General features: G+C 42.5%; 11 protein-coding genes, 1 long non-coding RNA gene and 2 pseudogenes across 18 annotated transcripts in view; 5 read left to right on the forward strand and 9 right to left on the reverse strand.

Moving 5' to 3' along the window:
- Positions 1–670: 670 nt before the first annotated feature.
- Positions 671–12,372, reverse strand: LOC117433194 (meiotic recombination protein DMC1/LIM15 homolog). Its single transcript, XM_059016099.1, has 13 exons — positions 12,316–12,372; positions 11,334–11,378; positions 10,067–10,213; positions 9,305–9,387; positions 8,120–8,172; positions 6,905–6,946; positions 6,261–6,333; positions 5,686–5,777; positions 4,477–4,550; positions 3,820–3,934; positions 2,765–2,825; positions 2,044–2,160; positions 671–849 (listed from the first exon to the last, which is right to left on the reverse strand). The coding sequence occupies exons 1-13, from the start codon at positions 12,370–12,372 to the stop codon at positions 780–782; spliced, it is 1,029 nt and encodes a 342-aa protein (XP_058872082.1). The 3' UTR covers positions 671–779.
- A 3,450-nt stretch (positions 12,373–15,822) lies between these two features.
- Positions 15,823–24,235, reverse strand: LOC117433199 (mitochondrial import receptor subunit TOM22 homolog). The gene is made up of 4 exons (XM_034919665.2): positions 23,955–24,235; positions 22,605–22,723; positions 20,840–20,957; positions 15,823–19,412 (listed from the first exon to the last, which is right to left on the reverse strand). The coding sequence occupies exons 1-4, from the start codon at positions 24,216–24,218 to the stop codon at positions 19,338–19,340; spliced, it is 576 nt and encodes a 191-aa protein (XP_034775556.2). The 5' UTR covers positions 24,219–24,235; the 3' UTR covers positions 15,823–19,337.
- A 4,294-nt stretch (positions 24,236–28,529) lies between these two features.
- LOC117433020 (GTPase IMAP family member 9-like) lies at positions 28,530–33,449 on the reverse strand. The gene is made up of 2 exons (XM_034055060.3): positions 33,322–33,449; positions 28,530–29,939 (listed from the first exon to the last, which is right to left on the reverse strand). The coding sequence occupies exons 1-2, from the start codon at positions 33,335–33,337 to the stop codon at positions 29,164–29,166; spliced, it is 792 nt and encodes a 263-aa protein (XP_033910951.3). The 5' UTR covers positions 33,338–33,449; the 3' UTR covers positions 28,530–29,163.
- A 1,399-nt stretch (positions 33,450–34,848) lies between these two features.
- Positions 34,849–40,042, reverse strand: LOC117965802 (GTPase IMAP family member 9-like). Its single transcript, XM_059016233.1, has 2 exons — positions 39,768–40,042; positions 34,849–36,355 (listed from the first exon to the last, which is right to left on the reverse strand). The coding sequence occupies exons 1-2, from the start codon at positions 39,865–39,867 to the stop codon at positions 35,571–35,573; spliced, it is 885 nt and encodes a 294-aa protein (XP_058872216.1). The 5' UTR covers positions 39,868–40,042; the 3' UTR covers positions 34,849–35,570.
- Positions 40,043–41,187: 1,145 nt separating this feature from the next.
- On the reverse strand, positions 41,188–44,025 carry LOC117965800 (GTPase IMAP family member 7-like). Its single transcript, XM_034910930.2, has 2 exons — positions 43,949–44,025; positions 41,188–42,973 (listed from the first exon to the last, which is right to left on the reverse strand). Exons 1-2 carry the CDS (start codon positions 43,962–43,964, stop codon positions 42,138–42,140), a joined length of 852 nt encoding a protein of 283 aa, XP_034766821.2. The 5' UTR covers positions 43,965–44,025; the 3' UTR covers positions 41,188–42,137.
- Positions 44,026–46,790: 2,765 nt separating this feature from the next.
- LOC117968498 (GTPase IMAP family member 9-like) lies at positions 46,791–55,913 on the forward strand (annotated as a pseudogene).
- A 5,857-nt stretch (positions 55,914–61,770) lies between these two features.
- LOC117433031 (uncharacterized) lies at positions 61,771–65,431 on the reverse strand. Its single transcript, XR_009320062.1, has 3 exons — positions 65,135–65,431; positions 64,250–64,318; positions 61,771–62,078 (listed from the first exon to the last, which is right to left on the reverse strand). It is a non-coding gene; the product is annotated as an uncharacterized LOC117433031 (long non-coding RNA).
- Positions 65,432–67,462: 2,031 nt separating this feature from the next.
- Positions 67,463–76,493, forward strand: LOC117433019 (peroxisomal membrane protein PMP34-like; annotated as a pseudogene).
- Positions 76,494–78,782: 2,289 nt separating this feature from the next.
- Positions 78,783–135,456, forward strand: LOC117433006 (myocardin-related transcription factor A). Of its 5 annotated transcripts, none has more exons than XM_059016058.1 (19): positions 78,783–79,069; positions 83,800–83,864; positions 87,395–87,599; positions 99,313–99,378; positions 110,896–110,951; positions 111,523–111,598; positions 112,109–112,270; positions 113,281–113,513; positions 113,791–113,922; positions 117,435–117,688; positions 119,090–119,258; positions 119,868–120,263; positions 120,632–121,045; positions 121,352–121,561; positions 121,775–121,891; positions 122,869–123,036; positions 124,897–125,037; positions 127,631–127,691; positions 128,299–135,456. In XM_059016058.1, the coding sequence occupies exons 3-19, from the start codon at positions 87,404–87,406 to the stop codon at positions 128,910–128,912; spliced, it is 3,465 nt and encodes a 1,154-aa protein (XP_058872041.1). In that variant the 5' UTR covers positions 78,783–79,069; positions 83,800–83,864; positions 87,395–87,403; the 3' UTR covers positions 128,913–135,456. The 5 variants fall into 5 exon arrangements, with proteins under 5 accessions (XP_058872041.1, XP_058872044.1, XP_058872042.1 ...); XM_059016061.1 differs by having other exon boundaries at positions 113,305–113,513; XM_059016060.1 differs by having other exon boundaries at positions 78,784–79,069; positions 121,355–121,561.
- Positions 135,457–142,808: 7,352 nt separating this feature from the next.
- Positions 142,809–188,411, reverse strand: LOC117433192 (protein shisa-8-like). Of its 2 annotated transcripts, XM_059016380.1 has the most exons (4): positions 187,072–188,411; positions 167,236–167,378; positions 156,089–156,205; positions 142,809–145,432 (listed from the first exon to the last, which is right to left on the reverse strand). In XM_059016380.1, exons 1-4 carry the CDS (start codon positions 187,632–187,634, stop codon positions 145,014–145,016), a joined length of 1,242 nt encoding a protein of 413 aa, XP_058872363.1. In that variant the 5' UTR covers positions 187,635–188,411; the 3' UTR covers positions 142,809–145,013. The 2 variants fall into 2 exon arrangements, with proteins under 2 accessions (XP_058872363.1, XP_058872364.1); XM_059016381.1 differs by lacking the exon at positions 156,089–156,205.
- A 25,524-nt stretch (positions 188,412–213,935) lies between these two features.
- LOC131722925 (desumoylating isopeptidase 1-like) lies at positions 213,936–225,178 on the reverse strand. The gene is made up of 6 exons (XM_059016064.1): positions 224,902–225,178; positions 223,482–223,503; positions 222,629–222,698; positions 221,504–221,613; positions 217,802–217,924; positions 213,936–216,072 (listed from the first exon to the last, which is right to left on the reverse strand). The coding sequence occupies exons 1-6, from the start codon at positions 224,987–224,989 to the stop codon at positions 215,979–215,981; spliced, it is 507 nt and encodes a 168-aa protein (XP_058872047.1). The 5' UTR covers positions 224,990–225,178; the 3' UTR covers positions 213,936–215,978.
- Positions 225,179–226,797: 1,619 nt separating this feature from the next.
- LOC117433010 (X-ray repair cross-complementing protein 5) lies at positions 226,798–244,133 on the forward strand. Of its 2 annotated transcripts, none has more exons than XM_059016065.1 (13): positions 226,798–227,146; positions 227,980–228,051; positions 232,547–232,659; positions 234,214–234,352; positions 234,931–235,185; positions 236,220–236,406; positions 236,768–236,954; positions 237,743–237,911; positions 238,316–238,477; positions 241,511–241,640; positions 242,198–242,298; positions 243,004–243,123; positions 243,532–244,133. In XM_059016065.1, exons 2-13 carry the CDS (start codon positions 227,982–227,984, stop codon positions 243,735–243,737), a joined length of 1,839 nt encoding a protein of 612 aa, XP_058872048.1. In that variant the 5' UTR covers positions 226,798–227,146; positions 227,980–227,981; the 3' UTR covers positions 243,738–244,133. The 2 variants fall into 2 exon arrangements, with proteins under 2 accessions (XP_058872048.1, XP_058872049.1); XM_059016066.1 differs by having other exon boundaries at positions 226,801–227,146; positions 243,535–244,133.
- Positions 244,134–248,113: 3,980 nt separating this feature from the next.
- Positions 248,114–279,437, forward strand: LOC117433159 (uncharacterized). The gene is made up of 16 exons (XM_059016100.1): positions 248,114–248,154; positions 249,868–250,072; positions 250,490–250,649; positions 252,504–252,675; positions 254,954–255,033; positions 255,938–256,034; positions 256,583–256,677; positions 258,017–258,245; positions 259,989–260,083; positions 265,346–266,265; positions 271,644–271,943; positions 272,959–273,118; positions 273,421–273,477; positions 274,292–274,478; positions 276,585–276,679; positions 277,287–279,437. Exons 1-16 carry the CDS (start codon positions 248,114–248,116, stop codon positions 278,216–278,218), a joined length of 3,825 nt encoding a protein of 1,274 aa, XP_058872083.1. The 3' UTR covers positions 278,219–279,437.
- A 1,712-nt stretch (positions 279,438–281,149) lies between these two features.
- LOC117433012 (uncharacterized) overlaps positions 281,150–288,358 on the reverse strand; it is a 15,339-nt gene continuing 8,130 nt past the window's right edge. The window contains exons 5-8 of the mRNA XM_059016150.1: positions 288,303–288,358; positions 287,331–287,517; positions 285,239–285,333; positions 281,150–283,957 (exon numbers count right to left, since the gene is read on the reverse strand). The exon at positions 288,303–288,358 is cut by the window's right edge and continues 1 nt beyond it. Of these exons, the coding sequence (XP_058872133.1) occupies positions 283,026–283,957; positions 285,239–285,333; positions 287,331–287,517; positions 288,303–288,358 (1,270 nt within the window). The 3' untranslated portion in view covers positions 281,150–283,025. The remainder of the gene's footprint in view (positions 283,958–285,238; positions 285,334–287,330; positions 287,518–288,302) is intronic.

Consider the following 288,358-nt stretch of genomic DNA (forward strand, 5'->3'; position numbering starts at 1 on the left):
CCATCTCTCCTCTCCCCTCCTCTCTACCTGCTCCTCTCTCCCATCACTCCTCTCCCCTCCTCTCCTCTCTACCTGCTCCCCTCTCCCATCTCTCCTCCTCTCTCTCTTCTCCTCTCCTCTCTACCTGCTCCCCTCTCCCATCTCTCCTCCTCTCTCCCACTCTCATCTCCTTTCCTCCCCTCTCTCTCTTCTCCTCTCTACCTGCTCCCCTCTCCCATCACTCCTCCTCTCTCTCTTCTTCTCTCTACCTGCTCCCCTCTCCCATCACTCCTCTCCCCTCCTCTCCTCTCTACCTGCTCCCCTCTCCCATCTCTCCTCTCCCCTCCTCTCTACCTGCTCCTCTCTCCCATCACTCCTCTCCCCTCCTCTCCTCTCTACCTGCTCCCCTCTCCCATCTCTTCTCCTCTCTCTCTTCTCCTCTCCTCTCTACCTGCTCCCCTCTCCCATCTCTCCTCCTCTCTCCCCCTCTCATCTCCTTTCCTCCCCTCTCTCTCTTCTCCTCTCCTCTCTCCCTACTCCCCTCTCCCATCTCTCCTCTCCTCTCTCCCTGCTCCCCTCTCCCATCTCTTCTCCTCTCTCTCTTCTCCTCTCCTCTCTACCTGCTCCCCTCTCCCATCTCTCCTCCTCTCTCCCCCTCTCATCTCCTTTCCTCCCCTCTCTCTCTTCTCCTCTCCTCTCTCCCTACTCCCCTCTCCCATCTCTCCTCTCCTCTCTCCCTGCTCCCATCTCCCATCTCTCCTCCTCTCTCTCTCTCTTCTCCTCTCATCTCTCCCACAGTCTCACTCCTTTGCGTCGGCCACTCCCCCAGCAGTGATGGCGAAAGTGGCTTCGTTCTCAGGCATGTCGGGGCTGCGAGACAAAATCAGCTTTATTGAAATTAAACGAGTCGGTCAGTCTGTGGTCCTAACTGCCCAGCACCCAGACAGACAGACAGACAGACAGACCTCAGCATACAACTGTCAGTCTCTGACTGGAGAGACAGAGAGAGAGAGAGAGAGAGAGAGAGAGAGAGAGAGAGAGAGATTACAGCGTGTGGGAGTGTGTCTTTTAAACTGGTGGTTAAAGAAAGGGGCTTGTTACCAGATTTCCAGTTCAATCCCAGCCACTGACTCACTGTGTGTGACCCTGAGCAAGTCACTTGACCTCCTTGTGCTCCGTCCTTCAGATGAGACGTAAAACAAACAAGGTCCTATTGTATGTGACTCTGCAGTTGTCTCTTAAAGTCGATTGATATTAACTCAATGTACTGCGTATGAAAAATTTGGAAGCATACTGAAATAAAGAACACGCCTCCCTGTCTCTGCAGAGGAAAAAAACAGGACAGGGGCCAATTTCAACCTGGCAATACCGCTGTGCTGCTTTCATATGCAAATTAAATGAATAAGCTTTATAAAAACTTCCACAGTAAAAGTACAGCACAGTGTAATAAAGCACAGAGAGGTCTGGTAAAGCATAGGGAAGCACTGTAAAGCACAGAGGTATGGTAAAGCATAGGGAAGCATTGTAAAGCACAGAGAGGTCTAGTAAAGCATAAGGAAGCATTGTAAAGCACAGAGAGGTCTGGTAAAGCACAGGGAAGCATTGTAAAGCACAGAGAGGTGTGGTAAAGCATAGGGAAGCATTGTAAAGCACAGAGAGGTCTGGTAAAGCATAGGGAAGCATTGTAAAGCACAGAGAGGTCCGGTAAAGCACAGGGAAGCATTGTAAAGCACAGAGAGGTCTGGTAAAGCATAGGGAAGCATTGTAAAGCACAGAGAGGTCTGGTAAAGCATAGGGAAGCATTGTAAAGCACAGAGAGGTGTGGTAAAGCATAGGGAAGCATTGTAAAGCACAGAAAGGTCTGGTAAAGCATAGGGAAGCATTGTAAAGCACAGAGAGGCCTGGTAAAGCATTTTACAAAAACATGTCAAACCAGGCTAAACGATGGGAAAATTGCCATATATTACTGTGGAAAAATACTGTGGAGAAATTTTATAAGGGTGGAGTTTAAATATAAGAAAGCGATTACTCACTAATATTTGTAGTGTACCGGGTATATTTTACCTGTCGTAAATCTTGGCAATGCGCATCTCACCCCGCCCCTTTCTCAGGCTGATACGTGTTGTGGAGGCGTGTGCCAGGATGTGTCCTCCAATCGGCTTCTTGGGATCCGCCTGGAAACTGAGACACGTCCACAAACGCTCCAATCAGATCTCAGGGTACATAGGCAGGGCTCCAATCAGAGAGCTGATCACCTGCTCTCCACCCTGCCCACTCCTATTATATAGTCTGTACTATACTTTATCAGTATTGTAGGACAGCTCTGGCCAAAAGTTTTGCATCATCTAGAATTTTAGGATTGAGAAAATAAAAACAAAACAAACCAAAAAAAAAATGTAAGAACATAATTTAGGTATTTTATTTAACACCATGATGTAATCAAAGAACCTACAAAATGATATCGCAAAAAAAAAAAATGTCTACCAGAAGCCATAATAGTGGTCCAGTAGTATTTCATGTTAGATTTCGAAATGTCACATTTTTCAATTTGTCAGTTTTTCGTTAAGTATCTGGAAAACTACAAAGCGCTGGGTGTGCAATTCAATGTGTTACCGTAACATTCTTCAGCAGCTTTCATTCGACTTTATGAAGCAAAATGTGTTCATTCTACAGGGCGATGATGCAAATCCTTTGGCCATAGCTGCATGCTTTAGCACTACAGTAACAAGCTGGTATTCTGGAGAGCGGTGTGGTGATATAGTGGAGTGTGAGAAAGATCTCTTACCTCATCCCAGCACCAGGGTCTGCAGTCATCTGATTGGTCACAAACACAGCCACGTTGTATTCTGATTGGATAAAATAAAAATAAATTGTTAACACGAAAACACTGGTATACTTAAAGCATGGTCATTTAGATAGGCATGGGGTAGCGTTGTGAACACCACAGTTAAGCATTGTTAACCATGATATAAAACACAGTGCAGCTGTGGCCAAAAGTTTTGCATCACCCTCTATATAGAATGAACTAATTTTGCTTCAAAAAGTCGAATGAAACCTGCTGAATAATGTTACTTTGTTAACATATTAAATTACACACTGCTTTGTAGTTTCCCATAGGACGAAAAACTGACGTTGAAAAATGTGTTTCGAAATCGAACATGAAATACTACTGGACTAGTATTATAGCTTCCGGTAGACAGAATGCGATATCATTTTGTAGTTTCTTTGTTACATCATGTTAAATAAAACATCTAAATTATGTTCATATAATTTTTCTTTTTAAAATGATGTCTCAATTCTAAATGCAAAACTTTTGGCCAGAGCTATATATTCATTGTACAACATTTGCTAATCCAAACAAACACACAATTATTATTTATTTCTTAGCAGACGCCCTTATCCAGGGCGACTTACAATTATTACAAGATATCACATTATTTTTACATACAATTACATTATTGTTTTCACATTATTTTTACATACAATTACCCATTTATACAGTTGGGTTTTTACTGGAGCAATCTAGGTAAAGTACCTTGCTCACGGGTACAGCAGCAGTGTCCCGCACTGGGGATTGAACCCATGATCCTCCGGTCAAGAGTCCAGAGCCCTAACCACTACTCCACACTGCTGCACAATGAAATGTCTCTGTGATCTTTTTATTTTTTAAGGGTTGTTACGTATTTCAGATTCCAAATTATAGCAGACAAGGTTTTAATTTTATTTTATTATGGTACAAATTGCAATCAGCGAGTACGGAACCAGCCTTCTGCACTGTAAATATGGGATGAACGTGAAATAAGGGGTGGAGGAGTGAGAGGGTGAATAATCCGAAACCACCTTCAGAGATCTTCTGCAGACGAGACAGCATCTGAGCCAGTTTCTGCTGCCTCTCCGCTAGCTCCCCCCGGCCCGTGAAATCAACACGGAACAGAGCCATGATCGAGTCCACTATCTACAGAGAGCAGGGGCCGGGGTTAGGGTGGGGGAGAGAGAGGGAGAGAGCGAGAGAGGGAGAGAGAGAGAGAAAACTACATTTCACAAACTGTAAACAAAGCTGGGATCGAGTCCACTATCTACAGAGAAGAGGCTGCGAGAGGGAGGGAGAGAGAGAGAGAGAGAGAGAGAGAGAGAGAGAGAGAGAGAGAGAGAGAGAGAGAGAGAGAGAGAGAGAAGAAACTGCATTTTAGTGCAGTGCAGTAGCCCTACAGCTATTGTGTGTGGTTGTGTGTCAATGGTGAACTGCATTAGCAAGGTAATGTGTTAATTATTGATCACCCTGGTTAATGCAGTATATCTACAGATAATGTGTGTGGAGGTGTGTCTATACTGAACTGCAGTAACAACGTGGTTGGTTAATGCAGTATATCTACAGTGTGTGTGTGTGTGTGTGTGTGTGTGTGTGTGTGAAGGTGTGTCTATGGTAACATATTAATAACAGCTCTGCCCTACAGCGGGTGTGTGTGTTTGGGGGGGGAGGGGTCTGTCTCTCCTCACCAGCAGTTTGAAGACCCCGGCCTCTTCATGGAATTTCGCTGCTACGAAATCCAGCAGCTCCATCTGGTGCTCACCTGGGGAGAAGCAGGGGGGCACAGTGCTGTCAGAAAGACTGAAGGTGCATGCTTTTAATTAAGAGGACTGCACACTGCTTCATACAGAACAGGTGCAGGGGGGGGCACAGCGCTGTCAGAACGACTGAAGGTGCATGCTTTTAATTAAGAGGACTGCACACTGCTTCATACAGAACAGGTGCAGGGGGGGCACAGCGCTGTCAGAACGACTGAAGGTGCATGCTTTTAATTAAGAGGACTGCACACTGCTTCATACAGAACAGGTGCAGGGGGGGCACAGCGCTGTCAGAACGACTGAAGCTACACAGTGACAGGGCTGCCCCCAGGTTAGTTTAATATTCAAACAGCGTCACACCTCCGTATCGCCAGCGTTTCTGTCTTTAATACAGACCAGAGAGGCAATTTAAAAGAATACACCCAAGAGACTTTCTCATGCACTCTTTGTATGACAGACCAGACCAGGGTGCGCGAGAATGAAATACGCTCTCAACTTGATTATAAGTAGACACCGAACTCTAAAGCTGTGGCCAAAAGTTTAGTCTCCCCCTATAGCATGAACTAACTTTGCTACATAAAGTCGAATGAAAGTTGCTGAGTAATGTTACGTTAAAATATTGAATTCCATACTGCTTTTTTAACGAAAAACTGACAGAAATGTAAAATTGTAGTTTCTTTGATTACACAATGTTAAATAAAAGATCACATATAGTTTTCTTTTTTTTTTTTAATGTCTCAATCCTAAAATTCTAGGTGATGCATAACTTATGGCCATAGCTGTGCATGGATGACTCAGATGTCTGTGTTGTGTGTGTGTGTGTGTGGGACGGTGGGGGGGTCCTGATCTCCTGGGTTGAAGCAGAGCTCTAACCATGAGCTCTTCGGCTCTTACTGGTGCAAGGGTTAGGGGAGAGCTCTCTTACTGGTGTAAGGGTTAGGGGAGAGCTCTCTTACTGGTGCAAGGGTTAGGGAGAGCTCTCTTACTGGTGCAAGGGTTAGGGGAGAGCTCTCTTACTGGTGTAAGGGTTAGGGGAGAGCTCTCTTACTGGTGCAAGGGTTAGGGAGAGCTCTCTTACTGGTGTAAGGGTAAGGGGAGAGCTCTCTTACTGGTGTGAGGGTTAGGGGAGAGCTCTCTTACTGGTGTAGGCACGCGCGTACAGCACGTTGTCCAGCACGGCGTCCTGGTCCACGTTGAATCGGTCAGCGATGTCCTTCAGTCGATCAGGGCGGCTGTGTGGTGGCGGGGATAAGGAGAGCAGCTCTTTTTAAATACAGTCACACCGCTGGCCTCTCTCGGTAAGAGATGGGGTCCTGAACTCAAGTGATTTCCAGAGGCCTAGTTTAATTGGACTGCAAGAACCCCATAGTAAAAGCACAGCAAAATGTAATAAAGCACAGTGAAATCTAAAACACAAGGAAGCATTGTAAAGCACAGAGAGGTCTGGTAAAGCATAGGGAAGCATTGTAAAGCACAGAGAGGTCTGGTAAAGCATAGGGAAGCATTGTAAAGCACAGAGAGGTCTGGTAAAGCATAGGGAAGCATTGTAAAGCACAGAGAGGTCTGGTAAAGCATAGGGAAGCATTGTAAAGCACAGAGAGGTCTGGTAAAGCATAGGGAAGCATTGTAAAGCACAGAGAGGTATGGTAAAGCATAGGGAAGCATTGTAAACTCCTATAAGGGAATGGCGGGTGGGGTCGAGCTGGGAAGGATACAAGGTGTTCTCCGTGTCGATGAAGATGATTTTCCCTCCGGAGTATCCCGCTGCTCCAGGGAGCTGAGCCGTCACTAGAGAACAACAGCAACGGGAGTGAGCTGAGTGTTCATATAGCAGAGTTTATAAAGGACTGGATCAGAAAGAGGCAAAGGAACCCAATGCATGAATGAGGTCTGGAATCAATAACACCCATTCTACTGCACAGAAGAGTGTTTAACTCTGCTTACTGTAACGGAGATGGAAATAAGGCTCCCATTGAACAGCCATTTGATCCACTCCTGGTTTCACTAGGAGTTTAATAATAAGACACACCTGAGCTTGTTACCTAGACATGCTGGGGGCTAATCAAGCTTGTAGTGAAACCTGGAATGGGTGGAACTGCTATGCAATGGAAGTCTTATTACTACCCCTAATCTATCTGTCAAAAATCAAAATCAATAACACCCATTCTACTGCACAGTAGAGTGTTTAACTCGGCTTTCTTTAATAGGAGACTCTTGTTGCCAACCAGAGTGTCCGAATGTATATACAAATCTGTGCAATAAAATCTGTGCCTGCTTCAAAACTGTTTGAGTGTTTATTTTACACGGGTCTGGAGAGCAGACGGCACCGGGTTCGAAATGCGATTTCAAAACGACTCACCGCACAGCGTGTGGGAGAGCTGCGTCTTTCCTGTCCGGAATTCTGAGGAAACAAAAGGAAACAGGGATGAAAACAGCGGGATTGAGGCCGGCTAGAGGAATGTGTGCGTGTTAGTGTGTGTGTGTGTGCTGGTTGTGTGAATGTGTGTGTGTGTGCTGGTGGTGTGTTAGACACTGAGCTTGCAGAGGAGTGAATGGGGCAGCTGTCGCAACCCATATTCAAGTTTACCACGGTAGTTTTGCATTGCATTTTTGTAGGTTTTCCCCATGGTTATATCATGCATTTACCATAGTTTACCCTGGTTTGTCATGTTTATTAATATGCTTTACCACACTTCTCTGTGCTTTGCAGTGCTTCCCCATGCTTTATTGTAGCTCTCAGTGCTTTACAATGCTTCCCTATGCTTTACCAGACCTCTCTGTGCTTTACAATGCTTCCCTATGCTTTACCAGACCTCTCTGTGCTTTACAATGCTTCCCTATGCTTTACCAGACCTCTCTGTGCTTTACAATGCTTCCCTATGCTTTACCAGACCTCTCTGTGCTTTACAATGCTTCCCTATGCTTTACCAGACTTCTCTTTGCTTTACAATGCTTGTCTATGCTTTACAATGCTTGTCTATGCTTTAGCTTTCACTGTGCTTTATTACACTTTGTTATGCTTTTACTGTGGTAAACTTTTATAAGGGTGATAAGAGTCTCAAAAGCTACATTTACTGCTCACTATACAAACACGTAGACACACGCACTCAAACTCACAAAATAACAAACACACACGCGCAGAGACAGACAGACACAAGCAGAGACACATAGACAATCACACACAAACACACACACACAATCAACAACAGCTTGGACTGACGACAGTTACATGTACAGCTATGGCTAAAAGTTTTGCCTCATCCTATAGAGTGAACTAATTTTGCTTTATAAAGTTGAAAGAAACCTGTTGAATAATGTTACGTTAACATACTGAATTACACAGCGCTTTGTAGTTTTCAATGTACTTGATTTGTGATCCATTTGCGATATTATTTTGTAGTTTCTTTGATTAGATAATTTTTTTAAATTCTGTCTCAATCCTATGCTTGGGTATAGTTGTACAGGTGGGCAGTTACATTCAATAAGTGACACTCACACACACACACACACACACACACAGACACACACAAACGCACACAGACACACACACACACACACACACACTGTAACTCACCTCCAAATGCCTCAGTGATGGCCATGCTCTCAACTCCCCCTCCTAACAGTTTGCTGCAGAGACAAACAGGGAAGAACTCAAAGTACACTCACTGCTGGCTATCAATTCTACATGTATCAATGGAAAAGAATGGACTGCACTACACCTGCAGCACACTGCAGCACAGCGATCTTTAAATTACCCCTATTCTGTTGTACTTTTAGATATTTTAGATTTTCTTGCATTCTTTGGGGGTACTATTAAAAAAAAGTTATTAAGCGCTAGGAGAAATATTCTAAACTTGAACGAAACGCTGTTTTGAAATGGTGGCAAAAATGACCATGTTGGTATTTGTTCACACACACAAAGGTTAGCATCACTCTATAGAATTAACCAATTTTGCTTCATAAAGTCGAATGTTAAAACTTTACAATGCATTAGTAAGAACTCATCTAGAATATTGTGTTCAGTTCTGGTCACCTCGTTACAAAAAGGATATTGCTGCTCTAGAAAGAGTGCAAAGAAGAGCGACCAGAATAATCCCGGGTTTAAAAGGCATGTCGTATGCAGACAGGCTAAAAGAATTGAATCTATTCAGTCTTGAACAAAGAAGACTATGCTGTGATCTAAGTCAAGCATTCAAAATTTTAAAAGGTATTGACAATGTCGACCCAGGAGACTTTTTCGACCTGAAAAAAGAAACAAGGGCCAGGGGTCACAAATGGAGATTAGATAAAGGGGCATTCAGAACAGAAAATAGGAGGCACTTTTTTACACAGAGAATTGTGAGGATCTGGCACCAACTCCCCAGTAATGTTGTTGAAGCTGACACCCTGGGATCCTTCAAGAAGCTGCTTGATGAGATTCTGGGATCAATAAGCTACTAACAACCAAACGAGCAAGATGGGCTGAATGGCCTCCTCTCGTTTGCAAACTTTCTTATGTTCTTTTGAAACCTGTTGAATAATGCTACGTTAACATATTGAACTGCATACCGCTTTGTAGTTTTCCATATACTTAACGAAAAACTGACAAAATACCACTGTACTACTATTATTGCGTCCGGTAGACTTTTGCGATATAATTCTGTAGTTTCTTTGATTACACAATGTTAAATAAAATATCTAAATTATGTTCATAGTTTTATTTTTATTTTTATTATGTCTCAATCCTAAAATTCTAGTGTTTTCAGCGCTGTCATCTTACTCAAACTCCTGGCTGCCTGTGGAGATGTGAAACACTGTCTTCCTCTTCTCACTGTACTCGTAGGCTGTCAGAAACCCCGGCTCCTGAAACACAGACACAGAGACTCTGAGACACAGACTCATACAGAGACACACACACACACACACACACAGAAACACAGGAACACACTGAGACACACACAGAGACACAGACCCACAGACACACACACACACACACACACACACACACACACACACACACTCACTCAGAAACACACACAGAAACACAAAGAGAACACAGACACACACAGACAGGTACACAGAGACACACAGAAACACACTCAGAAACAGAGACACACAGACAGGAACACACAGAGAACACAGAAACACACAGACACACACACTTAGAAACACACAGACAGGAACACACACAGAACACAGAAACACAAAGACACACACACTTAGAAACACACAGATAGGAACACACAGAGAACACAGAAACACAAAGAAACGCACAGTTAGAAACACAGAGACACACGGGTGAGGGGTGAGAGGTGAGTGTTTGTATTGGTTGGCAGCGTGGTAGTGAAGGCTAATGCCCAGCCCAGTTTAACCCTTTTATTTTGTGCCCGTTTTTGTGTTTGTTTAATAAACTTGCCAGCGCTTAAACTGTAGCTTTCTGTCTCTGGGTCTCTTCCCTGCCGGTAACAGCCTGGGCCGTGACGCTGCCCTGTCACAAGATGACAGTAAAGAGAAGGGAGTAAAGAGAAGGGAGGTTTCTTACCACCAGCTTGTTGGCTGCCTCTTTGATCTTGTCTACTTTGGCCTCGGACAGCCCCTTGATGTTGCACAGAGCGCGGCGCGTTGTCATCTGGATGCCCTTGACAGTGCAGATCCCCACCGTCTTCAGCTTCTTGATGTCAGCCACGTTCTGAGAGGGGAGCAACGTTGAAACATTTGAACTAACATTGCATAGGAGGCTTGGGGATCCAGTGGTTAGAGAAAGGGGCTTGCTACCAGGAGGCTGAAATCCTGGCTCAGCCACTGACTCGCTGTGTGTGACCCTGAGCAAGTCACCTTCGGATGAGAAGTAAAAGAAACGCGGTCCTGCATTGGGTTCCTCTGCATCTTTCTAATACAGTCCTTTACAAATATGATGAATGACTACCAACGTGGTCTAAGTTAAAACTAAAAGTAACCACGTCAAGTAGTCTATACTTTCAGCTAACGTTTGTATATTTAAAGGGACGTTTCTTATTGTTTAGTTTTCTAATAATATTTAATTCCTTACCTGCTTGTTAATGTCCTGTTAGGTGTGTTCTGCATTCTGTGTTCTCGTATTCTGTTTCTGCTCCCCTCACTTACCCCACAAACACACTTTTTTTCAGAAGCATTTTTTTGTTGTTAAGGTCAGTAAACATGGATCATAATTAGGGCTGGAACTCTTCGGTTTTTATTTCCCTAATCTGCCCCCCACCCCTTAAATGTTAATTAGTAGCTATCTCTGCATCCTAATAAGAAAACTATTCAAACTGGGTTTAAGATCATTTGTTTTCTTTGCTACAATCGAGGAGATTTTAAATGCTGGACTTGCTATCAGTTCACTCCAGACTGGGTATGTAATGCTAGAAAGGAAATCTGTCAGGACAACTCTGTTAAACGAGTGTGGAAAATAACAAAAGCACAACGATCAAATGATGCGAGTGCAAGAATCAAATGCTATTGGGATTGAGGGATGAGCAAGTTATTTGTCACTTCTGTCTGTCAGATTCTGGCTCGGTCATGATGTGAAGGTAAAAAACAAGTGGCATGCTTTTGTAATTAACAGCTTTTTTTTTCTGAGTTGAATTAGGAAACGGAATCGGTTCACAATTAGTTTAAAGGGATGTCAAGTGATCAAAAACCAAACCTGAAAACTCCAAGCCCTTATCGTAACGAAGCAGGGACTTTTCCAGCACTCTGCATGACAACGCTGCCCCTCTATCACAGCAGAGGGACGCGACTCAGGCATCAAAGCGGCGCTGATTTCATTGTGCATATATTGTACTCACAATTCCATGTTTCTGCAGGAGATCGATGTCCTGGAAAAACGACTCCTGTTAAAAAAAAAAAAACAAGAAACAAAAAAAGAGACAAGAAAAGGAATCAACGGAGTTGTACCTGTCTGTGACTCGTTAGCCTCCATTAAACACTTCTTCACGCTGACTTTTGCAGCTACTCAAGCTAATGTTAGGGTACCTTGAATGCTATGGGGATGTGAATCAGGAGAAGATAATTGCTATCTATTCTCTTTGACTCTAATGGATTAATAAAGTGTTGCTACTGTATTAGAAGTTAAGCAATGCAACTTGTGTTGTTGACTACGATTGTATTGGTGTCTGATTATCCTAATACATTCTGGGCGTATTTTTAAAACACATTGGTGAGGACTGATCTAACAGCAGGTATTCAAGAAATCCATTCATTACAGAGTAAGAACAATATTGCGTTACATGTCCCTGTAATTTTTCTTTTCATTGTTAACATCCTGACAACACTTAAGTCTGTTTCAAAGCTCTTTCTAAATCCCCATTGCACTGTATTGTATTGTATTGTATTGTATAAGAGAGAGCAATGATCACGCCCTCAGAGGAATACACAGGTGTGCTTCTCAAACCTGGTCCTCGGGACCCCCTGTGTCTTCTGATTTAATTCCAACTGAGCTCTCAATTACTTAAATTCAACCCTCAATTGAACTGATCATTGGTTTAATAATTTGACTTTTTTTAAGTTTTCAGCTCCTTTCAAGTTACTTATTATACAACTTCATAGTCACCTTGAATTCTGCAACTGTTTTAAGATTTGAAAACAATAATAAAAAAAGGTCTAATTAAGCCAATTATTAGTTCAGTTAAGGGTTTAGTTAAGTAATTGAGAGCTTGGCTGGAATGAAAACCAGCAGCCACGGGGGTCCTGGATCCCTGGTCGAGATAGCTCTGTAGAGAGTTAGTTTAGTCAGAATGGCTTGAGATTGTTTGAACCCTGTTTTAATACCTCGTCGTCCTGGAAGGCCACTTCATCCTCCACCACCTGGTCTTCAGCTGATTTCATAGCGACAGGGAGGGGGGGGGGGACGCTGTGGAGAGAGCAGAAGGGGAGGCAGAGCTGGGAAAAAATATTAAACACAAACAAATAATGGGATCAATGAAGTTAATTGAGAGCTGAAGTTGGAAGGAAAACCAGGAGACCCTGCAGAGGCCCCTCGAGGCCTGGAGTCCGACACCCTGGGTGCAGTGTGAGCGTCTCTCTCTATCACACATATCCTTTTCCTATCTGTTCATTAAATATACCTGGTGAAACACAGCAGGGTGTAATACAGCACAATTTGCAGGGCTTAGCAATGGCTAATCAAATAGCACTGAAGCCCAGCTGTAGTTGTGGGAGTATGTTTTTCTACTCAAACAGCCCCTGAGGCAGCAACAGGGAACTGATAATATGGGGTACATTTGACCTTGTGTAAAACAGATGTACAGCTAACCAAAAGTTTTAAATCACCTAGAATTTTATGAGCAAACTATATGAAAAAAAAGAGATGGTTAAATTCTTCAGATGATAAAGTGAAAGATGAAATCAATCCTGAGCAATCTCACAAACTGCACAGCAGTTAGGTGAGTTAATACATTGCCATACACGACTGTATTATTCCGTTTTTAAAACGGAATTTAAATATTTTCAGTAATAAAACTATTAATTTTAATATTAATATTGGCTTAGTTTGTTATACAGTACTGGTGATAATAATAATAATAATAATAATAATAATAATAATAATAATAATAATAATAATAATAATAATAATTTGCTAGTTTTTTTGTTGAAATAACAATAATAATCTCATACCTGCGTGTCGTTGACAGTCGATGGCGGGAATAGTCAAGGACGCGCGACTCACTTTAATCGCCGTCGCGTGCTGCTGTTTACATCCCGCCTTCGTGCCATTGGAGAAATTGTTATTGGTCAATTTTTTCTTACAGCCTACACTGATTGGAGAGATCAACACAGCTGCTGCACACTCATTGGACGGCGTTCTTGTCTGTTATGTTGTAATCTGTTAAAACCGCTCTGCCTGCCGCCGGTCTCTCGTGCTCGTGTTCAAATTTGTTATATAATTTATACATTTGTGAACTGAGAAGAAAGTTCGTGTAAAACGACTCAACTCGTTATTAGACACAGCCGTGCGTATCTCTAGGTATTGTGAAGGCTACATAAGCTATTACTTTCTTAATTTAAAAAAATGGAATAAACAGCTGTGGAAAAGTCGTAGTTTTAAGCACTAGCTCTTAAAATGTACGAGCGCAGACGCGTAGGTTAACGGCCAGAGTTAATAATGTCAACTAAAACAGATTGATTTCAAATCAGGCCGTCTACATCATTAATTTTGAAACGGCTTTGTTATTCAAATCGGGTGCTCACAAACTACCATTGCCTACAGAGCCATGGCAGTGCCACTGTCTGTGTCTGTCTGCCATTGAAGATCATTGAGGGTATAGTTAGCACACTGTGGTCCCATTCTACCAGCCTCACCCCATTGTAGCTGCCCTATACTTGTGCTACCATTGCCCCTCAGTGTAATACAGAGCCATTGCAGTGCCGCTGTCTGTCTGTCTGCCATTGAAGATCATTGAGGGGATAGTTAGCACACTGTGGTCCCATTCTACCAGCCTCACCCCATTGTAGCTGCCCTATACTTGTGCTACCATTGCCCCTCAGTGTAATACAGAGCCATTGCAGTGCCGCTGTCTGTCTGTCTGCCATTGAAGATCATTGAGGGTATAGTTAGCACACTGTGGTCCCATTCTACCAGCCTCACCCCATTGTAGCTGCCCTATACTTGTGCTACCATTGCCCCTCAGTGTAATACAGAACCATTGCAGTGCCGCTGTCTGTCTGTCTGCCATTGAAGATCATTGAGGGTATAGTTAGCACACTGTGGTCCCATTCTACCAGCCTCACCCCATTGTAGCTGCCCTATACTTGTGCTACCATTGTCCCAGTGTAATACAGAGCCATTGCAGTGCCGCTGTCTGTCTGTCTGCCATTGAAGATCATTGAGGGTATAGTGAGCACACTGTGGTCCCATTCTACCAGCCTCACCCCATTGTAGCTGCCCTATACTTGTGCTACCATTGCCCCTCAGTGTAATACAGAGCCATTGCAGTACCGCTGTCTGTTTGTCTGCCATTGAAGATCATTGAGGGTATAGTGAGCACACCGTGGTCCCATTCTACCAGCCTCACCCCATTGTAGCTGCCCTATACTTGTGCTACCAGTGTAATACAGAACCATTGCAGTGCCGCTGTCTGTCTGTCTGCCATTGAAGATCATTGAGGGTATAGTTAGCACACTGTGGTCCCATTCTACCAGCCTCACCCCATTGTAGCTGCCCTATACTTGTGCTACCATTGCCCCTCAGTGTAATACAGAGCCATTGCAGTGCCGCTGTCTGTCTGTCTGCCATTGAAGATCATTGAGGGTATAGTTAGCACACTGTGGTCCCATTCTACCAGCCTCACCCCATTGCAGCTGCCCTATACTTGTGCTACCATTGCCCCTCAGTGTAATACAGAGCCATTGCAGTGCCGCTGTCTGTCTGTCTGCCATTGAAGATCATTGAGGGTATAGTTAGCACACTGTGGTCCCATTCTACCAGCCTCACCCCATTGTAGCTGCCCTATACTTGTGCTACCATTGTCCCAGTGTAATACAGAGCCATTGCAGTGCCGCTGTCTGTCTGTCTGCCATTGAAGATCATTGAGGGTATAGTGAGCACACTGTGGTCCCATTCTACCAGCCTCACCCCATTGTAGCTGCCCTATACTTGTGCTACCATTGCCCCTCAGTGTAATACAGAGCCATTGCAGTACCGCTGTCTGTTTGTCTGCCATTGAAGATCATTGAGGGTATAGTGAGCACACTGTGGTCCCATTCTACCAGCCTCACCCCATTGTAGCTGCCCTATACTTGTGCTACCATTACCCCTCAGTGTAATACAGAGCCATTGCAGTGTCGCTGTCTGTCTGTCTGCCATTGAAGATCATTGAGGGTATAGTTAGCACACTGTGGTCCCATTCTACCAGCCTCACCCCATTGTAGCTGCCCTATACTTGTGCTACCATTGCCCCTCAGTGTAATACAGAGCCATTGCAGTACCGCTGTCTGTTTGTCTGCCATTGAAGATCATTGAGGGTATAGTGAGCACACTGTGGTCCCATTCTACCAGCCTCACCCCATTGTAGCTGCCCTATACTTGTGCTACCATTACCCCTCAGTGTAATACAGAGCCATTGCAGTGTCGCTGTCTGTCTGTCTGCCATTGAAGATCATTGAGGGTATAGTGAGCACACTGTGGTCCCATTCTACCAGCCTCACCCCATTGTAGCTGCCCTATACTTGTGCTACCAGTGTAATACAGAACCATTGCGGTGACATAAATGCTTTCTCAGCCGATCAAAGAGCAGCACTCCTCCCCACGAATGTGAAATGACTTCAAACGAGAGACAATGGAGTTGCTGCTGCATATCTTTATATCAACACACTGGCAGAGACGAGAAACAGTCAGCCACTCACAACAGATGTAAAAAATATCTGGACATTACAGTGAAGCATTGCTTAAAGTGTGTGTGTGTGTATACACACACACATCAGCAGGATTTAAACACCATTTAATTGCTCTTACAATATTGAGAATTTATTTTCTCTACTGCTCAATTCAAACCTGTGTAGTCTTTTTATTTATGTATTTAGTTTGCTTCCTAGAGTTGAGAAACCATGTGATACTGTGACCTTGTGAATCTGCTCTCATAATTTACCATGCAGCCTGCGGAGCCGAAACATGAAAAAGTTTACAAGCAACAGGAGGCCGTCCAGCCCCTCAGAGCTCGTCCGGTTCCGAGCAGCTGATTGATCTCAAAACTCTGTCAAGTCGGGTCTTAAAGGATGCCAGTGATTCAGCATCAACAGCTAAACCGTTCCACACCAACCCCACTCTCTGTGTGAAGAAGTGTCTCCTTCCTGCTGTCCTGACCCATTCAGAACAACGCAAGGGAGAAGTAAAACTAAAATCTACAGCTCGGGCCAAAAGTTTTGCATCACCCTCTATATAAAATGAACTAATTTGGCTTCATAAAGTCGAATGAAACCTGCTGAATATTTGTTACGTTAACATTGAATTACACACCGCTTCGTAGTTTTCTATAAACTTTATGAAAAACTGACAAATTAAAAAAATGTGACACTTTGAAATCTAACATGAAATACTACTGTACTACTATTATGGCTTCCGGTAGACCTCTTAGCAATATCATTGTGTAGTTTCTTTGATTAAAATATAATAAATATAAAATATCTAAATTATGTTCACACACATATATATATATATATATATATAATGTCTCAATCCTAAAATTCTAGGTGATGCAAAACTATTGTCCAGAGCTGTAGATCCAGCTTTATGTCTTTAAAAGGGCCTCCATACACCTTCACATCAACATCAGCTGTCCAGCTGGTAACTTACGCAGTTATGAAGCTGTCTAACACATGCAGTAACATTAATACAGTAACATCTAGAGCAGGGGTCTCCAAACCTGGTCCTGGGGAGCCCCTATCCAGCAGGTTTTATAGGTGTCTTTACATCAACAGTGGCTAAAGATCTGGAACACCTGTTAATCTTGGCTAATTAAGCCAATAATTGGTTCAATTAAGTAACTGAGAGATTGGTTGAAACGAAAACCAAGCAGCCACAGTAGATTGGAGACCCCTGCTCTAGAACATAATCAGCTTCGCTTACACAGAAAACCAGTTTTAAACCTTTGAACGCAGACATGTCTGCAGGTTGCCAATCGAACGAAAGCTGCATTTCAAAGTCGTTTCTGTGGTTTGGGTGTTTATGTCTATCCTGCTTAAGGCAGGGGTGTCCCAAGACAGCACTTCCACCCCTGGTCTTTGTTCCAACCCTGTTCCACATTGTTCAACTGAACCAATTAAACAAACCTCCATCCAGACCCTGAACTGGTTCATTATCTCATTTTAACTGTAAAACCTGGAGTGGAATTACCCTCCAGGACTTTGATTGATTGGAAACCCCTGGCAAAAATAAAGTAAGGAAAAAAAATACACCTTATGAGGACTCAGGCACATGTCCACTGTCACGTTAAAAAACATGTCTTACAAACGTAAAAAAAAAAAAAAAAGTTTTTAAAATAAATCTTTCATTGCAGAATGTACTTTCATTAGTTAGGACTTCACAGGCTCTTCTTAAAGGCTATACAATCCCATACATGTTTGATTCATCTTGGCAGCGGCACTTGAAGGCTTAACACACGTCTAGTGGTCCAGAAGCCTGACACCTCGGAAACCTCTCGTATTTTACTGTAGAGCACAGGAGTGGAAATAAGAAATAAGACTCCTGCTGCACAGCAGTGTCACCCATTCCAGGTTTTACTGCTACCAGCTTGAATAGCCCCAGTCTGTATATAGAACAAGCTCAGGTGTGTCTTATTAGTAAACTCCTAGTGAAACCAGGACTGGATCAAACTGCTGTGGAACGTGAGTCTTATTTCCATCTCTGGAGCATTTTCAAATCTCCTTACTATACTTGCACCCCACCACTCCAAACTTTAAAGAATGATTTATTAACCCATCTCTTAACAGTACTAGATACAAACACAGGGACGTATGGCTGATAACTGATGTATACATTTTAGCATATTGAGATCCACCACTTAATTAAAAAAAAAAAAAAAACACCAAGCTGCAATATCAAAAACTATTGTTCAATCAATCTGTTTAGTTCATCATGTTGAAATTCCGCATCTACATTATTATTATTATTATTATTATTATTATTATTATTATTATTATTATTATTAATGCAGGGATGGAAATAAGACTTCTATTGCGTAGCAGTTTGATCTATTCGTAGTTTAACTATGAGTTTAATAATATTATTATTATTCATATATTTAGCAGACGCTTTTATCCAAGGCGACTTCAGCTGCAGAATCACTTACAACATCTTGCCCGAAAGACGGAGCACAAGGAGGTTAAGTGACTTGCTCAGAGTTACACAGTGAATGAGGTGGGATTTGAACCAGGGACCTCCTGGTTACAAGCCCCTTTTCTTTAACCACTGGACCACACAGCCTCCTACACTAGTAGTAAGACACACCTGAGCTTGTTACCTAGAAACACTGGGGCTAATCAAGCTGGTAGCAGTAAAACCTGGAATGGGTGACACTGCTGTGCAATAGGAGTCTTATTTCCATTCCTGTTATTATTATATGAATTCAATTAATTTTCCTGTGATCAAGCAGCATCTCTGAATCATCATTTATGAAATGCAGCAGCAGTCGAAATACGGGTAAGAAATTTTCATGAAATAACACAAATACACTGCCTGCTTACATAGTTACGCAAAACACGAACTCAACTGTTTATAATTCATCTGCATCTTTCCCAACTGCACCCCATCATTCAGGGATGGGAATAAGACTCCTATTGCACAGCAGTGCCACCCATCCCAGGTTTTACTGCTACCAGCTTGATTAGCCCCAGCGTGTCTAGGTAACACGCTCAGGTGTGTCTTTTTAATAAACTCCTAATGAAACCAGGAATGGATCAAACTGCTGTGGAACGGGAGTCTCACTTCCATCCCGGTCACATGTCATTTTCATACACACACCCCCCTCCCCACTGGAACATAGTTTAGTATTTGAGTTAATAAAATAGAAATTAACAGCAGCTGTCTGAGAGAGTCATTGCAGGGTGCTTTGTAGAGCAGCGAGGGCAGAGGGGCTCAGGTACTTCAGTGCTGAAAGGGTTAAGGGGATCTGGGCTGACGAAGGTTCAGATCAGAAGATTCATGTCACTGTTCCCTCCCTCCCTCCCTTCCTTCTCTCCTCTTGAGAAGGAGGTTCAGTTCTTGTGTCAGGGAGTCTGTGTACCGACCCCGTGCTCTACTCTCTCTCCATCTCTGCCATTCCCAGACGTGCTCTCGATTCAGGACAATCGCTCCCGGATCACATTTTCCCGGGACCAGGCGGCATCATTCCCGCCATCCCTCCGGACATTCCCATGTTCGGACCCAACAGGATCTGAAAGAGAAAAAACGATCCGACCGGTCACGCGCAGGGATGTTCTCTGCATCACGGTTTATCAAGTACATCGTAACGCCCACAGCCAAATCAGACTGCTTCGTTCACTCACATTCTATGTGCAGGGACAGAAATAAGACCCCCGCTGCAGGTTTTACTGCCAGCTTGATTAGCCACAGTGTGTATAGGTAACAAGCCTGGGTGTATCTTATTACTAAACACACAGTGAAACCACAGATGGATCAAATTGCTATGCAACGGGAGTCTTATTGCCATCCTTGCATGGGATTTTGCAAAGGGTTTCTCTTGCATTGCAATGTGAAGCATTCAAATTGCTGTAACAGCCTTTCGGGGAGGAAAACAGAACCTTTCGCTGGACCAAAGCCTTCGATACTAAACCAATGAGCCGCCTGCCTTAACCTGCGGTAGACAGAGTTGACACTGTGTGCGTCACACTGTCTTCACTTCCACCAGAGTCCACAGGGTGGCACTGTGGCTCCCGTATTTACAATGATGAATGATTAAGACGTTTGCCCAAATGTTAGTCTGCTAGACTAAGACTCAAAGCAGAGAAAAATTACAATTCAATATTGAAGCTACAGTACACAGAACCACTCAGGAAGATTGCAAACACCACGACACAACCGACACAGCCACTGAATCACGCTTTTGTAACCTCAAGGGGAATCATCCTAATTTCCTTTTTTTTTTTTTTGCTGGTTCCCTGATGCCTCATTGAACAGGTTGCAGCAGATGCAAAATGCCACAGCACGAATATTTCCAGAATATTTGTCGTATTCCCCCAGTTTTAAGGTCACTACATTGGCTTTCTATGAAGCAGCAGAAGCACCGATTTCAAAACACTGCTCCACACTTACAAGGCTCTTCATGGTCCTGTCTGTCTGTGCCAGTTACTTATTCCCTATAAAGCGCCTCCTACTTCGAGATCTGCAGTGATGGTCTCTTGGTTATTCCAAGAACTTGATTAAAACCTGACCGGTTCGAGGGATTTTAGTTCGCGAGCTTCTTCACTTGGGAACTCACTTCCAGGTTTTATCTGGAATTCTGAGACAGTATTTTTAAATCTAAGCTCAAAACGTCTCTCTTTGATTTGGCCTTTTCACTGGCGAGCAGTTTGGAGCTCTTTTGGCTTCCTGTTTGTTTCCGTAAAGCGTCCTGGGATGTTTGCACACAAAGGACGTTATATAAACGATATTGGCATGGTCTGCTACAGCACAGTAAAAAGAATGTGTATTCGGAGTGTAGTCATCTCCTCTGTTGAGGCTCTGGGGTTTGACATAGATGTTTCCTGACGGCAGGTGTCATCACTGGACTGCTGGTGCTGTTTGCAATCTGGTTTTGGGTTCTACATCAATGTTAGTCTAGTAGACCCAGGTGTTTCTCACGGCCAGGCAGGGCAGTGTTACCTGTCTCTGCTGCTGCAGTTGCTGCTGCTCCAGCTGCAGCTTCTCGGTCTCGAAGACGACGGGCAGAACCAGAATCATGAAGGAGGTGGTGCCGACCCACAGGGCAGAGCGGGTGAAGCTGCAGACACAGAAAGGGGAAGCAACGGGTCATTAGCAGAGCTGGGGCCAGTTACAATTATGCCATATTGATCAATCACAGTTCAATTACACACCTTTCCAAGCGTAATCATTCTCAGTACCATGTTGCGTTTTACATTGAGAGATCGCTATTCTCATGTTTTCAACCACTTTGTGACCCCCGTTTGTTTGAATAAGCGTTCTATAGTGTGTTTCTGTATTTATACCCATGATCACTGCTGGGTAGAATAAACAGAGTAAACGCGTTAACGTGGGGAGCTATTTGTTACTTTTTAGTGTAATTATAATTGCAATTACTGCAGCATAATTGTAACTACTTATAACTAAACAAACTAGCATTGCAATTTCAGCAAACGACTATGCTATAACTATAATTCTAATTGACCCCTAAGCAGCATCATTCAATAAACAGCGCTCAGTTCGCCCCACATCTACCCTGAGCTTAAAGTCAAACGTTTTGCTGTTGCATAAAAGTATGTGTTAATTAAAGTGACTGTAGCCAACAGAAAAGTTCCATACACCCTCCTGCCACTCCTCTCCTTTCACTGTTCACCAATGTGCAGTTTTGAAAGATGCACATGTTTTTACCAAACTTCTGTTTTCACCTGGCACTACACTAAGTTAAGAAATCTGTTTGCAAGCCCTGCTTTCAGTTAGTGTTGCACTTCCTTGCTCACTTGGGAGGGTGAAAGTGTCCCCACCCCTTCAAGGTCGTGTGTCCTATCAGTAACCAATCAGCTGCTTCCCCTAACGACTGACAGCTATGCAAGCCTATGTAGTGAATACATAGCTAAGATTTACAAAATGTAATGTGTCAGCTGCAACCCCTTTAATGTAAAAGATAGAAACTTCTCTATTATTATTTATTTCTTAGCAGACGTCCTTACCCAGGGAGAATTATGACTTTTAGTACTCCAGTAGTCTCTGTGTATAGGAACACCTCTGAAGAGAACACTTTGCCTAAAAGAACACCCTTCTGGTGAAACAGATTGTTCCCATTGTAAATGCTCTGCCTAAAAGGAACAGGAACGTCCCTTAAAAGAACACCTTTTTGGCACTGCTAGCAATTCATCGCTACCGATTCAAAACTGATACAGCACTGTTTTGTACCTGATAACTCATCACCACCATCAAATTCAAACTTTTCAAAACTGGCTTGTCACCGCGAGAGTAATCTAGAGCTGCTGCTGCTGCATTTAATGTGTGTGGGGCTGCGCTGTGTTAATAACCATTGTGTTAACATTCATTCTCGTTTTCATAATTACTGTTAGAGTCTCTGCTGCATTTTTACTGTATGTAGGGGTGCTTTGTTAATGTAGTTTGTCAGTCAGTTTATTATTATAGTGCACTAACATACGCTTGCCTATTGCTTTTCTCTTACCTATTCTGTTCATTTCATATGCTGATGCACGTGCGTCACGACAAATACATTTTGTATTTATTGATTCATATTGTGACTGGTCTTGGCATATTGTGTCCGGTGGTCAACTCTGTCTTGGAGAACACTTCGCTTGCTTCCCAAGCGGTGTTCTCTCAGCTGGACTCTGTATGTATCTGTATGAAAGTCAGTAACAGTATATTCCGACCCTGCAGTATCCCGTCACCGGCGCTCCTTTCCGCGGCTCACCTGTACATGGTCTTGGCGAGGGAGAGGGAGCAGTGGAGCGTGGCTCCGGCCGCAGAGCGCATCCCTTCAGGAAACATCTCCGTCAAACCCCAGAGCCGCTCCGGCAGAGTCTCCTCCAACTGGGGAGGGGCGTCAGAGACAAAAACACACCTCAAGTACATTTCTACAATCCTCTTTACTGTTATGTGCCGTTTGCTTCAATCATTCTGAGTGGTTCTGGGTCAGGGCTGGCAAGAAGACTCCTATTGCACAGCAGTGTCATCCATTCCAGGTTTTATGACCAGCTTGATCAGCCCGAGTGTGTATAGGTAAGAAGCTCAGGTGTGTCTTATTATTAGACTCATAGTGAAATCAGGAATGGATCAAACTCTTATGCAATATAAGTCTTATTTCCATCCCTGCTTTTTAAAAAACTATTAATTCATTTCTTATCAGACGCCCTTATCCAGGGCAACTTACAATTGTTACAAGATATCACATTATGTTTAGATACAATTACATTATTTTTTAACACATTATTTATACATACAATTACCCATTTATACAGTTGGGTTTTTACTGGAGCAATCTAGGTAAAGTACCTTGCTCAAGGGTACAGCAGCAGTGTCCCCACCTGGGATTGAACCCACGACCCTCCGGTCAAGAGTCCAGAGCCCTGACCACTACTCCACACTGCTGTATAGGTAAGAAGCTCAGGTGTGTCTTACTATTAGACTCCTAGTAAAATCAGGAATGGATCAAACTCGTATGCAATAGTAGTCTTATTTCCATCCCTGCTTTTTATAAAGTTAACAGGAGGCAAGGTAATGTGTTTTAAAGATGGTCAGCGCTCCATAAAGAAGGTCAGTAATACGGTTACAGGGATAACAATAAGTCTCCCACTGCACAGCAGTGTGATCCATTCCAGCTTTTACTGCTACCAGCTTGATTAGTCCCAGTGTGTCTAGCTAACAAGCTCAGGTGTGTCTTATTATTAAACTCCTAGTGAAACCAGGACTGGATCACACTGCTGTGCAGCGGGAGTCTCATGTAATCGGTAACCTCACACCGTAGGGAGAATTAGCCTGGGCTAAATTCACGAAGGTGAACGTTAGCAGGGGGTAACATTAGGCTGTGATACCGGCTGCGGGGATCACGTTTAGAATAACGTACCCGTTAAAAACGTGTGCGTCTCTCTGACACAGTGCACAATAACGACTGCACACTAATTTAAATGAATTCCATGCGCAAGAGCGCCAGACTTCACTAACCTCATGTCCGAAGTATTCAACTATTACTGTAACCAAGACTAGAATCGAGAAAACATAAATATTACAATCATTTTCAACGCTTTAGTATTTTTTTTTTCACCTCATCGTCCTCGTCGTCTCCTTCGATTTCGTCTTCGGGGGCCCGCGTTTCGACGGGGCCTGCGTCGGGAGACAGCTCCTTTATTCCGGCCATCGTGGATACGGGACGGTACAACAGCACAGGGGTGCTCGACAGAGACTGTTTTAATAAAGGACTGCAGGACTGCAGAGCTACCTTTTTTAAAAAAGGGTGCTTTTCTGTGTCAGCCCCGGGAAGCGTGCACTCTATCTGCGCTCCTGTGTGTGTGTGTATGAGGGAGGTCATTCACTGGGGTTGCACGAAAGAGGTGCACCCTGGGAACACGGGGTTGTCAACTTGGATACTGAGGGGAGCGCCCCCTGCAGCACGGGAGGAACGACATCACAACATAATACTGTACGCTAGATTTAATTTCTTTACATTTTTAAGATCCTCTTTCTTGTTGTCCTGTAAGGCTGTCCAGGACGGATTTACTGCATTTTTATGTCCCTGGGCATCAGGGGCTGGGCTGCTGGCTGTTCCATCAGCTAGATGCGTCCATTGGGAGGTCGAAGCTTCTCTTGGTGTGCTGCTTGTCTTTGGAAATCACCGCCGTTATTTGCTTTTGTTGGCGTTTGGTAATTAACTGTTTGTTAGTATAACTTATAATGGATGTTTCACATGTATTTATATATTGTAATAGATTTTGTATTAACTCTTAAAAAAAAACTTTTAAATGACGTTTTTAATGCATTATTTATTTATGTATTTATTTATTTGAATATATCTGACGTTATTGTAGTGTTTAGCCGGAGCAAGAAACAGAAAAAAAAACACGCTGCTTTCAATTTAATTCTGGCAAACAGCTCTGTCCGCTTCGCTGCATGCCAGGAACAACCCGATCTGAACGAGCGCAGCTTCTTGTCTGGCTACCAGATTTAACCCGTAGTAATACGGTTAGATACCTATTTAATTACCTCATTCGCCTAGGCTTAGCGGACCACCTTATGCAAATAGCGTACCGGGCTTCGGACACATCATTGGCCCTCAGCCGCGCATCAGGACCAATGGGCACAGACAGACAAACAACAACAACCAATGAGAACGCACAGATAACAACCAATGGGAACAGACCAAAACAAGCGATGGCAGAATACAGCGGGGCGGGAGTAACACACACAGCGTGCAAACACAGACAGACAGCAGGGACTCCAACTGCACGGATCGCTACATTATTAACAGTTGCTGATGTAGTTTTGTGCTATGTACAGCGCTCTGAGATGTACAGGAAAAGCGCTATATAAAAATACAGCTGATTGACTGATTTCCTTTTCCCATAAGACACTTCCAATATGAAGACATTGAATTCTCGTCGAAACGTTCGCTGTTCCATTTATTGAGTTTATTTTAATATTTCGATGTAATATATCTAGTTTTATAGCTATGAATGAAATATACTTTCCCACTTATGTCATTTATACAAATGCACTTTTAGTCTGAGTTAGGCCCGGACCAAATCAAAAAATTGACAACCCGTTAATCGTTGTATTTAATAGCGTTTTATTTTTTTTGTAAGTATCTTATCTCTTCTACTCATAAAAATAAAACGCTATTAAATACAGTTTTGTTAAGTGCGATTATCGTGTTGTCAACGTTTTGATCTGGTCCCAGCCTTATCCTAGGATCCCCAGCCACGGACACACCAATAACAACCCATCATTATTGAACACTCAATAGAGACACGATGAGATATACTAAAATAGACTTTTACTAAAATAGACCTTTTGAATTGTTTTTCGCTCCTAACAAGTTGCACATTTCAAGTTACAGTACTTGTTAACTCGAAATCCAACTGTTTTAGAGCTTAAAGCAATTAAAAAAAAATGCTTAATTAAAATTGTTAATTCAATTAAGGGTCTAGTTAAGTAACTGAGATCTCGGTTGGAATGAAAACCAGAAGACACATGGGGTCCACGAGGACCGGGTTCGAGAAGCCCTGCTCTAAATACTCCTGCAGATATGATGGTTTGATTGACATGAAAATCCTTGCAACTATCACTAAAAGACCAGCAGGCTGAGAAGTTGACTCTGAGCAGCAGCTTCCAATAGCATTCCAGCCAGGTAGGTACCCTGAACGGACTCTGCAGTGTGATGGATTTTCGAGAGGTGCCTCAGGTGTGATTGTGACGTCACGTTCTGAACGGACTCTGAAGTGTGATGGAATTCCTAGAGGTGCCTCAGGTGTGATTGTGACATCACCGTTCTGAACGGACTCTGCAGTGTGATGGATTTTCGAGAGGTGCCTCAGGTGTGATTGTGACGTCACGTTCTGAACGGACTCTGAAGTGTGATGGAATTCCTAGAGGTGCCTCAGGTGTGATTGTGACATCACCGTTCTGAACGGACTCTGCAGTGTGATGGAATTCCTGGAGGTGCCTCAGGTGTGATTGTGACATCACCGTTCTGAACGGACTCTGCAGTGTGATGGAATTCCGAGAGGTGCCTCAGGTGTGATTGTGACATCATTGTTCTGAACAGACTCTGCAGTGTGATGGATTTTCGAGAGGTGCCTCAGGTGTGATTGTGATGTCACCGTTCTGAACGGACTCAGCAGTGTGATGGAATTCCGAGAGGTGCCTCAGGTGTGATTGTGACATCACCGTTCTGAACGGACTCTGCAGTGTGGTGGATTTTCGAGAGGTGTCTCAGGTGTGATTGTGATGTCACCGTTCTGAACGGACTCTGCAGTGTGATGGATTTTCGAGAGGTGCCTCAGGTGTGATTGTGACGTCACGTTCTGAACGGACTCTGAAGTGTGATGGAATTCCTAGAGGTGCCTCAGGTGTGATTGTGACATCACCGTTCTGAACGGACACTGCAGTGTGATGGAATTCCTGGAGGTGCCTCAGGTGTGATTGTGACATCACCGTTCTGAACGGACTCTGCAGTGTGATGGAATTCCGAGAGGTGCCTCAGGTGTGATTGTGACATCATTGTTCTGAACAGACTCTGCAGTGTGATGGATTTTCGAGAGGTGCCTCAGGTGTGATTGTGATGTCACCGTTCTGAACGGACTCTGCAGTGTGATGGAATTCCGAGAGGTGCCTCAGGTGTGATTGTGACATCATTGTTCTGAACAGACTCTGCAGTGTGATGGATTTTCGAGAGGTGCCTCAGGTGTGATTGTGACATCACCGTTCTGAACGGACTCTGCAGTGTGGTGGATTTTCGAGAGGTGTCTCAGGTGTGATTGTTATGTCACCGTTCTAAACGGACTCTGTCTGCAGCGTGATCGAATTCCTAGAGGTGTCTCAGATGTGCTTGACTAAAGCAGGTGACTTGGTCAGCCATGCTGATGTGAAGAATTGTAGGGTGTGGTTGAGGAGAAACTTTGCACTGAGTCTTAATATGTTTCTCAACAGAGTCATTTTTATTCAGTAGAAATCGTCACAGCTTTTAAAACGCTGGTAATGTAGCAGCTTTATGGCGACTTTCACGTGATATGATTGTCTCTTGTAATTCTGATATATGCATAAATCCCGATTATATAGTACCAATATAGTACCAATCAGCAATATTCATGTTCTTTTTGTCAACTAGGCAGACAATTAAACTTGAAGTTATGAAAACACTTAATCATATCAGAAGCAGCCAATCAGCAGCTGCTAACACCATTCATGTCACCAGTACCTATGCAGATAAGAATATTGAAAAATAGCTTTAGCGTTCAGTTTGATACAAAAACCTACAATCCAAGTGGCTTTGATCCAACACAGGATTTCCTGTTTCTGTGGCTTACAGGCTCTTATTGTGTTGTGTGCATGGAAAGCTTCCATCGGTTATTACACTCAGCTTGCTTCCACAGAACCCCTTCATGGAAGTTGCTAAATATAGCATTATTACCTACATGCACCCCTACATAAAGCAGGGCATGCTTCAGAACCTTGAAGAAGCCTCTCCTCGCCTCGCTGTGAAGCCTGTCTGCAAACTGACACACAGACACGTCATCTGTATTGGTGAGTGAAAAAGCTACCAGGCCACTTTTGACCTCAGGTGTGGTTGTTTAAAGCCGCGCTGATGTGGAGAATACAGAGCGGTACAAACTGAGAGCGGCACGGCTGATGTCATGAGCAGCGTTTCTCTGTGATGTGTCGTGGAGTGCAGAAGGAGAAACTTGAGCTCTGATTGGCTGAAAGATCCTGAATAGTCTATAATAAAACTTTATTTTTAAAATCGCTGAAACATATATACCATTTATAACCAAAACAGCAGTGTGGAGTAGTGGTTAGGGGCTCTGGACTCTTCACCGGAGGGTCGTGGGTTCAATCCCAGGTGGGGGACACCGCTGCTGTACCCTTGAGCAAGGTACTTTACCTAGATTGCTCCAGTAAAAACCCAGCTGTATAAATGGGGGATTGTATGTAAAAATAATGTGATATCTTGTAGCAATTGTAAGTCGCCTTGGATAAGGGCGTCTGCTAAGAAATAAATTATTATTATTATTATTATTATTATTATTATTATTATTATTATTATTATTATTATTATTAATAATAATAATAATAATAATATTAATAATAATAATAATAATAATAATAATAATAATAATAATAATAATAATGATAATAAATTGCTACTAACTGTGTATCAGAGATCCTCACAAGATGAGTGGGCATCCAGCAATCTAAAGGAGACCATCTTTTGTTCTGTAAACCATGTGTCAAAAACAGCACAGAAATCAAACACTGCACAGTGATTGAATTTATATTGGAACAGTGTGACATTTATTAAACAGCACAGAAATCAATCAGTTATAATTTATTGCTCAACAAATGTCACCTTTTGAAACCCACAGGAAACAGTTATCCTCTATAAGGTGAAAACGGCAGTCAATATCTGTCTTATTAAACTTCTGATGCCAGAGGGCAATAGGATTTTGACTATTCACTGCTGAGTGACGACTGCAGAGTGCTCATGTTATACTGTAATAGCCAATTTAGTTGCAAGTTTCAATAGAATGATTTAGTAAATGGCTTCGAACAGAATGTCAAAGAACTCTGTTTTCTACTGCCTTGTCTGGATCATAAAACCAGCCTGTTACTGGTATCACCTTCCAGTATCCAACGGGCGCGGCGTTTTGATGTGAATTCTGAGTACACTTAGTAATAGAAACACAAGGCAGGACATTAGTGGTCATTGGCATAAGAAGGAGCCATTTCATTCTTTGGAAAGGATCTTACAATCTACAATGCTACGATATACAACATCCTTTCTCCTGTTGCAACTTTTCAATTGCCTTTTTATACTCCTTCTTAAGATCATCAATTTCTTTATTCTTCTTCTTCTTAAGATCATCCATTGCCTCTTCATTCTTCTTCTTAAGATCTTCAATTTCCTTCTGGTGTTTCGCTTCAGTTTCCTTTCTCTGCTCGTAGAACTCGCTGGCGTAGAAGGGGATGTTGTTTTTTTTCACCATGTTCTCTACTTTCTCCATAAGTTTGTAGATCTGCTCCCGATCCTTTAGGTCTTTTCCATTGATTGCATGAAACCTGTTCCCACACAACTCTACCAGCTTCTTGAAGCCTGTGGGATCGTTGTTAACAACATCCTCAATTTGTTCATCATCCAGACTATCCCTATGAGTGAAAAGCACCATCATGTATTTCAAAGCATCCTCACCAAACATCTCCTGGATTATCTGCATAGTTTTCTGCTCTTCCTCAGTGTATCGACCCACCTTTATCACCAGGAGGAAAGCATGGGGTCCCGGAGAGGACATCTGAATGCATTTCACCATCTCACTTAGAACTTCCTTACTGGGGAGCTTTGTGTCAAACAAGCCTGGAGTGTCGACCACAACAACACGTCTCCCTGCAACTTCTTCTTCTCCCCTCTCACACACCGTTGTTATTGAGGTGGGACTGAGTGAAGATTTAAACTGTGTTTTGCCCAGGATGGCGTTTCCTGCTGCACTCTTTCCTACTCCAGTATTCCCAAGTAGCACCAACCGCAAAGAGTTTCCACACACTGTAAAAAAAAAAAGAAAATGCATTTCTAGAAATAAAATCTGTATTTGTAAGCGTACTTCCAATGTCAAAACATGTTCACAATAGTTTAGTCTTGTTGTTGGAATTTCATATCAGCTCCATTCAATGAGGGTGGTTCGTAACTCCTACCTGAGACACCAAGAGCAGGGTGACCAGATTTTCAAAGATCAAAACCGGGGCAATTGATCAGACTAATTAAACCATTTATTTTAATGATTATTTAAATAGCCATCCTCTCACCTGGTATTATAGAGGAGGCTGTGTGGTCCAGTGGTTAAAGAAAAGGGCTTGTAACCAGGAGGTTCCTGGTTCAAATCCCACCTCAACCACTGACTCATTGTGTGACCCTGAGCAAGTCACTTCACCTCCTTGTGCTCCGTCTTTCGGGTGAGACGTAGTTGTAAGTGACTCTGCAGCTGATGCATAGTTCACACACCCTAGTCTCTGTAAGTCGCCTTGGATAAAGGCGTCTGCTAAATAAATAATTATCTTTTTGTTTTGTTTAAGCAGTTGTTTTGTGTCTAATTAGTTTAAGAAGCCATATTGTGTTATAGATATTGCATACTTTTATATTGAGTTTATTATTAATAATAATAATAATAATAATAATAATAATAATAATAATAATAATAATAATAATAATAATCATTAAAAATAGATTTACGCTTTGGCATTTTTGTTACTCATTGCGTCAGGCTTTATTTAGTAACGTTGTTGATGTGGTTTAACCTGGTGGATTCGGATGCTTGCAACGTCTCGCTGCTCTATCTGGGCTAAATCCCGCCAGAACCCAACAGCTACAAAATGACCCTATTACACACAATTGCAGAGTCATGTTTAATATAAACTAAACGGAAACGCATGGCGCTCTGAGGAATAAGCAACGTACGTCTGTGTTAATCACTTTATAAAAACAATGTTCTGGATTACCCAAGTACTTTGTTTTTTAATGTTATATTGTTTTCACTGCAGGTGCCATAAATGAAGTAAAGCGGTTGTTTACGTTATTTTGACAAAGGTATTTGAGTGTGTCGCACTGCAGGAAGTGGCTGAAAACCGGGACTTTTTAAAGATTTTGAGCAAAGTGTCTGGACACCGGGACCTTTGATGGAAAACCAGGACTGTCCCAGCTAAACCGGGATGTCTGGTCACCAAATCAAGAGGGAGCATGGAGATTGTTATGAATTAATATGTGTTCTATGCATTTGTAACAGTATACGTTAATAGTGCTAATATGCCACCCAGTGGTGAGTATTGGTAATTACCTTTGGGGAAGGGTTGCCAACTGGCCCCATATTTCCGGGACACTTTAAGACATGTCAGGGTTTGAATGGATTGATTTTATTTAAAATGTAGTGTGCGTGTGAATTGCATGAACAGTCTCTAAACGAATTGAATTGTTTTGCTAACTAGTTACTAAAAGCGCACACCTGACCCGGGACGGGAATTACTTCCTGTGAGGACCGTTTTCATCAATCAGACACAGCTCCCTGATTTGCTGTATTTGTCGGATTGTCGTGGGACTGTGTGAAAGAGTGCAGATGAGTGCACGATTCTCTATAACGACGGAATTGCACTATTTTGATGCATATTGTTTACCATATACAATTTCAAGCAATACAATTAATATAATGCTGTCCCAATAGAATTGGCACCGCAATTAAACAGTTCAACACATTTATTAAAGCTGCTCACGCAATTCACAGGCACTTCACTTGTTGATTTAAAATCGATTTATTTGTGGTATGGAATTATAGGGACCAGTTGGAAACCCTAACTTCAACCAGGATATGAGCAACTTTGGGCCAGTTCAGTGAGATCCAGGATCCATATGACAGGATTACCTACAAAGTTTTGATATTCCATCCATCCACCCATTACCATTAACCGCTTACTCCTTTACAGGGTCGCGGTGAGCCGGAGCCTAACCCGGCATACACAGGGCGCAAGGCGAGAGTTTTGATTTTAAGTCTATAAATATCCATAACAAATAAAATCCAAACACAACGTAATTTTCTGAGAAACGTGCCCCTGATGCGCCGGTCGGCATTTGTGTTTGTTCTTTTGCAAGGGATTTAATACTTGGTGACGTATCCGTTTCTCTCGTGTTCTTCAATCATTCTCTCTTAGTATTTCAGTTTAGGCTTTAACTGATATGTTTCTATTGAAATCTCGTTCCCTTTTATTAGCACCAGTATAAATACTCATTTGATTACTATGCAGGTTAAGGTATAGTAGAACCTAATATTTTAACGCTACTTCCTGTGGCCTTAACTAAAATGCATTATTAATTATGGATTTTCAATAATAGTTTAGACTCTAAAATGTATTTAAACACTTACAGTTCAAATCAGTGATCGAGGCTTGGGTTAACAATATTAAACTCGCAATAAAGTGTATACAGTATTAGACAAGTGTAGCTGTTATAAACCAGCCCTTTCTTTCAGGACTGTGTGATTATGAGGACCCGCTGGATGTGCCTGCAGTGATTTTAAATGCTATAGAAACATTACAGAAAACTGCAAACAACATGCGTGTGATATTCAAATAGTGGAATGGGTAATAATGGACATTCTGCAACAGCCAATTGAACTGCAACATAAACCCGTTTAATTCCACTTTGAAATGGGAGGGATCCATAAGCAATCTGCTGGCCTATTCATCAAAGTGTCGTTTCCCAAAAAGACTTCTTAATTAATGACTGTTTTGCAACAGTATTCGCGACTGTTTTTGTTTCACCAAAATGGCGTACGTTCTTTCGTTTTGAAACTATTTTTTTGAAAAAAAAAAAAAAAAAGATCAATCACTTAGACTTAAGAAAAAGCGTAAAAAATGCTTCGGGGAAACTAAAATCAAACGAAATCTCAAAACCGACATTGATAAATGTAGCCCTTTATCACACACCTTTACAAGTGTGATAAGTGCAGTTTTGCAGCTGCGTTTTTGTATAATTCATAGTTCCCTTGAAATGGTGCCAACTATTGCTCAGACAATAGACGAACTTCTAGTACTGAGGCCCAGCGCGATCGGTTAAACGTTTTTATTATTATTATTATAAGTTTACATATTCTGTCCAAATTATTTATTTAGAGGTTCACCCACGAAAAGAAAACAAAAAGACTAAACTGAACAAAAAATCTACCGCAATAAACGCAGTACAGGACGGACATGTTTAAAATGTTTGTTTTTAAAGTTTAACTTGTCGAAAACGAAAGCAAAAATGTGCAAGGCTGCGGTACTTTCTTCAGACGGCTTGTTAAATTTCATCAGTTTGCCTCCCTTAGGCACCCACCCTACATCCCAATACCACTGTACACACAGAGTTCACAGCTTTATGATACTATACACAGGTAGATACTCACAGCCGCACTCCGCCATCACAACTTATTTTCGAAATGTTTTAATACGACACTGGAGATGAATGCGTCTTCCTCTTATTATGTGTGGAATGAAACAGACATTAGCGCCACCTACGATTCAAGGAGACTGCACCTGTGATGTCACTGTTCTGAAAGGATTCTGCAGTGTGATGGAATTCCGAGAGGTGCCTCAGGAGTGATTGTGACGTCACCGTTCTGAACGGACTCTGCAGTGTGATGGAATTCCTAGAGGTGTCTCAGGTGTGATTGTCTGAGCAGGTGACCTGGTCAGTCGTGCTGATGTGGAGAATTGTAAGGTGTGGTTGAGGAGAAAATTTGCACTGAGTCTTAATATGTTTCTCAACAGAGTCATTTTTATTCAGTAGAAATCTTCACAGCTTTTAAAACGTTGGGAATGTAGCAGCTTTTTGGCGACTTTCACGTGTAATTCTGATATTTGCATAAATCCAGATTACCCTTATATATATATATATATATATATAGAGAGAGAGAGAGAGAGAGAGAGAGAGAGAGAGAGAGAGAGAGAGAGAGAGTACCAATCAGCAATATTCATGTTATGTTTGTCAACTATAACTAGGCAGACAATTAAACTTGAAGTTATGAAAATACTTAATCATATCAGAAACAGCCAATCAGCAGCTGCTAACACCATTCATGTCACCAGTACCTATGCAGATAAGAATATTGAAAAATAGCTTTAGCGTCCAGTTTGATACAAAAACCTACAATCCAAGTGGCTTTGATCCAACACAGGATTGTGTGCATGGAAAGCTTCCATCGGTTATTACACTCAGCTTGCTTCCACAAAACCCCTTCATGGAAGTTGCTAAATATAGCATTATTACCTACATGCACCCCTACATAAAGCAGGGCATGCTTCAGAACCTTGAAGAAGCCTCTCCTCGCCTTGCTCTGAAGCCTGTCTGCAAACTGACACACAGACACTTCAACTGTATTGGTGAGTGAAAAAGCTACCAGGCCACTTTTGACCTCAGGTGCGGTTGTTTAAAGCCGCGCTGACGTGGAGAATACAGAGCGGTACAAACTGAGAGCGGCACGGCTGATGTCATGAACAGCGTTTCTCTGTGAAGTGTCGTGGAGTGCAGAAGGAGAAATGTGAGCTCTGATTGGCTGAAAGATCCTGAACAGTCTATAATAAAACATAACTTTTAAAATCGCTGAAACATATATAACATTTATAACAAAAACATTATTATTATTATTATTATTATTATTATTATTATTATTAATAATAATAATAATAATAATAATAATAATAATAATAATAATAATAATAATAATAATAATAATAATAAATTGCTACTAACTGTGTATCAGAGATCCTCACAAGATGAGTGGGCATCCAACAATCTAAAGGAGACCATCTTTTGTTCTGTAAACCATGTGTCAAAAAACAGCACAGAAATCAAGCGTTGCACAGTGATTGAATTTATATTGGAACAGTGTGACATTTATTAAACAGCACAGGAATCAAGCATTGCACAGTGATTGAATTTATATTGGAACACTGTGACATTTATTACATGAAGCGGACAGTTTAGGCAAACAGGTTCATACATTACAAAACACATTACATTTATATTTCTTAATTGAAAACAAGCAATGCATTAGAATCATTAAGTTGGTCAGAAAAAAACCCAAATGTCATTTTCCTTTTATTTTTATCAATGTCCTCTTTTTATGTGTTTGCAATCATTCTTGCCATGAGAGTGGTTCTTATCCAAATATATTTTTTAGATAAGTCTGTGTTTAGGTGCTTTGACTGAGGTTGATGGAAGGGGAGGGGAGGGAGGTTGGTGTTATAATTTATTGCTCAACAAATGTCACTTTTTTAAACCCACAGGGAACAGTTATCCTCTTTAAGGTGAAAACTGCCGTCAATATCTCTTATTAAACCCGTGATGCCAGAGAGCAATAGGATTTTGACTATTGACTGCTGAGTGATGACTGCAGAGTCCTCATGTTATACTGTATTAGCCAATTTGGTTGCAAGTTTCAATAGAATGCCAAAGAACCCTGTTTTCTACTGCCTTGTCTGGATCATAAAACCAGCCTGTTACTGGTATCACCTTCCAGTATCCAACGGGGGCGGCCTTTTGATGTGAATTCTGAGTACAGTTAGTAATGGAAACACAAAGCAGGACATTAGTGGTCATTTGCATAAGAAGGAGACATTTCATTCCTTGGAAAGGATCTTACAATCTACAATGCTATGATATACAACATCCTTTCTCCTGTTGCAACTTTTCAATTGCCTTTTTATACTCCTTCTTAAGATCATCAATTTCTTTATTCTTCTTCTTCTTAAGATCATCCATTGCCTCTTCATTCTTCTTCTTAAGATCTTTAATTTCCTTCTGGAGCTTCTCTTCAGTTTCCTTTCTTTTCTTCTCTCGCTCGTAGAACTCGCTGGCGTAGAAGGGGATGTCGTTTTTTTTCACCATGTTCTCTACTTTCTCCAGAAGTTCTTTGATCTGCTCCTGATCCTTTAGGTCTTTTCCATTGATCGCATGGAACCTGTTCCCACACGACTCTACCAGCTTCTTGAAGCCTGTGGGATCGTTGTTAACAACATCCTCAATTTGTTCATCATCCAGACTATCCCTATGAGTGAAAAGCACCATCATGTATTTCAAAGCATCCTCACCAAACATCTCCTGGATTATCTGCATAGTTTGCTTCTCTTCCTCAGTGTATCGACCCACCTTTATCACCAGGAGGAAAGCATGGGGTCCCGGAGAGGACATCTGAATGCATTTCACCATCTCACTTAGAATTTCCTTACTGGGGAGCTTTGTGTCAAACAAGCCTGGAGTGTCGACCACAACAACACGTCTCCCTGCAACTTGTTCTTCTCCCCTCTCACACGCCGTTGTTATTGAGGTGGGACTGAGTGAAGATTTAAACTGTGTTTTGCCCAGAATGGCGTTTCCTGCTGCACTCTTTCCTACTCCAGTATTCCCAAGTAGCACCAACCGCAAAGAGTTTCCACACACTGTAAAAAATAAATAAATAAATAATAAATAAATAAATAAAATCTGTATTTGTAAGTGTACTTCCAATGTCAAAACATGTTCACAATAGTTTAGTCTTGTTGTTGGAATTTCATATCAGCTCCATTCAGTGAGGGTGGTTCGTAACTCCTACCTGAGACACCAAGAGCAGGGTGACCAGATTTTCAAAGATCAAAACCGGGGCAATTGATCAGACTAATTAAACCATTTATTTTAATGATTATTTAAATAGCCATCCTCTCACCTGGTATTATAGAGGAGGCTGTGTGGTCCAGTGGTTAAAGAAAAGGGCTTGTAACTAGGAGGTCCCTGGTTCAAATCCCACCTCAACCACTGACTCATTGTGTGACCCTGAGCAAGTCACTTCACCTCCTTGTGCTCCGTCTTTCGGGTGAGACGTAGTTGTAAGTGACTCTGCAGCTGATGCATAGTTCACACACCCTAGTCTCTGTAAGTCGCCTTGGATAAAGGCGTCTGCTAAATAAACAAATAATAATAAATAATTATCTTTTTGTTTTGTTTAAGCAGTTGTTTTGTGTCTAATTAGTTTAAGAAGCCATATTGTGTTATAGATATTGCATACTTTTATATTGAGTTTATTAATAATAATAATAATAATAATAATAATAATAATAATAATAATAATAATAATAATAATAATAATCATTAAAAATAGATTTACACTTTGGCATTTTTTGTACTCATTGCGTCAGGCTTTATTTAGTAACGTTGTTGATGTGGTTTAACCTGGTGGATTCGGATGCTTGCAACCTTTCGCTGCTCTATCTGGGCTAAATCCTGCCAGAACTCAACAGCTACAAAATGACCCTATTACACACAATTGCAGAGTCATGTTTAATATAAACTCAATGGAAACGCATGGCGCTCTGAGGAATAAGCAACGTAGGTCTGTGTTAATCACTTTATAAAACCAATGTTCTGGATTACCCAAGTACTTTCTTTTTTAATTTTATATTGTTTTCACTGCAGGTGCCATAAACGAAGTAAAGCGGTTGTTTACGTTATTTTGACAAAGGTATTTGAGTGTGTCGCACTGCAGGAAGTGGCTGAAAACCGGGACTTTTTAAAGATTTTGAGCAAAGTGTCGGGACACCGGGACCTTTGATGGAAAACCAGGACTGTCCCAGCTAAACCGAGATGTCTGGTCACCAAATCAAGAGGGAGCATGGAGATTGTTATGTATTAATATGTGTTCTATGCATTTGTAACAGTATACGTTAATAGTGCTAATATGCCACCCAGTGGTGAGTATTGGTAATTACCTTTGGAAAGGGTTGCCAACAGGCCACATATTTCCGGGACACTTTAAGACATGTCAGGGTTTGAATGAATTGAATTTATTTAACATGTAGTGTGCGTGTGAATTGCATGAACAGTCGCTAAACGAATTGAATTGTTTTGCTAACTAGTTACTAAAAGCGCACACCTGACCCGGGACGGGAATTACTTCCTGTGAGGACCGTTTTCATCAATCAGACACAGCTCGCTGATTTGCTGTATTTGTCGGATTGTCGTGGGACTGCGTGAAAGAGTGCAGATGAGTGCACGATTCTCTATAACGACGGAATTGCACTATTTTGATGCATATTGTTTACCATATACAATTTCAAGCAATACAATTAATATAATGCTGTCCCAATAGAATTGGCACCGCAATTAAACAGTTCAACACATTTATTAAAGCTGCTCACGCAATTCACAGGCACTTCACTTGTTGATTTAAAATCGATTTATTTGTGGTATGGAATTATAGGGGCCAGTTGGAAACCCTAACTTCAACCAGGATATGAGCAACTTTGGGCCAGTTCAGTGAGATCCAGGATCCATATGACAGGATTACCTACAAAGTTTTGATATTCCATCCATCCATCCATTATCATTAACCGCTTACTCCTTTACAGGGTCGCGGTGAGCCGGAGCCTAACCCGGCATACACAGGGCGCAAGGCGAGAGTTTTGATTTTAAGTCTATAAATATCCATAACAAATAGAATCCAAACACAACGTGATTTTCTGAGAAACGTGCCCCTGATGCGCCGGTCGGCATTTGTATTTGTTCTTTTGCAAGGGATTTAATACTTGGTGACGTATCCGTTTCTCTCGTGTTCTTCAATCATTCTCTCTTAGTATTTCAGTTTAAGCTTTAACTGATATGTTTCTATTGAAACCTCGTTCCCTTTTATTAGCACCAGTATAAATGCTCATTTGATTACTATGCAGGTTAAGGTATAGTAGAACCTAATATTTTAACGCTACTTCCTGTGGCCTTAACTAAAATGCATTATTAATTATGGATTTTCAATAATAGTTTAGACTCTAAAATGTATTCAAACACTTACAGTTGAAATCAGTGATCGAGGTCTGGGTTAACAATATTAAACTTGCAATAAAGTGTATACAGTATTAGACAAGTGTAGCTGTTATAAACCACCCCTTTCTTTCAGGACTGTGTGATTATGAGGACCCGCTGGATGTGCCTGCAGTGATTTTAAATGCTAAAGAAACATTACAAAAAACTGCAAACAACATGCGTGTGATATTCAAATAGTGGAATGGGTAATAATGGACATTCTGCAACAGCCAATTGAACTGCAACATAAACCCGTTTACTTCCACTTTGAAATGGGAGTGATCCATAAGCAATCTTCTGGCCTATTCATCAAAGTGTCGTTTCCCAAAAATACTTCTTAATTAATGACTGTTTTGCAACAGTTTTCGCGACTGTTTTTGTTTCACCAAAATGGCATACGTTCTTTCGTTTCGAAACTATTTTTTTGAAAAAGAAAAAAAAAATGATCAATCACTTAGACTTAAGAAAAAGCGTAAAAAATGCTTCTGGGAAACTAAAATCAAACGAAATCTCAAAACTGACATTGATAAATGTAGCCCTTTATCACACACCTTTACAAGTGTGATAAGTGCAGTTTTGCAGCTGCGTTTTTGTATAATTCATAGTTCCCTTGAAATGGTGCCAACTATTGCTCAGACAATAGACGAACTTTTAGTACTGAGGCCCAGCGCGATGGGTTAAACGTTTTTATTATTATTATTATAAGTTTACATATTCTGTCCAAATTATTTATTTAAATTATTTATTTAGAGGTCCACCCACGAAAAGAAAACAAAAAGACTAAACTGAACAAAAAATCTACCACAATAAACGCAGTACAGGACGGACATGTTTAAAATGTTTGTTTTTAAAGTTTAGCCTGTCGAAAACGAAAGCAAAAATGTGCAAGGCTGCAGTACTTTCTTTAGACAGCTTATTAAATTTCATCAGTTTGCCTCCCGAGGCACCCACCCTACATCCCAATACCACTGTACACACAGAGAGTTCACATCTTTATGATACTATACACAGGTAGATACTCACAGCCGCACCCCGCCATCACAACTTCTTTTAGAAATGTTTTAATACGACACTGGAGATGAATGCGTCTTCCTCTTATTAATGCGTGGAATGAAACAGACATTAGCGCCACCTACGATTCAAGGAGACTGCAACTGTGATGTCACTGTTCTGAAAGGATTCTGCAGTTTAATGCAATTCTGAGGGGTCTCAAGTGTGACTATGATGTCACTGTTCTGAATGGACTCTTCAGTGTGATGGAATTCCGAGAGGTGCCTCAGGAGTGATTGTCTAAAGCAGGTGATCTGGTCAGCCGTGATCATGTTTCTCAACAGAGTCATTTTTATTCAGTAGAAATCTTCACAGCCTTTAAAACGTTGGTAATGTAGCAGCTTTTTTGGCAAGTTTCACGTGATTTGATTGGCTCTTGTAATTCTGATATATGCATAAATCCCGATTACCCACAATATATAGTACCAATCAGCAATATTCATGTTCTTTTTGTCAACTATAACTAGGCAGACAATTAAACTTGAAGTTATGAAAATACTTAATCATATCAGAAGCAGCCAATCAGCAGCTGCTAACACCATTCGTGTCACCAGTACCTATGCAGATAAGAATATTGAAAAATAGCTTTAGCGTTCAGTTTGATACAAAAACCTACAATCCAAGTGGCTTTGATCCAACACAGGATTTCCTGTTTCTGTGGCTTACATGCTCTTATTGTGTTGTGTGCATGGAAAGCTTCCATCGGTTATTACACTCAGCTTGCTTCCACAGAACCCCTTCATGGAAGTTGCTAAATATAGCATTATTACCTACATGCACCCCTACATAAAGCAGGGCATGCTTCAGAACCTTGAAGAAGCCTCTCCTCGGCTCGCCCTGAAGCCTGTCTGCAAACTGACACACAGACACTTCAACTGTATTGGTGAGTGAAAAAGCTACCAGGTCACTTTTGACCTCAGGTGCGGTTGTTTAAAGCCGCGCTGACGTGGAGAATACAGAGCGGTACAAACTGAGAGCGGCACGGCTGATGTCATGAGCAGCGTTTCTCTGTGATGTGTCGTGGAGTGCAGAAGGAGAAACGTGAGCTCTGATTGGCTGAAAGATCCTGAACAGTCTATAATAAAACTTTATTTTTAAAATCACTGAAACATATATACCATTTATAACCAAAACATTATTATTATTATTATTATTATTATTATTATTATTATTATTATTATTATTATTATTATTATTATTAATAATAATAATAATAATAATAATAATAATAATAATAATAATAATAATAATAATAATAATAATAATAATAATAAATTGCTACTAACTGTGTATCAGAAATCCTCACAAGATGACTGGGCATCCAGCAATCTAAAGCAGACCATCTGTAAACCATGTGTCAAAAACAGCACAGAAATCAAACGCTGCACAGTGGTTGAATTTATATTGGAACAGTGTGACATTTATTAAACAGCACAGGAATCAAGCATTGCACAGTGATTGAATTTATATTGGAACAGTGTGACATTTATTAAACAGCACAGAAATCAAGCATTGCACAGTGATTGAATTTATATTGGAACACTGTGACATTTATTAAACAGCACAGGAATCAAGCATTGCACAGTGATTGAATTTATATTGGAACACTGTGACATTTATTACATGAAGCGGACAGTTTAGGCAAACAGGTTCATACATTACAAAACACATTACATTTATATTTCTTAATTGAAAACAAGCAATGCATTAGAATCATTAAGTTGGTCAGAAAAAAACCCAAATGTCATTTTCCTTTTATTTTTATCAATGTCCTCTTTTTATGTGTTTGCAATCATTCTTGCCATGAGAGTGGTTCTTATCCAAATATATTTTTTAGATAAGTCTGTGTTTAGGTGCTTTGACTGAGGTTGATGGAAGGGGAGGGGAGGGAGGTTGGTGTTATAATTTATTGCTCAACAAATGTCACTTTTTTAAACCCTCAGGGAACAGTTATCCTCTTTAAGGTGAAAACTGCCGTCAATAGCTCTTATTAAACCCGTGATGCCAGAGAGCAATAGGGTTTTGACTATTGACTGCTGAGTGATGACTGCAGAGTCCTCATGTTATACTGTATTAGCCAATTTGGTTGCAAGTTTCAATAGAATGCCAAAGAACCCTATTTTCTACTGCCTTGTCTGGATCATAAAACCAGCCTGTTACTGGTATCACCTTCCAGTATCCAACTGGGGTGGCCTTTTGATATGAATTCTGAGTACAGTTAGTAATGGAAACACAAAGCAGGACATTAGTGGTCATTGGCATAAGAAGGAGCCATTTCATTCCTTGGAAATTAAGATTCAATCAAATTCAATTTAATTTAGAAGAATCCTACAATCTACAATGCTACGATATACAGCATTCCCTTTTGTTCTTTAAGTACTCATCTTTCTCCTGTTGCAACTTTTCAATTTCTTTCTTCTTCTTCTCAAGATCATCCATTGCCTTTATATTCTCCTTCTTAAGATCATCAATTTCTTTCTTCTTCTTGTTAAGATCATCCATTGCCTCTTCATTCCTCTTCTTAAGATCTTTAATTTCCTTCTGGAGCGTCGCTTCAGTTTCCTTTCTTTTCTTCTCTCGCTCGTAGAACTCGCTGGCGTAGAAGGGGACGTCGTTTTTTTTCACCATGTTCTCTATTTTCTCCAGAAGTTCTTTGATCTGCTCCTGATCCTTTAGGTCTTTTCCATTGATCGCATGAAACCTGTTCCCACACGACTCTACCAGCTGCTTGAAGCCTGTGGGACCGTTGTTAACAAAATCCTCCATTTGTTCATCATCCAGACAATCCCTATGAGTGAAAAGCACCATCATGTATTTCAAAGCATCCTCACCAAACATCTCCTGGATTATCTGCATAGTTTTCTTCTCTTCCTCAGTGGATCGACCCACCTTTAAAACCAGGAGGAAAGCATGGGGTCCTGGGTAGGACAGCTGAATGCATTTCGCAATCTCGCTTAGAACTTCCTCATTGGAGAGCTTTGTGTCAAACAAGCCTGGAGTGTCGACCACAACAACACGTCTCCCTGCAACTTCTCCTTCTCCCCTCGCACAGTCCTTTGTTACTGAGGAGTCGCTGAGTGAAGATTTAAACTCCTTCTTGGCCAGGAGTGCATTTCCTGCTGCACTCTTTCCAACACCAGTCTTACCAAGTAGCACCAGCCTCAGAGAGTTTCCACACACTGCACAAGAAAAAAAAAATCCATTATCAGAAAACTTTAAAAAACAAACCCAAGTGTGATAAGTGCAGTTTTGCAGCTGGGTTTTTGTATAATTCATAGTTCCCTTGAAGTGGTGCCAACTGTTGCTCAGGAAATAGACGAACTCCTCCTAGTACTGTACAGGCTCCAGGCTATGACCACACGGGGTTTAACTTTGTTTTTAATACGTTTACATCTTCACTCCAAATTATTTATTTAGAGGTACACCCACAAAATAAATAAACTTAACACAAGAATATCTACCGCAATAAACGCTGCACAGGATGGAAATGTTTATTTATTTATTTATTTATTTATTTATTTATTTATTTATTTATTTATTAAGTTTAACCTGTCGCAAAAATGTGCAAAGCGGTACTTAAATAATTTATTATAAAATGACTCTATTAAAAACAAATAAACACAGGAAGTGCAGAAAACGATGGATAAACTTCACAAGAATATTGAATGTTTCCTTTCGTTTTCAATATTAATGTCAATATTATTTAGTTTCACTTTAAACTCATAAAGCGATTAAAAAATATATTTTACTTATTCTTTAATTAAACAGAGGCAAATACACTGAGGCTACAAAGGTGAACTGCTCGAGAAACGTTTTGTTGTGTTCAATTTATTTAATATTAGTAACTTTTGTGCGACAAGTACACCGAATACGTAGGCGGGCACCGATAGTGAATTCTGAAATATTTTTTTATTCGTATTTACTGTACATAAGGGAACTGTTAGAAATTATAAGATTTTTTTTTAAGTTTAAACTGTCGAAAACGAAAGCAAAAATGTGCACCGTGAATACATTGTCTGCAGTACTTTCTTTCTTTAGACGGCTTGTTAAATTTCATCAGTTTGCCCCCCTTAGGCACCCACCCTACATCCCAATACCACTGTACACACAGAGAGTTCACATCTTTATGATACTATACACAGGTAGATACTCACAGCCCCACTCCGCCATCACAACTTCTTTTCGAAATGTTTTAAGACGACACTGGAGATGAATGCGTCTTCCTCTTATTAATGCGTGGAATGAAACAGACATTAGCGCCACCTACTGTTCGTGGAGACTTGAACAGTAGATAATAGACTAAAAAACGTATGTACAGATTTTTTTTTCCGAACAATGTTCTACGTGTATAAGTTGTTTCTAACGGATAAGGACATTTGTCAATTAATGTGAGGAGTCTTTTTGTGGTTTTGTTAGGGATTTTTATTTAGCTGCACGCAGATATGCGCGTCTGTTATTTGTATTTATATCATTTGCATGTCAAAAAAGCGCCCTACATTACAGAACTGTAAACAGAAGTCACATGGTTACCCTATGCTCAGTACACACCCTGTAAGTAACTGTAAGATGGGCCATTTTGTTCCAAGAAGCAAAGTCCGCCTTTATTGCATGGAAGACAATAAAGGTGAAATGGATACATGCGGTACAAGGTACGGACCCTATGAGTACGGCATTTAAATAATTTATTATAAAAATGATTACTGAAAACAAATAAACACAGGAAGTCGCGAAAACGATGCATAAACTTCACAAGAATATTGACAGTTTCCTTTCGTTTTCAATATTATGTCTTTTCACTTTAAACTGTTAAAGCAATTAAAATATATATTTTATTTATTCTTTAATTAAACAGAGGCAAATGCACTTAGGCTACAAAGGTGAACTGGTCGAGAAACGTTTTGTTGTGTTCAATTTATTTAATATTAGTAACTTTTGTGCGACAAGTACACCGAATACGTAGGCGGGCACCGATAATGAATTCTGAAATATACGGTGATTTCACGGCTGTATTAAGAATATTTCAAAACAGTTTATATTCGTATTTACTGTAGGGGAGACCGGGGTCAGTTGTAACAAGGGTCGGTTGTAACACCTTGAAATTCTCCAATCAGAGACAAGCTAGAGTGATGCAACTCACTCTGCACATACTCAGTTAGTTTTCCTGCCTGCATGAGGAAAATAAATTGCCTGTGATAAAAGCTTAAGATTTTATCCAGTAAAAATCGATTTTTGAGGTAGGTATGTAACTTTTTTCACCAACTTTATTTTTGTGATATATCCCTGAGTTTCCCAGTTAATTATTTTAATCCTATACTCTAAAAACCTTTGTACAAGTCTATTTTCTAGGTATTTTAGGGGCTCCTAAAAAGGGGGGAGCGACTTACACACCAGTGTGACCTATACGCTTTTTCCTGAAATTGTTGTCTCAAAAAGAGGGGGCGGGGGGGCGACTTACAATTTTTGCAAATATTCTTCAGTACACAATAAGGAAGCTTATTATTATTTATTTATTAGCAGATGTCCTTATCCAGGGCAACTTACAATTGTTACAAGATATCACATTATACATTATTTCACATTATACAGATATCACATTATTTTTTACATACAATTACCCATTTATATAGTTGGGTTTTTACTGGAGCACTCTAGGTGAAGTACCTTACTCAAGGGTACAGCAGCAGTGTCCCCCACCTGGGATTGAACCCACGACCCTCCGGTCAAGAGTCCAGATCCCTAACCACTACGCCACACTGGTCACCAGTTGTAGTTCCAGTACTTGCTCTTATTGTATTACTTGTATTGTAACACTTGAAATGTATTTGCTTACGATTGTAAGTCGCCCTGGATAAGGGCGTCTGCTAAGAAATAAATAATAATAATAATAATAATAATAATACTGTTGTATGTGTGCTGAATAGAGACCCCCTTAATAGAAAGGGTCAAGAAAACATCTGACATGAATTGCAATTGATGGATAATGTATCTTTATTACTTTTGTGAATTACTTACAATGACTATAAGGCTGTCAGCATCACTTGCGTCTCATTTAGTCTGAGAGTACTGATCAACTTTTGGATAGATTAAATAAGCTTATTACATTTCATTTTCATTATTATAACTGGGCTGTGCATCCCATGTCAGTTACCACATTACAAAATTAACCTTGTACTGAAAAATCTAAATCAAAGACACTTTATCAATGCAAAGTCTTGTTATGAAAAACAGCTCTATTCAAAGCTGGATATCCTTGTACCCAGGGATACATAGATTGGTTTTAGCTGGTTTGAGTGATCCTCATCGTGATGCAGCACCCCGGGTGAAAGCAACATTTGCTTCAAATTAGCTTTTAAATAACTCAATGTGGGAGGCAAGTGACAATGATTGGTAATTAAGGAGGCTGTGTGGTCCAGTGGTTAAAGAAAAGGGCTTGTAACTAGGAGGTCCCTGGCTCAAATCCCACCTCAGCCACTGACTCATTGTGCGACCCTGAGCAAGTCACTTAACCTCCTTGTGCTCTGTCTTTCGGGTGAGATGTAATTGTAAGTGACTCTGCAGCTGATGCATAGTTCACACACCCTAGTCTCTGTAAGTCGCCTTGGATAAAGGCATCTGCTAAATAAACAATTATTATTATTAATTGCAACTTCTCTGGTTGTGAAATGAACACATTTTTACATTTTTAATAGGATGTTGTGGCAGGGTGGCTGAGTGGTGACGTCAGGCCAGAGCAGGAAGGAAAAAACTGACACCAGGTAAGTACTGCAGTTACGGTGCAAAGGCGTTTTATTTTTTCAATGACAAAAAAAAAACTAACTGAGGTTAGAGAGCTGCAGGTTTATATACAGGTGACCACCTCCCGATTTAGCAACAAATTAATCACTTAATTTGGAAGATGGCCACCTTCTGCACAAGTTTTTTTTTAATTATTCCTGGTAGAGGATGTGTACTCAACCTCGCCTCTGCCAGAACACATTTAAAATAAAAACAAAACAATAACAAAACACACGCTGCACTTTGCCATCATATATAAATACAATAATAAATCATAAAATGGGAGACCCCATTCTAAAAATAAATAAACAATAAATAAACAATATAGTTATACAGCAGGGCTTTCTACCACCCTGCTACAAATGTATTTAATACCAGAAGACAAAAAACAGGTTAAAGGGAAATATTTGCACAGCCCTTGTCTATAAGCTCTCTCAAGGGGCTTGTATCATGGAGTAACTTATCCCGTTTTAACTCAGTGTTTAATCAAAACAGCAGAAACACAGATTGATTGTTGATCTCCTAAGAAGTAAAAGAAAATGACAGATTCTTTGTGTCTCGCAGGGGACCCCTATCCAGCCTCGCCATGGCCACTGTGGGGAATGAGACGCTGGAGATGGCTGCTCTCGGACGACCCTTCCAGCTGGGAATGCTGTATGACTGCCAGAAGGATCGCCTCATTCCAGGTAAGTCTAGTCTTTATCCTACATTCCTAAAAAAGAAGCTTCTGTGGGCATACTCCTATGTAGGTCACTCTGGAGTACGGCATATGTCTAAAGATCCGCTTGTCCTTCTGTGATGAAACTTGCTAAAGGTTACAATGGTAACCTGGGCCAACTGCAGCAAAGACAACATACAAGAACCATCCAGAAAATAAACTGCATTTTGTTACAACATAATTCATAAATACAAAAAAGATACAGACTAGACTAAACTAGAACTAATATAAAGCTCTGGCCAAAGGTTTAGCATCACCTAGAAATTTAGGATTGAGACATAAAAAACACTATAGGAAGATAATTTTGTTCTTTTATTTAATAAATCAAAAAAACTACAAAACGATATTGCAAAAGTCTACTGGGAGCCATAATACTACAGTAGAAGTTCAAGTTAGATTTCAAAATGTCACATTTTTCCATTTTTGTCAGTTTTTCGGTAAGTATAAATATAAAAAGAGAATTTCAACAAAAGCTGCCGGGAAGTACTGTCGCTGCTGATTGCTTGTTTCTACGCGCTTTGAAAAGGGAGTCTCATCTTCCAGAATATCACTTACAATGTGCGCCATCAAAAATAAAAATAAAGTTTCTAAAGAAGATGATTTCAGCAAGCTAAAACACCACACGAACAATTGTCATGTGACTCTTTCTATTTTGGCTTGCTAGCTTGCAATGGGCTGCTGGTCCATGGCGGTGCGGCACTGAGCGCTGGTTTAACATGTTACAGGTGTTATACACTGAGCGCTGGTTTAACATGTTACAGGTGTTATACACTGAGCGCTGGTTTAACATGTTACAGGTGTGATACACTGAGCGCTGGTTTAACATGTTACAGGTGTTACACACTGAGCGCTGGTTTAACATGTTACAGGTGTTACACACTGAGCGCTGGTTTAACATGTTACAGGTGTTACACACTGAGCGCTGGTTTAACATGTTACAGGTGTTATACACTGAGCGCTGGTTTAACATGTTACAGGTGTTATACACTGAGTGCTGGTTTAACATGTTACAGGTGTTACACACTGAGTGCTGGTTTAACATGTTACAGGTGTTACACACTGAGCGCTGGTTTAACATGTTACAGGTGTTACACACTGAGTGCTGGTTTAACATGTTACAGGTGTTACACACTGAGCGCTGGTTTAACATGTTACAGGTGTTACACACTGAGTGCTGGTTTAACATGTTACAGGTGTTATACACTGAGCGCTGGTTTAACATGTTACAGGTGTTACACACTGAGCGCTGGTTTAACATGTTACAGGTGTTACACACTGAGCGCTGGTTTAACATGTTACAGGTGTGATACACTGAGCGCTGGTTAAACATGTTACAGGTGTTACACACTGAGAGCTGGTTTAACATGTTACAGGTGTTACACACTGAGTGCTGGTTTAACATGTTACAGGTGTTATACACTGAGCGCTGGTTTAACATGTTACAGGTGTTACACACTGAGCGCTGGTTTAACATGTTACAGGTGTTATACACTGAGCGCTGGTTTAACATGTTACAGGTGTGATACACTGAGCGCTAGTTAAACATGTTACAGGTGTTACACACTGAGAGCTGGTTTAACATGTTACAGGTGTTACACACTGAGCGCTGGTTTAACATGTTACAGGTGTTACACACTGAGCGCTGGTTTAACATGTTACAGGTGTTATACACTGAGTGCTGGTTTAACATGTTACAGGTGTTACACACTGAGCGCTGGTTTAACATGTTACAGGTGTTACACACTGAGAGCTGGTTTAACATGTTACAGGTGTTACACACTGAGTGCTGGTTTAACATGTTACAGGTGTTACACACTGAGAGCTGGTTTAACATGTTACAGGTGTTACACACTGAGTGCTGGTTTAACATGTTACAGGTGTTATACACTGAGCGCTGGTTTAACATGTTACAGGTGTTACACACTGAGCGCTGGTTTAACATGTTACAGGTGTTATACACTGAGCGCTGGTTTAACATGTTACAGGTGTGATACACTGAGCGCTAGTTAAACATGTTACAGGTGTTACACACTGAGAGCTGGTTTAACATGTTACAGGTGTTACACACTGAGCGCTGGTTTAACATGTTACAGGTGTTACACACTGAGCGCTGGTTTAACATGTTACAGGTGTTATACACTGAGTGCTGGTTTAACATGTTACAGGTGTTACACACTGAGCGCTGGTTTAACATGTTACAGGTGTGATACACTGAGCGCTGGTTAAACATGTTACAGGTGTTACACACCGAGCGCTGGTTTAACATGTTAAGGTGTTACACACTGAGCGCTGGTTTAACATGTTACAGGTGTTACACACTGAGCGCTGGTTTAACATGTTACAGGTGTTATACACTGAGCGCTGGTTTAACATGTTACAGGTGTTATACACTGAGCGCTGGTTTAACATGTTACAGGTGTTACACACTGAGCGCTGGTTTAACATGTTACAGGTGTTACACACTGAGCGCTGGTTTAACATGTTACAGGTGTTACACACTGAGCGCTGGTTTAACATGTTACAGGTGTTACACACTGAGCGCTGGTTTAACATGTTACAGGTGTTACACACTGAGTGCTGGTTTAACATGTTACAGGTGTTACACACCAAGCGCTGGTTTAACATGTTACAGGTGTTATACACTGAGCGCTGGTTTAACATGTTACAGGTGTTATACACTGAACGCTGGTTTAACATGTTACAGGTGTTACACACTGAGCGCTGGTTTAACATGTTACAGGTGTTACACACTGAGCGCTGGTTTAACATGTTACAGGTGTGATACACTGAGCGCTGGTTAAACATGTTACAGGTGTTACACACTGAGAGCTGGTTTAACATGTTACAGGTGTTACACACTGAGTGCTGGTTTAACATGTTACAGGTGTTATACACTGAGCGCTGGTTTAACATGTTACAGGTGTTACACACTGAGCGCTGGTTTAACATGTTACAGGTGTTATACACTGAGCGCTGGTTTAACATGTTACAGGTGTTACACACTGAGTGCTGGTTTAACATGTTACAGGTGTTACACACTGAGCGCTGGTTTAACATGTTACAGGTGTTACACACTGAGTGCTGGTTTAACATGTTACAGGTGTTACACACTGAGCGCTGGTTTAACATGTTACAGGTGTTACACACTGAGCGCTGGTTTAACATGTTACAGGTGTTACACACTGAGCGCTGGTTTAACATGTTACAGGTGTTACACACCAAGCGCTGGTTTAACATGTTACAGGTGTTATACACTGAGCGCTGGTTTAACATGTTACAGGTGTTATACACTGAGCGCTGGTTTAACATGTTACAGGTGTTACACACTGAGCGCTGGTTTAACATGTTACAGGTGTTACACACTGAGCGCTGGTTTAACATGTTACAGGTGTGATACACTGAGCGCTGGTTAAACATGTTACAGGTGTTACACACTGAGAGCTGGTTTAACATGTTACAGGTGTTACACACTGAGTGCTGGTTTAACATGTTACAGGTGTTATACACTGAGCGCTGGTTTAACATGTTACAGGTGTTACACACTGAGCGCTGGTTTAACATGTTACAGGTGTTATACACTGAGCGCTGGTTTAACATGTTACAGGTGTGATACACTGAGCGCTAGTTAAACATGTTACAGGTGTTACACACTGAGAGCTGGTTTAACATGTTACAGGTGTTACACACTGAGCGCTGGTTTAACATGTTACAGGTGTTACACACCGAGCGCTGGTTTAACATGTTAAGGTGTTACACACTGAGCGCTGGTTTAACATGTTACAGGTGTTACACACTGAGCGCTGGTTTAACATGTTACAGGTGTTACACACTGAGCTCTGGTTTAACATGTTACAGGTGTTACACACTGAGCGCTGGTTTAACATGTTACAGGTGTTATACACTGAGCGCTGGTTTAACATGTTACAGGTGTTACACACTGAGCGCTGGTTTAACATGTTACAGGTGTGATACACTGAGCTCTGGTTTAACATATTACAACTAACATTTTAAAATTATTATTATTATTATAATTATTGTTCTTTGCTTTACTTTGATTAATGATTTCTGGGCCTGCTACAGTTACAGGTAGATGGATGCTGTTTGCAGTTATTGTGCTTTTAATTGTTATAAATGATGTTTCCGCAGACCCGGCGTTATGGGTGGGCCTCAGGGGGCCTGGCCCGTCCAGTTTAGGTCCAGTGCCCCCCAGTTTCAGATTTTAAATTGATTCAGTACCCTCAGCTTACAGTTCTAGTGGTAGATGCCCGCTGGAATGTCTCAGTACCAGCTGTGAATCAAATTTAAAATCAATCCGCTAGTGCTGGCTTTTTCATTTTGACTTGCTGTATTTTTAAGCGTAGTTCACTATTGGACAGTAAATACTAAACAAAGACACAATTGGTTCAATTTTATTATCCACCAAAACCAGCCAATCATGCTTTGCATCGACGAAAGCAGCCAATCCTGTACATGCAACTGCCGAGAGCCAATCACAGACTGTCAGTTCAACTGGAGCACACGCAGCATCTTTCAACAACAACAAAGGGAGACGCAGACAGTTCAGTAATATTGCTCCGTTCAAATGTAGATTCAGGAGAGAAAGGCTTTGGCTGAAGGTAGAAACATGGAGTTAGGAGGCATTTTAGAGTGGCATTTAATGAGAGATTGTATGGGTAGTTCAGACTCCATCGTACACGGACTGTCCAGTAATTGCTCCGTTCATTTCTCAGTCAATGTCCAGATTATAAATAGGGGTCTAAAACCCTAAAGAATAAAAAATAAAACATTTAAAATAATGTAATAAAACAACGGTAAAATATTTTTTTTAATGTCGATGATGGCTCTACCGTGTGATAGTTGACCTTGACTTTCGTTAGTGACCTCGCTTTAGACTCCGGGACGCATAACTCCCGTCGCGGTCAACTATCACACGTAGAGCCATCATCGAGGGGCACTATCGCTTAAAAAAATAAATAAATAAACTCTGAGAAATCATTAATCAAAGTACTTATCTGCGCCTGTGATGACGCCTCTCCCATTCCCTGACTGTCTTTCTCTCTGTAGTAGTGCTTGTAAGGATAACCGAGATCACTTCAGTCTGTGTTGACTTGACTTTCCTTGGCACATGTGACTTAGCATCGGTATTCTGTTTACAACCCAGCTGATAAGGGAATGGTCACAATCCACTTGAAGTTGTACAAAGAGCATTTCAATGTAAAGTGGAGCGATCAAAAAAGAAGCCAAGTTAGAAGCAACAATTGTGTGAAAGTTGGGCCACAGCACCTTTCCAAGTGTGCCTATTTGCTTGATGCTTGACAAGGTTACCCCAATTGCTTCTCCTAACTTGGGCTTTTGTGTTTGATAACACCCCTTTAAACGGCTGTTGCGTTTTTCTAAAAAAAATTTTACATTGCCAATGTTTTTGCGTAATGGACCGATAAATCATCAGTTTATCTCCTGTCTATCTAATAATCAAATGAATCTGCTACAAAGGAGATTAAATATACATTTTCACAACAAGCAGGATTTGCTATATATGGGAACCATATTGATGATGATTATTAATACAGCTATTTGTCTGGCCTGAGTTCCAATACTATTTGTCATGATAGATTGGAAATAAGTAATGCTAATTACTATATAACATTATTTTAGTTCTGCTATATCATTTTTAGAATATTTAAAACGGCTCTCTTATATAACCACCAAAATGAAATGTTAAATTGTTCTAACTAAACCAAAAATAAAACGTTTATAGCTACAGATCAGATCGTGACCAGGTATCAGATTTTGTCAAGGTAGCAAAATTTGACACTTACACATGTTATATTTTGCTGTAGGATATTTTGACGGAGTAGGGAGAATTGACGTCACACCGGTAAAGCACATTGAGGCTTGTAGATTCTTGAACTCCTAATTCCACTACTTTAGAGTCTACTTTTGTTTCATCATGTGAACCTGTATCAGCATAATATAGCCACTATAAAATTCACTTTTTTTTTTTTTTTACATTTACTCTTTATAAAATGCAATATATATGAAAGGTAATGCAGGTTCACAACAATATGAATATATGCCTTTTTAAAGTATTTGTAATGAAAGTATGTCTCAAATATATAAACCCTGGGGCTTCATACATATCTTTATCTACTCCTGTTAAGATTGTTATTATTTCAATTATTTGTTCACATTTAGAGAAGAGTAAAAACCAATGCAACACAGTAACCCTTGTTTTAAATGATCTCCAATATACCTGTATTCTCTTATTTTGTTAATTGTTCATTCTTGTATGTGTAAAATACATAACACTGGTGCTATCAGTGTATTTCAGCATTTTTACAAATTCATCCTGAGTGAAGTCCTGCTGTGTCTTCACTCTGCTTGGAAAATTATAAGAACATAAGAAAGTTTACAAATGAGAGGAGTCCATTCAGCCCATCTTGCTCATTTGGTTGTTAGTAGCTTATTGATCCCAGAATCTCATCAAGCAGCTTCTTGAAGGATCCCGGGGTGTCAGTTTCAACAACATTACTGGGAAGTTTGTTCCAGACCCTCACAATTCTCTGTGTAAAAAAAGTGCCTCCTATTTTCTGAATGCCCCTTTATCTAATCTCCATTTGTGACCCCTGGTCCTTGTACTTTTTTCAGGTCAAAGAAGTCCCCTGGGTCGACATTGTCTATACCTTTTAGGATTTTGAATGTTTGAATCAGATCGCTGCGTAGTCTTCTTTGTTCAAGACTGAACAGATTCAATTGTTTTAACCTGTCTGCATACAACATGCCTTTTAAACCAGGGATGATTCTGGTTGCTCTTCTTTGCACTCTTTCTAGAGCAGCAATATCCTTTTTGTAACGAGGTGACCAGAACTGAACACAATATTGTAGGTGAGGTCTTACTAATGCATTGTAAAGTTTTAACATTACTTCCCTTGATTTAAATTCAACACTTCTCACAATATATCCGAGCATCTTGTTGGCCTTTTTTATAGCTTCCCCACATTGTCTAGACGAAGACATTTCTGAGTCAACATAAACTCCTAGGTCTTTTTCATAGTCTCTTTCTTCAATTTCAGTATCTCCCATATGATATTTATAATGCACATTTTTATTGCCCACATGCAATACTTTACACTTTATTAAATTTCATTTGCCATGTGTCTGCCCAGTTCTGAATGCTGTCTAGATAATTTTGAATGACCTTTGCTGCTGCAACAGTGTTTGCCACTCCTCCTATTTATGTGTTGTCTGCAAATTTAATGAGTTTGCTTACTATACCAGAATCTAAATCATTAATGTAGATTAGTAATAACTGCTAAATAAACAGCAGCCAGAAACACATAGGACACAGGAAATATTGAAGCTAATATTTTAAATTTTGCCATCTGTTTTAGTCATTGGCTTTTTTTTTTAACTTGACCTATATGTACTGTGGCTTTTTGTAATGTTTGTTTTATTTGTTTATTTAGCAGGAGATAAACAAAACACCCAGAGAAGAACAATAAAGGACTCTATACCAGTAAGTGAAATATTCTTACTCCCATTTGGATCATTCATCATACGAAGATACAGATTTAAAACTTAAAAATGAACTTTACTCCATCTTTCCACTTTGTTGTGCAGCAGTATACTGATTTTTGGTGATGAAGAAATAAACTTTTTCTTTTTCTGCAGTGGCTGCAAACCGTGTCAGTTTAATGAGGATCGTGCTGGTTGGGAAGACTGGAGTCGGCAAGAGTGCAGCAGGAAATGTCATCCTGAGAGAGAAACACTTCTTCAAAACCGCTTTCAGAGACTCCTCTGTAACAAAGCGCTGTTTAAATGGAGTAGCTGAATATTCTGGGAGACGCATTACTGTGGTCGACACGCCAGGTTTGTTTGACACAGAGCTGAGCAACAATGAAGTTACTAAAGAGATTGTGAAATGCATTGAGATGTCTGCCCCGGGACCCCATGCTTTCCTCCTGGTGATTAGGCTGGGTCGTTTCACTGAGGAAGAGAAGGAAACCGTCAAAATAATCTAGAAGGTTTTTGGTGAAGAAGCTCAGAAGTACATGATGGTATTTTTCACTCACGGGGATGATCTGGATGAAGATCAAACAATTGAGGATTTTGTTAACAATGCCGGCAAGGACCTCAAGCAGCTGGTTGAGTCCTGTGGTAACAGGTACCATGTGATTGATGGAAGAAACACGAAGGATCAGGATCAGATCGAACAACTCCTGAAGAAAGTAGACGCCATGGTGATGGAAAGTGGTGGCGATTTCTTTTCCAACGAGTTGTTCAAGATGATGGAGAAAATAATCCAGGATGAAAAGAGATTGCAGGAGGAGCATAAAGTTGAGGCGGAACTTCGAAGAGAAATAAAGAAATTGAGGGAAGAGAATTCTAAACTTATTCAAGAAAAGCTAAGGAAACCCGACTGCTGTATATTATAGTGTGTAATTTAAAGGAATGAAATGGCCTTTCTCACTCTTACACAACTCTTATACAGTCCTCATCTTAATATAAATCAATAGCAACATATTATTTGAACAGTTAGAAGGTAGGCACAATGTGCTCACATTTCTGTTAAAATGCCTTAATTCAACAGACTTATAATTTTGTTAACAAAAGTGAAGCCTTACAGAGTACCTCATTTAAGGTTCCACTATCTCCATATTGATTTCATTACTATGTAGAAGCTTCTAATGTTCAGTGCTTTATTTATATGGCATTTGATTTTGGCTGTCTGAGACCACACTGAGTTATTGTATTGCGAGATCTGAATTTGCTGTCTTGCATTCAGCTGTGTATAGTAAGTAAATAAATATAAATTGTTGCAATATGAAACGTTTGTCTATTTTCTTTTACTTAAGATGGTATCAGGATATGGATAACAAGCGTTTTCTATTACCTTCCACAAGACCAAGGCAAGCCTGTGAAAGCTACGGAGAGGAGATAGACTATGGTGTGTGAAGGCTGTTTGGACTTTGTATTGAAATGTGTGTTGGCAGTGTTACCCAGCAGCTCCTCCCCTATTTATAAATAACCTTGTGGAAAATTTAAGCTCTCTTAACCATTCTGTATTTAAGGAAAGTTGCATACACTCGCTGCTTGATGAGCTGGAGTATACAATGAATAAAAGGTTATTTAGAGAATGCACAGGGTCCGTGTTAATAGTTGCTGCACTGCAAGGCCACAGTGTTTGATGCTGGTGTGGATATTGTGGTAAAACCCTGGATCATTATAGTAAGGTATTGTTTATACATAATGGGGCTCCTGTCTTGAAGGTATCCAAATACATGTTTACTTGTCTCGAGATAGCTTAAGGATTTATGTTGCAATTACTTTAACTTTTATCTCCACAAAATATTAAACCAAAAAGACAAACACTGATCAGAACAAAAGGTACAAAACTAAAGGCGAACTTGTTTGATGTGTGCACTACTCCAGCCTTACAAGGAAGCCTCACTTCAGGAACGCTGTCCTACACACGACATTATAGACCTTTAGTCTCAAACTCATTGGCTTTTTTTTCTTTTCTTTCCCGTGTTATCTCTGGGTTCCTTTCTCCTTCAGTGGTAAAGTGCTCTGCTGCTGTTCAGTTGCCACAACCCACTCAGCTGTTAGATACTTTTCTATACATGTGACCAGGCTCAATTTGTCAATCAATTAATCAATTGAGCCTGACCAACAATCTGATCATGCTTTAACCCCATCCATGCCTGTAACGGGAGATCTGTACTGACTGTCTGGCGCATGCATGGTGCTGCAGGACGAGGGCAGCATCTTTTGTTATTTACTATTGGACAACAGTGCCCTCTGTTGGCAAAAATAAGTGTGCCTGAGCGGCATTACAAATAAAGTTCTGTCTCCTGTGTGCCAGTGAATGGTCCACCACCCTTCCACAATGCCAAATTAAAAAAAGATCTATATTAACAAACATTACTAACAAAACCCAAACAAAAACAAAACAAAGGCCACACCTTGATAATGGTGGGGGAATCAAACACGAACCTCAATTGCAGATTGTGAGAATGAAGTGTTCCCCAAAACACTGAAAACACTGATCTACACACTGGGTGTTAAAAGATCCACCAGCAACATCTTTTGGGAGAACGCATTGGCATGATTCACGATGCTATTCAAATGGTTACATTTAGAAATACTCAGAGAATCTAAATTAATTCAATAGTAAATGTTTCACATAGCAATCTTTCTGACTGAGACATTGAGAAAGACTTTCAGTAGAAACATTTCTCATTGAATGTACCAGGTTTCTTTTAGTATTTCTGTATTTTTTGTTTGATCGTTTAGGATGTTTTAATTCAAAATGATCTAGACAGCATTCAGAACTGGACAGAGACACATGGCAAATGACATTTAATAGAGAAAAGTGTAAAGTATTGCACGCAGGCAATAGAAATGTGCATTATAAATATCATCTGGGAGATACTGAAATAGAAGAAGGGATCTATGAAAAAGACCTAGGAGTTTATGTTGTCTCGGAAATGTCTTCATCTAGACAATGTGGGGAAGCTATAAAAAAGGCCAACAAGATGCTCAGATATATTGTGAGAAGTGTTGAATTTAAATCAAGGGAAGTAATGTTAAAACTTTACAATGCATTAGTAAGACCTCACCTAAAATATTGTGTTCAGTTCTGGTCACCTCGTTACAAAAAGGATATTGCTGCTCTAGAAAGAGTGCAAAGAAGAGCAACCAGAATTATCCCGGGTTTAAAGGCATGTTGTATGCAGACAGGCTAAAAGAATTGAATCTATTCAGTTTTGAACAAAGAAAACTACGTGGTGATCAGATTCAAGCATTTAAAATCCTAAAAGGTATAGACAATGTCGACACAGGGGACTTTTCTGACCTGAAAAAAAAAACAAGGACCAGGGGTCAAATGGAGATTAGATAAAGGGGCATTCAGAACAGAAAATAGGAGGCACTTTTTTACACAGAGAATTGTGAGGGTCTGGAACTAACTCCCCAGTAATGTTGTTGAAGCTGACACCCTGAGATCCTCAAGAAGCTGCTTGATGAGATTCTGGGATTAATAAGCTACTAACAACCAAACGAGCAAGATGGGGTGAATGGCCTCCTCTCGTTTGTAAACTTTCTTATGTTCTTCTTATGTTCTTAATAATCGTTATTAATAAATATACATGTATTACTGAATTTATTTAACATTAAAATATCTGCGAGTGCAGCAATGAATTAAGGACACAATGGGATAATTAACAGAAGTAATTGAATATTTCTCACAGCAGTGTACAGTGCAATACAGGATTTGAAACAGATGTATGACATCAAACAAATCATATACAGAATTTAATGGAAAGATTCCCTGCACTCTGATTGGCTGAGCCAGAGGGATCTATACTCCCTAGTATCTGTCCTAAGAATGTTTGAAACCGCATCACAAAAACAAATCAAACAATATCACTCCACCAGTTTGATTTGAAACAGTATGTCGTACAAAGTGACTTTCAGTCCTTAACATGCCAATTGAAGAAAGGGTAAGTCAAAACTTCCCGGAAAATAACACGAGCACCTCGGAGATGGCTAGGACACTACTGTAAGTAGTACAGACAGGAGAACCGTCAGACAAATTGAAAAACCTTCTACTCTAGCAGGGTGGTCACACATATTTGTAGATTTAAACAGAAAAAAACTCGAAATGGAATTTATTAATCAGTTTTATCCTAACTTAAAGATACCTTTAACAAAAACTTAAAACAAGTTTTTTTAAAAAAAACTATAAATAAGCCTTTTAATAAGCAATATTCTCATTATTATTTAACCAGAAGTCCGTCTTTGAATTAATGTGCACGCTGAACTAACTGAGTTTCAATATTAAATCGACATACCAATTCAAATAGAAAAGCGAACGTGTGCTGCATTGTTTTGTTAGATTATTAAATCGCTGACTTAATTGTACAATCGGTGCCTCTGAAACTGCCTGTGGAAAATGGAAGGCACCGCTTGAGCAGCTGCCCCAGTGCACTGAGACCGTACTGCAATAAAACGCGCAGGAGTTATTTAAAAGGGTAATGTTTGATTCACAACACATCAAAATGAGAACAGTACCCCCGTGATCCAAAGTGCCCAATGGAGAATTATAGAATGAAATGTATGATGAATCCGCTATCTTTATCCACGCACCAGGCTAGATCCAAGCAATGTGAGCGTTACAAGTATCTGGTATCCTAGCGCCTTTACTGGTCTAGTTTTCTGTATTTTCGGTCACCTGAACAGTCTTCAATTGAACAGGCTACGACGTTGCCTGGCGGTGATACAGCGGCTGTTCTTTTCTCTGAAAAGCTGGCCTTTGATGCCACCTAGTGGTCATGCAACACAATTACAGTCAAAATTCCAGTAACTCATCACAGACATAACACGGTGAAAATAGTGTTTTACAGCCATGGCCTGGAGTACCTCGAATTGTACAGAAATACTAAAAGAAACGTAAGAATTTCAATGACAGGTTTCGGTTTCAACCAGGAATTACATACTTGTTTTTAAGCACACATAGTTTTCCAGGGAACGTAGGACAGCACATACAGACACCTTCTGTGAAAAAACAAAAAGCAGGCAAATAGGTCCACAAGGTTTTACTTGACTACTGTTTACTGTCGTCTTATTTCATAAGGTACAAGGTCTCAAAGAGGGGTGAGTTCCGGACCATTCTGGACAACACACCTGCTGCACTTTTTCACTGTCAATGCCATCAGCAACCCATTTACACATTTGTGTCCTACATATGGCAGGTATTCACACATGTTTCCAAACCCTTGTTCCTTCAGCTAATCTGTAGATTGCTATGAATGCACATAATGATGCAATGATGCCAAATCTAGGAAGGATAGATAAATTATCCCACTAAACCACTCTTAAATTGTAACTGAAGCTGTGATCCTTCACAGTATATGGATCAGATAAAGAAAGCACATTCCCAAATGTTTTCATGTGCCACCTGCTGCCCATTGTAAGGAACTGCACCTGTAAATGTGTCTCACCAAGGTGCTGTAGCACTGATACCTCTGCACCTGTATAACGTGTCTCTCCGAGGTGCTGTAGCGCCGATACCTCTGCACCTGTATAACGTGTCCCTCCAAGGTGCTGTAGCACTGATACCTCTGCACCTGTATAACGTGTCTCTCCAATGTGCTGTAGCACTGATACCTCTGCACCTGTATAACGTGTCTCTCCAAGGTGCTGTAGCGCTGATACCTCTGCACCTGTATAACGTGTCTCTCCAATGTGCTGTAGCGCTGATACCTCTGCACCTGTATAACGTGTCTCTCCATGGTGCTGTAGCACTGATACCTCTGCACCTGTATAACGTGTCTCTCCAAGGTGCTGTAGCGCTGATACCTCTGCACCTGTATAACGTGTCTCTCCAAGGTGCTGTAGTGCTGATACCTCTGCACCTGTATAACGTGTCTCTCCAAGGTGCTGTAGCGCTGATACCTCTGCACCTGTATAACGTGTCTCTCCAAGGTGCTGTAGCACTGATACCTCTGCACCTGTATAACGTGTCTCTCCAAGGTGATGTAGCACTGATACCTCTGCACCTGTATAACGTGTCTCTCCAAGGTGATGTAGCACTGATACCTCTGCCACTGCTTTCAGAATCAACAACTTGGAAATTAAATTACATCAGAATTGTTACTATTGTTTTTATTTATTTAGTGTTTTATCTGTATGTTGGAACATGTGAGAGGAACAAGGCTAATGAAACCTGCGGACTGGATTCAGTTACTGACTGTTGATTTGCCTTATTAATTTGTCTTATTTGCCTTATATGTTCTCAGTAGGTTAGCAACGTATCAATTTATCAGCAGATTTTACAAGCCCTACTAATTATTGATTTTAATTTTATTATTACATTTTGAAAAAAAAAAAAAAAAAATTCTCATATCTTGTTTTCACAGCTCAACGTTTTTTAAATGTAAAGTTCCATTACTAATCTCGACTCATTTAACATAACGCCATAGTATTGATTCACCTGCTATAGCACTGTCAATATCACAGCATGGGACTGATTCACCTACTATAGCACACCATGTGACTGATTCACCTGCTATAGCACTGTCAGGCACAGCATGGGACTGATTCACCTGCTATAGTACTGTCAATAGCACAGCATGGGACTGATTCACCTGCTATAGTACTGTCAATAGAACAGCATGGGACTGATTCACCTGCTATAGTACTGTCAATAGAACAGCATGGGACTGATTCACCTGCTATAGCACTGTGATTGCATTTTAGATTGACGAATAAAGATAATTTAGGTCCTGAGATATAACCTTGCTTAAATGAGTTTTAAATAATTGTGGTTTGTGTCAAAAGAGCCATCTTAGGAACATAGAGAATATGTTGTAACTCTAAAATCATCCAACAAGAGTTATTATACAGTGGAGGTGGGCATACATCTGTAAATTTGTCATTTTTGTCCTAGATAAATCGTGTAAGGTAAAAACTTTACTCCCGTTATAAAGTGGTCCACATTACATTTTATTTGGAAATCAAAAGCAGGACAGCATTTCTGTACAGATTACACAAAACAAAATAATACTCAATTGGAATATATACAGCACAATACATATCACAGTATGAAACCTCAAGAATCAAATCTACATGGACTAAATCTTCTCCGTTGACAGGAGGGGTCCGACGTCAGTCTCCCAACCGCTCAAACCTTAAAGGTGTAGAGTTACAATATAAATGTAAGACATCATTACAACGTCTGGTTCTTGCACCCGTCTCTCCTTTTCTCGCTTCTGCTTCACTTCCAGACACTGTGAAAAAATAATAATAATAATAATTCTCACCCACAACAAATTATTAATTTTACAGTGCCTTGCGAAAGTATTCGGCCCCCTTGAACTTTGCGACCTTTTGCCACATTTCAGGCTTCAAACATAAAGATATGAAACTGTAATTTTTTGTGAAGAATCAACAACAAGTGGGACACAATCATGAAGTGGAACGAAATTTATTGGATATTTCAAACTTTTTTAACAAATAAAAAACTGAAAAATTGGGCGTGCAAAATTATTCAGCCCCCTTAAGTTAATACTTTGTAGCGCCACCTTTTGCTGCGATTACAGCTGTAAGTCGCTTGGGGTATGTCTCTATCAGTTTTGCACATCGAGAGACTGAAATTTTTGCCCATTCCTCCTTGCAAAACAGCTCGAGCTCAGTGAGGTTGGATGGAGAGCATTTGTGAACAGCAGTTTTCAGTTCTTTCCACAGATTCTCGATTGGATTCAGGTCTGGACTTTGACTTGGCCATTCTAACACCTGGATATGTTTATTTGTGAACCATTCCATTGTAGATTTTGCTTTATGTTTTGGATCATTGTCTTGTTGGAAGACAAATCTCCGTCCCAGTCTCAGGTCTTTTGCAGACTCCATCAGGTTTTCTTCCAGAATGGTCCTGTATTTGGCTCCATCCATCTTCCCATCAATTTTAACCATCTTCCCTGTCCCTGCTGAAGAAAAGCAGGCCCAAACCATGATGCTGCCACCACCATGTTTGACAGTGGGGATGGTGTGTTCAGGGTGATGAGCTGTGTTGCTTTTACGCCAAACATAACGTTTTGCATTGTTGCCAAAAAGTTCGATTTTGGTTTCATCTGACCAGAGCACCTTCTTCCACATGTTTGGTGTGTCTCCCAGGTGGCTTGTGGCAAACTGTAAACAACACTTTTTATGGATATCTTTAAGAAATGGCTTTCTTCTTGCCACTCTTCCATAAAGGCCAGATTTGTGCAGTATACGACTGATTGTTGTCCTATGGACAGAGTCTCCCACCTCAGCTGTAGATCTCTGCAGTTCATCCAGAGTGATCATGGGCCTCTTGGCTGCATCTCTGATCAGTCTTCTCCTTGTATGAGCTGAAAGTTTAGAGGGACGGCCAGGTCTTGGTAGATTTGCAGTGGTCTGATACTCCTTCCATTTCAATATTATCGCTTGCACAGTGCTCCTTGGGATGTTTAAAGCTTGGGAAATCTTTTTGTATCCAAATCCGGCTTTAAACTTCTCCACAACAGTATCTCGGACCTGCCTGGTGTGTTCCTTGTTCTTCATGATGCTCTCTGCGCTTTAAACGGACCTCTGAGACTATCACAGTGCAGGTGCATTTATACGGAGACTTGATTACACACAGGTGGATTCTATTTATCATCATTAGTCATTTAGGTCAACATTGGATCATTCAGAGATCCTCACTGAACTTCTGGAGAGTTTGCTGCACTGAAAGTAAAGGGGCTGAATAATTTTGCACGCCCAATTTTTCAGTTTTTTATTTGTTAAAAAAGTTTGAAATATCCAATAAATTTCGTTCCACTTCATGATTGTGTCCCACTTGTTGTTGATTCTTCACAAAAAATTACAGTTTCATATCTTTATGTTTGAAGCCTGAAATGTGGCAAAAGGTCGCAAAGTTCAAGGGGGCCGAATACTTTCGCAAGGCACTGTACCATACGTTCAACTCGTTATATAAGAGTAGAATGTATATGCAAATTCGGGGCGTGTAACGATTCATTGCGTATCGATGAATCCGTCTTTATACAGGTATCGTTTGTATCAGGATACACAATCACACCCAACCAGAAAATCATCCACAACCCTAGCACCATGCTACCTAAATACAGTCCTGGCGGACCTAGTTGGAGACAAGCCGACATAAAAATAATAACATTCGGATACATTTATTCAAATAAGGCACTAAGATAACCGATAAAAACACAGACAGAAAACAACAACCAATAAACGATAGAACACGCGCGCACCCAGTCCAGAGGCCACGCCCCCTACCTGTTGCTGTCGCAGCCTGCAGTTCTCATCAGTCTCTCAGCGTCTTGCCTGAACGTGCAGTTACAATATGTTGTAAATGTCCCTTTCACAAGTATGTCACTTTACACGTCAAAAACAAATGTAATTGGCACTTAATGGGTTAACTCACAGTCCGGACGTTCCCATTCCACGCTGCTCACTAGCACGTCCTTCAGTTCCACTTCGCCCTTTTCCTTTGCTGAGATATATATATAAAAAAATATATATTAAAGAATAAAAATGTCATTTCTAATTTGTTTTTAAAAAATAAATAAATAAAATAAAATAAAAATTTAAGTTTTTAAAAAAAGCTAATGTTCGTGGTTAATTTTGTTCAACACGAACACTGTGCGTGGGCTCATTTCTAACTGCTCAGCTTCACGTTAAAGCTGGTTTGAAAAAGGTAGGTGATATGGTTGCTAATATAATAATATCATGAAGCTTGCTCATTCATCGCAGTTTGATAAACGCCTATGCGGGATATTCTATTGACTATTTATAGAATTCACCGGTGGAAACAGATATTCTGCTGTCGGCTTACTAGAGCGACTTAAACAAACAATCAAAACACAGCAGCATTTGTTATCATGCTATTCCGATTATGTATTCATTCTCCCTGAAGGTATGGGTGTGGGTTGTGGGTTTAGATTAGATCTATAAATGTATGAAAAGTTAAAGTTATGATTTTCAGAATGTTTGTATTATAAGATTGCACGTATGCTATGAAACAGACACGCACGCACGCACGCACACACACACACACACCGCACGCACGCACACACATATATATATATATATATATATATATATATATATATATATATATATATATATATATATATATATATAGAGGCTATATACACCTTTGCCTAAAAATGGCCGTTCACAAATCGAAAGTAAACTTTCATATCTTGCGCATTTGCTATATTTAGACAACCAAACACGATTTATTTAAGAATATGTCTTGTTTTGCCCACAAATACTCTTCATAGAAAATATACAAATAAATACTTACACAGACCCGTCGCTGTGGCTCCCATCACTATCGTATTTCGCTTCTGAAAATGTTACTGACTCTCTCTCTCTTGCTTCGATATTCTTTATGCATGAACAGGTTTTGTTTGTGTGATACCTTTTATATAGGATTAGCTAAAATGGGTATAAAACACATATACACACTGGCTTTCTAGACCAAAAGAAAGCGTAGCCTATTCTTTGAAGTGGAAGCTTAACTTCAGGCAAGAAATTCCTCAGAAAAACCGTGCGCCCGCCCTTGGAGGTGATCCAAACCGTAAAACCAGATATCACACAATGACATCATGTGCTTGTGTGTATTTATTAACTCAATATGCGATATTTGAACGTGTTTCATTTTAATAATGCGAAGTTACTTGGCTTAACCGCTTAAAAAAACACAAACTCGCCACAGAATCCTATAGTTCTCATTACGCTATTGATAATTAGGCTGCCACAAGTGTTCGTTCCAAATTGTATTTTATTTCTGTGTGTTTATTTAGAAAAAAAAGCTTCACAGAGACTAAGATTTAGATAACAATACTTATTTTCTTCTTAGACGTATTCATTGTAACGAATAATGTACAGGTTATTTGGAAGGGGACTTGTGGGGAGTAATACCCTACATTTAAACATGTCATTTATAACAAACTTGCAATATAAAGTGACAATCGTTCTCTTGTTAAATTATCTATCTATCTTTTAAAGAAAGTGAACTGTTTTTGTGTCTGGCGTCTTTGACGCAGGGGGTCTAAAAGTGCTTAATAAATAATTTCCTTCCTCATGATCATGGACTATAATAATAGCCTATCCCTCTGTGAAACAATCTGATTGTCATATTTAAACAACACTTTAAAATAATGACCGCAAATTCCAAACGAATTCCAGCAGAATCCCACAAAAATCCCACCTGAATATCTTCTGCACTTCCTTGGAGTTCTGAACTCATTCATTTTCAATTCTGTTAAGTCATGTGGGTTTAATTACACGTATTCATTCTATGTTTCTTTGGAACATATTGTGCTGATCACATGTATAAGGCAGAATTATATATATCTTTATTTTTATATAGCGACTTTCATAGTGGACCACCATCACAAAGAGCTTTACAGAGGTAGGCTGTGAACTGCGCGTTATACGCAGAGTCACTTCCAATAGGACGTTTATTTAACACCTCATCCGCAGGATGGAGCACAAGGAGGTGAAGTGACTTGCTCAGGGTCACACACAGTGAGTCAGTCAGTGGCAGAGGTACATTAATTATACATGAATTAAAATATGAAAATGTTGCATGGTTTTGCACACCTCAGCTCTTCTGACTATCATTGTCACGTATGTTACTGTTTTTTTAAAAAAGAAATAAGCAGAAGCCTGTCGCTCTTCTGGAAAAATAAACTGAAAGCGCAACGACAAAGGTGAAGAACATCTGAATTATTGTTCCAGGCTGTCAGTTGTATGCTGGCAGAGAAGCATTTCAGCTAATTGCTGTTTAAAAAAAAAAGCTATGACGCAGAATACCACTAAATACATGAACATACTTGTATGTATATATTCTTTATCCATCTAGGCGTGTCTGACAGCCTCTTGCCACTCTTCTCTAATATTGTTTTCATCTGAAATCCCCTTTGCGCGTTTCAGGTGCATCAGGTTTCTCACTAAACTTGAAAATATTAGTGTGGCGCTTACAGCCAGGTACTGTCTGGCCAGAAGTGTTGCAGCCCCCTATAGCATTAACTGATTCTGCTTCATAAGAATGAAAGCTGCTAAATAATGTTACCTTGTTAACATATTGAATTGCACACCGCTTTGGAGTTTTCCATACACTTAACGAAAAACTCACTAGAAATATTTCGAGATCTAACATGAAATACTGCTGTACTACTATTATGGCTTCCGGAAGACTTTGTTTCGCGATATCATTTTGTAGTTTCTTTGATTACATCATGATGTTAAATAAAATATCAAAATAATGTTCATATATATATATATATATATATATATATAGTCTCTATTCCAAAAATTCTAGGTGATGCAGAACTTTTGGCCGTAGCTGTTGGAGCTCATGGAGTGAACAGTTCAAAATATTCAGTTTAAACATGCAATCATGATATAATCATACCATACTTAAAATGCGCAACTGAATCGTTTGAAATACACCACCACCACTGCATTAATAACCAATAATAATCTCTTTGGCTCCTAATTGGACAATTTGGTGATACACACGCTAAAGGCGCGGCTAGCAGCCAATCAAAACGAAGCGGAATCCAGCGAGAGGCCAATCAGCTTCTTCCAAAACAAACATTAACCCCCAACTTGTGTTCAGCACGTAATACTTTGGGGCGGCTCGACCTGGAAGTAGAAGTAGGAATAGACCGGTGTGTGCTATGACGATGAGTTTATCTGTATGTTACTGTACAGAGACGGGCTTGAATGTAGCTTGCATGAAAGCGCCGTCAAACATTTCAGATAAATATACGCACCCACGCCTTTATACATTCCTGATGCGCCGTCCACAATGGAAACAGCAGCTAGTTTTAAGATCGGTGACGTTTTCACCTACGAAAGCTTGATTCACGCAGTGGCCGGTTCTTTGGTAAGTCTCAAATAACCATATTTTTTTAGTGTTTTATGCGATGTTGGGTTATGATGAGGACAGAAACTGACAGTTACAAGAAGTGTCCTGTAAAAAAAAAAAAAAAAAAAAAAAAATGTAATACATTTAAAGTTCGTGTTTATAAGCTCAAGGTTTAGTAAAACAGATACCGCAACGTTTCCTATTGGATGAGTTCAGGTGTCACAGAATGCTGAGTACGAGTTAAATACAGTATATATCCATGTCGTTACCAGAAAAACATAGTTCCTCAAGATTCATATTTAAACACAGTGTAGTTTACAGTCAGTGCAAATAGTACTACTATTATTGTTATTATTACTTATTTCTTAGCAGATGCCCTTATCCAGGGCGACTTACAATTGTTACAAGATATCACATTATACATTATTTCACATTATACAGATATCACATTATTTTTACATACAATTACCCATTTATACAGTTGGGTTTTTACTGGAGCAATCTAGGTAAAGTACCTTGCTCAAGGGTACAACAGCAGTGTCCTCCACTGGGGATTGAACCCACGACCCTCCGGTCAAGAGTCCAGAGCCCTAACCACTACTCCACACTGCTGCCCCTACTACTACTACTAGAATACAATATGAACTGGAATGCAGCACATTAAGATTACAAGCAGCTATATCAACAATGACATAGCAGTGCAAGGATAGTGCATCAGCTGAAGATCCAGTGAGGTGGTGCTGAGGTCAGGCAAGTCCAGTGCAGAGCAGGAGGGGCGGATCAGGAGATCTACAGGTGCAGTCTAGACAGGTGGCTTGTGAGATGAATTGTCCAATCACATGCTGTGCTTTATTACTGCATTCGCTTAAAAAAAAAAAAAAAAAAATCAGTTCTAGAAGTGCAGTAATCCCTGATTATATATCTGTATGACCCTGCATGATTTTTAAATCTTTCCTGTTTAAAATCGGTGTAAGTCTGACTGTGCAGTCCGGCAGAGTCATGTGTTTTTTCTTTCTAAATTTAGAATGAATTACGCTGTGTAAATCCGCACATGTAAAATCCTTCTTAACAGAATGGAAAAAGAAGCATTACAATAAATACAATCCTTGAATTACAGGATATACCTGGTTAAGGCTTCTACTATATGCACTGCAATAGAGTTTTTTTTTTAAAGGGTTTAAATACTTTGTCAATGACACCTTTCTTTTTTTAGGTACAGTATTAGATTTTACAGCAGCTCTGTAATCCAGCACACTGGACAGTACAAACTTGTGAGAGAATGAGAGATACAATAACGGGGCGCTCTCTTTCTTTAATAGGTGGTGGGGTGTCAAGGTTAATGCTCCTCTGTAATGTGGGACGAATTATGCTTCACAACTGATTTAAAAAATAAATAAATAAAAATTATATACCCCAATGTAAAGTCACTTAACAGGGCGTTGGGCCACTATGGTATCCCGCTCTGTGGAGTTCTCAACGGACCGTTTTCGATGAAACTGGCCGCTCGCACCCCAGGTTGAAATTTGCAGTCAATTGATCTGCTGTTGCTCACCTGTTTTGCCTTGCACTTGGAATTAATGCACGGATATCATGATCCTGGAGTATGCGCCCGCTGTTGCCCTTTGCTGATGATGTCTTTCCCTCGGAGCTGACATCACCTTAGACACCGTTGCTTGTGAAACATCAGCAAGTTGAGCTGTCTTGGTCACTGACGTTCCTGCCAAACGCACCCCAACAATCACCCCTCTTTCAAAGTCACTGAGGTCTCCTCCTGCAGCCATGCTAGCCATAATTATAGGCAACCAGGCCTGCCCAGCATTTTTATACATGACCCTAAGCATGCTGGGATGTTATTTGCTTAATTAACACATGAGCCACACCTGTGTGGAAGCCCTTGCTTTCAATATACTTGGTGTCCCTCATTTACCCAGGTGTTTCCATTTTTGCATGTCCACTACCTGTGTGTGTATGTGTGTGTAGGCCTGTCTCTCTCTCTCTCTCTCTCTCTCTATCTATCTATCTATCTATCTATCTATCTATCTATCTATCTATCTATCTATCTATCTATCTGTTTCTGTTTTACATTTTGAAAGACTGTCCTGACAGTAGAAACCCAGTCTGGTCCATGCTCTGACTTCTACACCGTCTCATTTTGTTGAATGACTCCCTCGCTCCTGTTTTGTTCCTCTCTGTTTCCAGGGCAGTGTGACTGCAATGACAGTGTTCTACCCGCTGGACTCCGCGAGGCTCCGATTGCAAGGTACCCCTTTAAAAACAGCCTGGAACAGCGTGGGAATGAGACTCCCGCTGCACAGCGGTGTGATCCAGTCCTGGTTTTACTAGGAGTTTAATAATAAGACACACCTGAGCTTGTTACCTAGACACACTGGGGGCTATTCAAACTGGTAGCTGTAAAACCTGGAATGGGTGACACTGCTAAGCAGTAGGAGTCTTATTTCCATGCCTGAATAAGACTCCCATTGCATAGCAGTTAGATCCATTCATGGAACTTCATAAGACGCACCTGAGCTTGTTATCTATACACACTGTGGTTAATCAAGCTGGTAGCTATTTAAGCTCAATAATAATAATAATAATAATAATAATAATAATAATGAGTCTTATTTCCATCCCTGTAATTGTAACTTACTTGCTCTGTCACATTATAATATAATGTAACAAATTTAGATATTTATCAGGGATGGAAACAGGACTCCCGTTGCACAGCAGTGTGATCCATTCCAGGTTTTACTGCTACCAGCTTGATCAGCCCCCAGTGTGTCTAGGTAACAAGCTCAGGTGTGTCTTATTATTAAACTCCCAGTGAAACCAGGAATGGATCACACTGCTGTGCAACGGGAGTCTGATTCCTATCACTGTCATCACATGTATCGTGACGCATGTCATATCGTGACATTGGTGTATCGTGACACTCCTGGTCCATGGAAGTCAGCCAAGGGTCAAACTCAGGCCGCTTGCCAAAACGTTGGTCTAAGCACTGACCTGCCTGATTGCTGTTTTTAATGAGAGGTGGTTCTTTCATCCTCAGTTGACGAGAAGAGGAAAGCGAAGTGGACGCCCGCTGTCCTCGCGGAAATCATCAGAGAGGAGGGGCTGTAAGTTCACAGATTCATACGCATTATTATTATTATTTATTTCTTAGCAGACGCCCTTATCCAGGGCGACTTACAATTGTTACAAGATATCACATTATTTTGTACATTCAATTACATTATTTTTTACACATTATTTTTTACATACAATTATCCATTTATACAGCTGGGTTTTTACTGGAGCAATCTGGGTAAAGTACCTTGCTCAAGGGTACAGCAGCAGTGTCCTCCACCGGGGATTGAACCCACGACCCTCCGGTCAAGAGTCCAGAGCCCTAACCACTACTCCACACTGCTGCCCTATACGCATGCAGTCACACCAAGATAGGAGTCTGAACAGAGGGGTACAGGGGCGATAAAAGCACCCACCCCTACCCGGTTTGTTTCAATGTCCATGTAGGGAACACGAAATAGATATTTCCTATTTGTGACTCCGCTTCTCTTACTATTTTACATTAATTGCGTGCACAGCCTAGTAAAGTCATCAATTAAATTAGACAATCACTAATTTGCTTGACAGTTTTCCAAAATTTTCAGTTCCAGTAGTTTGATTTCATATGCACCAGAAATCAAGACTACAGCTACAGCCAAAGGTTTTGCATCACCTAGAATTTTAGGATTGAGACATTCATTAAAAAAAAAAAAAAAAAAAAAACCCATATGATTATAATTGAGATCTTTTATTTAACATCATGTAATCAAATAAACTACAAAATGATATCGCAAAAAAAGTCTACTGGAAGCCATAAGTGGTATTTCATGTCAGATTTTGAAATATCACATTTTTCAATCTGTTTTCCATTAAGTGTATGATAAAACTACAAAGCGGTGTGCAATTCAATATGTTAACGTAACATTATTCAGCAGGTTTCATTTGACTTTAAAAAGCAAAATTAGTTCATTCTATAGGGTGATGATGCACAGCTGTACAGAAGCAGTGAATTGTTCTAATACATTAGCACACTGCTGTAGAACAGGCATGTGACAGGCGGTCGGGCTGGTAAATAGGAGGCTTGGTGGTCCAGCGGTTAGAGAAAGGGGCTTGATACCAGGAGGTTCAAATCCTGGCTCAGCCACTGGCTCAGTGTGTGTGACCCTGAGCAAGTCACTGAACCTCCTTGTCCTTTGGATGAGATGTAAAACCGAGGTCCTATTGTAAGTGACTCTTAGCAGCAGTTGTTGGTGATGCATGGTTCACCCTCTAGTGTCTGTGAATAATAAAATCTCAGGCCCAGGTGAAGGTTATACACGGCAGCACTGTTTTAAAGGTGTGGTTTCACCTTGTGTGTTCCAGGCTGGCTCCCTACAGAGGCTGGTTCCCTGTCATCTGCAGCCTCTGCTGCTCCAACTTCGTCTATTTCTACACCTTCAACAGCGTCAAGGCCTGCTGGCTCAGAGGTCACCGCTCCACCCCCGGCAAGGACCTCGTCGTGGGCATCATTGCAGGTACGCAGAGGTGGCCAGCTTGCTGCCCGAAAAAAAAAAAAAATGCAGTGCTAACCATCTTTAAAATCCATTCTCTTAATTATTATTGATTAGCTTTTATCCAAAGAAACTTAGAGACTAAGGGGTGAACTATGCATCACAACTGCTGCTGTAGAGTCACTTGCAATAGGACCTTGTTTGTTTTACGTCTCATCCGAAGGACGATGCACAAGGAGGTTAAGTGACTACCTGTTATTAGCTTTATTTATGTTGTTGAGAGACCGAGGTTCCCTGGCTAGCCTATCTCAGCTGTTCTTGCTGTTTTCTCAGGAGTGGTGAATGTGCTCGTGACCACGCCCCTCTGGGTGGTCAATACCCGCCTCAAACTGCAGGGGGCGAAGTTCAGAAACAGTGACATCAAGCCCACACACTACAGCGGCATTCTGGGTAAGAACAGCTCTGGCTTTAATTATAGGAGTGCTGTAATTTCTGGTCTGATTGAAGATGTTTAATTGAGACTGTCGTTCCCACACTGCTCTGTGTCCCAGATGCGTTCCGGCAGATCCTGTTCTCTGAGGGGCTCCCCGCTCTCTGGAACGGGACCCTCCCCTCCCTGCTGCTGGTGCTGAACCCCGCCCTGCAGTTCATGGTCTACGAGGGACTGAAGAGAGAGCTGAGGAGAGGGGCCAGCGGGGAGGTGAGAGGTAGAGAGAGAGGGGCTGAAGAGAACTGAGGAGAGTGGCCAGCGGGGAGGTGAGAGGGAGAGAGAGGAGCTGAGGAGAGTGGGCAAGCGGGGAGGTGAGGGAGAGAGAGAGGGGCTGAAGAGAGCTGAGGAGAGTCGGCAAGCGGGGAGGTGAGAGGGAGAGAGAGAGGGGCTGAAGAGAGAGCTGAGGAGAGTGGGCAAGCGGGGAGGTGAGAGAGAGAGAGAGAGAGAGAGAGGGGGGCTGAAGAGATCTGAGGAGAGTGGGCAAGCAGGGAGGTGAGAGAGAGGGGCTGAATAGAGCTGAGGAGAGTGGGCAAGCGGGGAGGTGAGAGGGAGAGGAGAGGAGAGGAGAGGGGAGGGGGAGGAATGGGTAGTAGGGAGAAGAGAGAAAGGAAGAGGGGTGAAAGGAGATGAGATAGTTGATGAAATGATAGGGGAGGTTTGGTCACAACACCACAGATGGTTGGTTCAAACAATTGCTAGTACAGTAATCCGTCACCTATCCGACTGCGGGGGGACCAGAGTAAGGGTGGATATGTAAAGAGTCGGATAACTAAATCCTGTTTAAATACCATTATACACAGCTGTAACAATTACAGTGCTATATTCACACAATTCTTGTTTTGAGGTTCAGCTTTTATTAGGGAGCTCTCCTAAATCCCTTGTTTAGAAAGATACAGTGTATTAATGCTTGTGACAGAGTAGCCGTCTGCCGTGTGTGTGTGTGCATTCACTGCTGAGTGAGAGGCAGGAGATCGAGACGGAGGTTGAAGTTGATACACCCCACAGGCGAACAGGATTTATTTACATATCAGCACACTGAACAGATCACGTGACACTACCAGCAATGGCAGCGCATGGATCACATACAACACAGTGTACAAAAACTTTGGTAGGATCAACAATCTCTGAACTAATATTCTCTGTTCAATAATAAACTATCCTGAGTCGCTCATCCACTTAAAGCGCTGCCACTGAGAGCGCAGGATGAGTCACACAGCTTGGACAGTGCCGGTTCGCTTCCAGGCTGTGCAAAGAGGCTGAACTTTGCTGGGGACTCATGAAAAACCGGCAGGGATTGGTTCTCCTCATCGCACAACAGCGCCCCCTACTGGCCAGACACAGAGCACATTCAGAGTGGAAAAGAGGCAGGGCTGGTCTCTGTTCTCTGGGATCGGTAGCCCGCCCACCTCTGGATTGCTCAGCGTAAAAGCAATTCTGGTTTTAGGCTTGTGAGATCGGAGGACATTCGCACGCCCTCAGAAGGTCTGTGCTGTGTCGGGACCCGCTACGTTGAGGAGAGAAAATATAATTGGACATTCCGAATTGGGGGGGAAAATAAAATAATAATTGGTCACTCTAAATTTAAAGATAATAATAATAATAAACTAACGTTGCTGAAGAGCTTGATCATGGCGGATATGTGATGGGCGGATACAAGATGGATTATTGTAAATGGATAATGTTTAACAAATAGTTTAATCTGTTTTGTTTAAAAAAAAAAAAAGTGAATTTACGAACTGTATTTGATGGTTGTATGAATCCACTTTTACATTATTATAGTTATTTTTTATTGCTGTTTAATGAATGAATGACTGAATTACTGTGTTTTTTTTGCTTTCTCTAGTTCTCCTCTCTGGAGGTGTTTGTGATCGGAGCCATCGCTAAAGCTGTTGCCACGACTGCAACCTACCCTCTATAGACAGTGCAGTCCATCCTGAGAGTGAGTAACACAGACAGACAGACTGACAGCAGAGCACAGGGGGATACAGCACAGGGAAAGATAAAGCATAGGGAAGCATTGTAAAGCACAGAGAGGTCTGGTAAAGCATAGGGAAGCATTGTAAAGCACAGAGAGGTCTGGTAAAGCATAGGGAAGCATTGTAAAGCACAGAGAGGTCTGGTAAAGCATAGGGAAGCATTGTAAACACAGAGAGGTCTGGTAAAGCATAGGGAAGCATTGTAAAGCACAGAAAGGTCTGGTAAAGCATAGGGAAGCATTGTAAAGCACAGAGAGGTCTGGTAAAGCATATGGAAGCATTGTAAACCACAGAGAGGTCTGGTAAAGCATAGGGGAGCATTGTAAAGCACAGAGGTGTGGTAAAGCATAGGGAAGCATTGTAAAGCACAGAGAGGTCTGGTAAAGCATAGGGAAGCATTGTAAACACAGAGAGGTCTGGTAAAGCATAGGGAAGCATTGTAAAGCACAGAAAGGTCTGGTAAAGCATAGGGAAGCATTGTAAAGCACAGAGAGGTCTGGTAAAGCATATGGAAGCATTGTAAACCACAGAGAGGTCTGGTAAAGCATAGGGGAGCATTGTAAAGCACAGAGGTGTGGTAAAGCATAGGGAAGCATTGTAAAGCACAGAGAGGTCTGGCAAAGGTCAAGTTCAGCACAGTTTTCATGTTCTTGTTCACGCTGATGCGTGTGGTTCTTGTCTCAGTTTGGGCAGCACAGACACAGCAAGGAGAGCAGGATCATGGGAAGCCTGAGAAGCATTTTCTACCTCTGGAGGGAACAAGTCAGGTGAGAGCGCAGGCTGGCCTCCTGAAGAACTACAGCTCCCAGCATCCCCCACCATTGCCGTAGCTGAGGGGCATGCTGGGAACCGTAGTCACAGCTCGGGCTGTACCGATTCACTGTGTATCAAGACCATGCTCATTGTAGTTCTTGAATGAAGAATAAGCAATTATAATTACGCAGGTGTGCCAAGGTTCAGCTATAACTACATTAGAATTGCTGTTAATTAGGAATTGCATCGCTGCAGCTGTAATTGCCCGCAGATCGGATTTGTAAATGAGAAATAACTGGCCTCCAATATCCACGCCCCTTTTTCAGGAAGCATGGGATTGTGGGATTGTTCAAAGGGCTGGAGGCGAAGCTGCTTCAGACCGTGCTGACGGCCGCCCTCATGTTCCTGCTCTACGAGAAGATGACCGCCGCGACCTTCAGGATCATGGGATTGAGGAGGACTGTCAGCCGCCGGTAGCCAGAGGATTCTCATTGCCTTGGTGCTGCTAGCAGGGCAGGACGTCGCTGTAAACCTGCTGTCCCGGTTCACCCGTTCAGACCTGAATTATTTTTGTCAAGCAGAAGAATAAATTACTTTTATTGAGTATACATGAGAAAAGGACATTTTTATTTATTTATTTATTTATTTATTTATTTATTTATTTATTAATTAACATATGCAGCTCTGGCCAAAAATTTAGCATCACCCTATAAAATGAACAAATTTTGCTTTATAAAGTCGAATGAAACCTGCTGAATAATGTTAACGTATTGAACCTCTTTGTAGTTTTATCATACACTTAACGGGAAACTGAGTTCGAAAAATGTAACATTTCGAAAATCTGACTGGCTTCCAGTCGACTTTTTGCGATATCATATACTTAACGAAAAACAGACAACATTGAAAAAATGTAACATTTCGAAGTCTAACATGAAATACTACTGTTGTGGCTTCCGGTAGACTCTTGGCGATATGATTTTGTCGTTTCTTGACATGATGTTAAATAATAAAAGATCTAAATGATGTTCTTATAGTTTTGTTTTTTTCGATGATGTCTCAATCCTAAAATTCTAGGTGATGCTAAACTTTTGGTGACAGCTGTGCTTCTGCACTCTCTCAGACTGGGACCTGGGAGTCCTGGGAGGTCCCAGCGTGATTTCCAACGCATGCGTTAACATGCGGACTGAAAGGGTCAACACTGCAGCCCAGAGTCTCAACTCTCTTTACTCCAAACTGGGCGAGTTCTGAAATTGCAGTTCTGTAACTGGCACAGTCACATACATGTAGGATCCCCACAATCGCATAATAATCATACAGAACCTGAAAAGTAAATATATATATATATATATATATAATCAATCAGATTATAAACAATTGCAGTCAGAAATGTCTACAGGAGACTAGGAGTGTGTGATAAAGGTTATCCTGTTCACCAGCTAGATCGATAGACAGACAGTGAATAAGGTGCCCCATATTATTATTTATTTCTTAGCAGATGCCCTTATCTAGAGCGACTTACAATTGTTACAAGATATCACATTATTTTTACATACAATTACATTATTTTTTACATACAATTACCCATTTACGCAGTTGGGTTTTTAACTGGAACAATCTAGGTAAAGTACCTTGCTCAAGGGTACAGTAGCAGTGTCTCCCCCCCCCCTGGGATTGAACCCACAACCCTCTGGTCAAGAGTCCAGAGCCCTAACCACTACTCCACACTGAAACCGTGTAAGACTGCTTGCAAGCCTTCATTGAAGACTCCTGCAAGATACATTTCTGAAATGAGGTAGTTTGCCAAATGACCAATAGGTGGCAGTGCAGCTGCACATTCTGCAGAAAATCAATTTACTGATTCGCAGCTGTCACAGTTCCAGAGGCGGCAGAATTAGTTACTTAAAGGTCATTTCTAAAACCACTTTTGAGAAGCACCACCCCTGTGGTTGAAAACGGATACAGCCGGCAAGTCTGGTTAATAATGATCTAAGCAGAAACATCATGGTAGAGAACACACCCTTTTTCAAGTGTGACATACAATTACCCATTTATGCAGTTGGGTTTTTACTGGAACAATCTAGGTAAAGTACCTTGCTCAAGGGTACAGCAACAGCGTCCCCCCCCCCCCCCCGGGATTGAGCCCACGACACTCCGGTCAAGAGTCCAGAGCCCCTAACCACTACTCCACACATAGTGACATCACAGCGAAGTGTAACAAAGCATAGGGAAGCACTGCAAAGCACAGAGAGGTGTGGTAAAGCATAGGGAAGCATTGTAAAGCTCAGAGAGGTATGATAAAGCATAGGGAAGCACAATAAAGCAGAGAGGTATGGTAAAGCCCAGGGAAGCAATGTAAAGCACAGAGAGGTCTGGTAAAGCATAGGGAAGCATTGTAAAGCACAGAGAGGTCTGGTAAAGCATAGGGAAGCATTGTAAAGCACAGAGAGGTCTGGTAAAGCACAGGGAAGCATTGTAAAGCACAGAGAGGTCTGGTAAAGCATAGTGAAGCATTGTAAAGCACAGAGAGGTCTGGTAAAGCACAGTGAAGCATTGTAAAGCACAGAGAGGTCTGGTAAAGCATAGGGAAGCACAATAAAGCAGAGAGGTATGGTAAAGCATAGGGAAGCATTGTAAAGCACAGAGAGGTCTGGTAAAGCATAGGGAAGCATTGTAAAGCACAGAGAGGTCTGGTAAAGCACAGGGAAGCATTGTAAAGCACAGAGAGGTCTGGTAAAGCACAGTGAAGCATTGTAAAGCACAGAGAGGTCTGGTAAAGCACAGTGAAGCATTGTAAAGCACAGAGAGGTCTGGTAAAGCATAGGGAAGCATTGTAAAGCACAGAGAGGTGTGGTAAAGCATATAAAAAAAAGGTTTTTATTTGCTAAAGATAAACTAATACATATTAATATAATATGTAAATCAGGGCGTGTTCTTTTATTAAGAATTCCAGTTGTCTGAATTATTACCCACTAAACATTACGTTATTATATGTTCATTGAGACCCCGGCATGGAGAAAGGGTAGTGAAAGACGGTGCTGTTACAAAAACAAGAACAGCGGCCGAACCACAAAAAGTTAACCGAATCAGCGTCGCTCCATTGCTATGCGGCGGAGCCAGCGGATTGGTCGAAAAGTAACTTCAGCGAACCGGAGGTCTGCTCTGATTGGTTTGTCAGAATGACAGGCATTGTAGAGTGAGGGAAAAAAAAGTTTTTAGAAGCTGACCTCAAGAAGAGGCTGATTGGCCGGCAGGAGCAATCAATCAATCCGGAACTGTACCCTATTGGGAGACCTCCGTTTGAGGGGCGGGAGGTAACAGGAAGCGGGCGGGTTTTCCGGGTGAAGTTTATTATTGGGAGTCGGAAGTTAGTTTTTTTTTTGTTCGGTGGGGGAGACCCAACAAAATAAATAAATAAATAATAATAATTTAAAACAATATCCAGTAAACGCCCCGATCTGGAAGGACAAAGTTATTTTTTTTTTAACCGCAGGGGAAACCGTTTTTTTTACGTTTTTAACGTGAACTACGAACACAGGGCGTCAGTTTCAATCTGTGTGGGTTGTGTAGGAGTGGAGAGAAGGCGACATAAGTCTGATCATAGCAGGTGAGCATTAATGTAGGATCTGGTGCTGAAATAATATAGCATTACAATTAAAGACCGCGTGTTTGTGTTTGAACAACACAACCGCATCGTTGTGTAACATGTCCCGTCTTAGATTTATGCCGTGCAGAGACATGTGCATTGCATTGTCACTTGCACTGCACGGCGGTGTGCTGTGACATTTGATATGAGCTCCGGCTAAAATAATAAAAACAGCGCCTCGCCTCTCCCGGACTGCATTTACAGTCTGACACGGACGCTGAGTTATGTTAGTACTATAAATAGCAGGAGCGGTTGGTGGTGTGCTTTTTAAAAAAATGGCTTTAGATTAAGCATCCTTGCAACGCCATGCAGTTTACGATGGAATGCAGTACTTGCAAATAGAATCCTGTTTAGTATTGTTGTTATTTATTAGTATTGTTATTATTGTTATTGTGATTATCATTATTATTAGAATTATTATTGTTATTATTGACAGCATTAATACGCGAATGTACACTGGCTAGACCCGTGTCAGATAGTTGTACAACTGTAATATGTTGGTATGCGTACGTTTATTTACGTCATCACAACTCCAGATCAGGGCTGTAAATCAGACTCCTATTGCACAGCAGTGTGATCCATTCCAGGTTTTACTGCTACCAGCTTGATCAGCCCCCAGTGTGTCTAGCTAACAAGCTCAGGTGTGTCTTAAACGCCTAGTGAAACCAGGACTGGATCACACTGCTGTGCAACGGGAGTCTGATTCCCAGCCCTGCACAGACTCGTATGATATGGTTACACACCTGACACATTTGTACAGGCACTGCTTTTAAAAATGTGCTGCATGCACACTATTTATTCTGGCTGCTTTAACCCTTACGATGAATCATTACCCCGCCTACCCTGTACGCAAGTCTCTCAGCCCCTCACGACGCAGGTACCTCTAGCGTTCTCAGAAGGAAGAACATCATGCTTTGACCAGAGTGTACAAAAAGACGCTAAACAAGACCTTTGTCTGATTAAATGACGTTTGCCTGTGTAAGGATGTAATAATAATAATAATAATAATAATAATAATAATAATAATAATAATAATAAATCATACAAGGGTTAATCTCAACGTGTGTGTGTGTGTGTGTGTATATATATATATATTGCACACATCTGTTTTGTTTTCCTGCAGGTCTGATAGACGTCTGACTAAGAGAGAAAGTAAACAGCAGTCAGGCTGGTAAACATTACATGCATATATATTATCGCACATACATTAGCTATTAATATTGTACACTATCTGTAGTCAAGGTAACAGAAAATGTGGTCGCGTTAAAATCCACATGCGTTCTACCAGCGTATCTATTCATCTTTCAGATCAAGACAGACCCACCTGAGCTCTGTCTGGAGGTGTTTGCTCCGTGGGAGGATTGTAAACGGGCGCAGCGTTTGATAAGATCCGTCTGCATTATTTTATTACACCCTAAACGTTACAGTGTAATGGGTTATGATGTTTTCATAGAGGTGCCAGCACGGAGAATGAGGTAGTAACGCATGTGCTGTTCCAGTGAGTGCCCTCCCCTCCCTCTGCAAGCAGGATCATTCAGGTCTTAGTGTGGAGAATGGGTAGTAAAGCACTGTGCTGTTCCAGTGATCCCCTCCCCTCCCTCTGCAAGCAGGGTCATTCAGGTCTCAGTGTGGGGACTGGGTAGTAAAGCACTGTGCTGTTTCATGTATACCCTCCCCTCCCTCTGCAAGCAGGTTCATTCAGGTCTCAGTGTGGAGAATGGGTAGTAAAGCGCTGTGCTGTTCCAGTGAGTGCCCTCCCCTCCCTCTGCAAGCAGGGTCATTCAGGTCTCAGTGTGGGGAATGGGTAGTAAAGCACTGTGCTGTTCCAGTGAGTGCCCTCCCCTCCCTCTGCAAGCAGGTTCATTCAGGTCTCAGTGTGGAGAATGGGTCGTAAAGCACTGTGCTGTTTCATTGATACCCTCCCCTCCCTCTGCAAGCAGGGTCATTCAGGTCTCAGTGTGGGGACTGGGTAGTAAAGCGCTGTGCTGTTTCAACGACTGCCCTCCCCTCCCTCTGCAAGCAGGGTCATTCAGGTCTCAGTGTGGGGCTGGGTAGTAAAGCACTGTGCTGTTTCGACTGCCCTCTCCTCCCTCTGCAAGCAGGGTCATTCAGGTCTCAGTGTGGGGACTGGGTAGTAAAGCGCTGTGCTGTTTCATTGATCCCCTCCCTTCCCTCTGCAAGCAGGGTCATTCAGGTCTCAGTGTGGGGAATGGGTAGTAAAGCACTGTGCTGTTCCAGTGATCCCCTCCCTTCCCTCTGCAAGCAGGGTCATTCAGGTCTCAGTGTGGGGAATGGGTAGTAAAGCACTGTGCTGTTCCAGTGATCCCCTCCCTTCCCTCTGCAAGCAGGGTCATTCAGGTCTCAGTGTGGGGACTGGGTAGTAAAGCGCTGTGCTGTTTCGACTGCCCTCTCCTCCCTCTGCAAGCAGGGTCATTCAGGTCTCAGTGGGGAGAATGGGTAGTAAAGCGCTGTGCTGTTCCAGTGATCCCCTCCCCTCCCTCTGCAAGCAGGGTCATTCAGGTCTCAGTGTGGGGACTGGGTAGTAAAGCACTGTGCTGTTTCGGCTGCCCTCCCCTCCCTCTGCAAGCAGGGTCATTCAGGTCTCAGTGTGGAGGTTGGGTATGTGATTGAGTATACCTTGCAACGCTAGGCACAGGTTTCTATTTAATTATAATTTGGAGCCCTGCTGTCGGTGAAAACGATTACCAGTCTCACGAGCGCGATGTTCAGCAGAACGTATCCCAGCATGCACCTGCGAACACCACCACCGGGCAGCGGAAACTAATGAGACATTGACACACACTCCTGCATGCAACGAAACCGCACAGGACTGCAAAGACACGCAAGCGTAGCTGAGGGAACTTAAAAAAAGTCAGAAGGGAAACTCCTTTACACACATCACAGTAAACACTCAGTGACACGTTTCCTAAAGCTTGCAGTTAAAATGCAGTTATCTGAAACCGATACAGCGGTGTGTGAACTCCAATATTAAGTTTGTGTTTCAAAATACTTCAGCTATTTCTGCAGTGACACACAACAGGGTGCAGCAGTCAAAACAGTCCACAAACACCCCCTTGGCTTTTTGTTCCCTTTACAACTTCCTCGAGCAATAGAAGTTGCCACAGGAAGTGGGGGACCTTTTTGAGTGCTACACCGGTCACCTTCAAATTCTTCTTATTTGTAATAATGATCTTTCTCAAGTTGGTTGCAGTTACTCAAATCCTTTCATAAGTCTGTTTAGGTGCTTGACTGTGAGTTCAGGAGCTGCTCTTCAGTTCTGGTCCCCTGACATTAATATATATAACACAGCCAAAGCATCCTCTATAGATGAACTGATTTTGCTTCATAAAGTCGAATGGACCCTGCTGAATAATGTTACGCTAACATGTACTCACCGCTTTGTACTTTCCCATATACTTCATGAAAAAACTGACAAAAATAGAAAAATCTGACATTTTGAAATCTAACATGAGAGACTACTTACTGTACTACTATTATGGCTTCCGATAGACTTTTTGCGATATCATTTTGTAGTTTCTACTTGTTAAATAAGTATGTTCATGTAGCATTTTAGAAATGGTCTCAATTCTAAAAGTCCAGTGACGCAAAGCTTTTGAGCATAAGTGTAGACAGAAGAGCCCGCGCCAGTGGTCCAGTGGTTAAAGAAAAGGGCTTGTAACCAGAAGGTCCCCGGTTCAAATCCCACCTCAGCCATTGTGTGACCCTGAGCAAGTCACTTAACCTCCTTGTGCTCCGTCTTTCGGGTGAGACGTAATTGTAAGTGACTCTGCAGCTGATGCATAGTTCACACACCCTAGTCTCTGTAAGTCGCCTTGGATAAAGGCGTCTGCTAAATAAATAAATAATAATAATAATCTAGTGATCTGACACTTTGGATCAAGTTTTGTTTTTTGCTGGCAATACCCTAACTGTGCACTAGATGGCGCTGGCTCTTCTATAAAGACTTCTTGGCTGGCCTGTGTTACACATGTCTAAGGCAGGCAACTACAACCGAAGAGCAGCTCCTGAAATCATTGTCATAGCAACACGCTTAAAAAAAATAAATAAAAAAAAATACATATGACACACTATTTGAGTAATTGCAAAACACTCGAAATGACCGCCAAGAAAAAATAAGAGAATAACCTAATCTGGGAAAAAAAAAAATTCAATTGTTGTACTACACTACGAGTGTGTGTAAACAGCAGTCAATGTGCGAGAATTCAAGTCGATAACCTGTAGCGACACACTATGAAAACCTCAAACCATTTCCTATGACAAATAGGATCCGCACACAGACAACTAGCGGGACTGTGCAGAGTTAGATGATTAACCCTTTCAGCACTGCAGAGCTCTTTACTGATCTGGGGACGATGAACATAATTTAAATATTTTATATAACGTCATGTAATCAAAAGAAACTATGAAGTGATATCGCAAAAGTCTACCGGAAGCCATAATAGGAGTACAGTAGGGTGTACAGAGGCTGTCGGTACATTTTTACACATATCTAGAACTGCTTGTGCTATTGATGAAAGATAGACATTTTCTATCACGTTATTGAGAGTATGTGAATCTGGGGGTGTGTGGAGACTGTCTGTCTGTCTGTCTGTCTGTCTGTCTGTCACACTTACATTTCTATCTGCATTTTGACGCCTGTCTTAGACTTTTGTTTTGTATTTTTTTTGCAGCAAATGGTTTCCTTGGAGTGCTGAAATGAACTAACTTGATCCGTTCTCAACAGAAAATCAAACAGGTACAGTAAGAGCTGGCTGCACATACTGAACCCTCATTTACAAGCACAGAGTAGTACTGCAAGCCTTCCCACTTACAAACCATCAACCCTTGTTATACAACCACCAGGCGGCGCTCTGCCGGTGTTTTCTGTGGAGGCCAGCTGTTCCGTTATTGCTCAATGTAATCGTGGCAAAGTGGTTTGCAGTTGCGACAGACAGCAAAGTTCACAGTCCAAAACAATATGTTTATTTATAATCCCGGTCTGGCAACCGCAATGAATAATTCCAGGCAATACACAGCAATGTGTTTTACACTGTTCCAAACGACGTGTTTACAGTCTCAAATAATAAACACAGTTTGAAAGAATAAACACAGCAGAACACACACAAAGACACACGATCACAAGTCTAGAGTGACTGCTAAAGTGCTCGTGGTGAAATAAAATGTATTCATGCACAGTGGTGCAGTGTTGTCCGGGTTTTGTGCTGGCTTAAGCAACAGCTCCAGATCGTGTTAGCCGTCTGATAATAACAAGCAGTACAATTAGACAAAACACTCACGGTTATTTCACAGTTCTCCTTTTTTGGTACGTCTTAACGATAACAAGAGGAACAGATCACCTCGCCACGCCCCCTTTTGTACCATCAGTCACGCCCCCTTGGTTAGCGAGTGCAACCGTTTCTCCTCCAATCCGAGGGTTGCCCACCTTCTGACTTGGTGTACCGTAGCTCCGCCCCCTTTCTAGATGGCCTTCCACCTAACCCTTGGAATGAATTGTCCGACCAACCAGTCCGGGGCACTCTGTTCCCTTTACACAGCGCCCTCACAGGTCGGGAGGGAGATTTATAACCAAGATTCATTCTTTCTCTGTCACAGTAATATAAAGCTGGATCCACACCTGAGTGATCACTTGCGCAACCCAATTGCTCCTGAAATTGTGCAACTCATTTATTGCAGTGTCCACATCTGAGCAATTACTTGTGCAACAAGGTCCCTGCGTCTACAAGTTTCATTTTTTTATGATAACTGAGGTGACAGGTTTTTTTTGTCACGTGTCTACAAGTTTAGAATTGTATTTATTTTATTTATTTTTTGACAGCTGAGGGTGACATTTTTTTTGGTCAGATCGTAACGTGTCCAGTAATTAACGAGGAAGAGGTGGCTGTTGTCATTTTTTCAACTGTTATTTTAAATGCCATATTCCCTAAAGAAAAAACAAAGGCACATCAAAGCTGGACGAAACCGTTTAGTTTTCCCGCTGATATTTTTAAAATTAGCTCTTCTTTATGACAGGATATGCAAGCCGCGCAGTCAGCTTTATAAGAACCAGTCAGAGTTCATGAATTGCCACGAGATCGCCTGTGTCTACAGAAGTCGCTCAGGAGGATGCTTGGAAAGCAGAGCCCGGCTCTACTTCAAGCAACTGGTTTCAGGGACGTCTATGTATAAGCGACTCGGTTGCATGTAGGAGCAAATTGGGACTGTAAAAAAAGCCAGGGCTGGAGGATGAATTCATGTGTTTCAATTCCAATTCCTTCAAAGGAATTGATATTTTAGAGACATCATCACAAGTGTTGTGATGGTTCAGCTGCTTTCATTTGAAGCCGATTTTAATTTAACAGTCAGACAGCGGCTTCACTTGAAGTCATGTGTTGCCACGGCTATGAGAAGCTCTTTTGGACAGAATCCTGTGGTCAGTGATGTGTTGGAACTGATTAAAAGGGAATGGGGATTGGGAATTTATTTTAAAAATGAACTGACCCTAATCCTGCTCTTGACTGTGAGGGAACTTCTTGAAGTCTGCAAAGTCGTTCTCAGCCCAGTGTCTGGTTTCCAGCCAGCCAGCTAGTTTAATTCATTCCAGCACATGTTTTAACACTGTGCACGTCTGCACCGTTCTCATTCCAAAAAGTGTGACGTCTTCTATTGCAAGGTTTGCAACTGTCAGAGTGACTCATAAAAGACCATTTGTCATGCCCCTGAAAATATTCTCCACTAAACTCTGAAATGTACAGTTTGCAAAAAAAATGTAGGCTAGTGCTCTCTCCAGTGTCGTGAATAACAACTGTACAGATTTTCTAGTTAGGTACATTACACAGGGATGGAAAACTCTGTTTCAATGTCAGTTTAATAATAAGACACGCCTGAGCTTGTTACCTAGACACACTGGGGGCTGATCAAGCTGGTAGCAGTAAAACCTGGAATGGATCACTCTGCTGTGCGATAGGAGTCATGTTTACATCCCTGATAAATATCTAAATCTGTTACATTATATTATAATGTGATACAGCAAGTAAGGTACAATTACAGGGATGGAAATAAGACTTATTATTATTATTATTATTATTATTATTATTATTATTATTATTGTTGTTATTTATTTATTTGGCAGACGCCTTTATCCCAGGTGACTCACACAAGTGTTACAGGGCAGTACAGGGTTACAATGCAAGATTCATATTTAAATACAGTGTAGTTTACAGTAAGTGCAATAATACTACTATTAAAATACAATATGAACTAGGATGCACCTAGTTCAAATTACAGCAAGCTATATCTACAGTGACATATTAGTAGGGCAAGTGTGGTGCATTAGCTGAGGATCCAGTAACGTGGTGCTGAGGTCAGGCAAGTCCAGTGCATAGCAGTTTGAATGACAGACCCCCCCTGATACAGCAAACACTGCAGGAGAATGAAACTCACTCTCAGCTTGATTCGAGGGAGCCGTCAAACACTTAGAAGCATGCATTTAAATCTGACTTCAATAAATACTGTAATTCCTGGTCCTAGATTTTGGACCCCTGTCTAGTCCCCCTGGACTGCTCTGCTTTCTGATGTACTAGATATTTCAGCCCCCTTCCCCCTCTTCCTTGTGTTGGTATGTGCTTTTTAAATGAGCACACGAGTTCTGGCCTGTCTGATTTGCATGGTGGAAGAATTCATCCCTTAAGGGCACCGGGGGGAGCTGAGGTGTGGCTCACTGTAAATTTGATTTCAAAACAAGAAAAACTGTCCTTCCCTCACCTTTACAACAGAGTTCCAATCAATGGTGATTAACTTCCATGCCAAGTGTTCTAAAAGCTGATTTGAAGCAAATTTTTGTCTCATCCGAGGCCATAAACTGTTATCTTTATGTTTGCATCCTGGCTGTGCGATGTTGGCTGTGGCGATCCCGTGGGTTAGGGAAGCAAAACCGCCAGGGTCTGTTTCTCCTCATCGCACTACAGCGAGTCCTGCCTGCCAGGCGCCCAGTGAGCTCAGAGCGGACACCTGCAGGGGCTGGCCTTGTCCTCCAGAGGCCGGTGGCTCGCTGACATCCGCTCTCGAGTTCCTGGGTGTAGAAGAGGAAGCTGGCTTGGTTGTGGGATCGGAGGACGCCCGCTGAACCTTCAGTTCTCCTGAGAAGCTGTGTGGTGAATTGCTGGTGGGGGTTATTGGAGATGCTAAATTGGAGCGATAATGAGTGGGTAAAGTAACTGGGCAGTACATTTTCAAGCAGTGTTTGTTCCGATGTTTGACACCCTGTCCTGTTTCTCGTTTGTCTTTCAGTGTCTCTCAATGGATTTCGTCTTCAGCGCAGAGTCTCTGCTAGCGCCCTCCATGGACCCGGACGAAGAGGGTGTGGTCGCGATGGTGATCCCAGGAGCCGCAGGCCACGCCCCCACCCTCCAGAGCGAGGCTGTGACCAATGAGCTGCAAGAGCTCTCGCTACATCCCGCCCCCAAGCTCCTCCCACTCAGAGACCGGAAGAACGGTGAGTTCAATAAACACAAGAGACTTATTGTGAAATTACCGAGGTAAGAAAATTGAGAAATAGGACAAAATGTATAGAGCCAGTTTTTGGTGAATATTACTGTAGTTTTATTGTAGTAAGTGGTGTCAGGATGTGGGGTCCTAGTACCTGCTGCACAGGGAGAGTGAATCTACAGTGTGGGGGTGTCAGGATGTGGGGTCCCTAATACCTGCTGCACAGGGAGAGTGAATCTACAGTGTGGGGGTGTCAGGATGGGGGGTCCTAATACCTGCTGCACAGGGAGAGTGAATCTACAGTGTGGGGGTGTCAGGATGGGGGGTCCTAATACCTGCTGCACAGGGAGAGTGAATCTACAGTGTGGGGGTGTCAGGATGTGGGATCCTAATACCTGCTGCACAGGGAGAGTGAATCTACAGTGTGGGGGTGTCAGGATGTGGGATCCTAATACCTGCTGCACAGGGAGAGTGAATCTACAGTGTGGGGGTGTCAGGATGTGGGAACCTTAATACCTGCTGCACAGGGAGTGCAATTGACATTTGCAGCTAGATCAGTGTAGTATTAGTGAGTGCTAGCACCATCTAGTGCACAGCTAATGTATTGCCAGCAATATAAAATAGTTCAGTGTTGGATCACAGGGCAGTACAGAGTTACAATACAAGTTTACAGCAAGTGCAAATCATAGCACAACTAGAATACAATATGAATCAGGATGCAACAAGTTAGGATTACAATGAGTTATATCTACAGTGGTATAGCAGTAGTGCAAGGATAATGCATTAGCTGAGGATCCAGTAACGTGGTGCTGAGGTCAGGCAAATCCAGTGCAGAGTAGGAGGAGTAGATCAAGAGATCTATAAGTGCAGTCTAAACAGGTGGGTCTTGAGGAGGCAGCGGGAGGCAGTGAGAGACAGAGCGGTCCTGAAGATCTCCGGTAGCTGGTTCAACCACACAGAGGCGAGGGAAGAGAAGCAGAGGGCACAGGAGGATGGAGAGTGGAGGGGAGGCCAGTAGAGGAGGAGCGGAGTGGATGAGAGCGGGTGTAGGGAGACACAAGGGATTGGAGGTAGGAGGGGGGCACAGGGGTAGGCAAGAACAAGGGGGTTGAATTGAATGCTTGCAGAGATAGGTAGCCAGTGGAGGGTGTGTAGCAGAGGGGTAGCAGGAGGTGACACTGGCTCTTGTATAAAGACACTGAGGCTGTGTTACACATGCCTGTGACAGGCAGACAGAACTGAAGAGCAGCTCCTGAACTCAGTCAAAGCAACTTCACACAGACTAATACATACAAAACTAACAAGCAGTGAATGAGTAAAAATAAGAAACTCTCGGAATGATTGCAAAGTTTATAAAAAGTTGAGAACACACACAGACACACCGACACACACACACACACACAAACTCTCGCACACACACACACATACACACACACAAACTCTCGCACACACACACACACACACACATACACACACACAAACTCTCCCACAGACACACACACCAGACTGCAGTTGATGCATAGTTCACCTCCTAGTCTCTGTAAGTCGCTTTGGATAAAAGCATCTGCTAAATGACTGAATAAAAATGAATTAATATGCTGTGCTCCAAATGGAACGAGAGAGAGAGAGAGAGAGAGAGAGAGAGAGAGAGCGCTTAAGAAAAAGAGGAAGGAATACAGGAGAGAGGGAGGGGCAGAAAGAGGGAGGAGAGAGAGAAAAAAATAGCTATTGAGTCGAGGCAAGGTGGCAGGGAATGTGTTCTCTAATCTGGTGGAGAGCAGGCTGTTCTTTTTTTGTTCTTTTCAAAGTTGTTTGAACACGCTTCAGGGAGCAGAATTCCAGCAGCGATGAAGGCGTGGTCCGTTTAGCTTAGAACAGCAGCCAGCGCTTTTATACAAAGAAAACTGCAAAGTGCCGTACTACAGACGGCTCTCTTGGAATAAAATCAGAATTTCGGAAACTGTTTCAGAGTGCTTTTGGATGCATAAATAAATAAATGACGGAATTAAATAAAAGCTGCTATTGATTTTTAACTGAAGATTTCACAGCGGTCTCTAAAATGGCAATCTATTCAGGTATTGTAGTGCCTCTTATTTTATTAATGATAGTTTTTATGTCATGCAGATCTTGAAATAGTTTTTTAATGATAAATCCACAGAATGCAACAGTTTCCTTAAAAGTGCAACAGAGTGTAATAAAGTACAGTGCAAGCTAAAGCATAGGGAAGCATTGTTAAGCACAGAGAGGTCTGGTAAAGCATAGGGAAGCATTGTAAAGCACAGAGAGGTCTGGTAAAGCATAGGGAAGCATTGTAAAGCTCAGAGAGGTCTGGTAAAGCATAGGAAAGCATTGTTAAGCACGGAGAGGTCTGGTAAAGCATAGGGAAGCATTGTTAAGCACAGAGAGGTCTGGTAAAGCATAGGGAAGCATTGTAAAGCTCAGAGAGGTCTGGTAAAGCATAGGGAAGTATTTTAAAGCACAGAGAGGTCTGGTAAAGCATAGGAAAGCATTGTAAAGCGCAGAAAGGTCTGGTAAAGCATAGGGAAACATTGTAAAGCACAGAGAGGTCTGGTAAAGCATAGGAAAGCATTGTAAAGCACAGGGAGGTCTGGTAAAGCATAGGGAAGCATTGTAAAGCACAGAGATATGTTTTAATCCATAGGGAAGCATTGTAAAGCACAGAGAGGTGTGGTAAAGCATATGGAAGCATTGTAAAGCACAGAGAGGTCTGGTAAAGTATAGTATATCTATGGCAAAACTTCAAATGTACCTCAAGAGAGTGGATTTTTAAGATGTTCAGAACTCCTTTAAAGGGAGGACCTTTTATACTGTCAATAAAGCTAATGTGAGGTCAGAGAATGGATTTGAAAGCCATTGTGTGTCTGCTGTGTAAGTGAGCATGTTAAAAGTACGAAGGTGTTTGTAAGCTCACAAGTACGCACACGCTCACACACGCTCGCTCTTGCCACACATTTTTGATAAGGTCTGTTCCCCAAAGCTACACATACAGTAGATGCTGGTTATCAGCAACATTTTCCCAGGAACCAATCCCGTCCCATAGACTTTAATTGTGATATTAGCAACTGCACGCCGCCTATTGACAACTTAGTTACTAGCTGCCGGTGCTACAGAGAGCACTTGCATGATTTATGTGCTTACTTCATGCAGCTTTTATAATACACTGACTTCATAACTGCATATTTCTGGCAGACTGAGGCAGAATCGTGGCTTTGAAACAGGTTATGAAGATGCACGCAAAATTGAGATGTCTTGTCAGAAATGCATAAGCGAAGAGACAGACAGTGTCTGGGAAGGAATTCGCTTGTAGGAACGTCTGTAGTGGCGTTTTTTGTCACATGCGTCGTTTTCTGTTGTCACGATTGTGGTGAAACTGGCTAAGGAGTTTCTTTAGTACAGAATCGAGGTGTGTGTGGAGGCTGTTATTTCAAACACTGGATCTGGAGCTCTGGCCAAAAGTTTTGCATCACCTAGAATTTTAGGATTGAGTCATCATTGAAAAAATTAACTATGTGAACATAGATTTTTTTATTTAACATCATGTAATCAAAGAAACTACAAAATGATATCGCTAAAAAAAAAAAAAAAAAAGGTCTATACTGGAAGCCATAATAGTAATGCAGTAGTAGTTCATGTTAGATTTGAAAATGTAAATTTTTATATGGGAAAACTACAAAGTGGTATGCAGTTCAGTATGTTAATGTAACATTATTCAGCAGGTTTTATTCGACTTTATGAAGCCAAATTAGTTCATTCTATATAAAAACCTTTAATCAGAGTTGTAGTTCTTTCTTTCTTTCTTTTTCTTTCTCTCTTTCATTGTTTTCTTTCTGTGTCATTCAGCTGATGTACATTTCACTGTATTGCTAAATTGCAGTCATTAATGAGCTGTGTGTAAATTGATTAGTAGAATAAACACATGCACACTCACACACAGAACATAAACACTGTCTTTCCAATATCAACACACTCTGGTATTAAAGGGATGTGCATACCAGCTCCACTCTCCTGATGTTTCAGATCTCCCATGTTTAATATCCTCTTAAGTTTGTTGCCTATTTTGGCTCCGGTCCTGATTTGACCTCTGCTGAATATGACCTTTGCCCTGACCTCTTCTCTCCTTTTCCCTCTCGCTACTCTCCCCTCTGCCTCTTCCAACTCTACAGGGAGGGGAATAAGACTCCCGTTGCACAGCAGTTTGATCCATTCCTGGTTTTACTAGGAGTTTAATAATAAGACACACCTAAGCTTGTTAGCTAGACACACTGGGGGCTGATCAAGCTGGTAGTAAAACCTGGAATTGGTGGAACTGCTGTGAAACAGGAGTCTTATTTCCATCCCTGCTTCCCCTCCTCTCTCTCTTTCTATGAATCATTCTGTTATAAGCTATTAGGCAGCTGCCGCAGCAGAAGTGAGACAAACCGGGAGAGAGAGAAAGAGAGGGGGGGGGGGGGGGGGGGGAGAGGGAGGGTGGGAGAGAGAAGCTAAGAGCAGCCTTTCACAGGCTGTTTTCCAAGAATCACAAGCCCAACACTTACAGGGTCTTGAAACTGTTCTTAGAAACCCAGGCTCCCAGACTAATACCCACCGAAAACAAAAACAAGCATGGACTTAACTATACCGTAGCTTTCACTGTGCTTTATTACACTTTGCTGTGCTTTTACTATGAGAACATTTTATAAGGGTTAGCCTACCATGGTTTGTTTTTTAATATGCTTTCCCTATGCTTTACCACACCTCTCTGTGCTTTACAATGCTTCCCTATGCTTTAACAGACCTCTTTGTGCTTTACAATGTTTCCCTGTGCTTTACCACACCTCTCTGTGCTTTACAATGCTTCCCTATGCTTTACCACACCTCTCTGTGCTTTACAATGCTTCCCTATGCTTTACCAGACCTCTCTGTGCTTTACAATGTTTCCCTGTGCTATACCACACCTCTCTGTGCTTTACAATGCTTCCCTATGCTTTACCACACCTCTCTGTCCTTTACAATGCTTCCCTATGCTTTAACAGACCTCTTTGTGCTTGACAATGCTTCCCTATGCTTTACCAGACCTCTCTGTGCTTTACAATCCTTCCCACACTTTAAGGATTAAACAGAGATGTGAAACTCTGTTCAGTACCTAGTCTTCAGTTTCTGCTCAGATCACAGCAGGAGAAACTCTCTCGGCTTGCTAATGCGGTTAATATGCTGCAGTATTTCCAATGTTGTATTTAAAGATCACGTCACTGTTTATTAAAATACTTTTGTCATCTCCTCCGGGAGGAATCTGAGAGGCTGTTTTTAGACGGTGAACATCTGTTGCTCCTCACTGTCCCCTTGTGGTCAGGGAAAGAAATGCGTCTAACAATGTTGTACAAAGGAGCGTTGACCATCTTCAAAATCCATTCTCTTACCTCTTAGGAGGCTGTGTGGTCCAGTGTTTAAAGAAAAGGGCTTGTAACCAGGAGGTCCCCGGTTCAAATCCCACCTCAGCCTCATTGTGTGACCCTGAGCAAGTCACTTAACCTCCTTGTGCTCCGTCTTTCGGGTGAGACGTAGTTGTAAGTGACTCTGCAGCTGATGCATAGTTCACACACCCTAGTCGGTGTAAGTCGCCTTGGACAAAGGCGTCTGCTAAATAAACAAATAATGATAATAATAATTAGCTTTATAAGAACATAAGAAAGTTTACAAACGAGAGGAGGCCATTCAGCCCATCTTGCTCGTTTGGTTGTTAGTAGCTTATTGATCCCAGAATCTCATCAAGCAGCTTCTTGAAGGATCCCAGGGTGTCAGCTTCAACAACATGCGTCAGCTTCAACAACATAAACATTATTAACAGTATCACTGGTCCCTCCCTTTAAAGGAGCGCGGACCATCTTTAAAATCCATTCTCTTACCTCTGCAAACTGTCCTCCGTTTTAACAAATGTTTGTTTGTTTTTTTATGCAAAAGTTTGATGTCCTGTCCATGCATAACATATTAAAATGACATCACCCCCCCTCACCTCCCATAGAACCCAATGTTGAAACCAGTTTGCAATAGCTAAGTGTTGGAGAAAACATCATTGAATGATTATTTCACTATATGAAGTTAATATTGCAATATAGTCAGATGTCTATGGACAGAAACATGTTTAAGATGTTTTTGGCACACTGTCCACTTTAACATTTACCATGGTTCCTTTTTTGAACTTCTCTGTTATATTAAACTGAGTCATATATCAATTTCCAGATATTATAGAAGCTGACTTACTGCTTCTGTTACAGTTTCCTCAAATACATTTTTCCCATGGTGCCTGTATGCAGGTTAAAGGAGTGCTGTTATCTGATGTTATTAGCAATAGCAACAGTGTCACTGGCCTGCTCTTTAAAGGAGTGGTGACCATGTTTAAAATATATTGTTAATAAAGCTAATCAGAGGTGAGAGAATGGGTTTTAAAGATGGTCAGCACTCCTTTAAAGGGAAGGGCCAGCGATACTGTTAATAAAGCTAATCCGAGGTGAGAGAATGGATTTTAAAGATGGTCAGCACTCCTTTTAAATATGATTGTAAAGAATTTGGCTCTCTAGTTGTGAAGGATGTTGTTTTTGTTTGTCTTTCTTGTTCCCACTGCAGCGCTGTCATTAACTCTGCTTCAGGGAATTCGGGCTTCAACTTAACTAGAGGATAATTATACTGTTACTGGGAGTATGTTAATAACATGCCTCCTAATGGCTCTTCTACTGAACAGCCTCCCTCTGCGCTGAGCAGAGAGAGAGAAAGGGAGGCTCTTCTACTCTCTGAACAGCCTCCCTCTGTGCTGGCGGAGCAGAGAAAGAGAAAGGGAGGCTCTTCTACTCTCTGAACAGCCTCCCTCTGCGCTGGCAGAGCAGAGAAAGAGAAAGGGAGGCTCTTCTACTCTCTGAACAGCCTCCCTCTGTGCTGGCAGAGCAGAGAAAGAGAAAGGGAGGCTCTTCTACTCTCTGAACAGCCTCCCTCTGTGCTGGCAGAGCAGAGAAAGAGAAAGGGAGGCTCTTCTACTCTCTGAACAGCCTCCCTCTGTGCTGGCGGAGCAGAGAAAGAGAGGCTGTTCTACTCTCTGAACAGCCTCCCTCTGCTGGCAGAGCAGAGAAAGAGAGGCTCTCCTACTGTCTGATCAGCCTCCCTCTGTGCTGGCGGAGCAGAGAAAGAGAGGCTGTTCTACTCTCTGAACAGCCTCCCTCTGCTGGCAGAGCAGAGAAAGAGAGGCTCTTCTACTGTCTGAACAGCCTCCCTCTGTGCTGGCGGAGCAGAGAAAGAGAAAGGGAGGCTCTTCTACTCTCTGAACAACCTCCCTCTGTGCTGGCGGAGCAGAGAAAGAGAAAGGGAGGCTCTTCTACTCTCTGAACAGCCTCCCTCTGTGCTGGCGGAGCAGAGAAAGAGAGGCTCTTCTATATTTAACGGGAGCCGCACTGAAACAATTGAAAGGATATCCTGTAATATTCTGAAGAATTAGGCGGAAGGTAAAATCAAAATAATATGCGTTTGCAATAGAAAACAGGTTTTTAAAACCCTGGCTTAGCGCTAGTTAGTGGGGCCAAATGAAACAGTCAACACATTTTGCTGTTACAATGTGACGTACAGATGACCGGATGTACAGACACCCTATATCCTCAGAATCTGATATTCATAATGACTCGAGGTAAATAATATTACCTCTAGAACTACCGGACGTTCATATATACCTAGAAATACCAGAGCGCTCTTTTTAACCGCTATTGAAATGTGTATCAAACTCCTGTTCTGTTCTGTGTTCTTGTTTGTTTTCCTTCGGGATTATGTTTGTCACTCAGTTTTTGCAGCCTGCTTGGTACTCGTAAGGGACACCTGTTACAGCACGAGGCTTGGGGGTGGTGTTAGGGGAGTTCTGATTGGTTGCATTGTATAAAATGCTGCAAGTTTTATGCAAATTCTGGGCTATAAAACTGGGTCGTTTTAGCAGCACCGAGCTGATTTTCGGGGTGCAGCGGGAGCTTACGACACTCTGTGGAGCAGTAGAGAATTGCAGTGAGATTTGTTTGTGTTTTCTGTTTACTCTGCTGGCTATTCAAGGGTAATTTCCGTCTCCAGTCTTGCAATAGCTGGTTTGCTACACTATTATTCCATAACTTTTTATTTTCGTTTTTTCAATGTAGTCATGCGCGGTAGGGCTGCATTAAAAAACGGTTTATTAACATGATCAAAAGTACTGCAAGACTTGCTGTGCAGTCCTACGTTGTGTTGGTCTATTCAATTTCACTGACTAGACAATAAGTATTTTTAGAGTTGGTAATAAATAACTCACGTCTGAAAAAGCCTCCTGTTTGTAGCGATACAAAATAAACGCGACTCTTTCAACTTCAGTAGCTCGATCATGTGATCTGTTTCTACCATGACAGTCAAAATGACAGCTGCTGTAGTTCTGTGTATAACGTCTTACATCTCCATAAGTTTCTGCAACCCTGGGTCTGCTGATGCTTTGAGATGTTTAATACATGTATTTAGGAAAAGTAAAAAAAAAAAAAAAAAAACAAAACATCTAGCTGAAGAAAAATACATTTAAAAAACGCGATCGGTCAAAATGACCACACTAGTAGGGTTCGGGTTAATAGCAAGTTTCATGACAATGGGACAAGCGCTTCAACAGGTATATGGAGGAATGTGTGAAGTGTGATTGTACAGGTGAGGGAAGGACAGCGTTTCTTACTTTGAAATCAACACGGCTGATAAATGGATTGATTTAATACCTGCCATTTAGAGGGTTAGTCTAGCGGTGGTTGTGTTTGGGACAGGAATAGGAACGGAGGGTGTTGTGTTTAAGATATTAAACAGGAGGGAAGTATTGATACTGAGGGGGCCCAAATAGACTTGGTTTTCAGAGCTAGTATAACGTCAGTAGTGTTATTATCATTAACACACAGACCAGCTGTTTAACCCTGTAACACCCATTCCTGTGTAACATATCATACCACGCTGAGCCACTTCATGTTATTTAAATCCAGTCTCACAAGACAGAATTTAATATGCAGTGCAGTGTGTGTTGCCGGTGGGAGGAGTGTTTTTTGTACAAGAAACAGAATCTTGTTCCATAAATAAAGTAGTGTTTCTCATTTTTAAAACTGCTTGGGCATTACAGGGTTAAAGTGACTGTAGCCAGAAAAATAGTTCCATGCGCTGCCATTGGCTACAGCTACAACCAAAAGCTTTGCAGCTCCCTGTAGAATGAACTCATTTTGCTGGCTAGGACTACAGCTCCCAGCATGCCTCTGCACCTGCAGCACTGGGAGCTGTAGTTCTTTATGCTGTGGTCTCGTATCACAAGCGATACAGACCTCTATTCCGATAGAGAATAGATGTACAGCTCTGGGCAGGAGTTTTGCATCACCCTCTATATAGAATGAACTCACTCAGCTTCAATAAAGTGGAATGAAAGCTGCTGAATAATGTTCCCTCGTTAACATATTGAATTACACACCCAGCGCTTTGTAGTATGTCCATGTACTTGGAGGACAAATTGAAAAATGTGACATTTTTAAGTCTAACAGGAAATGCTACTGTAGTATTATGGCTTCCGGTAGACTGCGATATCATTTTGAAGTTGTCTTTGATTACGTGATATTAAATAATATTGTGTTTTTTAAATCCAGTCTATCACAAGCCAGAGTTTTTCATACACAGTACATTATGTGTTGCTGGACAGGGGGGCGGGGGGGAATTGTTTCGTACAAGAAACGGAATTGAGCTACATAAATAAAGCAGCTCTTCTCATTTGAATATTATTTCATTCTGTCATGTTTAATCCACTGTGTGCAGCTAGCTAGCTGTGTGATGTGCTAACGCATTCTGTTCAAGTGTTGCAAGAGGCGGTTTTGTCTTCGCGGCTCAGTTTAACACATACAGTACTTAAGAAATCTTTAAGCTTCTTTTGCAAGCTCTAGCTTAGCAGTTAAATTGGCAACAGCAGGCTTGAGGCATGGAGCCAATATACTTGTGCTACTAATATTGATGTTATACAGTGAGTGTGTGTGTGTCTGTCCTTCTCTTTGTGTCTGTGTGTGTGTGTGTGTGTCTGTGTCTGTCTCTGTGTGTGTGTGTGTGTGTCTCTGTTTGCGTGTCTCTGTCTGTGTCTGTGTGTGTGTGTGTGTGTGTGTGTGTGTGTCTCTGTTTTCGTGTCTCTGTTTGCGTGTCTCTCTGTGTGTCTCTGTCTGTGTTCTGTCTGTGTGTGTCTGTCTTTGTCAGAGGGCTTTATCATTGCTTATCAGGGATGGAGAGAGTGTGAGGGAGGAGAAAGACAGGGAGAAACTTGACTACAGCATCAGTCCATGAACACGCAATGAGTTACACAGGATCAGTCATCAAAATAGTGGTAAACGAAAACTTTGTAATGTTCAGCATCCTCTGTATTAGATTGGACTTGCCAAATAGTTCCATACATTTTCAAGGCCATGCCCGTCTATTCACTGCACAGATCCCAAATGTTCAAAACATGATCTCTGGTGCTACAATAGCCTAAAGAAATCCCTGTTCACAAGACACGCTCTCAGACAGTGCTGCACTTGCTTGGTCATCTGTAAGGGGGCGATTGCCCATCCCTTCAGGGCCTCCGGTCCTGTCAATAACCAACCAGCTGCTGCTTCCCCTACTGACTGACACACTTTCAGCCACCCAGAAAACACTGCTGACCTAGGAAGTGCAAGCGTAACAGATATCCTGGAAGGCAAGGCAAACAAACTGAGAACTTTCTGTAACCTAGCGCAATACCAGAGGTTTCCAAAGCTGCACCCATTCGAGAGCTGTGTAGCGAATGGAGGTGCAGGACAGGTAAGATTCATGAGATTATTAGGATGGCTGCGAACCGTTTTAAGAATAATTCAAATGACGTCAATCCTTTTTCTGGGAGTTGCTGTGTCTCTCTCCTGACCCTAACATGACCTCGCTCTGAAGTTTAAGCACCCGGGACACCTTGATGAATCAATTATATGCACGCCCAATCAGTCAACTGAAGTCAGTGGAAGTCCTGCACTCCCCCCTTCAGAGTACTTAGTCGTGTGGGATTTTGTAAAATTTCAGAGTACATTTTTATCTTTCCTTCCCTGGTTTTAAAGACTGTGTTTGTGAATTGATTAGAACTCTCCAATGCTGCTTCTTCAGTCCACATTAACAAACAGATACCTGTCTTATTTCCTCTGTCCTCTGATCTCTGTGTGCTGCTGATTAAAGATTGAACCGCACATGTTTTTATTGTGTTGCTTGTATTTTGCAATTTGTCCTTTTTATTGTTTTCCAGGAACCACTTGTAAATGAGGCCTCTGTCTCAATGAATTAATCTCCTGGTTAAATAAGTTTAAGAAAATAAAACTGTTTCACTGTCCTCACTTTAATTAATAGCAGGGTTATGCACACATACGCACACACACTCTTATCAGTCAAACCAAAACAGTTTTTTTGTGTGTAACTTCCTGTTTAGTTGGAAACTTTTTTTAAAACGCGGAAACAAGTGCAGTTTTTTTTTTTTGCAACCAAACTGACTGACTTTCTCTGTAAGAAACAGGAACTTCTCTTACACCACACACACACAAACACAGAGAGAACAGAGTCATCCAGGCTCTCTCGAACTGCAGCTCGGCAGCCTGTCTCTTCCTAGTTCTTTATTGATTGATTTTGAATCGCTTGCATGCTGGTTCACTCCCTGCCCTTCTCTCTCTTCTCCAATGCAGTTCTCCAGCTCAAGCTTCAGCACAGAAGAACCAGGGAGGAACTCGTTGGTCAAGGAATCATGCCACGTAAGTTCAACATCTTTCTTTCACTGCTGGAAACTTGCTCTAAAGGCCAGTCAAGAGACCGCCAATGCCACTGGCTTCTCTTGCTAGGAAGGATTGCAACAGCAGTCGAAGTGTCAGTGCAAAGCTGCAGGATTTAATCGGACGCCCTTATTAATAAAATCCATTCATTAAATGTATCAACTAAACTCTGTACAGTTTTGCATCACTCTGTAGTACAAACTCATTTTGCTTCATAAAGTCAAATGAAACCTGCTGAATAATCTTAAGTTAACATATTGAATTACACACCGCTTTGTAGTTTCCGTATACTTAACATGACATTTTGAAATCTAACATGAAATACTACCGTTCTACTATCACGACTTCCGGTTTGCGCTTGCGGTATCCTGTGGCAGTTTCTTTCATTACTTGATGTCAAATAAAATATTTAAATGACGTTTTATGTAGTTTATAAACCAGATCAAACGGTATGTGATTGCTCTGGTCGAAAGGACTAGCCTGGCTTTAGTTCGGGTGCTCAGGATTAGTCTGGTTGTTGGAACACGTACAGGAGAATTTAACGTTTGCATATCAACTTAGGCATCCATTGAATTTAATCAGTGGTGTGTAGGGTGTATCGTATACGAATTAACCCTGGAGAAAATCACATCTAATCAAGTTATACAGAACATGCACACATCTGCAGCAAACCTCTGCTACTTCTCAGAGACTGCCAGAAAGCATTAGGACGGCTGCCTTCCTTTGTGTTTGTAAGGAGGCTTGTCAGTCCAGTGGTTCGAGAAAGGGGCTTGTTATCACAAAGTTCCTGGTTCAATCCCAGTTCAGGACTGACTCACTGTGTGTGTGTGTGTGTGTGACCCTGAGCAAGTCACTTAACCTCCTTGTGCTCCTCTTGTAAGGGACTCTGCAGCAGCAGCAGCAGCAGTTGTTGATGCATAGTTCACCCCCTTTGGATAAAAGCATCTGCTAAATGACTCGTTCATAATGATAATGTAATAAAAGTATTGCAGCTAGGAGTTTCAAAACCGATTTTGCTCTGACAAGTTGGGCAACATGTTGGTCTGGTGCAGATCATCTGAACAGGTTTGTGATTACAGCTGCGTCACCAGTGTGTGTGATGATGTATCTCTTCATTCACTACCGTTGAATGGAGCCATTTAATTGACCTAAAACTTTAACATTCGCATTAAACTTCTTTATAGGGTAAACCGGTGCGGTGCTAGGTGCAAACCTGGAGTCACTTCTAATTACAATTACAGCAGCATGTTATTAAAATCCGATTTAAAAAGGTTATTCTCCTCTCATCCGGACGGAGCCCGTAAACTGCCAGCTCCCTGGAGGAGAAGAAAATAATCTTCCAATCAGATTTGGAAGCTGATCGCCGTTGATTGGCACTTGGTTGTAAAAGTGAGGGAAGGACGGCTTGTTTTGAAATACCCACCTATTTTTTTTATAAATACTTCTAACACGCAGGCCTTAGTTTTTTTGACATCGGTTAAAAGGCTAAATCCTAAATCCATTTCCTTCCTCTCTTATTGGCTGTAGAAACATTGGCACTGCACTGCTGTTCAGTCCGAATCAGTAGTGAGGCTGCTGAATATGATTGATATTAGCGGCAAGAACAACTGTGTCAATTCCTGTTTTTCAATTTCAATTCCTTTTTAAAATCAATTCCTAATTCCAATTCCCCATTCCCTTTTAATCAATTCCAACCAGTGGCGATTAGTGGTCAAAAAAAAGGTCTTGGGGTCCCCCTTCAGCCACCAGCAGCAGAAGAATTGTATTTTTCTATTCTGACTTACAGCTGTTAAACTGCAGCCCATCGTAATTGATTCTAATAAACGTAACTGTTACACGCTGCCAGCATACGTTTAAAACACAACATTAATACAGCATTTAGATTTCAAGACCACGTCACTTTAACATACTTTGAATAAAATATTTTCTAAGCAAAGTTGTTAAAGCAGGAGAAAGGCAGACACAAATCCTACTGCTCCCACAGTGTCGTTGACGACAGAGAGACAACAGAGATAATTCCCCTCTTCCTTTCTTTGGTGGATAAATAGTATTTTTCATTCAAATAACTGTTTTAAACACGCACACTAACCTGCCCCAGAAGCTGAAGTTTAACTTCACAAGTGACATGGTCTCTCGACTTGCTGTGACGCTTCATAGTCAGATCCAGATTTTCGAAATCAATAAAGCCATACTTTGACCATGCGAGCGCAGTTACTGAAAAGTAAACAAGGCCAGCTGTATAGAATTATTTGCTGCTCCTCCGGTCAGCCAATCCACTCTGTCATACCAGCCACTGTGAAATCACCTGGTTTTATTAGCAATTTCAATTTTTGCTTCTGGCTTCCCTTCAGATTTTCTCTTCAGTTTTTCAGTATAATCTAGCATGGCAAACAGAGTCTTAATCAGCCAATCAGCTGCGATCTCCAACATTATACATGCAACGCCTGCACAAGACATGCACCAAAATAAAATAACAAAATATATTGTGTTTCTTACCGCTAATGCAATGCGAAACGGTGCAATTTCAATTAACGCATGCTCGCTGCATTACAGTAGTGCTTCAGCAGGGGGCGGGAGGATGTGGGTGGTTTCTCCAATTAAAACCTGTGCTCAGATCACATGATCTGCTACTGCTGTGTTTAATGGGATATAGGAGTTTTGCCATGGAGGCGGAGTCTCCCCTAATTAAAAAAAAAAAAAAAAAAAACGCACCTCCACGAGCAGAACACCATCCGCCACTGCTAGTACTCTCAGTGCGTCTCTCAGCAGCCACTACTGCTGTTCATTTAGGAATGTTGAATCTAGGTATTTTAGCCAATAATTGTATTTTATTTTACTGAATAAATAAATAAATAAATATATATATAAAATAGTGAACCTGCACTTCCTCTCCGTGGTTCGTTGCCCCTTTAAAAGCAGACCCAGGGCACAGGAACTTGAGTTTTCAAAAGCGCTGATGCGCTATTTTTAATAAACAAGTAAACCAAAAATGCAAATAAACACCTAGCTTTTTTAACTAAACATAAACAGGGATTTGAAACTAATCACCGGATAGCTAGGCTGTTTACCGGCTGAAAACAAAACACACATGTTTACCAAACACTATTTACAAAAAGGCTATACACAGTGTCTTTAGTCCACACGCTTAGAGCACACTATCAAGCAGGATTCTTCACCCAGCAGCCCTGAAGAGACTGGCTGCTTTCTTTAAATACCCTGCACCTGGATCGAATTTACAATGACAGCCAGGTGCAGGGTATCATTACTAATAAAACAATTAAACACATACACATTTTATGCAGGGAGGATATTAACCCCCTTCCTGCTGTGTTACAATTATATATATATATATATATATCTCTTTGAAAAGTTGAGGCCCTTATCTCCTCTAAGGAGCCCTCACTGATTCCAGCACATCACTAATTATCAGAATTGCAGTCGGCAGGATTCTGTTAAAGTGAGCTTCTCACAGCAGTGGCAACACATGACTTCAATTGAAGTCGCTGTTTCTCAGTCAGTTAAACTGGCTTCAAATGAAAGCAGCTGAGTTATCACAACACTTATACTGTCTCTGATCCCATTTCAGTGTGGTTATGCTAAGCTTGTTCGGCTGTCCCTGTTATTGTCAGTTGTGTTGCATTGAGAAAGCTTGGTGGTGATAAGAAAGGCCTGGTTTAGACCACACTGAACTCAGGGTGTGTCTGTTTTTATGGTTTCATTAGGATGTGTAAAAAAAAGACTTGGGTAATAACCTACTCCACTAGAGCACTATTAATATCAGAGTAAAAAAAAACAACACCACCGAAGATACTGAGAGAGACTGCTGGTGGAAACGTTTGCCGTTGAATTTGAAGACACAGAGACTTTTAATGGAAGCGTTTGTCATTGAATTTACACTGAAGACACTGAGAAAGACTTCTAGTGGAAGCGTTTGCCGTTGAATTTACACTGAAGACACTGAGAAAGACTTCTAGTGGAAACGTTTGCCGTTGAATTTACACGGAAGACACTGAGAGAGACTTCTAGTGAAAATGTTTGCTGTTGAATTTACAAAAAAGCTTTAAAATCCACCTCTTATTAGCTGTATTAACATTACCACAGCTCACATTTTAAAGGGGTGCTGACCATCTCTAAAATCCACTCTCGTACATTTTTCATCTATCTAGAGAACCGATTGTGGTGAAACTTGCGAAGGCCGTTCTTTAGCACAGGTTTTTGAGAGTATGTGAATCTGGAGGTGTAAGTTTGTCTCACTACAGGGATGGAAATAAGACTCCAATTCACCCATTCCAGGTTTTACTACGAGCTTGATCAGCCCCCAGTGTGTCTAGGTAACAAGCTCAGGTGCGTCTTATTACTGAACTCCTATGTGAAACCAGGAATGGATCAAACTGCTCAGCAATGGGAGTCTTATTTCCCTTGTTTATTGGGTTTGATTTTACTGAAACACGTTGCATCTTTGAAGTAGGTGTTAAGTCATTAAAAAAAAAAAAAATATGTCGAGGTTTATACCGGGTTGCGACCCCCCCACCACAAAAAAAGTCTGAAGATGTGAGGGAGGCGGTTGTAATAACGAGGTAAAAAAAATAGACCACGTTTTACTAAATATTTTAAAACTAAAAAACAATTGCCACAGTGAACATTATCATAATATGTTGCTTAACACATAATAACGCAATGTATTCATAATAAGTTAAGTTCTTACCTATGAACAACAGTAACACTTTTAAAGCTTGGGACTCGCTGTCTGTAGCTTGGCGTTGTTACATTATCGTCGGACTTTTTTAAAACACACTTTTCTTATACCAATACAGTACTGGTGAGCGATAATCAGTTTACTTGAAAACCAGGCTTTAAATCACTGATAATAGGTGCACAGGCGGTGAGCGCTCCAGGGCTCAAGCACCAATGGGGGAAAATAAGGTCCCGTACAGTGCAAACAAATCACCTGTTCTGTCAATATATAGTGTGGATACTTCACAGTCAGCAGAGTTATTGCAGCGTTTAAAAAGTAAAACATTCACTGGCGGCTCTGACGAACCGGAAGGCGATCCTTCACATATTCAAATCCATTTACACGAAGTCTCCCAGCTTTCTTAAAACAATCTGCGTTTCCCTCGTTTTTCTTTTGTATTTATTATGCTCTCATTATTATCTGTAGTAGTTTCAGCGTCTGTCAGTTCTGGCAGATTCTACTGTACTTGCTGAAACGGTTTTCTCCCACTGCGATTAAAAAAAAAAAAAAAAAAAATGCAGCCTCCTAGCTAACAATTTCATCCCGACGGCTACAGTGAAACGTACTGTCTTTAAATTAGGACTTTAGTGAAGACCGCGTGTGTACGTGAGTACGTTCATTATTGTAGGGAGTAATTCATAGCTATTTAGTCACTCACAGGCTGTAACTTTCAACTCCACAAACCAGACAGCATTTTTGTAAACAGCAACACCTGTAATGAACAATAAAATAAACATTTTATTTGTGTCATCGGTGTCAATTTCAGGCGGAGCTTCGTGGTCGGCAAGGCGACACAGCTGAGAGAATTTCTTTCCTCTGTCGTCCCGTCTGGTGCTGTCAGTGTCAGTTTCTCAGCACACAGTACAGCTAATCGCTCAGTAACGAGGTGCAAACAGGTGATTGATCAATCTGTGTGAGCGTTTACTGAGGTGCCTTTGTTAAAAAAAAAAATTAATAAATTAAATCGAAATTTATAACCGTGTTTATCTTTTAGGAAAATAAAATTTAAGCCTATTTTTAGGGACCCCAGCTGTTGTTGATTAAGCACTAGTAAGTTTACATCAGGACGAGCGAGTTTCAATATTGTTCGTTTCTGACCCTGCTCTCATACATTGGCTGATTCGTTTTAGGGTGACAGTATAGACTGTGTGGTGTGGAACTCCTTAGCTTGGAACAAGTGAAACACAGAAGTGAAACAGGTACTTGGGGGGGATCCCAGTTAACCATTGTAACTCTTACTGGTCAAGCCCACACAAAAAAGACAGTGGAGCGCTTTGTGATTTCTTTCAAGCGATACAGAATGGAGATGTTCAAAGAATCAGGAATCTGTTCTTTATAGAATTATGAGTCTGTCTTCCTGGTTTCATGTCTGTTTTTTCGAAATATATTTTTAATACAGTTTTCTTATTACTAATAACATTAGCAATGGCCCTCCCTTTAAAGGAGCGCTGACCATCTTTAAAATCTATTCTCTTACCTCTTATTAGCTTTGTTAACGGTATCGCTGAGCCCTCCCTTTAAAGGAGCGCTGACCATCTTTAAAATCTATTCTCTTACCTCTTATTAGCTTTGTTAATAGTATCGCTGAGCCCTCCCTTTAAAGGAGCGCTGACCATCTTTAAAATCCATTATCTCACCTCTTATTAGCTTTATTGACAGTATCACTGGTCCCTCCCTGTAAAGGAGTGCTGACCATCTCTAAAATCAATTCTCCTTATTAGCTAGAATTACAGTATCACTGCCTCCTATTTAAAGGAGTGTAACCATGTTTTTATTTAGTTAGACTTGATTGAGTATGCATTGCAAGCCACACAGTGAATAGACAGACAGTAGAGCTTTTGAGAATTGAAACTGTGGTGGGATGCATGTTAACTCGTACATAAAATTGGATTTGTGTTTGGCTATCGGCCTTCAGAAAGAGGAAGCGCGCGTTTCTCTTGACTGTTTCTTTCTTGTGCAGTCTAGAAGCACAATTTCACTTCCTGTTGGAGAAAATAACAGTTTGCATGTCTTAGTAACATGTCTGTGTCTTAGTGCAAATGCAAGGGTAATAGCAATTGTCATGACCCTGAGCGTGTCTGTCTGCCTGACGCGCTGTGTGTCATGTTTTTGGATCTATCTAGAGACGCGCTCGTCCGATTGTGATGAAACTCGCTCAGGACCTTCTTGAGCCCCAGTTATTGAGGGTGTCGGAATCTGCATCCGGCTAGCTGGCTGGCTGTCGCACAGACCACTTCTGTGTTGTGTTGTGATTCCTTTTAGTTCTCAGGTTTAATATTTTGCTCGGGTTGCTGCAGGTTTTCAGGAAGTTGTGGCAGTGTGAGTGCGGAAGTGTGGAGATCGGAATCAGTGTGTTTTTTGTTGTTATTTTAGGGGAGTGAGCTGCTGTATAGTCCAAATATCGTAACCTACGTATTTTAACAATACTGAAAGAAGCCAATTATATCCCATGGTGTGCTATTGACAGTGCTATAGCAGGTGAATCAGTCCCATGCTGTGCTATTGACAGTGCTATAGCAGGTGAATCAGTCCCATGCTGTGCTATTGACAGTGCTATGGCGGGTGAATCAGTCCCATGGTGTGCTATTGACAGTGCTATGGCGGGTGAATCAGTCCCATGCTGTGCTATTGACAGTGCTATGGCAGGTGAATCAGTCTCATGGTGTGCTATTGACAGTGCTATAGCAGGTGAATCAGTCCCATGCTGTGCTATTGACAGTGCTATAGCAGGTGAATCAGTCTCATGGTGTGCTATTGACAGTGCTATGGCAGGTGAATCAGTCCCATGGTGTGCTATTGACAGTGGATTGGCGGGTGAATCAGTCCCATGGTGTGCTATTGACAGTGTTATGGCGGGTGAATCAGTCTCATGGTGTGCTATTGACAGTGCTATGGCAGGTGAATCAGTCTCATGGTGTGCTATTGACAGTGCTGTAGCAGGTGAATCAGCCCATTGGTTTTAGCAAGTGTTGAATTCTTGGAGCAGGTGTGGGTAGTTTTTAATTTTGCTGATAGGAGACCCATGCAGACAGTGGATTGGCGGATGAATCAGTCCCATGGTGTGCTATTGACAGTGGTATGGCGGGTGAATCAGTCCCATGGTGTGCTATTGACAGTGGTATGGCAGGTGAATCAGTCTCATGGTGTGCTATTGACAGTGGATTGGCGGGTGAATCAGTCCCATGGTGTGCTATTGACAGTGCTATGGCAGGTGAATCAGTCTCATGGTGTGCTATTGACAGTGCTGTAGCAGGTGAATCAGCCCATTGGTTTTAGCAAGTGTTGAATTCTTGGAGCAGGTGTGGGTAGTTTTTAATTTTGCTGATAGGAGACCCATGCAGACTGGTTTAAATATAAGTGTGTCAACGACAGCCCCTCTGTGCCTTGCATTCCCCCCCTCTATCTGCCACACAGAGCCAGATATAAATAGCATCCTTTAGGAAATAACTTTTACATTCGACTGTCAAGATTAGAAACAGGAGGAACTACAGGGATGTGTGTTTACTGCAGCGGAGGGGAGGGGAGGGGAGGGGAGAGCTTTTCATTGTAACGTTTAGTTAGATATTTCTTTGCGTCATCCACAGTAGTAGTGCTGTATGTAGAAATACTAAAAGAAATTTAAATTCAATGACAAACCTTTACGACTGCGAGTCTTTTGAAGAACATTTGTTGTTGAATTTTAAGCAGGGTTGGAAACTCATACACTAGCCCTGCTGCTGCTGCACCCAGTCCTGGGGTTCAGAGTTCCCCTCAATGAAGTCTGTTATTATTAATATTGAAATGATCAGGAGCCAGGAGTTTGAGCAGGGTTAGAAACTCACACACTAGCCCTGCTGCTGCTGCTGCTGCACCCAGTCCTGGGGTTCAGAGCTCCCATCAATGAAGTCTGTTATTATTAATATTGAAATGATCAGGAGCCAGGAGTTTGAGCAGGGTTAGAAACTCACACTAGCCCTGCTGCTGCTGCTGCTGCACCCAGTCCTGGGGTTCAGAGCTCCCCTCAATGAAGTCTGTTATTATTAATATTGAAATGAGCAGGAGCCAGGAGTTTGAGCAGGGTTAGAAACTCACACACTAGCCCTGCTGCTGCTGCTGCTGCTGCACCCAGTCCTGGGGCTCAGAGCTCCCCTCAATGAAGTCTATTATTATTAATATTGAAATGATCAGGAGCCAGGAGTTTGAGCAGGGTTAGAAACTCACACTAGCCCTGCTGCTGCTGCTGCACCCAGTCCTGGGGTTCAGATCTCCCCTCAATGAAGTCTGTTATTATTAATATTGAAATGATCAGGAGCCAGGAGTTTGAGCAGGGTTAGAAACTCACACTAGCCTTGTTGCTGCTGCTGCACCCAGTCCTCCCCTCAATGAAGTCATTATTATTATTATTATTATTATTATTATTATTATTATTATTATTATTATTATTATTATTATTAATATAATAATTATTATTATTATTATTATTATTATTATTATTATTATTATTATTATTATTATTATTATTCAGTATTGATCAGAGTCAATTCCATTCTTTCAGTTCCATTTCTAATCCCAATTCCCTTTAAATCAGTTCAAATTCCTATTCCAATCATTTTACATCAAAGGCTTTATTGAGCAAACAAATACTGTATACAACTTCATGAACTTGTCAGGTAACCCGATAAAGCCTGTGACAGAAACCTCAGTAAAGACTGTGCCGTAAAATGGAACAGGAATTGGAATTGTATAAAAGGGAACTTGGATTGGAAATGGAATTGGAATTGAAAGAATGGAATTGACCCATGTCTCTGATGTTAATAATAGACTTCATTGAGGGGGAACCCCAGGCCTGGGTGCAGCAGCAGCAGGGCTAGTGTGTATTTCTATAGGAGGTTGTGTGGTCCAGTGGTTAAAGAAAAGGGCTTGTAACCAGGAGGTCCCCGGTTCAAATCCCACCTCAGCCACTGACTCATTGTGTGACCCTGAGCAAGTCACTTAACCTCCTTGTGCTCCGTCTTTGGGGTGAGACGTAGTTGTAAGTGACTCTGCAGCTGATGCATAGTTCACACACCCGAGTCTCTGTAAGTCGCCTTGGATAAAGGCGTCTGCTAAATAAACAAATAATACTAATAAAATGGCCAGGCTGTGTGAGTCTGTATGTATTCTACATTTGTGACGAAACAACTGAAACAGAAATGCAAATTTAATCTATACTAATACCACGTTTCCATGAACCACAGAACCCGGGTATGTGCTCCAGTTGCCTCACACCCACCTCTGTTTGAATGATTTTAAATTAGGAGTTGGCTCACAATTCGGACCGGAGCCTAGTCTAGTCCGACTTCACTCCTCGGGCTGGCCTGAATTCTGAAGTCTGAATTCGGGCTGGAAGGAAATGACATCACAATCAAAAATGTTGTTGGGGGCGGGAACAGGCTAAAAGAATTGAATCTATTCAGTCTTGAACAAAGAAGACTACGCGGCGATCTGATTCAAACATTCAAAATCCTAAAAGGTATAGACAATGTCAACACAGGGGACTTCTTTGACTTGAAAAAAGAAACAAGGACCAGGGGTCACAAATGGAGATTAGATAAAGGGGCATTCAGAACAGAAAATAGGAGGCACTTTTTTACACAGAGAATTGTGAGGGTCTGGAACCAACTCCCCAGTAATGTTGTTGAAGCTGAAACCCTGGGATCCTTCAAGAAGCTGCTTGATGAGATTCTGGGATCAATAAACTACTAACAACCAAACGAGCAAGATGGGCTGAATGGCCTCCTCTCGTTTGTAGACGTTCTTATGTTCTTATATAACGGGATATTTTGGCTGGTATTAAATTCGGCGGGTTTGCTGCCTTTGGGGATTTTGATGGTTTTTGAATTGCTGTTTTTCACGAAGCAGGGTCACAAAGAAAAAAAGAAACTCAGTTTTGCATTTATACTTTGAATTCCAAAAAGATTCAAATGAATGTTTACTTACCGAAATCCGTCTGCTAAAACAGTATCTCATTTACAGTAACTCGTTATAGTATCTGCAGCAACTTGGAGAACAACGAAGAAGGTCTTCTAATCAGTTAGACTAGCAAGCACTGGTAAAATCATCTCCGTTTTATACAGAGAAGAACTAAATTGTTTTAACGTTTTGTTTATGGACTTTGCGATACCTGCAATTTGACTGTAACTTGACCTTTGAACTTGCAAGTATGTCCTGCCCAACTCATTTTTATAGCGCCTTTAGCTAAGTCTCTTTCCAAGTTTATACAAAACGTACAGTCTAGAAAAATGAATGTGTTTATCGGGCTAGAGTGGGGAGATACAGATTAGTTGCTTAAATGAAAGCAGAGGGCCAGAGGCTAGGTCAGGGTCAGGGAAGCAGGGTCATAACAGGAGGTCAGGGGTCAGAAGTAGCAGTACGATGGGCTGGGGAGAAGAGATGCGTTTTGAGGGAGGAGCGGGAACTACACAGTGTGGGTGACTGTTTTATGATAAGTGGGAGTCTGTTCCAATGAAGGGGAGCAAGAAGGGAAAAGGAACAGAGATAACTCATCAGCTCGAGTTTTGGGACAATTACCAATTCGAGCGCCCTGCAGTCGACTCGAGTTGGCTGTCCGTGGAAGCGAGGTGCAAGAAGCAGCAGCAGCAGACATTAGTTAAGCGAGCTGTGGTGTTGCAGACCTAGATTCTCTTTACAACAGGAGAAATGGGTGTTTAAAACTAAGCTGGCTTTGTATTTCTTTCGAATGCTAGTTCCTAACAGTCTTCCTCTTTTTTTTATTTCTTCTGCAGCTCTGAAGAGTCCAGCTGCGTTTCATGAACAGAGGAAGAGTTTAGAGCGAGCTCGGGTAAGTGGCGTTTCAGCTTCTTCCACTTCAGCTTGCATTCCCTTCATGGAGCCAGTTCTAGTTGCATATGTAGCAAGGCAGAGATGGAAATAAGACTCCCGTTGCACAGCAGTGTGATCCATTCCTGGTTTAACTAGGAGTTTAATAATAAGACACACCTGAGCTTGTTACCTAGACACACTGGGGCTAATCTAGCTGGTGGTAAAACCTGGAATGGGTGACACTGCTATGCAATGAGAGTCTTCTTTTCAGCCCTGTGTATAATATATACAATCCATTATATACAGCAGCATTGTTTGCTAAAATTACAATTTGTTCAGTTACAATTAATTACAATGCTGCGCAGGGATTGTCATAGTTAGCTGTACAGTTGTATAAGAAAGTTGAAATCTGCAACTCTTTAATTGTTAGTTCAATTAAGAGTTCAGTTAAGTAATTGAGAACTCAGTTGGGATGAAAACCAGAAGACACTGGGGTCCCCGAGGACCGGGTTCGATAAGCCCTGCTCTAATGTAACTGTGTGTGTGTGTGTGTGTGTGTGTGTGTGTGTGTGTGTGTGTGTGTGTTTCAGACAGAGGACTATCTCAAGAGAAAGATTCGAAGCCGCCCTGAAAGATCAGAGCTGGTCAGAATGCACATCCTTGAAGGTACGTGATGAATGAAAACCACAGCACTGTGCAGAGCTCGACTGACCAACATGCAACACCCCTTCACTGTGACGCCAGCATGACCTGTACAATGCACAGGCATAGGAATAAGACTCCCATTGCACAGCCGTAAAAAAAAAAAATAACAATAGAGCGATCTTTAGCAGAAATATTTCAACTTTTGATGCAGCTGTTGAAAACATTTTAAAGAAATCGTGCAGCTCTATGCAGTGTGTAGATCATTTACCGGAAGGAAGCAACCTAAACCAGCTGCCAGGTTCTTAAATGCAGTGTAACAGGTAGTGTGTCAAATGTTTCCTGTAATTATTTTTAAGTGATTAAAAATATGTTTATTTACAGTATTCTTAATATAATAATGAAAGCTGGACTGTATTAACCAGCCTGCAGTGGGACTCTCTAAATAAAAGCTGGACTGTATCAACCAGGCTGCAGTGGCAGTCTATGGGAGCCCCCTCCCCAGTGTATTCACGCAGAGCTGCTGTGTTGCAGAGACCTCAGCAGAGCCCTCCCTGCAGGCCAAGCAGTTGAAGCTGAAGAGAGCGCGTCTGGCGGACGACCTGAATGAGAAGATCGCGCAGAGACCGGGGCCCATCGAGCTCATCGAGAAAAACATCCTGCCTGTCGACTCCAACCTCAAGGAGGCCATCATAGGTGAGGAGAGACACTGATACACTGCCATGCACTGCCCAGTTCACACTGCCATGCACTGTCCAGTACACACTGCCATGCACTGTCCAGTTCACACTGCCATGCACTGCCCAGTACACGCTGCCATGCAGTGCCCAGTACACACTGCCATGCAGTGCCCAGTACACACTGCCATGCACTGTCCAGTTCACACTGCCATGCAGTGCCCAGTACACACTGCCATGCAGTGCCCAGTACACACTGCCATGCAGTGCCCAGTACACACTGCCATGCAGTGCCCAGTACACACTGCCATGCACTGTCCAGTTCACACTGCCATGCACTGTCCAGTTCACACTGCCATGCACTGTCCAGTTCACACTGCCATGCACTGTCCAGTACACACTGCCATGCACTGCCCAGTACACGCTGCCATGCACTGCCCAGTACACACTGCCCAGTACACACTGCCATGCACTGCCCAGTACACACTGCCCAGTACACACTGCCATGCACTGCTGCCATACACTGCCCAGTACACACTGCCATGCACTGCTGCCATACACTGCCCAGTACACGCTGCCATGCAGTGCCCAGTACACACTGTCATCAGTACACTTGTGTCTGGTCTCTGTGTGTGTGTTGTATCTGGTCTGTGTTGTGTGTGTGTGTGTGTGTGTGTGTGTGTGTGTTTGTGTGTGTGTGTTTTGTTTCTGGTTTGTGTGTGTGTTGTGTCTGCTCTGTGTGTGTGTTGTGTTTGGTCTGTGTGTGTGTGTGTGTTGTGTCTGGTCTCTGTGTGTGTGTTGTGTCTGGTCTCTGTGTGTGTGTTGTGTCTGCTCTGTGTGTGTGTTGTGTCTGGTCTCTGTGTGTGTGTGTGTTGTGTCTGGTCTCTGTGTGTGTGTGTGTGTTGTGTCTGGTCTCTGTGTGTGTGTGTTGTGTCTGGTCTCTGTGTGTGTGTGTGTGTTGTGTCTGGTCTCTGTGTGTTGTGTATCTTTGTGTATTGTGCTGTGATACTCTCTCTGCGCTCCACACAGTGGATGTTGTGCTTCTCTCCTCAGACGGTCAGGGCGGCTCCTTCGCTGCGGAGAGCTCCTCCTTCGATGAAGACAGCAGCGACGCTCTCTCCCCTGAGCAGCCTGCTAGTCAGGAGTCCCAGGGCTCCCAGTCCTCCCAGAACTCCCAGTCCTCACACTGCTCGGCCCCCTCGCCCCCCGAGAGCAAGTTCAGGGACCTGCACCAGCCGACACAGTGCAGCCCCCCCACCCAAGTAAGCAGCTCGGAAATCAGTACAGTACAGTACAGTACACTACAATACACTGCAATACAGTACAGTACACTACAGTACAGTACAATACACTACAGTACAGTACACTGCGAAACAATGAAGTGGTGATACAGTACAATGTAATACAATACCATGCAGTTGGTAAATGATGATTTAATAATAATGGTCAAAATAATAAAAAAAATCTCTTCATTGAAATGGACTGCAGTGCAGTGCAAGGCCGTACAGTAATCTCCTCGTTTTTTTTTTTTTTTTCCAGTTTGTGTCTCAGGCCCCACCCCTGGCCGACTTTCTGAAAGCTCCTCCTCCTGCTGAGCCCGCCCCTCCTCTGAAACTAACCAATGGGATGACGGCACTGCCTGTATCCAAACCGGCTCCGACACTCATCAAAGTGAGTATTATAGTATTGTCTTTCGGGGGTCAAATCAGCATTAGTAGTAGTAATATGCACAAGTTAGTGAGACGATCACAATCTGGGGGTATAAGGTGCCTGCCTGCCTGTCCGTACATACATCTAGAGAATTGCTTATACAGGCAAATGAAATGCAACCTAAAATTAGCTGTCATGTTTTTCACGGATTTCACAATTTCTGTGGAAGTTAGCCATTACCATGTAATATGTAGTTTGTCCCTTTTAAAAATATCGTAAATATTCTTTTCAATGCTTGCATGTGCTTTACTTTACCATGCTTTCACTGTGCTGTATTACACTTTGTAATGCATTTACTGTGGGAAGCTTTTATAAGGATTTGTTTATTAATATGCTTTACCAGACCTCTCTGTGCTTTACAATGCTTCCCTATGCTTTACCAGACCTCTCTGTGCTTTACAATGCTTCCCTATGCTTTACCAGACCTCTCTGTGCTTTGCAATGCTTCCCTGTGCTTTACCAGACCTCTCTGTGCTTTACAATGCTTCCCTATGCTTTACCAGACCTCTCTGTGCTTTACAATGCTTCCCTATGCTTTACCAGACCTCTCTGTGCTTTACAATGCTTCCCTATGCTTTACCAGACCTCTCTGTGCTTTACAATGCTTCCCTATGCTTTACCAGACCTCTCTGTGCTTTACAATGCTTCCCTATGCTTTACCAGACCTCTCTGTGCTTTACAATGCTTCCCTATGCTTTACCAGACCTCTCTGTGCTTTACAATGCTTCCCTATGCTTTACCAGACCTCTCTGTGCTTTACAATGCTTCCCTATGCTTTACCAGACCTCTCTGTGCTTTACAATGCTTCCCTATGCTTTACCAGACCTCTCTGTGCTTTACAATGCTTCCCTATGCTTTACCAGACCTCTCTGTGCTTTACAATGCTTCCCTATGCTTTACCAGACCTCTCTGTGCTTTACAATGCTTCCCTATGCTTTATCTTTCATTGTGCTTGTATTACCCTTTGCTGTGCTTTTATTATGGGCCACTTTCATAAGGGCTAAATGCATATAAAATGGAAATACGTCACCACTTGTCTACTGGTCAGACGAGTCTGTATTTATAAGCTGTGAAGATTATATCTATGTGTTGTGAGCTTGTGGTTTAAAAACCTCTCTGTTTCCGAGAAGCAGAGAAAGACTCATGTCAGTATGAATAAAGTAGTGTGAAAACTGGTGGTTTCTGATCCATTTTAAAAACTAGACTTTAGAAACATGGATCGCTGGTCTCTCTTTAAAGGCGTGCTAACTAGGGATGGGAATTTTGAATAGTATTCGAATACACAGGGGCCAGCATTTTCGTGTAGTCGAATACCTGAAGTAAAGAATAAAAGGCAAATACGTATGTGTCCTACAGCAGACACCATAACAAGTGTAAACCGCTTAAGTTTAAGTTCACTCTTCAGAGGAACCAGCCGGGCTCAAGAAGAGTACAAACAACGACCAAGACGAGATTTCTTTGTTCAAGTTACTTGGTTTATTCAGTAACCTGTAAATGATTCAAAACAAGGATACCTGGTTGTACTTTTAATGGTCAGTGCAAATGTTGACGTTACTCGCAGAAAGTCAATAGTTTTACATTGTACTGCAGACCACAGAGTTAAAAATACTTCCACGCTGTTTTCTCAGTCATTGCTGTGTTCTGCTTAGCATTTAGTCTTTTTATTTTCAACATAAAGCTAAATTAGCGTTCTAATTTCAATGTTACTAAAGTTAGGCTTCCTTTTTAGTGCTTCCTATACTCATTTGTTTACAAATTTAAAGTTAGCTGGGGCCGAGCTCCTGGAAGCGGTTTCAGAGGAACTCAAGCGGGGATCTGTTAACGTTAGCTGAAAATAAGGCATCAAAATTGTCAACAATTTTTCAAACAGAATACATTTACTTTTAGAATTTTGCTGTTACAAGCATTGCATGATTAATTCAGGTCCTTACATTTAATATGCCAATCTCATATTGGGTTTAACACTGACTTTGAACACTTGTCAAGCAACAGCATTTAAAATTAAAAGACTTGTTTGCTTCTACTAGTAGCTAATATAAGTCTTTTTCATGTACTCGAATGTGTAGTATGTTTTTTATTTTCGTGTATTTGACTACACTGACCCATCTCTAGTGCTGACCATCTTTAAAATCCATTCTCTCACCTCTTATTAGCTTTATTAACAGTATCGCTGGTCACTCCCTTTAAAGGAGCGCTGACCATCTTTAAAATCCATTCTCTTACCTCTTATTAGCTTTACTAACAGTATTGCTGGCCCCTCCCTTTAAAGGAGTGCTGACCATCTTTAAAATGCATTCTCTTACTTCTTATTAGCTTTATTAACAGTATCGCTGGTCCCTCCCTTTAAAGGCGCGCTGACCATCTTTAAAATCCATTCTCTTACCTCTTATTAGCTTTACTAACAGTATCGCTGGCCCCTCCCTTTAAAGGAGCGCTGACCATCTTTAAAATCCATTCTCTCACCTCTTATTAGCTTTATTAACAGTATCGCTGGTCCCTCCCTTTAAAGGAGCGCTGACCATCTTTAAAATCCATTCTCACCTCTTATTAGCTTTATTAACAGTATCACTGGCCCCTCCCTTTAAAAGAGTGCTGACCATCTTTAAAATCCATTCTCTCACCTCTTATTAGCTTTATTAACAATATCGCTGGCCCCTCCCTTTAAAGGAGTGCTGACCATCTTTAAAATGCATTCTCTTACTTCTTATTAGCTTTATTAACAGTATCGCTGGTCCCTCCCTTTAAAGGAGTGCTGACCATCTTTAAAATCCATTCTCTAACCTCTTATTAGCTTTATTAACAGTATCGCTGGTCCCTCCCTTTAAAGGAGCGCTGACCATCTTTAAAATGCATTCTCTTACTTCTTATTAGCTTTATTAACAGTATCACTGGCCCCTCCCTTTAAAGGAGTGCTGACCATCTTTAAAATCCCTTTTCTTACCTCTTATAGTGGTGTATATGGTTTTAATTTCCATCTTTTGTTGGGCCTACATTCATTTTTTTTTTTTTTTTTTTCGGAGATACCAAGGGTCTTATTTTCATAATTTTCCTCCATTCTTACATGAACTACTATTTTTAAAGGAGAACATTTCAAGTGTAAAACTCTTAAATAGAGGCTCAAGAGCTACTGTGTTGATACTGTTTTTTTTTTTTTTATATATATTAATATCACATATCACACAGGGCTTTTTTTTCATTTGCCATTTTTGAAACTGTCGTGCAACTTCTAGTGAGGCTGTAAATAAGTATTTTTGTCATTTGTAGCAAGTTCAAACATCTGATTTTTGTATCCGAATACATGACAAAAAATATTTGTTCGAACATTAGGGTTTATTTATCCCAGCACCAATATAGATGTGTTTTTCTCCTTTCAAAAAAATAAATTAGACTGTTTAAACACTTTGAAAATATGGCCCTCAGGATGTTTAGCGACGAAGCAACTGAGTAAAATCCCCCATTGTTTCCCCTTTCAGCAAAGCCAGCCCAAGAGTCTGAGTGACAAGTCGTCCCAGCGCAAGAAGAGCAAGGACTCGAAGCCCAAGGTGAAGAAGCTGAAGTACCACCAGTACATCCCCCCCGACCAGAAACAGGAGCGAGAGCTGCCCCCGGCCATGGACTCTTCATACGCCAAGGTGCTGCACCAGCAACAGCTATTCCTGCAGCTGCAAATACTGAACCAGCAGCAACAACACTACAACTACCAGACCATCCTGCCAGCGCCGCCCAAGTGAGTGTGTGTGTGTGTGTGTGTGTCTGTCTCTGTGTGTCTGTCTCTGTGTGTGTCTGTCTGTCTTTGTGTGTGTGTGTGTCTGTCTGTCTGTCTGTCTGTCTCTGTGTGTGTGTGTGTCTGTGTGTGTGTGTGTGTCTCTCTCTCTCTCTGTGTGTGTGTGTGTCTGTCTCTGTGTGTGTGTGTGTCTGTGTGTGTCTGTGTGTGTCTGTGTGTGTCTGTCTCTGTGTGTCTGTCTCTGTGTGTGTCTGTCTGTCTTTGTGTGTGTGTGTGTGTGTCTGTCTGTCTGTCTCTGTGTGTGTGTGTGTCTGTGTGTGTGTGTGTGTGTCTCTCTCTCTCTCTGTGTGTGTGTGTGTCTGTCTCTGTGTGTGTGTCTGTCTCTGTGTGTGTGTGTGTGTGTGTGTGTCTGTGTGTGTCTGTGTGTGTCTGTGTGTGTGTGTGTGTGTGTCTCCTGTGTGTGTGTGTGTGTGTCTCCTGTGTGTGTGTGTGTGTGTGTCTCCTGTCTGTGTGTTTGTGTGTCTGTCACGAATGTGTATCACTGCAATAGCCAAATGTGTTTCTGGTGAAGTGCCTGTAATGTGATTAGTTTTGCCTAGTACATTTTTGTAGTTTATTTTAGGTCAGTTAAGTTTCTGGCTCAGTTTTAGTTGAAGATTATTGTATAGTTTGCCTTTTATCCCAATGTTTTGGGTCACTTTCGCTTGTAGTTGGAGGTGTGGTCTGGTTCAGTGATGTCTCTGCATGTCTCGAGCCCCCAGCGGACCAGCAGGGAGACCGTGTGAGCTCGGAGTCTGTGCTCTGGTTCAGTGCTGTGTCAGTGATGTGTCTGTGTCTCTCTCTCTCTGTGTGACTCAGGCCTCCAGGGGAGCAGGGGGAGACCGTGTGAGCTCGGAGTCTGTGCTCTGGTTCAGTGCTGTGTCAGTGATGTCTCTGTGTCTCTCTCTCTGTGTGACTCAGGCCCCCAGGAGAGCAGCAGGGAGCAGGGGGAGACAGTGTGAGCTCGGAGTCTGTGCTCTGGTTCAGTGCTGTGTCAGCGATGTCTCTGTGTCTCTCTTTTACTCTTTGTGACTCAGGCCTCCAGGGGAGCAGGGGGTGACAGTGTGAGCTCGGAGTCTGTGCTCTGGTTCGGTGCTGTGTCAGTGATGTCTCTGGTCCTCGCTAACTCTGTGTGTCTCAGGCCCCCAGGGGAGCAGCAGGGAGCAGGGGGAGACCTTGTGAGCTCGGAGTCTGTGCTCTGGTTCAGTGCTGTGTCAGTGATGTCTCTGTTTCTCTCCCTCTGTGTGACTCAGGCCCCCAGGAGAGCAGCAGGGAGCAGGGGGAGACAGTGTGAGCTCAGAGTCTGTGCTCTGGTTCAGTGCTGCGTCAGTGATGTCTCTGTGTCTCTCTCTCTGTGTGACTCAGGCCCCCAGGGGAGCAGCAGGGAGCAGGGGGAGGCAGTGGGAGCTCAGCCCAGCCTCGGAGTCTGTCCAGCAGCAGCCCTGGGGGGGGGCCTGGAACTCTGACCCGACAGAACAGCAACGCAGGGGGAAGCAAGCCAGACAGCCTGCCCCCCAACCTGGACGAGCTAAAGGTACAGGAGACGCTGTCCTCACTCTATCACTCTCTCCCTCTCACACTATCACCATCACTGTATCTTACCCTCCATCACTCTCTCACTGTATCACTGACACACTTATTTGCTTACTGGCAGACATTCTCACTCAAAAGACCTCTCCTCACAGACTAAGTATCACTAAGTATCACTCTCAAACTAACTTCCACTCATTTTCTTTCACACTAAACATCACTCTCGTACCAACTCACTCTCACACCCTTATCCGTAATCCCCCTCACTCTCGCACTCACTCCCCAAGTTCACACTGTATATCACGCTTCTCACTTTCACTTACACTCTCTGGTTTTCACTCGCACTCTCTCACACACTCTCTCACACACTCGCTGCCACACTCAGTAGCACTGTCTCACTAACCCTCGCTCCCAAACTCACCCTCCTCCCACACTTTTAACATACCCACACATTACCACCCACCCTCACGCACATCAGCCTCCCTTTCAAACTCCCTCTCTTTCACCCTTCCACTCCTCTCCCCCAAATTCAGAGATACCAAGATATTTAGCCAGCGCTCTCACACCAGCAGAGAGTTTCTTTTTAATAATATTTTCCAATGCTTTGTTGCAGGTGGCCGAACTCAAGCACGAATTAAAACTGAGGAGTCTGCCGGTGTCAGGCACCAAGATAGACCTCGTAGAACGACTAAGAGTGTACCAGGATCACCGGAACAGCCAGGCACAGGTCGCCCCCGGCAACGGCAGCCATAGCAACGGCAGCCATATCAACTGCCCCACCACCGTGCTGCACAGGCCCGGGGAAGGGGGCGTGGTCTTGGCCACCTTCCCTCTGGTCGCTACGGTGCCCGGGCCAGGGGGAGGGCCCTCTGCGATGGCCACGCCCACTGTGATGCAGTTCGGCAGCACAAGCTCCACCCCCCCGGGCTCCCCCGCCCCTTCTGAGAGGTCGACCATGGGAGGCAGCGCCGACGAGGCCAGCTGTAATGGGGATGCATTCGGAGAAGCGGTACCTTTATCTCTTTCTTTGTTTCTTTCTCGTCTGGCTTTCTTTCTCTAATAATTGTTAATTATTATTATTAGAATACTGATGACTTGTCAGTTTCTCAATGACTTTTCTTCTTCGTGAAGTATTTCTAGTGATTGAATATCCTGTTGGATCCTGATTCTCCTTGGATAGAGAGCTGTGCGCAGTTCTTTAATTATCTGTCTCTATCAAATTAGGAACAGGCTGAATTCTCTTTCTCTAGATAGATAGTCCGCTGATCGATAGATTATATATATATATATATATATATATATATTAATTAACTGGGGCCCAGCGAGTATGAATGGGTTATAGGAGGCTTGGTGATTTTATATATTTGTGTTCCGCAGATGAGCTCTCCCCCCATGCACCTCATCAAAGAGGAGCACTGCAGCACAGCCTCCCCCTGCCGTTTCTCCCAGCATGCACTACAGCAACCCCAACAGCCAATCACCGGCGGCCGGACTTTTGACAAGGACCAGATGCTGCAGGAGAAAGACAAGCAGATCGAGGAGCTGACCCGCATGCTGAGGCAAAAGCAGAAGCTGGTGGAGACCCTCCGATCACAGCTGGAGCAGGGCAAGAGCCCCCCCTCCCCCTCGAACCTCGACCCCTCCATCCAGCGCGTCCTGATAAAGCAGGAGCCGGGGGAGCCCAGCAGCCAGGGTCAGCAGGGGCCGCTGTGGCCCCCCGAGGAGTTCAGTGAGGTCACGGTGAAGGAGGAGCCGGAGAGCGAGATGGCCGAAGAGGTGCCAGTGCAGCAGGTAGAGTGAATGAAGTTTATAAAGTCGAACGAAATCGTACGTTAACACATTGAAATCTGACATGAAATACTGCACTACTATTAGGCGATACCATTTATTAGTCGCTTTGATTACATGATGTTAAATAAATGATCTTGCAGTTCCACCCATTCTAGGTTTTACAGCTACCAGCTTGATTCAGCCCCAGTGTCTCTAGGTAACCTGCTCAGGTGTGTCTTATTGTTAAACTCCTAGTGAAAGCAACTAATAATATTCGTGTTCATGGCTGTGGCGGTGGCTGCTGCTGCTGTTCCCATCTTTGCCCAGCAGGTGTCGCCAGCTCCCCATGTTTTCCTGAACCAGCCCCCCCCTTCCCTGGCCCCTCCCTCCTTCCCCCTGGACATTCTCAAGACCCCCCTCCCGCCCACCCTCCTCACGGACTCCAACGGGAACCACTTCCTGCTGGCACTGACCAATCACAGCACGGACGCACAGCGGAGCGATACCGCTAAGCAAGCGGGCCGCATCACACTGCAGGTGAGAAACTCCACCGGGATTACTTTCAGTTATAAAACGTCAACACCTCTCATCTCGGAAACCACCTCAGGTACTGACTTCGTATTTTTGTCATGTGACCTTTTTGAAGCACCCAGCCGAATGGAGACGGTACACTTTTTGAGTTATTGTCCTAATATTTGGACTATTTATCTTTTATTAATTCATTCATTGTTTTTAATGTGTTCTTTCCAGCGATTACAATCTTCTCCCACCAAGCTGCCCAGCCAATCACCTCCTCAGCTGCTGACAACCAGCGCCCAATCAAAACAGCAGCAGCAGCCTGACCTCATCAACCAGCCAATCCGAAAGGTAGAAATTCCCCAGCTCTTCAACATTTTACCACCAGGGGTCACTGTTGTGCTAAAAAATACCATTAACCCTTTGCGGTCCATTAATTAAATGCGCGTCAGGCACGCCAGGTCTAATTTATTTTCACACGCGCAGTTAATTTTAGACGCGCTGTTTAAAAGTATTTTTTTTTCACAGTCAAACGGGTTTAAAAGGCCCTGCATATCAACAAAGCACTCACTAGGCATCTCCAGCCCGGCCCCACCCTTTCGTTCGCTATAGCTTTCACCTATGTAAGAAATAAATAATAATAATAATAATAGTCGTACATACCGATCAATCATCTCCTTATCACTCGTTTTATCACCAAACTCCTCAATAATGTGATCCAAGTCATTATTTTATTACTATAACATCTCAAAAAAGCTCCGTATGTCCGTGTTCTCTGTGCGCTGATTCACAGGCAGACAGCTTGTTTACTTCAGACCGCCCCGTTATCTGATACCAGGGCCATGTATGACTATTCATGAGATACGCCTTTTTTTTTTTTTTTTTTTCGACTTGTCTCGGCTCCTGTCGTTCCCACTCGGCCATTGAATGGTTTTCTCGACTTTTTCCGGAGAAAAAAACGACTAAAACCCGTTTTTTGCGTTTCTATAATGATGTCGGACAGGGTCCGACAATGGACCGCAAAGGGTTAAGTCAGTACTAGTTTAGAGTGATGAATCCTTTCTTTCTTTCTTTCTTTCTTTCTTTCTTTCTTTCTTTCTTTCTTGCATTTCTATTTGTGACATGTCTCAAATGTGCAGTTTTGAAAGAAACATGTTATAGCAAAAATGGATGTTCACTTTAAAACACAGTATCTGGTATCTGGTATTATTATTATTATTATTATTATTATTATTATTATTATTATTATTATTATGATTTCTACTTCTTTGCCCTGTTTTCTGTTTCAATATGAAATGAATCGTTCTCCCCCTCTCTTCCATACACAGGGCCAGAAGCCTGGGCTTCACCTTATGACTAGTGTCCCGCCCGGGACAGTCTTCTCTTTCTCGGCTCCCCCCAGCCTGCAGCCCTTCTTCCTCGGCAACAAGAGACCCGCCCCCTGCCCCTCGCCCAATCAGAGACCAGGGCCTGCCTCCACACCGCCCAATCACAAGGTAACTCTTGCTCTCTCTCTCTCTCTCTCTCTTTCGCTCTGTGGTTTTCAACAGTAAAGTTGTCTCAATGGTGGTCCAGCGGTTAGAGAAAGGGGTCTTGATACCAGGAGGTTCAAATCCCGGATCAGCCACCGACTCATTATGTGATCCCGAGCAAGTCGCTGAACCTTCATGTGCTCCGTCCTTCGGATGAGACGTAAAACAAACTATTGAAAGTGACTGTGCAGCAGCAGTTGTTGATGATGCATAGTTCATCCCCACTAGTCTCTGGAAGTCGCTTTCGATAAAAGCGCCTGCTAAATCAATAATAATAATAATTAATAATAATGTTATATTACTCTGTCTAACAATAAGCACAGGCATCGTGTTCATAGAAGTGTTCTGATTGTATCAATTCTACTGTGGGTTATTAGCTGCCAGATTACTAAATTAAAGAGTAGAGGTACTAAGGTGGGCCAGTCGCAGCGCATACATACTGCAATTTTCATTTTTGTTATGACAATTCGCAAAGTGCACATTGTCATATGTACCAAGAAAATATATGTTAATGAAGACAGCCGCAATATACTAATTTAAATATTATTTGCGTCATCTTAGCGAGAGTTGTGTGACATTTTTTCAAATAAAATAGCTGAGTTGTGGTTTGCTGCAGCAGAGGGTGCCTGAAGGATAACGTCTATACATGCAAGGGTGCAAGAATCAAAATAACATTGTTTCTGTTCAATGTAAACGTCATCCGTGCAATGCAGTCTGTTCCGTCTTCATTTTACGTATTTTAATATTGTATATATATAAAAAATGAAAGGCAGTTTAATCCCATTGGATTCTACAGTGGGGCCCCAACCTTCACCCCCCAAAAGCTTTTCATAATCATACAGTAGCCCCTCGCTAAACCAGACATGTTTGTCCAACATAAGGAGGTGTCGAGTTTAAAAACAATACAATAAAATCGCACACACATACATTTATAGTTCTCAATGTATTTTAAATATAAATCATTATGCTGAAATAATACTAATGTGTTTTGCACATTATATTATGTAAAATATAAATCTGTACAGTAGGCATATGCAGTATACAGTACAGTAGTAAAATCAAATGAATACCCAGCACACTTTCTTTATTTTAAATTGAAACTACATGATTTTAGTTTTTTAAAATTTTATTTTAATTATTATTATATTTAACTTGGTCTGCTTAGTAGCCTAGACAATTAACACACAATAGATCCTGGTCCTATACAGATGCTCAGAGTGAGCTGGAGGGGTTAGTGGCACGTGTGCAGTGTATTGCTCCCAACACACTGGGAAAACCAGAAATGTCATAGAAATTTGTTTTCAAGGCTTGTAAGCACACCCTAACTTTAGAGAAAATTAGGTACTTGGGTGTTCTTCTCAAAAATACATTGAGCTCAACTGGCAGCACACGAGACAAAGCGGACTGGGAAATGCCAGCAACAATTGCGACTGTTTAAAACATGCTTTCAAAAGTGCTTAACAAAGTGATGCATTTGTAAGTGTGGCAATTGCCCGCAGCTTTAGTACATCTCATTATAATGTTTTTGATTCCTCATTTGATCTCCACCCTGTTTTTTGTGAATTTCTGCAGGAATGCCCAGAGTTACATATTCATTTAAGGATAAAGCACAAATAGGAACTGCAACTGCAAAGCATTCATTAAAATGATGCTACCAGCGTTGCGTTTGTTTAGTACATTTCACAATACACTTCCGACTGGTTTGCATGTGGTTTTCAGCGATTGCGACAGACGCAACACTTTAGTGCATCTACCACTAAGAGTATTGTAAACTGATCAAATTGCCTAACAATCTCTCTCTATCTCTCGCTGTCTGTCTTTCAGGCTCCTCCCCAGTCTCAATCCCCCTCCAAGGTGTGTCCAATCCCGGATCAGCATGCCCTCTTTAGCCCCTCCCCCTCCCCTCCTGGGCGGAGCAAAGAACCGCCACAATACCAGGAGGCCTTGAAACAGAATCCCGACAGAGTGAGTCTGTCTGTCTGTCTGTCCTCCCTGACTTATTGCAGGGTTTTATCACTTTAATGGATGCAGCAGTGTTTATTAAGAATATTAGCATTATTCTTTTTAAAAAACATTTTATAGGCCACTTTGATTAATGTGGATCACGGACCACACCTACCAAAAACACAACCTTTTTGTACCACGTCATGCATGACGTTTCAAAAGGGAAACAGTTCTGTTTGTGAGATATAATAATAATAATAATAATAATAATAATAATAATAATAATAATAATAATATGGTGAGTTTTGTGTGTGTGTGGGGAGTTGCATGAACTCCAGCACGTCAGGTTGAAGTCAGATGCGGTACCTTCAGTGCATGGCAGTTTTTTTTTTTGGGTTTAAATAAATATATCATTGAGGTTTTATAGGAAACACCATGAACACACACACCGGTATATATACCCAAATATAAGGCAAGTTTTTGTTTTTTGTTTTTTAATAAAAATAAGATTGGAAAAATACAACTCGCCTTGTCAAGTCAAGGCTGTTGCGAAAGTGTGCATTGAGTACAGTATACAGTAATGAAAATGGATAAAACTAGCTGCAGTGAACATGTGGAAAAGAGTGGATTGAAAAGGGGTCAAGTATCAAAGGGATTACAAAGAAGTTATGATGCAATTTTTAAGATTGTGGTTATCAGAAAAGATGATTCGTCCAGCAATTATCGTGCTGCTGAAAAATTTGTGTCACCTAAAACAACACAGACGTGGACAACACATCTGCTATTGCACACCCACTCAGAGGAAGTCGTTTTGTGGACTGTGGGTTATCTGTTTCTCAATTTCCTTGCTTACCTAACAAGCAAGTAATTTACAGTATTTAACTTAAATACTGTAACTTATAGGAGGCTGTGTGGTCCAGTGGTTAAAGAAAATGGCAACCAGGAGGTCCCCGGTTCAAATCCCACCTCAGCCACTGACTCATTGTGTGACCCTGAGCAAGTCACTTAACCTCCTTGTGCTCCGTCTTTCGGGTGAGACGTAGTTATAAGTGACTCTGCAGCTGATGCATAGTTCACACACCCTAGTCTCTGTAAGTCGCCTTTGATAAAGGCGTCTGCTAAATAAACAATAATAATAATTTCAGTTGCATTACAATTTTTGAGAGAAACCTACGGTCATAATATTGGCACTCGCTTTTAAAATTATATAGAGACTTTAATTATTGTGTGTGCATCATCAGAGATACAAAACATGTACATAGTTGTTATGGCATTACCATACTGGAATATAAACCTTTATTCCTGGATTACAAACAGCTATCCGAACTTTACTGCATCAGAACATTTGTACCACTGAACGTAGTGGTGAGTAAAGAAATGTTTATTTTTCCATATTCTTGCTGAAGTTGTCTTATCTGCTTTATATAAGGCCGTCTTATCAATCCTTATGTCTGCTGTACATTATTATAATGTTTGTAAGTTATCATCTTTGAAAAGATTGTCAGTGGTCTGCTGTTCTGTGACAGTCTGTGGCCTGTGATCACAGACGAAATATGACAAAAATGGTTATAACAGACAGTCGCTAAACTAATATAAATTAATTAGAGTGTAGATACTGAAGCGTATATTATTGGTAATCAAACACATTACAGTTCTGGAAATTACACTCACCATGCAGTGTTGCAGATCCTCCACAGGTTTTGCAGGGTCCACAACTCTGTTTCTTGTGGGATCCTGCTGCCTCGCCGCTGATTCAGAAATGTAGGGTTGTGGCCCCTGTTCCCTAAAATGAATTGGGTCTTCGACTTCATCTTCGATGTTTTCAGCAGCAGTCGCCATGCGTGTTTACCTTTTCATACTCAGCTTCCGGTTTTATTCCGGCCAGCGTGATTTTTGAGACCCAGGCCCACACAAAATCAATCATATCTTTTTTTGTTTATTAATATTTTTTATTTCTGTTGATGAAATCTATACAGAAATGCAAGAAACACTTTAAGCAGTAATTATTCCTAAAAAAAATAAGATATTAAGGAAAAATGGGAAAACAGATTGTGAGGAAGCATATTTGTGTTGCACAGGCTTCTGTGCACAATGCGTCTCATTGATCTCAATTCACAGCGCAACACCAATATCCTTCCCCACTTTTTTTTTTTTTTTTTTGCTGGAGTGGTTTACTATTGAAGCAAAAGCACCAACACAGAATGAAAGAGAATGCATACATCAGGGCAAGGCAGGTATGAACTGTTATGAAAACGTACAGGATGTAAAATCATCCAGAACTATTAAACACTCGACAGTGCTGGAATTAGAAAGACTTAAATAAACTTTATAAATTCTATGCAAAGTATAAAGATCAAAGATTTTAAATCCTGGAATGTGTTCAGCAAGGTAGCTAGCTGTATGCAGGGATGAGAATCAGACTACCGTTGCACAGCAGTGTGATCCAGTCCTGGTTTCACTAGTAGTTTAATAATAAGACACACCTGAGCTTGTTAGCTAGACACACTGGGGGCTAATCAAGCTGGTAGTAATGGGTGAAACTGCTTATTTCCATCCTGAGTGTGTGTGTGTGACACCTCATCATCCTAACCTGTCTGTCTGTGTCCCTCTATAGGAGAGCGCCCCCTGCAGTCAGCAAATGGACGACCTCTTTGATATTCTCATTGAGAATGGAGGTGAGTATCATACTCAGGTGTTTGCATATATCTAGAGAAGCGCTCATCCGATTGGGATGAAACTCGCTCAGGACCTTCTCTAGCTCACAAGCTATTGAAAGGATCAGAATCTGTGTGTGTGTGTGTGGAGGCTGGCTCTCTGTCACACAGGTCACTTCGAGGTGCACTAGACTGTATTGTGGTTCCTCTCAGTTCTCAGGTTTAATATTCAGCTCGGGTTGCTGCAGGTTTTCAGGAAGTTGTGGCAGTGTGAATGCGGAAGTGTGGAGATCGGAATCAGAGCAGTATTTCTTTGCAGCTGACATTTTTACAGCCTCACCGTGGAGATGAGCGGCACAGCAGGAAAAATGAGTTTCCAATCGGCTTTTAAAACGATTGATTGGTGTTTGGTTGTAAAGGTGAGGGAAGGACAGCTTTCTGGTCTTAAAGGCAGGTACGAGTGATGGTTCTGATATTGTATTTACAGCCCAGGCAATTGCAGTCTTATTTTGTTCGAATTGCATCAATGATGCTGCAGTAATTACAGTGTATAATTACAATTGCACTAAAAAGTAACTACCACACATTCATTAAAAAAAAAAAAAAAAAAATGTCCATTTTGTTTCAGAAATATCTGCCGACTTCAAAGGAGACACAGACCCCCCGCCGGCCCCCCTCACCAGACTGCGTCCCAACACCCCCCCACTGCCCCCCTGTCCAGACCCGGCCTTGACCCTGACCCTGTCCCACAGCCCCCCTCTCCCGCTCGCCCAGGACCCCGGAGACAGCAGCACAGGAAGTGCGGTGGCCCTGGCAGGAAGTGGGCGTCTGGAGGACTTCCTGGAGAGCACCACGGGCGCCCCGTTGCTGCGTGCGGACGCCGAGGGCTGCGGGCAGCGTCTGTCTCTCATCGACGATCTCCACAACGAGATGCTCAGCACGGCCAGCATCCTGGACCAGCCCCTCCCATCTCCCATGGATACATCGGAACTGCACTTCCCGGTCGCCCCTGGCGACCCAGCCGCGGGCCCGCCCCCTTCCTCCGGGCACCTCGGAAGCCTGGGGCTGGATTTGGCTGACCCCTGCTTGGACAGCATGGACTGGCTGGATTTGACGATGGGCATGGGCCTTGGTCTCAATTCGGGCCTGCCCTCTTTCAATACGCAGACCCCCTCCAGTGTTTTCTCCACAGATTTCTTGGACAGTCATGATCTGCAGCTGCACTGGGACTCCTGTCTGTAAGCTCCAGTTCAGCCAGTCCAGGGGTTGCTTGGGAGTGTTTTAGGGGTGTTTGTTACCCCTCTCGCCAGACCCCTCTACAGCCTCCCATTCTCGCTGAAAATTCAGGTCAGAAGACACCCGATTTTTAGTGCTTAAAAATACTAAGCTTTAAATTCAAATGTTTAGCCTCAATATCTTCTCACTAAATGGAGTGCTTGGCTCAAATCAAGGATTATACTTGGAATTCCAATTCCAGTATTACAGCAGCATTGTTTGCGAAAATTGCAACTCCAGTTCCATCTCAAGCTTGTTCAATTGCAACGAGTTACAATGATGCTGCAGCCTTTGCAGTTATAATTGCAAAGCCAGTGTTTGAGCACAGAAACCAGGAGCAGAGGACACACAGAGTGTGGAAATGAACTGAGGAGACAGAGGGAAGAAGACACTTCACACAGAGAGTAGGGAGGAAGGGGTCTGGCTAGTTGGTAAAATGTGTACCCCACAAACCAGCTGGTTGACTTTTTTGACTCGCAAAACGCAAACGGGGTTCGGAATAGAGCCGAGGATTTTAAACCCGAGATCACTGAAGCACGAGAAACAAGAGAGGGCGCCGTCTACTGGTCAAGTTGAGAACTGCAAGTCAGGATTCGAAGATTCAGTGTTTTATTCTTTGAAAATCGTATCGGTTTTCTGAACAGAAAACACAACTTCAGCATCTGTGATAACTACAGGTTTCAACCGAGGGGGGGAAAAAAAAAAAAACTATCGTCTTAGTTTTGACAGAAAAGTCGACTTAATTAATGAAAACGCTTTGTTTTTTCACGGCGTTTTTAAAAACATTTTTTCAGAGGGTTTGTTTTTATTTAAACAGGAGAACAAAGTGGGATCATACTTTAAAAACAGACGCTTGTCCCTTTGGGATTTGAGGAGGCTGGAATTACAATTTTTTTTTTTTTTTTGCCAAGCAAAAGTCGCTCGGAGTAGACGTGAAATTTGACAGACTGAAATTGTCGGCTGTTTTAAAATAGCGTCATTCATTCAAAAGGACTTGGTACTCCAGTATAAAACAAAAATGTGATACTGTTCATTTAGAAAGACTTTATCTAGTAGGCATGGGGTTTATTTCAGTAAATCTACACTGCATCAAGCTTCTAATTCAATGTATTAATTGTTTGATCACATTTTGCAATTACTCAAATATTGAGATTTTTTTTTTTGTTTCAAAGTCTGTGTTGCTTTGACTGTGAGTTCAGGAGCTGCTCTTCAGTCCTAGCAGCCTGCCACAGACATGTGTGACACAGGCTAGATCAGCCAAACTGTCTCTGTCGAAGAACCTGCGTTGTATTGCTGGCAATGCAAATATGTGCACTAGAGGGCGCTAGTGCCTACTTAAAGAAAAAAAAAAAAAAAAGCGTGACCTAGGGCTGTATTTTTTCACGGTAAAAAAAATATTTATTTCCCTGTCTTGAAATAGATATTTCACGATTTCATAAACGTAAAATATTAAGAAAGCAGAAAAATTGATTATACAACAAATGTTCCTAAATATTTCTTATCTAAAAAAAACAGTCGGTGCTAAATTGTAGACTCTTTTGTAGATTTTTAAACACATTCTATTTTCACCTTTAGTCAATTATCAAACAAAATAAATACATAAATACATGTAAAAAATAAAAACAGTTGAAATGTCCCCTTCTTGTACTGGACAGAGCGATCTTTAGCAGAAATATTTGTGATCTTTGATGCAGCTGCTGTCTTTGTCATTGAAGACATGTTAAAGAAATCGTGCAGCTCTATGCAGTGTGTGTTCAATCATTTACCGGAAGTAAACCAAACCGGCTGCCAGGTTCCTAAATTCAGTGTAACAGGTAGTGTGTCAATAAGACAAACGCTTGCTGTATTTATTTTTAAGTGATAAAAGGTAGGTGTATTTACACTATTCTTTCAGAAATGGGAATTTGCACTGGAAACTATATAATAGGTACATTTCACAGAAATCATTAAATCTGTGATAACCGTGAAAGAAATACAGCCTTACCGATGCTAGTTAAAAACCAGAAAGCCAGATTTCGAGATAAAATGCTGAATATAGTTTTAACAAAAATATCTGTTTTTTTTAATCTGAATTTTAGGGAGTGATTAAAATTGCAGCAGCTAAACTCTACCAACAGTTATGGAAATAAGGCTCCCGTTGCACAGCAGTTTGATCCATTCCCTGGTTTCACTATGAGTTTAATAAGAAGACGCACCTGGGTTTGTTACCTAGACACACTGGGGCTAACCAACTGGTAGTAAAACCTGGAATGGGTGAAACTGCTATGCAACAGGAGTCTTATTTCGAACCCTGACCGTAGCTACGTCAATGAAGAAATAAGGTCAAGCTTCTTAAAACCTGTGGATTTTAAACAAATTAAATTGCCAATTGTCCTCGACGCTGCTAAAGACTTAACATCTACAGGAGTCGTTGGTTACTTTTTGCAGTGGTTCAGTTCAGCTTCTGGTTTTACATTTTTAAATGCAAAGTGCCCTGTTCGAAAACATTCTTTCTTTCTCCAAAAAGATGTTTAAATAACGGTCAGATTTAAATACATGTATTCAGACGCAATCTTTTTGAACAGGAAACAAGTAGACAAAGTCTAAGCTGGTCTCGAAGCTCTGTGGTTATGTGAATTCTCTTTATGACAAAGTGGATGTAAAAATAATTGCTTGATAATGAAACTGAGGTGAGCCTACGGTAGTTATACAGTGTACTGTAACACACTTTCAATATTGCATACAGTGTTGAAAACAGGGAGGAATACATTCGTGTTTGGCTGTTTTTAATATGCAGTGTGGCCAAAAGTTTTCCCCTAGAGTTAAGATTGAGACATCATTTAAAACAAACAAACAAATACATGAACATAATTTAGATCTTTTATTTAACATCATGTAATCCAAGAAACTACAAAATTATTTTGCAAAATTAAGTCTACCGGAAGCCATAATAGTAGTCATGAAGTATCTGGAAAACTACAAAGCAGTTTGTAATTCAGTGTGTTAACAGAACATTATTCAGCAGGATTCATTCCACTTTATGAAGCAACATTTGTTAATTCTGTAGTGTGATGATGCAAAACTTTTGGCCATAGTTGTGCATATGCAAAACTAGCAACCTTGTTTGATATATTTTGCCAAAAATGTAACCGAATAAAACAGCTACAGCATTATAATCACTTACCAAACACAAGAAATAAACAAGTAAATTAATCAATAGTTCAACACTTAACAAATAAACACAACATGAATGACCTACAATTTATAGTTTTAGGAGAAATCAAGTGAGATAATGTACGGTACAGAAGGATAAAATAAATGGATGAACAGACTGAATACCACGATGCCTGAAGGTATAGGAATAGCAGATCGTTACATCATTAACTATGCAGGAAATGACATCACAGACACGTTAATAGCTTTGAATAGAAATAAGCGAGTGTAGTTGCCATGGCATCAAAAGCTTAGAAGTACCTTCAGTGTTTGTTTTCAAACACACTTTCCCAGACGAAGGCAAGTTAAACATACCAGAACGTTGGGAAGTTGTCTCTTGATAGAAATCGCACTTAGAAATATTAAGAAAACTCTTATAGATATTAATATGAGGTCATGGGCAATGGATCTCCAGTTCGTATCTGATTTAGCTAGTAGAATTAACTGGATACAGGAAACCATGTTAACAGTATCTTTTAATAGTGCCAAACAAACAAAAGCACTGAGGCTTCCCCTGCAACGCTGCCTCCTAGCGTTAGCAAAAGCACATTGCACTTAATAGTATTTCAACTGAGCAACTTCTTTTGCAAATAAAATTGCTTTGTAATAACTTCCAAATCGTACCAATTTAAGTAATCTAGTGCGCTGGCATTGCCTGCTGTGTGCTGGGCAGAGCCTCGCTGTACTGTACACAGGGCAATGCTGGCAGGACCACACTGTATAACACTAATATAAAACCCTGTACAGAACTACAGCAGCTACCCAACATGGTGTCTATATAAAGTATAGTGCGCTGGCGTTGCCTGCTGTGTGCCAGGCAGAGCCTCACTGCTGTGCTGTACTGTACACAGGGCAATGCTGGTGTGACCACACTATAAAACTCTCCCAAAATTATACCAAGCACTGTAGAATGGCGTAGTTGTAAAGTTGTAAGGTGCTTGATTTATATTTTGTCTTTACAAAAATGTCCTATGTACAATTTTATTTGCAAAAGAAGTGGCACAAGACTTTGCCTCTGGTCCCATTCAGATCTCGGTGTGTATTGTGTGTGTTAATTCAGCAGGACGCACCCCACTTTTAAAAGCAGGCAGTAAGACGGGCCGACACAGCCCTGCATGCACGCACGCTGTATAGAAGCCCTCGATTGGGTCGGGTTGAAAAGGCCGCTCTGTTCTCACGCACCGCGTTGTGTACGAAATGCCACTTTTTGCTGTAGATACGAAATGTCACTTTAAATGATGGCTAGATATTAGATTTCTTTCTTTCTTAATCTTCTCCCCCTGCTCTCTCTCTCTCTCTCTCTCTCTCTCTCTCTCTCTCTCTCTCTCTCTCTCCACTCTCCACTCTCCACTCCTGTTCTCCCTCTCCTTCACTACTTTTCTCCTCCTTTTCAGTCTCCCCTTTCTCCCCCTCCACCCCATCCTCCCTCACCTTTACTCCTTTTTCTATTTTCTCCACCTTCTCTCTGTCATCCCACTACCCCTCCACTCTTCCCTCCCTCCCCTCCTATCTCCCCCTCTCTCTCTACTCTACTGTAAGGCACTGTTCCCTTGAGGGCAGCACCTTGCTATTGTACAAACTCGCTGATAGAACATGTTTTTTCAAAAAGGCACTTGGAAATTTGAAGCGGTCAGCCAGTCAGCTAAACTCTCCCCAGTTCGAGACGGTTTCGAGCCACAGTCTCACCAGCTGCCCTCACGCCCCCTTCCAAAAACCACAAAAACCAGTATACAAGACAAACTCCAGAAATAACCACTGGAGCCCTGCATACTACTGAAGCAGTTCAAAGACTGGCCACCGGGGGGTGCACAAAGCAGTCTAGAACTTCACACCTTCTCATCAGCCCCAGTGTTTTTATAAACAAGCCTGTCGATTCTGAAGGGAATGTGGGTGGCATCCCACACTGGCCACTAGAGGGCAGTGCACATTTCCACTGTGGTTGGATATACTAATCTTGCATGGGCTTATAACATTTTCTGAGAGAATGCAAGTAATGCTTTGGATTTGTATATAAGCCCATGCACTGTCTGTGAGGTCACTTGCCCCCTGGTGGAAGATAAGTGTAAATGCAAGGGCGTGGGGGGACCAAGAACATATTTTAGGCTTAGGTTTCTTACTTTATATTGAGGCTTCAATCTGAAGGACTATATTTGCAGAATTAAGTTACATTTAGGCTCAACTTTTGCATTTAACAAAATTAGAGTAAGTTATCATAATAATGCAGTTAATTAATAGGTAGATGACTCCAGTTAAAAAATGCTTCAGAAAATTACAAAGTAGCCTCCTGTCCTCAAATGAGGACAACGGCACTTAATGGGTTAACTGTGAGCGGTTTGAGTTAGCATATTCAACCACAGCGCCCCCCTGTGTGCTCCGTGGTGTACTGCCTCATCTGGAATAAAAGCCATGTTTAGTTTCTGTTTGATAGAAGACTGTGACGATTCATCAACAGACTGGGGTTCAAATCCACCTTTCTGGGAGAGAGTGAACGTTTGGCCGACTACCGATTTTTCAAATTCAGTTTTGTTTTGTATCTGTGTTTTTTGTATTTTGTATATTTTTTTGTAGTACAGTAATTGCTGTATTGTTGTTGTTTTATTATTAAGTGATCACGTTGTTGCTGTTATTAAGAGTGCATCTCTGTAGGGAGTTGTTAAAAAAAAAATCTGCAATGCCAAATTAAATGTACATTAAAACAAAAGTGAAAAACAATTAAAAAAAGTCAAACTGTATTTTCTTATGCAATAAAAAAAAGAACTGGAGGAAATGACTGTTTTTATTATTATTACTAGTAGTAGTAAGCTTTTGCATTATAATTAGGGCTTCTGATTTTCGGTTTTAACCGATAAAACCCGATAAAACACCCCTGATACAAAAAAAATGAAATCGATGGATAGCCAATAAACACCAGAAAAACTGTAGAAGTGGTTATTCTATTCACATTGACTTTATCCTTTTCCCATTAAAAAAATAAAATAAAACCTACTACAAAAATAATAATAAATACATTTCCCAGTGCTGCTGGGCAATGTCCCGCCTTCCTGACTTGTATCTATCATTGATTCGTTCTGAGTACTTTAAACCCGCCCCAACTACTGAGTGACAGCACATTCCTACATTTCTATTGGAGACTCTGCTTGCGAGATTTAAAACGAGATTACAATCAGGATGGAGGCTTGTTAGCGGGATTTCAAGCTGTATTACAGTTAAGACACGGAGGATTTAAAACAGAATTGTGGCGAAATGTACAAAAATGCCTCCAGAGAAAAACCCCAGAAGAATGTGCCGTGACCAGAGGGATTTCACTGCGGAAGACAGCAAAGGAAAGAAGGGACAACTTAAGCGTGCAGTACTGTCAAGTTACTGCTATACATATTTTGACAGAAAAAGAAAAAACGCTCAAGCATTTTGGAAAGTAACCGAAAACACTAATTTCATACAGTATATAAAAAACGAAAGCCCTGAAAAAAAAAAGATTTACATAAAACTCGAAAACAGCTAAAAATAAGCACCGAAAAATACAATTAATAAAACCCGAAAAACAGAAGCCCTAATTATAATTGATTTTATTACCAATCTTTATTATTAGTCTTCCAGGCCCATAGAGCTGGGAAGCCTATTGTTATTGCTGTGATTCTTCTTCTTGCCAAAAGTTGCTCAAAGTGACGAAATTCGGTTGGATGGTAAATGCTTATGGGAAGTTGGTAAATGTTAGTTGAATGTATGTCGTAGGTCACATGGTTTGGCTGCCATATTGGATTGAAAAAAAAACAAACATTTTGCCGAAATGTAAAAAATTGGTCATTCAAAAACCACTTATTGCAGAGTGCTGAAAGTTGGTAAACATGTTGCAGGATGGTCCAAGATTAACTGGTGTTCGTAAGAAGCTGATAGGCTGTGTGGTATGGCAGCCATGCTGCATGATGTCATAATCACATGGTACAGATGTCATAATCACAAACTACAAAGATCTCCCAAACCGCAAGTCCGATTCAACCAAAAATTGGCACACATGATCCTAATGTGGTTATCTTTAAAGGCTGTTCAAGGGAAGTTGCTACAATAAAAAAAAAGATGGCCACGTTGGATGACATCATCAACATACAAAACTGGGAAATAACTCCTTATAGAGTGCAGATAGGGTCATGGTTATTATGGAGCACATATAGTAACCCATGTATGCTCTGTAAAGAAATATGTTATTGCCCATGACCTTTGACCTCTCCTAAAGGTCAAATGTAAAACTGGCTTATAACTCCTTATAGAGTGCACATAATGGCATTCTGGACTATTTGCTAAAGTGTTTGGTATTGTTACTGGTACTGGAAGCTGTAAAGTTGCTGGAAACTAGTTGTTATTATTATTATTATTATTATTATTATTATTATTTCAATAATAATAACCATGCTTGTATACTAATATTAATGTTTATATTATTGATCCTTTATTTGAATCTGAATGTGTTTGTTCTAGTAGCTCTGCTCACTCCACTGAAACCGCCCTCCTGTCTGTCACCAACTCCCTTAAGTGTGCCCGAGCTGCCTCTCTCTCCTCTGTCCTAATTCTCCTCGACCTCTCTGCTGCCTTTGACACTGTTGATCACTCTATTCTACTATCATCTCTTGCTGACCTGGGGATCTCTGGCACTGCTCTGGCCTGGTTCTCCTCCTACCTCTCCAACCGCACTTACCAGGTAACCTGGCGTGGAGCAACCTCCACACCTCACCCTCTCTTAACTGGAGTCCCCCAAGGGTCAGTCTTGGGTCCCCTCCTGTTCTCTCTCTACACCCGCTCCCTGGGCCCCCTCATCGCATCCTACGGTTTCTCATACCATTTCTATGCTGATGATGCTCAGATTTTCCTCTCCTTCCCCACCTCTGACTCCACCATCTCCTCCCGTATCTCTACCTGTCTGTCTGCTATTTCCTCCTGGATGCACTCGCATCACCTCAAACTCAACCTCTCTAAATCTGACCTCCTTTTCTTTCCCTCCTCCTCCCCCTCCTCTGATCTCTCTATCTCTGTTCCTCTGGAATCTACCACACTCTCTCCCTCTTCCTCAGCTAAGAACCTTGGAGTCACCCTGGACCCCTGCCTCTCTTATTCCCAGCACATCTCCACTCTGGCACGCACTTGCAGATTCTTCCTGAGCAACATCCGAAGAATCCGACCCTTCCTCACCAACTATGCTACCCAGCTCCTGGTCCAGGCCCTGGTACTCTCCCGCCTAGACTACTGCAACTCCCTCCTGGCTGGCCTCCCTGCGTCCGCCACCCGTCCGCTCCAGCTCATCCAGAACTCTGCCGCTCGCCTGGTGTTCTCTCTACCTCGCTTCGCCCACGCTACTCCACTACTCCGCTCGCTCCACTGGCTCCCGATCACCGCTCGCATCCAGTTCAAGACTCTTGTACTAGCCTACAGATGCCTTGACCAGACTGCACCCAGCTACCTCCAGACCCTCATCTCTCCCTACACCCCCACTCGACCTCTCCGCTCCGCCTGCACTAGAAGACTGGCTCCACCTCCGCTACGCTCCCCTGCCTCCCGAGCCCGCTCCTTCTCCACCCTTGCTCCGCAGTGGTGGAACGACCTTCCTACAGATGTCAGGACTGCCCAGTCCCTGACCACATTCCGGCGCCTCCTTAAGACTCACCTCTTCAAACAGCACCTGTAGAACTCCTCTGTTGTATCCTGGGACACTATCACCCTTCATGTAAATATGCTTTACTTTGCTCTTATCAGCCCCCTATTTTACTGCATTTAATCCTGTACTTCAGAATATTGTAATCTGCCAAGTGTTTAATCTGTAGTATTTTGTACTTAATCATATCCTGATGTAACTATCACTATTTAATCATATCCTGATGTAACTTTCACTATTATCTGCTGTATTATTGAATTGTGGTTTGTCACACTTGAGAATTATTGTATTTCTTGTTTTTATTGTATGACTTATATTGTAACACTTGAATGTATTTGTATTTGCTTGCGATTGTAAGTCGCCCTGGATAAGGGCGTCTGCTAAGAAATAAATAATAATAATAATAATAATAATAGTGAATCAGGCCCTAGAGCATATAGTGCACACTGTTGCCACTTGAGGTCACTGTTCTCTCACAATCATGCCTAAACTGCAGCTAAAGGGAGTGAGAGATATTTGCTTTAGTTCTCACAATCGCTTATAACTATTAGAGTAGCTTGAAATTATTATTTTTTTTACCTTTGTATAATGTTTGCATGAAATGGACATTAATTTATTGGACATGATGCTTCATACATTTTGAAGACACTGTGGAAACGTTAGCCATTGAATTTACACTGAAGACGCTGAGAGACTTCTAGTGGAAACGTTTGCCATTGAATTTACACTGAAGACACTGAGAGACTTCTAGTGGAAACGTTAGCCATTGAATTTACACTGAAGACGCTGAGAGACTTCTAGTGGAAATGTTTGCCATTGCATTTACACGAAATCTATATACTGTATCAAATCAATAGATTTCCCTCTCATTCTCGTTCTCGTTAATTAGGAGCAGGCAGGTGTATTGAAAGCCATGTCCAGCACAGTGTGTGTTCACAGTAACCCTGTGCTCTTGCTGTCATGGCAGCTCGCTCCTCTGTGGTGTGTGCTGGCACTGTGCTGGGGATTAATGGATCTGTCTGAGGGAGCTGGCTCCTCTGTGGTGTGTGCTGGCACTGTGCTGGGTATTAATGGATAAGTCTGAGGGAGCTGGCTCCTCTGTGATGTGTGCTGTTACTGCGCTGGGGATTAATGGATCTGTCTGAGTCGACTCCCTGCCGACTCTCCAGCCTGCACAGCTCCCAATACTGCATCAAATGAATCCCTGAAGCAGAGCAGGGGAATCAGATCAGACACACAGCCATAGCACAGGCAATACAATAGGGTGTAGAGCATAGGACTGTTTCAACCTGCCATAGCACTGTCAATAGCAGTTATAACTTGGGCCCCTAGTTATCTTTTATAAGGCTGGCCCCTTTATTATAACTAATATAGATAGATAGAGATCTTCATCTCCAAAGTCCATCCCTATCTTTCCCTCCTTCCGGATGCGGATGTCATGCATCTGTCTCCTCTTGATTCAACTACTGCAACTCTCTCTATGGTGGTCTTCGGGCACGCACCATGAACTGACTGCAGCTGGTTCAGAATGCCGCCACCAGGATCCTTACCAGATGTAAAAAATGTGAACACATTCCCCCCCGTCTTGCCCAGCTGCACTGGTTAGCTGTAAAGTTCAGGATTACTTTCAAAGTTCTCCTGCTCACCTACAATGCCCTTCATCACAAAGGTCCTGAGTACCTCCTCAACCTGCTGACCCGCTCTGTCCCTGCCTGCCACTCTGGCCTGCTTGTTATCCCCAAGCAAAAGTGCACCACGCTGGAAGAACGCTCGTTTAGCTTCATGGCTCCGACTCTTTGGAACTCTCTCCCAGCTTTGGTGCGTGATGCTCCCACCGTCGCTCGCTTTATATCAACTCTCAAGACTCACCTGTTCTCTTTTGCTTTCCATGCTCTTTAAGCCTGAGATCTGCTATTAGCTGTTGTGTCTTTGCTACTTCTGATTTGTCACTGTGTCTTATTCTCATGATTCTATATAGAATCATGCAGCAGTGTGTAGTGGTGGTTAGGGCTCTGGACTCTTGACCGGAGGGTCGTGGGTTCAATCCCAGGTGGGGGGACACTGCTGCTGTACCCTTGAGCAAGGTACTTTACATAGATTGCTCCAGTAAAAACCTAAAAAACTCCTGTATAAATGGGTAATTGTATGTAAAAAATAATGTGATATCTGTATAATGTGAAATGATGTGATATCTTGTAACAATTGTAAGTCGCCCTGGATAAGGGCGTCTGCTAAGAAATAAATAATTATAATAATATATGGCATACACATACTGTTGTGTCTCTGTTACTCCTGATCTTTCATCGTATCTTGATTCTAGATGACATACGCAGTCACAATGTTCCAGAATTTCAACATCCTAGCCGTGTATTTAATGTGTTAGGCCTTGTTTTTCACTGTATTTAATGTGTTATGTCTTGTTTTTGTACTGCATCTTGTAAAGCGCTTTGTGATGGAGGTCCACTGTGAAAGGCGCTCTATAAAATAAAGATTGATTGATTGATAGACAGACAAAACAGGTTTGTTCAAATATTTATTTTGTATCAAGTTACAAACAGCAGGCTTGAAAAACAGGTGCTTTCAAATCCATTTTTAAATTTGACGAATTGACATAAAAAAAGACATAAAAAGCACAGGAGACAGAAGATCTGTCAGTTACAAAGACGTCATCGATCACTATTCAATCAACAGAATTGACAGCATTGCTGTAACGAAGACTGAATCTTTATTGCAGGCGTGTTAGTGTGATAGTTGAGTTTGACTACATAGATACACTGCCCGGTGACTTTATTAGGACGTGTCTGTCTCCCCGATTGGGGTTGGCATCGCCCTGGTGTGGGGCGTGTTCCCCTGGCACACCCTTGGTCCCTCCATTACTCTGGAAGGCTAACAGTTTCTTTAAGCATCAAGTCAGCCATGCTGAGCCCTGACGGCTCAATAATGCACCCCATCCACCATGCCAGAATGATAGAGACTTCTTCAACAGACACCGCGGGGATCTGAACCCCACTGTCTGAACGATTCATCATCACCATCCTCTGCCTGCCTCTCTGTGCTGAATATGAACGACAGAGACGCCTTCCAGCACCTTGTGGAGTCGAGACCACATCAAGGCTGTGATCAGAGCAAACGGTGACCCCATATCGGGGGGTGGGGGGTCCTATTAAAGTGGCCAGGCTTGTGTGTGTGTGTGTGTGTGTGTGTATATATATATATATATATATATATATATTTATACACACTCTGTGCAAGCAGGTTATTGTATATAAATACATGTATGAACACCATAACAAACATCTTTCTTTAAAATGATTATTATTTTTATTATTATTATTATTTATATACTGTAAAACATGTTTCAAAGCAATACCGTTTATTTATATATACATATATAATTACAGTAAATCATGACAATTTTACCTGTATGGTTATTTTATTGTTGTAGTTCTGTTTTCAAATAAAATACAGAGTCAGAAATCCAAGGCAAAGCTTATCGAGGAAATGTAAGTCAGTCAGACAAACGTTTTGGCTAGTGCCTTTGTCTGCTTGTCTTTTGTTATGTTATGTCTTTTGTGAATTCTACTTCCATTGTGAGGTTTCAGTCAATTATACAGCTCTGGCCAAACGTTTTGCCTCACCTAGAATTTTAGGACTGAGACATAATTACAAAAAAACGATATCATTTATTTATTTTATTTAACATCATGATGTAATCAACGAAACTACAAAGTGATATCGCTTACCGGAAGCCATAATAGTAGTACAGCAGTATTTCATGTTAGATTTCGAAATGTCAAATTTTTCGTTTAGTATATTGAAAACTACAAAGCGGTGTGTAATTCAATTTGTCAACGTAACATTATTCAGCAGGTTTCATTCCACTTTATGAAGCAAAATGAGTTCATTCTATATAGAGGGTGATGCAAAACTTTTGACCAGAGCTGTAAAACCCCATTATCTGCTAAACAAAACTGAACACATTTTTCAATATATATATATTGTACACCAGAATTCACATATAAGCGTCTTCAAGATCGTATTGCTATAGTAGTAAGGAGACTGTACTGACAGGTCATTAAAACACAGTTGTATCATATTTTATTTATAAAGGTTCACAATAAAATCGACAAATATCAAAAACCCTGGTTATACACCAGAACCAAGCTATCTCAGAGTGGTTATTTACATTGGCAAGACTTTTTTTTGATTTACAGAAAGGAAAAATGAATGTAGGCACAGCACGTCTTTTCTTTACATTTTATAGTTTTTGTACTGCAATATAATCTATTTGTAATTGTAATTGAAATGTATTTGCTTACGATTGTAAGTCGCCCTGGATAAGGGTGTCTGCTAAGAAATAAATAATAATAATGGAAATAAATAATATAGAAATGGCAACGACCGTTGAATAGTCAAAATCCACTAGAACTCACTTAGAACCTTCAGGAACCATTGGGAACTCAATAGTCTGATCTAGAACCTTGACAAAACACCTTAGGAATACAATGGTTCAAACTGGAACCATTGAGAACTCAATCGCCCCAATCTAGAACCTTCAAGAACACTTGAGAACTCAAGCGTTCAAGCCTCAAGATCATTTCACAACTCAATGTGGAACTTTTCAAGAACTCTTGAAAAGTCAACAGTTTAACCTAGAACCTTCTTGATCCCTTCAAAAAGGAAATATAATTAATAATCATGCGTAAACCCCAATATTCATACTTGCAGCTTAGAAACATTTAACCCCAACACAGCGCAAACTAACTCCCAAGATTGACAAACAGAATGAATGATTAGAAGCCCTTTTTGGGGAAAAAAAATGATCAGAAATAGGAGAATGAAATGATTCGTCGCCATTGCAAATCGACATGAAGTGCTTGGTCTTGCAGGTTCCAGTTTCTCATAAAATCATTATATCATTTTTATGATAGAATGGATACAAAATAAAACTTTGCCAAGACCCCTTTATATATATATATATATATATATATATATATATATATATATATATATATATATAGGCTCACTAGCCTCCCATTCCTGCCTTTCATCTCCCTCTGGAAGCCTGGGTTCCAATCTGGGGGGCTAGGTGGCACAGACAGATAGTGGAGCTGAGTGTAATTCACATCACAAAACATACAGTACCTCACAATGGCAGGATTGTCAGTCGCTGATTGTTCTCGACTCGTGGTGTTGGGGGGGGGGGATATTTACAGTGGTTGCCACGACAATCGCTTGAACCAAAAGTGCCAAGCTTTATCTACAAAGACCGATGAAGCAACGCATGTAGCCCGCAGTGCCTTTCTACACTAAGCAAAACACAAGAGCGAAATGAACGGCTGAAATTGCCATTGCAGAGGGACAGAGTGAAGCAATGTGGCTCTAGTGGAGCTGAGGAGGGACTGGGAGGGAGGGAAGCAGTGTGGCTCTGGTGGAGCTGAGGAGGGACTGGGAGGGAAGCAGTGTGGCTCTAGTGGAGCTGAGGAGGGACTGGGAAGGAGGAGGGAAGCAGTGTGGCTCTAGTGGTTAGAGCTGAGGAGGGACTGGGAGGGAGGGAAGCAGTGTGGCTCTAGTGAAGCTGAGGAGGGAGGGAAGCAGTGTGGCTCTGGTGGAGCTGAGGAGGGACTGGGAGGGAAGCAGTGTGGCTCTAGTGGAGCTGAGGAGGGACTGGGAAGGAGGAGGGAAGCAGTGTGGCTCTAGTGGTTAGAGCTGAGGAGGGACTGGGAGGGAGGGAAACAGTGTGGCTCTAGCGGAGCTGAGGAGGGACTGGGAGGGAGGGAAGCATTGTGGCTCTGGTGGAGCTGAGGAGGGACTGGGAGGGAGGGAAGCAGTGTGGCTCTAGTGGAGCTGAGGAGGGACTGGGAGGGAGGGAGGGAGGTAAGCAGTGTGGTCTGGTGGTTACAGTATTCCATTACAAGCTCACAGACGTTAGTTCAGTGACAGCAGGCTGTTCATTTAGATTCGCTCCACAGACAGCTTGACGAGTCGCACTGATTAGTGAATTTCATTCAATGTCCTCGGAGAAGCACAGCAAGGCGGCACTAAGCTGTGCCCGGGTCCGGCTGGCCAATATGCGCACAGCGCCCTCGACAACCTAATGGTGCTGCCACCCCCTGCCATAGCAAATATATTACACAGGAGAGGCCACACAGCACTGCCTGGCATCCACCAAAAACCAAGCCAGAGAACCGAGGCCAGGATGTCACCCCTTCTGTATTCGCTGGCTCTCAGATCCCGATTGTCTCGTAATACAAGCAGAGACTGGTGTTTGCTTATTTTGGGATGTTTAATGCTGTGGTATCCACTGTCTGTCTGTCTGTCTGTCTGTGCCACCTAGCCCCCCAGATTGGAACCCAGTCCTCCAGAGGAAGGTGAAAGGCAGGAATGAGAGGCTGGTGAATTAGCCCACCGTCCTAGCCTCATTTCTAAATGGAACTTGAAACACTCAAACATCTACATTGATCCAAGACTCAACCACACAGAAAAAAGCAGAACGCATTTCAAATCAAATGAAGGGGACGACTTGACTTGCATCATTTTCACGCCTCAATTTAATTTTGCTAAGTTGTAAATATGTATTCACTTCTATTTAATGGACTGTTAATAAACCAATCCTTTCAGTCATCTCAACAGGAAATAGTTCAGAACTTTATAGAGCATTTGATGGTTCAATCATTCTGAGCAGTTCTGGGTTCTCTTGCTCCTCCAATATTGAGTTCATTCCATTCAGATCATGTGATCTTTCAATTCAGCCCCGCCCACTATCTCTCTCTCTCTCTGTCTGTCTGTATAAATGTAGAGTGGGTGGGGCTAATTGAAAAGTCACAGTGTCAGTGCCTGGCACTTAGGATTCTCCAGACAAGATCATAGCCAGCTAAAGACTGATTTTACAGAGTGGCTCTAGTGGTTACAGCTGAAGAGGGACTGTGAGGGAAGCAGTGTGGCTCTAGTGGTTACAGCTGAAGAGGGACTGGGAGGGAAGCAGTGTGGCTCTAGTGGTTACAGCTGAAGAGGGACGGGAGGGAAGCAGTGTGGCTGTAGTAATGCTGAGGAGGGACTGGGAGGGAGGGAAGCAGTGTGGATCTAGTGGAGGTGAGGAGGGACTGGGAGTCAGTGAGTGTGGCTCTAGCAGTTACATTAGATTACAAGTTCACAGACACACATTTGCAGCCTGTTAATTCAGAGAAGACCACAGCACTTACTGTACTGTACTGAACTGGGCTATAACTGGTAGTTTAGACCGTCACTTCAGTCTTGCTGTTAGTTGAGAATTGTCTCTTGGCAGGCTGCATTGGGGGGCGCCCGTACCCCAAGGGCTGGTTAAAAAGCTCAGGCAGGTTCTCAATACTGAACTGACGTTTGTGGTTGAACACCTGACGCCTGTTCTGCTGTTGATGCTGGGGGCGGGGCTGCTGATGCGGGTGGTTGTGGGTGGTGTCCCAGGCTTTGAAGGCGGAGTTTGAGGTCAGGGGATGTGTCACCTTGGAAACCTTGGACTTGGGCTGGGGGGAGGGGCTTAGCGCAGCAGCCAATGGGGCGTGTAGGTCTTGGGCCTGGAGGAGGGGCTTGTCCTTGGGGTGCAGTCCGAGTGGCTTGGGCTGAGGGGCCCGGGCTGCCATTGGGTAGTGCTTGTAGTATTGGCTGCCGGCCGTTTCTGTGAGAGAGAGAGAGAGAGAGAGAGAGAGAGAGAGAGAGAGAGAGAGATATTTTTGTTATAATCATAAGACACATTATCACCGGACCTCCTTTAAAGGAGTGCTGACCATCTTCAAAATCCATTCTCTTAATTCTTATTAGCTTTATTAACAGGATCACTGGCCCCTCCCTTTAAAGGAGCGCTGACCATCTTTAAAATCCATTCTCTTACTCTTATTAGCTTTATTAACAGGATCACTGGTCCTTTTTAAATGGGGACCATTCTTAATAAAGTGGCCAGGCACATGTTTGTAATAAGATAGCCATTCGTTACTAGGGTTCATGATTCTTACAAAACAGAGACTTTCTGATCTCTATAGTAATATTCTTTCTTGATGGAAAATACCCTGTTTTTCAATGTGAGTCTGTGTTGAAAACTAGGTTGCACCTCTTCTGAAAATTGATTTTCTTTAAGCTGTCCTAAACTCCTAAACAAAAGCCAGTTAGGTAATTAAGCGAGTGCAGATTTAAGTTCCTAGCAGTGTTTTAATGATGCAGTGTTCAGAGTGATTGAAATTGCTCAAATATTGTTATATAATTTGGCAAAGTCTGAGTTGCTTCGACTGAGTTCAGGAGCTGCTCTTCAGTTCTAGTTGCCTGCTGTAGACATGTGTAACACAGGCTAGATCCGTGTTTAGGGTCCTCATTAAAAAATAATGGGGGGCCTTATTCACTGTGTCTGTCTGTCTACGAGGAACACAAAACTGCCTTCATTTCGCACCGATCTTCACCTAACTTGTCTCTTACACTCCTAGAATACGATTGCTGAAAAAACAGCCACTCAGATTGATTCCAAACCTCATAAAAAGGCAAGGGACCATAGCGAAAACTAAACTATGAGTCCATTCCAATATATCTCATTCATTTCCATCTAATAATACTTAAGAAGTAATTAGGGGCTGGACAGATGTCTATACAAACTCAGAATTCAGAAGAATCCAATCTACAAGAGACTGCCCTTTAAATATTCTGTAAATACCATTGAGGGTCGATTTTTTATGAACTGAGTTCTGTTTTAAATTTATTTTAGCTAACACTTTCGCAGGTATGGAAGTTCCTGGCTGGGTGCAAGCAATGAGACGGGTCGCCAGTGTGTTTTCACCTCTGTTTCTGACAAACGTCCAAATTCACGCTGCGAGTCACAAGGCCCTTGACTATTTAATTAAGTTATCAGCATCTGTCAAGCAGCGTGAGTTTCCTTAGGGTTGAATCACAGCCCAGTTTCAAAACCCTCTTATTAATATCAACTTCCACAAGTGTCTGCTTCCCTCCCTCACAGTCCCTGCCCAGCTCCACTAGAGCCACACTGCTTCCCTCCCTCCCTCCCAGTCCCTCCTCAGCTACACTAGAGCCACACTGCTTCCCTCCCTCCCTTTCTAAATAGTTTACATATTTTAAAGTTTAAATATCTGTTCTTTGATTTTCACAAGCAATTAATAATCACCACACAAGGTAATCTGTAAAAAAACTGAGTCAAGCTCTAGTTTGGGCTCTAGTGCCTTCATCAGTGTTATTGAAGCTAAAGTGAGTCAAGCAGACAAGTATTTGGGCTCTGGTTCCTTGATCAGTGTTTTTGAAACTAGAGTAAACTGAGTCAAAAAGGTGCTTCATTTAAATTTATCGGAAACTACTATAATAGGGGATCTGCGAGCCAGCAAATACAGAAGGGGCGACGTCCTGGTCACAGTTCACTTGCTTGCTTTTTGTGTAATATATTTGCTATGACAGGGGGTGGCAGCACCATTAGGTTGTCGAGGGCGCTGTGCGCATATTGGCCAGCCGGACCCGGGCACAGCTTAGTGCCGCCTTGCTGTGCTTCTCCGAGGACATTGAATGAAATTCACTAATCAGTGCGACTCGTCAAGCTGTCTGTGGAGCGAATCTAAATGAACAGCCTGCTGTCACTGAACTAACGTCTGTGAGCTTGTAATGGAATACTGTAACTACCAGACCACACTGCTTCCCTCCCTCCCTCCCTCCCAGTCCCTCCTCAGCTCCACTAGAGCCACACTGCCTCCCTCCCTCCCTGTCCCTCCTCAGCTCCACTAGAGCCACACTGCTTCCCTCCCTCCCAGTCCCTCCCCCAGCTCCACTAGAGCCACACTGCATCCCTCCCTTCTGAGCTCTAACCACCAGAGCCACACTGCTTCCCTCCCTCCCTCCCAGTCCCTCCTCACCTCCACTAGAGCCACACTGCCTCCCTCCCTCCCAGTCCCTCCTCAGCTCCACTAGAGCCACACTGCTTCCCTCCCTCCCAGTCCCTCCCCCAGCTCCACTAGAGCCACACTGCATCCCTCCCTTCTGAGCTCTAACCACCAGAGCCACACTGCTTCCCTCCCTCCCTCCCAGTCCCTCCTCACCTCCACTAGAGCCACACTGCTTACCTCCCCCCAGTCCCTCCTCAGCTCTAACCACTAGAGCCACACTGCTTCCCTCCCTCCCAGTCCCTCCTCAGCTCCACTAGAGCCACACTGCTTCCCTCCCTCCCAGTCCCTCCCCCAGCTCTACTACAACCACACTGCTTCCCTCTCTCCCAGTGCCTCCCCCAGCTCCACTAGAGCCACACTGTGTCCCTCCTTCCCTCCCAGTCCCTCCTCAGCTCTAACCACTAGAGCCACATTGCTTCCCTCCCAGTCCCTCCTCAGCTCCACTAGAGCCACACTGCTTCCCTCCCTCCCAGTCCCTTCTCAGCTCCACCAGAGCCACACTGCTTCCCTCCCTCCCAGTCCCTCCTCAGCACCACCAGAGCCACACTGCTTCCCTCCCTCCCAGTCCCTCCTCAGCTCTAACCACTAGAGCCACACTACTTCCCTCCTCCTTCCCAGTCCCTCCTCAGCTCCACTAGAGCCACACTGCTTCCCTCCCAGTCCCTCCTCAGCTCCACCAGAGCCACACTGCTTCCCTCCCTCCCAGTCCCTCCTCACCTCCACTAGAGCCACACTGCTTCCCTCCCTCCTTCTCAGTCCCTCCTCAGCTGCACTAGAGCCACACTGCTTCCCTCCCTCCCTGTACCTCCTCAGTTGCACTAGAGCCTCACTACTTCCCTCTCTCCCAGTCTGTCCTCAGCTCCACACTGCTTCCCTCTCTCCCAGACCCTCCAAGACCCTCCTCAGCTCCACTAGGGCAACACTGCTTCCTCTCCTCAGCTCCACTAGAGCTACACTGCTTCCCTCCCTCCCAGTCCCTCTCCCAGCTCCACTAGAGCCACACTGCTTCCCTCCCTCCCAGTCCCTCCCCCAGCTCCACTAGAGCCACACTGCATCCCTCCCTTCTGAGCTCTAACCACCAGAGCCACACTGCTTCCCTCCCTCCCTCCCAGTCCCTCCTCACCTCCACTAGAGCCACACTGCTTACCTCCCTCCCTCCCAGTCCCTCCTCAGCTCCACTAGAGCCACACTGCCTCCCTCCCTCCCAGTCCCTCCTCAGCTCCACTAGAGCCACACTGCTTCCCTCCCTCCCAGTCCCTCCCCCAGCTCCACTAGAGCCACACTGCATCCCTCCCTTCTGAGCTCTAACCACCAGAGCCACACTGCTTCCCTCCCTCCCTTCCAGTCCCTCCTCACCTCCACTAGAGCCACACTGCTTACCTCCCCCCAGTCCCTCCTCAGCTCTAACCACTAGAGCCACACTGCTTCCCTCCCTCCCAGTCCCTCCTCAGCTCCACTAGAGCCACACTGCTTCCCTCCCTCCCAGTCCCTCCCCCAGCTCTACTACAACCACACTGCTTCCCTCTCTCCCAGTGCCTCCCCCAGCTCCACTAGAGCCACACTGTGTCCCTCCTTCCCTCCCAGTCCCTCCTCAGCTCTAACCACTAGAGCCACATTGCTTCCCTCCCAGTCCCTCCTCAGCTCCACTAGAGCCACACTGCTTCCCTCCCTCCCAGTCCCTCCTCAGCTCCACCAGAGCCACACTGCTTCCCTCCCTCCCAGTCCCTCCTCAGCACCACCAGAGCCACACTGCTTCCCTCCCTCCCAGTCCCTCCTCAGCTCTAACCACTAGAGCCACACTACTTCCCTCCTCCTTCCCAGTCCCTCCTCAGCTCCACTAGAGCCACACTGCTTCCCTCCCAGTCCCTCCTCAGCTCCACCAGAGCCACACTGCTTCCCTCCCTCCCAGTCCCTCCTCACCTCCACTAGAGCCACACTGCTTCCCTCCCTCCTTCTCAGTCCCTCCTCAGCTGCACTAGAGCCACACTGCTTCCCTCCCTCCCTGTACCTCCTCAGTTGCACTAGAGCCTCACTACTTCCCTCTCTCCCAGTCTGTCCTCAGCTCCACACTGCTTCCCTCTCTCCCAGACCCTCCAAGACCCTCCTCAGCTCCACTAGGGCAACACTGCTTCCTCTCCTCAGCTCCACTAGAGCTACACTGCTTCCCTCCCTCCCAGTCCCTCTCCCAGCTCCACTAGAGCCACACTGCTTCCCTCCCTCCCAGTCCCTCCCCCAGCTCCACTAGAGCCACACTGCATCCCTCCCTTCTGAGCTCTAACCACCAGAGCCACACTGCTTCCCTCCCTCCCTCCCAGTCCCTCCTCACCTCCACTAGAGCCACACTGCTTACCTCCCCCCAGTCCCTCCTCAGCTCTAACCACTAGAGCCACACTGCTTCCCTCCCTCCCAGTCCCTCCTCACCTCCACTAGAGCCACACTGCTTCCCTCCCTCCCAGTCCCTCCCCCAGCTCCACTAGAGCCACACTGCATCCCTCCCTTCTGAGCTCTAACCACCAGAGCCACACTGCTTCCCTCCCTCCCTCCCAGTCCCTCCTCACCTCCACTAGAGCCACACTGCTTACCTCCCCCCAGTCCCTCCTCAGCTCTAACCACTAGAGCCACACTGCTTCCCTCCCTCCCAGTCCCTCCTCAGCTCCACTAGAGCCACACTGCTTCCCTCCCTCCCAGTCCCTCCCCCAGCTCCACTAGAGCCACACTGCATCCCTCCCTTCTGAGCTCTAACCACCAGAGCCACACTGCTTCCCTCCCTCCCTCCCAGTCCCTCCTCACCTCCACTAGAGCCACACTGCTTACCTCCCTCCCTCCCAGTCCCTCCTCAGCTCCACTAGAGCCACACTGCCTCCCTCCCTCCCAGTCCCTCCTCAGCTCCACTAGAGCCACACTGCTTCCCTCCCTCCCCCAGCTCCACTAGAGCCACACTGCATCCCTCCCTTCTGAGCTCTAACCACCAGAGCCACACTGCTTCCCTCCCTCCCAGTCCCTCCTCACCTCCACTAGAGCCACACTGCTTACCTCCCTCCCTCCCAGTCCCTCCTCAGCTCCACTAGAGCCACACTGCCTCCCTCCCTCCCAGTCCCTCCTCAGCTCCACTAGAGCCACACTGCTTCCCTCCCTCCCAGTCCCTCCCCCAGCTCCACTAGAGCCACACTGCATCCCTCCCTTCTGAGCTCTAACCACCAGAGCCACACTGCTTCCCTCCCTCCCTCCCAGTCCCTCCTCACCTCCACTAGAGCCACACTGCTTACCTCCCTCCCTCCCAGTCCCTCCTCAGCTCCACTAGAGCCACACTGCCTCCCTCCCTCCCAGTCCCTCCTCAGCTCCACTAGAGCCACACTGCTTCCCTCCCTCCCAGTCCCTCCCCCAGCTCCACTAGAGCCACACTGCATCCCTCCCTTCTGAGCTCTAACCACCAGAGCCACACTGCTTCCCTCCCTCCCTTCCAGTCCCTCCTCACCTCCACTAGAGCCACACTGCTTACCTCCCCCCAGTCCCTCCTCAGCTCTAACCACTAGAGCCACACTGCTTCCCTCCCTCCCAGTCCCTCCTCAGCTCCACTAGAGCCACACTGCTTCCCTCCCTCCCAGTCCCTCCCCCAGCTCTACTACAACCACACTGCTTCCCTCTCTCCCAGTGCCTCCCCCAGCTCCACTAGAGCCACACTGTGTCCCTCCTTCCCTCCCAGTCCCTCCTCAGCTCTAACCACTAGAGCCACATTGCTTCCCTCCCAGTCCCTCCTCAGCTCCACTAGAGCCACACTGCTTCCCTCCCTCCCAGTCCCTTCTCAGCTCCACCAGAGCCACACTGCTTCCCTCCCTCCCAGTCCCTCCTCAGCACCACCAGAGCCACACTGCTTCCCTCCCTCCCAGTCCCTCCTCAGCTCTAACCACTAGAGCCACACTACTTCCCTCCTCCTTCCCAGTCCCTCCTCAGCTCCACTAGAGCCACACTGCTTCCCTCCCAGTCCCTCCTCAGCTCCACCAGAGCCACACTGCTTCCCTCCCTCCCAGTCCCTCCTCACCTCCACTAGAGCCACACTGCTTCCCTCCCTCCTTCTCAGTCCCTCCTCAGCTGCACTAGAGCCACACTGCTTCCCTCCCTCCCTGTACCTCCTCAGTTGCACTAGAGCCTCACTACTTCCCTCTCTCCCAGTCTGTCCTCAGCTCCACACTGCTTCCCTCTCTCCCAGACCCTCCAAGACCCTCCTCAGCTCCACTAGGGCAACACTGCTTCCTCTCCTCAGCTCCACTAGAGCTACACTGCTTCCCTCCCTCCCAGTCCCTCTCCCAGCTCCACTAGAGCCACACTGCTTCCCTCCCTCCCAGTCCCTCCCCCAGCTCCACTAGAGCCACACTGCATCCCTCCCTTCTGAGCTCTAACCACCAGAGCCACACTGCTTCCCTCCCTCCCTCCCAGTCCCTCCTCACCTCCACTAGAGCCACACTGCTTACCTCCCTCCCTCCCAGTCCCTCCTCAGCTCCACTAGAGCCACACTGCCTCCCTCCCTCCCAGTCCCTCCTCAGCTCCACTAGAGCCACACTGCTTCCCTCCCTCCCAGTCCCTCCCCCAGCTCCACTAGAGCCACACTGCATCCCTCCCTTCTGAGCTCTAACCACCAGAGCCACACTGCTTCCCTCCCTCCCTTCCAGTCCCTCCTCACCTCCACTAGAGCCACACTGCTTACCTCCCCCCAGTCCCTCCTCAGCTCTAACCACTAGAGCCACACTGCTTCCCTCCCTCCCAGTCCCTCCTCAGCTCCACTAGAGCCACACTGCTTCCCTCCCTCCCAGTCCCTCCCCCAGCTCTACTACAACCACACTGCTTCCCTCTCTCCCAGTGCCTCCCCCAGCTCCACTAGAGCCACACTGTGTCCCTCCTTCCCTCCCAGTCCCTCCTCAGCTCTAACCACTAGAGCCACATTGCTTCCCTCCCAGTCCCTCCTCAGCTCCACTAGAGCCACACTGCTTCCCTCCCTCCCAGTCCCTCCTCAGCTCCACCAGAGCCACACTGCTTCCCTCCCTCCCAGTCCCTCCTCAGCACCACCAGAGCCACACTGCTTCCCTCCCTCCCAGTCCCTCCTCAGCTCTAACCACTAGAGCCACACTACTTCCCTCCTCCTTCCCAGTCCCTCCTCAGCTCCACTAGAGCCACACTGCTTCCCTCCCAGTCCCTCCTCAGCTCCACCAGAGCCACACTGCTTCCCTCCCTCCCAGTCCCTCCCCCAGCTCCACTAGAGCCACACTGCATCCCTCCCTTCTGAGCTCTAACCACCAGAGCCACACTGCTTCCCTCCCTCCCTCCCAGTCCCTCCTCACCTCCACTAGAGCCACACTGCTTCCCTCCCTCCCAGTCCCTCCCCCAGCTCCACTAGAGCCACACTGCATCCCTCCCTTCTGAGCTCTAACCACCAGAGCCACACTGCTTCCCTCCCTCCCTCCCAGTCCCTCCTCACCTCCACTAGAGCCACACTGCTTACCTCCCCCCAGTCCCTCCTCAGCTCTAACCACTAGAGCCACACTGCTTCCCTCCCTCCCAGTCCCTCCTCAGTTGCACTAGAGCCTCACTACTTCCCTCTCTCCCAGTCTGTCCTCAGCTCCACACTGCTTCCCTCTCTCCCAGACCCTCCAAGACCCTCCTCCTTCCCAGTCCCTCCTCAGCTCCACTAGAGCCACACTGCTTCCCTCCCAGTCCCTCCTCAGCTCCACCAGAGCCACACTGCTTCCCTCCCTCCCAGTCCCTCCTCACCTCCACTAGAGCCACACTGCTTCCCTCCCTCCTTCTCAGTCCCTCCTCAGCTGCACTAGAGCCACACTGCTTCCCTCCCTCCCTGTACCTCCTCAGTTGCACTAGAGCCTCACTACTTCCCTCTCTCCCAGTCTGTCCTCAGCTCCACACTGCTTCCCTCTCTCCCAGACCCTCCAAGACCCTCCTCAGCTCCACTAGGGCAACACTGCTTCCTCTCCTCAGCTCCACTAGAGCTACACTGCTTCCCTCCCTCCCAGTCCCTCTCCCAGCTCCACTAGAGCCACACTGCTTCCCTCCCTCCCAGTCCCTCCCCCAGCTCCACTAGAGCCACACTGCATCCCTCCCTTCTGAGCTCTAACCACCAGAGCCACACTGCTTCCCTCCCTCCCTCCCAGTCCCTCCTCACCTCCACTAGAGCCACACTGCTTACCTCCCCCCAGTCCCTCCTCAGCTCTAACCACTAGAGCCACACTGCTTCCCTCCCTCCCAGTCCCTCCTCACCTCCACTAGAGCCACACTGCTTCCCTCCCTCCCAGTCCCTCCCCCAGCTCCACTAGAGCCACACTGCATCCCTCCCTTCTGAGCTCTAACCACCAGAGCCACACTGCTTCCCTCCCTCCCTCCCAGTCCCTCCTCACCTCCACTAGAGCCACACTGCTTCCCTCCCTCCTTCTCAGTCCCTCCTCAGCTGCACTAGAGCCACACTGCTTCCCTCCCTCCCTGTACCTCCTCAGTTGCACTAGAGCCTCACTACTTCCCTCTCTCCCAGTCTGTCCTCAGCTCCACACTGCTTCCCTCTCTCCCAGACCCTCCAAGACCCTCCTCAGCTCCACTAGGGCAACACTGCTTCCTCTCCTCAGCTCCACTAGAGCTACACTGCTTCCCTCCCTCCCAGTCCCTCTCCCAGCTCCACTAGAGCCACACTGCTTCCCTCCCTCCCAGTCCCTCCCCCAGCTCCACTAGAGCCACACTGCATCCCTCCCTTCTGAGCTCTAACCACCAGAGCCACACTGCTTCCCTCCCTCCCTCCCAGTCCCTCCTCACCTCCACTAGAGCCACACTGCTTACCTCCCCCCAGTCCCTCCTCAGCTCTAACCACTAGAGCCACACTGCTTCCCTCCCTCCCAGTCCCTCCTCACCTCCACTAGAGCCACACTGCTTCCCTCCCTCCCAGTCCCTCCCCCAGCTCCACTAGAGCCACACTGCATCCCTCCCTTCTGAGCTCTAACCACCAGAGCCACACTGCTTCCCTCCCTCCCTCCCAGTCCCTCCTCACCTCCACTAGAGCCACACTGCTTACCTCCCCCCAGTCCCTCCTCAGCTCTAACCACTAGAGCCACACTGCTTCCCTCCCTCCCAGTCCCTCCTCAGCTCCACTAGAGCCACACTGCTTCCCTCCCTCCCAGTCCCTCCCCCAGCTCTACTACAACCACACTGCTTCCCTCTCTCCCAGTGCCTCCCCCAGCTCCACTAGAGCCACACTGTGTCCCTCCTTCCCTCCCAGTCCCTCCTCAGCTCTAACCACTAGAGCCACATTGCTTCCCTCCCAGTCCCTCCTCAGCTCCACTAGAGCCACACTGCTTCCCTCCCTCCCAGTCCCTCCTCAGCTCCACCAGAGCCACACTGCTTCCCTCCCTCCCAGTCCCTCCTCAGCACCACCAGAGCCACACTGCTTCCCTCCCTCCCAGTCCCTCCTCAGCTCTAACCACTAGAGCCACACTACTTCCCTCCTCCTTCCCAGTCCCTCCTCAGCTCCACTAGAGCCACACTGCTTCCCTCCCAGTCCCTCCTCAGCTCCACCAGAGCCACACTGCTTCCCTCCCTCCCAGTCCCTCCTCACCTCCACTAGAGCCACACTGCTTCCCTCCCTCCTTCTCAGTCCCTCCTCAGCTGCACTAGAGCCACACTGCTTCCCTCCCTCCCTGTACCTCCTCAGTTGCACTAGAGCCTCACTACTTCCCTCTCTCCCAGTCTGTCCTCAGCTCCACACTGCTTCCCTCTCTCCCAGACCCTCCAAGACCCTCCTCAGCTCCACTAGGGCAACACTGCTTCCTCTCCTCAGCTCCACTAGAGCTACACTGCTTCCCTCCCTCCCAGTCCCTCTCCCAGCTCCACTAGAGCCACACTGCTTCCCTCCCTCCCAGTCCCTCCCCCAGCTCCACTAGAGCCACACTGCATCCCTCCCTTCTGAGCTCTAACCACCAGAGCCACACTGCTTCCCTCCCTCCCTCCCAGTCCCTCCTCACCTCCACTAGAGCCACACTGCTTACCTCCCCCCAGTCCCTCCTCAGCTCTAACCACTAGAGCCACACTGCTTCCCTCCCTCCCAGTCCCTCCTCACCTCCACTAGAGCCACACTGCTTCCCTCACAGTCCCTCCTCACCTCCACTAGAGCCACACTTCTTCCCTCCCTCCCAGTCCCTCCTCAGCTATAACCACTAGAGCCACACTACTTCCCTCCCTCCCTCCTTCCCAGTCCCTCCTCCCCAGTCCCTCCTCAGCTCCACTAGAGCCACACTGTTTCCCTCACTCCCTCCCAGTCCCTCCTCAGCTCTAACCACTAGATCCACACTGCTTCCCTCCCTTCTCAGCTCTAACCACTAGAGCCACACTGCTTCAATGTGTTGTAATGCATCATTACTCACCCACTGCTTTGAGTGAGGTGTATCTGTTAAAGGGCGACCCAGGAATTGATATGGAAGTGGTGAGGTTATTATGCGCCCTCATCAATCCCAGATTTGCGTTGTTTAAATGCCCGTGATCTGCAAGAAAGAAAGAAAAACTTACCAACACCACATTCAAAGGCTCAGATCATAATGGGAGTGATTGGGGGCGGTCGGCACAAGCCCCTGATTAGAATAAGATCAGTCGTATTGTCACAATGGCAAGCTCCTGATTGGAATAATAAGATGAACCATACTGTGATATTAAAAGCCTGCTGTTCTGTTTTCTCTTATGGCAATTTCAATGGCAGCCATCAAAAAGGTTAAGCAAAGGTTCTGTTCTTTTGACACGTTTTGCCTGATTCCCTGAGCATCTCTCAGCCCTTCGGTTTCAATTAGAGATGATCATGTCAGACAGATCCCGGTAAGGATGCAGTGGAGTAGAACTGACTTTAATGGCGTGTGATTCAGAAACCAGTGAGCACTGGACTGGGTGAACTTTCTGGTAACGGAGGGTATTTGTTACGGTCAGTGATTTCTTATCATACACTGCTGCTCTTAATGGAGTGCTGACCATCTTTAAAATCCATTCTCTCACCTCTTATTAGCTTTATTAACAGTATCACTGGTCCCTCCCTTTAAAGGAGCGCTGACCATCTTTAAAATCCATTCTCTCACCTTTTATTAGCTTTATTAACAGTATCACTGACCCCTCCCTTTAAAGGCGCGCTGATCATCTTTCAAATCCATTCTCTCACCTCTTATTAGCTTTATTAACAATATCACTGGTCCCTCCCTTTAAAGAAGCACTGACCATCTTCAAAATCCATTCTCTTACCTCTTATTAGCAATAGCAACTTTGCCTATGCTTTTATAAGGGTTAGTGTACTATTTTTAATATGCTTTAAAAGACCTCTCTGTGCTTTACAATGCTTCCCTATGCTTTACGACCCCTCTCTGTGATTTACAATGCTTCCCTATGCTTTACCAGACCTCTCTATAGTTTACAATTCTTCTCTATGCTTTACAATACCTCTCTGTGTTTTACGATGCTTCCCTATGCTTTAGCTTTCACTGTGCTTTATTACAATTTGCTGTGCTTTTACTATGAGACATGTTTACTATGGTCCCCGTGCAATTTTATACCCAGCACTTTAACACAATGTGACTCTCAATCAGGTTTTCCCATCTATAGATGCCCTGGGTGTCAGCGGACCCCATTAGTTGATTGTTCCATTGCTAATTAGCACCAATCAATGAGCCAGTCGGCTTGAAAATACCACACAGGTCACTCCATCGACCTTGACAAAGCCAGGGTTTCCAGTACCTTCTGATTTAGGACTACAACACTCCAGTCTCCCTCCCCCTCTCTCCATTCTCCTTCTGCCTCTCTCCCTCCCATTCTTCTCTCTCCCCTCCTCCCCTTTCTCCCCTTTCTCCCCTCTCCCTCTCACCTCTCTCTCCCCTCCTCCCCTTTCTCCCCTCTCCCTCTCACATCTCTCTCCCCTCTCCCCTCTCACCTCTTCCCTGCAGTAATCAGCAGAGCTCACACTGCTACAAAAACAGTAATGAGGAGAGGCACAGAGCTCCTCACCCTCCGACTGACTAACTAATTATTCCCTTGGTTGTGCTGGGCTGCTCAGGGCTAGCTTATTTTCAGATCACATGCCAGGGATGGGAATGAAACTCCCGCTGCATAGCAGTGTGATCCATTCCTGGTTTCACTATGATTTTAATAAAAAGACACACCTGAGCATGTTACCTAGACACACCGGGGCTAATCAAGCTGGTAGTAAACTGGAATGAGTAAAAATGCTATGCAATAGGAGTCTCATTTCCATCCCTGTGATACAGTCAATAGCGTGTTAAAGAAGGACGTTTACAATCGGACAAGTGCTTCTCTAGATATACGCAAAACTCAGTGGCCCATCTTGCTCGTTTGGTTGTTAGTAGATTATTGATCCCAGAATCTCAGCAAGCAGCTTCTTGAAGGATCCCAGAGTTTCAGCTTCAACAACATTACTGGGGAGTTGGTTCCAGACCCTCACAATTCTCTGTGTAAAAAGTGCCTCCTATTTTCTGTTCTGAATGCCCCTTTATCTAATCTCCATTTGTGACCCCTGGCCCTTGTTTCTTTTTTCAGGTTGAAAAAGTCCCCTGGGTCAACATTGTCAATACCTTTTAGGATTTTGAATGCTTGAGTCAGATCGCCGCGTAGTCTTCTTTGTTCAAGACTGAATAGATTCGATTCTTTTAGCCTGTCTGCATATGACATGCCTTTTAAACCCAGAATAATTCTGGTCGCTCGTCTTTGCACACTTTCTAGAGCAGCAATATCCTTTTTGTAACAAGGTGACCAGAACTGAACACAATATTCTAGATGAGGTTGTACGAATGCATAGTAAAGTTTTAACATTATTTCCCTTGATTTAAATTCACTTCTCACAATATATCCAAGCATTTTGTCGGTCTTTTTTGTAGCTTCCCCACATGTCCAGATGAAGACATTTCTGAGTCAACATAAACTCCTAGCTCTTTTTCATAGATTCCTTCTTCAATTTCAATATCTCCCATATGATATTTATAATGGACATTTTTATTGGCTGTGTGCAGTACCTTACCCTTTTCTCTATTAAATGTCATTTGCCATGTGTCTGCCAGTTCTGAATGCTGTCTAGATCATTTTGAATAATCTTTGCTGCTGCAACAGTGTTTGCCACTCCTACTATTTTTGTGTCGTCTGCAAATTTAACAACTTTGCTTACTATACCAGAATCACCTAATACTGATCCCTGTGGTACTCCAATGGTTACCTCGCTCCATTTTGAGGTTTCTCCTCTAATCAGTACTTTATGTTTTCTACATGTTATGGTACGGTACATACAGACAGACAGACGCTTCTAATAACTGTGGTGAATAAATAAACAAACAAACAAACGAGCGAGGGCCGGTGGAGCAGAGTGAGGGCGATGCCAAGTGACACAAACACACAGGGACACAACACGGCTGCCCCCGGGGTTAGAGATAACTGCAGACTGTCTGTTATTAAATGTGTCAATTAGAACAATGTGCGTAAATAAAAACTCCCGCTGCCAAGGGCTACCCTGACCCAAAGAGAGGGACTGAACAAAACACAACAAGAGTGCCAGGAGAAGCATCCTTAATGCAAAACCTTGACAAAACATTTCAGTAAAAAAAAACATCAGAGTAAGCAAGGTCAGTCGCATTATATCAGTTAAACCTGTCGACAGCTCTGGCCAAAAGTTTCTCATTACCCTATAGAATGAACTGGTTTTGCTTCGTAAAGTCAAATGAAACCTGCTGAATAATGTTAACATATTGAATTACATACCGCTTTGTAGTTTTCCATATACCTGTGACATTTCGAAATCTAGCATGAAATACTACTGTACTGCTATTATGGCTTCCGGTAGACTTTTTGCTATATCATTTTGTAGTTTCTTTGATTACATGATGTTAAATCAAAGATCAAAATTATGTTGTTTTTTTTTTTTAATTGTCTCAATCCTAAAATTCGAGGTGATGCAAAACTTTTGGCCATAGCTGTTGGATAATGATTAATCTGACCTGAACAATTAAAATTACGTTTCAAATCAATAATATGGGGCGCCAAGTATAAAAAAAGCAGTAACATTTTAATGTCTTTTTTCCCCAGATTTAGCTTAAATCTTGTACGTTTTCACAGATTAAAACAAAACATGCCTATCTTTTTTCAGGTTTATAAATCTCGTGAAAAACAATTTAAATAAATGTTCAAATGTGTACTTTCAGATATAATTTATAAATCTGAAAATATTTAGCAAAGTGTCAACATTGAAATCCAGCATGTGAAATAAATCAGAGGAAAAGAGCTCCAGTTTTTAAATCTTAGTTTTACACCCGGCAAGCACATTTTTATAGATCGCTTTTTTGGTTTTGTTTTTTAATTTAGTAGTTGGCAATTGTTTTTATCATTTTCTCCCAATTTAGAATGGCCAATTATTTTTAGGCTCAGCTCAATGCTACCATCCCTGTGCTGACACGGGAGGGGCAAAGACGAACACACGCTGTTCTCTGCAGTGTGTGCCGTCAGCCGACTGCTTCTTTTACACACTGCAGACGCACCATTCAGTCACTCAGAGCTACATCGTCGGAGGACAATGCAGCTCTGGGCAGCTTACAGGCAAGCCCGCAGGCACCCGACCAGAGAAAGCTCAAATGGACGGATATGTCAGCTCTGGATTTAGCTAAATTTGCTCGCCGAATGTAAAACAAAGATTTAAAACCGACATTTATGGGACCCGAGGTGCGCATCCAGTAAAGGCACTCCGCGTGGTGTGCAGGATGCGCTCTATAGCCTGGACGTCGCCGGTTCTCCAGGTTATTCCACTGCCGACTGCGGATGGGAGCTCCCTGGAGGTGGCGCACAATTGGCCGAGTGCCGCCTGGGGGACGGGGGAGGGCTTAAGTCGGCCAGGGTGTCCTCGGCTCACTGGTGACCCCTGTGGTCTGGCCGGGTGCCTGCGGGCTAGCCTGTAAGCTGCCCAGAGCTGCGTTGTCCTCCAACGCTGTAGCTCTGAGGTGGCTGCATGGTGGGCCTGCAGAGTGTAAAAGAAGCGATCGGCTGACGGCACACGCTTCGGAGGACAGCGTATGTTCGTCTTCGCCCTCCCGAGTTAGCACAGAGGTGGGCAGCGTAAAGGAATAACCCCTAGAAAGTGTCCTGAGGGCATCAGATGATTGGAGGGCATTTGCCATTTACTCCCATCTTTCACTTCCAGAGCTTGGCAACTCTACGAAATCAACCCACCCTGACCCTAACCCAACCCCAACCCTAACCTTAATCAACCCCTGCCCTAAAAACTAACCTGAACCCCAATACCTAACCCTAAAACCCATTACCAATCATCTGATGCCCTCAGGACACTTTCAAGGGGATATGCCTGTGTGGCTGTAGTTTGCAAATAAGTGGAGTATGCATACATATATTCATAATAATGACAAATTTCAGTTTTTTACATCACCCAAACAGCGATATTCCTTGTAAGTTTTATTTGTCCGGTTGTACAGTGACTGTCGTGGGTCTGTAGGTTTTAATGTCAAGTTGCGTGTCACTTGACTGTTCTGTGATAACATTCGGTTTATTTTTGACCGACTGTATTATTGAACGCTAAAGTCTGTTCAGTTTCGCTGAGGGACTGGAAACAATAAGGTTAGGATTATTTAGAAATCTCTGAGCTTTTTAAAACCAATTCTAAATTTACAAAGTATATCTATAAAATATCAGCAATGCGAGTTTGGCTTTATTCGTTTTAGCCTCAGGGGCCCCCGTATGTTCTTATATTCCTGGAAATGCAACGTCTCATCCCCGGGGTAAAACTGGCTCATTCGGTCGAGTTTAAGCTGTCACATTGAACCCAGGCCTCCAGAGGAAGGTGAAAGGCAGGAATGAGAGGCTAGTGAATTGGTCCTCTGTCTATCTGTCTGTCTGAATTAACCAACTGTCTGTCTGTCTGCACCACTTGGCTCTGTTATATAGCAATGCATAATTGATATATATTCCAGGAATCTTTCTAGTTGAAATGGGTTTTCTGTGTTTCGCTGGTGTTTTTGAGTCAAACCAGGCTGCTTGTTGCAGTTAAGAGTCTGTGTGCCTCTGAGCTCGTGTCAGACTGGTACTTCACTGGATATAACATTGCATAACTCTGTATGTCAGTTGTACACATACTCGCACACGCAGTGGTGCTACCCTGTCTGACATTTGCTTAAGTTAACTTGAATGCACATCAAAATCTCAGAGACGTAACAGCAGTTCAGATGGAAAAGAAGAGAAAATAATCTTGTTTTTGTGGTAGCAATGTTATTACAGCTCCCCTTTAAAGGAGTACTAGCCAAGGCTTTCAAAATAATTATTTAACCTCTTATTAGCACTAGCAATATTATTACTGTTGCACCTTCAAAGAAGGCTAGTGAATTGGCCCTCTGACTGCGTTTCTGTCTGTCTGTCTGTCTGTCTGTCTGTCTGTGCCACCTAGCCCCCCAGATTGGAAGCCAGACCCCAAGAGGAGGGTGAAACAGGCACGTGAATTCTTATTAAGTATTTATATTTCTACATTTTTAAACATTATCAAAGAACTATGCAGTAAAAAAAGCAGACAGTGAGATGAGGGGAAAGGAGAATATGACTCAGCCCTGCAGGGCAGCGGTAATGCGAGTTGGCTCTTTTGTAATTTGTGCGGTATTCATATTTAACAATTTAACAGAAGGAGGGAGGTTGACAGCTGCTCTGCTGTTACAGATACTCGCCCCTAGGGGGCTTCGTGTGGATACTGGCCAGGGGGGAGTCGGGGGGGTGCAGATCTCCTGAAGTCACTTGCTAACACTGAGGCTCACACAAGCAGACACTCACTGCATTTTAATTCAATTCTAATCCAGCCTCCTGCTGTGGGCTGCTTTAGCTGCCTGGAATGAACCAGGAAACTGGTCCTCGCTTTAAAGCAGTGCTGTCCATCTTTAAAATCCATTCTCTTACCTCTTATTAGCTTTATTTATTTATTTTTTAATTTAGTCGTTGCCAATTATTTTTATTATTTCCTCCCAATTTCAAGCTCACCGTTACCACCCCTGCGCTGACTCGGGAGGGCGAAGACGAACACACGCTGTCCTCCGAAGCGTGTGCCGTCAGCCTGCTGCTTTTTTTCACACTGCAGACTCACCATGCAGCCACCCAAGAGCTACAACGTTGGAAAACAACGCAACTCTCAGGCAGCTTACAGGCAAGCCTGCAGGCACCCGGCCAGACTGCAGCGGTCACTGGTGCTCAGTGAGCCGAGGACACCCTGGCCGACCTAGCCCTCCCCCCCCCCGGGCGATGCTTGACCAATTGTGCGCCACCTCCTGGGAGATCCCGTCCATGGCCGGCTGTGGAATAGCCTGGACTCGAACCAGCGACGTCCAGGCTATAGGGCACATCCTGCACTCCACGTGGAGCGCCTTTACTGGATGCGCCACTCGGGAGCCCCTTATTAGCTTTATTAACAGTATCACTGGTCCACTGACCATCTTTAAAATCCATTCTCTCACCTCTTATTAGCTTTATTAATAGTATCACTGGCCCTCCCTTTAAAGGAGCGCTGACCATCTTTAAAATCCATTCTCTTACCTCTTATTAGCTTTATTAACAGTATCACTGGCCCTCCCTTTAAAGGAGTGCGGACCATCTTTAAAATCCATTATTTTATCTCTTACCAACAGTTTCCTTTCAATGAACGATGACCAAATCATATTTTCAGGTAAGGATTTAAATATTTAGAAAAACTCTTAAAATTTTGAACGTAACAACTGTATTTTTTTTTTTCTTTAACAGCGTATCAAAGCTTTTCTGACCGACAGGGAGCACTTTTGTGATGGGGTTTTAAATCTAAAATGGCCAGGAAGGATGAGAACAGTCACAAAATACCAATTCTGACAGTATGCGGAATGTGATGCAAATTAAATAGTTACCTAATTAACATACCACCCCGTGCAAAAATCAAAATGGTTGATGTGGTCGGAGTATTTTCCGTCTAAAATGGTTTTGCCTGTTTCAAACAATCCTAATGGAGATGAGAACCTATTTCAATCAAACGCTGTCTAAAATAAACCACCTGTTTGGACCTAACAGAAGAGCAAGAGCAGAAGGCTACAATATTGTATTTATGTGACGAAGTTAAAGAGGATTTAGAGTCAAGCACCCTGAGGGTCATGCATTGCCAGTATCAGTCAAAATGCATTGTTTGTATGATATCCTATTATATGTGTTGTTAATGTTCATATGTGCAACTGGCTATGGAGGATTATTATGCCAAAATGAAAAACAATAAATGAACGAATAAATAAACACATTTATTGATGTATTTCTGTATTTATTTCTGTATTTGTTTATTTATTCATTTATTTTTCATTTTGGCATAAAACATCTGCCAAAACCCTGTGGCGTATACAAAAGCCAACACATCTTGTTGGCCTCAATCATTATTAAACCCTTTAAAATGAGCTGTATGTTCCTCAATGAGAGAGAGAGCCTAAGAAATTGACATGGAGGTGGAGCAAAGACAAACAAACGAGTAGCTGTCTGTCTGTCTGTCTGTCTGTGCAGACAGCGAGTTAGGAGTAGTGATAGCAGAAGTTTTTTTTTTTTTTTTTATTTTAGCAATTGCACTTTCTAAAAAGTATCAAGAATCAGACCAATAAACACTCAAGCACTTTGTAGTTATTTTTGCTGATTGGATTAATTCTGTGGACTACGGGTACCTTGGGGTTTTGCTGCAGAGAGACTGGAGCGTGCTTTCATCGAAATGGGAGGAGTTGTGGAAGATTACAAACCAGTGTTTTCTATGTTTTGAGAAGTTGTTGGCTGGGCTGAACGTATTTTTGACTTTTTGGATTATAGTGAACTGCTACATTTGCTCTTCAGATCTGCACCTTTTCTATCCTTATATTTTATTCTATATGTTGCTTTGGGGTTTAGTGGGTAAAACCTAGTTTTGCTACTGAGTCCTGCTAATGATTTGTATGTAAACATTTTTCTTTTTCTTTTGTAAAGTTAATAAACTTACCTGGCCCCGAACATAATTATCCGTTACAGAATCTGGCGCCCGAACAGGGACCCGAATAACATTAAGGATATTGATAGGTGTTAAAACGAGGTTGTATAATGGATGAAGTCAATTTGGCTGAGCTTGTTTTGAGAGGTGAAGATAAATTAATGAAGGCTGTTCCAGTTACAAGCAGTTTGCCTTTGGCAGACTCAATGTTTAACTCAATGATTCAATGTTTAACTTAGAACAGGAGGATTTAAGGTCTGTGCCGCTTTTAAAACCTTTTCCTACTCCTAGATCTAGCCCTTTGCAGTCTATTTATTCAGTGTGTCTCAGGCGAGTCAGGTCCAATTTATTTTCACACTTGCAGTTTATTTTAGACACGCTGTTTAAAATTATTTTTTCACAGTAAAACAGGTTTAAAAGGTACTGCATATCAACAGGACACTCAGTACTGCATCTCCAGCCCAGCCCCACCCCTTGTTAGCTTTATTTTTCACATACCCCTTCATAGTTGTGCATACTGATAAATCATCTCTTGATGACTCGTTTTAGCGCGGGATGCAGAAGCAGCTATCTTGTTTGTTTATGTCCATTTTATCTCTGTGGTGCCAGGGCTATGTGTATTGCTGAGAGACACCCTTTTTTCAGCTTCTCTTGGCTCCTATAGGTCTCACTCGGCCATTGAATGGTTTTCTCTGCTTTTTCCAGTGAAAAAAAACGATTAGAGACCTGTTTTTTACGTCTTTTTGATGATGTCAGACAGGGTCCGACATCGGACCGCAAAGGGAAAATTGTAATGTCTGACCTGTTTGTAAACTTTCTTATGTTCTTTCTTATGTTCTTAGAAGGCTGATAAAGAAATACAAGAGCTGTATCAGAAAGCTCTGGCTGCTACTGATGGAAATCTCCTAAACACGGAAAGTTCGGTTTGTTTTCAGATTTTAGAGGACAAAATCTATAGGAAAGTAAATACAACCCGACCAGGGATATTACTATCAACTCTATATCCCACAGGTTTTGCGTTCACTAAGCCGTTTCTGCTTACCATGAGAATCCTTGAAGTGGACATTTCAGTAGATACAAGACACTCAAAAGGATCCTTGTAGTGTGGAAAAAATGTGGAAAGATATTGTAGTTATGTGCGAGACTGTGAAATATGTGAAGTACACAAGCCTGAGAATCGATTACCAGCTGGAAAAATTCAACAAACTGAAGTTCATCAACCTTGGGAAATGGTTGGACTGGACTTCATGTAGCACTTGCCCCAAAGCACTAAAGTCAACACTTGAGAAGCAAAGAACAGAAAATAGGAGGCACTTTTTTACACAGAGAATTGTGAGGGTCTGGAACCAACTCCCCAGTAATGTTGTTGAAGCTGACACCCTGGGATCCTTCAAGAAGCTGCTTGATGAGATTCTGGGATCAATAAGCTATTAACAACCAAACGAGCAAGATGGGCTGAATGGCCTCCTCTCGTTTGTAAACTTTCTTATGTTCTTATGTTCTTACTTGTTGTTCTGGATTACTACTCCTGGAATCACAGCTGAAGTAATCAGGAGGATCCTCGTCCAGGAAATATTTACAAGATCAGGAATACCTGGTAGAATCCTGTCTGATCGTGGCCCACAATTTGTTTCACAGGTCTTGCAGGAAGTTGGTGATCAGTGGCTAGTAATACAGAAGTTAACTACCTCATATCATCCTCAGACCAACTTAACTAAAAGGGTTAACCCTTTGCAGTCCATTTATTCAGCGCATGTCAGGCGCGTCAGGTCCAATTTATTTTCACACGCACAGTTTATTTTAGACACGCTGTTTAAAAGTATTTTTCACAGTAAAATAGGTTTAAAAGGCACTGCATATCAACAGGACACTCAGTACTGCATCTCCAGCACCGCCCCACCCCTCATTCACTTTATTTTTCAAATAACTCGTAATAATAGTACATACCGATAATCATCTCTTGATCACTCGTTTTATCACCAAACTCCTCAATAATGCGAGATGAGAGAGAGAGACTAAGAATGTGATGTGATAGCAGAAGTTTTTGTTTTGTTTTAGCAATTGCACTTTCTGAAAAGTATCAAGTACCAATAAAGACTCAAGAACTTTGGAGTTATTTTCACCGATTGGATTCATTCTGTGGACTACGGGTACCTTTGGGTTTTGCTGAGACCGGTTTAATTTGCAGAGAGATCAAATCCTGAAATGACGTAAAAACTATAATTTGTGTTATTAACATATATGTTTCTCATTTAAATACTGAATAGTTATTCAGCCTCTTTTATGTAAATTGCATCCATTTCACCTGTCGGAAAACAGCATAAAAGTGTTTCATTTTATGATGGAAACAACGTTCAGGATAAGAGTCAGGGTAAAACAGACAGAGACAGCGAGTTTTGGACTGTTGGAGACATTTTTGATATTCAGGGCCATTATGTTTAAATGTGAAATATCTTTAAATGCCTAATTTTATCACACAAAATGCCATGAAGAAAATTGTTATCATGATAAAAATACAGCCTTATTAATGGCTGCTTCTCTTACCTACGCTGTTCGGCATTGTTCTCTCAGACACTCCCGTCATTCCATTGCCTCCCATAGGAACCTGGACACAGGCCACAGTTCTCTCCAGTCCTATCTGGTCCACAGTCACTGTCCCAGGCTGCTTGAGAAGATCCGTCAGAGCCCTAGAGGAAATAGAGAGAGAAATAAGACAGTTTCCACACTGCAGCCCAGCACTTTCTTTATCTAACCACTGAGCTCCTCAAACCCGCTGCCTTCCACACTGCAGCCCAGTGCTTTCTTTACCTAACCACTGAGCTCCTCAAACCCACTACCTTCCACACTGCAGCCCAGCGCTTTCTTTATCTAACCACTGAGCTCCTCAAACCCCACTGCCTTCCACACTGCAGCCCAGCGCTTTCTTTATCTAACCACTGAGCTCCTCAAACCCACTGCCTTCCACACTGCAGCCCAGCACAGTACCAGCTAAATTAGGCCAGGAGATCAGCCCTACATCTATACTCAGTAAGAGAGTTGGGCTTCATTACAGCCTTTGTCAAATAGATGCAACTCAACAACAGTACAGGACCAAATGAGGGCAGAATATTTAAAGCTATGGTTTCAAAATAGGTTTTCTTAATACATACAGTACAGGGCTGGAAATAAGACTCCCGTTGCACAGCAGTTTGATCCATTCCTGGTTTCACTATGAGTTTAATAATAAGACACACCTGAACTTGTTACCTGTACACACTGGGGCTAATCAAACTGCTAGTAAAACCTGGAATGGAGGTAAACCAGTATTATTATTGCAGGGATGGCAATGACTCCTGTTGCATAGCAATTTCACCCATTCCAGGTTACTATGCGCTTGATTAGCCACAGTGTACAATTACCACATTCATGCATGAATTAACACTACTCACAATCCCCTGGTGGGTGAACAACAGGGTATGAATGCCTGCCTTAAACATGTGATCGACATAATTTGTTACAAAGGAACGTGGAATGAAAACGGGTAATTAAATCCACATGAATTAACAGGGGGCTGAATTGAAAATGAATGAGTTCAGAACTTGGAGGAAGTGCAGAAGATATTCAGGTGTGATTCCTGTGGGATTCAGCTGGAATTCGTCAGGAATTTGCAGACGTTATTTTAAAGTGTTACCCATAATGCACTGGGCAGGCCAGTGTACTGTGTTCAATCTCAAACGTCTATGGAACTAAAACTGCAGCTCCTGAACTCAGAGGTGTATAGAGGTACAGTATTGTGTCTTGGCTATTAATAGACGATGTATGATAGTCGATATAGAATTGACACTAATTAGTTTAATTAATTAGCACAATGAATGGAAGATTCCCTGGTTTAGCGGTGGAAGCTAAAATGCCAGAATCATGTTCAGATCCAAATATAAATGGTTTATTTGAAAGCTTAACTAGGAAGTTCTCAGGTCTCGAATGTGGAGTTTTGAAAGAAACACATGTTTATAGCGAACATGGATTTTCATTGTAAGATGTCTGGTACTACACCAGGGTAAAGACATCTGTGTTTGCACAAGCCATGCTTTTAGACCGTCTTTCACTTCCTGGGACACCTGGAGGGTATAATTGTCCCCACCCCTTTCACTGGCTTCTTTCATGTCAATAACCAATCAGCTGCTTCCCCTACTTACTGACACACTTTCAGACACCCAGGTGTCTCTCTCTCTCTCTCTCTCTCTCTCTCTCTCTCTCTCTCTCTCTCTCTCTCTCTCTCTCTCTCTCTCTCTCTCTCTCTCTTGTTTCATGCTTGTTTCATATCCTATTATCTATTAAATGTATTATGTACCAGGCTGACTAACAAGGATGGGCAACACAATATTTGACAATTTTTCATTGTTACTTTTAATATATTAGAGATCTCTGTTTCAAATAGTTTTTTTAGAACCATTTTGGAGATTATTTTTTTTTGTTTGTTAAATAGCTATTTGACTTTTTATGTCTGAATAATAGTTTAAAATGCATGTTTAATTTTGTTTGGGGGACATTGAAACAGACAATACAGGGATGGGAATAAGACTCCTGTTGCACAGCAGTTCCATTCCTGGTTTCACTAGGAGTTTAATAATAAGACACACCTGAGCTTGTTACCTATACACACTGGGGCTGATCAAGCTGGTAGTAAAACCTGGAATGGATGAAGCTGCTCTGCAGTGACTATTTCCAAAATCTCAAAGTATTAACTGTATTGAGTCTGGTTTCTGATTGAGTTTTCATACAGGTGAATCAGGGAGGGGTTACGACCAGTGTATTCAGTGTAATGTATTTAGTATAGCCTTTTCGAGTGGCCTGTTACATTGTTAGTGTCATTGAGATGATCTTGTTCGATTGCTGAGACGTCAGGAACATTCAAGTCAATTAGTGCTGTGCAGATTAATTCTCACGCATCCAGCCCCCTTTGTTCTCTCAACAGTATCGCATACAGTTTCTTTATTAGCTCTGCAGAGATGCTGATCGCACATGGCCCGAAGCATGATTCAATTGGACGTGTATTAAATTGGACTGAATTAAATTGGACTGGTAATTTCATTTAGAGAGACGTGGGTGTTGATTTCAAACATTCTTTAATAGTGTCAAATTATTTTACTCCTGTTTTTCTCCCAGATTGTCCAATTATGCTCCCTCCCCTGACTGTGTGACTCCCCCTGCACACCACACGGCCGTGCCTTTACCAAGGGAGACCCTCGGGGACCCCTGCGCTCCCCTGACTGTGTGACTCCCCCTGCACACCACGCGGCCGTGCCTTTACCAGGGGAGACCCTCGGGGACCCCTGCGCTCCCCTGACTGTGTGACTCCCCCTGCACACCATGCGGCCGTGCCTTTACCAGGGGAGACCCTCGGGGACCCCTCGCTCCCCTGACTGTGTGACTCCCCCTGCACACCACGCGGCCGTGCCTTTACCAGGGGAGACCCTCGGGGACCCCTGCGCTCCCCTGACTGTGTGACTCCCCTGCACACCACGCGGCCGTGCCTTTACCAAGGGAGACCCTCGGGGACCCCTGCGCTCCCCTGACTGTGTGACTCCCCCTGCACACCACATGGCCGTGCCTTTACCAGGGGAGACCCTCGGGGACCCCTGCACTCCCCTGACTGTGTGACTCCTCCTGCACACCACGCGGCCGTGCCTTTACCAAGGGAGACCCTCGGGGACCCCTGCGCTCCCCTGACTGTGTGACTCCTCCTGCACACCACGCGGCTGTGCCTTTACCAGGGGAGACCCTCGGGGACCCCTGCGCTCCCCTGACTGTGTGACTCCCCTGCACACCATGCGGCCGTGCCTACCAGGGGAGACACTCGGGGACCCCTGCGCTCCCCTGACTGTGTGACTCCCCCTGCACACCACGCGGCCGTGCCTTTACCAGGGGAGACCCTCGGGGACCTCTGAGCTCCCCTGACGCGGCCGTGCCTTTACCAGGGGAGACCCTCGGGGACCCCTGCGCTCCCCTGACTGTGTGACTCCCCCTGCACACCATGCAGCCGTGCCTTTACCAGGGGAGACCCTCGGGGACCCCTGCGCTCCCCTGACTGTGTGACTCCCCCTACACACCACGCGGCCATACACAGTGACATGATTTTCTGTAGAATAGTTTTAATGAAGGTAATGGCTGGCATAAAGTCTGATATATTCATGTCAGTTTGGTGCAGTGCAGTAGGTTTAAAATGACATTTCCATCCACTGTAATTAGGGCTGAAAGATAAAGCAATAGGGTTCACATTGTGCATGAGAGCTTATCAGCGTGTGCCGAATTGGGCTCATTTACAACCTCTTGTTGCATAAGGAACAACAAAATTGTAATTTCTTTGCTTTATTGAAGAATACTTTTGCAGGAAACACATATAAAATATTGAACTTCATGCAGACTAAATCAATTTTAGGAAAATTCTACAGCTGTGGCCAAAAGTTCACCCTATGGAATTAATTTTGCTTCATAAAGTCGAATGAAACCTGCTGAATAATGTTATGTTAACATATTGAATATGCAGTATTTCCATATGCAGAATGAAAAACTGACCAAAATTAAAAAATGTGACATTTCGAAATCTAATATGAAATACTGCTGTCCTACTATTATGGCTTCTGATAGACTTTTGGGATATAATTTTGTAGTTTCTTTGATTACATGATGTTAAATAAGATTATGTTCATATATATATATATATATATATATATATATATATATATATATATATATATATATATAGTGAGACAGCAGGGAGGGGGTTAAAACCTCTCTGCAGTAAAAACATGTGCTGAATACACATTTGTCTGGGTTAATTGTTTTCTTTTAATTGTTTTATTGTTAATTATCACCTGCACCTGGCTATGATTGTAAATTAGAGCCAGGTGCAGGGTTTATAAGGAGAACAGTCAGTCTGCTCTGGGCTGTTGAGTAGGAGGCAGGAAGAGGTACTCTGCTTCCCAGCAGTCGTAAGGTAAAAGTGTGTTGTATTAAACCTGTGTGGTGTTGTTTATTGTGTAGTGGGGAAAAAGCCTAGCTGTCCCACTGGTAGTCAGGGTGTTCCTGTGGTTTAGTTAGTGCTCGTACAGAGCTAGGTGTTTGTTTTCTATTTTGTTTTATTTTTGTGTGCATTAAAAAATAGCGCGACAGCACTGAAAACTCCATTTCTGTGTTTCTGGGTCGTATTTTTAAAGGGGCATGAACCCGAGTGAGTTGCGCTTTGTCACAATATATATATATATATATATATATATATATATATATATATATATATATATAGTGAGGGGATGGAATGGGCTACCTAGTACCTCTCTATTTGAGTGCTCTGGTAGAAATGGTAGAAAGGACTAGTATTGGCTATATTTCACGCTCTCAGGATTCTGTTCCAATCTGGCTGTTCCAAGGGTTTGAACACGTACAGGAGAATTATCTTTTGCACATCAACTCCCGAATACATTATTAATTTTTAATTCTTAGCAGACGCCCTTATCCAGGACGACTTACAATTGTTACAAGATATCACATTATTTTTTACACACAATTACCCATTTATACAGTTGGGTTTTTACTGGCGCAATCAAGATAAAGTACTTTGCTCAAGGGTACAGCAGCAGTGTCCCCCACCAGGGATTGAACCCACGACCCTCCGGTCAAGAGTCCAGAGCCCTAACCACTACTCCACACTGCTGCCCTAGTGTGAAGATGGAATTTGATAACCTTTCCTTCCCTGGTTTTAAAGACGTGAATTGATTAGAACTCTCCATTGCTGCTTCTTCAGTCCACATAAACAAACAGATACCTGTCTTATTTACTCTGTCCTCTGATCTCTGCGTGCTGCTGATTAAAGATTGAACCGCACATGCTTTTATTGTGTTGCTTGTATTTTGCGATTTGTCCTTTTGTTGTTTTCCAGGAGCCCCTTGTAAACGAGACCTCGGTCTCAATGGGTATTCCTCCTGGTTAAATAAATACATACATCAAACTAGTTGTAATGCAGAATCACTGGGGTCCTTTAAGACCCAACAACGTTTTGAGATCAATCAGCTACTAGGAACCGGATGAGCGCTGATGGTCCGAAAGGCCTCCTCTCGTTAGTACATTTCGAGGGCTACTCTAGGTTAATGAAATCCCATTTTCAGGTAGCGTTGCACTTCCTTGGTCACCCCTTCAAACAGCCTCTTAATTGTCATTAACCAATCAGCTGTTTCCCCTATTGACTGACATATCCTCCACCCCTGGCAGATTAGCTGTACCACCTCCGCTCCCCCACCTCCAGAGCTCGCTCCTTCTCCACCTTTGCCCCTCAGTGGTGGAATGACCTACCCACGGATATCAGGACCGCACAGTCCCTGACCACCTTCCGGCACCTCCTCAAGACACACCTGTTCAGACAGCATCTGTAAACCTCACAACTCTTGACTATACTGGACTATATGGCACCCAATTTAACCAGTGCTTGCATCAGCTCGTGCTTGCACTGAACTGCTCCATACCTTGCTCTATTCTACTACAGCTCTGATTATAACAACTTCCTGTATCTTGTATTTGACTTTACTCTTGTAGGTATCTGTATTCACGTTGTTTGTAATTGCTCTTATTTGGAATCATTCTCATCCATTCATCGTATTGACTACGCACTCATACTGGACTTTACTCGCATAAGCAAATATTTTTAATATAAGTTAATTGCTCTCAGTCGAACCCGCTCTTACATGTAATTATTTACTGTATTCTCTATTGTTTTGCTCTTATTTGAATTTGATATTTTGCTACAGATTTTATTGTAGTTTACAGCTGCTCTTATCTGTAAATTTATACTCTGTAATGTGATATTTTAGAATATGATACTTTGTAATGTGATACTTTGTAACAATTGTAAGTCATTCTGAATAAGGGTGTCTGCTAATAATAATAATAATAATAATAATAATAATAATAATAATAATAATAATAATAATAATAATAATGTGGATGGAGCGATGGGCCGAACAGCTTCTAATTCGCACATTTCTGAATGTTCTTCGGTTGCTGTGTCTGTGTTGCACGGTAGGGGGCGCTGTCTCGAATGCCCTGCCTGTGTCACGCTGTCATTTCCAGATCTCAATGTTCAAAAGAAGTGTGAAACAAATGAATAATCATTAGCTGATGTCGTTCTGTTAACTTAAGAATGAATATTTCATTGGGTTGTTCATTTATTCATGCCATGGAAAGTTACAACATCTGAAAATGAGACGATAGAAAAACTTCTTGAAAGCCATGCGTGTCTTCAAGGCACAGAGACGGCTCTTTGATTTGGGATAAAATGTTTCTTGTTCGAATAAATATGTGATGTCAATCTCTCTCTCTCTCTCTCTCTCTCTCTCTCTCTCTCTCTCTCTCTCTCTCTCCATAATATACAGTAGACCCTGATATTAATGTGACAGCCATCTGAAATGTCTATAATATATATATACAGTACTAGATCTAGATATTGATGTGATATAGCCATCTGAAATGGATGAAAATGGCGTCACATTAAAATTCTTGTTTAATTATTCTAATTTAACTAACAGATACATACGGATTTAAATCAACTTAAATTTAATAAAGCTAATAAGAGGTGAGAAAATGGATTTTGAAGATGGTCAGCGCTCCTTTAAAGGGAGGGACCAGTGATACTGTTAATAAAGCTAATAAGAGGTGAGAGAATGGATTTTGAAGATGGTCAGCGCTCCTTTAAAGGGAGGGACCAGTGATACTGTTAATAAGGGCAGCAGTGTGGCGTAGTGGTTAGGGCTCTGGACTCTTGACTGGAGGGTTGTAGGTTCAATCCCTGGTAGGGGACACTGCTGCTGTACCCTTGAGCAAGGTACTTTACCTAGATTGCTCCAGTAAAAACCCAACTGTATAAATGGGTAATTGTATGTAAAAATAATGTGATATCTTGTAACAATTGTAAGTCGCCCTGGATAAGGGCGTCTGCTAAGAAATAAATAATAATAATAATAATAATAATAAAGCTAATAAGTGGTGAGAGAATGGATTTTGAAGATGGTCAGCGCTCCTTTAAAGGGAGGGACCAGCGATACTGTTAATAAAGCTAATAAGTGGTGAGAAAATGGATTTTGAAGATGGTCAGCGCTCCTTTAAAGGGACCTTGAAGTGCAAGATCTGCTGTTTGTGTTGAGCTTGACATCCTTCTTCAGATCTCGTGTCTCATGAAACCCTCCATGCGAGAGATGTTTTGTTAATCGCTGGCCTCTGAATTATTTGTGATTTCTCACTCCCAGAACCTCACCCTGTCAGCCATGATAAGGAACTGTGGCATCAAGTAACGTTTGCCTAGAAACCAAGGTTTGGCCTTTCTTGTACAGTACAATAAAATCTTGACACTAATAAATGTAAGGAGGAATGCAATATACTGAAAACCAATACAGGGTAAGGTAGTCATTCATAATGTATATTTAGGGCTACTGATTTCCTGTTTTAATTGATAAAAAAACAAAAAAACTGAAAATCGATGTTTAGCCAATAAACACTTGAAAAACTGGTTACACAATTCACCTTGTCTTGACCCCTTTCCAAGTGAAAAAAAGAAATTAAATACCTGCAAAATTATATATATATATATATATATATATATATATATATATATATATATATATATATATATAAATTCCTACTGCAGGTGGGCAATGTCCCTCCTTCCTGACTCGTATCTATCATTGATTCGTTCTGAATACTTTAAAACCCACCCACCCCAGGATTTACAAGCTGGTGGCATTTAAAACAGAATTGAAATTGTGGTGAAATGTAAAAAAATGTCTAAACACACGGAAACCCCAGAAAAGGGCCATTAAGAACAGAAAATAGGAGGCACTTTTTACACAGAGAATTGTGAGGGTCTGGAACAAACTCCCCAGTAATGTTGTTGAAGCTGACACCCTGGGATCCTTCAAGAAGCTGCTTGATGAGATTCTGGGATCAATAAGCTACTAACAACCAAACGAGCAAGATGGGCTGAATGGCCTCCTCTCGTTTGGAAACTTTCTTATGTTCTTATGTTCTTAAGAATACGCCCAAGATCAAAGGAAAGAAGGCACAATTGATGTGTGCTGTCGAGTTACTATAGTGTGAGAGAAAAAAGTAACCAGAAAACAATAAATTCAGAAAGTAGATAAAAAGCGAAAGCCCCCAGGAAAAAAAAAATATATATTTACAATAGCGATTGAAAAAAAAGAAGCACCAAAAAATGAAATTAATAAAAACAGAAGAACAGAAGCCCTATGTATAGAACAAAAGCCGTGGGAAATGAAATATGTTTGGGTCTTACAGGATCCCAATTCCTGGTTTCACTCAGAGTTTAATAATAAGACACACCTGAGCTTGTTACCTAGACACACTGGGGCTGATCAAGCTGGTAGCAATAAACCTGGTATGGGTGAAACTGCTGTGCAATAGGAGTCTGATTCCCATCCCTGATCTCTCTGTCTAAATATCCCACAGTTCCCACAAATATACTGTAGATCTCTTCACTATAAAATTAGCTACAAACCTCCTTCAACCAAAGTCTATCTACAGGGCTGGCAATCAGACTCCTGTTGCACAGCAGTGTGATCCAGTCCTGGTTTCACTAGGAGTTTAATAATAAGACACACCTGAGCTTGTTACCTATACACACTGGGGGCTGATCAAGCTGGTAACATCTGGAATGGGCGAAACTGCTATGCAAAAATAGTCTTATTACAATCCCTGCTAAAAAAAAAGCATTCAAAAGATATGCAGGTACATTATAGCTGCTGTTTTCACAGGGCACACTGAAAACCACACACTGGTGGAAAAAGTAATTTAACAGGAAGCTAGAGGGAAATCAAAAAGATGCCGTTCCCATTTCAACACAATGTGTGTCAGTTATACACCTCCAGACATTGCTGTACTGTGAATACAAAAGCACCGAGCTAATGGTTTACACAGACGCGTGTGCAGACAGTCAGACAGACAGACAGACAAACAGACGGACACCAGCCACACTATATCCCCAGAAACTGATTTTTTTTTCAATAACTTGTGCTAAATAATTGTAATTTCAAGTTGTTTCCGAATTTTTAAATAACGCGTTTTTTCCAGCCATATGCAAAAACGTAAGTGTAAAAGAAATGGCGATTGATTGTTTAGTGAAAGTGGAATAACTCACAATAACTAATGCTAAAAAAAACATGTCCAAAACAAGTATCACAGCAGTGAAAGATTGCTTCTGTACATATATGTAAACTAAAAATGTAAGTGTGACGTACACACACACACACACACACATATATATTTATTTTTACAGTAAAGAACTTGAACTCACACATTAGGTCGTTCAACACCTGTTTAAATAACAGAGAAACTGTACATAAAAACTACATTTCTACAATTCTATGTTCTTACCGACTTTTAATATGGTTTTGATGCACCATTAAGACTCTACGGAGTTCTGAGTGCGTGCAGCTATCGCTGCCCATATTATTATTTCTCGCACCGCCTCGGGGCTCGACAGTGAATATAAACTCCGGTTATGACAATATTACAGAGGCAGAAGACCGGGACGATGTTTATTTTTGGAGCCGTTGGAATGACGCCCTGTATAGTATGCCTCCCCCTCAGGTAATAGTTTTTTCTTCAGCGAGTCGCGTCTCTTGTCAACATCCGCTGCGCTGTGGTTGTGATTTCATTAGCAGTGTGTACGGGTAATGTAAAAACAGCGTCTAATAATAACACAGGCACTAATTCATTCCTTGGGAGAAGCTAATCTTTGCTGACCAACGAATCAAGACGGGGTTACATTTTTGTATAAATTACCTTAAAAAAAAAAAAAAAAAAACTCCCATAAATATATAATAGATTGTTTTTTAAAAATATTTTTGTAAATGGCAAAAGAATATCGAGAAGGTGTTTACGAGTTACCTTTTAAAAAAAAAAAAAACTCTCTAGTACTGTAAATGTCTGGATTGTCATACCTGTTTGTATTATTATTATTATTATTATTATTATTATTATTATTATTATTATTATTATTATTATTATTATTAATAAACCTTTAGCCTTATCTGTATTACAGTGGTGGCGGCAGGGCTACTTATGTGAGATACATGAGTGTTTTTTAGGTGAGATCGGAGATTTCAAAATCGACCACAGGCTAACGTTGAGCGATATGACCTACCTGGACATATGTTGCAAAGAAAAAAAAAGTTATTTTTTCATCCTTTTAAGGCGTCTATAGTCATACAAACATATTAGTAACATCCATCTACCTGTATCATGAAAAAGACAATTACATAAACTGTATGTGCATGAGGAAAAACCAAGTGACATACACACAGACGGACAGATCTCCCAAATATTACAAGATTCTGATACTCACAATAACTTGAGCTAAAGAAGGTAATTGGCAAGTTTCATCACAATCGGTTCCCTATTTATAAGCAAAAATGCCAGTTTGACCTACACACATTCGGGCAGACAAACAGCCTCCCTACACCCCACAATTCGGATACTTTCGATATCTTGTTCTAAAGAAGGTCCTTAGCAAGTTTCATCACAATCGGACAAACGTTTCTCTAGATGTGATTCCTTACACCGCCAGATTCTGATGCGCTAAGAGCCAGCGCCATCTAGTGAGCAGCTACTTTGGATCAAGTTTTGTTTTGAAATACCCTAGCTGTGCACTAGATGGCGCTGGTGCTTACTAATATAGAGCCACTTTGGCAAGCCTGCTGAATAATGTTACGTTAACATCTTGAATTGCACACCGCTTTGTCGTTTTCCATACACTTAACAAAACTCTGACAAAAAAAGTGGCATTTCCAAATCTAACATGAAATATCACAGTACGGCTGTTATGGCTTCCGATAGACTTTTTAACGATGTCATTTTGTAGTTTCTTTGTTAAGTAAAGTATCTAAATTATGTTATTTTTTTATTTTGTATTATTATGTCTGAATCCTAAAAATCTAGGTGACACAAAATTTTTGGCCATGGCTGTAGATTTAAGACAAATGTAACTTCAGTAGTTCGGGACAAACACCAATCACAAAATGTTTTAGTACAAATATTTATTGTAGAGAATGCGGAGTATGCGATTTAACAGAAAAGTATGCTGTATATACACATTCATTTGGCATCAAACCTAACTTGGTTTGAGGGTTCGCTGCCTGGCCAAGTGGACGAGGCTGAGACATAAAAACTGTTAAGAAAGGAGGAGATGGGGAGGTGGTGGGTTACGATGAAATCAAAACACAACTGAGAGATAAGTGAAGCGGGTATTTATAGTGCTAACAATTTAAATTAGCTAATGTGTAAATTGAATGATTCAATTTGGTAACACGGAGATTGGTGTCTGACCCTCCTCCCGAACTTTAATTATAAATTTCATTAATTGCAACGAGAAGCCCTCATAAAAATGCAAAGGGACAGTGTTGTATTTTAAAACAGCAAGCATCACTGCAACAGGCAGAGACATGCATGCACTAAGACACCAAGAAATACTGAAGAATAAACCAAGACAAAAGGTACAGCCGAATGCAGCCCAGTGACTTTATCATGTTCTATTTAACTGTCAGTCTCAATAAAACCCAAGCTCTGTGCTTAACATTGCCCTGGATAACGCAATACTAGGAAAAAAAAAAACTTAAAGAAAGATAAAAATAAACCGCTATTGCCTGTTATCCTGCTGGGAGTTTATACCATGTCTCTATTTTATATTTCTCATACTTATCATTTTAAAATAAGTACAGGGAAATCGGATTGTAGCTGACAAAAGATATTTCATAAAGTTCACTTGCTTTGCGGTCCTATTAGCTAGACAGGTCTCCAAACTTGTGAAAGATCTGGCAAAGCAATTGCGTTTTAAAATGCAGGTGTTGAAGAAATTTCTCAGTTTGCATGCCTGGCTTTCAGGGAATCAGTTACACCTGCACTTCCGAGGTCACTTCAGGAGTTTCTGGGTCATGGAAGCAGCTGATTAGTTAATGGACAATTAAGATGCTGTTTGTAGTGGTGGAGACAGTGTGACCAATAAAATGTAATTTTCTGAAAATTTCATTAACCTAGTGTAGTGCTCAAATTGTACTAACGAGACTATTCAGTCCATCCATTCTCATCCGGTTCTTAGCAGCTGAGTGATCTCAAATCAGCTGAGTGATCTCAAGTCAAGTCAGGTCTTAAAGGATCCCAGTGATTCAACAACATGACTAGGTAAGCCCAGGTAGCCCATTCCATCCCCTCACTACTCTCTGTGTGAAAAAGCTTCTCTTTCCCTCTGTTTTAAGTCTATCTCCACTTCATTTCCGCACTGTGTGTCCTCTGGTCCTGGTTTCTGTACTTCGCTTTAAGCCCTGCTTTGGAGTCTCTCCAGGTCCACAATGTTCCTTTGATGACCAGAATTGGACACATTATGATTCTTGATTTGGTTTCTGATTAGATCACAATTTGCCGTGTTTACAAACCATTCCAAAAAAGCTATGATTCTGAAAAGGCTCCCCACCACAATGGAGGGGAGTGTGCTGACGCACGCATCCTTTAAGCCAAAGAAGATAACTTGAAAACTAGAAATCTTTCCTCTATCTCGCTGCAGAGATAAATACCATGCCATTGTTCTCAGACAATGCCTAGCACAGCTTGTCCGTTTGCACTGTTCAGAAAAAAAGAATAGTATTTTTTTTGTTCAGTGAGTATAAGAGCCCCTGTTTCTCTTTCTCTGTTCATCCAGCACAGAGGGAGGCTGTTCAAAGAATATAAAAGCCTGCCTTTCTCTCTGATCCACCAGCACAGAGGGAGGCTGTTCAGAGAGTACACGAGCTTCCCTTTCTTACTCTCTCTCTGCTCCACCAGCGAGGGAGGCTGTTCAGAGAGTTAAGATGCTCTCGCTCTCTCTCTCTCTCTCTCTCTCTCTCTCTCTCTCTCTCTCTCTCTCTCTCTCTCTCTCTCTCTCTCTCTCTTCCACCAGCACAGCGGGAGGCTGTTCAGAGAGCATAAGAGCCTCTCTTTCTCTCTCTCTCTGCTCCACCAGCACAGAAGGAGGCTGTTCAGACAGTATAAGAGCCTTCCTTTCTCTTTCTCTGCTTCACAAGCACAGAGGGAGGCTGTCCAGAGAATAAAAGAGCCTCTCTCTCTCTGCTCCGTCAGCACAGTTATTTTTCCAATCACAGATATCATTTATTTTTAAAAGCTGCTCAATGTCATGTATTAAAAGAGCCCCCAGGTATTTATAGAGTGTCACTTTCAAGTTCACGTCCTTAAATCGAAGTACAAACCCATCTGTAACAGTGCAAAGTCAAGGCGTTCTAAGCCTGCATAGATACAGTGACCCATGGTAACACTATACTTTGTAAGTGCTGTCCTTAGTTAAAGCAGAAATGGCAGTGTAATCTCTGCATTGCATACAGCAAACCAGAACAGGCACATACACAGGGTCCTCAACATCATGTAATAATCACACCTGCAAGATGACAAATATTTATCATATTGCAGCCATCTTGAATCTGAAATGTCTATTATTATTATTATTATTATTAGTATTTGTTTATTTAGCAGACGCCTTTATCCAAGGCGACTTACAGAGACCAGGGTGTGTGAACTATGCATCAGCTGCAGAGTCACTTACAATTACGTCTCACCCGAAAGACGGAGCACAAGGAGGTTAAGTGACTTGCTCAGGGTCACACAATGAGTCAGTGGCTGACGTAGGATTCGAACCGGGGACCTCCTGGTTACAAGCCCTTTTCTTTAACCACTGGACCACACAGCCTCTACGGTATGGTAAAGCATAGGGAAGCATTGTAAAGCACAGAGAGGTATGTTAAAGCATAGTGAGGCATTGTAAAGCACAGAGAGGTCTGGAAAAGCATAGTGAGGCATTGTAAAGCACAGAGAGGTATGGTAAAGCATAGTGAGGCATTGTAAAGCACAGAGAGGTCTGGTAAAGCATAGTGAGGCATTGTAAAGCACAGAGAGGTATGGTAAAGCACAGGGAAGCATTGTAAAGTACAGAGAGGTATGGTAAAGCACAGGGAAGCATTGTAAAGTACAGAGAGGTATGGTAAAGCATAGTAAAAACAAACTATGGTAAATGCAAAGTATAACCATGGGAAAAGTGCAAGATTGCTGTGCAAATTTAAACTTTTATAAGGCGAGAGAGAGTGATAAATGCATGCAGTTGCCTACCAAGTGATATAGCTAAGACTCAAAAAGCAATTGAAATCCTGCTTTATTACATGATATTCCTTTAGATGGGGTGTTTTGCAATGGTTTTGCAATTGTCTCATACTTCTTTAAGGTTCAGCTAATATCTCTGCATGCTTGCAGGAGCTCAAAACACACTTTTATAAAATGGCTTTCTTATCTTAGTGGGTTTTAATGTAACTTTAAAATTGCTGCTTTTGTGTTATTATGTGTATACTGTTATGTAAATGGTTTGACTATGGCAGTTGTATGTGTGTCATGCTATACAAATGTATTGTGTTTTGTTCTTTTTTTCTGCTATGTACTGAACAGTGCTTTGTGATACTTTTGTATAAAAAGCGCTATTAAATGCAATAAATAAATAAATAAAAGAGCGCAGCATGTTCAAACCTAAACAGAGGCTGAATGAAACTAAACAGAGGCTGAATGAAGAGAGGGCTCATCATTAAGAAAATCAAAACCTATTAGCAATGTTATGCATTAGACAACTTCTCACCTCAGGGCACTGTTACGTGAAAAACAGATACAGTTAATTGTCTGCAAATGCAATGCTCTAGTTCTTTTTTATAAAAAACTTAATTATTGTGTCTTCCTCTGTGGTGGCAGAGCAGAGAAAGAGAAAGGGAGGCTCTTATACTCTCTGAACAGCCTCCCTCTGTGCTTCAGAGTTGTGATTCAGAGTTGTGTTCTGTGTTTGAAAGCAACTCAGCTTTGACAGCGATGCTTCTGAGACTGATGTTTGCTGCTGTTTCTGATGAGCCCTCGGAAATGTGTATCTCATCTCTGTGCCAAGCTCTTTTCTCTTAGATGGCTTCAGTAATGTATTATGTGGTGGCAAATATTTCAATGGAACAGGTTATCATTTTTCACTGTGGCACAGGAGGGTAGCAAGTCTACTGAGCTTGAGAAACATAATTGCCAGGGGACATTTTCCTTTGTTACTTTTCAATAAAGCAGTGCTTACCAAACCTTTGAAATTAGCACTACCAACTTTACCCCTGCCACTCCCTTTAAAGGGGGGCTAATCAATGATAAAGATTAGCACTTCTTTAAAGGGAAGGGCCAGTGATACTGTTAATAAAGCTAATAAGAGGTAAAAGAATGGATTTTAAAGGTGGTCAGCGCTCCTTTAAAGGGAGGAACCAGTGATACTGTTAATAAAGCTAATAAGAGGTGAGAGAATGGATTTCAAAGATGGTCAGCACTCCTTTAAAGGGAGTGGCCAGTGAGTCTGTTAATAAAACTAATAAGAGGTAAGAGAATGGATTTTAAAGATGGTCAGCGCTCCTTTAAAGGGAGGGGCCAGTGATACTGTTAATAAAGCTAATAAGAGGTGAGAGAATGGATTTTAAAAATGGTCAGCACTCCTTTAAAGGGAGGGGCCAGTGATACTGTTAATAAAGCTAATAAGAGGTAAGAGAATGGATTTTAAAGGTGGTCAGCACTCCTTTAACATTCATACATTCCCTTCAAAGCTAAGACAATTAAATGTGGCATTCAGAAGTGAATTTGAGCTGTATTATTCATCCTAACTGCTTGATGGTTAATATTTCAAAGTTTGTTGTATTTATAATTGATGCCTTTCCCCAAAACGCAGAACTCTGATATAGCTGAAAACATACTCTTCAGATGGATAATTCATTATTCAGATATCAGATTTAATGTAGTTATAATGTACAGTCTTGAGGGGATGGAATGATAGGCTTTAAAATACATTTCAAATATCTATGAAAAAATATACCCACTGGACAAAATTGGGAATTCAAATAAAAATGAGTGATTTCTATATGGAAGTTTTATGGAATGAGATCTAGTTTGCCTGTATAAGCTGTATGACAATGGTGTGCAACTATTCAGAAACAATCATGGGAAAGCAGAAGGATCTCAGTGACTTCACAATGGAGACTATTGTGGGTTGCCTGGGCAGCAGGCTGTGCCTCAGCGCAGTGGCTGCAATGACCAAATGCACGGTGTATTCGCCTGTCTGCATAAAGAACTACAGCTTCCATCACCCCTCAGTGTTACAGCAAGTTTTACGTTTCAGATTGAATTTACATTCAAGACACTGAGAAAGACTTCTAGTGGAAACGTTTGCCATTGAATTTACACTGAAGACGCTGATAAAGACTTCTAGTGGAAACGTTTGCCGTTGAATTTACACTGAAGACACTGAGAAAGACTTCTAGTGGAAACGTTTGCCATTGAACTTACATTGAAGACACTGAGAAATACTTCTAGTGGAAACGTCTGCCATTGAATTTACACTGAAGACACTGAGAAAGACTTCTAGTGGAAACATTTGCCGTTGAATTTACACTGAAGACACTGAGAAAGACTTCTAGTGGAAACGTTTGCCGTTGAATTTACACTGAAGACACTGAGAAAGACTTCTAGTGGAAACGTTTGCCGTTGAATTTACACTGAAGACACTGATGGATTATCTTAGCATGAACAGAGTTGCAATCAACCTATTCTCTGTGTTGATGTGCTGCTTGTATCAAGCTGTTTCACACCTTTCCCAGAATAATAATAATGTGATCCTGTGATAATGCGTGTGACCTGATTGCAGTGCATGTGTTCATTAATTACTCAAACCCGAGCTTATCAGGGTTATTTTTAGAGGTGTGAGCTTGCCTGCAGGCTTAAGTGCAAGTTTTAATTAATTCAGCAGTCTCTGGTGATTAAGATAGAAAGAAGGTAGAACACAGGGGAGCAGGGTACAGAACAGCACAGCACAGGGGAGGAGGATACAACACAGGACAGCACAGGAGCAGCATACAGCACAGGACAGCATAGGACAGCAGGATACAGCACAGGACAGCATGGTACAGCACAGGACAGCACAGGGGAACAGAGTACAGCACAGGGCAGTAGGGTACAGCACAGTGCAAAACATGGGAGGAGGATACAACACAGGACAGCACAGGAGCAGCATACAGCACAGGACAGCACAGGACAGCAGGATACAGCACAGGACAGCACAGGACAGCATGCTACAGCACAGTACAGAACTGGGGAGCAGAGGACAGCACAGGACAGCAGGGTACAGCACAGTACAGAACATGGGAGGAGGATACAACACAGGACAGCGCAGGACATCATGGTACAGCACAGTACAGCACAGGGAAGCAGGGTACAGCACAGGGGAGAAGGGTACAGCGCAGTACATGATAGGGGAGCAGGGGACAGCACAGGACAGCACCGGTCAGCAGGATACAGCACAGTACAGCACAGGGGAGCAAGATACAGCACAGGACATCAGGGTACAGCACAGTACAGCACAGGCGAGCAGGGTACACCAGAGTACAGCACAGGGGAGCAGGGCACAGCACAGGGGAGCAGGGCACAACCCAGTGAAACTGCCAGCAAAATTAAAGGATCCAAAGTAGCTGTTCAGTAGATGGCACTGCTTAGACTCATCTAACCTGTGTTACTCACGTCTATGGCAGGCAACTAAAACCAAAAAAAGCACATCAAAAAATAAAAATAAACGGTATCTGAGTGCAATAAGAAGCCCTCAGGATGATGGCAAACAGCATGAAAATGTAAGAGAGACAGAATTCAAAGCTGATTTATAAACATAAATATCTGCACTGTATGTTTACCGCTGTTTTTGGTTAGACTATTAATTTACCATAGTTGACCATGGTTTGCCATGCTTTACCAGACCTCTCTGTGCTTTACAATGCTTCCCTATGCTTTACCAGACCTCTCTGTGCTTTACAATGCTTCCCTATGCTTTACCAGACCTCTCTGTGCTTTACAATGCTTCCCTATGCTTTACCAGACCTCTCTGTGCTTTACAATGCTTCCCTATGCTTTACCATACCTCTCTGTGCTTTACAATACTTCCCTATGCTTTACCAGACCTCTCTGTGCTTTACAATGCTTCCCTATGCTTTACCAGACCTCTCTGTGCTTTACAATGCTTCCCTATGCTTTACCATACCTCTCTGTGCTTTACAATACTTCCCTATGCTTTACCAGACCTCTCTGTGCTTTACAATGCTTCCCTATGCTTTACCATACCTCTCTGTGCTTTACAATGCTCCCCTGTGCTTTACCAGACCTCTCTGTGCTTTACAATGCTTCTATATGCTTTACCATACCTCTCTGTGCTTTACAATGCCTCCCTATGCTTTACCACACCTCTGTGCTTTACAATGCCCACCTATACCATGATTTCACTGTGTTTTATTACACTTTGCTGTGCTTTTACTATGCAGAACTTATGGCTGGTCCACATAACTTGTGTTACCATAATTGTACAAGGTTAGAAATACTAAAAGAAGCTTAATACATTCAGTAGCAAACATTTCCACTATAAGTCTCTCTCAGAGTCTTCAGTGTAAATTCAATAGCAAACATTTCCACTATAAGTCTCTCTCAGAGTCTTCAGTGTAAATTCAATGGCAAACATTTCCACTAGAAGTCTTTCTCACTTTGTCACAAAGACGGCTGTAGTGGGTGACGTCAGACCAGAAACAGGAAGTAACACACAGAGACTTGGGGTTTTGGTGAAGCTGAGCGCGTGATCGTTCTCAGCATTTAATAATTAACCGACAGAACAAAAAATAAAAAGGTTGTAACACAAAACAGGACACGGCACTTAACGCCAAAATAAAAGAGACAAACAAAACGGACAGACACTAACAAACAGGGACGAACAAACACGGTGAGAAACACTTATTATTATTATTATTATTATTATTATTATTATTATTATTATTATTATTATTATTATTCTTTTTACCTTCTCTCTCTCTCCCGTTCTTTCGCCCTGAACACCCAACCCCGAGTGAGTCAAACGTGCACCTATATATACTGTTGTGCTGGGATTCAATTACTAATTAATTATTCACTTGAATCCCAGCACGTGAATAAATTATGTGCAACCTCGTGCTCACATATTACATACTTTAAATGCACGTGAAGTGATGTGCAATCCCGTGCCTAAATACAACTATACATTTTAAATCACACGTGAAACACAGACCCGTTTATAATCCGTGTACCAACTACAATACACCAACATTAACACACGCAACATACAACATATAACACACAAATGCACACAGGGGCGGGGCACATTGCCACACACTTTCAGTGTAAATTCAATGACACTCACCCTCTCACTCTCACTCTCACTCACTCACACACACAGTCACACACTCTTACCTGGTTGTGTTCAGGTCAGTCTGGGGTCCCTGCACCTTCTCCAGACCCAGTCTAGTAAAAATCCCCACCAGCACCATCACAGCGACCACTCCACAGATGATATAAACGATCATGTTGGTCTTGTCTTTATCCTGTTCCTCATGGATCTCATTCGCTGGCGTTGGGGGTTTGCCGGTATTAGCCCAGTTGGGGGTGTCGTAGTTAGAACAGGCTGTTTGATCCAAGCGATTGGGACTATACTGACAGCAGAACCGGTAGCCACAAGTCCCACAGCAGAACAAGTAAACACCCAGGTTGCAGTTAAATGGAGGGTCCCATTGGCCCATGACATCGTAGTAACCGCGACAGCGGCTGCCAAGGGGCATGACTGTGGGGTCGTTGCTGCTGCCAGGGGTTGCTAGGGTGACCTCGGAGTACTCCGGAGCTAGCGTCTGATTGGATAGAACGTCCAGGTCCATTTCTAGGTCCTTAGAGTTGCGAGTCAATGTGACCAGAGTCCAGAACGATAGCAAATTAGCCACTAGGAGGTAAGTCCAGATTTTTGCGGTAAAGGAAGAGTCCATTTTGAGAGTCCCAGATTTATTTATTTTTGACGGACAATACAGAATTCCGAATCCCCAAATTCTGAATAGTTCTGGAATTCTCTGAATCTTTTTGGAATTCCAAATCCTTCTTTTAAGACATCTGTTCCCCCTCCCAATAGCAATACGAATAATTCAATATGGATCGACTTTTAAGAATCCACTTTCTTTTGGGAAATGGAAAAAAGTTTGATTACTTTTTTGAAAAAAAGAAATGCATTTTCAAACAGTCCAAATTAGAAAGCACTAATGATTCTGTTTCAGAATGAAGTTTGTTTTTCTCTTTGATAGAAAATGAATAAATCTTCAATCCTATACCATAGCTTTATTCTCTCTTTAGTTTGCAGTAGTAATTCAGCAATTTTATCATTTGGGATTTTCAAAAACTCAGCAAAAATCTGTTGAAAAAAAATTAGAAAAGAGAGAAAAAAGGTCTAAAAATTCTTCTGTTTCAGAAAAAGATTCTCAGATAAAATAATGAAAGAAACATATAAAATGTCTCACATACACAATTTGAAGTTAAATCAGGAGATATATAAAGAAAACATTTTAAAAGCTATCAAAACGGTTTCCCCGAGAAAGAAAAAATAATAATTTTGACTCTAATCCTATGGGGGGAAAAAAAGCTTTTAAATAAAAACCAGCTAGTCTCTTTTCAGAAATCCCCTTGTTTGTAGAATCAGCTCACTGGAGCATCTCTCTTTGCTCTGATCTCCACGGCTGCTTTGGAAATACTGAGCTCCCCAAGCGGTGTGCTGCTTGACAGGCAAACAGAACAAATAAAGAAAAGAGAGCAACAATACGAGCGCAACACACTCCCACCCTCCCTCTATCCTTCTCTCTCCTCGTCCCTCCCTCTCCCCGTCCCTCCCTCCCTCTCCCCATCCCTCCCTCCTCTCTCTCCCTCTCTCTGTCTCATTGGAATATTTTGATAATAGTTGGTTATATTCTGCATTAAGCCTTAAATTGCAGCAAATTCACAGCTGCAGTTTCATATATATATATATATATATATATATATATATATATATATATACACACACACAGCTATGACCACACATTTTGCATCACCCTATAGAATTAACTCATTTTATTTTATAGAGTCGAATGAAAGCTTCTGAATAATGTTACCTTGTTAACATATTGAATTACACACCGCTTTGTAGTTTTCCATACACTTAACGGAAAACTAACAAAAATGGACAAATCTGGAATTTTGAAATCTAACATGAAATACTACTGTACTACTGTTATGACTTCCGGTAGACTGTTTTTCTTTTTGAAATATCATTATGTAGTTTCTTTGATTACACGATGTTAAATAACAGATCTAAATTATGTTCAAATATCTATTTATTTATTTATTTATTTTTTAAAATGATGTCTCAATCCTAAAATTCTAGTTGACGCAAAACGTTTGGCCAGAGCTGTACAGCTTCTCCATTTCACCCTAATTACACAACCTATCTCACTCCCTCTACTCTCTTTTCTATTCAATTGAAAAGGTCTTTATTTGCATGACAAGCGTTCCAAAGGTAGAGCATTAAACACACAAAAACATGAATACAAATGAAGCTAACCAAAGAGCAGATGATAGGAGATGAGTACTCTCTTCAAAAAGCATTTCTTTGGTGGTGCAGGATGCTATGTACCTTGATAATGTAGAGTGCTCAATCAGTTATTACACTTCAATTACAGCTACAGCTCAGCATGTGTTAGAGTCTATTTCATTATGATGGTTCAGGTGCTTCGTCTGTGAGTCCAGGAGCTGCTCTTCAGTTCTACAGTTATTCTTCAGTCTGCCATAGACTTATGTAATGCAAGCTAGATCAAATGTCTTTTTTTATTAAGCACCAGCGCCATCTAGTGCACAGCTGGGTATTGCCAGCAGTACAAAAGGAATGCTGTATCCTAGTAGCTGTTCATCAGATGGCACTGAATAATCAGTTGTTGGTAGCTCCTGAACTCAAAATGACTGATTTACAGTATGTGGAATAACTTTGACAAGCCTGACAGACAGAAGGACGGATGTTCAGACAGACAGACACTCCCCCTATATGTACAGAATCTGATATTCTCAATAACTTGAGCTAAATAATGTTAATGCCACGCTTTCAGCTTTCAGCCTTCAGCAGGTTTCATTCGACTTTATGAAGCAAAATGTGTTAATTCGATAGGGGAATACTACACTTTTTTTGCTGTATACAGCACAGGAGGTGAGACAATGGGGGAGCGTGTAAAAATATATTGAAAATGTTCATTGGGTCCGAAAATCACCTTGCAGCAAGAAATCTATTAGTGAGTCAAGCAGTCTGCCTGGGTGAGCATTTCTTTTTGCTGCTTTGTTCTGGTTCCAGTGGTGAATGAGAAGCATCCTTTCCTCTCCCTCCCCCACCTCCCCTCTCCCCCCCTGCTCTGAACGCACAGTAAAGGGATGGCGTGTGTGCTCTTGCCAGGCGATGTCAATCACAGGAGATTTATTTTGGCAGATCCCTGGAAGGGGTTACTGAGGACAGTAGCGATGATGTTCTAGTTATTGACTTAGCCTAGTAGTTTACTGGGGCATGCTGCCAGTGATGCCTTTGACACACAGCCTTTCATCTGGACCACAGTTGCATAGACTGAATATTGCGTATGATACAAGCTGCAGCACTGAGCGAGTGATAATCGCCCTGTACAATTTTGTTGTTGGAATATACAGTTGGAACACACACTGCAGCCCAGCACCTTTCTTTCTTTCTTTCTTTCTTTCTTTGTTTCTTTCTTTCTTTCTTTCTTTCTTTCTTTAACTGTGACAGCAGGGTAGCGTCACGGCCCAGGCTGGCTATCGGCAGGAATTAGAGCGAGAGACAGAAAGCTGCAGTGTAAGCGCTGGTGCGCGGGTGTATTAATAAAACACAAAACACAGGAATAAAATAAACACAGCACGAGGGCCAAAATAAAAGGTTAAAAAAAAAGAATAACCCACTTGTAGGCTGGGCATTAGCCTTCACTACAAACACAAAACAATACAAAAATCACAGCGCTCGCTCTCTCTCTCTCGCTCGCTCACTCCTCTCCCAAACAAAGGATTTCTGGCTCCTTTTATACATGTGGCCACTCCCCAATTAGCACCAGTTACCTAACTGGGGAATGGTCACACCTGTGATTGCTGGCAGGGATTGATTTACTCTCATCCCTGCCAACCTTAGATCCCTACACACACACACACACACACTATTTACAGCAGCAGGACTTCTGCCCAGCCATAATAACTACTGAGCTCCTCAAACCCCACTGCCTTCCACACTGCAGTCCAGCGCTTTCTATATCTAACCACTGAGCTCCTCAAACCCCGCTGCCTTCCACACTGCAGCCCAACGCTTTCTTTATCTAACCACTGAGCTCCTCAAACCCACTGCCTTCCACACTGCAGCCCAGCGCTTTCTTTATCTAACCACTGAGCTCCTCAAACCCCACTGCCTTCCACACTGCAGCCCAGCGCTTTCTTTATCTAACCACTGAGCTCCTCAAACCCCACTGCCTTCCACACTGCAGCCCAGTGCTTTCTTTAACTAACCACTGAGCTCTTCAAACCCCACTGCCTTCCACACTGCAGCCCAGTTCTTTCTTTAACTAACCACTGAGCTCTTCAAACCCCGCTGCCTTCCACACTGCAGCCCAGCGCTTTCTTTCTTTCTTTATTTTTCTTTCTCTCATTATCCAGTGCTACCTATTCTCTTGTGAGTGGTAACATTTTGAACAGATGGCATGTGTAATATGCATTTTTTTAAACCTGTTTTAGAACTTGCCTCACAAGAGCTGTTTTAAATCTGGCACAGTTGTTCGACCCTCCTGTCTGGCTTTACACAGCATCTCCTTCAGACCTCAATAGCTTATTTCCCTGCACAATTAAACTGCAGATTGCTGCCAGAATAAACCTTCTAATCTTGTGCTTGTGTTACCCAAAAGGAGAGGAGTGGAAATCAGATTTAAAACTAACACATGTGAATGATATTATCAGAATATGCTTTACCAGACCTCTCTGTGCTTTACAATGCTTCCCTATGCTTTACCAGACCTCTCTGTGCTTTACAATGCTTCCCTATGTTTTACCAGACCTCTCTGTGCTTTACAATGCTTCCCTATGCTTTTCCAGACCTCTCTGTGCTTTGCAATGCGTCCCTATGCTTTACCAGACCTCTCTGTGCTTTACAATGCTTCCCTATGCTTTACCAGACCTCTCTGTGCTTTACAATGCTTCCCTATGCTTTACCAGACCTCTCTGTGCTTTACAATGCTTCCCTATGCTTTACCACACCTCTCTGTGCTTTACAATGCTTCCCTATGTTTTACCAGACCTCTCTGTGCTTTACAATACTTCCTTATGCTTTTCCAGACCTCTCTGTGCTTTGCAATGCGTCCCTATGCTTTACCAGACCTCTCTGTGCTTTACAATGCTTCCCTATGCTTTACCAGACCTCTCTCTGCTTTGCAATGCTTCCCTATGCTTTACCAGACCTCTCTGTGCTTTGCAATGCTTCCCTATGTTTTACCAGACCTCTCTGTGCTTTACAATGCTTCCCTATGCTTTTCCAGACCTCTCTGTGCTTTGCAATGCGTCCCTATGCTTTACCAGACCTCTCTGTGCTTTACAATGCTTCCCTATGCTTTACCAGACCTCTCTCTGCTTTGCAATGCTTCCCTATGCTTTACCAGACCTCTCTGTGCTTTGCAATGCTTCCCTATGCTTTAGCTTTCACTGTGCTTTATTACACTTTGCTGTGCTTTTAGTTGATCAGAAATATTTCTCTAAAGATCGCTCTGTCCAGTAGAAGAAGAGGGGCATTTCACGTGTCTGTGGTTATTTTTATTTTATTTTATTGACAGTGACAGTGAAAATAAAGTGTGTTTAAAAGGTGGACATAAAAAAAAGAAATATTTTGGAATTTAGCATTCGCTGTTGTTCGGGTAAGCATATATTTAGGAATGCTAAATATTCAGAAACAGCGCTGTTTGTTTCTGCTTTGATAACATCATGAAAGATCTTCATCGTGAAGGATCTATTTTTTAGTGATGTTCTGTAAAATAAACATTTTTTTTTACTTTGAAAAAATATAGCAGAGATCATTGTAAAACAATAAAATAATGGGACCAAATTCTGCAGTCCCTTTAGAGTGGATCCCTCAGCGATTCTCTCTGCAGTCGTTCCGGTGTGCAGATTTCCCAAAGATCAGCTCCCTCTGGGGCTTTTACACTGTTCCCACATCCTGGGCAGCTAGTTCAGAATTCCAAACGTGCATATTATCCTGGGAAAACCCTGGAGCCCCAGAGCAGAAAGGATCCTCCACAAGGGCTCAGGTTAAGTTGGGAGATCACTTCTCCTAGATTTGAACAGGATGTCACAGTAGCTGATAGCTGTGTTTCCAAACATGTCATCTGGGAAATGCACAGTGCAGGATACACCCTGAATGTTCATAGAGTCCTGGAGCTGTTCCACAAATCAGGATGAGGCTGAATAGCCCGGACGAGCCCCCAGTTTGAAATAACCGCAGGACTTAATGGAGTGTTTTTATGCCAGGTTCAGTTATAGAAATAAGGAATGATAAAGCTATATTTAATAACTGATATCAGGGTGATTACTGTCCTTAGATCAAGCTCTGCACTGCTTACCAATGCATATACGAACACACCCACACTAAAAAATATATATTTTAAATATATTGTTGTAAACATATTATTCATATAAAACTCATAGTCTTTGGGAATGATAAAATATATGGAAAAATATATCTATTATGTATGTAACGTTATATAAAATATATTTAACATATTACAAAATTGGTTCGTTTTCATCCTATGGAAAATATATTTACAATGTATTTGCTCAAACATATTTTAAATATTTTTAAAATATAATTTCAGGTAACAATATATCAATTATAGGGGCAGCAGTGTGGAGTAGTGGTTAGGGCTCTGGACTCTTCACCAGAGGGTTGTGGGTTCAATCCCAGGTGGGGGGACACTGCTGTTGTACCCTTGAGCAAGGTACTTTACCTAGATTGCTCCAGTAAAAACCCAACTGTATAAATGGGTAATTGTATGTAAAAAATAATGTGATATCTGTATAATGTGAAATAATGTATAATGTGATATCTTGTAACAATTGTAAGTCGCCCTGGATAAGGGTGTCTGCTAAGAAATAAATAATAATATCAATTATATTGTCCATGTATGTTTAGAAATGTATTATTCAATATATTTACTAAACATGTATTATATAATGTATTCACAATATATTACATAATGTAAAGTGCCTGGACACACACCATATTTTGCATGTGTTCCACCAAACAGATATGAAGCAAATAAATAAGGAATGGAATTCCGCAATTTCACTTAAAAATAACCACTATCTTTAAACATAACGGAATATATCAACATTTTGTAAAAATTCAGTGTATATAAAACACTCAAGTACAAAAATGAAAAGCTTTCAACATATGCTAAAAGGCTGTTTGCATTACAACTGGTGTTTGGGCTGCTTCTCTGTAGACCTGCTAACATCATTCTTCTGAAACTATGAGACGTTACAAAAAACTGCTGCTTCCAATTAAAAATTCATTAACAGCTATGGAATTGTTGCTGAAAATAGAGCTATGAAAGTAAAAAAAAACACTAATAAACTGAAAATACTTTTTTTCATATTGGTGGGCATACAGTTTAAATATAAGGTGCCTTAAAATATGAACAGCCTGTTGTGTCCTTGATTGTTATTGACCTCTCTTTTTTTTCTTCTAAATACTAGGCTTAGTCCAGTTATTTTTTATGAGGTATCTGTAACACTTCGGTGTCTGCAGAAAGATTGATTAACGACCATATTTGTTCCGTCAAGAATAAACTTATTCACCAAATTAAAATCACAGTGTCTGTGTTTTTATCTGCTGTACATGGATAAACTTATGAAGCCTTCTTGTTTTAAATTTAGTGCTGCCTGACCGTCGCAGTCTCCCATTATATGCAATATATAAATATATTGTTTGAAAACACTGCATACACTTTTAAATATATTAATGTGAATATATTTATTTACAACATATTTTACAATGTATTTTGAATATAATTTAGAAAAATAAAATGTATAAATGTGAATATGTTGATTTACAAAATACATTTATAGTATATTATAAATATATTTAAGCAACATGTCATGTTTAAGAAAATATATTATAAATACAGGTTTAAAAAATATATAATTCCATATATAAAAAATATATTTATTTTCCATATGGGCAGATTATTATTATTTATTTCTTAGCAGACACCCTTATCCAGGGCGACTTAAATTGTTACAACATATCACATTTTACAGATATCACATTATTTTTACATACAATTACCCATTTATACAGTTGGGTTATTGCTGGAGCAATCTAGGTAAAGTACCTTGCTCAAGGGTACAACAGCAGTGTCCCCCACTAGGGATTGAACCCACAACCCTCCGGTCAAGAGTCCAGAGCCCTGACCACTACTCCACACTGCTGCCCTGGTTCTCCCGTGCAGATAAAACATGCAATATCAAAGTGTCTAAGGTATTCCGTTAATCTGATGTATATGTGATTCATTTCTAGGCTGTTGTGGAACCGGCTGTGATGATTTTTTTAACCATATTTTTTATCCTATTGGGAGATCCAATCAAATCGAGGTAAATGGAAGCAGGTTTATAATACAGATGCACAAGGGATCTGCAATGTCTGCTTCATAAATCATTGATGACAGCGAGTAAAGCCCTTTCATGCAAGATCATTAGTTATAGACATTGTCTGGCCACTTTATTAGGAACCTGTCCCTGATAGGGTTTGCTCTGATCACAGCCACAGCCACAGTCTCGACTCCACAAGGTGCTGGAAGGCGTCTCTGTCGTTCATATTCAGCACAGAGAGGCAGGCAGAGGATCGCGATGATGAATCGTTCAGACAGTGGGGTTCAGATCCCCGCGGTGTCTGTGGAAGAAGTCTCTATCATTCTGGCATGGTGGATGGGGTGCATTATTGAGCCGTCAGGGCTCAGCATGGCTGACTTGATGCTTAAAGAAACTGTCAGCCTTCCAGAGTAATGGAGGGACCCAGGGTGTGCCAGGGGAACACGCCCCACTCCAGGGCGATGCCAACCCCAATCGGGGAGACAGACACGTCCTAATAAAGTCACCGGGCAGTCAGTGTTGCACAAACTGATTATTTCATTATTGGAATGGAGCTCTCCACAGAAATCAGGTGCTGACAATCATGCATGGGTCGCTGCTGTCGATGGGGCTGATTTGCCATTCAGAGTGAAACGAGTGAGGAAACAGCTGCTTATTATTATTATTATTTGTTTATTTAGCAGACGCCTTTATCTAAGGCAACTTACAGAGACTAGGGTGTGTGAACGATGCATCAGCTGCAGAGTCACATACAATTACATCTCACCTGAAAGACAGAGCACAAGGAGGTTAAGTGACTTGCTCTGGGTCACACAATGAGTCAGTGGCTGAGGTGGGATTTGAACCGGAGACCTCCTGGTTACAAGCCTTTTTCTTTAACCACTGGACCACACAGCCTCCTGCTGCTTGGGTTTGTGATGATCGCTGCTTTTCTTAGACTCTGTAGAAGAGAACAGCGACCCACACAAACCCCAAACCTCAACAGCGACCCACACAATTAGTCTAAAGTGTAAAGCCACACCACATTATATATATATATGTATGTTCATTATTCAGTAAGATAACTCTAGCGGTGGCTAATGTACCCTTTATAGAAGCTGTCATGTTTAACTGCCGTGTTTAAGTGAAGTCTGAAGGGATGCATGACAGGTCTAGTTAATCACAGGTCAAAGATTTTCAATTTCACACGTGACATCTCGTACTGTATGTTTAAAATGCACCAGTCAAGTGCTCTCTAGTGTTAAATTCTGTTATAGTTAATTTATTAAGAGACAACGCTTTGGTGAACAGGATATATATATATATATATATATATATATATATATATATATGAGAGAGAGAGAGATCAGAACACTTAATAAGATGTATGACTTGGAATGGTAAATCCAATAGGAAATTTCTTTTTTCACCATATGCATTTTGTTACAGTGATGCTTTTAGTAGACCAGGGGTGTTCAATCAATCACGGTCCTGGAGGGCTATTCCACTCCAGGCTTTACTGGTAAAATGCCCCCCCTCCTGTAGTAAATGAACTTTAGTACACACTAGTAATGGCCAAGAAAGCTGTAATATACTGTAATGAAAGACAGGTAAAAGACAGAATAAAAGCTACTTATATTTTGCACATTTTAATGAACTGAACTGTATAAAAAAGGTCTGGATATTTAACTAGGCTATAGGGAACTGCTCCACAAACTGTTATAATTAATGATTTGATTTTCAATGGTGGGGAAAAGCGTTACTGAATAGCAGCTTTTATCTCTAAATATAGACTCCCAGGCTCCTGTTTGTGTGTTTGGGGCTCTCAGATTAAAACGATTTCGTTTTGTCGCTTTTCTGCATGATGGAATAACAATAGAGTTTGGGATCATGCAGGACAATTAGCTTTCTAGTATGAGTGCTGGAACTGGCTTTCATTGAAATGTACTTACATCTAGATTTGAATGTGGCTTCTTAGCTCTAAAGAAAAAACTAAAGTTTTCTCATGCAGTCAGATCTCATAAATATACGACAAAGAGTCCAGTTTTGAAAGACACTTTTGTTTAGTAAACTTTTAAAAAAGGCGATGTATTTGTTAAAAATGACAAGTCATGCTTTTAGTTAGTGCTGCGCTTCCTTGGTCACCTAGAGGGTAAATTGTCAGACCTTCAAGAGCTTCTTTCCTGTCATTATGGAGGCTGTGTGGTCCAGTGGTTAAAGAAATGGGCTTGTAACCTGGAGGTCCCTGGTTCAAATCCCACCTCAACCACTGACTCATTGTGTGACCCTGAGCAAGTCACTTAACCTCCTTGTGCTCCATCTTTCGGGTGAGACATAGTTGTAAGTGACTCCGCAGCTGATGCATAGTTCACACACCCTAGTCTCTGTAAGTCGCCTTGGATAAAGGTGTCTGCTAAATAAACAAAATTAACAAATCAATTGCTTCTTCCCCTGTTGGCTGACATGCTTTCAGCCACTTAGAAGACACTGCTGACCTAGGAAGTGTAACAAATATCAGAGAATAAAGCATAGAAACTGGAAGCTTCCTTTAACCTAACGTGGTACCAGAGAGCCTGTTTTAAAATGAAGATACATGTGTTTCTTTCAAAACTGCACATTTGAGACGTGTTTAGTCTTATTCTATAGTATTCTGTACATACTCTACAGCTATGGCCAAAAGTTTTGCATCACCCTATAGAATGAACTAATTTAGCTTCATAAAGTCGAATGAAAGCTGCTGAATAATGTTCCCTTGTTAAGATATTGAATTCCACACCCTCTATATAGAATGAACTCCCTCAGCTTCATAGAGTCCAATGAAAGCTGCTGAATAATGTTCCCTTGTTAAGATATTGAATTCCACCCCCCTCTATATAGAATGAACTCACTCAGCTTCATAGAGTCCAATGAAAGCTGCTGAATAATGTTCCCTTGTTAAGATATTGAATTCCACACCCTCTATATAGAATGAACTCCCTCAGCTTCATAGAGTCCAATGAAAGCTGCTGAATAATGTTCCCTTGTTAACATATTGAATTCCACACCCTCTATATAGAATGAATTCACTCAGCTTCATAGAGTCCAATGAAAGCTGCTGAATAATGTTCCCTTGTTAACATATTGAATTCCACACCCTCTATATAGAATGAACTCACTCAGCTTCATAGAGTCCAATGAAAGCTGCTGAATAATGTTCCCTTGTTAACATATTGAATTCCACACCCTCTATATAGAATGAATTCACTCAGCTTCATAGAGACCAATGAAAGCTGCTGAATAATGTTCCCTTGTTAACATATTGAATTACACACCGCTTTGTAGTTTTCCACAACTTAACGAAAAATGGACAACAATTGAAAAATTTGACATTTCGAAATCTAACATGAAATACTACTGTACTACTATTATGGCTTCCGATAGACTGTTTGCGATATCATTTTGTAGTTTCTTTGATTACACGATGTTAAATAAAATGATGTTCCTATAGTTTTTTTTTTCATTGACCACAGCTGTAGATATATTTAATGGTCAGCAACTAACTCTGATTTTGAACGTGAGATCATCAAGGCTAGTTTATGTTTATTAATATAGGTATGATGTAAACTCTTCTAAGGTGCTGAAAAAGCTACAATACATCAAACAGATTAAAAAAAAATATATCTAATTTAGATCTCTTGAACAAATGTTGCCTCTAGTCTCATAAACCTTTCCAAACACTTTTTATAATTAATGATTTGACTTTCAATGCTAGGGACGTGTTTTGCGATTGAATACCTGCGTTTTTATCTCTAAATTTAGACTCCCGTTGCTCCTGCTTGCGTATTCAGGTCTCTCAGATGAAAAGCTTTGTTTTTTGCAGCTTTTCTGAGTATCCGAATAACAAGAATTTTAAGAACAACATCATTCAGTGAAGTAGGTTACATTTCTATTAAGAAACAGAACAGAAAATAAAACAAAAAAATCCCTTGAGGGGATTGAATAGAGAGAGTGTAAATAGAAAGGGCAGAGTTCAAAAGAAAGAAAGAAAAAGAAAGAAAGAAAGAAAGAAAGAAAGAAAGAAAGAAAGCGCTGGGCTGCAGCAGCGGGGTTTGAGGAGCTCAGTGGTTATATAAAGAAAGCACTGGGCTGCAGTGTGGAAGGCAATGGGGTTTGAGGAGCTCAGTGATTAGATAAAGAAAGCGCTGGGCTGCAGTGTGGAAGGTAGTGGGTTTGAGGAGCTCAGTGGTTAGATAAAGAAAGCGCTGGGCTGCAGTGTGGAAGGCAGTGGGGTTTGAGGAGCTCAGTGGTTAGATAAAGAAAGCGCTGGGCTGCAGTGTGGAAGGCAGTGGGGTTTGAGGAGCTCAGTGATTAGATAAAGAAAGCGCTGGGCTGCAGTGTGGAAGGTAGTGGGTTTGAGGAGCTCAGTGGTTAGATAAAGAAAGTGCTGGGCTGCAGTGTGGAAGGCAGTGGGTTTGAGGAGCTCAGTGGTTAGATAAAGAAAGCGCTGGGCTGCAGTGTGGAAGGCAGTGGGGTTTGAGGAGCTCAGTGATTAGATAAAGAAAGCGCTGGGCTGCAGTGTGGAAGGTAGTGGGTTTGAGGAGCTCAGTGGTTAGATAAAGAAAGCGCTGGGCTGCAGTGTGGAAGGCAGTGGGGTTTGAGGAGCTCAGTGGTTAGATAAAGAAAGCGCTGGGCTGCAGTGTGGAAGGCAGTGGGTTTGAGGAGCTCAGTGGTTAGATAAAGAAAGCTCTGGGCTGCAGTGTGGAAGGCAGTGGGGTTTGAGGAGCTCAGTGGTTAGATAAAGAAAGCGCTGGGCTGCAGTGTGGAAGGCAGTGGGGTTTGAGGAGCTCAGTGGTTAGATAAAGAAAGTGCTGGGCTGCAGTGTGGAAGGCAGTGGGTTTGAGGAGCTCAGTGGTTAGATAAAGAAAGCTCTGGGCTGCAGTGTGGAAGGCAGTGGGGTTTGAGGAGCTCAGTGATTAGATAAAGAAAGCGCTGGGCTGCAGTGTGGAAGGTAGTGGGTTTGAGGAGCTCAGTGGTTAGATAAAGAAAGCGCTGGGCTGCAGTGTGGAAGGCAGTGGGGTTTGAGGAGCTCAGTGGTTAGATAAAGAAAGCGCTGGGCTGCAGTGTGGAAGGTAGTGGGTTTGAGGAGCTCAGTGGTTAGATAAAGAAAGCGCTGGGCTGCAGTGTGGAAGGCAGTGGGGTTTGAGGAGCTCAGTGGTTAGATAAAGAAAGCGCTGGGCTGCAGTGTGGAAGGCAGTGGGTTTGAGGAGCTCAGTGGTTAGATAAAGAAAGCTCTGGGCTGCAGTGTGGAAGGCAGTGGGGTTTGAGGAGCTCAGTGGTTAGATAAAGAAAGCACTGGGCTGCAGTGTGGAAGGCAGTGGGGTTTGAGGAGCTCAGTGGTTAGATAAAGAAAGTGCTGGGCTGCAGTGTGGAAGGCAGTGGGTTTGAGGAGCTCAGTGGTTAGATAAAGAAAGCTCTGGGCTGCAGTGTGGAAGGCAGTGGGGTTTGAGGAGCTCAGTGATTAGATAAAGAAAGCGCTGGGCTGCAGTGTGGAAGGTAGTGGGTTTGAGGAGCTCAGTGGTTAGATAAAGAAAGCGCTGGGCTGCAGTGTGGAAGGCAGTGGGGTTTGAGGAGCTCAGTGGTTAGATAAAGAAAGCGCTGGGCTGCAGTGTGGAAGGTAGTGGGTTTGAGGAGCTCAGTGGTTAGATAAAGAAAGAAAGAAAGAAAGATAGAAAGAAAGAAAGATTGATTTAGACCAAAAAGATAAAGCCACTCTGATTGATATCAAAACACCACAAAAACAGAGAGGGGAACTATAATAAAAAGCAATTAAAATGCCATCTGAGCATATTAGATCAGCTTTGTTACAACAAGCATTTCAACTTTTTCATATTTGGTGGCCTTGAGTGAACATTTTTTCTCATTTTAGAATCTTGCGTTCTTTCAAATCCAAATTGCTAAGCAGATTCACAGAGCTTGATCTAATGAAAGCAATTCTCCAAAAGCAGCTGTTAAACACAGCTTTAACCATCCTATCTTTCCATAATTATCCTTGTTGTATAAACACTGCCTGACGTTCATTGAGTCCCATGGTTATTTCACTCAGGAGGATGAACGACCCATTCTGGGAGCTCATCTGGGTTATTGAGCCTCATCCTGAATCCTGGATTAACCACAGAGCTCTGTACATATTCATAGTATCTATATATTTCTAGTAAATGATAATAAGACCTAAATCAATATGTTTGACCTACAGACCACAGCATACTACATCCCTGATGATTAATCAGTAGGTTGTCTTACATGACCTGGTTTGTGTGATGTGATGCAGAAAGAAAAGCACGCCACACTGCTGCCCTGAAGCCAGTTTGTAAAACAAACTCGTGACCCCAGCATAGGCTTTCATCTACTATACAACTGTAACCAAAAGTGTTGCATCCCCCCCTTATAGAATGAACACATTTTGCTTCATAAAGTCGAATGAAACCCGCTGAATAACGTTACCTTAACATACACCAGCGCTTTGTAGTTTTCCAAATACTTCACGAAAAACTGACATTGAAAAATGTGTCATTTTCGAAACCTAGCATGAAATACTACTGTACTACTATTATGGCTTCCGGTAGACTTTTTTTTTGGCAATATCATTGTCATATGTTCATAAAGTTGTTTTTTTTTTTTTTTAATGATGTCTCAATCCTAAAATTCTAGGCGATGCAAAACGTTTGGCAGCAGCTGTATGCGACGAATAACTAAGCATGTCAGTAACATACTGTACCACCCCCACACCATTGCTGTAAATTCAATATGACAATGTAGAGAGTATTATAGAACAATTAGAATTACCATTGAAATGTTTACAATGGGATAAGCAATTCTCTAAATGCACAAATGTGACCTACAGACAGACAGATCTCAAGGGCAGCAGTGTGGAGTAGTGGTTAGGGCTCTGGACTCTGGATTGGAGGGTCGTGGGTTCAATCCCTGGTGGGGGGACACTGCTGCTGTACCCTTGAGCAAGGTACTTTACCTAGATTGCTCCAGTAAAAAAAAAAACAACTGTATAAATGGGTAATTGTATGTAAAAATAATGTGATATCTTGTAACAATTGTAAGTCACCCTGGATAAGGGTGTCTGCTAAGAAATACATAATAATAATAATAATCTTATATTCTCAATAACTTGTGCTAAAGAATATTAATACCAAGTTTTATGACAATCGGATCCAGCTACGTTGAAACGTTTTTTTTTAGTTTTTTTTTTACTGTTTGTATTTAATGTACTATGCCCTGTATTTCATTGTATTTAATATATTATACATTGTTCCTCACTGTCTTGTAAAGCGCTTTGTGATGGTGGTCCACTATGAAAGGCGCTATATAAAATAAATATTGATTGATTGATTGAAGTGTGACATGCATGCGTACGCCCGCCTGCACTGCATCCCCTCCACCAGCAGGGGGCTCCATCACCCATGGGGTGATTGCAGACAACTTAACATTTGTCAAAAACATGTTCAAATTATTTAGCATAAGTCATTGAGGGTGTCTGATTTTTGCACATAAAATATGATCAAACATGTCATTGTTTGTACATGCTGCTGAAATACGTCACAGTCATCCACCTCACACTGATAGCTCTGGCTGTGAATGCACAGCCATGGCGATGCGGGATGGATGTTACTGACGAGAGAGAGAGAGAGAGAGAGAGAGAGAGAGAGAGAGAGAGAGAGAGAGAGAGAGAGAGAGAGAGAGAGAGAGGGAGGAGAATACATTTGTGGACCAGGAAAATCACATTGGGAGGGAGAAGGAGGCTGTCTGGTCTCTCTCTCTCTCTCTCTCTCTCTCTCTCTCTCTCTCTCTCTCTCTCTCTCTCTTCACCTTTGAAAAGGGCACATTGTGCTGCTGTCTTTGGTGGCCCAGTTTCGTACAGCCCTTACTCGTGGTTTGAGGCACAACAAAGGCATTTCTGACCTACATTGAGCGCTGGAGTTGCAGCATCACATAGACACACACACACAGTGGGTTAACTAGGATACAAAACCCCTACAGGTATATGAAACACTGCATGCATATTTAAAACATGCCCCAAAAGCATGTTTCAAATACCAAACTGACATTGCAAATACATGTTGTTGCTTATTGTGTGGACGTTCTTCAAATGTTAATATTATAAAAAACACATTTGATTGCCCTATTTCTTTAACCTTGATTTTCTCCCCCATTTGGCCTGTCCAATCACTCTCCCACACCGCTCGCCACAACAGCAAAACAGAAGGTCAGTGTGCATCCTCAGCTCCCCAAGCCAATCCTTTCCATGTGCCACAGCGGATGTGAGCTACCGCCCCCTGGAGGACAAAGGCCGGCTCTGCAGGTGTCTTTTTGGCCAGTAGGGGCCACTGCAGAGCAATGAGGAGAAACAGCCCTTGACGTTTGTTCCATTCCATTCCATTCCATCCCATTCATTCAATTCATTCCTATTCTATTTTGTTCTAATCTATTCCATTCTACTTTGTTCTATTCTGTTCCATTCTATCATATTTTATTTGGTTCACAGACTGACACACATGTAGTGACCTCATGTAGCTACCTCTGGCAAACATAGGTCTAAAGGTTATTATTTTGTACAATGTTTAAAGTGGCAATGTGACCTTAGGTTAAACTCAGATTGACATCCGCCCACATATTGGCAGCTTAAAGGATCTTCTCAGCACGTCTTCTCAATGTCGGTCAGCTAAACAGGGTCAGGCTGCAACCTGTTAACTCTGCACTGGGTTGCAGGGGCTTGGCTACTCTGCGATCAATGTATTCTTGGCCGTAGCAGCCGACCAAACGCAGAGATATCCAAGCTGAGGAAACTCAAATGAAACGGGTGTCAATCAAACCCTGACGCTTTCCTATTTGCTATGGATAGCTCCGCCTCTCTCGATCACAGCCGGTCAGAAATGACTCCTAAACCGAAGTGTAATTAACAAGGTGTATAACAGGGGAGAATCTGGGCACGAACCAGTGACCCCGCCCGCCGCACGCTAGCGCCTTAACCGCTGTGCGAAAGAGCATTCATGGTTATAGAGCCTTTAACCTCATCTCATCACACCGACAGGGGACAGAATCCGCAACGGCAGAGTATCAAACAACACAATGAACAAAAATCAAAAAAACAATAAACGATCTTCTCTCGTTCTGTTTTCAGACAGTGCAGCTTTTAGAAGCTCAGCCTCTCTTACTCGCTATGTAAACAGAGATGTGTTTAGCTCCTGTGGGCTGATTTTTTCTAGTTTCACTGCAACTTGTCTCTCCAGATTTGTCTGTGACCAGCCCGGGCTGACATCTGAGTGGTGTTTCGTGGTCTCTGATCCCCCCACCCTGCGTGGAGTTCTCACTGCTCCTAATGCAGTTCGACAGCCCAGCCAGCCGGGGGCGCTGTTCGAGCAGGCAGGAGGCCAGTGTGAAGAAAAACATACAGCAACGCTCCCCCACTTCTCTCCCTCCAGATCTGCACTCTGATTGCTTTTGACAGTTATATTAGTTCAGTTATCATTTCAAGAAATCTCTGGTATGGGAATTGGTGGCACAGACAGACAGACAGACAGACAGACGGTGAACTAATCTCTCTTTAGTCTCCCTCTATCCTCCTTCACCCTCTCTAGTCCCCTTCGTCCACCCTATCTCCCACCCCCTATCAATAGTCTACTTCTCCTCCATCTCCCCCCTCTCTCCTTCCCCCTCACTCCCTCTCCTTCTCCCCCTCCCATGCTTTCACCCCCTCTCTCTTTAGTCTCCCTCTCTCCTCCATCTCCATTGTCTCTCTCTCCTTCCCCCTCACTGCCTCTCTCTTACCTCTCTCACTCCTCTAGCCCCCACCCCACCCTCTCTCCCCCTCTCTCTTACTCTCCCTCTATTTTCTAACTCTGCTCATTAAATAGCCATTACATCCCAGGCTGCAGCCTCCATCTGTCAAGAGAAATTAAAGTAAACCTGGTGAAACTCGCTGACTAACAGCACAGTCACAGCGCCGTGTAAGGGGGGTCAACAGAAGGGGACCACTGGACTGCACTAATGCCTCTAGTGCTAACAAACATGCCAGCGACATCCATCCCCCCTGACTGTGAAGGCTGTGAAGTCACTACCAGGTCCATCAGTAACAGAGATATAGCCATCTGAAATGTATTTGTTTCAAATGTAAATGACTGCACATTAAAATTAGCTCTTAGTTTAATTATTTTTATTTAACTAAGAGATAAATATGGATTTACATCAACTTAAAGTTAATAAAGTTAATAAGAGGTAGGAGAATGGATTTTAAAGATGGTCAGCGCTCCTTTAAAGGGAGGGGCCAGCGATACTGTTAATAAAGCTAATAAGAGGTGAGAGAATGGATTTTAAAGATGGTCAGCGCTCCTTTAAAGGGAGAGACCAGCGACAGTGTTAATAAAGCTAATAAGAGGTGAGAGAATGGATTTTAAAGATGGTCAGCGCTCCTTTAAAGGGAGGGACCAGCGACAGTGTTAATAAAGCTAATAAGAGGTGAGAGAATGGATTTTAAAGATGGTCAGCGCTCCTTTAAAGGGAGGGGCCAGCGATACTGTTAATAAAGCTAATAAGAGGTGAGAGAATGGATTTTAAAGATGGTCAGCGCTCCTTTAAAGGGAGGGACCAGTGATACTGTTAATAAAGCTAATAAGAGGTAAGAGAATGGATTTTAAAGATAGTCAGCACTCCTTTAAAGGGAGAGCCAGCGACACTGTTAATAAAGCTAATAAGAGGTAGGAGAATGGATTTTAAAGATGGTCAGCACTCCTTTAAAGGGAGGGCCAGTAATACTGTTAACAAAGCTAATGAGAGGTAAGAGAATGGATTTTAAAGATGGTTCATTTTCTATGATTGATGAATTCCGTGGTGGTTTCTGCCTGTGCTGGTGATTCTGGGTCATAGACGCCCTCCTGGTTTCCTAGAGTGGCCAGATGATGTCACAGCTTCTTTTCATCAAACCCCTACTGACCTTGACAGTGAAATCTGCTGGAAAAAAAGGACCAGCTGTTTTTCACGGGAGAGGAACTGTGGCAGAGTCTGACAACTGTGGCCTCTGCTCCTCACCAGCACAAAAACTGGAACAGAGATGTTTATTTTTTTAATAAGCTTTACCAGATGAATAAGGTTCTAGCAAATAAAATAACATACATCATAATAGCAAACATGTATTTTCATTTTGAAACGTGATCTCCGGTGCTACTTTATGAAAGAAATTTCTCAGATTCTATGCCTTGTTTTCAAAATTATCTGTTACACTTGCACTTCTTCATTCAGCAGTGTCTTCTAAGTGTCTGAAAGCGTGTCGGTCAATAGGAGAGGCAGCTGATTGGTTAATGACAGGAAAGAAGCCGTTGAAAAGGGTGGGGACAATTTCACCCTCCAGGTGACCTAGGAAGTGCAGCACTATCTGAAAACAAGGCTTGCAAACAGAGATTTCCTAACCAAGTTAACCAGATGTCATGTTTTAAAATATAATGTGTGCTACGACATGTGTGTTTCTGTCAAAACTGCACAGAAGATTATAGAGTTAGTGTGTTAGCTGCAATAATTTTTATTTTTTTTAAATCTTCATATTTCATACCCTAAACAAGTTGCATGTTTAATACTGATTGATACATGAGCAAGCACAAAAGCAAAGACCCAACTTCTCAGAGGAATAAAACCCTTTTAATAGTATAAAACAAGACACAGATCTTAACAGTTTATACTGTTAAATGCACAGCTGTGGCCAAAAGTTTGGCATCACCTCGAAATTTAGGATTGAGACATAATTAAAAAAGAGAAAGAAAGAAATAAATAATAATAAAAAAAGAACACATATACAGCTATGGCCAAATGTTTTGCATCCCCCTATAGAATGGACTAATTTTGCTTCATAAAGTCGAATGAAACTTGCTGAATAATGTTACATTAACATATTGAATTGCACACCGCTTTGTAGTTTTCCATATACTTAAACTGACAACAACTGAAAAATGTGAAATGTAGCATGAAATACTACTGTACTACTATTATGGCTTCCGGTAGACTTTTTTTTTTTTTTTTTATCATTTCGTAGTTTTTGGATTACATGATCTTACATAAAATATCTTAAACATGTTCATATATATATATATATATATATATATATATATATATATATATATATAATTTTTTTAAAATTATGTCTCAATCCTAAAATTCTAGGTGATGCAAAACTTTTGGCCAGAGCTGTATCTATTGAAAATGTTATGCTGAAACACCTGCCCAATTTAAGTTGCTTTACGAGCATATTTGTAAGCAATCTTTTCTTGGCAACTCAAACTGAGTTGCAATCGAGTTGCTAGAATAGACCACGGCTCTATTTTCAGCAGTACGCTTGAGAATTTTTTGTTGTGAACTGGAATTGACAATAAAGATTGCTTACCTTGCAATTGCTTAATCCCGTTGAGAAAGCTTGCAGTTATGTTAATGCATGGATATAATATTGATGCTGGAAATGAGGGAGCATATGTGGAGTCTGGGGAACAGGACCTGGCTGTGACAGACCTCATCAGTCACTTGTGACAGTGACACACAAACATATTCATTATTAACACTGGGAGGGCGCGTGCAGAACTAATTCATTTTGCAAGGGGTTTGTGCTGCATTCTATACTGCTCTGCACATATATCAGGGTCATCAGCTTCACACTGAGAGCTCTGATTGTGAATTGACAGCCGTGCCGCTGGGGGATGGATGTCACTGACAGGCTTGTTTTTTTCTTTTTAATTCTAGGTTTCATTTCTTATCATTGCAGAAGGAAATCAACCGCAGAAAAGATTGTTTCTTGTTATTGGAAAGATTCAAAACAGAATACAAGTTCTGCTTAGTAAGCTGTTTGGAAGTTTTTCTAGACAGAAGTTACCTTCTGTGCCTGGCTGGTGGGGTCCGCTGTAGCGTGAGGAGGAGAAACAGTCCCTGCTGGTTTTGCCTGACTACCCCCTGCACACCACGCGGCCATGCCTTTACCAGGGGAGACCCTCAGGGGCCCCTGCACTCCCCTGACTGTGTGACTCCCCCTGCACACCACGCGGCCGTGCCTTTACCAGGGGAGACCCTCAGGGACCCTTGCACTCCCCTGACTGTGTGACTCCCCCTGCACACCACGCGGCCGTGCCTTTACCAGGGGAGACCCTCGGGGACCCCTGCACTCCCCTGACTGTGTGACTCCCCTGCACACCACGCGGCCGTGCCTTTACCAGGGGAGACCCTCGGGGACCCCTGCACTCCCCTGACTGTGTGACTCCCCATGCACACCACGCGGCCGTGCCTTTACCAGGGGAGACCCTCGGGGACCCCTGCACTCCCCTGACTGTGTGACTCCCCTGCACACCACGCGGCCGTGCCTTTACCAGGGGAGACCCTCGGGGACCCCTGCACTCCCCTGACTGTGTGACTCCCCCTGCACACCACACGGCCGTGCCTTTACCAGGGGAGACCCTCGGGGACCCCTGCACTCCCCTGACTGTGTGACTCCCTTGCACACCACGCGGCCGTGCCTTTACCAGGGGAGACCCTCGGGGACCCCTGCACTCCCCTGACTGTGTGACTCCCCCTGCACACCACGCGGCCGTTTCAGGACAGTAGATTTCTTGCAGTCCACTCTGAAGAAGCGAAATGATAACAATCCGCTCGCTAGAAAATTTCTCTGTTTTCATAAAGACACAATAAGGCCATGTATTTCGCAGACAGCTTGGCTGCTCAGAGAAAGGCTATCGTGTGCCTGTCTTGTGTTTTCTCATCCGGTGGATTTTCAGCTAATTATTTCCTCGCAGTGGCTTTCTTCAGTGCTATAAATCTTCTTAAAGATGATGAATACTTAAAATACCCTAAAACTAACTACTTTCTATAACATTTTCCTAATGTTTCATATCTTATTAATGTGGTGCGCAGGGTGAGTCATCTCTCCCTGCCTTCCCCGCCTCCTCAAAACTACAATGCACTGGACTTGCCTGATCTCAGCACCATGTTTCTGGATCCTCAACTGATGCACTATCCTTGCCCGATTGCACTAGTAATATTTCACTGTAGATATAACTTCTTGTAATCCTAAGTTGTTGCATGTTGTACTTTAGTAGTATAATTTACTGTAGACTCTGTTTAAATATCGATTTTGCATTGTAACCCTCTACTGTCCTGTAACAACTGTAAGTCGCCTTGGGGAAAGGTGTCTGCCAAATAAACTAATAAGGATAAAGCAGTCAGAGTAGTGCAGGGCCAGCTATGTGTGAATGTGGCTGGACTGGTTAGACTGACCAGATTGGAGGGGATTTTAGAAAAACATGTGATAATGTGGTCAGTCCAAATGGGGTAACTCCTTGCCAAATTGGCCAGGTAACATATACAAGAGGATCTGATAGAGAACTCCTCAGTTCTGTTATGTATGCAAAGGCAGGGGGTCTGCTGTTTCTGTTCTTAGGTCACTGTGATAGCCTCAGCTTGGCTGAAATACTGTTTTGTACAACCTCGACCCTGACCCTGACCCTGACCCCCGACCCCCGACCCCGACAACATAACATATGAAGCAAAATGAGTTCATTCTACAGGGTGATGCAAAACTTTTGGCCAGAGCTGTACACTATAAGGGAGTCAATGTAAAGTCCTCATGGACACTGCAAAGATGTGTGTGTGTGTGTGACAGTATAGTGGATCTGGTATGAAGTGGGTGAAACAGAATGCAGATGGTCTTATGCATCAAACGCTGATAATTATAATTATTAGTGAGAAGTTAATGATGGCATGTCGGATGACTGGATGACACATTGTGGGCCTATCTATGAAAAAAGTCATAATCTTTTCGCATCGGCTACACCCTCTGAAAATATAGACACTTCCTACAGGAAGGAGAGCAGAGGTGAGGCAACGTATTTTGATTTTTGATTTATTTTTAAATTTAGAGTGCCCAATTTGTTCTACCCCAGATTTTCTCCCCAATTTAGCCTGTTCAGTTATGTTCCCCCAGGGCAGCAATTGCTCACAACAGCTCAGTGGGCGTCCTCCGATCGCCGATCCCTGATCCAATTACCTCTTTATATCTCTCTTTATACCTAGGAGCTCCACAGCGGCCCCTGGAGGACAAAGGCCAGCCCTGCAGGTGTCTGTTTTAAGCTCGCCTGGCCAATAGGGGCCGCTGTAGCGCGGTGAGGTGACTCAGTAGGTTCTGCCTTCATCAGTGTTATTGCGGTGAAACTAGAGGAAGCTGAGTCAAGCAGACAAGCGTTCTGACTCTAGTGCCTTCATCACTGTTATTGAAACTGAACTGAGTCAAGCAGACAAGCATTTCAAAATCCTAAAAGGTATAGACAATGTCGACCCAGGGCACTTCTTTGACCTGAAAAAAGAAACAAGGACCAGGGGTCACAAATGGAGATAAGATAAAGGGGCATTCAGAACAGAAAATAGGAGGCACTTTTTTACACAGAGAATTGTGAGGGTCTGGAACCAACTCCCCAGTAATGTTGTTGAAGCTGACATCATGGGATCATTCAAGAAGCTGCTTGATGAGATTCTGGTATCAATAAACAACCAAACAAGCAAGATGGGCTGAATGGCCTCCTCTCGTTTGTGAACTTTCTTATGTTCTTATGTTCTTATGTTATTGAAACTAAACTCAAGCAGACAAGCGTTCTGGCTCTAATGCCTTCATCAGTGTTACTGAAACTAAACTGAGTCAAGCAGACAAGCGTTTCAGCCAGTGCCTTCATCGGTGTTATTGAAACGAGAAAAAAATGGTCAAGCAGACAAGTGTTTGGGCTAATTTTGCTATCAGTGTTATTGAAACTAGAAGAAACTGAGATGTGTTAAATAATATCCCTCATATATAAACAAATAAATAATGAATATTCAATTTGAAATACATTTGTTGTCGTTGCTATGGAACAGAAGAGCAGACTTGCTGGTATTTTTAGCTCCTTCCTTCCTCTCAGCAACATCTGCGGGAGTGTTGGTGGATGAAGTATTCACACGCATCCTAGGATCTTTTTATAGAGAATTCCTGCTGATTTGAAAGCTGTACAGGGATCTAAGTGAGATCACACCTTCTCATAACTCGAGATGTAGAGACTTTGTGACAATTTAGAGCAAGACAGAAAGAAAGCGCTGGGCTGCAGTGTGGAAGGCAGTGGGGTTTGAGGAGCTCAGTGGTTAGATAAAGAAAGCGCTGGGCTGCAGTGTGGAAGGCAGTGGGGTTTGAGGAGCTCAGTGGTTAGATAAAGAAAGAGCTGGGCTGCAATGTGGAAGGCAGTGGGGTTTGAGGAGCTCAGTGGTTAGATAAAGAAAGCGCTGGGCTGCAGCGTGGAAGGCAGTGGGGTTTGAGGAGCTCAGTGGTTAGATAAAGAAAGCGCTGGGCTGCAGCGTGGAAGGCAGTGGGGTTTGAGGAGCTCAGTGGTTAGATAAAGAAAGCGCTGGGCTGCAGTGTGGAAGGCAGTGGGGTTCGAGGAGCTCAGTGGTTAGATAAAGAAAGCGCTGGGCTGCAGTGTGGAAGGCAGTGGGGTTTGAGGAGCTCAGTGGTTAGATAAAGAAAGCGCTGGGCTGCAGTGTGGAAGGCAGTGGGGTTTGAGGAGCTCAGTGGTTAGATAAAGAAAGCGCTGGGCTGCAGTGTGGAAGGCAGGGGGTTTGAGGAGCTCAGTGGTTAGATAAAGAAAGCACTGGGCTGCAGTGTGGAAGGCAGTGGGGTTTGAGGAGCTCAGTGGTTAGATAAAGAAAGCGCTGGGCTGCAGTGTGGAAGGCAGTGGGGTTTGAGGAGCTCAGTGGTTAGATAAAAAAAGCGCTGGGCTGCAGTGTGGAAGGCAGTGGGGTTTGAGGAGCTCAGTGGTTAGATAAAGAAAGCGCTGGGCTGCAGTGTGGAAGGCAGTGGGGTTTGAGGAGCTCAGTGGTTAGATAAAGAAAGCGCTGGGCTGCAGTGTGGAAGGCAGTGGGGTTTGAGGAGCTCAGTGGTTAGATAAAGAAAGCGCTGGGCTGCAGTGTGGAAGGCAGTGGGGTTTGAGGAGCTCAGTGGTTAGATAAAGAAAGCGCTGGGCTGCAGTGTGGAAGGCAGTGGGGTTTGAGGAGCTCAGTGGTTAGATAAAGAAAGCGCTGGGCTGCAGTGTGGAAGGCAGTGGGGTTTGAGGAGCTCAGTGGTTAGATAAAGAAAGCGCTGGGCTGCAGTGTGGAAGGCAGTGGGGTTTGAGGAGCTCAGTGGTTAGATAAAGAAAGCGCTGGGCTGCAGTGTGGAAGGCAGTGGGTTTGAGGAGCTCAGTGGTTAGATAAAGAAAGCGCTGGGCTGCAGTGTGGAAGGCAGTGGGGTTTGAGGAGCTCAGTGGTTAGATAAAGAAAGCGCTGGGCTGCAGTGTGGAAGGCAGTGGGGTTTGAGGAGCTCAGTGGTTAGATAAAGAAAGCGCTGGGCTGCAGTGTGGAAGGCAGTGGGGTTTATTTGTTACGATTTTTTTATTATTATTATTAATCAATAAACTGTGTGATTATGAATATTCTATCAAAGTAGAATTGTCTAATTCATGATAATAAATAATAAAGTTACTACAATTCCCTACAGTGTAAACCAGTGATACTCAATTAGATTTATCCAGGCTCTGCTTTCAGAATTACATGACATTAGCACATAGGTGGGGCCAAAAAAATAGAAACCCTTGCATAAAAACTTAATAGGATTTAGCTTGCACTTTGAATACAGCCCATGCTGAACAACATTCCAGCCTAACATCCAATAAGAAACACTGTAGTCTTACACTACAATCAAGACAGGCAGTGCACGAGATGGGATTTAATGACATGGATTTAATAAACCTGACTGAGTAATGGCATTCTAAAAGGTGAGACAGCTATCGAGTGTGACTAGTGTATAAAAGAACATAAGAAAGTTTACAAATGAGAGGAGGCCATTCAGCCCATCTTGCTCGTTTGGTTGTTAGTAGCTTATTGATCCCAGAATCTCATCAAGCAGCTTTTTGAAGGATCCCAGGGTGTCAGCTTCAACAACATTACTGGGGAGTTGAAGGTTGCAGTGGTCGTGCAGAATTGTGGGGAATCAGAAGAGATTCTGCCCATCATTAAACGCAGAGTTGCTTTATATATTAAACTGGACTATCCATTCGCTTTTGGTCTTGGTACAGCCAGGATGTGCTTATCACAGGAGAGTAGGAAGCAAGTAAAAGGGAGGCTGTGTGGTCCAGTGGTTAAAGAAAGGGGCTTGTACCCAGGAGGTCCCCCGGTTCAAATCCCACCTCAGCCACTGACTCATTGTGTGACCCTGAGCAAGTCACTTAACCTCCTTGTGCTCCGTCTTTCAGGTGAGACGTAATTGTAAGTGACTCTGCAGCTGATGCATAGTTCACACACCCTAGTCTCTGTAAGTCGCCTTGGATAAAGGCGTCTGCTAAATAAACTAATAATAATAATAATAATAATAATAATAAACGTTTTATTCTGCAACTCTTTCATGCATGAAATATAGAAAATAGCTGAATGGTTTTGGACACATAATAAATATATTTTTCATTGAAGGTTTTCAAATTTAGTTCTATTGCTTTATATGGGGTGGGGATGGCATACTGGGGAGTTGACAACATTACCTCCGACTGCATTAAGTATACAGACTACACAGTTAAGTGTTAGTTTATTATAAAAGACCAGGAAACACCAAACCTAAATGGCACAGGGTTCGAATCAAGCCGGTATAAAAACAAAATATTCACCTTAAAATGAGAAACATCACTGCAGAACAAAGTCAACAAGTTATAAAAAAAAATTTAAAAAAATAAATAAAATGAAACCACAAAAAATAAATTAAAAACTGACTTGGCAACAAGTTGTGGTTGGAAGAAATCCAGTAAAGCAGGACTCTGATTGGTCAGTGAAGACAGATTTAATCTTTCCCAAATTGGCTGTCGTGAGTTTCGTTTCGAAGACTGTACAGCTCTGGCCAAAAGTTTTGCATCACCTAGAATTTTAGGATTGAGAAAGAATTCAGATCTTTTATTATTTAATATCATGTAATTAAAGAAACAAAATGATATTGCAAGAGTCTACCGGAAGCCTCAATAGTTGTACAGTAGTATTTCATGTTAGATTTTGAAATGCCACATTTTTCAATGTCAAGTTTTTCTTTTGTTAACTGGAAAAACTACAAAGCGGTGTGTGATTCAGTGCTAACGTAACATTATTCAGCAGGTTTAATTCGACTTTATGAAGCTAAATTAATTCATTCTATATAGAGGGGGATGCTAAACGTTTGCCCATTGCTGTATTACAACAAAATGAGGTTTGGAACACGACAAGAGAGACTCCACCTTCATTACAGATACAGGATAAAAATACACAGATGCAGTGCAAATGATCACACTTGCTTTTCTCTCCCGTCCCCTTCGTGAGTTTCGGACCAGTCTATCAATATCACACGCAGGAAAAAGCTTCTGCTCGTCACAATCACAGCTCATTTGATTTCTCAATTTAACACTCGGGCGGTTACAAATGTTTTGGGGATATTGATCGGTGGGGTTTACAAAGTGCTTGATTTTAACCTGGGGTTCAGAACTCCCCTCAATGAAGTCTGTTATTGACATGATCAGGAGTTTGATGTTAACCATATCGTTCCTCCTTTGTAGCTGCATGAACAGCTCCTGTTAGTAAACCTGCAGACTCACAGGTGAGGCGTATTCATGCTGTGATCAGGATCAGTTCAATACTATACCCGAACAAGGGGAGGGAGCTCTGAACCCCAGGACTGGGTGCAGCAGCAGCAGCAGCAGCAGGACCAGTGTGAGTTTCTAACCCTGCTCAAACTCCTGACTCCTGATCATTTCAATATTAATAATAATAATACTAGACTTCATTGAGGGGAGCTCTGAACCCCAGGACTGGGTGCAGCAGCAGCAGCAGGGCTAGTGTGAGTTTCTAACCCTGCTCAAACTCCTGGTTCCTGATCATTATAATAATAATAATAATAATAATAATAATAATAATAATAATAATAATAATAATAATAATAGACTTCTTTGAGGGGAGTTCTGAACCCCAGGACTGAGGCCAGCAGCAGGGATAGTGTGAGTTTCTAACCCTGCTCAAACTCCTGGCTCCTGATCATTTCAATAATAATAATAATACTAATAATAATAATAATAATATACTTTGTTTAGGGGAGTTCTGAAGCCCAGGACTGGGTGAGACTCCAGTCCTCAAGGGCCTCTGAAGGGTCTTCTGGTTTTCATTACAACTTCAGCTCTCAATTAACTTCATTGATCTCTTATTTGTTCAATTGGACGTGTTTAATATTTTTACAGCTGATGATGATCTACAGAAATGCTCTTGATTCAAGGTACAAGACCTGTGAAACATTGTGAGGCCTGGGAGAGAGGTGTGAAATGTGTCCCATGAATGAAGAGCTGGGGGTGGAACGAAAGCCAGAAGACACTGGGGCCCTCCAGGAGTTTCACACCCCTGCTCTAGCTAATATTACAAAATGAATGGGTGGGAAGAGAGAGAATAAGAAGGGTTTTGAGAAGGTTTAAAAACCCTGATGAGATAAGTCCATAAAAATCCTGCACGTGTAGGTAGTGGTACAGTACACGATATATATAATTCTCTATATTTCAAATGTATATATTTCTATTCCTCTGATCTTGTCTGCGGGGGGTCTGGCTCCTCTATCTCTGGCCGTAGTGCCCGTTGAAGTGGTTTCCTCCAGGAGGCTGGATGTGAATCGAGTCCAGGATCGGTCGCAAAGCCTGTCCGAACGGCCTGGGAAAAAACAATCGGGGAATCCGACAATTAGAAGCAGGCTTGTTCCTTTATTGACGAGGGCTCTCTAAGCAGTACTATAGTGGGAACATTTTTGGAGTTCATGGTAGGTACGAAGGCTGTGCAGAGATGACCTCAGTAGACTGAGGTTGTCGGTTGCAGTGGTCGTGCAGAATTGTGGGGAATCAGAAGAGATTCTGCCCATCATTAAACGCAGAGTTGCTTTATATATTAAACTGGACTATCCATTCGCTTTTGGTCTTGGTACAGCCAGGATGTGCTTATCACAGGAGAGTAGGAAGCAAGTAAACGTTTTATTCTGCAACTCTTTCATGCATGAAATATAGAAAATAGCTGAATGGTTTTGGACACACAATATATTTTTCATTGAAGGTTTTCAATTTTTGTTCTATTGCTTTATATGGGAGGGGGGGATGGCATATGAGGCTGTCATGCATTTGCTTGCTAGTCTTCCACATGTCCCCACAGATAGACAGATAGATAGATAAAGACTAGAAGAGTTTTTCTTTATGCATCCCTATATGAGGTCGCCGTGCATGAAAGAGCTCAATGAGAAGTGGGTAAGTTTACCCATGTTTAACCTTGACTACACCACCCTCTCAAAACAGCAGAATTGTACTGAGGTCCTTCACTTGAACATCGTGTTAATGTCGTTTCTGACCTACTGTGATCGAGAGGGGCGGGGCTATCCAAAGCCAATAGGAAAGTGTCAGGGTTTGATTGACACCCGTTTCATTTGAGTTTCCTCAGCTTGGATAGCTCTAGGTTTGGTCGCCTGCTACAGCCAAGAATACATTGATCGCAGAGTAGCCAAGCCCCTGCAACCCAGTGCACAGTTAACAGGGGTCATGATGTTTCAAGAAAGAACTGGAGTCAAAAACAAATGCATTTGTTTAAAAGGCGAGTGTTGAAAATGAATAAGCTTGGTTGTAATTAAACATTATAGACTGCAGAGGATTTTTTTTTTTTTTTAATCATGATTCAAAATGAAATACAAGCTTGTTACATTTCTTACAGAACTGCACCTTTGAGACCTATCACTGCATGGCAGGTAAGATGCTACTTTAAAACAGGAGTGAATTCACAACAGGGGTCAATTTAATGAACCCATAGCCCACCAGGATAGAACATGGATGGATTTCATTGGAACGTTTACAGCACTGGAGAACAGCAGGCATCTATTGTTAGGGATGATCCCGGAATAACCACAGATTCCCCAGTGCGGTAAATGCTGTTCAAATTGATCCCGAAGACTATACAAAAAAAAATAAACCAAATTGATGGGCGTTTTTATTTTCTGACAAAAAGAAAATGGTGCTTTCTGTGTTTTTTATTGTAAAACATGATGCGATAGGAGTCTTATTTCCATCTCTGGTGTGTCTGTGTGTGTAATATTAATATATATATATATATATATATATATATATATATATATATATATATATATATATATATACATATACATATATATATATATATATATATATAAATAACACACACACACACACACACACACACAGGGATATAATACGACTCCTAGTGCATGATCCAGTCCAGGTTTCATTAGGAGTTTAATAGTAAGACACACCTGAGCTTGTTACCTAGACACACTGGGGGCTGATCAAGCTGGTAGCAGTAAAACCTGGACTGGGTGACACTGCTATGCAGTGGGAGTCCCGTTTCCCTGGCTGTATTCGGCTGTACTCACGTGGAGAGCACCTCGGAGGGGAGGTCAGTGATGTAGGCTGGGATCTTTGCCCCCGTCAGGAACTGGGCCACCTCGTTACTGAATGTGTTGCAATTGTGTTCAAACAGGCGATACCGATCCCCCCTAGAGCAAAGCAACAGGCAGGGAGAGTGAGGGGAGACCACAGCAATATACAACCAGAGCAAAGCAACAGGCAGGGAGAGTGAGGGGAGACCACAGCAATATACAACTAGAGCAAAGCAACAGGCAGGGACAGTGAGGGGAGACCACAGCAATATACAACTAGAGCAAAGCAACAGGCAGGGACAGTGAGGGGGGACCACAGCAATATACAACCAGAGCAAAGCAACAGGCAGGGACAGTGAGGGGAGACCACAGCAATGTACAACTAGAGTAAAGCAACAGGCAGGGACAGTGAGGGGAGACCACAGCAATATACAACTAGAGCAAAGCAACAGGCAGGGACAGTGAGGGGAGACCACAGCAATATACAACCAGAGCAAAGCAACAGGCAGGGACAGTGAGGGGAGACCACAGCAATATACAACTAGAGCAAAGCAACAGGCAGGGACAGTGAGGGGAGACCACAGCAATATACAACTAGAGCAAAGCAACAGGCAGGGACAGTGAGGGGAGACCACAGCAATATACAACCAGAGCAAAGCAACAGGCAGGGACAGTGAGGGGAGACCACAGCAATATACAACTAGAGCAAAGCAACAGGCAGGGACAGTGAGGGGAGACCACAGCAATATACAACTAGAGCAAAGCAACAGGCAGGGACAGTGAGGGGAGACCACAGCAATATACAACCAGAGCAAAGCAACAGGCAGGGACAGTGAGGGGAGACCACAGCAATATACAACTAGAGCAAAGCAACAGGCAGGGACAGTGAGGGGAGACCACAGCAATATACAACTAGAGCAAAGCAACAGGCAGGGACAGTGAGGGGAGACCACAGCAATATACAACTAGAGCAAAGCAACAGGCAGGGAGAGTGAGGGGAGACCACAGCAATATACAACTAGAGCAAAGCAACAGGCAGGGACAGTGAGGGGAGACCACAGCAATATACAACTAGAGCAAAGCAACAGGCAGGGAGAGTGAGGGGAGACCACAGCAATATACAACTAGAGCAAAGCAACAGGCAGGGACAGTGAGGGGAGACCACAGCAATATACAACTAGAGCAAAGCAACAGGCAGGGAGAGTGAGGGGAGACCACAGCAATATACAACTAGAGCAAAGCAACAGGCAGGGACAGTGAGGGGAGACCACAGCAATATACAACTAGAGCAAAGCAACAGGCAGGGACAGTGAGGGGAGACCACAGCAATATACAACTAGAGCAAAGCAACAGGCAGGGGCAGTGAGGGGAGACCACAGCAATATACAACTAGAGCAAAGCAACATGCAGGGACAGTGAGGGGAGACCACAGCAATATACAACTAGAGCAAAGCAACAGGCAGGGACAGTGAGGGGAGACCACAGCAATATACAACTAGAGCAAAGCAACAGGCAGGGACAGTGAGGGGAGACCACAGCAATATACAACTAGAGCAAAGCAACAGGCAGGGACAGTGAGGGGAGACCACAGCAACATACAACTACAGCAATGGGCAAAAGTTTTGTATCACCTAGAATTTTAGGACTGAGCATCATTTAACAAAAATAAATAAAAAAAACTCTATATTAACATAATTTAGAGCTTTTATTAACATCATGTAATCAAAGAAACTACAAAAGTCTTCCAGAAGCCACAACAGTATTATAGTAACATTTCATGTTAGATTTCGAAATGTCACATTTTTCAATTGGTCAGTTTTTCCTTACAGTAAGTATATGGGAAAACTACAAAGAGGAGTGGAATTCAATATGCTAACGTAACATTATTCAGCGGCTTTCATTCGACTTTATGAAGCAAAATGAGTTCATTCTATATAGCGGGTGATGCAAAACGTTCGGCTACAGCTGTAAAGGTTGTTACATTGTGTTTGAACCTGTTTATACCAGGGCGGTAAATTAATTAACGCGTTTGTCATTCAGAAGATTATTATATTAAAAAAAATGAACGCAGATGAATCGCTCTCTTTTTTATGTCTTGTTACGTTACCATCAGTTTTGAGAAAACCGGACTTTAATTAGTTTTATCATTAGAATCCTCTTTCACACACACACAAAAAGTACAACTGGCACTTTGTACAGAAGACCTGTAAAAACAGACTCAATGAACAGTAACACTGCCATCTGGTGGTGAGCTAGCAACACAACAAGTACTGATTACCCCATAGCAAAAAGCAACAGGCAGGTATAGCGAGGGGAGACCAAGCCAATACAATACTCAGGGTGACAGATCGCATTAAACTCCCAAAACATTTAAACTTTAAAAAGCGTTGTTAATGAATTAATCAATCAATAAATGTGTTAAATCCGTATCCAGCATTATATTTTTAAACATATTACCGACTTTTTTTTTTTAACTTTGCCATTACATATCATGGGTTATAAATAAGGCTTGAACTATTAGGTTTTAATTTGAGAATCTCTACCTCCCTTTAAATGTTAATCAGTCATCATTAAGCTGTCTCTGCATCCTAATAAAGAGAAAACTACTAATTACAAACTGGGTGTAAGATCATTTTTTTCTTTGCCATAAATCATGGAGATTTTGAATGCTGGACTTGCTATCAGCTTACACTCCAGACCGGGTATTTAATGCTAAGAAAATCAGAGACCTGTCAGGACAGCTCTGTTAGGAGTGCAATTAGGATCAGCGATGAGCGATTAAGGTAATTTTGTCACGTCTGTTTGAAATAAAAATTAAGCGAAACAGAATCAGGCTCAGTTAAGACATGAAGGTAAAAAAAAAGTGACTCGTTTTGTAATTAACAGCTATTTTCTGAGTTTAATTAGGAAACAGAATCGGCTCAAACTAAGTTAAACGGGACGTCAAGTGATCGAAAATAAAACCTGAAAACTTCAAGCCCTAGTTATAAATCAACTGGGAGATGCGTTTCTCAACGCTTACTCGCCAGGAGAAAGAGGATTTCTCTTGTAAGGATGGCAGTGTACCCAGATCGCACTCCCTCCTGCAACAACGCCTCTCATTTCAGTCACCAGCATTGTTGTGGGAGGGAGCGTGACCCGGACACACTGCGATGTGAAGAAAAAAATCTCTTTCTCCTGGCCAACGGTCCCGAGTAAAAAAAAAAAAGTCCTTCTCTAGTTGATTTACCTACGACGTGAATAAAAAAAAAATATATAAATAAAAACGACTGGGATTATGTTGAACCGCTCAACGCTGTGATGTGTACAACACAGGATACAGCAAAGGTAAAATAACAAGTTTCTTATAAACAATGCAGGAGGTTCTGAACGTAACTGTCTGTGGGCACAATTTAGAAGCAAGTCTAAATATTTAAGCTTGTATTTTCTTTCTTCTGCTAGACTTAGGGATGGAAACAAGACTCCCGTTGCACAGCAGTGTGATCCAGTCCTGGTTTCACTAGGAGCTTAATAATAAGACACACCTGAACTTGTTACCTATACACACTGGTGCTAACCAAGCTGGTAGTAAAACCTGGAATGGATCACACTGCTGTGGATTAGGAGTCTGATTTCCATCCCTGTTTCTATATAATCAAACATCCCGCCTGCTCCTTTTTGGGTTGAAGTGCCGGTGCTGCAGTTAGTCCTCCTCACCTGTAGGTGGACTCTCCCAGCGAGGTGAGGTAATCCATGAAGATCTCCTCCGTCACCTCTGTAGTTCCCAGATCCACCACTGTGTTGGGGGCACCAAGAATCGTTCCACCCTGAAACGCACACCCCCTGACGTCTTCATTCATACCCTCTCATATAAAACCTATACAAAGCTAAAGTGTACATTAGATCAGTGGTTCTCAAACCCGGTCCTCGGGGACCCCCTGTGTCTTCTGACTTTCATTCCAACCGAGCTCTCAATTACTTAACTAAACCCTTAACTGAACTAACAATTCACTTAATTAGGCTTTCTTAATTGTTTTCAGCTCTTAAACAGTTGGAAATTTCAAGTTAGCTGTGAAATCGTGTAAGTAACTTGAAATCTGCAACTTGTTAGGAGCTGAGAGTAATTAAAAAGGTTTAATTAAGCAAATTATTAGTTCAATTAAGGGTTAAGTAATTGAGAGCTCAGTTGGAATGAAAGCCAGAAGACACAGGGGGTCCCCAAGGCCTGGGGGGGGAGGGGGGGAGGGGGGGGGGGGGCAACCACCTAAGCTTCGTATTAAGAGAAAAATTCTTCATATGGTGCTATGCTTTGTCTGTGTATTTCCTTCAACTCAATGTAAAGGCAAGCTTGTGGAAGTTACTGAGAAGGACACAGTCCTTATCTGGGTATGCTATATGAAGGATGTCTGTGTCTTGTAATCTCTTGCAGTGATATATATCTTATTAGCAGGGTGTGTGTCAAATTCAGATCTTACCACTACCTGAATGTCGCAATACGTTTTGTATCAAGACAATAGTGCATCGTTACACCATTAACAGTAGCCTACAACTCCTTTGGAGATTTTCTATACATTAGTCTGTGTGTTCCCAGGGGCAGTCTAGCTTGGTCCACTTGATCAGATCAATCTAATTAACTAAATCGTCTCATTAGTACGCTGCCATCCGGGCTCATTTTGTTCAGTTCCTGGGGATTTTTCAGTCCCGCTTGGACTCTGCAATGGACCCATAGAGATTTGTAAAGCACAAGGTGAAAATTCTCACCCAAGCCTTTTACTTGGGTCTCCAAGTCCCTCAGCTCTAAAATCGGAAGGACTGTGTTAATTAATGAGATGCAATGCTTACCGGCTGACAACTGGAAATACCTTCTCCTCCGTAGAAAAACTCGTCACCATGGACCACGATGGCAGTGTGCCTGTGAGAGAGAGAGCCACTTAGAAATACACCACGCCGCCTGCAGCCACACCGCCTTGAGTAAGCCCGATCTCCTCCGATCTCAGAGGCTCGGTGGTTAGAGAAAGGGGTCTTGTTACCAGGAGGTTCCCGGTTCAATCCCAGCTCAGCCACCGACTCGCTGTGTGTGACCCTGAGCAAGTCACCTAACCTCCTTGTGCTCCGTCCTTCGGATGAGACGTAAAACAAACGCGGTCCTACTGGAAGTGACTCTGCAGCAGTTGCTGATGATTCATAGTTCACCCCCTAGTCTCTGTAAGTCGCTTTGGATAAAACCGCCTGCTAAAGGATTAATTAATAAGAAGAAGAATCTCGGAAGCTAAACAAGAACGGGCTTGGTCAGCACCTGGATGAAATGTACAAGCATTTAATCCACATCATTCATTTATTTGAATTGGTTTTGGTAGCTGTAAACTAGTGCGAGTAATATTGTTTAATATTATTATTTTTAAATTGCTCTCAGTGGTATTTCATGTGTTCCAGCGATTACCACGTGGTCCCTGAATGAAAAGTGAGTGTGTTTTATAGCTGGTGTGGATACATTACACTCTTCCTATCTCACTGCATTGTTGCGTCCATCATTAAACGATCATTTGATCTTATTATGCATCTTACAAGTAGCCAATCAGGACAGTCACATATATCGCATCGCGACTTGCATATCATGACACGTATCATGACAGTAGTGTACCGTAACAGCCCTAATTGTAATAATAATAATAATAATAATAATAATAAGACTTACCATATGCCATCAAGCTGTTTCCCTGTAAAAAATAAGAAACTCATTATAACTAGGAATGTTACTTAACTTTATTGTGACGATATACAAAGCATCTCAGCTTATGCACCGGCCTTGCACTGTTGCACGACTAACGGGTCATTGTAGAGATAACTTCTTGTAATCCTAAGTGGCTGCATCCTAGTTCACATTGTATTTTAGTAGTGTTACTAGTTGCACTTACTGTAAACTACACTGTATTTAAATACACAGCTTGCATTGTAGCCCTGTACTGCCCTGCAACACCTGTGTAAGTCACCTGGGATAAAGACCTCTGTCAAATAAATACATCATTTCTGATTGAATGGTGTGTCAACATGTATAATGGATACTATGAGCTGCACACAGTTAACCCATTAGAGCCCTTGTCCTCATCTGAGGACAGGCTACTTTGTCATTTTTTTGGGAGCATTTGTAACTGTCTACTTTCATTTTTCTCTTTAACTGTATTGTTATGATGACTTAAAGTTAAGTCTATATGTAATGTATCAAATCAGATAAATAAAGCTTTAGTTCTGATTTTTTTTTTTTCATTTGGTAATTAATGAATGGGTTCAGATGGCCACGAATTTAAAAGGTAGTGGTGGAGACTTTACTAGACAACACCAGAAACAAACTAGTCCATACAATGTGTCTGCCAGGCACATCTGTTCATTCCACAGGTTTCTCAAATGATGTGCAGTTGTGAAAGAAACACATGTCACTGCGCCTTACCAGACTGCTGGTTTAAAAATCTATTTTGTAACTTGCTACTGTAGTTTTCCCCTTTACCTCTTATGAAAAAAAAGTCGAGAAATTTCTAGAACGCTTAACTTCCTTATGCAACTGATGTTATGAAACAGCACAGGAAGAAGAAAACAAACAAACAAACAAGATGTTCTTGTTTCAAAAAAAGACAACTCACTGGAATCGAGTTTGGAGAGATGCCAACTTTGCGATGTTATATTGTGATATTATAACTTTGACCTATTTGATTCACCTGATCACAAACGACCGAGTCCTACTTCACCTTATATATATATATATATATATATATATATATATATATATATATATATATATGTATAGCAGGTGGAACCCTCGGCACATCAAAATTACAAATATCAAAATGCAATACGACTATGAATGACTATTATAGTTTTACTGGGGGAGAACAAAAACGGTGGACATTCTGTCAAAATGTTCTCTACAAAAAATAAATAAATCCCCCGTTATAACATAATATATTCTCTATTTTGTCCATATGGAGTATTTTCAGTCGGCCATTGAAAATCACTAATAATGCAGCCCCTTCTTATTCTTGAATCCCCGGTCTCGCCTATCCCCCGCAAGCCGCTCTCGCCTCCCTCTGCGCGGGGGAATCGCGAAGACTGACCGTACTTACCCAACATTATGGGGCTGAGCTGACGGGCCATTCCTTTAGACATGTCGTAAACGTACAGTTTCACAGGGTAGACGGCTGACTGATCCATCGCTGTATAACCTATTAATAATTAAGATTTAACGATTAAATAAATTAACTAACAAACAAACAGCGTCGACCAGTCAAAAATAACAATTTCAGACAGACAGACACGGAGATAAAAAGCACAGCGGGGTCCACACTAGGACGCAGCTGGCTTATAGACACAGTTTCAATGTGTTTCTGTCACAGTGTATCCTGCACTTTAACCGGCTGCCCTGTCTTTGTTTACGCAACCAGCTGTTTTTTTTTTTGTTTTTTTTGGCTGTGTCATTGCAAGGTTTATAAATTAGGCCACTGGCTATTTTAATTTTGTTACATCACAATATTATTATTATTATTATTATTATTTATTTCTTAGCAGACGCCCTTATCCAGGGCGACTTACAATTGTTACAAGATATCACATTATACATTATTTCACATTATACAGATATCACATTATTTTACATACAATTACCCATTTATACAGTTGGGTTTTTACTGGAGCAATCTAGGTAAAGTACCTTGCTCAAGGGTACAACAGCAGTGTCCCCCACTGGGGATTGAACCTACAACCTTCCGGTCAAGAGTCCAGAGCCCTAACCACTACTCCACACTGCTGCCCTGCAATATCATCAGACAGTAACTTATCGTGTTATTATGTGAAGACAACGCTCCAAGTCATTTAGAATAAAGGTTACAAGCGTGAAACCGTCATTTTTTTAAATGTATTTATTTATTTATTTATTTATTTATAAAATTTTCAACAACAACAACCAAAAAAGAGAGTTTTGCACAGTAAATATATTTTTTTGAATATGGTAACACCGTGTAACAATTTTTTTTTTTTTTTTTTTTGTACTCGGAGGAGCAAGGCGAGTGCTTCCACCAGGATATACTGGACTTTGAACGCCACTACCAAGGACAGTATAACGAGAACATGATGGGAGACTACATTTGGGGGCTGATTCGTGAAAGTGATTTACAGTATAATCGTAAATCTCGAAAAACTACTCACTCTTTTGTAGTCATTTTTGTAATACTTTAGTATAAATACATGTTAATTTGGATTCATATGTTGTTTTTTTTCTGACTTTATGTGAATGAAAAGACACAAATTCGCCCGTTTTCTCATTGGAAATAGGTAAATTTCAAAATATCACTGTCCTGGTCACAAAAGCAAAGTTTGTGGGGAATAATAGCCATTTTCTATACTTTTGAGGCATAAGCAATTAGGAAATAACACTTACTACCCAGGAACAAAAATTGTGTTACATAGTGTAATTATTCATTTCTTAACAGACGCCCTTAACCAGGACGACTTACAATTGTTACAAGATATCACATTATTTTTACACACAATTACATTATTTTTACACACATTATTTTTACATACAATTCCCCATTTATACAGCTGGGTTTTTACTAGAGCAATCTAGGTAAAGTACCTTGCTCAAGGGTAGAGCAGCAGTGTCCCCCCCACCTGGGATTGAACCCACGACCCTCTGGTCAAGAGTCCAGAGCCCTAACCACTACTCCACTCCGCAATGCTGCTGTTTTGCATTTGCGGCTTCTATACGTCTCCATAACGGCTAGAAGAGAGACACTTTTTCCATCTGTCTCTATATGACGTCACCATGCACTAAAGGGTTAAAAGCTTTTGCGAACTTCCAGACTCACTCCACCTTCGCCGCTCTACCGGTCTACGCGTCACTAGTGGGTCGGGATTTGTGAGAAAGCGTGCACTGTGAATGGCTGTCTGCCTGTCAATAAACAACGTGCGCGCCCACGTGTCTCTGTCATTTAGCGGGGGCGCGCCACTGCTTGCTTGGAACAGAGACCAGGAACTGTGCCTGAAACCGCGAAACCGAATAAAGTTCTGATTTACAGTTCATTTAACTAAAGTATAATATACCGGGGTTTTAAAAAGTGTTGGATAGCGCAAACGCTTAAGTACAGTTCACATACAATGTTGGTTATTACCGACTTTTTTGGAGGTTCACGATAGCCCCGCCCTTGTTGTGTCCTGATTGGTAGACGGACTGATGAGTTTGTGCCCCGATTGGGTTCTGTCGGTTGTCTGTCACAGTATTTGGCGCAAAGACGCGCCCCTGAGTTTCCGTTGTAAATACAGACTGCAGCCTGGGAACGTGGACTTGAGTGGAAGAAAATAGTTTTACAAGTGGTATGATGGATCTTTTTTTCATCGTTTTAAAAATATTTTCAGGTGTTATGTGCCATGGTGTGTGTAAAACGCTTAATTAATACGATTCATTTTGAATTGGGGACAAACGGGATGGTTATTGAAAATAATTAATGGTTCGTGGTCTGGCTTATATATAAAATATGATATCAGTGTTTTGTAGGCTTGGAGGACCAGTGGTTAAATAAAAGGGTCTTGATACCAGGCGGTTCAAATCCCAGCTCAGCCACTGACTCACTGTGTGTGACCCTGAGCAAGTCACTTAAACTCCTTGTGCTCCGTCCTTCAGATGAGACGTAAAAACCGAGCTCCTAGTGACTTCTTCAGCAGTTGTTGTTGTTGATTCACAGTTCACCCCCTAGTCTCTGTAAGCTGCTTTGTATAAAAGCATCTGATTTATATATAGTGACATTAAATCACATATATGAGTAAATGTATCTTATTAAAAAAAGAATCATTTCTTAGCCGGTACATATTAAAATATTTTGTGCCACACACGGCTTGTAAAAATATTGTTTTTACATTCAGAAATTGCCTCACCTAATGTTGAAAACTGTTTTATGGATGTGTCATATAACCGCCTGTTGCTGTAAGAAAATTAGGCGCTTGCCCGTTTGGGGGGTATAAACAAACTGGACTGTCAACTGGTGTTAATCATAATAAAGTGACAAGAGCAGATCTCAATCCCAGACGAAGAAGCTTGACAGTTAAATAATCACGCTCTCTCTCTCTCTCTCTCTCTCTCTCTCTCTCTCTCTCTCTCTCTCTCTCTCTCTCTCTCTCTCTCTCTCTCTGTGTCTGCCCTTTGGTTTCAGTCATGGCAGAGTGGACCACCTACTATCAGAATGAAGATGAGGTTGAGGGTGAAGAAGGGGAGGAGGGTGAAGGTAAGGGCATCGTATTGGGATGCAGCTTCCAAATCAAAGATGTTTTGAGCTTAGATTCTGTCCTATTAAACTATATCCCCTTAGTTGGGGTAAATGGTGAGCTTGGAAGAGGTGCTCTTGTGTGTCTCCCGATTGCTCTGTGTTCTTGTGTGTCTCCTGATTGCTCTGTGTTCCATTGTGTCTCCTGATTGCTCTGTGTTCCATTGTGTCTCCTGATTGCTCTGTGTTCCATTGTGTCTCCTGATTGCTCTGTGTTCTTGTGTGTCTCCTGATTGCTCTGTGCTCTTGTGTGTCTCCTGATTGCTCTGTGTTCTTGTGTGTCTTCTGATTGCTCTGTGTTCCATTGTGTCTCCTGATTGCTCTGTGTTCCATTGTGTCTCCTGATTGCTCTGTGTTCTTGTGTGTCTCCTGATTGCTCTGTGTTCCATTGTGTCTCCTGATTGCTCTGTGTTCCATTGTGTCTCCTGATTGCTCTGTGTTCCATTGTGTCTCCTGATTGCTCTGTGTTCCATTGTGTCTCCTGATTGCTCTGTGTTCTTGTGTGTCTCCTGATTGCTCTGTGTTCCATTGTGTCTCCTGATTGCTCTGTGTTCCATTGTGTCTCCTGATTGCTCTGTGTTCTTGTGTGTCTCCTGATTGCTCTGTGTTCTTGTGTGTCTCCTGATTGCTCTGTGTTCCATTGTGTCTCCTGATTGCTCTGTGTTCCATTGTGTCTCCTGATTGCTCTGTGTTCTTGTGTGTCTCCTGATTGCTCTGTGTTCTTGTGTGTCTCCTGATTGCTCTGTGTTCTTGTGTGTCTTCTGATTGCTCTGTGTTCCATTGTGTCTCCTGATTGCTCTGTGTTCTTGTGTGTCTCCTGATTGCTCTGTGTTCGTGTCTTCTGATTGCTCTGTGTTCCATTGTGTCTCCTGATTGCTCTGTGTTCCATTGTGTCTCCTGATTGCTCTGTGTTCCATTGTGTCTCCTGATTGCTCTGTGTTCTTGTGTGTCTCCTGATTGCTCTGTGTTCTTGTGTGTCTCCTGATTGCTCTGTGTTACATTGTGTCTCCTGATTGCACTGTGTTCTTGTGTGTCTCCTGATTGCTCTGTGTTCCATTGTGTCTCCTGATTGCTCTGTGTTCCATTGTGTCTCCTGATTGCTCTGTGTTCCATTGTGTCTCCTGATTGCTCTGTGTTCCATTGTGTCTCCTGATTGCTCTGTGTTCTTGTGTGTCTCCTGATTGCTCTGTGTTCCATTGTGTCTTCTGATTGCTCTGTGTTCCATTGTGTCTCCTGATTGCTCTGTGTTCCATTGTGTCTCCTGATTGCTCTGTGTTCTTGTGTGTCTCCTGATTGCTCTGTGTTCCATTGTGTCTCCTGATTGCTCTGTGTTCCATTGTGTCTCCTGATTGCTCTGTGTTCTTGTGTGTCTCCTGATTGCTCTGTGTTCTTGTGTGTCTCCTGATTGCTCTGTGTTCCATTCTGTCTCCTGATTGCACTGTGTTCTTGTGTGTCTCCTGATTGCTCTGTGTTCCATTGTGTCTCCTGATTGCTCTGTGTTCCATTGTGTCTCCTGATTGCTCTGTGTTCCATTGTGTCTCCTGATTGCTCTGTGTTCCATTGTGTCTCCTGATTGCTCTGTGTTCCATTGTGTCTCCTGATTGCTCTGTGTTCCATTGTGTCTTCTGATTGCTCTGTGTTCCATTGTGTCTTCTGATTGCTCTGTGTTCCATTCTGTCTTCTGATTGCACTGTGTTCTTGTGTGTCTCCTGATTGCTCTGTGTTCCATTGTGTCTTCTGATTGCTCTGTGTTCCATTGTGTCTCCTGATTGCTCTGTGTTCCATTCTATCTCCTGATTGCACTGTGTTCCATTCTATCTCCTGATTGCTCTGTGTTCCATTGTGTCTTCTGATTGCTCTGTGTTCCATTGTGTCTCCTGATTGCTCTGTGTTCCATTGTGTCTTCTGATTGCACTGTGTTCTTGTGTGTCTCCTGATTGCTCTGTGTTCCATTGTGTCTCCTGATTGCTCTGTGTTCCATTCTGTCTCCTGATTGCACTGTGTTCTTGTGTGTCTCCTGATTGCTCTGTGTTCCATTGTGTCTTCTGATTGCTCTGTGTTCCATTGTGTCTCCTGATTGCTCTGTGTTCCATTGTGTCTTCTGATTGCACTGTGTTCTTGTGTGTCTCCTGATTGCTCTGTGTTCCATTGTGTCTCCTGATTGCTCTGTGTTCCATTCTGTCTCCTGATTGCACTGTGTTCTTGTGTGTCTCCTGATTGCTCTGTGTTCCATTGTGTCTTCTGATTGCTCTGTGTTCCATTGTGTCTCCTGATTGCTCTGTGTTCCATTGTGTCTTCTGATTGCTCTGTGTTCCATTGTGTCTCCTGATTGCTCTGTGTTCTTGTGTTTCTCCTGATTGCTCTGTGTTCCACTGTATCTGTTGAACATCTCCAAAACATCTCAAAGGCCCGTCCCTACCTTTCCCTCCCGGATGCAGAAATACTGTCATGCATTCATCTCCTCTCGACTCGACTACTGCAACTCTCTCTATGGCGGTCTTCCTTCAAGCACCATAAACCAATTGCAGCTGGTTAAAAATGCCGCTGCTAGGATCCTTGCCAGATGTAAAAAAACATGATCACATTACCCCCTGTCTTGCCCATCTGCACTGGCTACCTGTAAAGTTCAGGATTACTTAAAAAATTATCTTCCTTGCTACAAGGCCCTTCATCACACAGGTCCAGAGTATCTCTCCAGCCTGCTGACCCGCTATGTCTATGTCCCTGCATGCAAGCTGAGGTCCCCTGACTCACGCTTGCTTGTTATACCCAAGCTAAAGTACACCACGCTTGGAAAGCACTCTTTTAGCTTCATGGCCCCGACTCTCTGGAACCCTCTCCCAGGTTTAGTGTGTGCAGCTCCCACAACCGCTCACTTCAAATCAACTCTCAAGACCCACTTGTTCTCTCTTGCTTTCAGTGCTCTTTAAGCCTGATATCTGTTATTAGCTAAATTGCTATTTCAGGTTTTTTCCTCCATCTTATTTGTATGATTCTGTATGACACACGCATCTACAGTGTTTAGAATTCACATCCTAGCCTTTTATTTAATGTATTATGCCTGTATTGAATGTATTGTTTTACTATTTGTATTTAATGTATTATGCATTGTTCCTCACTATCTTGTAAAGCGCTTTGTGATGGTGGTCCACTATAAAAGGCGCTATATAAAATAAGTATTGATTGACTGATTGATTGATTGATTGCTCTGTGTTCCACCGTGCCTCCTGATTGCTCTGTGTTCCACTGTGTCTCCTGATTGCTCTGTGTTCCACTGTGTCTCCTGATTGCTCTGTGTTCCACCGTGCCTCCTGATTGCTCTGTGTTCCACCGTGCCTCCTGATTGCTCTGTGTTCCACTGTGTCTCCTGATTGCTCTGTGTTCCACCGTGCCTCCTGATTGCTCTGTGTTCCACTGTGCCTCCTGATTGCTCTGTGTTCCACTGTGCCTCCTGATTGCTCTGTGTTCCACCGTGCCTCCTGATTGCTCTGTGTTCCACTGTGTCTCCTGATTGCTCTGTGTTCCACTGTGTCTCCTGATTGCTCTGTGTTCCACTGTGTCTCCTGATTGCTCTGTGTTCCACTGTGCCTCCTGATTGCTCTGTGTTCCACTGTGCCTCCTGATTGCTCTGTGTTCCACTGTGCCTCCTGATTGCTCTGTGTTCCACTGTGCCTCCTGATTGCTCTGTGTTCCACCGTGCCTCCTGATTGCTCTGTGTTCCACCGTGCCTCCTGATTGCTCTGTGTTCCACCGTGTCTCCTGATTGCTCTGTGTTCCACCGTGCCTCCTGATTGCTCTGTGTTCCACTGTGTCTCCTGATTGCTCTGTGTTCCACCGTGCCTCCTGATTGCTCTGTGTTCCACCGTGCCTCCTGATTGCTCTGTGTTCCACCGTGCCTCCTGATTGCTCTGTGTTCCACTGTGTCTCCTGATTGCTCTGTGTTCCACCGTGCCTCCTGATTGCTCTGTGTTCCACCGTGCCTCCTGATTGCTCTGTGTTCCACCGTGCCTCCTGATTGCTCTGTGTTCCACCGTGCCTCCTGATTGCTCTGTGTTCCACTGTGTCTCCTGATTGCTCTGTGTTCCACCGTGCCTCCTGATTGCTCTGTGTTCCACCGTGCCTCCTGATTGCTCTGTGTTCCACCGTGCCTCCTGATTGCTCTGTGTTCCACCGTGCCTCCTGATTGCTCTGTGTTCCACTGTGTCTCCTGATTGCTCTGTGTTCCACCGTGCCTCCTGATTGCTCTGTGTTCCACTGTGTCTCCTGATTGCTCTGTGTTCCACCGTGCCTCCTGATTGCTCTGTGTTCCACCGTGCCTCCTGATTGCTCTGTGTTCCACCGTGCCTCCTGATTGCTCTGTGTTCCACCGTGTCTCCTGATTGCTCTGTGGTCCACTGTGTCTCCTGATTGCTCTGTGTTCCTGTCTCTCTTGCCATTGCCTTTTTGTCTCTTACAGCGGATGTCCGGTACTCCGGCCGGGACAGTCTGATCTTCCTGGTCGATGCGTCTCAATCGATGTTCGAACGCGGGGAGGACGATGAGATGAGCCCCTTTGACATGACTCTGCAGGTGACCGGCGAGAGCATCGATTAGAGCTGCATGGACCGATTACTCGATTAATCGATTACGGGGAACGAGCTCTCCGCAGAAATCATGTGCTGACAATCAGGCGAGGGTTGTTTGTTTCGATCGGGCTGATTTACCATTCAGAGTGAAACAAGTGAAGAAACAGCTGCTTGGGTTTGTGATGATCGCTGCTTTTCTTAGACTCTGTGGAGAACAGCAATCCACACAAACCCAAGCAGCTGGTTCTTCACTCGTTTCACTCTGAATGGTAAATTAGCCCGATCGACACCAACGATCCTCACCTGATGAGTTTAATAAGACACACCTGAGCTTGTTACCTATACACTTTAGCTAATCAAGCTTGTATTAAAACCTGGAATGGGTGAAACTGCTGTGCAATAGGAGTCTTATAGCTGTCCCTGCAGTTTTTGTGTTACATATATCTACAGGGATGGAAATAAGACTCCCGTTGCACAGCAGTTTGATCCATTCCTGGTTTCAGTGTGAGTTTAATAAGAAGACACACCTGGGCTTGTTACCTAGAAACACTGGGGCTAATCAAGCTGTTAGTAAAACCTGGAATGGGTGACACTGCTGTGCACTAGTAGGCTTATTTCCATCCCTGTACAGCAGAGGTTCTCAAACTCGGTCCTGGGGACCCCCTGTGTCTGCTGGTTTTCATTCCAACTGAACTCTCAATTACTTAATTAGACCCTTAATTGAACTGATAATTTGTTCCTGATTGCTGACTCCCTCCTCCCCTGTTGTGTTTCCTCAGTGCGTTTGCAGTGTCTCCCCCTCTATTCCTGATTGCTGACTCCTCTCTGCTGTGTTGTGTTTCCTCAGTGCATTCGCAGTGTCTCCCCCTCTATTCCTGATTGCTGACTCCTCTCTGCTGTGTTGTGTTTCCTCAGTGCGTTCGCAGTGTCTCCCCCTCTATTCCTGATTGCTGACTCCTCTCTGCTGTGTTGTGTTTCCTCAGTGCATTCGCAGTGTCTCCCCCTCTATTCCTGATTGCTGACTCCCTCCTCCCCTGTTGTGTTTCCTCAGTGCGTTTGCAGTGTCTCCCCCTCTATTCCTGATTGCTGACTCCTCTCTGCTGTGTTGTGTTTCCTCAGTGCGTTCGCAGTGTCTCCCCCTCTATTCCTGATTGCTGACTCCTCTCTGCTGTGTTGTGTTTCCTCAGTGCGTTTGCAGTGTCTCCCCCTCTATTCCTGATTGCTGACTCCTCTCTGCTGTGTTGTGTTTCCTCAGTGCGTTCGCAGTGTCTCCCCCTCTATTCCTGATTGCTGACTCCCTCCTCCCCTGTTGTGTTTCCTCAGTGCATTCGCAGTGTCTCCGCCTCTATTCCTGATTGCTGACTCCTCTCTGCTGTGTTGAGTTTCCTCAGTGCTCCTCCCTGCTGTGTTGTGTTTCCTCAGTGCATTCGCAGTGTCTCCCCCTCTATTCCTGATTGCTGACTCCCTCCTCCCCTGTTGTGTTTCCTCAGTGCATTCACAGTGTCTCCCCCTCTATTCCTGATTGCTGACTCCCTCCTCCCCTGCTGTGTTTCCTCAGTGCATTCGCAGTGTGTACACCAGCAAGATCATCAGCAGTGACAGAGACCTGCTGGCCTTGGTGTTCTTTGGGACAGCCGAGCACAAGAACTCCGTCCCCTTCAAGCATGTCTACGTGTACCACGATCTGGACACTCCAGGTGGGCTCAGTTACCATTACAATTTCAATTGCAGCGCCATTATTATTATTATGATGATGATGATGATGATGATGATGATGATGATGATTATTATTATCCAACTCGACATACAGGTGTTACAGGGCAGTACAGGGTTACAATGCAAGATTCAAATTCAAATACAGTGTTGTTTACAGCAAGTGCAAATAAAACTACTAGAATACAATATGAACTAGGACGCAGCAAGTTAGGATTACAGCAACTTATATCTACAATGACATGGTGCAATAATAGGATCCAGTAACATGGTGCTTAGGTCAGGCCAGTGCATAGTGCATAGGCTTTGCAGCCTTACTGCAGACTGGTCTGGATAAACTTCCATGCCTTTTATGTGTAATTAAATGATATGCTGGTGGTCTTGGTGTCTCCAGAATGATTAATAGCTAATCATCTCTAAAATAAAAACATTGAAGATCTCACCAGTGGTACCTGCAGGTTTCTCCTGGTCTCGTCCCTGTTTTTTTTTTTAATTTGTTCCTTGATTTTCCCTGTTTTTATTCCTTGTTTTCTCTTTCTAACTCCTTTCCTCTCCCCTGCAGGAGCCCGTCGTGTGTTAGACCTGCACAGTTTCCAGGGAGAGAAGGGGCAGACCCTGTTCCAGGAGACGCTGGGCTGCAGCGCCGACTTCTCCCTGCAGGAGGCGCTGTGGGTGTGCTCCAACCTGTTCAGCGACGTGAAGACGAGGCTGAGCCACAAACGGGTCATGCTGTTCACCAATCAGGACAACCCTCACGCGGAGGACAGCGGCAAGGCCAGGCTGGCACGCAGCAAGGCCAGCGACCTCCGAGACACCGGTACCCACACCAGACCATTATGTTCATATCTATATATATATATATATATATATATATATATATATATATATATATATATATATATATATGAACATAATTGAACGTAATTGTATTTAACATCAAAGAAACTACACAATCATATCGCAAAAGTCTACTGGAAGCCATGATAGCCGTGCAGTGGTATTTAATGTTAGATTTCGAAATATCACATTTTTTTAATTTCAGTTTTTCGTTAAAACTGCAAAGCAGTATGCAGTTCAATATGTTAACGTAACATTATTCAGCAGGTTTCATTCCACTTCATCATAAAGCAGAATTAGTTCATTGTATAGAGCGATGCAACAGTTTTGGCTGTACAATTATGCTGCAGTAATTATAATTACAATTACAGTAATCAGTAACATAAAACAACTCCCCACATTATTAACATGTTTTACTCTAAATAACCAGCACTGCTACAAATACACACACATACTAGAGAACTTGTTTTCAAACAATGGGGGTCCCCAAAAGTGGTTGAAAATCAAAGAATTATGATTGAATAACAAATAAAAATGTAATTAAACTGTAATCAGTCAATTATATGGTATAATTACAAATATGCAGGTTGAGCCAAGGTCTGTCTCTCATGTCTTTGTGTGTCTGTGTGTGTATGTGTGCAGGTGTGGTTCAGGACCTCTCTCTCCTCTCTCTATTTTCTGTGTGCAGGCGTGGTTCAGGACCTCACTCTCTCTCTCTCCTCTCATCTGTGTGCAGGCATGGTTCAGGACCTCACTCTCTCTCACTCTCTCTCTCTCTCTCTCCTCTCGTCTATGTGCAGGCGTGGTTCAGGACCTCACTCTCTCTCTCTCCTCTCTCTTATCTGTGTGCAGGCGTGGTTCAGGACCTCACTCTCACTCTCTCTCTCTCTTATCTGTGTGCAGGCGTGGTTCAGGACCTCACTCTCACTCTCTCTCTCTCTTGTCTGTGTGCAGGCGTGGTTCAGGACCTCACTCTCTCTCACTCTCTCTCTCCTCTCTCTTGTCTGTGTGCAGGCGTGGTTCTGGACCTCATGAACCTGCCGAAGCCGGGCGGGTTCGATGTCTCGCTCTTCTACCGTGACATCATCACCGTGGACGAGGACGAGGGCGACCTGGGCCTGCAGCAGGGGGCTTCTGAGAAACTGGAAGACCTGCAAAGGAGGGTGCGGGCCAGGGAGATGAAGAAGAGAGCGCAGGCCAGGTGAGGAGAGGAGCGGAGAGGAGAGGAGAATATGAAATAGGGGAGATCATAAGCTAATGCATTCGATATGTGTTGCTAACTTGCAGTTGAATTGTTGCTGGGGGTGTAGTTACCAGTATGTTTGGTCTGCCTGTCTCTGTAACTCTGCCTGCCAGGTCTCTGTCTATCTGTCTCTCTGACTGTGTTTGTCTGACTTTCTGTCTGTCTGTCTGTCTCTCTGACGCTGTCTATCTGACTCTCTGTCTCTGACTGTATGCTCTCTCTTTCTGGCTCTCTCAGTCTGTCTGTCTTTCTGACTCTGTCTTTCTGTCACTCTCTGTCTGTCTCTCTCTCTGTTTCTGACTCTCTCTCTGTCTGGCAGGCTGTCCCTGACTCTGGGGGATGGGGTCTCCCTGGCAGTTGGGGTGTATGTTCTGGTCCGCAGCGCCACCAAGCCCTACCCTGTCAGGCTGTACCGAGAGTCCAACGAGCAGGTCAAGACCAAGACTCGCTGGTTCCACGCGGAGACCGGAAGCCTGCTGCTGCCCAGCGACACCAAGAAAGCGCAGGTAACAGGAGAACTACAGAGTCCCCTGTGTCCAAACTACAGTCCCCACAATCCCCTGGGCGCAAACTACAGTCCTGTCACAAAGACGGCCAGAGTGGGTGGCGTCAGACCAGACAGGAATACACAGACAGAGACGGTGGTGATGATGAGCTGAGTGCAATGGCTGCACTCAGCGTTTATTAACAAAATAAAAAGGTTTAACAGTACAAAACACGGGACACGGCACTTGCGCCAAAATAAACAGACATACAAAACGGACTAACACTAAACAAACGGTGCACGGACACAAACAAACACGGTGAGTACAAACACTTATCTTTACGATTTTACTTTCAATTACTCCTCTCTCTCTCTCACCCGTTCTCCACTCCCGAACACCTAACCACAAGTGACTAAAACGTGCATCTATATATACTGTTGTGCTGGGATTCAATTACTAATTAATTATTCACTTGAATCCCAGCACGTGAATTAATTCTGTGCAACCCCGTGCTCACATATTACATTTAACCAGCACGTGAAGTGATTTGTGCTCTCCTCGTGCCTAAATACAAATCTACACTTTTTAAATACACGTGAAACACAGACCCGTTTATATCCCGTGTACCAATGACTATACACCAACATTTACACACGCAACATACAACACATAACACAGAATTGCACACAGGGGCCGGGCACATTGCCACAAGTCCCCACAATCCCCTGGGCCCAAACTACAAGCCCCACAACCCTCTGGGCCCAGACAGACTGCTGTGCAGGGTTGTGATTATGCTTTCTGACCCACAGACCTACGGGAGCAAGCAGATCGTGCTGGAGAAGGAGGAGACGGAGGAGGTAAAGAAGTTCGACGAGCCGGGGCTGGTTCTGATCGGGTTCAAACCCCTGGAGCGGCTCGAGAGGCACCATCACCTGAGACCGGCCCATTTCATCTACCCCGAGGAGAGCCAGGTCACAGGTGAGAGACCGGCCCAGTTCATCTACCCGAGGACATCCAAGTCACAGCTCCATAAACTACAGCTGGCTCTAAGCTCTTCACAGCTCTGTTGATGAGGTGTTTGGAGAGGAAGGTGTTTGCCCTGTGCTGCTACACTCACTCTCTCCCCCTCTCTCTCTCTCCCCCCTCTCTCCCAGGCAGCTCTAAGCTCTTCACTGCTCTGTTGATGAGGTGTTTGGAGAGGAAGGTGTTTGCCCTGTGCTGGTACACTCACTCTCTCCCCCCCTCTCTCTCTCCCCCCTCTCTCCCAGGCAGCTCTAAGCTCTTCACTGCTCTGTTGATGAGGTGTTTGGAGAGGAAGGTGTTTGCCCTGTGCTGGTACACTCACTCTCTCCCCCCCTCTCTCTCTCCCCCCTCTCTCCCAGGCAGCTCTAAGCTCTTCACTGCTCTGTTGATGAGGTGTTTGGAGAGGAAGGTGTTTGCCCTGTGCCGGTACACCCCCCGCAGGAACACCCCTCCTCGATTTGCAGCCCTGGTTGCTCAGTCAGAGGAGCTCGACAAGAACAGAGTACAGCTCAGCCCTCCAGGTCAGTGACACAGACACACCCGGGCCGATTTACCATTCCTACAGGGATGGAAATAAGACTCCTGTTGCACAGCAGTGTGATCCATTCCAGGTTTTACTGCTACCAGCTTGATTAGCCCCCAGTGTGTCTAGCTAACAAGCTCAGGTGTGTCTTATTATTAAACTCCTAGCGAAACCAGGATTAAACTGCTATACAATAGCATTTCACCTTTCTTTTTCTGAAAGAAACAGAAAACAGTTTGTTGTTCATCTTAGACCTGTCTGCAGGGTTTAGAAATACTAAAAGAATATAAAAGAGTATATGGAAAACTACAAAGTGGTATGTGAAATAATATGTTACCGTTGTAACGGAATTTGTCTAATAGTAAAGTCTGGATGCCAAGAAAGTATAGAAACATCCCAATAAAATAAACACAAATTGTTACTCGGACCGCGTAGCAAAACTAGGTTTCTACCTACGAGACCCTACAATATTACAACTGACTTACGTTAACTTAATAGAGAACAGGGCTTTAAGTAGAAGCTAATTGACATTTATTACATAACCAGTACTGTTAATTATTTCTTCGCACAAAACATAAGTATTTTTTTTTAAGTATTCTTACTAAACACATTTTGTTTCCTCAGTTAGATTCAGATTACTATTACCAATATATCTATAGCAATAACAGTTTTACATTTTTTAAATTGACATTATTCTTAGCACAAGGAATTCAACTGAGGCTGTGTGGTCCAGTGGTTAAAGAAACGGGCTTGTAACCAGGAGGTCCCCGGTTCAAATCCCACCTCAGCCACTGACTCATTGTGTTTCCCTGAGCAAGTCACTTAACCTCCTTGTGCTCCGTCTTTCGGGCGAGACGTAGTTGTAAGTGACTCTGCAGCTGATGCATAGTTCACACACCCTAGTCTCTGTAAGTCGCCTTGGATAAAGGTGTCTGCTAAATAAACTGATCAGCAATAGCCAATAAGATTTCAATAGTTAAAGGGGTAAGTAATTAGATAAATCATACTGACCCCCCCCCCCCCCCAAAACGATTCACTTTAGTAATTGCTCAGGTACATTCCTTTATACCACACATAGTCAAAATAAAAAACATTTCAATTACCAAATGCAACCAACCGTTTCACATGTAAATAATACAATTAATAATACAATCAGCAAAAAGGGTTAAACAAATGAATACTTATGCAAATAGGTAATACTACATTTAAATAATGCATTCACATTCATAAACAGTAACCATATCACATGTTCAACCAAACTTGTGCAAATAGCAATTATAAGTTTAAGTGGTTCATATGCAAAGGAGCAATTTATATTTTATATAGAGAAGGAAATACATTAGCATGAGAACTATTCAAACATTTCTTTAAATCTGTGCAAAGTTATTTTCAAACATTGAAACATTACACAGACTGAAACCAAACAACCCAAGGACAAACATACGAATAGTGAACAAAGCTTTTAGCACCAAGGTAAGTATCAGCAATAATGACTGAGAGGCTATAATAGCAAGGTAAATAACAATTATAGTAACTAAACAATCACTTTCCCAAACAAAAAAAACAAACAAACGTGGTCTTCCATAATACTATTGTACTGTTTTAAGTCCTGCTACAATTGTCTCCTTAAACAAATAAATGCATATGAAAGCTCCATAAAGATTTACCGCAGCCAACAAAACAAAAAAATATATATAAAGAAAACTCCAGGTTTCAGTCTCGCTAGTTATACAGCAGTATAAAGAAAACTCAGGGTTTCAGTCTCGCAAGTTATACAGCAGTATAAAGAAAACTCCAGGTTTCAGTCTCGCAAGTTATACAGCAGTATAAAGAAAACTCAGGGTTTCAGTCTCGCAAGTCATACAGCAGTATAAAGAAAACTCAGGGTTTCAGTCTCGCAAGTTATACAGCAGTATAAAGAAAACTCCAGGTTTCAGTCTCGCAAGTTATACAGCAGTATAAAGAAAACTCCAGGTTTCAGTCTCGCAAGTTATACAGCAGTATAAAGAAAACTCAGGGTTTCAGTCTCGCAAGTTATACAGCAGTATAAAGAAAACTCAGGGTTTCAGTCTCGCAAGTTATACAGCAGTATAAAGAAAACTCAGGGTTTCAGTCTCGCAAGTTATACAGCAGTATAAAGAAAACTCCAGGTTTCAGTCAGTTATACAGCAGTATAAAGAAAACTCAGGGTTTCAGTCTCGCTAGTTATACAGCAGTATAAAGAAAACTCAGGGTTTCAGTCTCGCTAGTTATACAGCAGTATAAAGAAAACTCCAGGTTTTAGTCTCGCAAGTTATACAGCAGTATAAAGAAAACTCAGGGTTTCAGTCTCGCAAGTCATACAGCAGTATAAAGAAAACTAAGGGTTTCAGTCTCGCAAGTTTAAAAAAACAAAAATAATTCACGTTGCTTTAACAAACTCTTGCAGCAGACCACTACCCGCAGCTTGAAAAAAAAACAAAAAAAAAACACGAATATTGATTGTTCTGCACACATTAAATAACTTTTCGTTCTGTATTTTAAAATTCAAACCATGTCGGTGTCTTCACTGGTCCTGCACGTTTCAGATCACTCAGTACTCTCTACTTCAATCGCCAGCTTACTGTACAGTTCCTGTTCCAGCATGCTTCCAATACACAGAAAACAATCCAGACGTTTAACTAGTTATTCCCTTTTCAAAGTGTCAAAGCTGTATTTATATATTTTTTTTAACTCTCGGCTTAAGCACTAAAAAAAAAAAAAACACACCTCTTGCGACTCATTGCCATACTGCCACTTCTCTTTTGTTCCTTTGGCTGTTACATCACTTCCTGTGACCATACCTCTCTCCTCTCGACCTATACCAGATGTCTTTATTGACAGCCAAAGAGGCTAGTGCTAAATTCAATACAACACAACATAACATTATTCAGCAGGTTTCATTCGACTTTAGGAAGCAAAATGTGTGATGATGCTAAACTTTTGGCCATAGCTGTAATTCTTTGCAATCTAGCCCCTGGTGTGATTCAGCCTCTGTTCTTGTCCCTGGCAGGTTTCCATGTGATCTTCCTGCCCTACGCTGATGATATCCGCTCCCTGGATTACCCTGAAAAGACGTCCGCCAAACCAGAGCAGATCGACAAGATGAAGGAGATTGTGCACAAACTGCGCTTCAAATACCAGTGAGAGCCCTGACAGCACTGCCTCCTCCACACAGCATCCACACTGTAAAACACTCCACAGCGCCCCAACAGAAACCTGGTCAACTCAATGAGGGATGCTTCCATTAAAAGCCTTTCTCAGTGTCTTCAGTGTAAATTCAATGGCAAACGTTTCCACTAGAAGTCTTTCTCTGTGTCTTCAGTGTAAATTCAATGGCAAACGTTTCCTCTAGAAATCTTTCTCATTGTCTTCAATGTAAATTCAATGGCACATTAAAAAACTTAGTCAAAACATTTGTCAATGAATTTAAGTTTCTTTTAGTATTTATTAATGTGTCAACATACTTTTGTGTTTTCTCTATATGTCTCGCATTTCTATGGATTCATTATGTGCGAGTCCTCAGCCTCTCGTGTGTGTGTGTATGTCTGTCTGTATATGTATGTGTGTCTGTTAGTGTCTGTGTGTGTATATGTGTCTTCAATGTCTCGTGTCTGTGTGTGATGTGTCTCGTGTATGTATGTTTATGTGTGTGTGTCTGTAGGTATGTGTGACATTTCTGGTGTCTCGTGTGTTACAGGAGCGAGGCCTTTGAGAATCCTGTGATCCAGCAGCACTATCGAAACCTGGAGGCGCTGGCCCTGGACCTGCTGGAGCCCGAGCAGATAGAGGACCTCACCTGTGAGAGACACATAGATTATACCTCTCTCCCCTCCCCTCCCCTCCCCTCCTCTCCTATCCTATCCTCTCCTCTCCCCCGAGCAGATAGAGGACCTCACCCATGAGAGACACACAGATAATACCTCCTCTCTCCTCCTCTCTCCCCTCCCCTCCTCTTCTTTCCTCTCCTCTCTTCTCCTCTCCCCAAGCAGATAGAGGATCTCACCCGTGACAGACGCAGATAATACCTCCTCTCTTCTCCTCCTCACTCCTCTTCACTCCCATCCTCTCCTATCCTCTCCCCCGAGCAGATAGAGGACCTCACCAGTTAGACACACAGATAATACCTCTACTCTCCCCTCCCCTCCCCTCCTCTTTTCTCCTACCCCCGAGCAGATAGAGGACCTCACCTGTGAGAGACACACAGATAATACCTCCTCTCTCCTCTCTCCCCTCCCCTCCCCTCCTCTTCACTCCTATCCTCTCCCCTGAGCAGATAGAGGACCTCACCTGTGAGAGACACACATATAATACCTCCTCTCTCCCCTCCCCCTCCCCTCCTCTTCTCAACTGCCCTCTCCTCTCCCCCGAGCAGATAGAGCACCTCACCCGTGAGAGACAAATAATACCTTCTCTCCTCTTCTCTGTATTCTTGCACATGTAAACCTATCAGCTATTTTCCCTTTTAACTGTGTGTGTGTGTGTGTGTGTGTGTGTGTGTTTCAGTGCCGAAAGCAGAGATGATGGACCGCAGACTGGGTTCACTGGTTTCTCAGTTCAAGGAGCTGGTCTATCCACCAGGCTACAATCCCGAGGGCAAGGGAGCCCAAGTGAAACGCAAGTCTGGTCAGTACACATGCACACTGAAACAGTACAGTGGATTTTAAAGATGGTCAGCACTCCTTTAAAGGGAGGACCAGTGATACTGTTATTAAAGCTAATAAGAGGTGAGAGAATGGATTTTAAAGATTGTCAGCACTCCTTTAAAGAGAGCACCAGTGATACTGTTAATAAAGCTAATATGAGGTAAGAGAGTGGATTTTAAAGATAGTCAGCACTCCTTTAAAGAGAGCACCAGTGATACTGTTAATAAAACTAATATGAGGTAAGAGAGTGGATTTTAAAGATAGTCAGCACTCCTTTAAAGGGAGGGACTGGTGGTAATGTTAATAAAGCTCATAAGAGGTAAGAGAATGGGTTTTAAACTCCCTTCCTGTTAATTGTAAAGACTGACGAGGTTCACCTCCTGTCCAGCAGGGGACAGCGGTGGCGGCGGCGCTGAAAAGAAGCCTTGCGCGGAGGTTCCGGAGGAGGAGCTGCGGGCCCACGTGAAGAACGGCACCCTGGGAAAGCTGACCGTGCCGCTGCTGAAGGAAGCTTGCAAGCAGCTGGGCATGCGGGTCACTGGCACCAAGAAACAAGAGCTGATTGACACCCTCACAGCACACTTCAACAGATGAACCAGCCACGCTGCCAACCAGCAACCCGCCATACAGGAACCCCCCCAGCAAGAGACCGCCGCACCCCCTCTTTAAAGATCTACAGTGGACTCTCTATTCCAAACCAGAACTGGGGAGGTCCAGTTGCAACTGTACTTGTGTCATTTGTAATTGTAATTACAATGTCATTGTAATTGAACCTTGGCACAATTGTAATGATCATGTAATGAATCATTTCCAGTTCAATTACAAGCCTTTCCAAGCTCAGTCATTCTCCTTTCCATGTTGGGTTTTTCCGTTGAGTGAACATTCGTATTTTCAACCCCTGTTTGTTTGAGTAAGCGTTCCGTAGCGTGTTTCTGTATTTGTACCTGTGATGATTACCGCTTGCTAGAATAAACAGAGTAAACATGTTAACGTGGGTAGTTGTTTGTGTTATTTTTATAGTGCCGTTGTAATTATAAATTCAATTACTGCAGCAGGATTGTAACTAATTGCACAAAACAGCATTGTAATTGTAATTGCAATTTCAGTAAACAATTATTATGTAATTGTAATGATAATTATAATTGACCCCAGGTCTTTTCCAACCCTTATAGATGTTTTCCCACAGTAAAAGCACAGCAAAGTGTAATACAGCACAGTGAAAGCTAAAGCCTAGGTAGGCGTTGTAAAGCACAGACAGGTATGGTAAAACATAGGGAAGCATTGTAAAGCACAGAGAGGTGTGGTAAAGCATAGGGAAGCATTGTAAAGCACAGAGAGGTCTGGTAAAGCATAGGGAAGCATTGTAAAGCACAGAGAGGTGTGGTAAAGCATAGGGAAGCATTGTAAAGCACAGAGAGGTCTGGTAAAGCATAGGGAAGCATTGTAAAGCATAGGGAAGCGTTGTAAAGCACAGAGAGGTCTGGTAAAGCATAGGGAAGCATTGTAAAGCATAGGGAAGCATTGTAAAGCATAGAGAGGTCTGGTAAAGCATAGGGAAGCATTGTAAAGCATAGAGAGGTCTGGTAAAACATAGGGAAGCATTGTAAAGCACAGAGAGGTGTGGTAAAGCATAGGGAAGCATTGTGACGCACAAAGAGGTTGGTGCATTTTCAAAGAACGGGGTACACTGTTCACACAACAGGATGGCTTACTAGGGGGCTGCTTGGGCAACAGGCGTTTGTAAAATTAAAAATTTGGATAATTCATTTATTTTCCTGAAAAGCAATCTCCTGGTGCCTTGGGAGTGTGAATTTAACTAGAACTGAAGAGCAGCTCCTGAGCTGAGCTGTGCAACTGATTCATCAAAGGAACAGAAAGAAACTGGATTTGAGATGTATAAATAGAGCTTCTGATTTCCAGGTGTTTACCCTGACTTTTCTACTCTCCTTTAAGAACTCAATTGATACCTGTTAAGCCGTTGGTGTATCTCAATCACAACTGAGAAACGTGTTAATAGAAAAATGACTTTCATTTTCATTTTTTATTCTGTTCAACTACTAAATGTGCTCTGAAATCGTAAGTCTTTTTCATTTCAAAGCAGAAGCGACTCGTCTTTATTAATGTAAATACAGTTACGCATAACTATTGTAATAAAGTGTGTGCAGCATAAAATACTTTATTTCCCATGATAGCTATAATAAAGAGTAGTCGCTTATTAACATGTTTTCGTTTGGACGTGAAATAAATCAATTTTACTATTATTGCGTTTCTCATTTGTGATTGAGATACACAAATGGCTTAACAGGTATCAATTGAATTCTAAAGGAGAGCAGAAAAGAATTAAAACACTGAGAATCAGAATCCTTGTGCATACAGAAGCACGCAGAATGAATCTAGAGATTCCAGATTTAATCTGAGATGCACAAACCTTTTTCATGAACAGTGCCAAAAGACCAAACACTTTCTAAGCGTTTCAAAGGGCATGTTCGAGGAATTCCAGGCTAACTGCAGCTGTGATTTCCATTACACGAGAGTAGATGTTAAAACTTCATGCTGATTTGAACTCAGCTCTCGCCAAGATAAGCACCAACTAAGACATAGCTTTACAGTACACTAATGTGATCCATATGTGTCTCCATCCATTTGCGTTTCCTTCCATATGATGATGTAGATATCCTTCTGTCAGGTGTTGATGGCTGAAGTGTAATGTTGGCTCCAGGGATCAGCTTATTTTGCCTCCCTGGCGCATCAGCACACACAACGGCTGCGATGCTGGCTCCGGGGATCAACCACAGTGTGGCCTCCCCAGCGCATCAGCATGACAACCATCTGGATTGAGCTAAGTAGGGTACATCTCTGGGGTCTTCAAGTGGGCACCTTCCATCCTCGGTGTTTCGTCGACTAGACCACGACACCTCAAGAGGGCTCAACGGTGATTCTGGCATCCCAGCATCACCCCCCTCCGTCCCCCACTCAACTCAGCCCAGCTTACTTACCTGTACATCAGCGTTTCTTTCTTTCTATTGTGCTTGAGATCCACCAACCTGAATCTTTCCGTCTCAACCACAACCAGTTGCTGCTCCTCTCTGCTGCTTCAGATAAGTTCTTCACTGTGCGACGCAACTTTTGGCCACTGAATCCGACATCTCTGAGAAACCGGGTTGTAGAGTGTGCCACAAATCCTCGACAACCCACCTGCACTGGGTAAACCCGGACTCTCCATTCTCACTGTTCCGCTTCAGCAGCTAGTTGAGTATACCGCAGTTTCTTCCTCTCATACGCCTCATCTACAGCATCCTCCCATGGCACTGTTAACTCTACCAGGTGAACAAGGCGTGCTGATCCAGACCACAAGACAATATCTAGTTGAAGGTTAGTGGTGGCAATCTCAGGTGGAAAAATAAGCCGTTGACCAACATCTGCCAGCATTTTCCAGTCTCTCGCAGCTTCCAGTTGTCCTGGGCGAGGATTGGTTTTAACACCTTTTCTTGGTGGTTGCTCTCCTGGGTGGAGAAATGTTGTCTTTTGTGTAATGTTTTGATTTAACTGGTGGCAAGTTATTGGTCATGTTACGCTTGTCTTCCAATGCTAAGGCCTAACATCACAGCACATGGTCGTGGCGCCAAGTAAACCGTCCTTGGCTAAGAGCCACCTTACATCCTGTCACAATGTGCCTTAATGTTGCAGGTGATGAACACAAAGGACATGAGGGATCCTCTCCTACCCAGAGGTTTAGGTTTTGTGGTGATGGGAGAACATCATATGTTGACCTGATGTGGAAACTGATCCTGCTCTTTTCCATTGACCATATGTCTTGCCAGTTCCACACTCTCCCATCTCATCTATTCTCCCTGCTTGGCCTGGGAAACGGCCTTTACGCACCTCATCCTCTCCTCCTGCTTTTGCACCTCGTTGACTACCAGTTTCCTCCATTGAGCTGGGGCTGCCTTGTGCCATGCAGGAGGAGCTGAACTGAGACCAAGACCCCCTCTTCCATGCTGAACTTGCCCCATGATATCCCCGATTTGAAGGGCAGCCTTTGCTGCCCACTTTCTTCCAGTTTTCAACACAGGTGCTGTCTCCCTTACGCATTTGTCGCGTGACTCTACTTATGTCATTTCCAGTCAGACCTTGGCACACTTAAACTCCTCAGTTAGAGCGGAGACTGGGAGCTGCAGTATTCCTTTACCATAAAGTCCCACTCTGCTGAGGCAGCGTGGAACTCCCAACCATTTCCGGATGTATGAACTGATTAAAGCTTCCAGCTTCTCTACTGTTGTCAAGGAAACCTCATACACAGTCAGTGGCCACAGCAGCCTCTTAACTAATTAACTAATCTCTGAATAGATGGGGCTTTCCTTTATGCTGCTCAATATCAAGGTCCAACTTAGTTTTGTTTTTTTATTTTAGTTGTATTTCCTTCTCTGAAATGGCAGCAGCTGCTTCCCCTGGTCAGCTCTCCGAAGAGCAGATCATCTGTTCTATATGTCTGGATATTTTCACCAGCCCGGTCTCCACTCCCTGTGGACACAACTTCTGCACAGAGTGTATCGGATGCTGTTGGGATCAGAGTGATAGTATCCAATGCCCGCTCTGTAAGAGGAAGTATTACAGGAGACCTGATCTCAGCATTAACAGAGTCTTGGCTGAAATCTCAGAGAACTTCAGACAAGCCAAGGGGAGCAGTTCAGGAGAAAGCTATGCTGGACCTGGAGATGTGCCGTGTGATTTCTGCACTGGGAGAAAGTTCAAAGCTGTGAAATCCTGTTTGACGTGCCTGGCATCTTACTGTGAAACACACGTCAAGCCACACTATGAGGTTACTCCATTAAAGAGGCACAGACTGGTCAATGCCACTGGAAATTTGGAGCAGAAACTCTGCAAGGAGCACCAACGGGTTTTGGAGGTCTACTGCCGGACTGATGGGACTTCTATTTGCTGGCTGTGCACTGAAGAGAAACACAGGGGCCATGATACAGTCTCAGCTGAGAAGGAGAGAGCTGACAAGCAGGTATGGGTGGGAACCATTTCTTATGATTTGAGTCACATCCCCCATTGGAACATATTAGCAATAACTACACTTACACTGTCACTGAGAGTGTAGATCTCGCAGTCAGAATGTCAATAACAAAGAATTCAAAACGTTTTAAATATTAACAGATTAAGTATGTCAATGTCAGATTTTCATGTGTTTTTTATTTAGATTTAATGTTTCTAAGTGTTCGGCTGCCTGTAATCAAGTTGAGAGTGTACTTTCTCTTGCACTCTTTTTATGACTGACACAGCAAAGAGTGCACAAGAAATACACTCAACCTGATAAGAGGCAGTCACCGGACACCTGGAAACATGAAGGAGAGAAACGTCAGTGTTTGAACTACAGGGGTGTGGCGCAGTGAGGTTTGGTTTCTTAGCAACTTTATCTCCTGATTTTTTTAAATGAACTAAAGGTAGTTTCCATTGAACAGCCTCATTTGACTCTTTTAATTTGAGCATGCTTGCTGCTGATGCGATCTACAATTATTATTATTATTATTTATTTCTTAGCAGACGCCCTTATCCAGGGCGACTTACAATCGTAAGCAAATACATTTCAAGTGTTACAATACAAGTAATACAATAAGAGCAAGAAATACAATAACTTTTGTTCAAGCAAAGTACAAGTGTGACAAACCACAATTCAATAATACAGCAGATAATAGTGATAATTACATCAGGATATGATTAAATAGTGATAGTTACATCAGGATGTGATTAAATACAAAGTACTACAGGTTAAACACTTGGCAGATTACAGTATTCTGAAGTACAGGATTAAATGCAGTAAAATAGGGGGCAGATAAGAGCAAAATAAAGCACATTTAAATGAAGGGTGATAGTGTCCCATGATACAAACAGAGGAGTTCTACAGGTGCTGTTTGAAGAGGTGAGTCTTAAGGAGGCGCCGGAATGTGGTCAGGGACTGGGCAGTCCTGACTTCTGTAGGAAGGTCATTCCACCACTGCGGAGCTAGGGTGGAGAAGGAGCGGGCTCTGGAGGCAGGGGAGCGTAGAGGAGGTAGAGCCAGTCTTCTAGTGCAGGCGGAGCGGAGAGGTCGAGTGGGGATGTAGGGAGAGATGAGGGTCTGGAGGTAGCTGGGTGCAGTCTGATCAAGGCATCTGTAGGCTAGTACAAGAGTCTTGAACTGGATGCGAGCGGTGATCGAGAGCCAGTGGAGCGAGCGGAGTAGTGGAGTAGCGTGGGCGAAGCGAGGCAGAGAGAACACCAGGCGGGCAGCAGAGTTCTGGATGAGCTGGAGCGGACGGGTGGCGGACGCAGGGAGGCCAGCCAGGAGGGAGTTGCAGTAGTCTAGGCGGGAGAGTACCAGGGCCTGGACCAGGAGCTGGGTAGCATAGTTGGTGAGGAAGGGTCGGATTCTTCGGATGTTGCTCAGGAAGAATCGGCAAGTGCGTGCCAGAGTGGAGATGTGCTGGGAATAAGAGAGGCAGGGGTCCAGCGTGACTCCAAGGTTCTTAGCTGAGGAAGAGGGAGAGAGTGTGGTAGATTCCAGAGGAACAGAGATAGAGAGAGATCAGAGGAGGGGGAGGAGGAGGGAAAGAAAAGGAGGTCAGATTTAGAGAGGTTGAGTTTGAGGTGATGCGAGTGCATCCAGGAGGACGTTGGGTGTAAACTACACTCTAAAGTTATTTTATTGCACCCCATTTTTCTTCCTAATTTCGCACCTCAGCAACTCCCACCAGCACAGGGGAATTGAAGGCCCGTGCGTGGGCTCTGATCCCAGCACACAGCCAATCCGAGGCCCGTGCGTGGGCTCTGATCCCAGCACACAGCCAATCCGAGGCCCGTGCGTTGGCTCTGATCCCAGCACACAGCCAACCCGAGGCCCGTGCGTGGGCTCTGATCCCAGCACACAGCCAATCCGAGGCCAGTGCGTGGGCTCTGATCCCAGCACACAGCCAATCCGAGGACCGTGTGTGTGCTCTGATCTGAGCACACAGCCAATCCGGTCTTTGCATCGGAGCTACCAGCCCCTGGAGGACAAAGGTCTGCCCTGAAGCTTACCAGTCTCCTGGCCAGTAGGAGCTGCTGTAGCACAGTATAGTGGCTCAATTCCTGATGATTTTACATCCCTGTGCTAAGTATAACTATGAAAAAAACATGAGGAAACTGCAAAAATACAGTGCAAAATACTGTGCTAAACTTTTATAAGGATCTGTAAGGTGCAGTTTGAACATGGTGTCTATTCCCCCCCCCCCCCCACACAACAACTCACTATCCAACCACAGAAAACATGAGTGATATTTACTCATCATTTACTGATGATTCCTTTTCTCTCTTCCTTGTTACAGGAAGTCCAGATTCTCCCTGAACCTCCAGATCTTAAAGACCTCTCCAGCTTGACTGTGAATACAGAGACTCCTGCCAGCATTGCCAACCAGGCTGTGTCTGGACTTAAACACCTCATTGAGGACATCTGCAAGGAGGAACTGGTGAACATAACCAGAACAGGTTGGCATGAAACACATTTCTGTTACTCCTGGCGTTGTATCTTGGACAGACGATTTGGTCTGTTGAATGTCTATATTTATTTAATTACTGCCACTTACAGGATAACTCTGTTACCAAGTTCTTTACAATTATTTTAGATTTCTAAAATTCTAGATATCGGTTGTAAAACTTAAGCTACAGTAAAGACTTTCTTCCGCAATTGTTCAAGATTCCTTGTCCTTTCATAGATAAATGTTTTATCTGAGCTTCATTTTCTCTAGACGTAGTGCAACCCTAATGAAAGTTTCCCATGTAAAAGCACAGCAACATGTAATAAAGCCCAGTGAAAGCTAAAGCATAGGCAAGCATTGTAAAACACACAGAGGTATGGTAAAGCAGAGGGAAGCATTGTAGAGAACAGAGAGGTCTGGTAAAGCATAGGGAAGCATTGTAAAGCACACAGAGGTCTGGTAAAGCATAGGGAAGCATTGTAAAGCACAGAGAGGTCTGGTAAAGCATAGGGAAGCATTGTAAAGCACAGAGAGGTGTGGTAGAGCATAGGGAAGCACTGTAAAGTACAGAGAGGTCTGGTAAAGCATAGGGAAGCATTGTAAAGCACAGAGAGGTCTGGTAAAGCATAGGGAAGCATTGTAAAGCACAGAGAGGTCTGGTAAAGCATAGGAAAGCATTGTAAAGCACAGAGAGGTCTGGTAAAGCATAGGAAAGCATTGTAAAGCACAGAGAGTTCTGGTAAAGCATAGGGAAGCATTGTAAAGAACAGAGAGGTCTGGTAAAGTATATGGAAGCATTGTAAGACACAGAGAGGTCTGGTAAAGTATAGGGAAGCATTGTAAAGCACAGAGAGGTCTGGTAAAGCATAGGGAAGCATTGTAAAGCACAGAGAGGTCTGGTAAAGCATATAAAAAAAAAAACAGGTTAAACAAACCCTTAAAAAAGTTTCCCATAGTAAAAAAAATTGTAAAGTGTAATAATGAAGCAGAAGTGTTCACCCTGGTACCTGGGAAGAGGGGAGGGCGTCCAGAAGGTAAGATTTGACTCTATTCCTGACACTGTTCACAGGAATGACCTCTAGCTGAAAGTGTTTTGTGCTTATTTATTTTGAAATTAAACTTTTACATTGACTGCCTGACTATTGGCTACCCTGACACAGTAATATATACAGTAGAACCTCAGAGTTATGAACATTAAACTTTCGAACTGACCGCTCTGCCCCACACCCTACTTTCAGCCAGAAGTATGAAATCACTCAACCATGCGTGCAATGCAACCAGATAGGAGCTCCTATATTCGGCATGCTGGTCATGGGGAAGGCACAATTACTGTACCAACAAATGTATCCAGACAGTTGAGGCAGATTTCAAAGCGAGTACGGGCAATTTTACTGGGAAAGTTTTAATTTTATACAAGGCACTGATTTTTTGTTGTTTTAACCCAACAAGCTCTATGTTAACCCATGTTTTCCTGGACGTTAAATCTGTGTTTTTGCTACAGTTGCGATTTCAGCCTTAACTTAAATGTAGCCTTTCTCCATTTATAGTACCATTTAAAAGACTTTAGAACTGTAACAATATTATTGTATTACTGTGCTGTATCCTTGTATTATTCTCCAGATTGAGGGTGTAGATAGCAGGTATTCACATTTATTAAAACCACTGAAAACCCATTTTGAGGTACAGACTTTTCAGACTTCAAACAACCTCCATTCTCTAGGCGTTCGTAACCCTGAGCCTCTACTGTATTTTGTATAAGTTTTTTCTCATAATAATAAATGGTATAACCCGTTTAAGCCTGCAGTTTACTAACAGGTTAGATAAAGATGAACGATGTGAAGTACATGCATCCCTCCGATTGCAGCTACCCGGCTGTCTTCACTGAAACAGCAGCGGGAAGAGACTCCCCAGCTTGCCGGGGCTCCAGACCCACAGAAAGGCTGTCGAAAGGTCCTGGCTCTCTGTGACAATGACGCTGCGAACGATGATGAACTCTCATTTAAAGAAGGAGACATCCTCATTGTTCATCAAGACTTGTAGGTACCATTCCAGCTTCTACAGTATCAATAGAATCATGCATGGGTCAGAATATATTATCACACAATATTATTATTATTATTTAGCAGACGCCTTTATCCAAGGCGACTTACAGAGACTAGGGTGTGTGAACTATGCATCAGCTGCAGAGTCACTTACAATTACGTCTCACCCGAAAGACGGAGCACAAGGAGGTGAAGTGACTTGGTCAGGGTCACACAATGAGTCAGTGGCTGAGGTGGGATTTGAACCGGGGACCTCCTGTTTACAAGCCTGTTTCTTTAACCACTGGACCACACAGCCTCCTATAATTATGTCTCGAGTTGGTTTTGCCACTTGAGCATTAATCCTGACTTGTTGCTTCCTAGTTCATATTTCAGTAGTGTTATTTGCACTTAATGTAAACTACACTGTATTTAAATATTAATCTTGCATTGTAACCGTGTACTGCCCTTTGACACCCGTAAGTCACCTTAGATAAAGGTCTGCCTAATAATAATAATAATAATAATAATAATAATAATAATAATAATAATAATAATAATAATAATTACCAGCTGAAACCAATGGAGACCTGTATTATTGTGTGATGATAATATTTTCTTAAGTTATTTTATATATTCTATGTTTCTTAAAGCACACAAAAGTGAATAACATTTAAAACAAACCACTGCCATTATTGCTCTCCCTACCACAAGCACCGTACAATAATACATTCAGAACACAGACATTGTTCAAAGTCTTCCCCATTGTTCTTTTTTTTACTGACCAGATTAAGTTTGAAAGGTGTTTGTCCGGGTATGTTTCAGGTATCTGGTGAAATTCTTGTGTTTCTACCTTGAATGTGAGGTTTGTATCACCAGGTGTTTTTTACCTTGTAGTTTCTTGCTCTTTCAAAATCGTCTCCTTATAAATTCTTCTGTCACTGGTCCCACCTTCATTGTTTCTGAGTTCTCGTCACTGTTTGGTTGAAGGTCCGGGTTGTAATTTTGAATGTATTATTTTTTCTCTCTTGTTCTGTGCTTGCTGTAGACCAGTGGTACTCAACTCTGGCCTTCAAGATCCAATCCAGTCCAGGTTTTTACTCCAAGCAGGTTCTAATGTAGTTCGTTGAAGCTGTTAAGAGGCAGTTAACTAATTTAGGACCTGGTTGGAACAAAGACAAGGACTGGAACGGATCTCGAGGGCCAGTGTTGAGTACCACTGTCATTTTTTGCTTCATATCACTTTTTACTTCTATCTGCCCTGAGCATGCTCGCCACTGTTTTACTTCTCTTCCTCTTACTGTGTCAAAAAAATCTCCCTACCTAAATCATTTAGATTTATTGGTATTAAGTACAAATGGATACAATTATTACTGTTGACTATTTCTCAAACACGGGCACATCTTCCCTGTTCCCCTTCACATGGGCAGCAGTGTCTATTCCTAATCGTAAAGTAATGTGTTAATGGCATTTCTTCTGCTTTTTGTAAAACAACTATTTAAAAGACTAGTAATCAATACTGTATTCTGTCTTTTCCATTGCATAAACAAGGGTAGCAATTTCTGACACCACAACACGACCCGTCAGAATGTATTACCATATTTTTCTACAGGGGTAACAGTTTCTGATGGGGAGGAAAATTGTGACATCTATAGCTGTCAGATTTGGTTACGGTACACTGGTTTGTTTTGGTTTTTAAATGAAGCTGCCCTCATGACGTAGGAACATGTACAGTACAACAATGTATTTTTTACACGTAAAGATTGCAAGGTTATATTTTAGCTATGCTTCGGGACCTTTAACACTGTCTGTATATTTATTTTAAACACAAAACCAAACATACAAACAAACAAACAAAAGCCTAACTCCTTCCAGGAGTACTAAATTAAACTTTTCTCAGATTTTACCTACAACCGGACAGCTACGCTGTTTACCGGTAACACAAGTGTCACAATCCCTTTTCAGGTCTGACCACACAGACTTCCTTCAGACCTTAACCTTAACTTTAACGCAGACACCAGACCAAACGTTCTGACCTGCTTATATACACTTGGCAATCCTAGTAACAATCAATTTACACCCAGTTAACTCGGTCAGCACAGGTGTTGCCAGTCTCAATAGCCCAGCGCAATGCATGCTGGTAAATGTAGTCTTGAGCCCCTGGCTTCAGATTCACGACTCCATTTTCCTCTGCTCCCAGTCAGAAAGGAAAAACATTGGGTTTTTGGGCTGACATACCTTCCACCTGTTATTCTTCCGGACACTAAAATGAATCTCCCCTTTGCTCAAGCAGTGACGGAGGCTGGTTGTATGGCGAAAACCACAGAGGAGCTGGAAAGATCCCTTCGAACTACGTAACAAACATAAACACAGGTGAGAGGATTACTATATATGTATTCCAGTGTCTGAATCTTTGTGTAATGCAAGTTAGACAGACGTTATTGCATTGACTTCCTTTTTTGTATGGCAGTTCATTTTGTATAAGCAATAACCTTTGACAGGGTGTGCAGTCATTACCCGAGGTGTGTGTGTGTGTGTGTGTGTGTGTGTGTGTGTGTGTGTGTGTATAATATGCAAGCAGCCAATGAACCTTGGGAGTGTTATTGCTTGTAAGGTGGCTAATAAATGAATAGTTGAAGGAAGCTGCCATGCCCTGTATTAAATCCCAGGGAATGCACTCACAGAAACTGCAAATCTGCATTAACTTACAGAATAATAGAAAGACTGAGGTGTATTACAAGATTATAATCGCATCGAGGGGTTCTGGTGACACCATAAACCACGAGAGCGAAACTAGGGATTTCACCAGAATCTCGAGTCATAACTTAAATTAGAAAACGGTTCAGTACCATCAGCTTCCAGATCTAGCGGGCTTCTGTCAGACGGTAGATGCTCGCCGGAACGTCACAACATCAACAGTGAATCCAACTGAAAATCAATCCGCGCAAGTGCCAGCTTTTTTTTATTTTGGCTTGCCTTAATTCGACAGCAAATATTGGACATTGTCCTCATTTCCTGTAAAATACCAAAGCAAAGACTTAGGGAGAGTTACAATAGCACACGTTGTACGTTTGATAGAAAAACAGGATTTCATTTTAATACAAAACGTTCTAGCCCTTTATGTTATTTATTATTACAGAATGTTACTTTAGACCTATTGACAAGGATGAATGAATTGAATTAATTCATGCATGTCATTTGCTCATCTATCCCGTAATAAAATGGAATTCCCTCCAGTTAACATGCCTGTCATTTACTCATCTATCCCATAATAAAGACTCCTTCAAGGTCCGTGCAATCTGGGATTTTAATGCTGGGGATGAAGATGATCTCACGTTTGAAGAAGGAGAAATCATCACTGTTCACGATGACAGGTGCTGACATTGCACCTCGTTCTATACTATTGGTATTTGATGTCGTATTCCCATTGGCTTCAGAGTAAAACTAATGTGTCTTAACCCTTATTGTAAATGGTTCTGCTACTGTCGTTGAAATTCAGCGAGAAAGAAAACGTATTTCATTGATCAGTCTCATGGTGTCTGCTGTGCTCAAAACTGTCATGTTCATGCACCATGTTTCAGAGTTATTTATTTACCAGGAGATTTACCAACCGAGGCCTCGTTTACAAGGGGGTCCTGGAAAATAATAAAAGGACAATCGCAAAGTATAACAACAATAAAAAGTTCAACAGAATATGAATTATAAACATATAATAAAATTGTTAAACAAATAATCCATCATTTTGATTGATGATTTTATTTTTAAACAGTGCTAACACAACCTAATAAATTACTCTGCTGTTAAATTGCTAAGCACACTGATACAGTTTTGTATTAAAAGAAAGATTTGAATACAAAAGCAAAACTGTGATGAATGAATAGCAGATGGTAACACGAATTATAAATCTTCTTTCCTCGTTCAGTGACCCAGATTGGTGGTTGGGACAGACTCGGAGAGGAGTTGGAACAATTCCTGCTAACTTTGTTACAACCGACCTCAACCCAGGAACCCAACCAGGTGAGAAGATTAACAAAAATTTGAGTATCTGACTAGCTCTGATCATTGCAGAAAGTGTGTGACACTAAAGCATAACAATGAGTCACTTCCCCATTGAAGCCGATCAGCAGCAGCTACACTTACAATGTCGCTGAGTGTGTAGATCTCGCACTCAATATCTAAAGTCAGTGGAAACCAGTGTTGGGTCAAATAGACCCTAAACATAATAAGATACAGTTAAAAAAAAAGTGTAATACATTGAAAATTGCAACCCCATTTTACATTTCTCTAAGAAACAATTACAAAGAACGTAGAGTAAAATATGGTCCAGTGGTTAAAGAAAAGGGCTTGTAATCAGGAGGTCCCCGGTTCAAATCCCACCTCAGCCACTGACTCATTATGTGACCCTGAGCAAGTCACTTAACCTCCTTGTGCTCCGTCTTTCGGGTGAGACGTAGTTGTAAGTGACTCTGCAGCTGATGCATAGCTCACACACCCTAGTCTCTGTAAATCGCCTTGGATAAAGACGTCTGCTAAATAAACAAATAATAATAATGTATGATCTAGTAATGTTGTCTAGCCTAAGCTTTAATAAATAATCTATTGCATGAGTTTCCTGACGGAATGACAGTAATCTTGTTGTTTTGCAGTGTCTAGAGCCGCAGGTAAAGGTCTAGGGCAGCAGTGTGGAGTAGTGGTTAGGGCTCTGGACTTTTGACCGGAGGGTCGTGGGTTCAGTCCCAGGTGGGGGACACTGCTGCTGTACCCTTGAGTAAGGTACTTTACCTAGATTGCTCCAGTAAAAACCCAACTGTATAAATGGGTAATTGTATGTAAAAATAATGTGATATCTGTATAATGTGAAATAATGTATAATGTGATATGTTGTAACAATTGTAAGTCGCCCTGGATAAGGGCATCTGCTAAGAAATAAATAATAATAATAATAATAATAATAATAATAATAATAAGGGCGTCTGCTGAGAAATAAATAAATAATGATAAAGAAAAGAAACATGAAGAGACTCCCGGTGGTGACACAGGTTGAACACAGTCATTGCTTAGCTTCATGGTCCTCTCGCCCAAACCACAAGAGATAACATCTTACACAATAAGAGACACCCTACACACCACTTATTAACGTATAATAAAATGCTCCCCTTTATACCTCTATAGTCAGGAGCCGCAGTTACAAGACTGTGCTGTTTGTGTTCCGCCTTCTAATCTCTCACTTTGCTTTATATGGCCTTCTTCGGTTTACTAGTAGGTTGCATTCAACCTGACGATAAGGATGAATGAATTGAATTGTCTTCAGTTAATCTGCCTGTCGTTTACTCTCTCCTGTCGCCCCCATTTGCAGCTATTCAGCAGGAATGTCAGCAGCAGTCAGAGACTCAGCCACGCTTCACTTCTCCTCCTCCTCCTCCTTCACCACCCTCTATTTGTCTGCCACACTTGCTTCCTCCTCCAGCACCCTTGCATAGGGGCAAAACCTCTTTCAAAGTCCGTGCCCTCTATGACTATGATGCTGAGGACGAATATGAACTCACAATTAAAGAAGGAGAAATCATCACGGTTCATGATGACAGGTACCACCCCTTTGACATCCTTCTGCAGTGTTTGGGAATGATCTCATATTCACATTGGCTTCCATTTAATATTATAAATCACATATCAGAAATGAACCAATCACAGAGAAGTATTTGCCAGAATTCCAGTACCTCTTATCGTGTGTAGAAATGTCATCCTGTGCTTAGAACACCACACTGATTCCAATTTCCATTTGAGGTCCTGACTACATATTTGTAGGGTTAAATAAAGTAGAGGTAGTCACTGGTAGAAAATCTTGATCCAGGTACCCATTGTCATAGTCATAAGACCTTTAAGATGTAATTGTTAAGTATTGGTTAAAAGGTTTTTAGAAATGTGGCTTGTGTTGCTGAACTATATAGCAGGACAATAAACGGTACACTGAACACATGAAATGAATGGCAGTCAATCATTAAAGTTAAGTGCCCTTCTCTCTGATCCCTATGAGGAGCTGCAGCTTCACATCTGTTTATATTAACATACAGCTCTGGAAAAAATTAAGAGACCACTGCAAAATTATCAGTTTCTCTGGTTTTACTATTTATAGGTATGTGTTTGGGTAAAATGAACATTTTTGTTTTATTCTATAAACTACTGACAACATTTCTCCCAAATTCCAAATAAAAATATTGTCATTTAGAGCATTTATTTGCAGAAAATGACAACTGGTCAAAACAACAAAAAAGATGCAGTGTTGTCAGACCTCGAATAATGCAAAGAAAATAAGTTCATCTTCATTTTTAAACAACACAATACTAATGTTTTAACTTAGGAAGAGTTCAGAAATCAATATTTGGTGGAATAACCCTGATTTTCAAGCACAGCTTTCATGCGTCTTGGCATGCTCTCCATCAGTCTTTCACACTGATGTTGGGTGACTTTATGCCACTCCTGGCGCAAAAATTCAAGCAGCTCGGCTTTGTTTGATGGCTTGTGACCATCCATCTTCCTCTTGATCACATTCCAGAGGTTTTCAATGGGGTTCAGGTCTGGAGATTGGGCTGGCCATGACAGGGTCTTGATCTGGTGGTCCTCCATCCACACCTTGATTGACCTGGCTGTGTGGCATGGAGCATTGTCCTGCTGGAAAAACCAATCCTCAGAGTTGGGGAACATTGTCAGAGCAGAAGGAAGCAAGTTTTCTTCCAGGACAACCTTGTACTTGGCTTGATTCAAAGCCGAGCTGCTTGAATTTTTGCGCCAGGAGTGGCATAAAGTCACCCAACATCAGTGTGAAAGACTGATGGAGAGTATACCAAGACGCATGAAAGCTGTGCTTGAAAATCAGGGTTATTCCACCAAATATTGATTTCTGAACTCTTCCTAAGTTAAAACATTAGTATTGTGTTGTTTAAAAATGAAGATGAACTTATTTTCTTTGCATTATTCGAGGTATGATAACACTGCAGAAAATGACCAGTTGTCATTTTCTGCAAATAAATGCTCTAAATGACAATATTTTTATTTGGAATTTGGGAGAAATGTTGTCAGTAGTTTATAGAATAAAACAAAAATGTTCATTTTACCCAAACACATACCTATAAATAGTAAAACCAGAGAAACTGAAAATTTTGTAGTGGTCTCTTAATTTTTTCCAGAGCTGTATATGTCAAATATTATTAATACTATTTACACATCCACTCAGCGAGAGAAAATAACCCCCTGAGTGCAGAACTAGCCCCCCTAATGAACTCAGTGTGCACACAGCCTGGTACTAAAAGATATCTTCTTTACTCCATCAGTGACCTGGGGTGGTGGTCAGTAGAGACTCACAGAGGAGTTGGACTGATTCCTGCTAACTACGTAACAACCAACCTAAACCCACATACCCAACCAGGTGAGAAGATTTCCCCATGCTTGTCCCATGGTTGTACTCTGCATTTGCCATTGTTTACCCATTGCCAGGTTTATTAATATGCTTTACCATACCTCTCATTGCTTTACCATGCTTATCTGTGCTTCACATTGCTTCCCTATGCTTTACCATACCGCTCTGTGCTTCACAATGCTTCCCTGTGCTTTACCAGACCTCTCTGTGCTTTACAATGCTTCCCTATGCTTTACCAGACCTCTCTGTGCTTTACAATGCTTCCCTATGCTTTACCAGACCTCTCTGTGCTTTACAATGCTTCCCTATGCTTTACCAGACCTCTCTGTGCTTTACAATGCTTCCCTATGCTTTACCAGACCTCTCTGTGCTTTACAATGCTTCCCTATGCTTTACCACACCTCTCTGAGCTTTACAATGCTTCCCTATGCTTTACCAGACCTCTCTGTGATTTACAATGCTTCCCTATGCTTTACCAGACCTCTCTGTGCTTTACAATGCTTCCCTATGCTTTACCAGACCTCTCTGTGCTTTACAATGCTTCCCTATGCTTTACCATACCTCTCTGTGCTTTACAATGCTTCCCTATGCTTTACCACACACACCTCTCTGTGCTTTACAATGCTTCCCTATGCTTTACCAGACCTCTCTGTGCTTTACAATGCTTCCCTATGCTTTACCACACCTCTCTGTGCTTTACAATGCTTCCCTATGCTTTACCACACCTCTCTGTGCTTTACAATGCTTCCCTATGCTTTACCAGACCTCTCTGTGCTTTACAATGCTTCCCTATGCTTTACCAGACCTCTGTGCTTTACAATGCTTCCCTATGCTTTACCAGACCTCCCTGTGCTTTACAATGCTTCCCTATGCTTTACCATACCTCTCTGTGCTTTACAATGCTTCCCTATGCTTTACCAGACCTCTCTGTGCTTTACAATGCTTCCCTATGCTTTACCAGACCTCCCTGTGCTTTACAATGCTTCCCTATGCTTTACCATACCTCTCTGTGCTTTACAATGCTTCCCTATGCTTTACCACACCTCTCTGTGCTTTACAATGCTTCCCTATGCATTACCAGACCTCTCTGTGCTTTACAATGCTTCCCTATGCTTTACCAGACCTCTCTGTGCTTTACAATGCTTCCCTATGCTTTACCACACCTCTCTGTGCTTTACAATGCTTCCCTATGCATTACCAGACCTCCCTGTGCTTTACAATGCTTCCCTATGCTTTACCATACCTCTCTGTGCTTTACAATGCTTCCCTATGCTTTACCACACCTCTCTGTGCTTTACAATGCTTCCCTATGCATTACCAGACCTCTCTGTGCTTTACAATGCTTCCCTATGCTTTAACAGAACTCTCTGTGCTTTACAATGCTTCCCTATGTTTTACCAGACATATCTGTGCTTTACAATGCTTCCCTATGTTTTACCAGACCTCTCTGTGCTTTACAATGCTTCCCTATGCTTTACCAGACCTCTCTGTGCTTTACAATGCTTCCCTATGCTTTACCAGACCTCTCTGTGCTTTACAATGCTTCCCTATGCTTTACCAGACCTCTCTGTGCTTTACAATGCTTCCCTATGCTTTACCAGACCTCTCTGTGCTTTACAATGCTTCCCTATGCTTTACCAGACCTCTCTGTGCTTTACAATGCTTCCCTATGCTTTACCAGACCTCTCTGTCCTTTACAATGCTTCCCTATGCTTTACCAGACCTCCCTGTGCTTTACAATGCTTCCCTATGCTTTACCATACCTCTCTGTGCTTTACAATGCTTCCCTATGCTTTACCACACCTCTCTGTGCTTTACAATGCTTCCCTATGCTTTACCAGACCTCCCTGTGCTTTACAATGCTTCCCTATGCTTTACCATACCTCTCTGTGCTTTACATTGCTTCCCTATGCTTTACCACACCTCTCTGTGCTTTACAATGCTTCCCTATGCATTACCAGACCTCCCTGTGCTTTACAATGCTTCCCTATGCTTTACCAGACCTCTCTGTGCTTTACAATGCTTCCCTATGCTTTACCAGACCTCTCTGTGCTTTACAATGCTTCCCTATGCTTTACCAGACCTCCCTGTGCTTTACAATGCTTCCCTATGCTTTACCATACCTCTCTGTGCTTTACAATGCTTCCCTATGCTTTACCACACCTCTCTGTGCTTTACAATGCTTCCCTATGCATTACCAGACCTCTCTGTGCTTTACAATGCTTCCCTATGCTTTAACAGAACTCTCTGTGCTTTACAATGCTTCCCTATGTTTTACCAGACATATCTGTGCTTTACAATGCTTCCCTATGCATTACCAGACCTCTCTGTGCTTTACAATGCTTCCCTATGCTTTACCACACCTCTCTGTGCTTTACAATGCTTCCCTATGCATTACCAGACCTCCCTGTGCTTTACAATGCTTCCCTATGCTTTACCATACCTCTCTGTGCTTTACAATGCTTCCCTATGCTTTACCACACCTCTCTGTGCTTTACAATGCTTCCCTATGCATTACCAGACCTCTCTGTGCTTTACAATGCTTCCCTATGCTTTAACAGAACCCTCTGTGCTTTACAATGCTTCCCTATGTTTTACCAGACATATCTGTGCTTTACAATGCTTCCCTATGCTTTACCAGACCTCTCTGTGCTTTACAATGCTTCCCTATGCTTTACCAGACCTCTCTGTGCTTTACAATGCTTCCCTATGCTTTACCAGACCTCTCTGTGCTTTACAATGCTTCCCTATGCTTTACCAGACCTCTCTGTGCTTTACAATGCTTCCCTATGCTTTACCAGACCTCTCTGTGCTTTACAATGCTTCCCTATGCTTTACCAGACCTCTCTGTGCTTTACAATGCTTCCCTATGCTTTACCAGACCTCCCTGTGCTTTACAATGCTTCCCTATGCTTTACCATACCTCTCTGTGCTTTACAATGCTTCCCTATGCTTTACCACACCTCTCTGTGCTTTACAATGCTTCCCTATGCATTACCAGACCTCTCTGTGCTTTACAATGCTTCCCTATGCTTTAACAGAACTCTCTGTGCTTTACAATGCTTCCCTATGTTTTACCAGACATATCTGTGCTTTACAATGCTTCCCTATGCATTACCAGACCTCTCTGTGCTTTACAATGCTTCCCTATGCTTTACCACACCTCTCTGTGCTTTACAATGCTTCCCTATGCATTACCAGACCTCCCTGTGCTTTACAATGCTTCCCTATGCTTTACCACACCTCTCTGTGCTTTACAATGCTTCCCTATGCTTTACCACACCTCTCTGTGCTTTACAATGCTTCCCTATGCATTACCAGACCTCGCTGTGCTTTACAATGCTTCCCTATGCTTTAACAGAACTCTCTGTGCTTTACAATGCTTCCCTATGTTTTACCAGACATATCTGTGCTTTACAATGCTTCCCTATGCTTTACCAGACCTCTCTGTGCTTTACAATGCTTCCCTATGCTTTACCAGACCTCTCTGTGCTTTACAATGCTTCCCTATGCTTTACCAGACCTCTCTGTGCTTTACAATGCTTCCCTATGCTTTACCAGACCTCTCTGTGCTTTACAATGCTTCCCTATGCTTTACCAGACCTCTCTGTGCTTTACAATGCTTCCCTATGCTTTACCAGACCTCTCTGTGCTTTACAATGCTTCCCTGTGCTTTACCAGACCTCTCTGTGCTTTACAATGCTTCCCTATGCTTTACCAGACCTCTCTGTGTTTACAATGCTTCCCTATGCTTTACCAGACCTCTCTGTGCTTTACAATGCTTCCCTGTGCTTTACCAGACCTCTCTGTGCTTTACAATGCTTCCCTATGCTTTACCAGACCTCTCTGTGTTTACAATGCTTCCCTATGCTTTACCAGACCTCTCTGTGCTTTACAATGCTTCCCTGTGCTTTACCAGACCTCTCTGTGCTTTACAATGCTTTCCTATTCTTATATACATTTGTAGGCAAATATACATTTGTATGAATATATATATATACACACTGCCTTGCAAAAGTATTCAGACCCCTGACCAATTCTCTCATATTACTGAATTACAAGCAAGATATTTCAGTTTTTTTATTTTTCTTAAAAATATTTCCCAACATAAAAGCAATGTCACCTTACAATAATTGATTTTGAGTTTCAGTGTTTTAAAATAAAATATCAAACAGAACGAAATTTCAATGTACCATTTGTAATTCAGTAATATGAGAGAATTGGTCAGGGGTCTGAATACTTTTGCAAAGCACTGTGTATATACATATATATATATATATATATATATATATATATATATATATATATGCACATGTCATATCAACAAAGAAAGTGTCCAAAATACACCATACACATGATTTTGGACCGAACCATTTCATGAGTGGGGGGTATTCTGTTATGTTAAAAAAAAATGTCTTTAAACGAGATTCCTCAGTACAATTTGTGTGATTTCTGCACGAGATACCATGTCCTTTACAATAACAGACACCCTACACACCACTTATTAACTTATTATAAAGTGCTCCCCTTTCTCTATAGTCGGGAGCCACAGTTCCAAGACTGGGCTGTTTGCGTTTCACTTTATAACAATTATGAAAGTGCTACTGTAATGGAATGATGGGACAAACGGGAGCCAGGAACATGCCGTTGTATAAAGGGACACATTATAAAGGAGTGCTGTAGTTTTACTTTGGAAGTGTTAGTTTCTGTTTTATATATTGAAGTTAGTTAAAAAAAAAAAAAGATTTGCAAATTGTAACCCCTTTTTACATGAAAGAAATTAAGCGAAGAGGTGGTTCAGGGTAGGTAACTCACTTTAACCTTAAATCAAATCACGTTCACATGAAGCAGATTTTAGGTGCTTCCAATACCAGACCAAATCGCCAATTAAATAGCTAGTATCTTATTTGTCATTTGATAAACAATACGTCCAATGATCGGCAAGGAAAGGATTTATATCTTACCTCAATCCATTACATCCCCGCTGTGTGCCAGAGTTTGCCTCCTCCTCCCCAGCCTCCACCTCCTTTTTGGCTTTGACTAATAGGGAGGGCAGCTATCTGGCCCCACTGCCAATGGCTTCCCTATGGTCAGCCTCTCTTGTTATGTGCAATATCACTTATGGGCAGGAGTGCCTCGACAGGCAATGCCAAGGAACATAGAGTAAAATATGTATGATGTAGTAATGTTGTCTAGCCTAAGCTTTAATAAATAGTCTATCGCATGCATTTCTTTACTGAATTACAATTACATGAATCTTGTTTTTTTTAGGGTCTAAAGCCGCAGGTAAAGACAAGAAACATGAAGAGACTCCCAGTGCTGACAGCCAAGCCCTGAGTAACTCTGAGTGGAGGATTGTGCTGCTGGGAAAGCCTGAAGCAGGGAAGAGTGCTTCAGGAAACACCATCCTGGGGAGAGAGGAGTTTGAATGTAGAACAGCCTCCACAAATAAGGAGTGCGTGAAGAGGGAAGCTGTTATTGATGGGAGATGGGTTTCTGTCATCGACACATCAGGCATGCTTGATAGAACCCGCTCCGATGATGAAATTCTAAGCGAGATGATGAAGTTTATCCGTCTGTCTTCTCCAGGACCTCACGCTTTTCTCCTGGTGCTCCATCCAGGAGGAGTGACTGAAGAAGACAGAGAAGCAGTGGAGATGATCCTGGAGGCTTTTGGCGATGAATTTGCGAGCAATACGATTATCCTTTTCACTCTCGGGGACCACCTGAAAGACAAGAAGATTGAGGAGATTCTGAAATGCGACCAGGAGCTCCAGCAGCTTGTTCAGAAGTGTGGGAACAGGTGTCATGTCTTTGACAACAAGAACATTCAAGACCGCACCCAGGTGAGACAGCTCTTCAAGAAAATAGAGACAATGGTGGAGGCCAATGGAGGAAGCTACTACACCAATGTGATATACCAGGGAGCTGGAGAAGAGCTTGGATTAACAGAAAAAAAAATATTGGTTAATTACACAATGGAGTTGAGCAAGAAGGAAAAGGAACTGAAAGTCAAGTATCTGAAGGAGTCCAAGAAGTTGAAATCGCTGGAGATGAGGAGAAGTCTGGAGGAGAAGTATAAGATAGATCTGGCGCTCCTCAGGTCCACATATCAAGGAAAATCTGACCGGGTGAAAGAAGAACCGTACTATGCTGCCCTGTCTGATTTCAAACCTAAGCAAAAATGTGTCGTACAGTAAACAGCACTAAAGACTGTACAATAACACTTTACGTTGTGTCTCTAATTACTGTGTGTTTACATTGTAGTTACTTAGTTTAGTTTAATTAATTAGGAATTTAGTAGACACTTTTATCCAGAGACTAGGGGGAGAACTATGAATCATCAGCAACTGCTACTGCACTTCCAATAGGACCTAGTTTGTTTTACGTCTCATCCGAAAGACGGAGCACAAGGAAGTTATGTGACTTGCTCAGGTTCACACACAGTGTGTCAGTGGCTGAGCTGGGATTGAATTGGGAACCTCCTGGTAACAAGCCCTTTTCTTTAACCACTGTACCACCAAGCCTCCTTAGTCACGTCAAAGGCGTTTTATCAAAGTACGCACATTGCCCTGCCTCAGCATGACTGAGACTTGTCATTAGCAGAGAATTGAGAGAGACTGTTATAACAAGTCCTTGTAATCGTTCAGTGTCTGTGTAACGGGTTATAAGAGCCCACTGGAACCTTACACTTGTTTGCTACGTGAGGTCAGACGAGTACCAGTTTATTGCATCAAAGCAACTGAGAGGCTTATAATAGACAAAGAGCGGTTTTGTTGTTCCCTTGTAAGAGTTTACCATTGTATTTTTGCACTGTAATTTTTCAGTTTTACCATGCTTTTCCCACGGTTATACTATGTATTTACCATGTTTTACCCTGGTTTATCTTGCTTACTGCTTTAGAGTAGTGGGGTTTGATTTTGTCAGCTTTGAGGTCCCTTTTCCTGCAGAGTTGTCGGTCCTTGTCTTTGACAGCGAGACACAGCTGAATCTGAAACTATGATAATGCGTTCTGCTGAGTATGTTAAATCATTGAACAAAAATGTGTGCAATGTAAAGGAAAGGGAGGACGAGAAAGCAATGTTTTTACAATGTATTGGGTTTCATGTACTGTAGGTGGTAAATGGTGTTGACGTAAAATGTTAACATTAATGTTAATTAACAAGCATATTTCAGATTTAAATGACTTCTGTTAAAATTTATTTTGATTTATTATTATTATTATTATTATTATTATTATTATTATTATTATTATTATTATAGGGACTTATGGCACGCGTATTTTGCTGGTTGTTAATTTGAACTCAAGACCTTTTGAATTTGAATGTAAGCTGTACCTTGCTGGTTAACTATTCTGCACAGCAGTGTTTTTAGTTAATGGATCTTCTGATAAAAACCAATGTCTGTTCTTGATTTTGAAAAATAAAATGTTGTTGATGCATTGATTATTGTCGATAAATGCGTATGTGAGAAATAAGGTTGCCAGTTGCACCTGTAACACATTAACTCATTAACTCATGTTAAGGGGCTTTCCTTTTTTCCATTCAATATCACGGTTCAACCCATGCCCCCATTTACCATGTTTTACCAGACCTCTCTGTGCTTTACAATGCTTCCCTGTGCTTTACCAGACCTCTCTGTGCATTACAATGCTTCCCTGTGCTTTACCAGACCTCTCTGTGCTTTACAATGCTTCCCTATGCTTTACCATATCTCTCTGTGCTTTACCCGATCTCTCTCTGCTTTACAATGCTTCCCTGTGCTTTACCATACCTCTCTGTGGTTATTTTTTTGTAAGTTTATCTCTCTGATCAGGGCAAAAGAATCTCAGTGTAAGTGTTCCAGTAATCATTCCACTCTGATTATATCATGGTTCAACTTTGTTTTTTTTATTTTAGTTTTACTTCCTTCTCTGAAATGACAGCAGCTGCTTCCCCTGGTCAGCTCTCAGAAGAGCAGATCATCTGTTCGATATGTCTGAATATTTTCACCAGCCCGGTCTCCATTTCCTGCGGACACAACTTCTGCACATAGTGTATTGGATAGTATCCTTTGCCCACTCTGTAAGAGGAAGTATGACAGGAGGCCTGATCTCGGCATTAACAGAGTCTTGGCTGAAATCTCAGAGAACTTCAGACAGGTGAAAGGGAGCAGTTCAGAAGAAATACCTGGGGGTCCGTTTTAGGGGCCCAGGGTGCTGGCCATGCTGTCAAAGGTGGGCCCCTTTTTATCATAGTGTGGCAAAGTGCCCTGCCCCTGTGTGCATTTCTGTGTTATATGTTACGTGTGCTGTGTTAATGTTGGTGTTTAGGCATTGGTACACGGGATATAAACAGGTCTGTGTTTCACGTGTGATTTAAAAAGTATAATTGTATTTAAGCACGAGGATTGCACATCACTTCATTTGCATATAAAGTAATTAATATGCGAGCACGAGGTTGCAAATAATTAATTCACGTGCTGGGATTCAAGTGAATAATTAATTAGTAATTGAATCCCTGCACAACAGTGTATATAGATGCACATTTCATTCACTCGGGGTTGTGTGTTCGGTGAGTGGAGAACGGGTGCGGAGAGGAGAAAGTAAAGTAAAATAAAGTAAAGTAAATTGATAGTTGTTTAAACTCACCGTGTTTGTTTGTCTTAGTCCACCGTTTAAGTGTTAGTCCGTTTTGTTTGTCTGTTTTATTTGGCCTCAAGTGCCGTGTCCTGTCTTCTGTTTTGTTCAACCGTTTATTTATTTGTTTATTAAACAGTGAGCGCTGCCGCGTCTCAGTTTCACTCATCACCATTGTCTCTCTGTGTATTCTTTTCCTGGATCTGACGGCACCACTCAGCCAGCCGTGTGACACATAGCTATAGATCTGTGGTTATCAAACTTTTAACTACTAAATGTGATTTGAAATCGTAAGTCTTTTTCATTTCAAAGCAGAAGCGACTCCTCTTTATTAATGTAAATACTGTCATGCATAACTAAAGTGGGTGCAGCATAAAATACTTTATTTCCCATGATAGCTATAATAAAGAGTAGTCGCTTATTAACATGTTCTCGTTTGGACGTGAAATAAATCAATTTTACTATTATTGCGTTTCTCATTTGTGATTGAGATACACAAATGGCTTAACAGGTATCAATTGAATTCTAAAGGAGAGCAGAAAAGAATTAAAACACTGAGAATCAGAAGCCTTGTGCATACAGAAGCACGCAGAATGAATCTAGAGATTCCAGATTTAATTTGAGATGCACAAACCTTTTTCATGAACAGTGCCAAAAGACCAAACACTTTAGACGTGGTTCAAAGGGCCTGTTTGAGGAATTCCAGGCTAACTGCAGCTGTTATCTGTAACACATTAACTAATCTCTGAGTAAAAGGGGATTCCCTTTATGCTGCTCAATACAAAGGTTCAACTTAGTTTTTTTTTTATTTTAGTTGTATTTCCTTCTCTGAAATGGCAGGAGCTGCTTCCCCTGGTCAGCTCTCAGAAGAGCAGATCATCTGTTCGATATGTCTGGATATTTTCACCAGCCCAGTCTCAACTCCCTGCGGTCACAACTTCTGCACAGAGTGTATCGGATGCTGTTGGGATCAGAGTGATAGTATCCAATGCCCGCTCTGTAAGAGGAAGTATGACAGGAGACCTGATCTCAGCATTAACAGAGTCTTGGCTGAAATCTCAGAAAACTTCAGACAAGCCAAGGGGAGCAGTTCAGGAGAAAGCTATGCTGGACCTGGAGATGTGCCGTGTGATTTCTGCACTGGGAGAAAGTTCAAAGCTGTGAAATCCTGTTTGACGTGCCTGGTCTCTTACTGTGAAACACACGTCAAGCCACACTATGAGATTGTCACATTGAAGAGACACAGACTGGTCAGTGCCACTAGGAATCTGGAGCAGAAACTCTGCAAGGAGCACCAACGGGTTTTGGAGGTCTACTGCCGGAATGATGGGACTTCTATTTGCTGGTTGTGCACTGAAGAGAAACACAGGGGCCATGATACAGTCTCAGCTGAGAAGGAGAGAGTTGACAAGCAGGTATGGGTGGGAACCATTTCTTATGATTTGAGTCACATCCCCCATTGGAACATATTAGCAATAACTACACTTACACTGTCACTGAGAGTCTAGATCTCATAGTCAGAATATCAACGACAAAGAATTTGAAACGCTTTAAATATTAAGAGATTAGTATGTCAATGTCAGATTTTTTATGTGTTTTTTTATTTATTACTTTTTATTTGGAAACATACAAGAGAGAAACATCAGTGTTTGAACTACAGGGGTGGGCCACAGTGTGGTTTTATTTTCTTGGCAACTTTATCTCCTGGTTTGTTTAAATGAACTAAAGGTAGTTTCCATTGAACAGCCTCATTTGACTCTAATGTGAGCAGGCTTGCTGCTGATGCTATCTACAATCTAAAGTTATTTTATTGCACCCCATTTTTCTCCCCAATTTCAATGTACGGCTGTGTTACCTCACCGTAGCAACTCCCACTAGATCAGGGGATTTGAAGGTCTGGGCGTGTGCTCTGATCCCAGCACACAGCCAATCCGGTCTTTACATTGGAGCTACCAGCCCCTGGAGGACAAAGGCCTGCCCTGAAGCTTACCAGTCTCTTGGCCAGTAGGGGCTGCTGTAGCACAGTATAGTGGCTCGGTTCCTGATGATTTTACTTCCCTGTGCAGATCTTCAACCAAGATGGACAACTTGACACTGCCATGATGCAAACCTGCATTCCCCTGACCGCATGACTCAACCGTCCCTGTTGAAGTGATAGTTAAAGCTTTATTATTACTTAATTTGCTACAGAGTTTTGTAATTTTCCTCTTGATATGGGAATTTAACTTGCACACATATATACATATTACAATGGAAAAATATCCTAGTTCTATTCAGATATGTTTAAGAGCAGGATGCAACAGACAATTTCTTAATGTCCCATCAGAAATGTTACTGTGTCGCTGTATTTCTATCTACACAGAAGCAGCTGGGAGAGACACAGAAAGAAATACAACTGAGAATCCAGGAGGGACTGAAAGAAGTAGAGGAGCTGAAACAGACTGTGGAGAGTGTCAATGTATGGGGTTACATTGACAACTGTTACTCTCCTAAAAAAAAACATGCAGTATTAAAACAATGTATTCATTTTTTATAATCCGACACCTGCAGAAGACACACACGTAAACCTTACAGGATTACTCTTTTAAATCTAAAAATCATAGAGTTCATGAATATGCATGGTTCTGTTGCCCACATGTCACTCATATTATTTGGTTTCCAGTGTGGGGAAGCAATCAAAAAGGCAAACATAATGCTGTGGTTTATTAAAAATTAAGTGGAGGTAAACTTAAGACAGAGGGCTGGAGACACTTCTTCACACAGAGAGTGGTGAGGGGGTGGAATGGGTTACCCAGTAATGTTGTTGAGGCAGAATCACTGGGATCCTTGAAGATCCAAGTTCACAAAGTTCTGAGATCAATTAGCTACTAGGAACAGGGTTGAATGTGTAAACTTTCTTCTGTTCTAATTGTGCCTTGGTTGTTTTTACAACGTCTTTAAAATGCATTTTTAAGATGTTTAGGCTTACCAAGACTGATACCAGTGCCCCTCATAAACTGGATGTTTCCTGTCACTCAGAGATCAGAACAGAGGGACATGGAGGTGAACCAGAAGCTCCGAGCTGAGCTCATCCAATTCATTGAGACTTTCTGGGCTGAGGTGACCAAAGAGATTGATACCAAGAGCAGAGCAGCCATGAAGCAGGCTGGAGGACTTGTGAAGAAACTGGAGCAGGAGATTGCTGAGCTAATATGGAGAAACGCGGAGCTGAAACAGCTTTTGGAGACAGAGGATCACATCCAGTTTCTACAGGTTAGATCATGTTTGAGTTTAAATTCTCCTAGAAAACATTGACAATAAAATGTTGTTCAAAATATTTCTCACATATTCTTTTCGAAGCTGTGTTCCCCTTTCCCCATCTTCATGTCATGTAAAACCAAATCCATCTGTTATATGTCAAAATGTATGCAGTACTTGCTCTTGTAATTTCGGATGTCTAAGAACCCCTCAGTGGAATTATGTTCTTGTAATTCACTGCAGCCAATCTGTTATTCTCCATAATGCACTGACACTAAGGCCTACTATTCTCTGTATAAAAGTTTTCCTTCGTAAAAGCACAGTGAAAGAATGGTAAAGCACAGGGAAGCATTGTAAAGCACAGAGATGTCTGGTAAACCATAGAGAAGCATTGTAAAACACAGAGAGGTATGGAAAAGCATATGACAGCATTGTAAAGCACAGAGAGGTCTGGTAAAGCATAGGGAAGCATTGTAAAGCACAGAGAGGTCTGGTAAAGCATAGGGAAGCATTGTAAAGCACAGAGAGGTCTGGAAACGCATATTAAAAAAAGAAGCCATGGTTAACTAACCCTTATAAAAGTTTCCCATAGTAAAAACACAGCAATGTGTAATGAAGCACTGTGAAAGCATGGTCAAACATAGGTAAGCATTATAAAGAATAGAGAGGTATGGTAAAGTATATTAATAAGCATGGCAACGCATGGTAAATGCATAGTGCAAACACAGTGCAAAAAATACTGTGGTAAACTTTTGTAAGAAGAACATAAGAAAGTTTACAAATTAAAGGATGCCATTCAGCCCATCTTGCTCATTTGGTTGTTAGTAGCTTATTGATCCCAGAATCTCATCAAGCAGCTTCTTGAAGGATCCCAGGGTGTCAGCTTCAACAACATTACAAACTGTATGGTGCAGTTTGAACATGGAGTCTATCCCCCCCCACACAACAACTCACTGTCCAACCATAGAAAACATGAGTGATATTTACTCATCTTTTACTGATGATTCCTTTTCCCTCTTCCTTGTTACAGGAAGTCCAGATTCTCCCTGAGCCTCCAGATCTTAAAGACCTCTCCAGCTTGACTGTGAATACAGAGACTCCTGCCAGCATTGCCAACCAGGCTGTGTCTGAACTTAAACACCTCATTGAGGACATCTGCAAGGAGGAACTCGTGAACATAACCAGAACAGGTTGGCATGAAACACATTTCTGTTACTCCTGGCGTTGTATCTTAGAGAGACAATATGGTCTGAATGTATCTTGGAGAGACACTTTGTTAAGGTCTGAATGTGTATATTTAATTACTGCCCCTTCATAACAGTTCATTTACAAAATTAATCAATCAGTTGTAAAACTGCATTTACAGTAGAATTTTCTGCATAAATGGTTCAGATCAATGTTTTAGCTGAGCTTCATCTCAGTGCCGCTGTGGCTGGACAATGTGTGTATTTCTAGTGAACTCCTTTTACATGCTAATATTGTTTTTATTCAGTGAGTGAAGCAGAAGTGTTCACCCTGGTACCTGGGAAGAGTGGAGGGCGTTTAGAAGGTAAGACAGCAAATTAAAGATTACTTTTCGCTCACTGCCTCCATTACTAAGAAAACAGTCAGTACCTCTCTGCACATCTCTTTAATAGTCTACAGTAAATAAACCAGATTTTCAAAAAAAACAGCATATCATTATCAACCTGCTGCAAAGTTAATAGAAAGTGAAAACTCATGAGCACTGTTGAAAATAAATAATGTCATCTTAATTATTTATGATAACGTCATCTTAATTATTTATGATAAGCTCCTGTGTCCGTGTTTTTTTAATTATTATTATTATTATTATTATTATTATTATTATTATTATTATTATTATTATTATTATTATTAATTCAGCAGACGCTTTTATCCAAAGCGATTTACAGAGACCAGGGGGTGAACTATGCATCACAACTGCTGATGCAGAGTCACTTCCAATAGGACCTTGTTTGTTTTTATTTATTTATTTAGCAGATGCTTTTATCCAAGGCAACTTACATAGACTAGGGTGTATGAACTATGCATCAGCTTCAGAGTCACTTACAACTACGTCTCATCTGAAGGACGGAGCACAAGGAAGTTATTTAAATAACGAAACAAACACAACATTTAAACAGGCAAAACAAAACATCCAAAATAACACACTCAAGCTGAGCTCTCTCACTGCAGGACAGAGAGCACAGTCTGCTGCTCTCAGCCCTTCCCCTGAACTGAACGAGCCCCACAACAAAGTCTATGGATTCCTGTTTGATACCGTGACGATAAGGACGAAATAATTTAATTGTTTTCAGTTAATCTGAATGTCGTTTAATCCCTCCTGTCACCACCATGTGCAGCTATTCAGCAGGAATGTCAGCAGCAGTCAGAGACTCAGCCACGCTTCACTCCTCCTTTGCCACCTCCAGCACCCTTGCATAGGGGCAAAACCTCTTTCAAAGTCCGTGCCCTCTATGACTATGATGCTGAGGACGAAGATGAACTCACAATTAAAGAAGGAGAAATCATCACGGTTCATGATGACAGGTACCACCCCTTTGACATCCTTCTGCAGTATTTGTGAGTGATCTCATATTCTCATTGGCTTCCATTTTATATTATAAATCACATATCAAAAACGAACCAATCGCAATTAAGTATTTGCCAAAATTCCAGTACCTCTTTATCCTGTGTAGAGATGTCATCCCATGCACAGAACACACCTGATTCCAATGTTGAAAAATCAAAACCAAACAACAACACACACCCATATCTGGCACCTTTTGTAAAATGAAGAATCAGACCGTATTAGCTTGACTCTTTCTTTAAATGTTGTTGAACTTGACACTAGTTTCTCAGAAGAAAGTATTACAGACCATTTGACATCCTGACTACTGTAGAGTAGTGGCGATCGGTCAAGGCTTGTCAGCGGCAGAAATATCAAACGAACGTACGAAACTTCAGTTGAAAGCACCTTGGCACACTTTTAATAATAACAGACAAATCACAACCTAGGAACACACAAAAAGGTTTAAACAAAAACCTACAAACCTCTCAAAATAGACAAACACCAAAACCAACTCCCAAGCTAATGCCATGCGGGTGTGCAAAGGGCGGTGGCCATCTTGGTTCCAGCCTCCTTCACTAAGATGGGAATCAGCCACCAAACTGACCCACACACCCGCTCACCCGCTCACCCGTGCACCCGCACACCCACACACCCGCTCACCCGCGCACCAGACCACCCACGGACCCGCACACCCACACACCGGCGCACACACACACCCGCACACACACACACCCGCACACCCGCACACCCACACACCCGCACACCCACACACCCGCGCACCCACACACCCGCGCACCCACACACCCGCACACCCGTGCACCCACACACCCGCGCACCCACACACCCGCGCACACACACACCCGCACACCCGCACACCCACACACCCGCACACCCACACACCCGCGCACCCACACACCCGCGCACCCACACACCCACACACCCACGGACCCGCACACCCACACACCCACACACCCGCGCACCCACACACCCGCGCACCCACACACCCGCACACCCACACACCCGCACACCCGCGCACCCACACACCCGCACACCCGCACACCCACGCACCCGCACACCCGCACACCCGCGCACCCGCTCACCCACGCACCCGCGCACCCGCACACCCACCCACCTCTGCTCTGTCACTACATACCCGCACACCCTTGAATAAGCGCCACACTCAGATATCAGATTTCTAATAGTTGGCACCCTTGAATAAACGCAGTTCTCAATAATGCAACATACATATTTTTCCCTACCCAAGCTCAAATAAAGGCAGCTTAATAAAGAAACACATAAAAAAGCACAGTATGGCAAAACATTACAAATAGAAACAAAATGAATTGAATAAACTTGAATAAAAGTAATTTAAAATAATACAATTACACACTGGAGCATACCCATATTTTACTGTAAAGTTTAAGGAACCGAAAAAAAAAACCAGAAGACTGTAAGTACACAGGACTATGTACTGAAACTGGTGCATTTTAGTTGTAATGCAGGAGCTGTATGATTATTATTATTTAAGTTTCTTAATGCATTTCTGTTCTGGTTGTATGCACTGTATTTTGGAATAATAAACGCTACAGAATCTGATCCAGACAGGAAGTTCGGAGAGTGGGGTGTGTGGCGTATTGGAGTGTCGTTGGGGAGCAGAAGCTAGTGTAGCTCTCGCTGTGGTGATGCTGTTTTAGGGGATAACCATGGGATCAACTCATCTTCCTCACTGAAGCCCTGTCTGGATCAGGAGACTGTGAGTGTTTAGTTGTCTTGCTGGTTGAGGAGAAAGAAACACACAGTATATTAAAGAGTTGAGCCCTGCGACTCTTAGAAACTGCTGTAAGAAAAGAAAGGGAAAATAAACCAACCTCCTCGGTGTTGAATTGACATTCTCTCTTGTTATTATTTGCCTCTCCACGCTACACTGGTATGTGATCCTCACTCAGACACTGATCTGATTTGCAAGCTCAACAGCTTTCAGTTTAAAGTTGTAGGAGTTCTTCGCCATCCTGATCAAGTTGTATCCACAGAAATAAGCTTCAATATACACCTGATACAAAAATATATCTTCTTTACTCCATCAGTGACCTGGGATGGTGGTCAGTAGAGACTCGCAGAGGAGTTGGACTGATTCCTGCTAACTACGTAACAACCAACCTAAACCCACAAACCCAACCAGGTGAGAAGTTGTCCTGATGCTTGTTCCATGGTTGAATTCTGCATTTACCATTGTTTACCAATATGCTACACGATACCTCGCTGGGCTTTACCAGACCCCTCTCCGCTTTACAATGCATCCCTATGCTTTACCAGACCCCTCTCCGCTATACAATGCATCCCTATGCTTTACCAGACCCCTCTCTGATGTTTACAATGCTTCCCTATGCTTTACCAGACCCCTCTCTGCTTTACAATGCTTCCCTGTGCTTTACCAGACCCCTCTCTGCTTTACAATGCTTCCCTGTGCTTTACCAGACCCCTCTCTGCTTTACAATGCTTCCCTGTGCTTTACCAGACCTCTCTGTGCTTTACAATGCATCCCTATGCTTTAAATCTGCTTTTTACAAAATCAAGTGTTTATGTTTTATATATTGAAGTTAGTTAAAAAAATAAAAAAAGATTTGTAAATTGTAACCCCTTTTTACATGTAAGAAAGAAATTATGGGCAGGGGTACCTCGAAAGGCGAGGACAAAGGACTTAGTATAAAATATGTATGATGGAGTAATGTTGTCTAGCCTAAACTTTAATAATCTGAATGAATTACATTAATCTTGTTGTTTTGCAGTGTTTGGAGCCGCAGGTAAAGACAAGAAATGTGAAGAGACTCCCAGTGCTGACAGCCAAGCCCTGAGGAGTGACTCTGAGTGGAGGATTGTGCTGCTGGGGAAAACTGGAGCAGGGAAGAGTGCTTCAGGAAACACCATCCTGGGGAGAGAGGAGTTTGAATGTAGACCTTCCTCCACAAATAAGGAGTGCCTGAAGAGGGAGGCTGTTATTGATGGGAGATGGGTTTCTGTCATCGACACGTCAGGCATGCTTGATAGAACCCGTTCCGATGATGAAATTCTACGCGAGATGGTGAAGTTTATCTGTCTGTCTTCTCCAGGACCTCACGCTTTTCTCCTGGTGCTCCATCCTGGAGGAGTGACTGAAGAAGACAGAGTAACAGTGGAGGTGATCCAGGAAGTTTTTGGTGATAAATTTGTGAGCAACATGATTATCCTTTTCACTCTCGGGGACCACCTGAAAGACAAGAAGATTGAGGAGATTCTGAAAGGCGACCAGGAGCTCCAGCAGCTTGTTCAGAAGTGTGGGAACAGGTGTCACGTCTTTGACAACAAGAACATTCAAGATCGCACCCAGGTGAGACAGCTCTTCAAGAAAATAGAGACAATGGTGGAGGCCAATGGAGGAAGCTACTACACCAATGTGATATACCAGGGCGCTGGAGAAGAGCTTGGATTAACAGAAAAAAAAATATTGGTTAATTACACAATGGAGTTGAGCAAGAAGGAAAAGGAACTGAAAGTCAAGTATCTGAAGGAGTCCAAGAAGCTGAAATCGCTGGAGATGAGGAGAAGTCTGGAGGAGAAGTATAAGATAGATCTGGAGCACCTCAGGTCCACCTATCAAGGAAAATCTGACTGGGTGAAAGAAGAACCGTACTATGCTGCCCTGTCTGATTTCAAACCTAAGCAAAAATGTGTCGTACAGTAAACAGCACTAAAGACTGTACGATAACACTTTACATTGTGTCTCTAATTACTGTGTGTTTACATTGTAGTTACTTAGTTTAGTTTAATTAATTAGGAATTTAGCAGACGCTTTTATCCAGAGACTAGGTGGAGAACTATGAATCATCAACAACTGCTGCAGCACTTCCAATAGGACCTTGTTTGTTTTACGTCTCATCCGAAGGACAGAGCACAAGGAGGTGAAGTGACTTGTTCAGGGTCACGCACAGTGAGACAGTGGCTGAGCTGGGATAGAATTGGGAACCTTCTGGTAACAAGCCCCTTTCTTTAACCACTGTACCACCAAGCCTCCTTAGCCACGTCAAATGCGTTTTATGAAAGTACACACATTGCCCTGCCTCAGCATGACTGAGACTTGTCAGTAGCAGAGAGATGAGAGAGACTATTATGACAAGTCCTTGCAATCGTTCAGTGTCTGTGTAACGGGTTATAAGAGCCCACTTGAACCTTACACTTGTTTGCTACATTGGGTCAGACCAGTTTATTGCATCAAAGCAACTGAGAGGCTTATAATAGACAAAGAGCGGTTTTGTTGTTCCCTTATAAGAGTTTACCAGGGTATTTTTGTACTATATTTTTCAGTTTTACCATGCTTTTCCCACGGTTATACTATGTATTTACCATGTTTTACTCTGGTTTATCTTGCTTACTGCTTTAGAGTAGTGGGGTTTGATTTTGTCAGCTTTGAGGTCCCTTTTCCTGCAGAGTTGTCGGTCCTTGTCTTTGACAGCGAGACACAGCTGAATCTGAAACTATGATAATGCGTTCTGCTGAGTACGTTAAATCATTGAACAAATATGTGTGCAATGTAAAGGAAAGGGAGGACGAGAAAGCAATGTTTTTACAATGTATTGGGTTTCATGTACTCTAGGTGGTAAATGGTGTTGACGTAAAATGTTAACATTGATGTTAATTAACAAGCATATTTCAGATTTAAATGACTTCTGTTAAAAATTATATTGATTTATTATTATTATTATTATTATTATTATTATTATTATTATTATTATTATTATTATTATTATGGCACGCGTATTTTGCTGGTTGTTAATTTGAACTCAAGACCTTTTGAATTTGAATGTAAGCTGTACCTTGCTGTTTAACTATTCTGCACAGCAGTGTTTTTAGTTATTGGATCTTCTGATAAAAACTAATGTCTGTTCTTGATTTTGAAAAATAAAATGTTGTTGATGCATTGATTATTGTCGATAAATGTGTATGTGAGAAATAAGGTTGCCAGTTGCACCTGTAACACATTAACTCATGTTAAGGGGCTTTCCTTTTTTCCATTCAATATCACGGTTCAACCCATGCCCCCATTTACCATGTTTTACCAGACCTCTCTGTGCTTTACAATGCTTCCCTGTGCTTTACCAGACCTCTCTGTGCTTTACAATGCTTCCCGATTCTTTACCACACCTCTCTGTGCTTTACAATGCTTCCCTATGCTTTACCAGACCTCTCTGTGCATTACAATGCTTCCCTATGCTTCACCAGGCCTCTCTGTGCTTTACAATGCTTCCCTATGCTTTACCAGACCTCTCTGTGCTTTACAATGCTTCCCTATGCTTTACCAGACCTCTCTGTGCTTTACAATGCTTCCCTATGCTTTACCAGACCTCTCTGTGCTTTATAATGCTTCCCTATGCTTTAACCCCCTGTGGACACAACTTCTGCACAGAGTGTATCGGACGCTGTTGGGATCAGAGTGATAGTATCCAATGCCCGCTCTGTAAGAGGAAGTATTACAGGAGACCTGATCTCAGCATTAACAGAGTCTTGGCTGAAATCTCAGAGAACTTCAGACAGGCGAAAGGGAGCAGTTCAGAAGAAATACCTGTGTGTCCGTTTTAGGGGCCCAGGGTGCTGGCCATGCTGTCAAAGGTTGGCCCCTTGTTATCATAGCCATAGATCAGTGGTTATCAAACTTTTTGGACTGCGCCCCCTTCCTCTTGTCTGTGGTACACGACACCCTCCTCCACACACATGTTCATATTCCAGTAAAAAACCTGTTGGATTACTTTGGCATGGCCTGAGAAAGCACGGTAAGATCTGTTTCTGGAAAGCTGTTTGCTAAATTGACAAATACAGTGCTTTGTTTTGCAATAATTCACAGATTTTCTTTGTACCATATAGATGCAGTACCGTACTTAAGTGTTTCAGACACACTGATGTACCAGACATTATCAATTTATAATACCCTGACATTAATAAAGCAACTATGAACAAACTTGAACAAAAGTTATTGTATTTCTTGCTCTTATTGTATTACTTGTATTGTAACACTTGAAATGTATTTGCTTACGATTGTAAGTCGCCCTGGATAAGGGCGTCTGCTAAGAAATAAATAATAATAATAATAATAATAATAATAACTACAATGTAGTATAGCGACTCCCTCTGCGATATGATATTTTTACATGTCCAATGAACCCCTGAAGCCAATTCAATCGGATAGGACAGTGGTCTACAGTGGTCTACAGTGGTCTCGGTAAGATGACCCCAGCCCAGTACTCAACTATGCCCCCCCACCTCCCCCCCTGCCCTCGCCCTCGCCCTCGCCCCCCCCCCCCCCACACACACACCAAGGAATCTCGCCCTGTCAGGTTTTGTGTTTTGTTAATTCAATCAGAATTCTTATATAGCCCAGGAATGCAATCATTACAGCTGATCACTAGGGCAGCAGTGTGGAGTAGTGATTAGGGCTCTGGGCTCTTGACCGGAGGGTCGTGGGTTCAATCCCAGGTGGGGGACACCGCTGCTGTACCCTTGAGCAAGGTACTTTACCTAGATTGCTCCAGTAAAAACCCAACTGTATAAATGGGGAATTGTATGTAAAAATAATCTGATATCTTGTAATAAGGGCGTCTGCTAAGAAATTAATAATAATCAGTAAAATTTTAACTCTTTTATTTAATCCCAACACAGTGGGTTACAGAACTCCAGTATACAGAAAGAAAACACAAGCAGTTTACTTCATGCAGTTACACAGGCTATAAAAGCATTTGCAGTGCAGTACAGAAGAAAGATAGGGATCAATTACCTTCCCCTTCTGGAAGAGTGGAAGCACACGAAGGACAGTGGAACTGATGGATCTTCTACTGCTTTTCACTAACCTATTCCTAACTGACTTCTTATATAGCCTCTCACTACATACAGATAGACAAAGGTAAAGAGAGGCAGACACCCCCTATATCCCAAGTATCTAAAAGCCGCAAAAACTTATACTAAATAATGTTAATATCAAATTTCCCCACAACTGGATCTGCTTTTGAGTTAGATCCATTCTAAATCGTGTATCAGAAATGAACCAATCACAGTGAAGTATTTGCCAAAATTGCAGCGCCTCTTATCCTGTGTAAAGATGTCATCCCATGCACAGAACACCACACCTGATTCCAATGTTGAAAAATCTAAACAAATCAAACATGCCCATACCTGCTGTAAAGAAGGGTCAGGATTAAGAATCATGTTGTGTGTTTGTCTCGTGAGGAGAAAAGGTCTAAACTGGGTGTACTTCAGTTGAGCTCAAGAACATGTACCCTGCTAACACAGGAAATACTGCTGTTGAAAACAATCAGCCATTCATGAAATATCAGGTGGTAAGAATGTGATCATGTAAATCACAGTGTTAGTGTTCTCTAAGACAGAGTTGACCACTGGACACAATATGCCAATCACGATATGAATCAATAAATACAAAATCTATTTATTATGTCGTGACACACGTGCATCAACATGAACAGAATAAGTAATAAGCAAGCGTATGTTAATAAACTGACTGACAAACTACATTAACAAAGCACCCGTACATATGGTAAAAATGCAGCAGAGGCTCTAACAGTAATTATGAAAACGAGAATGAATGTTAACACAATGGTTATTAACACAGCGCAGCCCCACACACGTTAAATGCAGCAGCAGCAGCTCTAGATTACTCTCGCGGTGACAAGCCAGTTTTGAAAAGTTTGAATTTGATGGTGATGATGAGTTATCAGGTACAAAACAGTGCTGTATCAGTTTTGAATCGGTAGTGATGAATCACTAGCGGTGCCAAAAAAGTGTTCTTTTAAGTGAAGTTCCTGTTCCTTTTAGGCAGAGCATTTTCAATGGGACCTATTGCACCTATTCTGTAATCATTTAAAACCAAGTGACTAGTATATTTCACCTAGGAGTATATTGTTTCTGTGTTATCAATAACTAATGGATATTGTTACTTAATAAACCGTGTAATTTGATTATAATAAATTCACTGCTGTTATTGTCTCTATTATTCGCTAGTAATTATTACAAGGCTTAGTATATTTGATATAACTATAATTATAATTACTAACCACAAACCTTACACTGGTACCTTTAAGGAAATATTACACACATTGCTAAAATACAAAAGCAAGAAATGAAATCGCCACAGTCTGAGCATTAGTCCTTTAATGCTTCTGGTGCAAGTTTCTCCGGCTGCACTTTTGTTTAATAAATTGTCTCGGTATGACACAGCACCTGTAGGCCTGCGTGCTTCATTCAGGGACCATGGTAGTTGATTCTGGACTGAATCATTTCATGACCCAGAGAGGGGGGATAAATGTTTTAATGATAATCCTGTGTACAGCCTTCATTTGTGTGATTTATTGTGAATTTATACATTGTGTGTTGGGTGTCTCTTATTGCATAGTGTCAAGGTCGTCTCACCCAAACTGCATGAGATGACATCTTATATCACAAAGAGAGTGTCCAAATGACACCAATTCTAACCCACTCTTTAGTGCTGTTCACTGTATTACGCATCTGCGTTTAGGTTTAATTTCAGAAAGGACAGCATAGAGTACTTCTTCTTTCACCCTGTCAGATTTTTCTTGATACATGAACCTGAAAAGATGCAGTTCTTTCTCATACTTCTCCTCCAACCTTCTCCTCATCTCCAGCGATTTCAGCTTCTTGGACTCCTTCAGATACTTGACTTTCAGCTCCTCTTCCTTCTTGCTCAACTCCATTGCGTACTTCACCATTATTTTCTCTTCTGTTAATCCAAGTCCTTCTCCAGCGCCCTGGTATAACTTGTTGGTGTAGTAGCCTCCTCCATTGGCCTCCACCATTGTCTCTATTTTCTTGAAGAGCTGTCTCACCTGGGTACGGTCTTGCATGTTCTTGTTGTCAAAGACGTGACACCTGTTCCCACACTTTTGAACAAGCTGCTGGAGCTCCTGGTCAGCTGTCAGAATCTCCTCAATCTTTTTGTCTTTCAGATGGTCCCCGAGAGTGAAAAGGACGATCGTGTTGCTCGCAAATTCATCACCAAAAACTTCCTGGATCACCTCCACTGCTTCTCTGTCTTCTTCAGTCACTCCTCCTGGATGGAGCACCAGGAGAAAAGTGTGAGGTCCTGGAGAAGACAGACAGATAAGCGTCACCATCTCTTGTAGAACTTCGTCATCGGAGCGGGTTTTATCAAGCATGCCTGACGTGTCGATGACAGAAACCCATCTCCCATCAATAACAGCCTCCCTCTTCATGCACTCCTTATTTGTGGAGGAAGGTCTACATTCAAACTCCTCTCTCCCCAGGATGGTGTTTCCTGAAGCACTCTTCCCTGCTCCAGTCTTCCCCAGCAGCACAATCCTCCACTCAGAGTCACTCCTCAGGGCTTGGCTGTCAGCACTGGGAGTCACTTCACATTTCTTGTCTTTACCTGCGGCTCCAAACACTGCAAAACAACAAGATTAATGTAATTCATTCAGATTATTAAAGTTTAGGCTAGACAACATTACTCCATCATACATTGTTGGAAAACATGGATCGAGAATTGATTAGCAGTTTGATACGCATGTGGACTGGCAGAGCTATACTGATGTTCTTTTCTGAAAAGAGACTAATATTGCAGATAGCAGACTGTTTGGTTCAAATTGCATGTATTGCTAACAATTGATAAGAGACCTTGCGTCTACAAGCTTCTTGTCCAACATTGACTGCAAGCTAACAAGATAACAATGCTGTGGACCAGAAGGGGCCAGGCTCTAAGACTTTTGGGAATACAAAGCATAAAGGAGCTAAAAGGCTCCCAGGGACTGCCGTTGGACCCAAAGGTTCACAGGGAGAATAAGAGATAATGCCATTGGACTCAAAGGGTCTCAGGCAAAACGGAGAGATAGGAACAAGGAAGATAACAAAAACCAGATGTATGGACCTTTTTGGGGCACCACCAGGGGTCTGAAGAATGCACTGAGTTCAGAGGTCGTCACACTAGATTACACACACAGACACACACACACACACAAAATTAAATATATGGTACAAGAATAATGTGTTGTACCTTTGCCATTGGTTGAGTGTTATAGGAAGAGGAGGAGAGAGACACCTATGCAGAAGGGTATTTAATGTCATGTAAAAGATGTAACAACTGGTAATCGGATCTATACTTGGACTGGTTTCCCTGCATGTATGAAATAAACTTAACACTGATTAAGAAATGGCGTCTGTGCAGTTTCTTAAGAAACATCGATACTCACGTTTTAAGTTACATCATACATATTTTATACTAAGTTCTTTGGCCTCGCCTTTCAAGGTATCCCTGCGCATAATTTACAAATCTTTTTTTTTTTTTTTTTAACTAACTTCAATATATAAAACATAAACACTTGATTTTGTAAAAAGTAGATTTAAAGCATAGGGATGCATTGTAAAGTACACACAGGTCTGGTAAAGCATAAGGAAGCATTGTAAAGCACAGAGGTGTGGTAAAGCATAGGGAAGCATTGTAAAGCACACAGAGGTCTGGTAAAGCATAGAGAAGCATTGTAAAGCACAGAGAGGTCTGGTAAAGCATAGGGATGCATTGTTAAGCGGAGAGGGGTCTGGTAAAGCACAGGGAAGCATTGTAAAGCAGAGAGGGGTCTGGTAAAGCCCAGTGAGGTATCGTGTAGCATATTGGTAAACAATGGTAAATGCAGAATACAACCATGGGACAAGCATCGGGACAACTTCTCACCTGGTTGGGTTTGTGGGTTTAGGTTGGTTGTTACGTAGTTAGCAGGAATCAGTCCAACTCCTCTGTGAGTCTCTACTGACCACCACCCCAGGTCACTGATGGAGTAAAGAAGATATATTTTTGTATCAGGTGTATATTGAAGCTTATTTCTGTGGATACAACTTGATCAGGATGGCGAAGAACTCCTACAACTTTAAACTGAAAGCTGTTGAGCTTGCAAATCAGATCAGTGTTTGCGTGAGGATCACATACCAGTGTAGCGTGGAGAGGCAAATAATAACAAGAGAGAATGTCAATTCAACACCGAGGAGGTTGGTTTATTTTCCCTTTCTTTTCTTACAGCAGTTTCTAAGAGTCGCAGGGCTCAACTCTTTAATATACTGTGTGTTTCTTTCTCCTCAACCAGCAAGACAACTAAACACTCACAGTCTCCTGATCCAGACAGGGCTTTGGTGAGGAAGATGAGTTGATCCCATGGTTATCCCCTAAAACAGCATCACCACAGCGAGAGCTACACTAGCTTCTGCTCCCCAACGACACTCCCTAAAACGCCACACCCCCCACTCTCCGAACTTCCTGTCTGGATCAGATTCTGTAGCGTCTATTATTCCAAAATACAGTGCATACAACCAGAACAGAAATGCATTAAGAAACTTAAATAATAATAATCATACAGCTCCTGCATTACAACTAAAATGCACCAGTTTCAGTACATAGTCCTGTGTACTTACAGTCTTCTGTTTTTTTTTTCAGTTCCATAAACTTTACAGTAAAATATGGGTATGCTCCAGTGTGTAATTGTATTATTTTAAATTACTTTTATTCAAGTTTATTCAATTCATTTTGTTTCTATTAGTAATGTTTTGCCATACTGTGCTTTTATATGTGTTTCTTTATTAAGCTGCCTTTATTTGAGCTTGGGTAGGGAAAAATATGTACGTTGCATTATTGAGAACAGCGTTTATTTAAGGGTGCCAACTATTAGAAATCTGATATCTGAGTGTGGCGCTTATTCAAGGGTGTGCGGGTATGTAGTGACAGAGCAGAGGTGGGTGGGTGTGCGGGTGCACGGGTGAGCGGGTGTGTGGGTGCGCGGGTGCGCGGGTGCACAGGTGAGCGGGTGAGCAGGTGTGTGGGTGCTCCGGTGCACGGGTGAGCGGGTGTGTGGGTGTGTGGGTCAGTTTGGTGGCTGATTCCCATCTTAGTGAAGGAGGCTGGAACCAAGATGGCCACCGCCCTTTGCACACCCGCATGGCATTAGCTTGGGAGTTGGTTTTGGGGTTTGTCTATTTTGAGAGGTTTGTAGGTTTTTGTTTAAACCTTTTGTGTGTTCCTAGGTTGTGATTTGTCTGTTATTATTAAAAGTGTGCCAAGGTGCTTTCAACTGAAGTTTCGTACGTGGATTTGATATTTCTGCCGCTGACAAGCCTTGACCGACCGCCACTACTCTACAGTAGTCAGGACGTCAAATGGTCTGTAATACTTTCTTCTGAGAAACTAGTGTCAAGTTCAACAACATTTAAAGAAAGAGTCAAGCTAATACGGTCTGATTCTTCATTTTACAAAAGGTGCCAGGTATGGGTGTGTTTTGTTGTTTGGTTTTGATTTTTCAACATTGGAATCAGGTGTGTTCTGTGCATGGGATGACATCTCTACACAGGATAAAGAGGTACTGGAATTTTGGCAAATACTTCACTGCGATTGGTTCGTTTTTGATATGTGATTTATAATATAAAATGGAAGCCAATGAGAATATGAGATCACTCACAAATACTGCAGAAGGATCTCAAAGGGCAGCAGTGTGGAGTAGTGGTTAGGGCTCTGGACTCTTGACCGGAGGGTTGTGGGTTCAATCCCCAGTGGGGGACACTGCTGTTGTACCCTTGAGCAAGGTACTTTACCTAGATTGCTCCAGTAAAAACCCAACTGTATAAATGGGTAATTGTATGTAAAAATAATGTGATATCTGTATAATGTGAAATAATGTATAATGTGATATGTTGTAACAATTGTAAGTCACCCTGGATAAGGGCGTCTGCTAAGAAATAAATAAAAATAATAATAATAATAATAATAAAAAAAGGGGTGGTACCTGTCATCATGAACCGTGATCATTTCTCCTTCTTTAATTGTGAGTTCATCTTCGTCCTCAGCATCATAGTCATAGAGGGCACAGACTTTGAAAGAGGTTTTGCCCCTATGCAAGGGTGCTGGAGGTGGCAAAGGAGAAGAGAAGCGTGGCTGAGTCTCTGACTGCTGCTGACATTCCTGCTGAATAGCTGCACATGGTGGTGACAGGAGGGATTAAACAACATTCAGATTAACTGAAAACAATTAAATTATTTCGTCTTTATCGTCACGGTATCAAACAGGAATCCAGAGACTTTGTTGTGGGGCTCGTTTAGTTCAGGGGAAGGGCTGAGAGCAGCAGACTGTGCTCTCTGTCCTGCAGTGAGAGAGCTCAGCTTGAGTGTGTTATTTTGGATGTTTTGTTTTGCCTGTTTAAATGTTGTGTTTGTTTCGTTATTTAAATAACTTCCTTGTGCTCCGTCCTTCAGATGAGATGTAGTTGTAAGTGACTCTGCAGCTGATGCATAGTTCATACACCCTAGTCTATGTAAGTTGCCTTGGATAAAAGCATCTGCTAAATAAATAAATAAAAACAAACAAACAAGGTCCTATTGGAAGTGACTCTGCATCAGCAGTTGTGATGCATAGTTCACCCCCTGGTCTCTGTAAATCGCTTTGGATAAAAGCGTCTGCTGAATTAATAATAATAATAATAATAATAATTAATTAAAAAAACACGGACACAGGAGCTTATCATAAATAATTAAGATGACGTTATCATAAATAATTAAGATTACATTATTTATTTTCAACATTGGTCATGAGTTTTCACTTTCTATTAACTTTGCAGCAGGTTGATAATGATATGCTGTTTTTTTTTCGAAAATCTGGTTTATTTACTGTAGACTTTTAAAGAGATGTGCAGTGTGGTACTGACTGTTTGCTTATTAATGGAGGCAGTGAGCGAAAAGTAATCTTTAATTTGTTATCTTACCATCTAAACGCCCTTTCCTCTTCCCAGGTACCAGGGTGAACACTTCTGCTTCACTC

Source organism: Acipenser ruthenus, chromosome 52 (assembly GCF_902713425.1).
Source record: "Acipenser ruthenus chromosome 52, fAciRut3.2 maternal haplotype, whole genome shotgun sequence".
NCBI lineage: Eukaryota > Metazoa > Chordata > Actinopteri > Acipenseriformes > Acipenseridae > Acipenser > Acipenser ruthenus.

Coding starts and splice junctions, on each gene's coding strand:
- LOC117965802 (XM_059016233.1), bottom strand. CDS start 39,867: ATGTCTGTTTCATTCCACGCATTAATAAGAGGAAGACGCATTCATCTC. Junction 36,356..39,767: donor TGTGATGGCGGGGTGCGGCT/GTGAGTATCTAC, acceptor TATTTTTTACAG/TGTGTGGAAACTCTTTGCGG.
- LOC131722925 (XM_059016064.1), bottom strand. CDS start 224,989: ATGGATCAGTCAGCCGTCTACCCTGTGAAACTGTACGTTTACGACATG. Junction 223,504..224,901: donor GCTCAGCCCCATAATGTTGG/GTAAGTACGGTC, acceptor TATTTTTTACAG/GGAAACAGCTTGATGGCATA. Junction 217,925..221,503: donor CTGGGAGAGTCCACCTACAG/GTGAGGAGGACT, acceptor GCTTTGCTCTAG/GGGGGATCGGTATCGCCTGT.
- LOC117433010 (XM_059016065.1), top strand. CDS start 227,982: ATGGCAGAGTGGACCACCTACTATCAGAATGAAGATGAGGTTGAGGGT. Junction 236,407..236,767: donor AAGAAGAGAGCGCAGGCCAG/GTGAGGAGAGGA, acceptor TCTGTCTGGCAG/GCTGTCCCTGACTCTGGGGG. Junction 237,912..238,315: donor CGAGGAGAGCCAGGTCACAG/GTGAGAGACCGG, acceptor CCTCTCTCCCAG/GCAGCTCTAAGCTCTTCACT.
- LOC117433199 (XM_034919665.2), bottom strand. CDS start 24,218: ATGACCTCCCTCATACACACACACACAGGAGCGCAGATAGAGTGCACG. Junction 20,958..22,604: donor CTCGCCAAGACCATGTACAG/GTGAGCCGCGGA, acceptor CTGTGTCTGCAG/CTTCACCCGCTCTGCCCTGT. Junction 19,413..20,839: donor AACTGCAGCAGCAGAGACAG/GTAACACTGCCC, acceptor TTTCTCTTTCAG/ATCCTGTTGGGTCCGAACAT.
- LOC117433159 (XM_059016100.1), top strand. CDS start 248,114: ATGATACAGTCTCAGCTGAGAAGGAGAGAGCTGACAAGCAG. Junction 252,676..254,953: donor CTCATTGTTCATCAAGACTT/GTAGGTACCATT, acceptor TTGCTCAAGCAG/TGACGGAGGCTGGTTGTATG. Junction 256,035..256,582: donor ATCACTGTTCACGATGACAG/GTGCTGACATTG, acceptor TTCCTCGTTCAG/TGACCCAGATTGGTGGTTGG.
- LOC117433192 (XM_059016380.1), bottom strand. CDS start 187,634: ATGGACTCTTCCTTTACCGCAAAAATCTGGACTTACCTCCTAGTGGCT. Junction 156,206..167,235: donor AACAATGCCGAACAGCGTAG/GTAAGAGAAGCA, acceptor TCTTTCTTGCAG/ATCACGGGCATTTAAACAAC. Junction 145,433..156,088: donor CACCTCACTCAAAGCAGTGG/GTGAGTAATGAT, acceptor TCTCTCTCACAG/AAACGGCCGGCAGCCAATAC.
- LOC117433194 (XM_059016099.1), bottom strand. CDS start 12,372: ATGAAATCAGCTGAAGACCAGGTGGTGGAGGATGAAGTGGCCTTCCAG. Junction 8,173..9,304: donor ACAGGCAGCCAGGAGTTTGA/GTAAGATGACAG, acceptor TTGTCTCTGCAG/CAAACTGTTAGGAGGGGGAG. Junction 4,551..5,685: donor GTACGCGCGTGCCTACACCA/GTAAGAGAGCTC, acceptor GCTTCTCCCCAG/GTGAGCACCAGATGGAGCTG.
- LOC117433006 (XM_059016058.1), top strand. CDS start 87,404: ATGGATTTCGTCTTCAGCGCAGAGTCTCTGCTAGCGCCCTCCATGGAC. Junction 121,892..122,868: donor TCAACCAGCCAATCCGAAAG/GTAGAAATTCCC, acceptor TTCCATACACAG/GGCCAGAAGCCTGGGCTTCA. Junction 127,692..128,298: donor TATTCTCATTGAGAATGGAG/GTGAGTATCATA, acceptor ATTTTGTTTCAG/AAATATCTGCCGACTTCAAA.